Source organism: Amblyomma mixtum, chromosome 2 (assembly GCF_055824585.1).
Source record: "Amblyomma mixtum isolate Tamu chromosome 2, ASM5582458v1, whole genome shotgun sequence".
In the NCBI taxonomy this organism is placed as follows: Eukaryota; Metazoa; Arthropoda; class Arachnida; order Ixodida; family Ixodidae; genus Amblyomma; species Amblyomma mixtum.
The window spans coordinates 74,854,910-75,143,267 of NC_143013.1; the positions used below are offsets into that span (position 1 = coordinate 74,854,910).

Below are 288,358 nucleotides of genomic sequence, written 5' to 3' on the forward strand. Positions count from 1 at the left end.
GAAAACGTAGATACGCAGCTTCATAGTGACGCAAGCAATGTTTGCTTGGGTGCCCTGCTGGGTCGAATCCACAGCAGTCGAGAACGAGTCATCGATTACGCCAGCCGCTCTTTGTCTCAAGCTGAAGCTAACTACTCGGCAACTGAGAAAGAGTGTCTCGCCATAGTGTGGGCGACGTCAAAATTTCGACCCTACCTTTATGGAAAACGTTTTACTGCAGTTATGGACCATCATATCTTGTGTTGGCTCGTGACCCTCAAAGATCTGTCAGCCCGCCTTGTCAGATGGAGCCTGCGCCTCCAATAATACGACATGACAGAGGCGTACAAATCCGGCTGGAAGCATCCGACTCTGATTGCCTCTCGCGCGTCCCGGTCGATTCCCCAACAGAGGACGGTAACTACGACGACGACATCACCTTAAATGCGATCAGTGCAACGAGCCTCGCTGAAAAACAATATGCCGCACCGGAAATTCAGCACCTCATGGAGTTTCTTAACGGTACCCACCCGACTGTCCTGAAGGCTTTCAAGCGCTCGGTAGCGTCACTTTGCATTCGCCATGGTGTCCTCGTGAAGAAAAATTTCGCCGCAAACAATAAGCAATACCTCATTGTCATATCGGCGAGCCTACGTGACGAAATCCTTCAAGCTTCATAAGATGAACCGACTTCTGGACATATTGGTGCAGCCCGCACGCTGGCAATGATCAAAGAGAGGTATTACTGGCACCGCCTTTAGTCGAACGTTGCACACTACGTCAGAACGTGCTGAGGCTGTCAGCGTCGCAAAGTGCCCTCATCAAAACCAGCTGGATTCTTGTAGCCTATCGCACCAATATCGCTGCCTTTCCAGCAGATCGGGATGGACATTCTGGGCCCATTCCCTCTTTCTCATTCGGGGAACAAGTGGATCATCGTGGCAACTGACTACCTTACACGATACGCGGAAACATCAGCTCTGCCAAGCGCCACAGCCCTCGACGTGGCAAAATTTTTCATCCATCAGATCGTTTTGCGTCACGGTGCAAAGGAGATCCCAATAATCGACAGAAGTACAGAATTCATGGCTGACCCCTGTTACGTCTGGCTTTCGTCGTGGGGAAGACAACGACATGGCAGCAGCGAAACGCCGACAAACCCCGAGACGCGCGTTGGGTGAACGCCTGGATTGCCACGGAAGCCGCGTCCGTCTGCCCGGTTGAGCGAGCGTTTCCCGTACACCGAGTGTGAACGCGCGTTCGAAACGCGCGCGAACGCCGCTCATGGACATTTCGGCGTCTGCGCTACGTGGTTGGCATCGTTCCCCTCTCCCAGCGCGTGACGACGGCGTGATCTCTCGGGAGTGAGTGAGTGCGTGCGTGTCGGTGATTGGTGCCAGTGAAACCCGGCCCCCATCTAGGGACCCTAGGGAAGAGAACTCTTAAAAAGCCGGCAGCGGCACGGCCGAAGAGCTGTTGTCATCATGGTCTTGTGTTGAGCTGTCGTGATGCAGCGTTCCTGTAGAGCTCACTTGTAAATATTCATGTATAAATTCCTCTTCTTTGTCTTTTCCCAGCAGCCTCGTCTCAGACGTCCCTCATTCACTCTCCGGCACACGGCCATGCTACCTCGTCCGTAACAAACTGGTGGCAGCGGTGGGGTGCTGCTACCTCGTCCCTAACACCCCCTATAGCAGATTTTACGCCACAGTCATACAAACCACCGAAAGACGACAACCTACCACCCTCAAACGAATGGTTTAACGGAACGATTAAACAAAACGCTAGGTGACATGCCCTGAATGTATGTCGACGTTACGCACAAAACTTGGGACGAAGTGCTCCCATATGTCACCTTGTGGGCGATGCCTCTGCGCGATGACGCACAGACAGTGACTCGAGGCGGGTACAGTAACAAAGTGATTTAACCTCACATGGTGTAGCGGCAGGGGGGTCGGGCCTCGTTGGGGCAGCAGGGTCAGGTGGTCCTCGCGGCAGGGCAGGTGTGAAGAGAGGGCGCTTGTTGTTGTTGTTGTTGTGACTGAGAGAAGGATGAAAAGGAAATTGCACGAGCCTGCTACTGGCTCGAGCCAAGCCACCACCGCTGCCACGTGCAGATAGAGGAGATTTAAAAGATCAGAGGAAGGAGAGAGAGGAAAGAAAAGACGCGCGTCGCAGCAACAACTGCGTCCGCCGGAGCGGACGCTGCTCAAAAAACAGATAAGCGGCCGAAGCCGCATTCGCCGAAGCGAGAACAGATACCGTATTTTCCGGTGTATAACACGCACCCTTGTATAGGACGCACCCCCCATATATGCAGGGCGTCATTGAAAAATTTGGTATATAAGACGCACCTATGTATAAGACGCACCCGTGTATAAGGCGCACCCCAGATAGGCTATTGAAGTATAAGACGCACCCCAGATAGGCTATTGAAGCTTAATTAAACACTCTTGCGTGACCATCGCGAAATGCACCGTACCTGTGAGAGTGATCGAAAAAGGCAACACTCGCGCCATACCCGCCCACGTTTTAGCAAAAAAAGAAAGAAAAACGAAAGAACTCTCCTTATGTCCATAACAACATTTTTTTTTACTTAAAACCTTCGAAGACTTCATCTTCGGATGCACTATCAGAAAGTTCGCCCATTTCTGGAGGCAACGCAGCTGAAACATTCTCTTCGCACTACGTACGTACTACGTACACGGAGCAAACAAAGTTGCAAAGGGTGACTAAAAAAGAACGCCGGCTTGCCTTGACAATGGCGAGAAGCGTGATTGTCGCCATCGTTTGGCATTTCACATTACTTTTGCTTGGGGCCTCCGAAACGGCCATGTGTTTCTGATCCCGAAAGTCGTTATCCCCGTTTCATGATAAAGTTCACCTAAAAATGTTGCGCACGGCGGTCCCAGTATTCAAGTATTAACCGTGTTACAACCGCGTTATTAGTAGTGATATTTTTTCGGTGAAAAAAACTTGAACATGAACCTGAGTAATTTATGAACACGCAAAAAAAAACGAAAAATTTGCGTATAAGACGCACCCTTGTATAGGACGCACCAGCAAGATTTTTGAAAAAAAGGCGCGTCTTATACACCGGAAAATACGGTACTCGAGATGACAAGCCGGGCGCTTCGGCGGTCGCGCCTTCCTTAAGTAGGCTCCCCCGCGTAGCCTTGTTCCCCCCACCCCACCACTCGGGAGGAAGGGTTGTCGAGGCTAACCGCGGTGAGCGGCGCGGGATTTGAGTGGGCCCGCGAGCGGACCCTACCACCTTCGCATACAATACAGCCGCACAGGAAACGACAAACATGCCACCGTTCCCTCTCGTTTACGGCCGCGACGTGACCACGATGCTGGACGCCATGTTAACCGCTTGTGGACGACATCTACCCGAATACGGATCTTCACACCTTCCTGCACCTCGCTGAAGAGGCTCGTCAACTGGCCAGAGTGCGGATTCTCGACCAACAATGCCGAGATACCCAAAGCCATAACCTCCGACGCCGTGATGCTCGCTCGGTACACATCTGGAGACCGTGTGTGGGTCTGGTTTCCCATTCGCCGAGACGGACTCAGCGAAAAGCTCCTCTGCCAGTATTTTGGACCCTACAAAGTGATCAGGCCAATTGGAGACCTCAATTATGAGGTCGTTCCTGACGGCTTTCATAAGTCTCGGCGATTCCTGCACCCTGAGGTGGTACACGTTGTCTGTCTCAAGCCTTACTACGAGCGGTAGCGGCAGAGCTGGACTTTCGCGCGCACCTCATGCTTCACTTAGTGAACTCTTTTAAACACAGAGGCTACGCATCGGGACGATGCTCTTTCTTCCCCGGGATTTAGTGACAGTGTACTCCGCATGTTCGCCTAGCGCTGACCTGAAACACGCGCCGCTTCTCAAAAGAGGAAGTGAAAGTGAAAGCGATCTGGAGCTGCGGTCCAGCCGTTCGTCGAAGCCCGCCGCTGTTTCTTGTGATCTGTGATGTACCTCATTCACGTGTGACAATATGATACCTATATCGATTTTTGAAGCTGTTCAGACCTGCTTAAAACAAATGCCTAAAGAACAAAAAGTATAATTTTAAGACATCGAGAGAGCCCTGGATTGCCAAAAGCGTGTTAAAAGTTAAAAAGTGGAAAAATGCACTTTTCAGGCATTCCTTGCAAACGCAAAAGAGGACGACCTACGGACCTTAAAGCGTTTAGAAACGAAGTAACTAAAGCTCTTACACAAACTACCTTGTGCTTGGCGCACGATGGCCTCAGCTGCCTATGTGCCCTTAAACCCAACACAACACAACACAACACAACACAACAACACAAACTAAAAAAATACCTGCACAATATTTTAAGTGCAGAAGTGGTTAAAAGTAGTGACATTGTTTGAGAAAACCTTAACACTGTCATCTGCAGAAATAGCACAAATAGAAAAGGAGTTCCTGACATAATTAACTGTCGATGGCGTAATAACAACAGATGAATGTTTCAAAGTGTTTCAAATCCTTTTTGACAACTTCAGTGGACACTTCTCACGATTCACTTAGCCTAAATCATTTCACAGTTAAAATCCCCGATAGCGCTTTCTTGTAACCAACTTGTGCCTACGAAAACCAAAACACATTTCTAATGTTTCGAAATAGCACAGCTCGTGATTAAGACGGTATATAAATTGGCCTTGCCAAATCCGCCATACGTATTATAGCTCGCGTCCCTGAATATATTTTTAACATCTGCTTTTCGCGTCATATTTTTCAAGGCAGTACAGCTAGTCCTCATAAAAAAATAAGATTCTCAAAAGAATGAGAAAAGTTTATGATGTAATGACTTACTCTGCTGATAAACATAACATACTAATTCTCAGTTCGGATTCCGCAAAGGTCGTTCGACGCAGCAGACACTTCTAATAAAATTGGCTGTAGTTTAGCTCTGGTTAAACCTGGAGTGACGCGAGAGCTTTCACTATCGGCGGATAGAGCGCCTTCCGAACCGTGTCATTCTTACGCCGCTTATCGAGGCGCATATGCAACCATACTAAATCCAGCTTCTAACGATTGCGCATCCTAAGAGGGAATACTGAGGAGTAGTAGGGATTGAAATCATGAAGTCTCTTTTGTATTTATTTTCATAATTTAAAACAATATAATGCAATACATTTTTGGTGTGCTACAATTCTGAGACATTGAGGATTGTTCAGAAAAGTTTTAATGCAAATCGATAATGACGTTTTTTTTTTTAAATTCAAGTCAAAGTTGTCACTTTTTTGACGTTTTTGAACATCGGCCAACTTTGAGGCAATATTGAAAATTATCTGTCAAGCCTATAGCTACAGAACTTGCCTGAAGTGAGCAAAAGCAGCCGCAAAATATGGAGAAAAATATTTAGTGACGAGATCTTTAGGCATCTTGCCCTAAGGCTGCCCTGAAAAGTGCCTTTTTCGCATCGCGTAGCTTCAGAAGCCAAGTTTGAAATCTTATTTGACAGAGCAAGACAACTTTTTGTTATTGTTTCGGATAGGAAAAATTGCAGAGAGTTTTTCAAAAAACGCTGTTGTGCGGAAAAAATTTATTGTGCATGCAATGAGGCTCCAAACTTGCAACTTTCCGAAGTGGCAAAAACGACATTTTCCAGCTCTTGTGACATACGATTTTTTTCCAAAAAAAAACTACGAAGTTTCTTGCAAAACTAAGGCTCATTCCTTTGTGTGGACATATTTGCCCATCACATATAAAAAGTTCATTCAAAACAAAAAATGGTCATGGGACCTCGATTACCGTTCTTATCTTAATATAAAAATATACTCACAGCGGTGGCTAAGTGGCGCAGTTAAATAAGTAATGATGCTTGATGAGATTCACTGGTGTAGTCGAGGGTTCGACGGCATACCGTAATGATGCATTTTTTTATTCCTGAAGTGTGCCATGAGGCATAAGCTGTGAAAGGGGGAGAGGAATGTCGGAGATAGTTAAAAGAAGAGGTGGAGACCAGTTTCTGCGAAGTAGTTGCATAGGCTGCTGGTGAACTGATTGTTCATAGTCCACTTCATGTAGTCACCTTCGCGGTTCCACCGCAGGCCCACCTCCTTGAGGAGCCGTTTTCTAATAGGGGCCGTCGCTGGGCAACTCCACAATAAGTGCCGCACATCACAAATGTCCGGTGCAGCGCCGCAGTGAGGGCACCTGTCAGCCGCGGGAGGGACTATACACAGCAAGCAAACGCTGGACAGCACGACCGTTTTCGCGTCTCGCCTTCATCCAAAATTCGTCCGGAGCCATACTGCTCCTTTCCTTAAAAACCATGCTCAAAATAAATTTTAAGTTTTCTTTTTTTCCTGCATTGAGATTTGTACGCGTGAAAGAATACTAAGTGACCTAAATTAATCCGAGCTTTCACTACGGCGTGTCTCACAACCCAAGTGTAATTTCAAATTCGGCGCCAAAAAGAAAAACACGATAACGAAACCGAAATCAGACATGAAGAAATAAAGTAAAAAAGTGTGACACTTTTTAATAATTTCTCTTTTCCTTCATAACTTTTATTTCACAGATATTTTATTTAGTAAATTAATTGTCCTGTTTTGCTTTTTGAAAATTTCAAAAGACTGCAGACAGCGGTTAATACGAAGCTGGCGAAGCTGCGCAAACATCTGTGCGCAGTCGCGCAGTTTTTAGAAAACAAAATGGCGGTCCCAGCTAATGGCCGAACGTGGGCTGCGAACAGTGAGCGTAGTGGAAAACCGGACGAGGATCTTTTAGTGTTTGGTTACTCGTGCAAACTGTTCAGGGACGACGAGAAGGCAATGCTTGTTGACCGTGGCAAACATTTGATCCCGTGGATGGGCGACGACAGCCTTATGATTGACAGGTCCGTCTCCAAGCAAACAATGCCTCCTTCACTTTGAGGATTTTACGATCGCAAGAGCGCAGGTTTTTACTGATGTTTTGACCTATCTGCATGCTTTCTTGTTTCTTCCGCCGCTAACGAGTCTGCCCTAGTTGTTCTAGCGTCCCGGCGGCTGCAGGATGCGGAACCCAGCAACGGAGAGACGAGCCCTCCGGCCCTTCCGATCAGTTTGTTCTAACGGGGCCTGAGCCCGATGGGTGTGCGTTTTGCTGGGAATGTGTGGCTCGAATGTGTTTGGGGCGTCCCGGCTTTGGGGACGAGAGAAAAAGGTATATGCAACGTGCTGTTTGCGCGCTGCGAATGTCCGTGTTCGTTCCTTCCACCTCGGCTACCGTTGCGAACCGACTGAGCGATGCAAAAACGCCCAAGGATTTTCCGGTCTTCCTGTTAGTCAACACCTGCCACACCGACGAGTCTCGCCCGATGCATGAAAAGCATTAAGCGATGGCGAATGAAATACGTTGGTCGCTTTGATGCGAGCATGTTGTGTCTAGGTTATTTCCACTCTCACGGGTAGCACTCGCGACTTGTGGTGCGACTCGTAGACGCAGCGATGTGCTGCTGTTTCTTCAGTCAGATCAAAAGCGTCAGTCTGAAGTGTCGGCGTAACTTGAGTACGGAAACCACCGTATCTGCACGGTGTGAGTGTGATTGGAGCGCGACGCAAAAGGAAGACGGAAAAACCGCGTGAACCCTGTTGCATTAGAGGGCGCCAGCTGTTCGAATGGCGTGATTTCAAAGGGCATACTACGGCGTTTAATATCTGGCAGGTGCGCACAGTCGGCTGTGAGACTCTGTGATCCTCCCTGCCGCTTACCACAGTAGGCACATGACCCATAAGCGTGAACTAACGCGATTTCACTAGCTTACGTAAGGACGGCGCTGTTTTCTTGTCTTCAAACGTTACCTGGTGGACATGACATCAGTACCGTGTTAGATTGAAGTTTGAACAGCAGTGGCTTGGGGACAAGAAGAAAGAATGAGAGAACTGTTGCCTAACCCAAACCAGCAGTTAACAGTGCAGCAGACACGACATCCCAAAACGCTCAACTGAGTCGGCACGGTGTAGCATCAGAGTAAAAGAATTCATTTCGGGGGCCTATGTTTGGTGAGTCCTCACAGACGTAAGTCACCTCTTAAGCTTTAGGCTGTGCTTGTTTTGTTCGAAACCTCCAGAGAGGCTAGACAATGTGCTCATGAAGTCCACTGCCTAATGAAAGGCTTTTGTGTACTGGTTAGGTACGATGCAAGAGGCTACCTGCACAGCATTGAAGAATACGAGCCGAAGCCTGGAGCCGCACTCGAGTATGCTGCGTCACTTTCGGAAGAAGAGAAAGCCCTGGAAGAGCTGTGTGAAGAGGAACGGTTCCTAGCACTCTTCAGAGACCTCCATGAGGAATCCATGTACCAAGGTGGGCATCCATCACTTCTCATTCATCACTTTTGAGGGTAACTTGACCATCTTTTAATGTGGGGGCACAAAATTTTGGTGTGCGTGTTTTATTCTTTGCAATCATACATAAGTTATTGGTATAAATGGAATTTTTTGCCTTTGAAATCACCTTGACCAAATACTATACATTGTGGACAAAAAGCAACCGTCGAAAGTATTGGAAAGACCACTAGGACTAACTGTAACTGTAAACGAATTTGCCTTGGTATGCTTTCAACCTTCCGGTTTTCTTGGAATTTTCGATGGTGGCTTCTACCTTCTTTGGCTGAGGTAGCGTTCATTTCTTCCCATATCCATTTCAGACATGCATTATGTTCTACTCTCAAAAAAATTCTCAAAATTTATGTGTGTATATTTCGAATGTGTGTATATTCTTGTTTCTCAACCTGCCGCGGTGGCTCACTGGTTGCGGCGCTCGGCTGTTGACCTGAAAGACGTGGGTTCGATCCCGGCTGTGGCGGCCGAATTTCAATGGAGGTGAAATTCTGGAGGCCCGTGTACTGTGCAATGTCAGTGCAAGTTAAAGAACCCCAGGTGGCCGAAATTTCCAGAGCCCTTCATTACGGCATCCCTCATAGCCCGAGTCGCTTTGGGACGTTAAACCCTAATAAACGAAACCAAACCTTGTTGCTCAAAAATAATGTGAATGGCTCACAAACTTTAGAAATTCACTCGGGCCGTGTTCTTCTACGCTTACAGATTTTAAGCTGTATTCTTCAAAAAAAAGACATCAATGACAAATTATTTATGTTATTATTCGAAGCTGTGTCCGCAACGAAAAATCAGCTACAGTATTCCTTAGTAAACACTGCACTGGAATCTTTCACATTGCACTGGAAATTTAGCTGGGATCACCGACTTCATGATAACAGTTCTAGACGCTGCGAAACAGAGTTCGAAAAGTAGCGTTCACAATCGGGAATCCCATGCCACAAGGCGATAATAATTATGATTTAAAAGATTCCTTTTTTCCAGTTGCATTTCTCAGTACATATTTTGTTAGTTTGTCATTAAGCATTCATTATGCTCATTAAGCATTCAGTAGTCCTTCAGCAACCATTGATTAAGGAATGCCATTGCCTTAGTAAACTTGAGGCTAGCAATAGTCACAAAAAATTTCTGTAAGGATAAAGACAAGAGCATTTCAGACAATTGCACATAGACAAATCTGTTTATTAGCGGAAGTACTGTGAGTCCAGATTGTGAACTGCGGCGACTGCAGGTGCGCTACAGAACCATGTAGCGCTACAGAACCACATACCATACCATGCCACACTCTGCAGTGCGCTGTGTCATCTTTCGCTGTTCCATTGCATTGTCATTGGTAGCTATGTTGTAGACAGTGGGTCTCACTGTGTGGGCATTGACCTGCCCTTTGCAGAGGAGGAGCTGAAGCGGCTCAATGTTGCCTTGAACGCCGATGGCACCTACAAGGAGACTGCATTCTCCTACGACTCTGAAAACTCTACCCAGGATTCACAAGATGCACGTGAGTGGAAGTTACTGCCTTGCGGTTTCAAGCCGCCCTTTTTATTTTTTTTGCGGAGCGTTTGCTCAAACCAGGCGCAAAGTGCCTGGTTATAAAAGCAATAGCGTTAAGGGTCCTGTTCAGCGGTGAAACCGCTGTAGTTGTTGGCGTTGACGTCTCAAGAAAAATGGGATTGGTCTAGAGGGTTGCGATGTTGCAACCGCAGGCCTTGTGCGGCTAATTCAAACACCCCGCAGTGAACATAGTAGAACAGTGGTGACGCCACTACAGAATTCCTCATTGATCGGCATTGACATGACATCATTCCACTGGTGCCTCTGAAGAAAAAAAAGCAATTGCCCTGAAAAGAAAGATGGTAGAGCCGGGACTTGCACCGCTACCACTTGCGTTGTGAGCCGGGTACACTACCCCTCGACCACTGAGGAACGTTCATTCGACTTGGTTATAGGGAGGCCTTGTGTTTCATGTGGTAAATTAAAAAATACTTACATTTAAAAGATATAAAAATTAAATGAAATTTTAAAAATGATGAAGCAAAGAACAATGTTCATTTCTGCGATGTGGTATGCAGAGGACCGCAGGCCGCTGTAGGGACCCATTAACGCTATCACGTCATACCCTTAAGGTGGAGCTTAATAAATGTTGCCAAATTTTTTTCCTTCCAGCAGAAGGAGCAAGGAGAGAATAGCACAACACTCACCTGAGGGTAGCCATGTAGTGCCAGAGGATAGTCGGACACTTTTCTAGAATTCTTGCATTTCAAGAAAATTAGTCTTTGTGTGTGGATGAAACTTGTGACTGCTGCTCCACATGCTCCTTGATAGCTACTCAGGCAGATGGAGAGCTACCACATAGCATTTTGGACTTTTTGCACATCCAGCAACGATCGCGAAAGCCTCGAAGCCTTGCAAATTTCAGGAAAGCATATCGCACTTACAACAAATAGTAACAAGAAGGTGGCAGGCAACAGTGTAGAACTTAAATTTCCTGGCTGGTGCGTTTTTCTTAACGCATTCCCGTGAAAAACGTTGCGAGATTTTGCTGCAATTATATTGTGGTAAATATTAGTAACGATAGTTATTAAATGGCTACTACTTAGAGGTTTTTCATGAATACATTAGACTTGGAAGCAGTGATCTGTGTTTGGAGCTCACCTGGGACTTGAAGGAAATTTGCGTCATCCTGAAGTTCGGAATAAAGTATGGTCAGATATCCATGATTGTACGAATTGTCAACAGTCACAGTGAAAATGCTACAAATGATACCAAGGGAGGCTAAAAAGTGTTGCACTAGCCCCTTCCTCCTTTCCCAGGTGTCAGGTGTCCACCGAGATATGTGAGACAGATACTGCACCACTTCCTTTCCTCAAAAACCAATTCACCAGCCCTACATGCTTTTGACCTTCACATCAGCCACATGCCCAAATGAGTGTGGGTGCAGATGGTACTTGACTACATGACTCATGTTGTTCTCATCTCCAGAGGACGAGGCGGAGATACCCTTCAAGGCACCCAAGGGCCTTCACATTCCAGCATCAGTTCCAACTGTGAGCATTAGTTTATTTTGTCTTTCTCTCTTTCTTACTTCATCTCTTATTCTGCTGCACTCCTGTATGAGCGACTCTGTGTGCCGTATTTACTCGCATAATGATCGCACCCCCGAATTTTGTTGGCAAAATTCAGTTTTTTTTTATTCCACGCGTAATGATCGCACCCCCAACTTGCCGCGGCAATTTGTAGACAATGTCGAGGCTAGCCAACGATGATCGTACTTGCTATCTTTCTGACAGATGGCACGTGCAGATTACTATCTTGCTCTGTCAGCATTGCCATTGCAGCGGCAGCCGCCTGTTGGTTGACCTGCGGTCACACGGGCAGTCTAAATGCGGTTATGCTTAACCGCGGATACCAAACTTAACTGCGGTTATCTCGAATCACGGTTCGCCGTTGTCGCAAGTCTCGCCACTGTTCTGGGTTGCGGTGCAACGAACGAAGTGGCGCGGTGATCCGGCTAAACTTTATTGTTCTCGTAAATAATAAGCCCTGGGATACGGGAAGGTCAAAAATGAATCCTCCTTGAGGATTGCGGGCCTGTACCGAGTTGCTGGTAGGAGTAATAACTGCGATACAAGCTAGTTTCACGTTCGCAGCCGCGTAGCAGCTGGCCGTTGCAGCGCGAGTGACCCGATCTGCTTGGCCGGCTCCGCTGCAAAGGCGTTACTGAAATCGATCGTATATATTTCTTTTAATATGAAACAATGAGGTTATCAGTAAGGCAGCACCATAAGTAGAACATTCATTATAGCGTTGGTCAGTTCAAAAGCGCCGTCCGCTGTGGCTTCGATACGAAACAAGTTACGCCTAGCGATGACTAGGGAGTACAGAGCGCCGTCGTCCGCCGCGCTCACGGGCGGCACCATTGCGGTAAGCGCGCGCAATCCAGTGCTCCGTGCGTTGCGAACGCGTCACCTAAGTAAGTACATCAACGATGCGGCAGGGACTGGACATTTTTCGGCGTAACGGTGGTAAAATGCGTAGTTGAGTGCCGCGGGACGTTGCTGTTGTACGCTGTTGCCGCGCTATCGGACGAGATCGAAGGCCGCATAGAAGCGCCGTCGCGCACTATACACGCTGCCTATTTTGATGCGTTGCTCTTTGAACGTGATTTAGTGCCAAGAAAGTACGTTCTTGAAGTGGGCCAGCTCTTCCGCTTTTCACACTCTACCTTCTCGGAGCCGAGATCGGTTCGCGATAACCGCGTTTAGCGGCGTAACCGCGGGTAGCGCGCCCGTGTGACAAGGGTTGTCTGCTTGCGACTTGTTTGCGTTTTCAGTGCTCAAAAATTTTTTGTAAAAAATTTACCCCGCATAATGATTGCACCCCTAAATTTGCGTCAATTTTTGGAAAAAAAAAGTGTGATCATTATGCGAGTGAATACGGCAGTTCTCTGAAGATCAGAATGTGTCGCGCTTTGTGTGGAAAGGAGATGTTGAGGACTCAAATGCCTTTAAGGTCATGTGACGGAGCATAGATAGAAAGATAGATATTACTGGCATCGCCTTTGAATCAGGGCACATGCGAGCGTGACCCTTTAGAAAATTGTGTGCCAACTGATGTGTGCCGCAAGAACCATGTTGCTTCTGCCATTAATGATCAGGCTCTTACCTACCAGTACGTGCGATGGACTGTAGCATGATGACCGGTGATGCCACCTCGAATTATATTTGTGTTCTTGTGTCCTGCCCTGCTTCCCTGCCACTGGTATTTTGTAGCAAAGTGCAGTTGTGGTGTCCAGATGCAGATTTGCATGTTCCTGTGTCCGGTGGAGCTTGGGCGCGAAAGTGGGGTGCTTATTAGAAGCAGCAACATATGGAGCATGTAAAATCGTAGCTTGTGATTCGCTGATGACATTGCCTTTCTATAACATGGGGGACGAATTGCAAAGTTTAATCAAGGACCTAGAAAGGCAAAGCCGAATGGTGCTTCTAAAAATTGCAATGCAGTGAACTAGAGTAATGCTCAGCACTATCTGAATGGAACAGCAGTATACGATAGGAAGCAAAACGTTGAAGGTGGTAAGGTAATACTAGTACATCTACTTAGGGCAGGTATTGATCTCAAATCTGGACCACAAGACCGGACTAATGAAGAGAATAAGAATGGGGCAGAGTGCATTTTGCAGGTACTCTCAGATCATGAATGGCAGCTTACCAGTATCCCATGTGGGGAAAGTATACAACTGTATTCTACTGGCACTCGCCTATGGGGCAAAATTTTGGAGGCTAACGAAAAGGGTTGAGCTTAAATTGAGGACAGTGCAGTGAGCCTTGGAAGAGACAGGAAGAGAGTTGGGTGGGTCAGGGAACAAACGCAAGTTGAAAGAGACAAGTGCATCTTAATTGAAATCGAGATGAAGAAATGCACATGGGCAGGGTATGTAATAGTATGAATGCAAAATTCCGTTGGTTGTTGGTGTTAACAGAGTAGATTCCAAGAAAGGGAAAGCGTGGCAGGGGTTGTCAGAGTATTTAGATGAGTGGATGAGACTAGGAAGTATCTGCACCTCATTGGTGGCAGCTGGCGCAAAGCACACGCATATCCTTCACTGTACACGACTGAGATGTGCGCACCCTGAGTCACATGTTGCGCAGTTTTTACAGCAACATGCATCATTCTGCATGCATTTATTTGCTTTTAACTTAGTGGTCTATAGCGGTGAGAAGAAGCAGTGATGTTATGTAATTAGGGTACAGTATCTGCAGGATAATGCGGCAGCACTGACGGCCAATGGATTGCAGGAAGATTCACAAAGAAGCTGCATTTAGAAGTGCGTCCCGGTGGGCCTTGCACACCTTATACCCCTGTCACATGGGCACTTTCGATCCTCATTGAGTCAATGCTCATCGAACTCAATGCAGATCGACGGTTGTCACACGGCCACTTTCAAGCGCAATCGAGCTCGATCCTGCTTGACTCGATGCCGGCCCCTCAAGAGTGCTTGAGGTTCCAAGCACAATCGAAAGCACTCTCGCTCTCACGAAGCTATAAATATAAACGCTAGTTAAAAAAACAAAACTACAACTGTTGTTGTTGTAATTGATTAAAATGCAAGACAGAACAGTTTCAGGCACTATGCCTGCTTATATGCAAACATATTTATAAATAATCTCGACACCACGCTCCAAGCTTCGCCGTCAGTGTAAACAACAAAGATGGCGTCGTCCTGCTCGTCGACGCACAAACTGTAGAGCGAGCGCGAGACAGCCGCTCTCATCGACTGCTGGCTAGACCACCTAGATAATTTGCGCGGCCAGAAGAGAAACGCCGTAGTCTACGCAGAAATCGCGGAGGCGTTTCGAACCCTCAGGTTCCATCGCACAACAGCAGATACAGAGGTGCGTCGCACGTCTGGCTACGGATTTGGCTGCCGCTGCCCCCGACTGCACAGTGTTGCCAGACATCACCTTGTTACGGCTGTTGGAGGAACATTTGGCGCCACCTAACACACGAGGGAAACTTTTCAAGGAGCATTGAAAATCCCCGTGTAGCACCGGATGTTTCAAGCGTGCTCGAAAATCTCGATGCAGATCGAGTTCAATGAGCATCGAAAGTGCCCGTGTGACAGGGTTATTAGGCATAGTAGTCAGCTTCCAGCTGCCTCTGTGAAAAGCCTTTGGGGACTATAGTCAGCGCCCTCAGTCACCGTAAATGCTTGTTTGGCATTTCTTCCTTGCATGCGCAGGAGCTAGTGCAGACATTGCCAGTGCTGCTTAGACGAATGCCCAACAGTGGTGAACAGCACTCATCAGAGCTGCTGATGATGATTTCTGCAAAGTTGCCGGCCTTAATTTTTAAAGGGTCCATTGCAAGCTGTGTAAGAACACATATGTCACTCCATGTTGAACTCCATTCTTCCAGCTGTCAATAGTGAAATCAGAAATCAGTGGCAGCAAATTATGGAAAATATTATTGCTTAATATTTTGGACATTTTAATGCTACTCAGGCTGAGCACCTTGACTATTGGGCGTATGGGCTTGCTGTCGAAAAGCAGTGAAGATGTCTTCCAGGACTCTTGGCGAACGTTCTCGCATTTTTTCATTACATGCGTCAGAAGTCCCGTGTGGTGTCATCACGGGACTTTCTAGCTGTATGGCTGAGCTTGGGCAGATACCGGTCAATAATTACCCCTTTATTTTCAGCCTACTGTGCTTTGTGGAATTCGCCTAAACATTGGACTAATGTTGATTTCCAATGGCAGATCCGGATCAGGTTTTTCTGCTTTGTTTGGAGCAATCTTATTCCAATGTCGAAATGGGAGCGCTAGTTGTCTTTTCCAGTGGCAGATGGGGATCAGGTGTCGATCCCTGATTGCTGCGTGGAGCAGCGGTATTTGCTTCGTGTGAAATTGGCAGATTTGGCCGGAACCCCGCGTGGCGTCTTTCTTTTCTTCACGTCTGTTTCCTGTCGCTACTGGCTGTGGCTGCTTCCTTCCTGTCGTCGATATGCCGCTATGCAGTGATCCGTGCAACATACAAGAAACGTTTTTGACCTTTTTTCTTTATTGTTAGCCATGTGCAGCACTATTTCAGTCGAAACGCATAATGGTAACCCTCCCAAATGTAATTATTTTTTTATTTTGTTCATGTCCACATAAATAAAAATTACTGCATTAAAAAAAAACCTGTGTTAGCAGAATCTTAATTTTTTTGCGACCACTTTTTAGACCAAAATCGTTAACCCTTTTAAACCGTCTGCGCTTTCTGATGTCAGACGACTCGTATTCACCAAGCCTAGAAGCTGTGAATACGGAAGCAATCTTAAAATTTGGTGCGTTTTGTCGCAAAAATTTTGTAGTGTAGGCATCTTTAGACAAAGCAAAAGCTTCGTGCGTCTTTCGTTTGCCGTGAACATGAGAGACAGTGGTGGCAAGGACGAATTGGTGGTTCAGTGAGAGGCCCCGCTTTTACAGGTACCTCCATGTTCCTGAACATAGAGCTTTTCATGCACTATGTGTCGCCGCCATGTCAGTGCGGCGCATCCATTCACAGAACGGGAAGGAGCGATCTGCGTCGGAGCTACGCGCTCTGTTCGTGATCCGGCGGGGCGCTCGCGATCTGCCATTGGAATTCAACGTACATACTTCATAGTATTTTTGGAGCATCAGTAAAGGGCCTTCCTTCCTGCATGTCTGCGCAGCCCCCCACCATGAAGCTGCATGCCATCATCGAGAAGACTGCCCTGTTCGTGTCCCAGCACGGAGCCCAGATGGAGATCCTGGTGAAGACCAAGCAGGGGGGCAACCCGCAGTTCGCCTTCCTCACGTTTGACCACCCACTCAACGTCTACTACCGCTTCCTGGTCGAGCAGCTCAAGTGCGGCACCTACGTGCCAGCCAGCGAGACAGCCACTGGTGAGTGTGTGCTCTGGTAGTTCTAGTACTACCTTGCTACTTATACAGCTGCCGTCACACAGAGGGGAGGGGGAGCGATTCGATTAGTGCAGTAGAAAGGGTATTGCACTGCACAGATCATGGGTAGGAGAGTTAAAAGCGGTTTGATTAGTGCGCCTGTTAGAAAGTTGCAGGCACCATTGTTTTCTTTGACAAAAAAGGTAAATGCAACTTTGTTTCTGAACTGAATAAGTACCATATTTACTCGCATAATAGGCGCACTCGCATAATAGGCGCACCCCTAGTATGGTCGTGAAAAATCAGATTTTTTTATTTCCGCGCATAATAGGCGCACCCCGAACTTGGCACTGTGACCAATACTGTATTTACACGATTGCAAGCCGACGCCTCGCCGCCCCCCGCCCCCCAATCTTTATTTTAACAGTTTTTGCTGAACTGACTACTAGTCCCTACTAGTGCTGCTGCCGTCGCAGCTGCTGCGGACCCACAGCACGTACAACGACATCGCGTCGAACAGCCGCACACAGTTTTCAGGGATGCTCTCTTTAAACGTCTGTTCGGAAAGCTTCGTCTCCAGCCGGAAACGTTCCCGACTTAGGCCCGCGAAAACCTCGGCGCTTGGAGTCGCGTACGAAAATTTAGGCACGCCGCAGTCGCAACAAAACGTTGGTCGCAACTGCCGCACTTCTTGGCCACGTCGAATTTCCAACCTGCCGCTCGCTTGCCGTGTTCGAGAGCAAACACCCAGCCGTGTAGCTATTAAGGTGCTTGCCCGTCGAGCTAAAACAGCAACGCTCCGCGGCAAAGACATAAACCACGATGAACTATCGCGCTACCGCAGATCCCAGCACTTGACAGCAACAAAAAAACAAAACAAAAAAAACGAGCTGGAGATGCTGATGGCGATATGGATAGCGAAAGCTCGCGGCGGAGGAAAACGATGATGACCTTGGCCTCGGGCGCCCTCCGTGGGCGGCGTCTGTGGCCTCTGCGATCAAGCGCCCGTTGCGCACAGCCGGAGCCGATCGCGGAGGCCTCGGCGCGTGCATTTCGAAGGCGATTCCCGCGTGGGTCGTGGAAAGTTTCGGGGCGGCCCTTAAACGGATCTTTTTTTTTAAATATTTTCTTCGGGAAAACAGGGTGCGGCCCGTACACGAGTGCGTCGAAAAATTTCCGGAAATTTTACCCCGCGTAATAGGCGCACCCCGAACTTTGAGCCGGATTTTCTGGAAAAAAAGTGCGCCTATTATGCGAGTAAATACGGTATTTGTGCTGAGAAAAGGGTTGACCTTTTTTTTTCTTTATGGGAGAGAAGTACATCTTATAAGAGGCTTTGAAGAATATACTCTGATTGCAGTGATGGCATTCTGGTTTAGAAAAATATAGTATTAGCAGTCGAGCAAAGTTTGATTAAGTAAAAAAGGCACTTGAGGTCAAGTCAGGGGAACGTGATAAGGAATCAATTCGCTCTCATAATCTCCGCTTTTTTGCCATTATGACAGAGCTAACAGCATGGAACCTTTCTTCCTTCCTGACTTTCTTTCCTTCATTCACACTAGTTCTCTTTCATACTACAGTCGAACCCGGATATATCGAATTCGAAGGGGATCGGAAAATAGTTCGATATAGCGAAAATTCGATATACAGATATAGGCTAAAACTGCACTCCCGATCATAACAAATTGTGGCTTACCGTTTGGAACAGCCGCGAATCACATAGTATGGGCGCGCAATGTGAAAGCGCTTTATTTCGCGGAAAAAAAGATCACTAATTTCGGGCTGCTTTTTCCCCTGGGAAACGAAGTTCAAAACACTGGCCTCGATCTTCTCGAGACTGTCCAGGTGCGAGAGCACAGTGCCTTCCATTTCGCCGCAACAGCGCCGAATCAGGCTAATGCTGACGCCAGTTCAGTGGCTGCGCACGGACGCGTTTCTTCGACAACACAGTTGCCCTCGTCGTCGCTGGAGTCGGCGTCTTGAACGCCAGCTACCGCTTGAACTTCGCTGTCAGCGTTAAAGTCCTCAACAGTCACTTCGGACGGAACGGCGCCGAGAAAATTGGACAAGTCGCGAAACGCGTCGTCCAAGCACTCATCGTCATCTAAATGTTCCGGACATTAATCTCCGGCCACTTCAAGGCCTGCCTTGCCAAAACAGTTGGCTACTGGGGCCTGCTTCACGTCGCGCGTTGAAACACAGGCACACACACAAAAAAAAAACACGCGAGGCGCAGATGGAGCGATAAGAGCGAAGCCTATGCGAGCGGCAGTCAACGCGGCTGCGAAGGAACGACAGAGGGAAAAGAAAGAGCAGGGAGAAAGATCGGCGCTCTGGGCTTCGTTTTTTTTTTGTTTTTTTTTTTGAGCTCTCTCTTTTCCCCAGACCCACGATGTGCCCACGAGCGACCGTTTTCTCTCTCTCTCTTTCCCCAAGAAGCGTGGTCGCCGCGCGTCTCCATGCGGCGCTCTCTCTTCGCTGATCTCCAATGACCTTGACGGAGCACACGCCGGCGGTACAGGAGGAGAGGAGGAGCGGGAAAGCTCGCGCCGGTGGGGCGCAAAAACGGGGAACAAAAAAAAAAAAGGGCCCTGCGCCTGCTGACTGCGGAAATGTTCTCCGCTGAGGCGGCTGAGGACCGGACAGGAATGTCTTTGGGGAAAGCGCACCTTCCAGGGGCGCGGCGCGGCGCGGCGCGGCGCGGCGCGGCGCGGCGTTCGATATATCCAATGTCCGGCGAAAATGGAATTCGATATACAACGCAACTGTCCTATACTTTTACATAGTATTTTCAAGGGGGCAATCTGTGTGTTCGATATAGCCAATAATTCGAAATATGCGGGTTCGATATATCCGGGTTCGACTGTATGTTAGCACATTGGCTTGCTCACAGGTTCATCCATGCTCTAATTTACATATCTTATTCCCTGGGGTGTCTGTTGAAATGAATCCTTCGGTTAACTGTCATAACTTCTCTCTAACACCAAGTCAAGAATGATTTAACCTAGACTCCTGGAGGTCTTACATTTCACAATTTGAATTATGGGCCTCTTGTGGTGATTTCAACACAAATTTGAAGCGCTTCCATATCGGCTTTCTCAGCTCTCTTAGGAGCAAGGCTAATTGAATGCGACGGATCGCAGCAGCTGCCAAGCATATGCTTGCCACTTTGCAGGCTCAGTTGGTGTCTCGCAGAACCGGATTGCCCCTGCACGTCCCATGTGTGTGTTTGTTTCCAACCAAGTAGCAGGCGGATTTTCGCCACTCCCCAGAGGGCACCACATCTTGTGAAAAAGGCAGACTTCAACGTGTACATGGTGTCGTAGAGTGCAAATTTTTTTGGTGCGTGCTGGTTGTACCTGGTGTGGGTAATTGAAATTGGCCGTCGTTTTGTTGCAGTGCTGGCAAGATGTATGAGGCATGTATGAAAGCTATATTGTCTTCAAACACTCGTTCCCACTTGATCACGCACCTGTATTGAAAAGCAATGATTTGGTTCTGGAAAGTTTACCATATGGTTGAGATACAAATGCTTAACCCTTTGAGGGTTGAATTATTTTGAAGAAAACTTTCCCAGGTGGTCAAATTACTTTATTGCGGATCTTGAATCTACAAAATGTATATAATCGAGAATAAATAGTAAAAAAAAATTAGGAACAGTACTTTGGTGACAGCATCACTCACAACTGGAAAATGTTCAATAGAATAGAATAGCAACGGTGATAAGCAAGCTAAGAGCAGCACCAATAAAGATAGAAATCAACTTTCGCCACCTCTGCAAAACAGTGCCCACAAAGAGAAAACACGTTTCGCGCGACTCCGTTGCGATCCCGCGGCGGAATCGAAACCGCGTAGGCGCGTTGCCACAGAGGGCGAGAATACCTCGCGAGCAACGGTGATAAGCAAGCTAAGAGCAGCGTCAATAGAGATATAAATCAACTTCGGCAGCCCCTGCAAGATAGTGCTGACAAAAAGAAAACTCAAATTTCGTGCGACTCCGTTGCGATCACGCGGCGAAACCAAAACTACAAAAGGGGTGTTGCCGCAGTCTGTGCCGCCGCGCTAAAGCTAGACATAAGTTCTGCTTATCTCCGTAAGAAGGCAGCATAAAATTCAAACACTTCTTGTAAGTCCTAAGAGGTGGCAGCACCCCCAGTGAGCACGCATTGCTCTATTGGTGCAAAATTTCAAACGGAAGATCGAAACCGTACCCGTACGGCAAAGACCTTGCGGGACAGAAAACCGCCGCCGTACATATACGGCAAAAACCTTCAAAGGGTTAAGAACTTGCCTGAAAACACAAACACCCTAATTTGTAGTTAATGTTTATGGTCACGTTATTTGCTACTTTCCAGCATTTGCCGTGCTTCGTACTTCAGATTTATTTAGTTTTTTTTGCATATGCAAAATAGAAAATACGTATGTACTACCTTAAAAAGTCCCAAGGCAGGAAACTAGCTGGGGAATGTCCTTGTGCGAAGTGCAGCAAACAGTAGCTGTAGTCAGTAAAATGTTACAAAAAAAAATGATAAACTAATTAAGTGCAACTATACAGAAAACTCTAATGAGGCATACAATTATGCAAATATTCTTCGCAATTTAAACATGCCTTAAAAAGAAGTTTCAAACTTTAAAATAGAGCCTGCCTTGCCATGCCTTATGAGAATTAAGAAAGCTCAAAGACAAGACAGTTACAGCGAGAAGTCACACGTACTTTGGCAATATGCCTATGACTTTCAGTTCAGCAGAGCATTTGATCTTTGAAGTTGCACCCAATTTCACTGAGCAGGGTGACTTGTGTGAATCACAGACCGTGCAGGGATGTCATCCTTTCTACTTTCTTTTCATCTCATTTTTTTCTCTCCGTTTCTCTCACTTTCTGGGTATGACCATTAACATTCTTACCCTCTTCATCATGTCCCTGCATCCAGCACCTGTATGACGTTTTGAATGTGTAACTCTCGTGCATTGTTCTTCCTCCATTGTAGCTGTCTCTGCGTTTGGTCATTGTCCCAAGGGTGAGCTTTCTGCATATTTGTGCTAAAACTTTGCTTGCTAATTTCTCCGAATAAAGATGAAAGTAACGCCAGCTCTTCAAATCTCTGGATCTCAGTGATAGAGGTGGATCCGGAATTGAGTTGGATGACCTGCTAGTGAGGTCCTGCTGCAAACTTGAGATTTTGTATTACCCGTTTTCTTTTTAGTTGTTCTTTTCTTTTCTTGCTTGCGGGGATGAGTGCCATAGTTTTTCTCTAGCGGTAGGAAATAAAGTCTTGTAAAAGGTGTGAAAGGAAAAACGAGTTACTAATTTGAGTCTTCGGCAATGTTCATGTTTTAAGTATTGATCCTTGCAGGCCACAGGTCAGAGTGTCAATCGGCTGGGTGTTACCGTGCCGTCTAAAAATTGTTCTGTTGAGCTCAGCAGGTAGAGAGGTAAATTTTTGATAGCCTGCAAAAACTGCCCTAGTCTGGCTGTGGTACATCAGCCAAAGCCAATTCATTTTCAGTTATGAATGTTTGGCCGTGCATATTTGTAGATGTTGAGCGTGCCTATTCTTTTGTCAGAGAGCTACTCTTCTTTGGGAATGTCCCACAAGCCCCCTGAACCAAGGAGCATTAACTAGTTGCTGATTACATGGCGTCCTTAATCACTCCCTTCTAGTTTCTGAAACGAGGCTTGATACGTGTGTTGTGTACTGAAGCTCTCTTTAGCTCACAGTGCCTGTGCTGCTGTCTATTACTCACCTCTGCTTCTAACTAAGCTCTCTGTTGTAAACTTTATAAGGGTACATGCTCATTGTTAGGACTGCTGCTGTTTTAAAAATGTGAGGTGGCAGAAAGGCTGTGCATTGTGAACAGAAGATTCTCTTAAGTGTTGTGCTTGGCTCTACCCGCAGTGTCAATGACCTTTCCGCTTGACTGGTGCTCGTTGCAGGTAATGAGGAGTCCGATGATGAAGATGACCACTACCTCCACCCAAGCTTGTTTGCGGCATCAACGCCAGCTGTGGTGAGCACCTGTGCTGTGGGTTTTGGGCTCTGGGTCATCATACTAGCCTTGGCTTATGTCTCCCACTTTTCTGAGTTTTTTTCTGGACATAAGTGCACTTAATAAAGAGGAGAGAGACAGTCATCGGTCTTTGTTGCAGACATATACTTGCCTTCGTGGTGCAAGGCATAATCTTCAGTGGCTGAAGTTTGCCACAGAAGCCTAAATAGACTAATAACATGGTAAAGCCTAAACAAATACTAATAACAAGATTTAGAGTAAGTGCCATTATCTTTCTAGAAGCCGTTTATTTGATTCAGTGCAGGAGAAACTAGTTTTGGAAAGAGCATTAACTTTAACAGAACTCGTGTATTGTGGGTAGTTCACAGTAGTAGGATATGCATGCAGTGATTAGCTGTAGCTAAGTTTGTTAGCACGAGGCTCGACCGACTGTTATGGGTTGTGCATTGAAGAGTGTTGCACAAGCATGCCTTTTCTTCTTGACTGTGTGCAAGTGCTGTGTGTGTCTTCAAGATCTCAAACCGCATTGTGTTTACCTGCTCTAGGGGCAAATCCCTGCACGAACGAAACACCATCGAGGAGAGGCATTTGCGTGAGTCCAGGTGATATTGCGCTCAAACCAACGGACTCTCTTTTTGCGCGGGTGTTGTTTTTCATCCACTGCTTTTGGCATGTTGTTGAGCCCACTGTGAGGATCTATGTTGTTAAAAAAAAAAAGTAGGGCAGACCACTTTTCTTTTTTTCTGACAGGCCTCCTTTCTTTCTACCTGCGCTAGTTCTCTGATACTTTTTCTGATTTTATCGGTAGGCTGTCAGCAGGACATTGGCTAAATTTAAGCAAGCAGATGCAGTTCTACAATTGATTGTCATCATATGCTTGCTTTTTATTTAGGGATTAAACTAATTCGTCACTGAGCATATATATAATCACGAATAATGTAAATTTTTTGTATTATTCATAAGGCCTGTATGGATTACCGTATTTACTCGCATAATAGGCGCACTTTTTTTTTCCAGAAAATCCGGCTCAAAGTTCGGGGTGCACCTATTACGCGGGGTAAAATTTCCGGAAATTTTTCGACTCGCAAAATTGAACACACCGCGTAAACGCACTCGTGTACGGGCCGCACCCCGTTTTCGCGAAGAAAATGTTTAAAAAAAAAAAAGGTCCGTGTAAGGGCCGCACCGAAACTTTCGGAATGCACGCGCCGAGGCCTCTGCGATCGGCTCCGGCTGCGCGCAACGGGCGCTTGATCACGGAGGCCACACACGCGCACAGGAGCTTCCAGACGCCGCCCAAGGCCAAGCTCATCATCATCATCATCGTTTTCCTCCGCCGCGAGCTTGCGCTATCTATATCGCCATCAGCATCTCCAGCTCGTTTTTTTTTTTTGTTGTTGTTGCTGTCAAGTGCCGGGATTTGCGGTAGCGCGATAGTTATCGTGGTTTATGGCTTTGCCTCGGAGCGTTGCTGTTTTAGCTTGACGGGCAAGCACCTTAACAGCTATACGGCTGGGAGTTTTCTCTCGAATGCGGCAAGCGTGCGGCAGGTCGGAAAATACGACGTGGCCGAGAAGTGCGGCAGTTGCGACTGCGGCGTCCCTAAATTTTCGTACGCGACTCCAAGCGCCGAGGTTTTCGCGGGCCTAAGTCGGGAACGTTTCCGGCTGGAGATGAAGCTTTCCAAACAGACGTTTAAAGTGAGCATCCCTGAAAACTGTGTGCGGCTGTTCTACGCGATGTCGTTGTACGTGCTGTGGGTCCGCAGCAGCTGCGACGGCAGCAGCACTAGTAGGGACTAGTAGTCAGTTCAGCAAAAACTTTGTTAAAATAAAGATTGGAAAGCGGGGGGGTGGCGAGGCGTCGGCTTGCAATCGTGTAAATACAGTATTGATCACAGTGCCAAGTTCGGGGTGCGCCTATTATGCGCGGAAATAAAAAAATTGATTTTTCGCGCCCTAACTAGGGGTGCGCCTATTATGCGAGTGCGCCTATTACGCGAGTAAATACGGTAGCTTGTGGTATTCACTGCCTATTTCAGTTTTCGTGTTTTGCTTCAGTAGAATCCACTTTCGGGGGTTTAAAGTGAGGAGGGGGCTTCTCAGAGAGCTTATGGGGATGCGCAGGTCTAGCTTTAGTGATTTCATTATCACTTTTTCGCGGTGTTGAGCAGTGCTGGGTGTGCCCTCTAATGCTGCTCTCCGGCCTCTCCCCTTCCGTGTTGTCTTGCCCTTCGCAGCCAGTGGCCGTGTCCAAGGTGTTTCTGGCCAGGCAAGGAGAGGACAATGCCTACTCACAGCTCATCAAGAACCTCAAGCCCCACCTGGACAGCCCTACGGGAAGCGGCTCCCCAGCACCGGCGCAGGATGGGGAAGCCGGCAATCATGCATCGGCCTACGGCTACACGGACGGTGCTGGTGAGTGGGCAGCCTCAGACTTCGATACATAAATTGGTTTTTGAGGAAGGGAAATCACGCAGTAATTTTCTCACTGTGAGCCCAAGCAAAGGGTGCTAAAACAAGGAGAATGGAAAAGCTGCGAAAATGCGCTTTTGTTTTATTCTGAAGGTTGTTGTAAGCACCTGAAACCGCACCTTGCAGATTGTGATGGCAGAAGGGAAACACGTACAACTTGTAACATTAGGAGCTTGTGTGGATGCACTTATCAGTGCAGCCTTAGAGATCCGTTTATCTCTATTTTGCCGAGTTGAGCAGAACTGGATTCCTTCCAGTGAAGGGGTGAATTTTATGACCAAAGATATTTTTTGATCTATCATCGTCAACATCAGCCTGACTGCGCCCACTGCAGGGCAAAGGCCTCTCCCATGTCTCTCCAGTTAAGGGGGGACACTGGTCTTTGAAACCAAAAAATGACCAAAAAAACGATTTTCAAAAAATGACATTTGTGGAATTTACAGCTATCATTTTCCACCTGTACCACTTTTTTCCTTTAAGAAATCATCATTTTGACCATAATATTAAATTCAGATCATCGTGTGGGCTGAATTTATGCAGGCACTGACAATTTAATAGCATGAAAATTTTGGACATCTGGCTATCTTAGTATGCCGATATCTCAACATCTAGGACAGATAGAGATGTTGTACTAGTTGCTAAGGGAAGCTGAAGGCACAGTGTGTGCAATAATCGAAGCAGATTTGTTCAATCACACTTCAAAAATTTATAATTTCGCAAAGTTTACCGATGCACTACATTCACACCTTGAACACTGATATTCCAAGTGCTGTAAATTACTAATAAGGGTAAAACGGAAAAACTGCTTTGATCATTGCACTCTTTACTCACCATACTATGCAGCCGTGGATTAAAAATGATTTTTTATTGAGCAGTTTTTTTTTGCACCGAGGTACTAATGAACGACTAATTAAAATTAATTATCTTGGGAACCAACTAATTTATGAGAAAGATAATTGCATTGTTGAAATCAGTATAAAAAACTGAGCAAGATAGTACAGTTTCATTAGGATTGGGCTAAAAATAAGGAAAATAGGTTTAAGACCAGTGTCCCCCCCTTAATCCTGTCCTTTGCCAGCTGTGGCCACCGTATCCCCGCAGACTTCTTAATCCCATCCAACCACCTAACTTTTTCGTGACCCTTGCTACGCTTGCTTTCTGTTGGAATCCACTCCGTTACCCCTAACGACCAGCGGTTATTTTACTGTCACATTACATGCCCTGCCCAAACCCATTTCTTCCTCTTGATTTCAGCTAGAATGTCATTAACCTGCATTTGTTCCCTCATCCACTCTGCTTGCTTTCAATCTCTTAACGTTGTGCTTATCATTTTTCTTTCCATAGCTCGCTGCTTTGTTCGTAACTTAAGCTGTACCCTTCTCATTAGACTCTACGTCTCTGTCCCATAGGTGAGTACAGGTAAGATACAGCTGTTGTACACTTTTCTCTTGAGGGATATCGGTGAACTGCCTTTCATGATTTGAGAGCCTGCTATATGCACCCTACCCCACTCTTATTCTTCTAGTTATTTCCTTCTCATGATCCGAATCAGCCGTCACTGCCTGCCCTAAGTAGACATATTCCCTTACCGCTCGCAGCACCTCGCTGCCAATTGCAAACTGCTGTTCTCTTGCTAGACTGTTGAATATTTGATTTTCTGCATGTTAATTTTTGGACCCACCGTTCTGCTCAGCCTGTTTAACTCATTGATCATGCTTTGCAGTTCTTGTCCTGAGTGACTTAGTAAGGCGATGTCATCAGCGAATCGAGATTACTCGAGTACAGTAGAACCCTGCTATTACGTTCCTCACTGCTGCGTTTTCCCGGCTGTTACGTCGTTTTCCTCGGGTCCTGGCATAGCTTCCATAGGATCCAATGTATTAGGAATCCCACTGTTTCGTCGTAGCTGAGGAAACGTTACCACATGATACGTTGCAACCTGCACCCCAAACCCGCTTGGGCAAGGTGTGCCAACCGCCATTTTGATTTTTGGCGAGTCTTGGCTAGACTTGGCTACGGAGCTGGCTGCAAGAAGCCACACGTGAGTTGGAGAGGCCGCCACTAGATGGCCACTGGACGGCTATCCGCCTCAGAAACGACGAACTTGTAAACCATGATGCCACGATCTTTATCGTGCTTTGATGGCGTCATAGCGTCGGGCAAGCGGAAGGCGCTTCCCCTTCAGGAAGAGCTGGACGTACTAAACGCAGTCGACAGGCAGCCAGCGTGGCCTACGCGGAGCAGCGCGGAGAGCAGCCCACGACCATTTCAGTGCTTGACGCTGTGCACTACGTCGCTTCAGCGTGGACTGCAGTGAGTGCGTTAACTGCACAGCACTGCTGCGCGCGGTGTGGCTTTCGCATCGAAGTGGAAACTGCCACGGAAGATGAAGAGTAGTAAGCAGCCTCTCGTGATCAGGAGCTAACTGAGCTATGAATCTTTACCCGCCTATTGCATTGAGCTGCATGCATGCCACAATGCCATCCCACATGAAGCTACACAACAGAGGGGGACTGTTAGCTTATATTTGAAGTCAACATTTTTTGGCCAACGAGGGCTGCGAATTTGAGGGGTATACTTTTTAATTCATCAATGTGGTACAGTACTAAACAATCATCTGTGGGCACACATTTGATACCCACTAGCAGACAAGTATGTGCTACATTGAAAGTAGTAGCGTTCATATCGCAGTCTTGATACAGTGGAATCTTCCTGAATCAACCTCGCTTAGTTCAAGCAGGCGCCTTGGCTCCGCGATCATCAAATGTATTAAAAAGGCTCCTCTTTGTTCGAACTCAGCATAATTTGAACAAATTTTTCAGTCCCCATCACGTTGAAGTTTCATTCTTGATTGACGCTTAGTGTTGTGATAGCTGGAGTGGAATTGAGTCTATGCAGAAAAATAAAGTTGTACTGTAGTTGGTGCACAGCGTATTGTGGGAAGGCTTTCCTCTCTTCATGACGTTATGTGCAGCCGAGCACCCTGGAGTGGAATTTGCGGTAAGATTTCCGAACTCTTGAGACTCTCCGTTAAGGAAGGGCTGAAGGGAGTGATTAGGGGGAAATCAAAAGAAGTGCAGGTGCGTACTACTGCTGGTCCACGGGCATGCATCGGTGGGTCCAATCCACCCTTGTGTGCCGACCACAAATGTTCAAATTTCAATGAAACTACAGTTCAGGAGACGTTAGTGCAGTACAATCCTGATTATACGAACGTGGTTGTTATGAATTTCCCGATGACACGAATTCATAAAATTCCCTGGCCAGAGTGCATTGTGTAGAATGTGTAGAATTTCGCACGTTCTGAACACATTCCCGCGCGAGCTGTGACTGCATCCTTGAGCTCTAAGTGCTGTTTGTACATCACCAGTGCTGCAATCGCTAGTCGTGCAAAATGCACTGCAGTCAGTGAGTGGCAGCCTGCGGCCCGCGCATTGCCGACATCACGATTACCAGTTGCATTGTACATGTGTGAGTTGCGAGCTATGACCGCGCATCCGTAATAAATCCCGTGAGCCATAAACAGATCTTTGTGAATGCTGTTTCCATGGTTCTGCACGTGAATTTTGTTCATTTCGGATGATACAAATTTTTTCACGACCCTGTGAGGTTCGTATCGAGATTCTACCGTAATTGGCACTGGGGCTAACAGGGTGAATTAGCTTTGTGTGTAGTTCATGTACCCATGTCATAGTGACACTTGTAGAACCTGTACAATTGTCCTCTGAATTTAACGAGAAGAAAACTGGGTGATTGTCAAAGGAAACTTTATGTGAGGTCTCAAAAAAGTCTGTATGCAGAGTGCCGCGGTGGCTCAGTGGTTATGGTGCTCGGCTGCTGACCCGAAAGACGCGGGTTCGATCCCGGCTGTGGAGGTTGAATTTCTTTGGAGGAGAAATTCTAGAGGCCCGTGTACTGTGTGGTGTCAGTGCACGTTAAAGAACCCTAGGTGGTCGAAATTTCCGGAGCCGTCCACTACGGTGTCTCTCATAGCCTTGAGTCGCTTTGGGACGTTAAACCCCATAAACCAAACCAAACCAAGACACTGTCGCGTTCCGCTCTTAGAGGCGAAGCTTAACACGTTAACAACGCATCAGTGACACAAGCAGCAACACCACGCTTAAGGCTTTCGCCTCAATGCACTTTAGGTGAACAAAGTGCCCCCCTCAATTTTTTTTTCAATGCCGCTCATTTTTCACAGGCTACGAAGGCTACGGCACTGGCGAGGACTGCTCGGCACCTCCGCCTCCTCCCGGATTGGAACCAATCCTGCTGCCATCACAGGCGGTGCTCACGGGCTACGCGATACCGCCACCTCCGGATGTGCAGCCCATCATAGACAAGATGGCTGTCTATGTCGCCAAGAATGGTGAAGACTTCGAGACCATCGTCAAGAGCAAAGGTGCACTTTCTCTTCCAGGAATTGATGGATTTACTGTGACAAGATGTACGTAACGCCTGTTACAGTGGTTGAGAAGTTATGGCGTTCAGCTGCTGATCACAGTGCCACATAATGAAATCCCAGCATCGTCAGCTGTGTTTCTATGGAGGTTCGCGGTTGTTAAAAAACCCCAGCTGGTATGAATTCATCCCAATCCCCCCACTACGGCACCTCTTCTTTCCTTCGTACCTTCCCCAATGGTGGCTCAGTGGTTATGGCGCTCGGCTGCTGGCCCGAAAGACGCGGGTTCGATCCTGGCGGCGGCGGCTGAATTTCGATGGAGGCGAAATTCTAGAGGCTCGTGTACTGTGCGATGTCAGTGCACGTTAAAGAACCCCAGGTGGTTGAAATTTCTGCAGCCCTTCACTACGGCGCCCCTCATAGCCTGAGTCGCTTTGGGATGTTAAACCCCAATAAATCAAAAATCAAAATACATTTGCCTCGCCATTTCTTTTCCTGATGACCAATATGTGCTGCTCGTGGAAAAGGCAAAAATGCAGTTGAACCTTGGTATGTAATGAAGTTGAAGGGGCCCTGCAATTTCTTCATTATTGCAGTGCACAACCTTGGTTGCAGCAACTTTCGCATGCCAGCAGGCTTACCTGTCACTGTGTATAGCGAAAACAGCATAGCTGGCGTTTAGTGTGCAACCAGTGGGCATTGTGCGAGTCTTCAACGCGCTCACCAGACACCTACCACATGGCCGAATATATGTACACCAACAGAGTATGGCAGCCTTGCGAACTGGCACTTGTGTTTCTTACGCAGCCTGCGTGGGCCGCAGATCTTAGAAAATAAGTCTTAGAAGGGAAAATGTCACAGAGGGCAGGGAGAGACCTATTCAGGCTAGGTAGCTCCATTTTCTAAGTGCTGCGGACAATACGGGTCGCTCTAAAAAACAGATGTGTGGCAGTGTGTTTCATTGCAGTATACTTGTCATGGTTGGCTTTGCCGCACAGTTCATGAGCACACAGGGCACAACATTTCACATGGCGGGTATGTCTTGTAGAGAGTGCATACGGCATGATATCAAAGGTCTAAATACACTCTTACCTTCTGGTCAATGAAAATTGTTTTGCACTTTCGTTTGCTGCTGCTTGGTCCTGCGGAACCGCATGAAATTTTTTTTTTTTCCCCCATTCTTGCTATTGCCGCATTATGTTATACACGGGGCCATGTTATACGTGAGTTCGATGATATCCGAGGGTTGGCTGTGCTGCATTACTACCGTATTTACCCAATTCCAACGCGCCCCCGATTCCAACGCGCACCCAATTTACGGCACCAAAAAAAAAAAAAAATTTTCAAGCCCCGATTCTAACGCGCGCCCGATATTGGTAATGAAAAAAAAAAACTACAAGCCCCGCTTCTAACGTGCATGTGACTTCCACGAATGAAAATAATTTGCAACCGTTTTTATATTTTAAGGGGAGATGCGTGTGAAAAAACCGCGATTTTTTTCGATAAAGTCGATTTTGTATTTTCTTGCGTTTTGTATTCCCCCAAGCCTCTTCTTTTATGTGTAAAAAAATCAAAGCCGATAATCAATGGGAAGTTAGTAAAAAATACTATTAAAGCACTCGCGGTGGCTCGCGAAAGTGCGAATTTGACCGAATTTCGGGAACGCGGCATTTCGCTCCACGGCGTCGCCCGCTCTTGAATATTCGCGGGGAAGTAGGCCTACCCATCGTCTACGAGAAGCCGCTTCGGCAGCGGCGCATTCTTGATAAAAATACGAAAAAAAAGATCGTTTCCCGCCCGAGTCGAGCGTCGCGACTGGCCCTTCAAATCACGTGGTACGATCGGAGCCGTTCCATTGGCTACGAGCATTCCACCGCACGGTCGGGCGCAGACGCTCTTTCTTCGTTCTGCCGCCACCGAGACGTGAACCAACGCTTCTGCCCGGGTTTTTCTCCTATCTCCGCTATGGATGTGACTGAGAAACGAGATTTTCGCTCAAGCAATTTCCTGACAAAGCATCAGTATAAAGGAAGACGCCCCAAGCGCAAGCGGAGAGCTCCGGTTACGGGAGGTTCGTCTGCTGCTAGGCGTAACTGCGGCAACGGCGATGCTTCTTGCGGAGCATCCATGACTTCGTCAGTGCGTCTGAGCGAAAGATAAAGATCTTCGACTGTAAAAACGGGCGCGGGAGCGCTGTTATCTGTGAGATCGGCATGATGCACGACCTCGTCAGCGGCACGGCGTGCCCCGCCTGCGGACGATGTAATCGCTGTCAGAGAGTCGGCCGCAAAACAGAAAGGAGTCTCATCGTTTTTGGAACTTTACCGCCGAAATGACGCGTTTCCGACAACCGTTGTTTCATCAACACATTCTTCGATCCGCGCATCTTGATCGTGCAACGGCAGTGATGAGGCGTCCGCCCGCGGCAGTGCACGGGATACCGTCGTCGTGAACGCGGTCCGTGGTCGCTGAGCACGCGACCAATGACAAGCGCCACACCGGTTGAAAACGGCTCCTGCGACGCAGAAAACGACGAGCAAACGTGCTCCCATGTTTCCAGCAGTTAGTGAGCTCCCACATCGTATAATGGCGATGACGATGGGCAGCTATGGGGCAGTTTCGGTTTGCACTCGAATCCAACGCGCATGCGATTTTGAGACGTATTTTCCCCGAAAAAAGGTGCGCGTTGGAATTGGGTAAATACGGTATGTGCTACTCTCCACAGTAAGTAGCGCCCCGCTGGCTCTAGACTGCGTTAGTCATGAGTCGGGCAATGGAGCTTCCGTGAGACTGTCAGCTGCCTTTGTCATCGTTTAGTTTTGATCGAAACGTGCAAGAGTGTTACCGTAGTGGCCACGTTAGCAAATATTGAGGTTCTTTGCTGGATGTCTGGCTGGTCTGACCACTGTCGCTGACAGTATTGCACGTTTTATTTTCGGTGTGGATCCCCACTTGTGAGCATAGCCAGAAGGGACCAGGGAGTCAGTTTTTACTAAAGATGAAAATTGGGTGGACTTGTCCTTTTATATTCCTATACTCCGTTTCATACATAGCAGTCAACGCAGCGAAGGCTGCGGCGCCTGTTCGCGCTCCTCGTCCGCATCGTAATGTAGTGCGTTGAAAGTGAAAAGAGTAATGAACTCAAAATTAAAGTAAAGGCTGGTCGATATTGTAGTATAATAATAAAAGTAAAAGTGTTTTATTTTGCAAGAAGATTGCTTTTCCTTTAATGTTCTTCAAAACAGAGTGCCTTAGTTTTCTGTTTTTTTTCCGGCTCCTCCTGTATCAGGTTTTCGCAGCTAGGCCGGCCGGTGATGTCGTCTGCTTTCGTCTTTCGGTTTCTTGAGTCTGCGAAAATGGCACCGCTATCTCCTACTCGCTTGTTTTCTTTACCCACTGCGGCTTCAAAAACATCTCCTGCTCGCCTATTCTCCAAGCTGAAGTCTCTGAAAATTTCGAAAGACTGCAAGCAGGTGATTGTCAACGTTTACTCCAGCATAAGGAAGCGCTTCCTGGAGAAGACTGTGCGTGAAGTTCTCGAAACTGCGGGCGAGACGACCGGGATGAGCCCTCGGACAGTTGCGCACGTTAAAAAGTCGCTCATTGCCCGAGAAAACCACTTCGCAATCACGTCCGTCGCGAATACACTACACTGCCTTTTCCCTTCGACTCAAGTAAACAGTGCTGTGTTTTTCAATGTAGGTATTAGAGTTTGACAGCTTTGAGTTTCTACCTAATGAATCTTTTAAGAAAAATATAAATTAAAAAAAAAAACAGCCAAGCCGGTAGTCGAACCTTGGCCCCTTATAAAATGAACAGACAGGTGCACGCTTCGTACCACTCAGCCACGACGCGAGGCGGACGCATACATTTTGCTTGTTTTTTGCAGCGGACTACTTTCGTACCTTTGGCAGCGTTGACTGCTATGTATGAAACGGAGTATAACTTGCCCTCATTTGTTTTCTCAACCAGGTGACAAGCGTTTTGAGTTCCTCCTGCCCGACCACGAGTACCACCAGTACTACCTGCACAAGAAGCAGACGTACCTCGACGAGCGTGCCCAGCAGGCCAAGGGTACTGCGGCGGAGACAGCGGCGCCGGAGGCTGTGCCAGCTGGGGAGGAAAGGGAGCCTTCTCCCGCCACCACCGATGCCACGGCTAAAGCCACTCCTGAAACGGACGCCACCCAAGAGGCAGCCGAGGAGAGCTATGACATTGTGGGCCCCAAGCTGGAGAACGGCCTGAGCGTCATGGAGGACAGCATCTTGGCCTCCCGTTCCAACTCGCCCTTCTCGAACATCGACAGCAACGACACAAACTCCCAGCTTGGGCTGGCAGCGCCCAGTGACAAACCACAGAACAAAGGTCGGTAGAATTTGGGATTGATTGATTGACTGATTGATTGATTGATTGATTGATTGATTAATTGATTGATTGAAAACATCTTTATTTGTTCAGTATTCTCAGAACATGTGGGTGGGCCGCCTAGTCCGGTAGTCCATTGGCTGCTGCTGCTGCGGTGGCCCTCCCCACCAGCCCAGTGCTGCCGGTCAGAATGATCACTGAGCAGAATAGCCTCCCACTGCTCCTCCGAGGAATGGGGTCAACTAAGGGATTAAATTGGCACGCCCACACAGTGTGGTAGAGGTTAGCTACCTCTCCACACTGTGGGCACTGCGGAGAGTATAGTGTAGGGTACCACTGGTGTAATTTAGCTGGTGTTGGGTATGTGTTGGTTTGTAGTCTCCTAAGGGTGTTCTCTTCTAACTTGTTGAGGGATTTGTGTGGTGTTGGGTACTCCTTTCTGGCTGTTCTGTATGGCGCGAGATTGTCAGCATACGCCGCTCACAGGCATGTCCGAGCTCTTCTATACCGAGCGTCTCCCCCTGATAACCATGAAGGGTGCCATGACCTGATAGAACTTGGGAGTTTCTGTGCTTGAATGTTTGGTTGACAGAGCTTCTGAATTTTCAAGTGATGCTGCTGTCACTGCAGCTGTTAAACGAAGCCCAGCCCTCTCTGAGTTGCATTGTCCGCTGCCTGAATACAGTAGACTCCCGTTAAGACGAACTCGCTTAAGATGAACCCTTGGTTAAGATGAACAGTGGTGGTCATTTGTTTGGTTTCCCATAGAGTCAATGCAAAAAAAATCTGCTTAAGATGTACACTGCACACGTGCTAATTGGTTAAGATGAACTTTCACGACCAGCCGTGCCCAAGCCATACAGCTTTACTCGACCATTCGAGCAGTATTTCAGCGGAAGGAAAGAAAAAAAAGCTAAAAAATTGAAAGCTTTTTTTGCACCGCCGACGATCCATGCGATGCAGGGAGGCACAGGGACCTAACCACGTCTCTGTTGAAAGGGCGATTCTGTGAAAGCAGAACTGTCGCTGCTCCTCCCCTGTGAGGGCACTGAAAGATATCTTGGAAGGTTAAGTGATATGCCTACGCTTGTAGCAAGCAGACAATTTTCTCGACAGACACAAAAAAAAATAACAGACTGGGCAACGTTAGGAGAAGGTAAGTGACGCCAACCAAGTAAAATACAGGAAAAACACGACGTTTCGGGACCGGCTCGGCCCCTTCTTCACGGTGTGACTACGGGCGAGCGCAGCTTGGCTTTTTAAGCCCCTGTGTGGAGGACCTGCGGGTCAATGGCCGCAGCCCATGGACGTAGGATGAGGGGAGAGTCCCCAGGGAACGATTAACATTCTCTCGTGTTTGCTGTATGTGCCACGACTCGAGTAGAAGCCTCCTGCGTGGGTTAGCTTCCGTTTCCAATACAATGGTGCTGTCGAAGTCAATTGGGTGGTCACACCCTTCACAGTGTTCGGCCACGGCGCTGCGTTGACGATTCATGTGACGGACGTCCGCTTTGTGTTGGTTCATCCTTTCCGCGAAGTTCTTCGTTTCCCCTATGTACGACGCCGGGCAGACGGAACACGGAATTTTGTACACGACGCCCTGGGCCTTTTCTCTGGGCTGCCGGTTTTTTGGGCGGGGGAGAAGGCGACCGATAGTGCTGGTCGGTTTGTGCGTTGTCAGCACCCCTTCTTTTCCGAGAATGCGACCGAGCGTCTCGCTCACGCCTCTCACGTAGGGAATGCAAACACGTTTCCGCTTCTGGCATGCGTCTGAGGAAATAATAGACCGGATTTTGTTTTGCCTTTCTTGCTTCCTGATAATGCGCCGGATGAATGAGCTTGGGTAGCCGTTCTTTTGGAGGTCAGAAATGACTCGGTTCTTCTCCTTCCTTTTATCTTCACTTGAGGAACATATGGAGTCGGCTCTCTTCAGTAATGACGTCACGACAGATGCTTTGTGCGGGATGGGATGGTTCGAATTGAAATGTAGGTACCGTCCTGTGTGGGTTGGCTTCCTGTGCACCGAGGACTGCAGGCCTTTGTCGTGCCTTGTAAGTAGGACATCCAGAAAAGGCAGGCTGCCCTGCTGTTCATGTTCAACAGTAAATTGTATGGCCGGTTCAACTGAATTTAGATGACTCTGGAGGTTTTCTATCTCTGAGGTTTTCACCACACAAAAGCAGTCGTCTACATAACGGAGGAATAACTTTGGCTTGGGATTAAAGGAGGAGAGGGCCCGGCTTTCGACGTCTTCCATGGTTAGGTTAGCCACTGTGACTGAAATTGATGCCCCCATAGCAGTTCCGGTTGTTTGCTTGAAAAATTCTCCGTTGTAGGTGAAAAAGGTACTGCGCAGACAGAGGTCGAGAAGGCGACATACCTCATCGACGTTGAGTGGAGTTCTCTCGTGCAGCGTTTGGTCGTTTTCGAGTGCGCGGCGAGCGACGGACACAGCAAGGGGAACCGGTACGCAGGTAAATAGCGACACCACGTCAAATGAGACTAGGCTTTCGTCTTCCTCCACGGTAAGGTTCGAGACAAGTTGGACGAAATGCCGCGAATTCTGTACATGCGTGGGTGTTCTGCCGGCGAGCGGCGCCAGCACCTTGTGCAGGTAGTCAGAGAGACGTCGCAGAGGAGACAGGGTGAAGTCTACAATTGGCCGAAGGGGGACGCCAGGTTTGTGAATTTTAGGTAGCCCGTAAAAACCCGGAGCTGAGCCGTTTCTGGAGATGAGGCGGAGGTAAAGCCATTTGCCATTTTTTAAAGCGGAGGTAAAGCCAAACCTCCGCCTCATCTCCAGAAACGGCTCAGCTCCGGGTTTTTACGGGCTACCTAAAATTCACAAACCTGGCGTCCCCCTTCGGCCAATTGTAGACTTCACCCTGTCTCCTCTGCGACGTCTCTCTGACTACCTGCACAAGGTGCTGGCGCCGCTCGCCGGCAGAACACCCACGCATGTACAGAATTCGCGGCATTTCGTCCAACTTGTCTCGAACCTTACCGTGGAGGAAGACGAAAGCCTAGTCTCATTTGACGTGGTGTCGCTATTTACCTGCGTACCGGTTCCCCTTGCTGTGTCCGTCGCTCGCCGCGCACTCGAAAACGACCAAACGCTGCACGAGAGAACTCCACTCAACGTCGATGAGGTATGTCGCCTTCTCGACCTCTGTCTGCGCAGTACCTTTTTCACCTACAACGGAGAATTTTTCAAGCAAACAACCGGAACTGCTATGGGGGCATCAATTTCAGTCACAGTGGCTAACCTAACCATGGAAGACGTCGAAAGCCGGGCCCTCTCCTCCTTTAATCCCAAGCCAAAGTTATTCCTCCGTTATGTAGACGACTGCTTTTGTGTGGTGAAAACCTCAGAGATAGAAAACCTCCAGAGTCATCTAAATTCAGTTGAACCGGCCATACAATTTACTGTTGAACATGAACAGCAGGGCAGCCTGCCTTTTCTGGATGTCCTACTTACAAGGCACGACAAAGGCCTGCAGTCCTCGGTGCACAGGAAGCCAACCCACACAGGACGGTACCTACATTTCAATTCGAACCATCCCATCCCGCACAAAGCATCTGTCGTGACGTCATTACTGAAGAGAGCCGACTCCATATGTTCCTCAAGTGAAGATAAAAGGAAGGAGAAGAACCGAGTCATTTCTGACCTCCAAAAGAACGGCTACCCAAGCTCATTCATCCGGCGCATTATCAGGAAGCAAGAAAGGCAAAACAAAATCCGGTCTATTATTTCCTCAGACGCATGCCAGAAGCGGAAACGTGTTTGCATTCCCTACGTGAGAGGCGTGAGCGAGACGCTCGGTCGCATTCTCGGAAAAGAAGGGGTGCTGACAACGCACAAACCGACCAGCACTATCGGTCGCCTTCTCCCCCGCCCAAAAAACCGGCAGCCCAGAGAAAAGGCCCAGGGCGTCGTGTACAAAATTCCGTGTTCCGTCTGCCCGGCGTCGTACATAGGGGAAACGAAGAACTTCGCGGAAAGGATGAACCAACACAAAGCGGACGTCCGTCACATGAATCGTCAACGCAGCGCCGTGGCCGAACACTGTGAAGGGTGTGACCACCCAATTGACTTCGACAGCACCATTGTATTGGAAACGGAAGCTAACCCACGCAGGAGGCTTCTACTCGAGTCGTGGCACATACAGCAAACACGAGAGAATGTTAATCGTTCCCTGGGGACTCTCCCCTCATCCTACGTCCATGGGCTGCGGCCATTGACCCGCAGGTCCTCCACACAGGGGCTTAAAAAGCCAAGCTGCGCTCGCCCGTAGTCACACCGTGAAGAAGGGGCCGAGCCGGTCCCGAAACGTCGTGTTTTTCCTGTATTTTACTTGGTTGGCGTCACTTACCTTCTCCTAACATTAAATTTCCCAACCAGACAGACTTCTGTCGAATGTTTTCTTTTGAGACTGGGCAACACTCAACAGTGCCTGATGCACTGCACTAGTGGTGCAATAAATGCTTATGTTGCAATTATTTTTTTCCTAAAAGACTATTTCATGGCTTTGTTCACATATACGAAGTATTTAGACACACACTGCATGCTCAAACATCATTTTAAGAAGCACTCCTAATTAGATGAACTTCTGATAAGATGAACAGTCTTCATGGTCCCTTGGAGTTCATCTTAAAGGGAGTCTACTGTAGTCGTAAGCACCTAAAAACTTCCTTGCAAGAGCTTACAGTGCATGATTCCTGTTAACAAGCCATCATGACACATTCAGCGAGTAAGTTTACCTCACATCTGCCATTTTTTCTTAAAGGGCCACTGCCCAGGGTCCGGACATTTTTGAAAAACAAGCCCACTGCATAGATGAGGCATCGAAGATAACCTCTGCAAAATACTAGAGCCATGCGCGCCCCGAAAAGCTGCGAAAATTCAAATAAAAGCCCGTTCGTTCTTTCCTTTCTTCAAAAACGGGCCCGGCCCACTACTCTGCACCCCGCTGACGTCAAGGGGGGCTACTTTCGCTAAAGGCACTCCATTGGTGCATCGTTCTGACTGACGGGAGAAGGTTGGGCGTAGCCTTGGCATCGCGTCGTCTGCACGAGGCTTTCCGCAGCGCCTTCTGTTCTGGCTCATGCCTACAAACCCGCATGAAGGAACAAAAAAAGAAACTGCGGAGGGAGCGTGCGGCGACAGCCTTGAACCCTAGCCATAAAAAGTAAAAAAATAGTAAAACTGAGGGAGTTGGTTCCCCCCCCCCCCGCCGTGATCACGTCACGAGACGCTCTGCGTGCGCGCTCCCTTCTCAGTTGCTTTTCTTCTATGCGAGCACCCCAAAACAAGGTTTTAATTAGTAGTGCAGCAGAGCCTTTCCCTCGCTCGCCCACTTGACCGCTCCGCACACACACCGCTTATCTTTCGTGCATCTTGCGTACGCCTTGACTCCAATGAATGACATATGCTTTGGAGCGGAGAAAAGACACAAACACACAGAACACAAACACGCATGGAGAAAAGCAAACGGGCGGTTGCCGGGTCCGCGCTTCGCCGTGTGTTTCGAACACAACCGACTTCCGCCCCTCCGCTCGTGAAACGGTGGGGAGGCCTAAAAGAAAATGAAAAGGTGGCTTGTTAACTGGGAATGACAAACAGATGTATGAAAGGATGCGCTCGCTAACAAGTCTAGGTGGTCGAGCCGATCGCGCCTCTCGATCGTTCAGTGTGCGGAGAAAATGCAAAAACCAAGAAAAGAATTCTATTGAAGGCGGGGCCATGACGTCGCCCTGTGACGCACTCCACAGACACCACGCCTCCGGCTTACACCGGAGAAGGAAGGGGTGATTTTGCCTTGCCGAGCCTACTCGACGAGGAGCGGGAGGGAAGAATTTCGAGGAGGGAATGGAAGGAGAGGAGGCTCGCTCAAAGAGAGGTAGAGAGTGTCTGCTGCGCTGGGGTGGGCACGGGCCCTTTAAGGGGGGACACTGGTCTTAGACCTATTTTCCTTATTTTTAGCCCAATCCTAATAAAACTGTACTATCTTGCTCAGTTTTTTATACTGATTTCAACAATGCAATTATCTTTCTCATAAATTAGTTGGTTCCCAAGATAAGTAATTTTAATTAGTCATTCATTAGTACCTCGGTGCAAAAAAAAACTGCTCAATAAAAAATCTTTTTTAATCCACGGCTGCGTAGTATGGTGAGTAAAGAGTGCAATAATCAAAGCAGTTTTTCCGTTTTACCCTCATTAGTAATTTTACAGCACTTGGAATATCAGTGTTCAAGGTGTGAATGTAGTGCATCGGTAAACTTTGCGAAATTATAACTTTTTGAAGTGTGATTGAACAAATCTGCTTCGATTATTGCACTCACTGTGCCTTCAGCTTCCCTTAGCAACTAATACAACATCTCTATCTGTCCTAGATGTTGAGATATCGACATACAGTGAAATCTCGATACAACGAACTTCGCGGGGTCGCGAATAATCGTTCGTTATTTTGAAATATCGTAATAACGAAAGACTCGCGAAAAAAGGTAGTAGTATTACTGGACAATGAAAATACTGTACCTTCAGGAAGGGCACACGACAAGCTGTGTAATTTTCAAACAGGAACGCAAACGAGAGGTTCAGCGCTCGTTTATTTGAAGAAATCCGTGATTCTGGCGGGTGCGACACAGGCGCCCTAGGACGAACTCTTCAACGTTAACTTTTTGGAGCACAGAATCAGGCACATCGCTACAACGTCCGATGAATGTGCGAAGTTTGCCTATGGATGCAAGAACCTCCGCACTAGACACAGGTTCGGCCGCTTGGTCTACAGGCGGCGAGTCGGCATCGTCGTCCAGTTCATTTTCTTCGCCGCGCTCTCCATACTCGCGAACGCTGCTCACGATGTCTTCTACAGTCAGGGGCAGCATTTTCCGACTCGGCGTAGTCTGCAAAAGTTACAGAAGAGTCTACAGAGAGTTTCGCAGTGACTTCAGTCCGCACCTCTTTTGCGCTGCCGTCATCCGTGCTATCAGCGTCATCGCAGTCTTCTGTGTGAAGCGGCGATTTCACCAGGCCAGCTTTCCTCCAGCAGTTGTTGATGGTCGAGGCCTTTACGTTCCACCACACCCCAGTTACCATTTCGGCAGCCTGGCGGACATTTATGTCTGTCGGGAGTCCGAGCCGAAGGTTTAACAGCGCTGCACTAGGCGCTTCCGAAACGATGTGTTTCCTTAAGCGTGAACTGCCGTCGCTTCATCTTGACGCTGGCGCCCGCAGAATTCATCGTCAGCACAGTCAACACGCAGCGGCGAGAAACGACTAGGCCTCGCGTTCGCGGCGGCCGCACACAAAAAAGAAAAGCGCGGAGGTAGTCTAGTCACATGCACACCCACGGCCGGTCTCGACGCGCGCGCTCTCTTGCTCTGGAGAGAGGAGAGAGCGCGCGCGTCGAGACCGGCCATGGCACACCGTGGGAGAAAAAAAAAAAACGGAGGAGGAGAGACGAGCCAACTTCCGGTTGCGAGGCGGCTTCGGATTGGACTGGATTGTATCGGATGCCTGCCCTTGGCGATTAGCAGAGTTAGCGTGTGCCTCTCGGAAAGTCGGCTCACTTCTCCGGGGTAAGTTCGTAATAATGAGGTGCATTTATAATAGGTGGGCAAATAAATTATGCTCGTTATTCTGAAATGTTCGGTATTTTGAAATTCGTAGTAGTGAAATATTTTTACATTGAAAATATAGATATTTTGGCGGGGATTTTGAAAAAGTTCGTAAATATGAAAAATTCGTTAATGTGAGGTTCGTAGTAACGAGATTATACTGTACTAAGATAGCCAGATGTCCAAAATTTTCATGCTATTAAATTGTCAGTGCCTGCATAAATTCAGCCCACACGATGATCTGAATTTAATATTATGGTCAAAATGATGACTTCTTAAAGGAAAAAAGTGGTACAGTTGGAAAATGATAGCTGTAAATTCCACAAATGTCATTTTTTGAAAATCGTTTTTTTGGTCATTTTTTGGTCTCAAAGACCAGTGTCCCCCCTTAACATAACAATGACAGTATGTAACGTATCTGTTTTGATTTAATGTGCTTTTTTTTTAACCAAAAATAGAAGTAAGAATTTGCCCCTCGTGTTATAATAAAAGATTATGCAAGGACTAATGCACAGTTTCTCATATTTACTCACATATAGGCTGATGCATCATGCAGGTCAGCCCCCAACTTCAGGAAATGGGAAAAGAAACAAAGAGTGCCATACTGGTCAACCAAACAAGTGCTGAGTGGCAAATCTTTAGCTAAGGCAACTAGGCCTTTTTGTGACTTTGAACTTGCTCACTGCCGCGCAACGAACTGGCAGCTCCAAGCGTAAGACTAAGACTCATTTCAGTGCTGCTTAGAACGATCGTCGATGTTCGGGAGGCATGACTCGCCATGCGACTCGGACAAGTTTTGTTTTTACAAGGCCTCTAAAGTGCACTGTTGACACGGTTGCTGTGCAGTGGGACTGCATGGTTATCTTTGTATTGGCCTTATTTGATAACCATTTCCATAGCTGAACCTTCCCGCAGTAACGGTGATAGCAACTTCCATACTGTGTTAAGGCTCAAAGGCGGTCTTCCTATGAAGAGGAGTCGCAGGAAAGCCATTTTGAGGCAATACTTTTGTTAGTAAGCTTCTACCCAACTTTCCATACACTGCGGCCTCGAAACAAATGGACATTGCTAAGTTTTTCACCAAATAAATTTACCGCCGCTCAAACTGTTCTTAAGCTTTTTGGTGGGCAATGCTGTTATTTGACCTTCAGACAATTCAGGTATTTTTTTCTGGTCTCTTGATTCTGAAAAAAGTTTTACAGTATTGCCACTAGTCACCTTGGTTGCAATTGTCGCATGGCTTACCTACTACCATGTTGACAGAGGACAACATTGCTAGCATTTAGTCTGGTGCCGATGTGTTCTAGCACTGTTATGAGCAGCATACATGTTGTCATGTAAAGAAGAAATCCAAAATGGGCACTCGCAATGAATTGCAGCCACGCGCCCTCCTTTGTCGTGAACTGTATCAGCTTGAGGACTAAGAAAATAGCTAGAACCTTCACATCTTTTCCTGTCCTTGACAGCTGTGTTTCCCCAACATAGCCCTAAACATAAGCACCGAGCACCCCGAATGCCGAACGTCAGATATGGATATACAAACTGAATATGTCAGCCTCATCAACGCGCGCACATTTCTTCCATGGCCCACATAGACTTGAGCGCCTATAATATGGTCTTGGAAGGAATAACATCGTAGAGGACAAGGAAAGACTTCTTTCAAATATCTAGCACCATTTTTCAAGTTGCTAAACCTGATATATGTCATGGTAAAAGGAATGTAGTGGTGATTGGATTGGGAGTGCCTGTTTTGGTTGGCTTCCCTATATGATGCACAAGCACACTGATCATGGCAGAGTCGGCGTGTGGCTTCTGTGCATGACAGCAGTGTATTGTGGTGGAGAATGACCAAGCTAGACTGCATTTGGCTACCGCAGTTGCGATATGAACACGGCTGCCTTTTTGGTCAACTGAAATCATCTTGCGCTTTCGTTTTCCACCACTGCAAGTCACCTTGACCTTGTGGAAGTGCGTGAAACATAATGCCACATGGTGTAACCCCACAACCACCATGAAGATGCAGACTGAATGGAAGAACTGCGATGACATTGGGAACTCTGTCAGGCTCAGTGGGCTGCCTACCCAGGTTTTAGTGCACGTGGGCCTTTTGGTGTCACGGCGTTGTCGTGCTAAAGCCGACGATGACTGGTTGCCTGGAGAAGTGCCGCATATGGGCCGCGCTTGAGGCGGGAAATGTTTTGTGCGCATTCTTTAAGGTGCTCGACAGAATAAGCTATGAACAATAATTTTAATTTGTCTCATTGAATTGGTGCGGAACTGCTGTGCATCATTACAAATTGGTTTATACTTGGCGTGAACTGCCCAGTGGGGCTGTGTTGATGTTTATTATATATAGCCTTTAAGGAAAATTTTACTTCGCAAAAATAAGGCATCAAATACATAGGCTTCTATGGGAAAGTCCGAGGGGAATTGCTATTACTTTTGTTATACATATTTCACTATAAACCATTTAATTCTAGCGAGATTCGACTATGCATATAGTCGCATACGTAGAAATGACATTATATTGATAATGCGTATCACTGGTGTGGCGCTATTGTGTTGCGGGAGACAGCTGTTGACATTCTAGCTTGCCATGTTCACACATTCCACTCCTCCGGATTTGCTGTAGGTCCTGTGAGCTTCACCCTGAAGCTCAAGGACTCTGAGGGAAAGGAAAAGAAAAGGCTGGCCCTCGATGACGACATGTCTGACTCTGAAGGATCGGCTCCAACTACTGCACCCACTGTGCCAGCAGCGCCAACTGAAGAAGCAGTGAAGACAGATGGCAAGGAAAAGCAGTCGGGTAAGTGCGACCTTCCTTGGAAGTCACAGGTGGCATTTCCAAATCACAGGACAGGTTACCGTAAAAACCCGCGTATAATACGAGGTTTTTTTCCCATAATTAGCGTCCTAAATTTCCGCCTCATACTATTTGCGGATCCGAAGAAAAATTTTCGAAGTTGCTCAAAGTTTTGGTTTCGTTTTTGCGGCGTGGCTACGGCTTGGCTTTGCTATTGGCGCATGGCTACGGCTTGGCTTCGTTACTCTCGACACACGACGTCACGACGTCGTTTCTTTGTTGATCTGTTGGGTGCGGGGTGGGGGGCTCGCGGTGTGCCATGTGCCTGTTGACAACGCACATGCAAGCATGTAAGGCACGCTTCGTGAAGTGGATATTGTTTTGGGGAGCACGATGTCAGGGTCTCAAAAACAGTACCTGGCTGCTTTCAAGCGAAAAGTTATTTTAGCTGTGGAGAACATCGGCAACGGTGCGGCCGGGAGGCAGTTTGGTGTCGTCGAAGGAAACATTCGTGGATGGCCACGACAGAAAGAGGCCCTTTTCGCGTGCAGCGGAACGCGACGAAGCTTTCGCGGCCGCTTGATGGTTGTGTAAACAAACCGTTCAAGGACGCAGTCAAGCGGTGCTACGCAGAGTGGATGCGCTCAGGTGAGCCTGCAGTGACGCCGACTGGGCGGCTGAAGTGCGGCATCTCGAACGTTCTCGATGGCACGGAAGATGAGTACATTTGGGATGATTTGTCGGACAAAGAAATGTCCGAAGAAAGCGCTACTGAAGAAAGTGATTGAAGTGGAGTGCGGGATGCGATTTGAATAAATGTCTTCTACGAGCTTGCGTCACTCGTATTATACGCGGGTAAAACTTTTTTTTCCCATTTTGCGTCTCTAAAACTTCACCTCGTATTATATTCGGGTTCGTATTATACGCGGGTTTTTACGGTACTTTTAGTACTTGGCTGTCAACAGCAAATCTTATCTCACTCTTACTGTTACTCTTCGTGAATTTGCACGACACTGCATCCTGTAGTTTTATGATCTTTGAAGCTTGTTAAACATAGTAGAGTGGTCTCTTCGATCTTCATGCCCATCAGCTGGAAGCTGGTCTTGCATTTCATGCCTGACAACCATGCTTCCCGTTCAGAGGATGCACGCATGTGCATTCATGACCGAGATGTTGGTGGGCATAGTTCCATTTCATTGGGTGTTGACTGAAGGACACTTTTTTCACTCTCACCGACATGGAGCGGAGCTGGCATGCCCCACCATCGATGACGTTCCTTCATTTCCCTATCTCCTTCCCACAAAGACATGGCAGTGGTGATGAAATGTAGTGTGTCAGCTGTGTGCTTGGGACTGCACAAGAGGGTGACAATGTCAGCAAAACCAAAACTCCAGTCAGATGCACTGCCCTGTCACCTGCGAGCTGTGTGATGCAGTAGATGTGCTGAGGCGGTTCACGAGCTTGCAGTACTAGCAAGATGCAATGCAGTTCCAGTGGGAATATGACAACACATAATGCCGTTGTCGATGGTGAAGAAAGAGCAGAAGCAAAGGACCACTTTCACTACATACAATAAAGGTATTTCCTGTGATAGGCTCGCGTTTTGGATGATTTTTTGCGTGCTGAGAAATTAATTTCGATGTAGCAAAATTATGATGTAAACTAGATTTTGCCTACTTCAGGGTTAACTGTATCTGAAAGGAAAAATCAGCTAAAGAAACTGCATAGAACAGCGAAATTTCATCTAGATTTGTCATGAATAAAGGAAGTTATGTTCAAATCCAGTGTTTCCTATTAACGTTTCAACCTGTGTTTTTTTTGTATTTGAAAATCCGAAGTTGGGCATGAACTTGCAATCTAAAGCAACGCATGTCACCATCAATAAAGGCAGGAAAAATGAGATAGCAGGGACGCTATGGTGTGGTTGCAATTTTATACCTTACTGTACGGCTCTACTCAGTAGCATTTGGCTATTCTGTGCGCTTGTTTGGAAGTATGTTTCAATCTTTTTTTTTTGTTTACTTTTAGCTGCACACTCAACGCTCATGAGAGTTATGATAGTTGATGGAAGGCTCGCTGTTTCAATCATGGCAGCATCGCCACTTCGATTGGCAGCGCTTCCAGGTTCTGTTGATAGCTGATGGGAGAGCCGACTCCTCTCACGAATAATTTCTCTTTGGCTCTTGACGCGTTTGAGTTGAGTGCAGGCCACATTTTCCAGTTTTTACTGTTGTACTTCGTCAGTTGTCATTAGTGCTCCAGGTCTGGTAAGTGTTCGGCACTCGTTCGTGGCGACATTCAAGATGGCCGTCATTCTTTGTGCCAAAGGAACGAACAGTTTCACACCAAGCCGCAGGTTCAACGTTTGGGAGCGGTGATGCACATGTGGTGGCTGCAGCGAGGCAGAATTTTCAGCTGTTGCACGTGATGTCATGGTGCGGTTGTTTATGAAGTGCGGGATTTCGCTGGACGACGATGTTAGGACAATGGTGCAAGTGTAGATGAATGGTTCAGTGGCTAATACATTTTCGTTGCGGAATGTTCCCGACTGGCTCGCGCTTCTTTCTTTTTTTAAGGCGAAAGCCTTCAATGCCCCATACTGTCGTTAGCAGACGCTGTCGGCAGCAGTGTCGACAGATGCGTCGGCAGCGGTGTCGACAGACGCGTCGGCAGCCGTGTCGACAGACGCGTCGGCAGCCGTGTCGATAGACGCGTCGGCAGATTTGTCCGCCTTTCGGCGCCACTGCTTAAAAAAGAAACTGCGCCGAGGGTGGGAATCGAACCAGGGCCTTTGGCATTTGAAGCGTAGACACTACCACTCCGCCACAAAGGCTCAAGGTTCGAGCATGAATAAAGGCACATCTAGTGAATGCATGGGTTTCATAAATAAAATAAAAGGAATAAAGTGAAGGAAAGGGAAAATAAGAAAATAAACAAAAATAAAATCAAAATAATAATAAGAAATGAAAATAGAAATAAAAACAATAAAACTAAGATAGAGAGCAAAAAATATGAAAAATAATAAATAAATAAAAACAAACAGTGCGCCAGGAAACGCTTTCGCCTTGCAGCACTTTAGAGAGCCAAAGTGCCCCCTGAATGTTTTTTTTTTCTTTGCTGACATGCGATATGAGGGGGTCGACTTACAGTTGTTTAAATGCGGTAATACTGCTCACCATTTGCTCTTGTCGTGAAACTTGGAAGTGCTCTTTGGCAAGTGATACCATCAGATGGCACGAAGTGCTGCTGCTGCCGTCACTGCACTGATTTTGCGAGCCAAGTGGACTCCTGCATTTCTTTTTTTTTTTTTCGCAAAGAATGCACCTCATGTGAATCATTGATTGAGTTGGCTTCGACGTTCTTTATTCGCAGAGGGGCCGTTGTCGAATGACCGCCTGTCACCAGCTCGTCAGCTGCAGCTCGAGCGCAAGAAGCGCCTTGCCAAGTTCCTGAGCATGATCAAGGACACGCAGGGCGCAGGTGCTGCAGGTTCTGCTCTGTCTTCTGGACAGCGGGGGGATGGCGCCAAGACATCCAGTGGGACAAGCACGCCAAAGGAACCAGCCAACAGGTCGCCCTTTTTTTCTTCCTTTGTGTTTATCGTTGCACAAGCCCCTGTGCAGAGCTTTTCAAGGCTTTGCACTGCAGTCGACTTTTCTTGAGTTTATTCTTATGGCCTTTCTGATGTGGGTGGATGCTTACAAGCTGCAGTTGTAATAAGGTGTGAAACAGTGTGGTGCTTGTGAAGCACCTGGTAACTTGGCAGAGGGCGCTTGTGTGGCAAAACATGCCTCCAGTATGATTATGGCTTCTCACCTTACTCCGTGCATATTTGCGGTTGAATTTGCTACAACTAAATGAATGGGCCCTGTAAAAAATTTCGGTTAAGGGGAAACTTCATTGTCATGAAATCAGTACACTTGTACAAATATTCTAATGTTTAAAATATTGAAGTACAGTCGCAGACCGATATTTCGGACCCGGTGGGACCCGAAAAATCGTCCGAGTAATTGAATAGTCTGAAAAATCTGTGAACTTAAAAAAATAAACTTTTCTGCGAAAAATCGGCTTTCAAAATCGCGAAAATCACCGCTCTCCATGCTCCACCTGCAAGCGATAATATTATACTCTATCTGAGTCATAGCCGTGCTTTCCTCATGCTCGCACCCTATCACATCATGATACCAGATAGTGCGACGTGGCCACGGTCATGCCGCGAATGAATGCACTCGCTGCGCGAAGCAAGAACAGTCAGTTTGCATGGGGCAATGACGTTCGGGAAGATCGAGAGGTAACCCACGGGAAGACGTGAGCGCCTCCGAATGCAGTCCCCCTCCACCGTCTACCGCGTTTGCTGCCCCGCATCGCGGGGTGCATCGTCCAAGCTGCGGTGGACGCTGCAGCTGTCCTGCTGTACTTGCAGGCCATCTTGATGGCAATGGAAAGCATTTCATTATCTCAAATGGCAACACGGGGGAACAAATAGCCAAGCCTATCCAAGCCAGTCCGATTGCGCCCGCCGAGCCGATTCCGTTTAAATCCAAGATGGCGCCTTTCACGGTGGCGGCTAACGGTTTGGTAGTGACAGCGATGCCCGCTGGCGTCTATATTAGGCCGAAATAACAAATTTTCGGTTGAAAAACAATCATCACAATATTGTTGGCGTCTATTTTAGTCCGAAAATTCGAACTTTTAGACTCCGCAAAGTCCGAAATATTGGTCGTGGAAATGTACACGTTCCTATGAGGTGCGCGACGGTTCCTCAGCGAAGTCCGAAATATCGCGCTAGTCCGAATTATTGGAGTCTGAAGTATCGGTTGGCTACTGTAAACAGCAATAAAACGGAACCTCACTATAGTAAACTCGGATATAGTAAGATCATGGATGTGCTCGTATGCATGCCCATACCACACGTCACAAAACATTTTTATAGAGTCGGAGCAACCAAATTTCTGGCACGTCGTCCAAAACATTGCTTTCAAGGTGCATGTCAGGCCCACTTAACACACGTTGGCAGCACACGCCCCAAGCCGTTTTGTCAGTGCCAAAGTGCCTATTGGCTGCACGGTCTCACTATTAGTTCTCACTGGATGAGAACAGGGACACTTTTAAAACTTGTGGTGAAAAGGTATATAATTCACACTGACAGCCATTTGGTGCACTTTAGTGCTTTTATTATGCGAATGCATTCTTTGTGCGAGATTTTTGAATACGCAATGCCCAGATTATACAGTGAACTCTCACTTGAGTGAACTTCAAGGGACCGAAGGAAATAGTTCACTTAACTGAAAGTTCACTAAACTGAATATTCACTAGACTAACAGAAGACATGGCATCCATAGTGTCAAAAGTGTGAAATTGAATTTATACGTAACTTAAACAAGGTGCATAGCAGTTAAAACGCTGCCTTTCTCACTTTGAAAAAAAAATCATTAATCTTCTTCTGTACTTGTACATTTACAGCACAAGAAGTTACAAAACTATCGAAAGAGTCAATGTTTTTGTAAACTTCTTCTGGCACAGCTTGCTGTTGAGACACAAAGTCTCTGAACTTTCCGATGCACCCTACAACCTCAGCTAGAGTTATATAGGGCTTGAAACTGGCTCTGCAGTTGCTTCCTCTTCATTGCACTCATCTTCCTCTGGACAAACACTGGAAACAATCTCCAGTTCAGTCTATCCAGCACAGCTAATCAGTGCACTGTCACACAGTGCATAGTCTTCAAACGAAGTACTATTGCTATCGACCTCCAGCTGATGACAGATCTCTGTCATGAGGGCGGGCATCGGTTGCGCCTGCAGTGGAGGGCTCAAAACTTCGTTGAACTGATCGGAAAAATAAGCCTGGGTCCTCTGAGCGAGTTCGTTAAACTGAAATATTCACTATTCCGAAATTCGTTTAAGTGAAACATTTGCACATAGAATCTATAAGAAAACTGCCGGGGCTTTTTAAAAAGTTCGTTATTCTGAAATATTCGATAAACCGGAGTTCGTACAACTGAGAGTTTACTGTACGATGGTTTCGGACGGTCCCCTAAAAGTCATGTAATAGAACTGCGTTCACTTCATATTCGCTTCTGTGAATACACTATTCCCACATACAGTGAAAGCTCGTTATAGCGAACTAGTAAAAAATCGCCAAACAGTTTGCTATAGCCAAAATTCGTGATAATTTCGTCCGAAACGCACGAAGTAACGGCGCAATTTAGTCACTGAAAGGACAGCAATTCTGGCGATCCTTACAAGAGAAGCGGATAGATGTTTTCCCAGGTTTTGGTAGCGTTTCGAAGACGGTCGCGGCTATTCCGAAGACCGCAAAAAACCGAGCGCCAGTTAGGTTGTCTCCCCCGCACAGCACCGCAAGCGCAGGTTAAGCGCCGGCTACTGTGGCTTCTCCGCATTGCAGCCGTGTCGCGTAGAAAGCGGTACGTCAGAGCGAAAGCCGTCGCCGTTTTCACCACCTCCGCAACAGCCAACATGAGCGCCAGGATTGTTACTGCATGCTTACAATCACCGGTGCTGCGTCCAGGGCGCTGTCGACAGATGCCAGAGGCGTGAACGCGTGCTGACTGCCGGACTGCAACCCTACACACCGCTGTTGGCGAGCGCGAGATGAAAGTGCACACCTTGGTGCGAACGCGTGCCGCATCACCACCAGTCATTTGTGCAGTGCAGCGAAGCCTGCCACCTGGCATCCGAACGGGCACAGTTTGGCGCCGGGGAGTTCGATATACCCGTTTCATGACCAACAGCGTTCGATATATAAAGTAGAAATTGCATGAATTAGTCAAAAATATTTACAAAGAGTTCGATATAGCCAATAATTCGTAGTATCCGTGTTCGTTATAACGAGGTTTGACTGTACCTAGAAATCAGCCTTTGCCAAGAAATAGCAGCATTTCAAAACACAGCACTGGATCCAACAGTCTAAAAAATTGCTGACCACAGAGGCACCTGATGACTCAATGAGTTAAGGTGGTAGACTGCTAGTGGCTGCAGACCAAAGCTCACCATTCAAGAGGCAGCATCAGGACAATGAAAACTGCAAATTATGCCATGTTTCGTTCGAAATGTTAGTGAAATTTCTGACACTCTGCTGTGTACCGCTATGCGTCATGTAGGGTATACCTTCATTGTTACGTTTTTAAAAAAGTTGTGGAAAAATGCATTATCAGGAAAAACGTATGATCCAAACTGCCTAGGTTTGAAAAATGTTACTGTTAATTGAGGTGCAAAGACATTTAGTGTCACTTCAAAAAAAATATCGATTAGCATTTTTTTTTTGGCACAAGATCTAAACAGTTCCTTTTCTAATGCTCGCAGAATTTAGTCCGGATTTACACTGTCTTAAACTTAGAAGGGACTTCATAAACATTTCTCCTCTTCACGTCGCGTCCCCGCTAAAACAGGTTTCTTAAATACTAGTGCGCCTTTTTGTTGGTGCTGGCGCTTCGCCTCCTTGCATTTAGGCACTGCGGAGAAGCCACTACTGTGAGTTACTGCTGCTGAATTCCAGCTTTCCATGTCACATGCCTCAAGTTCAGCCCACTTGTACGTTTGCACGTGTGGTTGGTCAATAAACATACTATTTGACCAAAATAGACGACGTAGCTGCGTAATCACGTTATCTGAGAATGTATTAATCGTGAGAAATATTGCTAAACACTATGGGACATCTTTAATTCCCGCGATTTTGAGCGTACGAACCAGGAACGCATCAACAAGAGTTCTTGTCTTGCACTTACTGATGCAAGAATAATTTAATGTGCATTCCAGGCTTCTTCCTGATATTCAGCGAGCTCCGGCCGACTCGCTCCCTGGTTCCCCGACGAACATCACCCGGGAACGCAGTGGCGACCGTGTCACCCCACCTGACAGCACTTCACAGCGACACAGGTCACACAAGTCCTCGTCAAAATATCGGCACCGGTCACGGTCCCCAACTAGCAGTAGGCATCGTCACCGGCATCACCACCACCACCATGGAAGGGAGGACCCTGCTCGGTCACGGTCACAAGAAAGGCACCATCGAAAGCATCATCGGTCACCACGGCATGAAATTTTAAGAAGGTATGGAAAGAAATCTGACTTGAAGGCAAGGCATGGAACAGTGCAGTACAGTGCAGTGTCAGAAGCTCACAGTTGCTTTTCTTTGCATTACTATGCATGTAGTGCAAGCAAATTTGCATTGTTTTGCATTCACTGTACAATTGAGTATTGCACTTATGTTGCTTCCTATTGTTTTCTGGTTATTTATGTACCGGCAGAACGCAACTTGAAAAACACGATACATTTTACTGAACACCCTCCAAAAACTATTTCAGTGCAGAATTTTCATTTTCATTGTTTCTTGTCCCACCTTCTGCTTTCAGGCCCTACAGCAAAAGCCCATCACCTGTGAAGAGGTCCAGAACCCGAATATCACGGTCAAAAAGCCCGGGGAGAAGAAAGTAGACAATCATTAGCTATTTTGTACAGTAGTTTCACAGTTGTAAATATACCTTTGTATGCTGCCATAATGTCCAGAGGATTGTTTCATTTCTTCATGTGATGCTTTGCAGTGACAGCTCAGGGCAAGGGTTGCGAAGTGTTACAGATTGATGAGGTTGGTGGGTAGTCTGAACAAAATTTTTATACAGCCATTCTGATAATCCTTGTTTGCTGGCTTAACTTGTTAAATTTGCCATTAATCGCCATTTAATCTGTTAATAATTGCCAGTGCAAGCTCAACTGTTAACCTACAGCCTAAACCTAAGTCATATTTTATATTAGCCTGGTATATTTGAAAACTGTGAAGCATTTGCTCAAATTTAAGCATTGTCATCTACGGGCATATGTTTCGGGCACCACAAACGAACAAAGTTGCATTAAGTCTCACTAATCCGACCTTCTGATCCTTTCAAATTAACGCTGTGATCCCGTGACGCTCCCATGTTTGAAAGTAAAAGAATGACCATGGCAACAGCCCAGAGTGAGAGTTGAGCAAAAAACACAAATGCCTGCATCTTATAAAGCAGTTTAAGAGCACTATACACTCGTATATTTTGATTAATCGAGATAGGGCACTTCATGCCTGCTTCAGTTTGGTGTACTGTCGCTTGGACGCATTTTCTCGCGGAACTCTGAAGACCACCTTCAAAGTCGCCACAGGGTCCGACATGGTCGGCAAACTGCCACAACGTGATCCGCACATGCTTGACATGTGGCTGTCTGCTACTGTCTGGCTGGTGAGTGTGACTGTCATTATTTTGCAGCATCTGCTTGCAGTCTGGGTCATAACACTGGGAACCTGATGCAAGAAAGCTCAATGGTTCTGAGACTGACAACACCAGACCAGAGGGCTTATATGCTACCGCTACTCTTCTGTTGTGCCTAAGGCACTCACGTTTCATGGCAACCGATAAGTGGAAGGGGTCACATCACATGATTGCCTTTTGCGGTGCAGGTCGGAACACACCTGTCATTTTGTTCGATTTGGATTTTCAACACTTCCGCAGAATTTCTTCCTATCGGAATGCTCGGAGCGATATTCCGGAATGGCGATTAGAATTTCCCACTATAGTAAATGTGTATTTCGTAGTGATAGCGCAATACTAGTGACCTGCTAGGTCTGGGCTGGCGCTAAATTTGCCTAGTACTTTTACCGCTAATGACCGCATCCTGGCGTGACCTGGAAATTGTGAACACTGCATTACATCTACTTGACCCATCTCTACAGCAGGCCCTAAGCTTCTGCTATATTCGGTTTATTTTTTTTTTACGGTGAGAGCCGTTGTACAGAGTAAATTTCGAGAATTCGCATGGATGAAGCCCGTCCAGTGTTGCTGATCGAAGCGGCCAGGAGAGAGATGAGGTAACGAATAGAGAGGCTGCAATGGGAGAGAGAAGGGAAGTAGGGGGATAAAACGGAGGGATGCTGTTGCCGACCGAGTAATTGAAAGAAGGGATAAATGCAGTGATTCCGCCCTCTATGAAGGCCATCGGTCACATGAGGGAGTTTAACCGGTTCCCCTCGTTGCAACAGCCCGGAAGTGCTCGATGAGCGGGAGCTCAGCCAAGATTGCCTCTGCATGGCGGCCTGAGAAACAAAATAAAGGAGCCCGGACCAGCACAGCTTTGAAGCAAATACAAATTAAATGAAAAGGACGCTCGTTACACTCGTACTCATGAGGCTGGCTGTCGACAGGACCCAGTTGGGCTTGATGTTGAGCGAGGAACGCCAGACGATGAAGACCTCGCAAACCTCGCTGCATCGAGGGCGGTGCCAGGGACAACACGCAGAGGGCGAACCTTCCATTTCCTGAACAGCCGTTGGTGTTAAGGGGGACCCTGGTCTTGAAAAGAAAATTTTATTAATCTAGATATAGTTATGAAATTTTCTGGCCACATGTATTTTTGTGCGCTGATTCTAGATAAGTCATTTAATTTCGTGTAAAACAATTCCTTGAGCACTTGTGCAATTTTTATGCAAGTATTTTGCGGAAAGTTTTGAAGAAAATTTGCTGCAGGCAACTTGCTGAAATGCATGCCATTGGGTTCTCTTGACACCAAGGAATGCAATAAGGGTAAAATTATCATCCTGGCTGTCATAGAACTTGAGTTATAGGGTACTGAAGCTGCCAATTCAGAAACAGGAACACACACTTTTCTTCTCATTTCTGAAGCAACAACTTAAAAACCCGATAACTCAGGTTCTATGATAGCCAGAATGATAATTTTACCCTTATTGCATTCCTTGGTGTCAAGAAAACCCAATGGCATGCATTTCAGCGAGTTTCCTGCAGCAAATTTTCTGCAAAACTTTCCGCAAAATACTTGCATAAAATCTAGAAGAGTGCGGTGAGGGGCTAGTTGGTACGACATTATGAGAACAAAAGCAATTTGGCGAGAAAAGATAAGCAAAAGAAGGTTGAGTGTGGCATTAACCACAGGAATAAGTTCGTACAGTGTACATGCAATGTAATTTATCAGATTCCCCTGAGTTGTGGTAGGTTCTACATAGGGCAAACTGGCCGCTGCGTCAACATTAGATTATTAGAGCACGCAAATTCCTTAGAAGATTCAAGGGGGCAGCATCTGCCTAAGCATTGTCACACTTGCAAGCATGATGACAGAGATTGTAATCCGCTTTTCGATAGGACTAAGATTATCGGACGCTCGAGGGATAAAAAAGAACCAGAAATTATCGAGGCCTTGGAAATCGTGAGGTTAGGGCCTGATAAGTGTATTAGCGATGGTTCAGTACACCTGTACCGCAAGGAGTTCGAGTTCCTTGATTCCACGAGATGAGTGTCGCTTCTGTTTTTTGTTTTTGTGGTTGGTGCGCATGCGCTTTGCTGCTGAAGGAAAGAGGAGTTGGTGGAATAAATCAGTTGTTAGTCTGCGTTTGTCCTGTGTGGTTCTCTTTCTCTTGTCCCGTCCTTTTGCGCAGTTACTTTTGTTCTCATAACTTGCATAAAAATTGTACAAGTGCTCAAGGAATTGTTTTACACGAAATTAAATGACTTATCTAGAATCAGCGCAAAAAAATACATGTGGCCTGAAAATTTCATAACTGTGACTTCATTAATAAATATATTTTTTTCAAGACCAGGGTCCCCCCCTTAAAAGAGCAGCTCTGAAACAAGAGCGTAGGTGGCGCTAACACGAGCAGCCACCGCCACCCAGCCGCTGGCTCAAGCTGATTGTTTAACTGGGTCGTTGCGTAGCTTAGCACATTTTTTCATACAAGCTCTGTGCCATCGGCTTCCTTTTCTTTGTTTGTTTGCTTGCTTGCTTATTCCAGCATGTCTATTCACCACCACCGTCTCAGCTGAAAGGAATACTGAAGCGAAATAGGGACTTTCGGTGAAATCATCAAAAATTGCATTCACAGGGCGCGATTGTCTGAAATTCAAGCCGTTATGTATTTTAACAAAACTTCTAACGTATTTTTGTGCAGAATGGTGTTACCTACGACGCTAGGTTCTGCATCTTCTGCCCTGGTGGTGGTGGTGGTGCGACACTTTTTATTAACAGCCTTTATGTTAGGCGTTCAATAGGTCCTGGGCCAAGGTGACGAGGGCGCGTTGCTGGTTCAGGTCCCGGGAGGCAAGAGTAGCTTGATTCCAAATAGGATATTAACAACACTAGCTTGTGTCCTGATCCATTTTGTTGTCTTGTGTCTTAAAGTTAAAAAAAATTATTTTTTTTTTAATTAAAATTGGTTTTAGGGGAAAGGAAAAGGCACAGTAATTGTTTCACATAACGGGAGGGAGGAAGGTGGAAGTGAAAGAAGAAAGTGCCATTTTCATGTGGAGAAGAAGTAGAGTAGGACATCATCATCTTTAACATGCATGGATATGGCAAAGCACATGGACATCGCACAGCACAGGTCGTGGCCTTCTGGGTTTCGCCCCTATCGAAATGCGGCCGGTTTCGAAGTCGGGAACACTGGCTCACTAGCTGAGCGCCCTAACCATTGAGCTGCTGCAGCAGTGTGAATACAATTTATACTCCGCTATCCTTTACGAAAAGTTTTCTGATGGACTGAAGTCGAAGATTTGCTTTACTTCTATTCACGATTACTTTGTAAGTACCTTGTATACAACAGAAAAATATTATTGGAGGTGACACTTAAGCTCCTCCTGAACCTCTTCACTAACAGCGTCCACATTTGGGGACAATAATTTAGAAGTGCCTTACGCATTCAAGTATCCCAACATTGCAAGGACAGGTCATGGTTCATCTGCTGTCAGAGAGGTGCTGCCTGCTCTCCTCTGAAGCACTGCTTAAAAACATCGAAATGGCGAGTTCCTGCTCACGGGGGATGGAATGACGGAGAGGTGTTCTTTTTCATTTGTTTATTGCTGTGTATTTAGTTTATTTAACTCCGTTGTTATGGCGCTCTGCTGCTGACCCGAAAGATGCGGGTTCAATCCCGGGTGCGGCGGTCACATACCGTTAAAGAACCCCAGGTGGTCGAAATTTCTAAAGCCCTTCACTACAGCGTCCCTCATAGCCTGAGTCGCTTTGGGACGTTAAAACCCCTTAAACCAATTCTTATATTAATTGTGCCATATATAAAAAAACTGCGTCTGTGTTCATGACCTATGTCTACATTTAAGAACGCAGTTTTTCCACTAACTTTAATGGGTTAGTGCCCGTATATACGGAATGTTCATCCTCGACTTCTCATTCATAGATCCCTGGGAGTCGTCATACCACTCCTGGCGCAGGGGTACAGCGGTTAAAGGGACAGTGAGGAGAGCTCTATCAATTTCTTTTTGTCAGCAAAATCCAGTTAAATTACTGATTGTTTGCGAGCGGTTGTCGGAAGAGCAACCTGTTTCACCAGCCCCGTCGGTGGCAGCACCCACCATCGAAGTGGCGCATTGCTAAAGTTAAGGACAACGCAGCAAGCAATGGAAAGAAAAATGATAAATCCTAGTCAAAATAAAGAGGAAGACATGGTCTTGGGCAGGGCATGTAATCCGAAGGCAGATAATCGATGGTCCTTAAGGGTAACGGATTGGATTCCAAGGGAATGGAAGTGTAGCAGGGGGAGGCAGAAAGTTAGGTGGACAGATGAGTACCAGCCCCCCCTCCCAATGTGATGCTGGCGCTGTGGCTATCAAGATAAATATGTTAATATTTCAACGATTAAAATCCCATTTTATTTCCCCGTTCTCAATTTGAAAGAGCAAATGCAAGCAGCCACCCAACACAGTAAACATTTCAAGCTTTCAACACGCATTTTATGCTTGGGTGCTGCACGCTTGTGCCCTCACTGCAACGACCTGTGCCTTCATGACGCATCGCCTAGGCAGAGAATTAGCGGCCAGACATTACAGCTTCAATCAGAGTGAGGCATGCATATACTCCGTAGACCTTGAACAGTACATAACACAAATCACATAGGTATCGAAAGGAGAGCCTTCTTAGCTGGTGAATACTAAGTTCCGTCCACGCTCAATCTCACTCTTTGGCAATCGTCCTGATAAAGGCATACGCACACACGTGTCAAAAAAGCACATGGAATCTCCTCACTCCAACGTTCAGTCAAAGCGAAGCGGTCTCATATTCCACATGGGCCATAACTCGTAAAAAAGTCATGGGACAAAAGTTCCCGCGGTATGCGGTGTTTGTACACGCGAATTCTCAGTACCAAATCGTTCAAGCAGCATGCGCATTTGCTCGCTGACTTTCTAGTCGCCGTAAATGGCTATTAAAACAATAAAGCTGTGGGTGAGGGAACAAACGCGGGTTAATGACATCTTAGTCGAAATCAAGAGGAAGAAATGGGCTTGGGCAGGGCATGTAATGCGAAGGCAAGATAACCGCTGGTCCTTAGGGGTAATGGAGTGGATTCCAAGAGAAAGCAAACAGCACCTGGGACGGCAGAAAGTTAGGTGGGCGGATGAGATTAAGAAGTTTGCGGGGATACAGTGGCGGCAACTGACAAAGGACAGGGTTAATTGGAGAGACATGGGAGAGGCCTTTGCCCTGTAGTGGGTGTAGTCAGGCTGATGATGATGATGATGAAAGCTGATTGTCAAGTAGTTTAGAGAGTCTGAAAATGGTAGCGGAAGTGAAAATAGCGGAGAGACCGTAATAAAAGTTAACCGGTCCTGGGAAGCAGCGACTTGAGTCCACTCATCGCTATTCGAGCGGCACAGGTTTATCGCGCATGCGTCGCCCGTGTGACGCGGTGTTGGTGATCGTGTCAGCAAGAGCAGGCATTGTTTCCGGCGGCGAGATCTCGAACGGCTCGTCGCACAACTGGTCTGGCAGCGTCGAGCACTCCTTGGCGTCTGGCAGGTGTAGCGCGAAGACGGCTGCGGTGACACACAGCAAGGCCACCACGCTCAGCGATGCCGAGGAGACCGGAAGCAGACCTAGGTAGACGGCCAGAGGTGTGGCGATGCTGGCCGCAGTTGAGAAGCACGTGCACAGCGCCAGTCCCGAGCAGCGCACTACTGTAGGGTAAACCTCGGCAGTGTACAGCGTACCGATGGCCTGCGAAGCGTCGACGCTCACAATCGCTGTCAGGAGGAAGGCCGCGGTGAGAACCACGTCGTCTTCGCTAAGCGTCGTGGCCATCAGGCAGGCGGCCGCCCCGAAGAAAAGTGCCCCGGCCTGCGAGGTCCTGCGACCCAGGCGCGCAGCGGACACTATTGCGACCAACTCGGTTGGGAAGGACAGCAGCGCAGACAGCACCAGCAAGGTCGCCGGGTAGAAGTCCAGGTAGTGGATCTTCAGAGACGCCGCTTGCCAGGCGAACGCCGTCACTGTCCAGTAGTAGTACAGGATGACGCTGTTCCGCCAGTCGCCCCGTACGCGCAGCCCCTCGCAGCAGTCGACATCGGGAGCACTATCCGAGCAGCCCCGCTCTAGGTTGCGCCGCGCGCGTGCCCACTGCTGGCGTACTTCGATCAGGTTCTCGCCGTTTAGAGTGGCGGCGTGCAGGATGACTGCTTCAGCCTCTTCTATGTGATTTCGGGCTAGAAGCCAGCGTGGAGACTCTACCAGATGCGCAAAGAAGACCAGCATCACGAAGCAGGGCAGCATGCTGATCAGCTGGAGGACGTACCAGCTGAACTGCAACCACATCAGGGCGGCAGCGATGATAGCGCCGAAAACCTTGCCCATCATTACTGTCATCGAGTACAGCGTGCGTCGTTCAGGCGCCAGCACTTCCACCACGAGCACGAAGCTGGTGTTGAAAAGGGTGCTAGTGGCAGCTCCCAGAAGGAATCGCATGGTGAGGAAGCTGTTCAGGATGGCAGGGAACAGGATGACCACGCCGGCAGCCTGGAGCGCTACAGCAGAGAACTGCATTACTGGCTTGCGGCCCAGCCGGTCCGCCAGAGGCCCGGAGACAAGCAGTGCGCAGATGGCCCCCATCCCGAAGGAAGAGCAGCTCAGCGGCATGTACCACGCCCTTTCGCACACCAGGTCGAACTCCTGGACGAGGGACAGGCCATAGGTGGAGGGCTCGTACTCCCAGCTCGTGCAAGGCACCGTGGTGGCATCCGATGAGTTCAACTCCGCGTACATGCGGCATTGGCTGTAGCGGCCGTCCGCGGTGAGTGGTATCATCTGGCGCTTCCACTGCTCGAGCGATATGTTGCGCATGCTCTTCGGCCTGGCGCACCAGTGGTCGACTTCGTGCTGGGCGATCTGCAGGGGCAGCGTGTGGAAGGGCAGCAGAAACGCGGCCAGCAGGCCGAAGTGAAACGTGACCGTCTGGAAGGGACCATGCCTGCCCGCCAGCAGCGAAGCATCTTCGCGTCGCGAATAGCTGGCCGTTCCTCCAGTAGTAGGCGGCGGCTGACCAGGGTCGTGCTGCAAGGTCATCATAGAAGTGCGTGACACGGAGCGCCTGTTATGTGCTGATGACGGATAGCTGTCCTGGAGATCGCGCTGCTCATCTCGCCGAGGTTGCTGGGGTGACGACAGGCTCTCGGGGGGCCTTGTCTGCTCATCGGATACCATGCTTGATGGCGCTGTGATCGCGTGTGCCACACTGACCTGCCGCTGTGGCAGCCGAGTCTGGCTGGGGCTGCTTCCGGTGGCGCGTAGGCGGTTCAGCAGAGGGTACAAAAACCGCTTACCCCTCTCTCTCCACTCGCCGGAAATTGCCCGCAAGGCCGTCAGCACCCGCATGGAAGTTCTTCCCGTCACCGCCGTCGGGTAGGACCCACCCGCCTGCGGGGGTAGGTCAGCAAATTGGAGGTTCGTCCGCTGCAGATATTCACGCGGAGGCAGTGTCGGTTGAGGCGGCGGTTGAGGCGGCGACGTCGCATATGAGCTGGGAATTGGATATACGGCAGCCTGCGACGCTAAGGACGGAATGTCAACTTGTGTTTGCGGAGCGGTAGAGAAGATTGTTGTGGAGTAGCTCGATCCCGGTGGCGAATTTGGCGCTCGAGCTTCACTAGACGGCGACAGTGCGCTTGGCAGTGGCAGTGGTGGAGGAAGCGGAGACTGCATGGACAGCGGTACGGTAGCGCCAAAGGCTACTGGTGCCTGCGGCGAAACCGTAGGCAGCACGGGCGTCTGTATCGGCATCGATGCAGCTGGTTGTGTCCCTGTGAGGAGCCTCTCGGTAACGCTGCGCTGCACCGGTGGTGGCGGGGTCGGAATCTCGGATGGCGGGGTCCGGAAATCCTCAAATTTGGGCTCCCGCTTAGGGCCGGTGCGCCGCAGCTTCGAACTCCTGGGCATCGTTGGGTGAGGACACCTGACGCCGACTGCAGTGCGCGTTCTCTTCGAGGAGGTTGTCTTCGCCTGAAGTGGACAGCTGAAGACCGAGGCTGCTCGTTCGGAGAACGTTCTTCTTCTGGCGCACGAGAGCGGCGCGCGATCTCGAGGCGCTCCTCGCTCGTCGTCTTCCTTGCCTTCAGGTGTCGCCATCATACCGTGACTGCTGTATCTTCACCAAAATTTATGAGGACGAGAAAAACCGTTTTTGCGTGCTGTACGAAAGATGGTTGGCGCCCATGTGAATTATGGACTCTATGCAGCCAAACTGCGTTGCATCCGCCACTTTCTGGAATTTTATCTCCAACTTTTACATGGTTGGTCATTAAATCACACTGAACGGTTGTGGTTAGCTAGAGTTTGTTATTTCTCTAGCGTAAAAAAAGATTTCGCTTTATATTAGGTCAAAAAGTCGTTTATTACAGGCTTTGATTATATCGGCGAACTATGAGGGGATCGCGCGAAGCAGACAGATCAGACAAAACTGACGAAATACTGTCACGTATTGCGAATGTCTTCGGAACCCCTTTTAAACCGCTACTAAATGCACCACCCTTACCAGCAACGTATCCTGGTGTAACTGTCGCTGTGACAAGTAGGTCAGAAGTTAAACTTCTGAGCACTTCTAAACATCCATTGCTGGTGTTGCAGCTAAGCATTAGGCTAACTCTACCGTGAAGCAGAAGCTGCAGGAGCAAAAAAAGCGACAACGAGGAACGCAGAAAATTAAGACCAATAAAGTTCGCGTTAAACATTTTGCGCGAAAGGCCTTTGCCCTCCAGTGCACGTAGTCAGGCTGATGATGATGAATGGAAGAAGAAAAACGCGCCAGATAGCAGATCGCAGAGTTCTGGTTCGCGATTTACTTCCTCACCATCTTCCCGTGCAATTAACTCTGCCTCTGCCTAGCTTTCCCTCGCCCTAACCGATAAACCTACTGAAGAGTCCTGTTAAAGTCGCCCCACAAGCATAAACGGCGAACCAAGCTTGCTACACGCAAGGAAAACTGCTACGCTCGGGGACAGCTTTCTGTGGTTATGCAGTGGAAGCTAGGAGGGCGAGACTTAAGGCTTTCACAAGAGCGCTCGTATTACTCGCTTACGAGGTAGAGTCATAGGCGTTTAAGCTGTAGGCGCGCACTCGTAGCTTCCACTGCATAGCCACAGGAAGCTGGATGGACCTTTTCACGACTCTCGGGAAAACCATTTTCCTGGGATGTAGGCACAACGTGGGGGAGCTTAATCCTCAACTCTTTCCTCTACTACGAGCGCTTGAGGCTGAGAATGAGAACTCATGATTCCAGTCCGGTTTGAATCTCATATGCGAACAGCGGAAAATGGACTCTTGCTCCTAATTTACAGTCCGTCGGTCCTCCCTGGTGAGGGGAGATGACGGTGGCCAAGTCTGCATGGGAGTGTGTTAAAGGACTACAGACACCAAATTTTAGTTCTGTGTTTATTGCTTTGAAATGATGCGTTCAACCGAACGCATGGCTGTGACCAACCGAACGATGGCTGTGACGTATAGCCAACCTTTAAGTCACGTGATTTAAAAAAATACCTGCAATATAATCACTAATACGTAGTTTCAATTCACTGCAACACTTGAACCAGCATGCTTCAAGAGCTGGAATGACAACAAACGACGTGTAAATATTTATACTGTCGTTTTTTTCTCGTGCTTCACGGGATTTAAAGGTTAAGCTATATGCCACAGCCATCGTTCGGTTGATGAAACCTAATCTGAAAGAGTATCAAAATTTGCTGTATAGGATTCAACGTCCCACGGCGACTAAGGCTCCGTAGTGGGGGGTTCCGGATAATTTCGACCACCTGGGGTTCTTTAACGTGCACTGACATCGCACAGCACGCGGGTCTCTAGAATTTCGCCTCCATGAAAAATTCGACCGCCGTGGCCGGGATTGAACCCATGTTCTTCGGGTCAGCAGCAGAGCGCCATAACGAATGAGCCGCCGCGGCGGCTGAGACTTCAGATGGGATGGAATTCGAGGAATTGGCAGAGTGGCGGCGTTGGACATTCGTTTCTTTTCTTTTTTAAATCGTTTTTTGAGGAAAGGAAATGACGCAGTATCTGTCTCACATATCTCGTCGGACATCTGAACGGCACAGTATAGAGAAGGAATAAAGGAGGGACTGAGAGAAGACAGGAAGTAAGAGGTGCCGTAGCGGAGGTCTCCGGAATAATTTCAGCCACCTGGGGATCTTTAACGTGCACTGACATCGCGCAGCACACGGGCGCCTTTTGCGTTTCGCCTCCATCGAAACGTTGCCGCCTCGGTCGGGTGGACCCTCCCCCACAGACCGATCGCGGCAGCAGCTCGCATCACGCTGTGCGGCATCGGAGTGAGCTGTGTTTTCGAAACAGTCGTCGAAAGAAACTACGGCACAGCCTATTCGAACGTTGTGCCAGTCATTAGAAAAGGTCACAATTAGCAAGATACAAAAAGATATCCTGCGTGGCTGGAGCTACCGAAACGAACGTATTTTTGTCGGGTCCTACGTAATCTTAATAACGACAGCACGCGTTTTTTTACTGCTTTACATGGCATAGCCAAAAGGCTAAGACCAGGGCGTAGGCAAGCCCGAAGGCAATACATTCCATCGCCATGACGTTTAGGCCGTTAGGCTCCTACTGCTGGTTCGTGTCTGGCCAGCTTGCGGACAGGAAACGCAGCGCGAGCATGGAACTATTACTGTCCATGAGGCTGGCGGCCAGGTACGGCTCACCGGCTCTGAGAGCTCTCACATTCGACCGGAGGCACGGAGGTACTTCTTTCGATAGACCCACGAAAATTTCGCCGTTATAAAACTCTTGATGAGGGCTTTCGGATGGTATGCGCCGAATTAAGAGGATTTCGCATAACGTAATGGGTGTAGTGATTGTTTCATGACGTTACGGTTTGCAAACTGAGCACGGATGTGCGGGGTACTAGCCATACAGACTGCATCCTGCTGTAAAGGAGCGTATGAAGACGGACCCTGATGGCATCTGCCGCCGCGTCGTTCGCAGCTGGAAGCTTAGGTCATCCATCTATCCCACCCAAGTTCCTAGCTCCACCCACCCGTCCGTCTATTGCACTCGCGCATGACTTTCAAAGGCTTTATTATTATTTTTTTTGCAAAATAAATTGTCATGATAAGAGTAATATCGAGCCGTTCTGACACAAGTGTGCTGATCAAATGGAAGTTTTGATACGGTGGTACACATCAGTGGACCGTTCCCACAGCGTAACTTTATCGTACGGCTGATCCGTCACACTATATCCGTACATCGTAGATGCTTGCTGATTTTCTTTTTCGTAAGGACGAGGCATATCTCAGAAAGTGGAGCAGTTCATGAGCACAGAATGGTCACTTCGGCCAGCCATGGCCAATAGTCTCTGGTTTCTTGCGCACTACACCATGCGCACTAAAGCTTTGTGGGAATACTGCCCATTCCTTTCTGCGCATATCAACGTTCGCTGGTCAGCCGTGCACGAGACGACGCTGCCAGCGCTGCGCCCTTGGAGGCAGAGCTCGTAAACAATTTCCCTCACTGCATCTTCCTTGCACAACTTTATGGGTGTTGTCACAGTGTAGGTATAAAGCTATTTCGTTATTATGCTGCACATTTCCTACTGACGTCTCATTGCTTTGAGATTGCTTTTGAATGAGGTGAAAACTTTTAATTTGGTCAGCGATACTGATTGAAAGGTATTATCTCGACTGAGCATTTCACTTCTACTGCTCGTGACTGGTGGGGCCCATCGTCATTTTCTTCTCATATCGTCATGTCCGCTGCGAGAAGTCGCTCCCTCGTTTTTGCCGGAACACTAGCGACTGAACGAGCGAGTTAGTCTTCAGTGAAACAGCGGTAGAACTTCAAGAGTGACGTCAATCAAACAACGGGACATGTCTAAACCGGAGTCTCCCGATACCGCAACGGTCTTATTATTTTCAGGTTCCATTTTGCTCTGCATAAGGCTGACTCAAGACATCTCTTTGTCGCGGTTTCTGAGGGGTGGGCTAAATCACGTGCCCATATTTGAGCCTTCAACCACTGTGTGGAAGTCTAATCACGGCTGTAGAGCAATAAAACTGCTCAAGGAAAACGGCGACTAAGCGAAATGATGATGATGATAGCCTTTGAGAAGATGGCACATACCCACACTGGGGGATCGGCCAAGAATCGGGAGGCAGAGGTTGCTATTCACCTGTACATACTGAAGGCAAAAGAAAAAGAGCAACACCATGGAAGTGTACTACCAGGAAAGCAGGGAGTGAAAAGAGTTAAGAGTTTGGATGGAAGAGAAAGAAAAAAAAGGAGGAAGCGATTAATTCAAAATGTAATAAAGCATAGAAAAGAAAATACTGCAACCTTTAGCAAGGTAGTAGATGAGATTCTAGCAAGAAATTTTGAACAGCGTCACAGACAGACCTGTGGCTGAACCCAAGCGGGGTGGCGCCAAATGATAGCAAGAGTGGGCTGCTGAAACTAAGGCCAAGATGCTGTAAGGGGGCCTCCAGCCGTCTTCTTCTCAAAGAGATGAAACGGCGACAATGGAGTAAAAAATAATCGATAGATTCCGGCTCACGGCAAAATGCACAGAGCGGAGATAGCGCCAAACCAGACCTGTGCAGATAGAAATTTAGAGGTGGGATACTGCAGCGCAGCCTTGTCAGAGATACTTCTAGCTGTCGAGATCGACAAACTTTCCTGCTCCAGGAATATCGCAGATGTTGATATTCCGCCGATGTTATAAGAGCTGTGTCGTGCGCGTTTAATAACGCTCGTCGCCGAAACCTAGATGCTGTCATACACGCTGTAGAAGGGATTATGGGCAACACGGGGCCGCCTAGGGAAGCCTTTGCGAGGTTATCCTCGATCTCATTGACTGTCACGCTGCATTGACCGGGTACCCGTATTAAACGAAGAAGACTCAAATGCGAGGGAAGCAGCGATAGAAAAGTGCTTAAATTGGAACAGTCAGCATGCGATGCGAGGGACGAACACAGATTAAGAATCGGTAATGACTGCTACTGCACTAACAGAAAGACCTAGCTTGCGCAGAGCAAGTATTACTGCCAGAAACTCTGCTTGAAAAATAGGGGTGAAATCTGGAAGGCGCAGCGAAAAGGACCAGTCTAAACTCGGACAGAAATTGCCCACACAGCAGCGTACTACATGTCTCTCGCTGCGTCCTCGTTTTCGTCGCGCAGTTTTATTACTCTGCAAGTCAACCAGTCCGCCCGCTGGAATGCCCTGAAATACCTCGAGCACGCACTCCAGATGCTACGTAATATGCTCCCGTCACTTCTAAACAAACAAGTTTTCATAGCCACAATACTGTTTTTTTTTAAAATATATCATAGCCACTATACTTGCACTTTCTACCTTTTTCTGCATTGCTGCGCACATTGTATACTTAATTAAACTCTCCATATTGTAATTGTCTTTGCTTACCTCTTCATTTTGTACCAGATCCTCCCATATCTCGTGCATTGTATTTGTATCCTAGTTTTGTGGACAATGCCAAGTTTTAAGGGCCGTGAACCCCGTCAAGCCCGGTTAGAGGTTTTTTGTTCACGCTCCTCAGTATCTGTAATGTTGATGTTGTAATAAAATGATGATGATGATCATTCGTTTCCCATGCACAGCTTTCCTTCGTATTTTCTTGGCGTCAGGTGGTGAAGGGCTGTGTTGCGGTTTGACTTTTGTGAACTGCTTCTGGGAAGTTCATTGACTGTGCCGGTAAGCTAAAGGCATCGTTCTACCTACGAGGCATCTTTCACGCCGGTCAGTCCGTAAAGTCCGTTATTTTCGGAAATGCTTCTGAAGAACTCGAGAAGCAGCAGCTACAGACGCACCAATGAGTGGCGCTGTGTAAGTCGAGCCCGATTATGACGAACCTGACGGGCGCGCTGGTTGCGTTCGTTGTATACGGGGTTCGTATTAAGTGGACTTCCCATGTTACAGGAAAACATATTAAGCCAGAGACAAGTGACGTTTATTTGTTAAAGCAGCTCCTAATGTGCGTCTGGTGCTTAAGAGTAGACGCACAACAAACAAACAAACAAACAAACAAACAAACAAACAACCTCATGAGCTGAACTGCGCTTCGCTGATGCTTCCACTCGGAACGTCACCTCATACATCGTTCCCGGATCCACATTTAGGTTGATTTAATTTCATCACGATATTATCAAACTCTTAGAAGACATTGCACAAACTTGACATTGTATTTTTACGCGTAAAACACTAACATTGTTCATAAATAAAGCAAACAACTACGTCGCACACTGTAGCCGACGAAGCCCAACATCGGTTGCTCACAACACACTGAGTTCGAAGTGCTGTCTTGCGTTCTTGAGAACCGTGAGAGTAAAATGCACCGCTTAAAGTGAACAGTTTTGCTTCGCTGAAAACGTAGGGACGTTTTAAGGAACCAAACAACGCACGCCGTCGTAATCACACAGCAAGAAGTCTGAAATGTTCGCACCATTCCATTCAAGCTCGCTGTATTCGCTTCATAACACTATGAAACACTTGTACTGTGCATGTTCACAAAAGCTGTGCACCAGACTAAGCACCTGGATCTTGATGCAACTTCAGGGCTACACTCGGAGTTAATAAGGAGTGAGGGTGAATGATTTACCCGAATTTCCGTTTCAAACTGGTTTTATAATTAAACGCAACGCTAAGAACTATACCGCAATGGATAGATCGCCTGCTTTTGGGGGCGAGTAAGTCATGTATGTATCGTTAAAAAAGAAATGCCTTTTGTACAGCTACAAACTACGCAAATTTAAGTTAACTTTCGCCAATATACAGTTTTTTAAACAGACAAAGCGCTTGTGTTCAAGCGCCACATAAGTGCTCAATGCACTGTGTGATACTCGTCGTCTTCAGGTGCCGAAAAAACTGCACGCCCCATCGGCGTTCATGGGGGAGTCGGGCGAGCAGCCGAAGGCGTCCGCGAACGGCCGGAAGTGACGCAACGGGAGATTGCAGCGATCTCTGGAGGAGGAGGCTTCTTTCCCGCATACGGCGTGGCAGTGACTGATGAAGAAAATCTGGTCATCTGTGAATGTCTCCAGGTAGCGCAGCCTGTAGTCAGTCACCTTCCGGGGGTCGTGAGCCACGGCGTCTTTGTAGGCTGCGAACGCGATCTCCAGGGCCACCAACGACGGGAATACCTGCGACGACCCTGTTTCGCTCAAGCCCTGATTCGGAAGTATATTACACTTAAGGCGGGATACACCTTAAAAGAGCACTAGTGTTTTGTCCAGGGAAAGAAACTTTAGTAACGAAAGAATAAACTGAATCTAGGCAGCATATAGTCGTGAACGTAAGCTCACGTATTGTACCATCAGGCCCTCAGTATACGAGGCCGTATTGCGTATGTTCCTAGTTCATTCAATTTTTCAATTGCCCCTTGATCATTCAAAGATGACGTATATTGACGTCACAGCTGGTTGCTAGCAAGGAGGGTAAATTGTCGACGGTGGTATCGATATTCTCGAAATTAAAGGCTTTCCAGCAATTATTTTTAGAAGGGGTATGCAATTCTCTCATACTGACTCCTTTTCTAAAGATTTCAGCTACCCCTGCGAAGCAAAAGCGAACCTGGAGTGAGTAACACACTCCCTTCAGGAGTACAAGTACTCACCTGCTCAAACATATTTCTGGTGGCTGAAGAATCCATAGATATGGATTCTTCCAAATATTTGGAAGTTCTGTTCTGATCTGCAGCTCTTGAGTATACGGTCTGAACGGTCTCCATGACCGAGTGATTCCGGATGCAGTGCGACTATTGCGGTAAGTCTGAGATCGCTGTCAAATGCAGTAGGAGAATTCCAGTGATCTAATTGGGCAGTAATTGCCGAACGAGGAGGCGATCAAAAGAAGAGCCTTACGCCGCAGAGAATGTAAATTCAGAAACAGTCAAGCAAACTATTGAACAGTTTGCAGGTTCTCTGGTCGCGATTGTTTAAGCTTCGTTTCGCCTGCTGGCACGACAGCATTAGATCTCGCGATCAAAAAAATGAGCTAGTGCATAGTGCCCTTCGGACTTTCGTCTTTTCGAGTTATGCACCCGTAGTGTACCAGTGCATTGAATAGAATATGTCGCCATTCTCACTGACATATCGGTGACCGAATGACACAACAGCTCCTGAGGGCAGGAACACAAACTGGACGGGACACTCAAGCTTCGCTTTAAGGGTATGACGCGACAGAGTAATGGGTTAATGCCCACGTATGCGGAATCGGTCATTATCGACTTCACACTCATCGATCCCTGGGAGTCATCATACCACTCCTGGCGGAGTGGTGGAGCGGTTAAGCAAGCGCCACTGCCCTGGGACGGCAGGTGCTGCCACCGGTGGGGCTTGTACGACCCAGACACAGGTGGCCCACCTGGTTGCCTCTGCGGGGTTTTTTCGCTCACAACACCAACGACGCCGGCGACGCCGGATTTTCTGCAGAACGGGAGCCTTGTAACGCTATCGCGTTAAAAGATGCAAACAAACCAAACTGGAGGTTTGTGTCCGTCTTCTTCTGTTGCGTCGTGGATTTAATATCGGTTTCGTAAAAACCGGACACAAATTAACGTTACATAGAATAGAGTTGGACAACTACAAGCTACACCGGGCGTCAAATTTGCAGGGCGTGAGCAAGTTGCAACAAACGTGAATTTGGCCCCAGCCTTTGAGCATAACCCAAAATCAAACTGCGAATCCAGCGCTTTAGAGCGGCAACATGGCAGACTCCTTGTAATTCTCAATCAGCGCGCGAAGCCTACATGGGAATCTACTTTTGTAGCGAAAGCTACACTAGGCTAGTCAGCTGCCAATTTCAGGTGGTTGTCGCAGGCCAGTACTGAGCATGCGCCGTAACCATGGCAACCATGGCAGCCATGGCAACGTGTTGGCATGGTTGTTAGGCGTCGAGCATGTTATGCTCGGCGCCTAACGTATTTTTTCCTATGCGTATCTTAGCCTAGCTGAGCTAAGCCATAGCATTTTTTTCAGCGACGCGCGTGCACTTTTAATTTTCAAACGAACATAGAACACGATGTTGTTATGTCCGTGTCCACCTTGCCGTACACACGCCCTCTCTCGTGGTCGCCAGAACAGTGTAAACCACTGCAGCGAATCACCCACCTGCACCATCCCGTACGCGGAGTGGTTGCCTTCCACGTTTCCGAGCTCACACTGCGCCCGGTCATTGTAGCCGGTCTGGTACCACCAGCGCTTGTTGGCTCCCGTGCTGTCCATGCCGGTGCCGTGGGGGTCGAAGCTTCTGGCCAGCGGCTCTGCCACGACGGTGCCCAGTCCCGCATAGTTGACGGCGAACGTCCCGTTCGGGTAGTAGAGCGGCGGGGCGACCGACCCCAGCGCCACGTCGGCGCGGTTGGCGATGTAGGCGTAGCTGACGTGGCGGTCGCTGGGGAACATTCGCCTGCCGTAGACGTCGGCGAACTGGGACCGCTGGGCACGGAGGGCACGGTAGGAACGCGACGCGCTCAGCAGGTTGCTCACGAATCCCTGCGACGTAACGGTAAGCCCGCCATCACTGTTGAGCTCCTTCAAACGCGTACAAAGAGGCCATCAGTCTGCGAACCTTTAAAAAATATAAAATCGACGACAAGAGGACTTTACGAAGGCTTCTGCTAGGAAGGATCCTTCGAAAGTGCGCCAGGGGCTGGACGCCACCTAAAAACATGTTTTTTATGAGACAGCATAAGGAGGGCCTCGAAGGCGAAAACTGCACGGAGGCGTAGGCGTCTGTGTGAAGCCTCCACCTGACAGGTGCTGTTTAGGAGGGTTTGCCTCTCTCCCCCTGTCGCCTGCCAAGCACCCCTCTCCCCACCTGCCCTTCTCCCCCTCCCCTTCTTCACTTCTACAGGAGAGGAGAGAGATGCCGCACAAAGAACCTCAGGAAAAATGAGAATGACCAAGAAGGAATTGACTCGTACAACAGCAAGCCTGCAGGCACAATGTACAGCCTCCCAAATAACTATCAGCGAAAAATGACGATTTCGGGTGCTATTCTTACTCGTATTCCAAGGGAAGAGCAACGTGGGTTTCACAAGGCACGCGAGTTGCTGAGTTTGAAACAGCCACCTGCCATTGGAGCGGTGCATCACCTCACCGCTGCGCCACAGCATCGATAATGGTAAATGAGGGATGCCGCGATCTTTGAATGCGACGTATTTTGAATATTTATGTAGTTGTAGTTCGAATAGAATCACAATTGGTATAGATTGAGGACTGAAGGGCAATTAGAATTGGATTACAATAAAACTGGAATAGATTTGAGAGTGAAAGAAGCATGCTATCGCATTTCCTCAGCACCAATCCAATCGATCGCTCCTAAGTTTTTTCGTGACACAGACGGACGGATGCCGGCTTTTCTCACGAAAGGGACCTCTAATCCTATTCCTATAAAAGTGACCTGCGACTGAAGCCGGAATACGGCACGCTTGGTCTTTACGAATGGGCAATACGAGAAGCAAACAAAAATTGGAAGAGCCACTTAAGCTCTGCTTTAAGGGTATGACGCGACCGCGTTAATGAGTTAATTAACTCATTAACTTTACATTTATAGATCTCAAGCAGTCCTCGTATCATACTGACGTAGCAATGTCGCGTTTGAACGATGCACCACTGCCACGGCAGGTGGCTGTTTCAAACACAGCCACCAGAGGGCCTTATGAGAGCCCGGTGGTTATTCCCGAGCAGCCTCTCGTGACCAGTAGTTAACTCAACTGGTGCACGGTGGGAAGTTTGCTCGCAATCCGGCGGGCAGGCTGTGATAATGTCACAATACTACGTGACACAGGTGGGCCATCTGCGTTGCTTCTCTGAGAATTTTAACGCGCCAGCCTTAAAGAGCCCGTGTCCACGAAAAGGTGGCGGCGCCATCTTAGGCGTCGTTGACCATGAGTGAAAAATGCACGAAAAAATTCCCTTTGAAGCGACCTAGGTGACGAGGGCGCCCGCTAGGTGACGTGACCTTGTGGCGTCATCACAACCTGCCCACCGGATTGTAAGCAAACTGCGCATCGTGGGAGGTGGCAGTTAAATTAATTATTGATCACGAGAGATTGCCCTCGAAAGGCAACCTGGGTTTCACAAGACCATTAGGTGGCAGCATCTGCCATCGCAGGGCAGTGGCGCGTCGCTTAACCACTGCGCCACTATGGCAGGAGTGGTATGGAGGTTCCCATATATCTATGAATGTGAAGTAGAGAATGGCCAATTCTGCATATACGGGTCTTAACCCACTGACTCTATCGCGTCGCATCCGTAAGGTGGAGCCTAAGTGTGGATCCCCTCCAATTTTTTCGCTCACGCCGTCGCTGACGACGACGACGACGACGAAGCCGCGTATTCCGCTGAACAGGAGCATAGACGTTATCGAGTTAAATATCGACTCCGATAAGAACAAAATCTCGACATCACCAAGCAGATATTTCGATTCTTGTATTTTGAGTGCTGAACACCAATGAAAAGCAGTACAAAAGTGCCAATTACAGGAAAATGGCTTTGTTTTGTGGTTTCATGTTTTCTGCAGTGCATGGCTTTCGGTCTACGGGCCTTATCACTTGTCACATAGCATGAACAGCTGTTTTAAACATGCTCTTTCTGCAGCTTGTGTTACGTTGAAACCTACTCCAACAGCTGTCCGCCGACTTAATATAAATATTTAGTAGCGCTTTGTGATATGCGAGCAGTCGTACTGTGAGATACGTTATCACTCCATGAGACGCTCTCACGCGTCTCATAGACCGCTATAGGGGCTTCAAATTGCAGCCGATTATTTTACAACAGTGGTGACCAGGATAACAAAGTAGGAGCTTCCATGATTTTGTTTGATTGCCACTTCACAGCCGACCACTATGCACAGCAGTTTCTTTTTTCTGAATACCATTTTTTTTCGTCCTTATTCGTTATTACGAACAACTCGCCATATGGACACTGTTGCTTGAGAAGAAAAGTGCACGTCATAACGAGGCACGACTGGAACTGGAATTCTGGTTCTGACATTTCCTTACGCTCTGTTATACGGAGAAGTAAGGTGCTGCGAAGACGAGTAAGCCTTTGAACTGCTCTCGAAATAGATAGCGAGCCTCATGTGTTTAGCAGACGAACAGTGAGGTAGGTTTAACGTCTCTTCTGTGACAAGTACCTTTCTTCCGCATTTGTTAAGCTAATCTTTTGCGCATACTTCTGACCTTATTATCCTCTGTTTTTCGTGGTGACAAGGTTAGCCAACACCGCTCTTCTACACCCTGAACAAACGTCACCGTCAGTTACTCAATCTATATTTATCTTGGCGTTCGCCTGCACGTAAGTACACTCTGCATTGCAAGCGCGATCCGTTGAATCTGCGTTGCTTGAGTGTGTTTTGCGCACAAAACAAAATAAAAAAATTACCGACGATTACGTTACTTCCTAATGCGAAATTTGAGCGCAGCAAATAAGCTGTTTCACCTTTTCGATAGATTGAGGCAAAGAAATCGAGAAACACATGTATGCGCTATCACAGAATTTTTTTTTTATTTTTCGCAGGAAGAGGGGGGAGGGGGGCGGCGTGTACACCCAGCGGCAAACGATGGGGGCAGAAGCGCGCGCAGCAAGCGGACAACACGATAAAGGGAGGAGGGAAGAGATGGCAGCGACTGACTGATGCCGCTGACGCCGATAGTGAGTCAACCCCAGCTGCGGAGTTGGTTTCAGGGACAACGCCGCCGATGCCGACACTAACAATATGATACCCTCGCTTCCGCAGCGCTAAGAACCAGGTCTAGCCGTGGGAAGGTGGTCACGTATTCGTCGACGTGCCGGGGCCTACGTGAAATAACCGGCGCGTCGGCAACTGAAGAGCACCCTATCCGCCACACAAGAACAGGGGGGGGGGGGGGGGGGACCCTTTCCTCCTCTTTCTGCATGGCGGCGACGGTGTTCTATGCAGTCACGTTATCTTGACTCTCTAGCGGCGTCAGCGGCATCCAGCGGTATCAGTCGGTCGCTGCTAGCGCTGGGGGGATGAAAGGGGGGCGGAGCTGGTTACGAGGCCGACGACGACGCGAAACCCAGGAACGGACGCCAAAGAGCTGCGCTCTAAAAAAATACGCTAAAGGCTTTAAGCTGGAACTTCGAAAACGTTGCTTTGTGAGTGAAGCTTACGGCCTGCGTCTTGTCTGCCCCAGCGTAGCCATTGGCGAACGCTTGGCGCCGCGCATCATCGAAGAACTCGCTGGGCGGCAGCAGGGCCATCGAGAGGCTTTCCAGCTTGCGTTGCGCCGCCTTCCGGGCCCCGTCGTGGATCCAAGAAGACTCCAGAAATTTCCTGGTAGCCGCCGACCTCAGCGTGCGCTCGAAGTAGCTCAGGTGATGCCTGGCGTCTCCGGTACCGAACGCATTGGTCAAGTGCCCGGCCACGCTGAGCAAGCCGAACAGGGATTCGGCGTATTCGAAGCAGCCGTACTTGCGGGCTTTGCCGCGGTTTTCGTCGAATGCGAGATCAGGTTTGTTCGCGACGGCCCACAAGTGAGTCTGGACGAATACCCAGGCTAGGCCCACGACCAGCAGGTGCTTGCTGTAGGCTTTCAGCAGATTGTCCAAGCGGGCCAGCACGGCAGGGCCGTCGACGACGATCCAATGCTCGCCGCTCCATACGAACTGCCCCGAGAACTGCTTGTTGAACAGCGACAACCACGTACCGGGATCAGCTGAGGAAGTCGCGTTGCCGAGGTCGCGAATCTTGAACCAGACCTGCTCGAAGAAAAGAAGTCGAATGGGCCAGCGTCAAAAGACCGAACGCCCGTGCGCAAGATACCCAGACTGGAGGTAAGAATATAAAAAAATGACAACACTGATGTTCTTCCTCGGTTACACAGGAGCACCACCTCGCTTCCCGGAGCAGTGCCGAAGATACACTGCAAGTTTCCTTCGCGCTGCTACGTGATGGTAGCCTGTCCTGTGTCACTCGGGAATTACCTTTCTCATTTTAGGGGGTTCTCTTTGCATTTCGTAGCCGTACGAACATTCATGATGGACCTATAGCGCTTAAACGGCATCCACATGTTCTGCTGCATCAGGCACGTGACATTTTCTGAAATAACTTTTAGGCATTAGTAGCAATTCTGCTGAGGTCATATCGACTACATATAAGCCGATAGCCTGGGCACATAGCTATTTGCTTGAAGCTCGCACTGCAATGTGCGTGCATGTAGTGCCACGGTACCTGCACACAGGGGTGCTCAAGCGAACCTCCTAGTGTCGTACCAAGGATAGAAGTATCGTAAGGCCGCGCTACAGCAAACACTGGGCCGTTACGGCACGAAGGAAAATAATTTTCTTGAACGCTCTTGAAAGGCGCATCCTATAGCGCACGGCCCCGGTCCTCATTTCCCTGTGACCTCGACGAAGCGGCGCGCGCGGACGGACGGTTCGAGATGGTCAGCGCCGCATCGAGAAGACTGGAACTGGGAGACATAGCTTGATGGCATGCTGCGGCACCAACTCAATTTCTGAGCGCCGCCGTCCGCTTCGAGAGATTTCAGGCCTGCTTATTTAAGAGCATGTTGCGTTAAGTTTTGCGGTTCTAGATCAGGCTTCGAGCAGCGAAGTAAGCGGGCCTGGGTTTCCGGCAAGCTTATCGTGAAGAGCGAGCGTTAAGCTGAAGTAACTTATTGTGTCAGCTTCGGCAGCTGAGCATTAAGTGTTTATTTGAGCTTTGGTTATAAAGTGCATGCCACCCGTACTCCTCCCAATCAACGAGCACCTCGACGTAGCGAGGTGGAAGAAAATAACCTGATCTTTACGCAAAGGATACTCGAAAGGAAAATAAAGAAAAGGATATGGATGTTGAAGTAAAGCCCGGCTACCTTCACAAAATTTATAATCTTCACTTTACGAGGTGAACTATTCCTATCGACCGCCAAGCACAAATGGACCGTTAACTGTTGGGCACCTTGGTAATGTGTAGGGATCATGCTCGACGTTTCTCTGTCGTACTCATGCTATCCAGCTAGAGATTCGAGTAAAACTGCAAAAGGAGATCGCCATTTCTTTTCGGTATTGCTATGCAAGGACCTCATTGCTTCAAATGCTTTGCCTAAAACGCCAATCCATCAAAGAAGTCCAAAGGAGCGCACTAGGTAGTTAGATAGTTCGATGCTATAAGTAAACCTGCATTTCTATCATAGTCATCAGCATAATAATCAGCATCCATCTTGGTATCATTAGATAATTGCTTCAACTTTATTACTGGCGCAGTAGTAAGCCCCAGAACCAATATTTAACCCAGACGTAGACTCTTACCTGCTCTAATTCGTCAGCCACAATGTCTAGCTTGGCTGCCAGAACGGCCTCCTCCAGTTCCCGCAGCGCCATCGCCGAAACGTTCGACTTGGTCACCGATAGCACCTGGTAATAATCCTGCACGTAGCTCTCGTACTGTGCCTGGTCCACGGACTTACGGACTCCCTCTTGCCAGACATAGCTCAGCTTGCCGCGGCTGAGGACGAGTGCTACCGCAGCCTCTCCGGTGACGCTAGCGGCGTTCCGCGGCAGCTCCAGCACGCGGACGTCAAAGAGCAAGTTGAGGTTCCAGTTGATGGCCAGGTCTAGCATCAGGTCCAGGGGGTCCACGCCATCGACGTCCGGCTGCGGTTCCTCGGGCCAAAGCATACCACGCCGCCTGCGGAATTCTCGGAACTCGGCGAGGCTGCGATCGGTCTCACTCCGCTCCGGGTCGACGCAGCTTTCGAACAGCAGCTCAGCACTGACCCGGGACCCTGCCGTGTTTCCGTCCAAACCACTGGAGCCGCTGTCGATGGCCCTGCAGTGGTGTGTAGTTCTGAACGAACAGGGTCCTCCGACATTTTGCCAACCTTAGGGCCGAGCCAGAGACAGCCACGGCTTCCAGTAAGCTCGTGAGAGCGTCCGCATCATGGCCCAGACCGACATCAATCACCTACCCGCACAGTTAAAGGGCATCCACTCCGTGCCTGTGGAATAAATTCCCATCGCCTTACAGGTGGTACGCAGGAGCTTTCTTTCGTGACATACTACGACGCTGCTGACTAGGGAGACGCCGGTGCTTTATCCTCAGGGAAATGAAACTGAAGTTGCCGCTGTTACCAAAGCAGTGAAAATCGAAGTGCGGTTAGAAGACGCAAAAACCATCTGCTGACTGCAAGCAACAGACAAGTAACATGTTCTAATGTTTCGGTGCTATCGCGGGTGCAACGAAGCTGACGTCACTTACCCCAAAATTTCCAAACTCTACTGTCATACACTCGTACCTGCAAAAAATGCGGGCTTCTGCCGTCGCTTGCAGCTGTTCACACAATGCGCTCCCTGGTACAGGTAATATTCGTCGCCTGCCGCCTTGATTCCTGTTGCCAAAACGCCTGCTTAACGACGGCGGGCTGCGCGTTCTTCGATCAGACCCGAGTCGTGTTTCTTGGCACCAGGGGCGACGCTGCACATGAGTCCAGCGGTGGCGGCAACGACTGCATCCTTATAAGAACCAAAACAGCGCGCTCTTTCCACAACCGCCGCACTGCTGAGGCCGCACCATTAAGTTCTCTATCCGTATTTTACTACTTCCCAGCAATTACGAGACCCTGAACCTGAGAGGTGCCTTGCAGCTGTCTCCTCCAACACGGCACCCCTTTATGTGGCGAGAGCGCCCTCCGCTGGGGCGAGGGAGACTAAATACAAAATCGCTTGCGTGCTGTGCGATTTCAGTGCACGTAAAGAACCCCAGGGGGTCGAAATTAATCGGGAGGCCTAGACAGTGGCGTCTTTCATAGCGCATAGACAGCTTTGGAAGGTTAAACTGGAGATGCAGCATCGACAAGGCTACCAGCAGACAAACAACTACCCTACGCAAAAAGACGTTTTTTCCCTTGTGAGAAAGGAAGTGTAGGCAGTGTATTCTTTCACCGTGGTGTAGGGGCGGCGTACCTGAGGTACATTCTTTCGACGAGCGACTGCGGCGGCTTCTCCTGCCCAGGCTTGCCGCAGACGAACTCGTAGAAGTCGTGGCACGGATCGGCCAGCCTGTTGAGCGTGCTGAGGAGCTCGGCAGCGTGCGCCATGCAGTCCTCGGTCTGGCAGACGTTAATGCGCTGCACGTGGTCCTTGATGAACAGCAGGTAGGCGAAGAGGAGTGCCGACGCCACCACCAGGACGGCTATGGACAGGCACCTGCCCCTGCGACAGAGCTGGTCGCGGGTGAGGGCCGAGACGCGCCGGCTGGTCTCTTCCTGCTGCGAGGGGAATGACACAGCGGTGGCTAGACATCCGTACGAAGAGCTCCTTACGCGGCGCTATACACCGACAAGGTGGCGCCATTGCGCTTCTTTTTTAAACCATACTGCCCATCAGATCATTGGAGCGCAGTTAAAACCTCTCAGCGCCTATAGAAAAACGCGAAGACATTATTTTCCACCTCCGTTAAGAGTTTCTTATGAAGAACTGTTTCCCCTCGTTGCGTAGCCATTCCTGTCATCGGCTACTACGCGGCATGTCTGCATCCGCCACGATGTCTCAGTGGTCAAGGCAACCACAATAGCACGAGATCGAATCAGCACAGGGCAGCGTTAGCCCAAGATGACTACCGTAAGTTCTCCACACTAGGCTCGGGTAGTTGTGGCCTGAGCTTGGGAAACTGGAACAAAATAATTAATCTGATATTGTTATCTCGTATTGGTAGCCATATATGAAAACTCTTAACCACGAACGTACGATTACGGTACCTGTCGCAGCTTAACGCACATCGCTGATGCAGTGGCATCGTGAAGAACGCGTCTGCTCCCAGCGCCAAGACGAGCACTAGAGAACAGGAGGAGTAATTGCTCCCACCCAAACACAGTCATTTGGTTACACGGGAAAGCTGCGCAGCTTTCAGAGAAACTGCGCAGTTGAATAAAATTTCAACATGGTCCAGATATCGAACTCGGGACTTCTGCCGGTCCTAGATAGCCGCTATATCTGCTAAGCTAACCATGGCTCCTATCAGATGCCAGGGCAAGGCCCGAGTGATGAACAGCTCCATGTAGGAACCGTGCCCTCGAGGTACAGCAGAAATAAAGGAGTGCCACAACTCCCTAGAAGTCCTCGGTAGCTTAGCCAAGAAGAGCGAATTTCCTGGACAGGCGCTGGTTCTGGGTTCGGTTCCACGAATCAGGGGGGATTTTCCGTCAAGTGAGGAGCTTCTGCGAGAGCTTTACCTTTCGTATAGCCGTATGGCTGCGCTTGGGTGGATGGCAGTGAGTAATTACTTTTTAGTTCGAATCTATACTCCACAATGGGGGATATTCCTAAACGTACTGGATGAATAGGAGAGCGTGGGAAAATAAGTGAGATGTAACTGCCTTCTATTCGTTGTATTAATGTCTTTGCAGACAACCTGAACGTCCGGACCTTAACAGATTTTATATACTGACGACATTACACAGAAGAATAGCGAAGCAACGGTAGCGTGAATGTTCTTTCAACGAGGTGGCGTCAAGGAGTGGCTGGCTCAGTGCTGATCGCTGTAACCGCCTTGTTTTGGAATATTCTTCGTTTCGCAGTTCCTAAAAATATGGGATGCATGAAACCTTTATGGAGTTGCTGTGGTGGCAACTGTCATACTTTGAGAAGGCTTGAAGGCTCAAATGCGGCCTTAAAGAAAGTTATTTCGCACTGCCAATCGATCGCATCGTTTTATTCTTTTCTGTTCTTCGTTTGCAGGCGGTTTTGCGCCTTGCCCAGGCTTGGATGTTTGTCTTGAGCCAAAATAATTATTCGCGCGAAAATTCTTCTCATTTTTCTCCTAATATTTAAAATTCCCTGAAAACTTATGAACATTGAATTGAGGGCCAATCTGGGACCGAGAAATCTCTGAAAAAGGAAAATTCTTTGAAAGTAACATCACTGAATTAGAAGGGTAATAATCATCACTTTACATGGGGTTTCAGTGAATGCCTTCACTAATTTTTAAAAGTAAGCTTTTTGAGTAAAGTTCAGTTTTCCCCGGCATAGTAATAACAGTGTGGCTGACGTCAGAAAGCCGGCGAATCATGTTAACTATAGTAAAGTTAATAATTAAATTTCAATACTTATTTTTTCTTTAACTATAACATATGTACCTTTCCGTTCAACTTCTGTCACGTTACGCGGAGCACCCTGTACGACCTCCCCCCTCCCCCCCCCCCCCCCCCCCCCTACATTTTTCTCTCCCTATCCGCCCTTCACTGGTTTTGCAAGTTGGTCAAAACTTGGCAGTGACCACGCCTTGCCTTTCCAAACATACTCCTGAACATAACGCAATCGCGAGACGTAATTAAGTGGTAACTGCCGTTGTGAACGAGCACTGCGCGGAACTCGAGCCAAAGCTACACTCAAGCCAAAACACATCGCTAAAACTTCTTTGAGGCCACCCGCATTACAGTCACAACACCAGTCATCGTAGGTGTAGTGTGCACCACTCACACTTATCTTCGGCGGCGACGACAGGTATCCTGGTCGCTTGCGCTTGCGCGTCCGTGAGTCCCCGCTCTTGACCTGTGACACAAGCGCCAAAGGGAAGGTGTGGCTGTGAGGGTTTATGCAATAGCCAGTGCATGTCGGCGGCATCGATATATCTAGGAAAAAAAACTCCCGCCTTCTAATGCGGTTATCAACGACCAAAGTTGGTAGACGGGTCCTCGAGGATCTTCACACAGCGCTGCCACCCACGACAGAAAGACAGAGGGGACATTCCCAAGGACTGGAGAAATAAACTACTAGTTAAATCAATACCAGAAAACATGCATCCCAAGTACAATCGAGGTAGGAGTGAAGCCAGAGCTATAGCTATAGAGAAATATTACGGCAGCAAAAAAGGCACGTATTATGTAGACGTTGCGGGCCATACGCAGCAGGGCACCTGCACCGTCGCGGTCATCATCATCATCATCATCATCATCATCAGCCTGACTACACCCACTGCAGGGCAAAGGCCTCTCCCATGTCTCTCCAATTAACCCTGTCCTTTGTCAGTTGCCGCCACTGTATCCCTGCAAACTTCTTAATCTCATCCGCCCACCTAACTTTCTGCCGTCCCCTGCTACGTTTGCTTTCTCTTGGAATCCACTCCGTTACCCTTAAGGACCAGCGGTTATCTTGCCTTCGCATTACATGCCCTGCCCAAGCCCATTTCTTCCTCTTGATTTCAACTAAGATGTCATTAACCCGCGTTTGTTCCCTCACCCACTCCGCCCTCTTCCGATCTCTTAACGTTACACCTATCATTTTCCTTTCCATAGCTCGCTGCGTTGTTCTTAACTTAAGCTGAACCCTCTTTGTTAGCCTCCACGTTTCTGCCCCATAGGTGAGTACCGGTAGGATACAGCTGTTGTATACTTTTCTCTTCAGGGATATTGGTAAGCTACCATTCATGATCTGAGAGAACCTACCATATGCGCTCCACCCCATTCGTATTCTTCTAGTTATTTCCCTCTCATGATCCGGATCTGCGGTGACTACCTGCCCTAAGTAGACATATTCTCTTACTACTTCCAGCACCTCGCTACCAATTGCGAACTGCTGTTCCCTTGCTAGGCTGTTGAACATTACTTTGGTTTTCTGCATGTTAATTCTTAGCCCCACCGTTCTGCTCTGCCTGTCTAACTGATTGATCATGCTTTGCAGTTCTTGTCCTGAGTGGCTTAGCAAGGCAATGTCATCAGCGAATCGCAAATTACTCAGGTATTCTCCATTAACTCTTATCCCCAACTGTTCCCATTCCAGTCCCCGGAATACCTCCTGTAAGCAGGCAGTCGCGGTCACGGTCATACATGAGGGAAAGCAGGTGGATGGACTCTCGGTGAAAACTAGTAAAGTTGCGTTAGCTGAGGAAGTGGTGATAGCGCTGGCAGCCACTCACTCCGACGCCACGAACATAATTTCAGATCCTCAACACGCCTGTCCAAATTATATGAGGGGAAGAATAGCGCCGTTTGCCAGCAAAATTGTAGCAAAAGCGCAACTTAGCTCAGTGCAGAGAACAAAACGGTTGGCGTGGGTGCCCGGACACCAGGGAATAGATGGGAACGAGGCTGAGCACACAGCCGCCCGAGCGTCTCTACCCCGGAGTTCCACTGAATTTCCAGACTCTGTCGGGATTCCTGTACCGAATCCGCTTACCACATATGCGGACATTACAGCGTATCTGCGCTTCAGCAGACAGACGTTCCCAGAGCCCACCAAGGGCCTGCATGGATAGAACTGAGGAACGACTACTCAGAAGGCTGCAAACGGGGTCGTTCCTAAGCCCTGCGATCCTAAAACCCATAGACCCGACTTCTTCGGGTTACTGTAAATTTTGTGAGATGTGGGCAGACGGATACAATAAGCTATTTGCCTGCCAGGAAAATACTTGAATAAAGAGAGTAAATCAGCAAACGAGAAAAGGCTGGGAGGTGACCTTGTCCGACTTCTTGGATCTGGAGTCCCAGAGGGCTCTGGTTGAAAAAGCGCGGGCAGCAGCTACCGCCAATGGTGTCCGGGAATGAGGACTACCACCCAGGCAAGGGAGCGGTGAAACCCTCCACTTTCCTCTAAAACCCGCCCCAGCGAATCCATTAAAGTTCCAATAAAGGTTTACCGCATTTCTTTCGGCACGACTAACCGACAGCGATAACTGTTAGGGGCGATTGGGGGCGTAGACACAATTTAGGCTTCAAGGCCCAAGTTCGAGCCGCCTGCCATAAATGCTCGCTGGTTTGAGGTGCTTCGAGGGGAAATGCACATGTTTGTTTACATTGGCACACGTGAGAAGTTAAGACAAGGAGCTTTCTGTATACATGTCAAGAAGGTATTTGTTCAATTGCGAAAGCATGCTCGTGGCATGTGAACGGACTTCAAAAATTAAGATGAACCAAGATTGCTCGATGAAGCTCAGTAACTAGCGGTGGTGAAGCACCCCGTGTTTCAAGTCAGAAAGCCCGGGAGGATAGAAGCCTGTGTCTTGAAGGTTGCGAAGACGCAGGGACTGAGACTAAGGCAATACCCAGGTACGAGCAGAGTGTTAGGTTCGCTTACAGGGAAATGGTTTGGTTTGTTTTGGTTTATGAGGTTTAACTTCCCAAAGTGACTCAGGCTATGAGGGACGCCGTAGTGGAGGGCTCCGGAAATTTCGACCACCTGGGGTTCTTTAACGTGCACTGACATAATGGGCGGAACAAGTTACTGAAAACGGGTATGGGATCATGGTCACCGCCTCCTGGTGAGATGTGATTTCATGCGTCCTCAACCTCCTGTTCCTTTTTGCCGAGGGTTTCAACTCTCTCCACACTGTGCAATCATTCAATGAGTTGGCTGCATCTTCGGGCGTCCGCCATATCGAGAGGCATGTTGAAGCACGTCAGTCAGCCATTCAAGGGAAGTGTGAGAACACTCGCCTGTACTGCAGGCAGTGACGATCCTTGTCCGGGAAAGCACCACCGCAGAAATGCACTCCTCCCTTCTCTGGCTATAGCTGTCCATCTTAAAGGGAGGGAAAATGCGTGGCCGCTCCTTCGTGAAGGGGTCATTGTTCCCCTATCCACTTCTTAATTCAATCCAGGGGTACGGCGGTTGTCCGAATTATAGCTTCATGCGTTGGTCGCTTTAGCTCTGAAACGCTTGCTTGTTATCTAAAGCGGCACAAAAGACAAGTTTGAAGGTCGCACGCTAGAAGCCATGCGATAGGAACACAAAGAAAGCCGATCCACTCACGCTGCTGTCGCTGCGTCTGGCTGGCTTTCCCAGTGTGTCCTCCGAGCGAACGGCTGGCTCGGCCACCGGAGGCAACGATGGCGTCGGCTGCTGGCCAGCAGGGCTGTCTTCTCCTTCTTGCTGCTGTCCACTCTGGTTGTCCGGATCCATGGTACTAATCACGACGCGCCGTTGGGGGTAGAAAGAGTCCCGCAGAACGAACGGCCTTCTTCAATGGCTTCCGCCTGTGTCGCGTGCATGTGCACGTGGCTATTTCTTCGTCCTCTTTCTCTTCGCCTCATCGAAGGAGAACAACACGTCATCAGATGCAGTAGCGGTATTTAATCTCGTGATTTTTCGTCTTGGTTTAGGCTCAATGCTTGGTGCACATTTTTCTTTTGCTATAGTTAGCTGATCTCCAAAAATTGTGCCAAGAGTCAGGCTGACAGACTGAAGGCATGCAGACATTTATTCGTAATTTTGGTGCTCAGCTTCTCTAACTGTGGTGATCCTATATAATATTCAAGCAGTCCGGTATAGCAGTAAACATATGTGAAGAAGAGTGTACCTCAGCGCAAAATTTAAACTTTTTTTTTTAACTGAGTGGTGTCTGAGTGGCGCCTGCGGTGCTCTCGTCAAAAATCTCGAAATTGGTACGATGACAACTAAACCATCTCCGCCGGGCAGGGAAACGCAAATCACGCGCCCTGGCCTTGGTGTAGTTTATGCGCAGTAGTCTGCCACTTGCTGCTGAGCAATAGAAATCGCATCCGCTTTAATTTTTGACCCTCTTGAATGTAGCCGCACTTATCTACAGCTTCAGCGTAACACAACACTTCCCCTAACACAGTTTCTTCCCTTGCATCACGCGCTTTTACGACACAGCACGAGACCTTTAGGTTACGTCATATAACACAGCTTGTTGACAGAAACACGAAGAATGGTGCGTAGGCCATCGTGTATACCGTGTACCTGCACGGCTCTTCGTGCAATGTTTTTATATGCTGAGTATTCCCTCGGGACATAAAAGAAAAAAAGAAAACTTTGAGATCACCGCGGCTACCTGCATTGGAGCAATGCGAAAGCTAAACGTACACACACTTAATCAATTTTCCGTGGCTGTTCTGACGTCCATGTAGTATGTCGGCGTCCGTGGCTATTTTGACGTCGAAGTGTATTTTTTCACGCTTAATTAATTAAGTAATGAAACCTGATCAAACAAATTTTTCCCGCGGCCACAATTTATCACACACAATCTGTCACAATCACACTTTCACACGTTTATCTTCAGAGAACGACGTAATAGTGCGGACAGGTTTTGCGTACACGTTTTGCGGACACTTTTTGCTGACGTAACAGAGCCATATAATGATTTCGCATTGATAACAACAGCAGGATTGCCGATAGATTAAGCCAAGCAGGGAGCGCTATGCACTTTGCACATGCAGGTATAATAGGTACCGGTTTGGTTTGGTTTATGGGGTTTAACGTCCCAAAGTGATTCGGGCTATGAGAGACGCCGTAGTGAAGGGCTCCGCAAATTTCGACCACCTGGGGTTCTTTAACGTGCCCTGACATCGCACAGTACACGGGCCTCTAGAATTTCTCCTCCAAAGAAATTCAACCCCCGCGGCCGGGATCGAACCCGCGTCTTTCGTGTCAGCAGCCGAGCACCATAACCACTGAGCCACCGGGGCGGCATAACAGGTACCATAAAAAGCAGTATATTCAAATGAGAGTATCCCTGCTGTCAGGTGCCGAATCATGTTGGTGGCAAAACGTACTACAGGACACCCAGGGCGTCTAACCGGGTCTCCAAAGCGAGGTCGATTGCGAATAACTGCCCGATGTCAGGGCCACCCACTGAAATGCGACCCCTCCAAGGTGGGTATGATGGCAGGATACAATGACCACCCACAGCGGGAATAGTGCACGCCAGCAACGCCACAGGTGTTGTTTTTTGTCGATAAAGAAGGGGCGATGTCCTGGTTCGCTGTGCGAATAGTACTTTTTCAAAACAGAATGGAATACGAATAGCGCACTTTTGCTGCCGAATAGATTACGAATGAGGATGGTAAAAACCGAATCGAACAGTAATAGAATTCACCCCAATTGAATACGAATCGAATATTTTTACGTACCTTCACTACGTTTGCGAATATTGGTACGAAGGAATAACCGCGCGAAACAGCGAATTGCAAGCGGGAGCGCTGTGGTGCGCCGCTGTAACTAATGGAATTATATAATTCCATTCCATTCTCTCGGGGGTACGCAACTCGAAGTCTATACCGTCTTGTTATTCGCACACGACCTGGGAATCGCCACTAAAAGCATGGCGCTCCTAGCGGCGTCTGACGGCAAAAAAAGTTTAGGTCACTCTTCCAGGCTTCCCCATCACCGCGCATGATTTGCCGATTGTGCGGGTGCGCGCTTATTTCTGAGGTGACAGCGACCGAAAAGGAATTAACATGTTTGGCATTCGAGGTAATGGGCATGCACGTCCGACGCCGCACGATATGCTTGACGCGGGCTGATGGCGTAAAGCCCAGCTACCACGTGGAGCTGATGATGAATACTTCGCCTTTTTTTTTGTCGGAAATTAGCGCCTTCTGAAGTATCCGACAGGTGTTTTTGTTTTCCTGGAGATCGCATGGTGCCTCCCTTGTGTGTCAGTTCAAGCGGGCAGCGGCAGAAGCGTGCGTAAAAAGTGCTTCGAAGCAGGCATATACGGTGAACACGCTGATTGAAGACCGACAATCGCTTTCACCTCCTAAGCCGAATTATATAAGCTAGTGGCATGTAGTTGAACTATAGAGGAGCACCGCTCGTAGCCCTCAACATGACTGATGCTTGAACCGCAGCACACAATTAATCGACCCAATATTGGCAAATGTACTGGTAAAGGCTGGTCGTAGAAAAATGTCAGAGTGAAACCGTCCATTTCCAATATTGGGCCCAATACGTGTGCTGCAGAGGCGTCTATTTCCGCCGCGCTGTCCCCTTATATATTGGATACTCAGTCTGTGTCCTCAATATTCAGGGTGTTTCACCTAAGACTTCACACAATTTACAAATATAGACTATTTGTTAGAAGAGCGCTTTTTTTCGGCATAGCATTTCCAGTGGTTTAGTACATCAGAAAACAGCTAAGACGTATTTTACTCGCATTCTGGTTAACTAATATTGAACAGTTAACTTTTTAACTATTAATGTTAGGCTCCTTAATTATTGAGAGGCGTGTAGCCCACCGTAAGCAATATCGATATCAGCTTTTCGAACTTAGAAAACGCGGTTGCCCTCGGCGCTGTGGAAAAAGAAATTTTGGCTACACCGCACCAAAATACATGTGCCTTAAAGACGCTTGCAGGCAAAGCAACATCTCCAGTGCAAGTAACTCGTCCAAATAGCCAAAAATTGTTGGGCCACACCGTCGAGGGTAACCGGGGAACAAAATTAAAAAAACTGATATAAATATTACTTACGGTGGGCTACACGCCTCTCAATAATTAAGGGACCTAAGAATAGTAGTTAAAAAGTTAACTGCTCAATATTAGTTAACCAGCCTGCTAGTTAGCCCGTCTTTGCTGTATTCTGACGTAATACTTATCTGACAATGCTATGACAGAAAAACCCTCTTCTGACTCAAAAAGCCTATTTTTAAAAATTATGCAAAATCTTAGGTGAAACGCCCTTACACGAGGGACAGGGGCAACGCGATAGTTCACAGGTGACGTTTGTTACGAGTACCGTGTACGGACCAATATATCGGATGAAGAATTTTTCGCACTAACCGGGGGGTGTGCACTGGAACTCACAGCAACACGTTATTGCCAGGGAAGAAAGACAGCGAAGTGGGTGAAGTCATGGGTGCCTTTCCGGGAGTATTTGTAGGCGTCGGTAAACAGGCGGGCAGCGGTAGGGCAGCAAGCAATACGGGAAGTAAATTCTTCGTGGGAGAGCACTGATGAGGTTGTGAGGGCAGAGAAGAAAGGTGCTTCGAGAGTGAAGGTAGGCTGGGGGCCATGCACAAGGAAAAAAACTGGGAGAAGCTGGTTATTCTTCCCTCGGCAGTATTTTTGTAAGCAAAGATAATGAAGGGGAGCATGATGCACCATTTGGTGTGGTGCGAAGAGCTACGCTCAAATTTCTCATTACCGATTATCGTAATCGTGTGTCAATTCTTTATTTGATTAATTGCGCTAATGATCTTTCATTAACACCACATATAAAAAATAGAAACATAGTCCCCTGTGCTTTCCTTGCTGACTGCTGGCTTCCTTTATATGCATGTCCTAACGAGCCTCTCATTTCTCTTCCTTTGTCTGCTCAATATCTTAAGGAGGGCCTTGGGTCTGTCAGTCTTGATGCCACGGTAGCATAAGAGAGTTCTCGCACAGCTTCCACCCTCACCGTTTTCCACGTTCTACGTGGCGCTCGCGGTAAAACAGGACGTACTAGGCCCAAGGGGACGAGGGTGGCGTTAGTGAACACTCTCAAGATTATATTGCAGCAACATAAACACACCGAAAGTAGAAGATTAGACAGCCACCAAACTAAATCAGTTGGTAGAGCTAAGTACGCGAAATTCAGAGGTCGTGGGTTCGGATCCACATCTGCGGATCGTGGATGTTTTTTCTTTCGAATAAATTATCTTTCTGTCAAAATATCATTACACTATTAATATCCAATTGATTCAATTCATAAATTACAAGGAAAACATTCCCTCGTGATTTCGTTGGTTTCGCGGTGGCAGTTGGCTTTCTTCATGTCACCTTTTATGTCATGCTTTTGTTATCTGACCACTCGCTGCACACCTGATGTTTGTTGTCCACGGTTCCGTGTGGGAGGAACAGTGCATTACTAAAACTCATCACAAAAATTGACTGGCGCGATCATTACGTGTTTTAGCAACCATGCGTCACTAAAATGAACTAAAATATTGGCTAGCACAGCCCGGCATAGGTAAGCCAACACACAAAACTCTGCTGGAGCAATGCTGCCGGAGGGCCCCACTCTGGAAAGGAGAGTGAAGTGCACATTATTAGGACTGGCCTCCCACCCAGTCAACACTGTAGGGACTCGGGCATCTCAGCCTGCTGCTGCTGTTGCGTAGACCTTAACGATGAAACGGCCAAGGCGACGGTGAGTCAACGAAACATTTCTGTACACAATATACAAGGGCGTTACAAAATCGGCGCAGGGGCCGAGAGCACAACAGCTCGCACAATGGAGCGCGGCGATGCCCAGGGTGAACGTCTCTCCCGCTCGAGGTCTCCGTCTGCCCCCCGTCTGCCGCTCCTGTTCAGCGCGGCTCGGGTTTTATAACCTCCGGTGACGGTTGCAGTAACCAGCTGTTCGGACCCTCCAATGAGGTCACGACACTGGCCACCGTTTGAATTGGACGAATGGACGAGAAGGGCTCGGCTGTTGAAAGTTAGCAGCCCGGAAAGTGCTGCTGGCGAAGCGTCGGTTGAGACCACGGTGTAAGAATATACTATTCTTGCACCGTGGTTGAGAATCGAGCCGACGCTAGCGAGGAAAGGGATAGGGAATTGCGCCGGGTGAGCCGGGATGAATCATGTAGCAAGACTCGACATGTCCGCGAGTCCGGGCTTCCCGCGATGGCGGGCACACGGCGCTACGGAGGCCAGCGGAATGTGTGCTCGGGCATAACAACATGCACAAAAAACCGGCGACGTCCCAGCATAAGCCTCCGACGAGTATCGTGTATCACGCATCGGTGGTGCGCGTATGTTTACGTTCCCGCGGCCCACGTGCTACAGAGGGCAAAACATGTCTAGAACGACTGAGCTGTGTGTTCTGCAGCTCCCAAAGCTGCTGTGACCAGGCAGGCAAAAAATGACGGTGAAATCCTACGAGTTTAACTGCACGTGCTTACATCCAGACCATTTTTAACAAAATTTTATTGCTAGATATCGCGTGTTCAGCTGGAAACCCTCCCAGAACATGTTTTAGACAAGCGTTTTGCCTTTTGTACATTGGCTGGCGTTCAGACAGCGGGTTCAAGAATAAATGAGCTAGACAAGCTATGCGGTGAGCAGTAGACCTCACACCATAGCAAACAAAATGAAACATGAACAGTTATTACGACCTCCTTCCTGGTATTAGAAGGGAACGATCCTGCCATCAACAAAAGAAAAGCGGGCGAATTCCCGCCGTACCACATGCAGTAAGGGTATCGAGTCTCCTTTAGAAGCCGCGTTTGAACGCAAGACAAGTTAGTAAGGAGCTGCCAACGACGAAAAATACGTAAGTAGGCATAGGGACAGTCCCCATCCGTCGCCAGAATGTTCGTTTAAATCATGGCCTCGTCGTCGGTGTCCATGGCCGCGAACCCTTCCTGCACACCACACATCGCTATGCTGCTGCTACCTCTCCTGCACCACACGAATGGTACACGAATGGAATTCGAAGAATTCCAGGAGAGAACAACGCATCTGCAAATGTAGCGGCACAAATGCAGCACGGATCCACACCACTGCATCGAGTGACTATACATTTCGACTGGTATAAAAACTCCGCGCCAACCCAAACGTCGCTGAAAGCCGCATTAGCACAAGGAAAACGCGTAAGTGTCCGGTGAATTTTTCTCGCGGTCTCGCCGAGAAGAATTCTTCGCTTAACTGGGTTTCCTTCGCGAATGCAGCGTGGCGGTCTGCTACGCAGTAGTAGCGACTGATCACTACGGGGTTAGATCAGTGGCAGTACCCAAGCTTATTATTGCGCCTCGGATCCGTGCCAGTTGCGCCACAGAAGCATATCGCGACCAATTAAGACGAGGCAGTGAAGTCTTATTCGAAGGAAATGCTCACTTTCTAAGCAAACAGAGGCAGCGGCTGATCGGAGCAAGTTTTGGCGGACTCAGCGTTGATACTCTGGCCACTAGATGGCGACACGGGTAGGGGCGAACTGAGCAAACTGCATGCATAGTAGAAATAAAAAAAATTACAAGGAAGCACCACGTGCGGTACTATACGGCCCTATTTTTTTGTCTTTTATTATTTTTCTTCGTAACTTACTAAACTTTTGGTATTTTCGCTTGACTTCCGCGAACGACTTCGTGCGCAGCCAACACGACGGGCGCAGCGCTGCGGCGCGGCAGCGACGACAACGCGGGCAACACTGTGCACCCCGTCTCTGGCTGTTTTTTCACAGTTGTTTCATGGTTATATGCTCGCGCTAATTTTGCTCGTTGTAGCGCGTGGTTGCCCGTTTGTTGCCAGTGGGCTGCGTGGAGTTTGGCGCTTTTTGTGTTTGAAATGGCTTCTGCGAGTTTCGGAAAAGAAGACGAACCTGCGCTGAGCGGGGATGCTCCTGCGTCAAGTGCACCTGTTGCACCAAAATGTCGACCGCGACAGTACCCATCGGAGTGGTTCGAGGCACACCCGGGCTCGAAGCCAACCGTTTGCGTGCCGCAGTGCTTCGCATCCGAGGACGACCTCGTGAAAGCCGTGGCAGAGGGTCTGGCTACAGGGCGCTTGCCTGTTGAGTACGCTGTCCAGTTTATGTACGTCGAAGGTGCGAAGATCAAGGCCCCCTTGGATAGAGATTGGGTGTCGTTCGGACTGACCATTGGACGCGCGGGCGAGGAGATATCGCCGTGGGACCTGTTGGCCGTAAGCCAAGTGCCGGGATCGAGCGCTGTTGTGGATGCTGCGAAGCCGGCTGCGGTGGAAGATATTGGACACGCAGAAAATCGTAAGGGCCTTTTCGCTGTCGTCGTATGCATGTACCGCATTCTCGAAGCCAAGGGCATACGAACCACTGCTAGTGTGCTGCGTTTACAAGAGCGACTGAAGAAGATCTTGGAACCTGAACCTTTCTACCGTACAGCGTCCTACTTGGACCGGGGTGGTGAGAATTTCGCCGACTGGCTGAACAACGAATCTTACCTGTCGTTAATCGCCGGTTTGGACATGTTCCTGAATCACTTCCCCCTTCACGAAATGCAACGCGTACGAGCCGGTACGCTGTCATCAAGATACAAGTACTGCGCCGTCCTTCAAGATATTACCCATCTACACAAGACGTCAGGAACGGAATACAATGATTTGATCCAGTGGCTTTGCTTTCCGTGCATTACAGAGGAAATGAATGCGATCTTTAAGACAGGACAAGAACTCCTGGGTTGGAACTCTTACAGCCCTTACCTCATAGACCTTCGGCTATGTCGCCGGTCACCGTACTCGGCGGCCTTGAACCCGCTCGTTCATTACTGGTGCCACGCGTCCGCCGCCATGGCTGAGCCTACCTGCAGCAAGTCCTTGAACGCAAGGATCACGTCTGACGAAGATCTCGCCCAGGTGACAGACATGGCCATGGTATTCGCCTATGCACAAACTCGATGCGACGTTGGGGTATGTTTATTCCCAAGCAAGGAATTTGCTGAAAGCTATATCCGCAAGAGGGAAGCGGCCATAGCAGCCCGAGACATCCGGGAGCCACCGAATACGACACGCGTCGACGTCTGGAAACGGCACCTCTCGGCGATCGGTTTCACTGTTCACCCCTCAATTGCCGAGTTCGCCCGGGGCCAAGTTCAGAAATTCCGCAACGTGCGAGAAGGCACGGTGGGAGCCAAGTTGATCGAACTTATATTGAAGTGAAATATGAGGCGTCCTACTCATGAGCGAGTGCTGACTTCTGTGTGAAACAGATAATGACTGAACTAAAGAAAGAAAGAAAACAGCAAAAGAACTCGTGCTGTCGTTATTGAGATTGTGTGGGATTCGTCAAAAATGCATATTCATCTGCCAGTATACGTTCGTTTCGATATCTGCAGCCACGCTCGTTATTTTGATTTTTGTATGGCTAAATAAAGCCGCTGGTTCTGTATTTTTGTCCATTGATTAAAAAAAAACGGAATTGAGTCGGCTGTGCACATGACTTTGTTACATTTCGCAGTTACATTCGCATCTTTGATTCAGGTGTGCCATTGCTGATATTTGGATTTCGAAGCGGTTTATGGTAGGGGGTGGGCGCATGTTCAAAATTTTAGAATAACGAATGGAATATCGTTGTGTTCGGTTCACTGAAAACGTCAAAATGTGCATGTTGAAAATTATTGTAAGCGAATCGAATCCATTCCCAACTTTCCGGACAGTTTTCGAACAAGTGGCGCAATGTTCTAATAAAGTATGGCATAGTTTCTTTCGAGAACTGTACAAAAATATTTGGAGGGATTTAATGTATAGTTAAACAGCGTAGAAGTGCGAAAACACGCGTATAGGCTGGTTGGCCCATGGTTTTATTTTCGTGGGTAGTCGATAAGTTTGGCGAAGATATTAGTTCGACAGTAGTGTTAGTTGATGTGCAATGAGGATGTGCAATGCACAGCGCGAGAGCCTGTACAGTAGTTGCAGTTTTAGTTGAAGAAGATGACAATGTGCAGTGCGCCGCGTGAGTGTGTGCTGCAGTTTAACGCGAGGAGTGGTCGACTGCAACGATAGCCCAGTGCTGTCCCGCAGTGGCCAGCGAAGTTAACCGGTTCGCGCCGCCGCGGGTTGGAATCCCAGTCGCGGCAATATTTTATTTATTTATTTATGGTTTGGTCAAGGTCGCCTTCAAGGTCAAGTTTCACACGAACTCTTGAGCCGGTTACACCTCGTGAAGTAGTGCTTTCGCAGTGAGAATGAGACCCTTTCTGACGTCACACGCCATGCTGCCTCGATAGTTCTGGGTCGGTAGGGTTCAGCGCCGTGACTCCGCCGATTCCTGTGGCAACTTGTAAGTTTCATAGCTAAGGCTTTCAAGACTGGGAAACGCTACAGGTTTCAGTCTGGTTTCACTATGCCCGCCTTTACTCACGATATCCGGGGCCATGGCTTGAATTCTCTTCCCTCTCATCAGCCGAGGTTTGGCGCTGTTTTTTAGTCGCTGTATAGTCATCACGAACATAAGGTAATCTTCCTTGGCGTTTGACTTGACGGTCAAAGAACTAATGCACCGACTTCGTGTTGCGAGCTCTTAAGTTGAGATCAGCGTTGCGCATTTCGATGATTACTGCTTTAATCGCATGAGGTCACTACGTCTCCCTTCGTGCCAGTCACACTAAAGCTGTTGATCCCCCCTCGCGCACGTATACTGCTGCCCACCGGCGTTCCTTGTTCAGACAGGAGTTGGAATGGGAATGGTTGGAATGGTCTGCCTGGCGCAGCCTCACTCCACGCCAGCGCCGTTCATTTAAATAACGCCATCGAAATTATTGTGCTCGAAACCCAGTGTAATTCATTCCGTGTTAATATTTTGTATTGCATTGGGTTTCCCTTCATGTATTACCCCTGTCAAGGGCATTTGATGTGTGCAATAAATAAATAAATAAATAAATGAACAAATTCATCAAGCCATGGTTCCAGCTTAAATATTTCGCACGAATATTCTTCTAGGAATATTCGCATGAGTTGCATATAATCACACAAAGAGTCGATTCGTGTTCAATTAGGTTCTCTCAGTAATCTAATCGTAATCCATCATGTTTTTTTTCTGCAGTATAAGCATTAGATTAGTTTCTAAAGTCTCACATTCGCTCACCACTAGTTTATGGCAAAACTAATTGGTTACGTCGGTGTCAAGTCCTCACCCAACTGTTTCCAATTCAGTATTTCGCCTTAAAAAAATTGGACCTGTGGTTGGTCCTAGTTAGGCATTTTTCGAGGGCATCTCCGTCTCTCGCATCCGTAGTGTAGGGTTAGCATGTAAAATACGTACGGAAGTCAAGTGGAGGAACCAGCCACTCAAGGAAGCAGTCCGATTAATGTTTACTGAAGCACCTTCAGCTTGCATTTCGCTTCCAAAGGCATTCACAAGCGCGTGAACTCGCTCCAATGCAAACAAAGGTACCGTCATCTTCCCTCAGCCTCACGCTATGAGGGGAGGGTGAGAGAGAGAGGAGAAACGGACTGTAAAAGCAGCCCTAAATCTGCCTCATGCGGCAAAAGCCTCCTTGTGGCCCATGAATCTCACTTCAGCTATAGAGAAATACGAAATTGAATACACGAAGCCAGTTGAATGTGCTCATGGAGGAATCCGACTGCGAATTGAATGCCGCATCCTCTTAAACAATGGAAGGGAGTGATTTAACGAGCTGGCTATGCTAGTTAGTGCTTTGTGCGTACAAAAAAAAAGAGGCCGGGTGCGCAAAGCTGTATACTGATATATGGAAGGGATTCTGCAGGGAATAATTATAACATTATGATTAAGGGAAATGCATAGTTATAGAATCTATATGTATGAGCTCAAAGGCTTTAAGGGGCTGTATGATGAGGTTTTACGTTGTTTCTTTAGTGCTGTGTTGACATGGAATACAAATATTGAGTCCTGGGAAGAATACGGTCGCAGCACAAGAAACAGTAGTGGCCGTTCAACCAACTCGCAATGCTAACATATATTTTTTCTGCTCGTAAGTAGATGCTTTATGATAATATATAATATTATATTTATTCTTGCTTATCTTTATGCCCTTCGATGAATTTTGTGGGAAAGGAGCTGAATATTAGGTTAGAAAACGCCCATGTCCTGCTTGCCATTCATCAAGTCGTTCCCGTTAAAGATAAATTAGGTTTGATACCAAGTTTCCCATTTGTTCTGTGGGAAACTTGGTATCAAACCTAATTTATCTTTAACGGGAACCAAGTTTCCCATTTGTTCTGTGCCGCCGCGGTGGCTCAGTGGCTATGGTGCTCGGCTGCTGACCCGAAAGACGCGGGTTCGATCCCGGCCGCGGCGGCTGAATTTCTTTGGAGGAGAAATTCGAGGCCCGTGTACTGTGCGATGTCAGTGCACGTTAAAGAACCCCAGGTGGTCGAAATTTCCGGAGCCCTCTACTACGGCGTCTCTCATAGCCTTAGTCGCTTTGGGACGTTAAACCCCATAAACCAACCAACCAACCATTTGTTCTGTTTGAATAACGTTTTTTTTTTTTTAACATGCCGGCACGAAGAAAGGAAGTTCAGTTCCACTGAATTTGGTTTCGATGCAGCTCGATGAATTTGACTCAATGATTTTGTCGTCATCGCTTGAAACATTGACGGTCACGTGAAAAGGCTTCGGCCAGTACTGGAGGCAATCAAGTCGTCAAGGCTGCGCTTTAAGCCACAAAAAACGTCCTTTCGCTTATGAGAAGCTGCTATTTCGAAATGCGTGAACTGGAATCCTGATCTCCAGTCGCTGATGCCACCAGCGAAAACTGGCATTCTCAGTGGTTTACGTCCTCATGGCAAGGTACCGGCAGAGCTGATATAGCAATGTTAAACAAAATCCGAAACAACACGATTTCTTGCGGCACTCCTCGCGACAGGATTTTCGTGCTGCTAAATGTCTTTCCGAGGCGTCTTAACATCCTAGGATCCCAGAGAAGTCTTTGAAAGCAGAGATTAAGGGGTTCTGTTCTAGTACATGTCTTTAGAATACATGTGAATGCTGAATGAGCGAGGCCGCTAACAAAAGACAACACCCCTGCCGCGGTGGCTCAGTGGTTATGGCACTCGGCTGCTGACCCGAAAGACGCCAATTCGATCCAGGCCGCCGCGGCTGAATTTCGATGAAGACGAAATTATAGAGGGTCGTGTGCTGTGCGATGTCAGTGCACGTTAAAGAACCCCTGGTGGTCGAAATTTCCGGAGGCCTCCTTCACTACGGCGTCCCTCATAGCCTGTGTCGCTTTGGGACGTCAAACAACAAGAAACCAAACCAAACCAAATCGAACAAAAGACCGCACAATGTACGTGCTGAGGCCGTGAGGATATTGCCGAAAGCAGAAAGATAAAAACTGCCTCGCGTTGGCGGTTTTATGCGTCATTCAACACCATACATTTTAAATCTTTCCTTTCATGGGCTGCAGCTAAGAAAATAATGGTTTCTGGCACGACATAGTCGTAGGCCTTCTACGCGTTCAAGAATAAATCAACGGTTGAGGAGACTTCCCTTTTGTCCTCTATCTAACGAGGTTAATTTGAAACGCTGCCTTGCGCTCTCAGAAGCCAGTCATACATGGTTGCAAGCAACGCTCGAATTCAGCCGCCACGACAGTCAACTGTAAATCGCTGACTTCATTAACTGTGAATCGCTCGAGGTGAGCGACATCAGCCTCTACGAGGAGAGATCCGCTGAATCTCTTTGGGGGTTCAGAACAGGCACTACCAACGCTGTTAACCAAGTCGATAGAATGTCTGCCGTTCTCCAGTCTGAGGTCTGTGTGCTATGCACTTTAGACACAACCCCGTCGCTCTGGAAGAATCTTGATTCCATGCGACTGTTTGTGATGCGTTCTGGGCTGATAGTGGCGCTCTAAGCCGTTTATCTGAATATTTCTGAATTATATTTGAGATTTATTTTGATCATTTTTAATTTGAATTTAGCAAGGCGACAAAGGAGGCCAGTTGGTATTGCATCGCTCTGCTGCTTGAATGAGTTGAGTGGTGACAGGGACGAAGGACGAAACGAGACAAGTGGAGACGAGTAGCGCAACTATCAACTGAAATTCTATTTGAAAAAAATGGGCTATTAAAGGGAATGAGAGCCATAACTGAGCATGCGTGTCGCTTATTTTAATTAACAACTGCCTGTACCATTTGCCGACAAACGCCATATAACTGGATGATAGCGGTATTAAAGATGTGATGATACAACCTTCGCGTATATATATATATATATATATATATATATATATATATATATATATATATATATATATATATATTGGCGATAAAGAAAGCCTCTATGATCTCCCTACCTATGCCCTATCTTTTCACGTGGCCACTAAACGAGTCACCACTGGGCGCATTCAAACAACAGTGCAATTTAAATTCAAGGTGACTGCCGAGAACAGTGCTTGCTGTCTCCTCTGCTCCTTTTTTCAAAGGTACAAGATAACCTTAATAAAAAAACACATTACTTATGAGTTCGGAGCAAGTCTGCTTCTCTCTCTTCTGTCCAGGTTCTTTGGTAGCTGTTTTCTGCGCCCCTGGACATAGACCCTGCTGCACTAACATCTTTCTTCATTTTTGGAACAGTTCCTGGATCTGTCCTTGTTCTTTTGACCAGCGCAGGAGGACGTTGATTGGATTGGAAAATATTTATTTCGTCAAAATACAGATGCATACGGTCCATAGATGGCCTCCGGCCCACGGCTGGCGGCGACGATAGCGGCTCACTCGGTGGCCAAGGCTTGAATGCCGGGGACCTCTGAGCTGACCAGAACGGCCTCTCATTGCTCAATAGAAGGAATTTGTGCCGGATCCTCCGATGGAAGTTCTTTACATTGCCATATTATGTGATCATACGAGGCTGTTTCGCCACATTACCCGCACTCGGGTTTAAAGTTATCCGGGTAAGTTTTTACTAATATATAGTGGCTAAGAAAGGACCTCGTTTGGAGTCTCCTCCAGATGGTCTCTTTAGCCTTATCCAAAGTTTTGTCAGGTGGTGGAAATTTGGGCCTCTTTCCAATTTGTAATGGCCTGTGATATCGTAGAAAGATGCTGAAAAACGGCTGGACCATTTTTGCCGTGGGGCAGCTTCCGACAGACGGATGACGAGACAGAACAGCGGTGTCGTAGTCTTCTTTTGGCATGAATGGGTTGGCACATTGTGCAAGGATCACATTGCTTCGCTTTCAACCAGAGATTAATTGAAAAATGAACTGCTGAAGGCATTTACTGATATTGCTCCCAAGAAAGGAGTTTGACTGCGGCATTAGCAACTCATCCAACATCTGACGTTCCTCACACAACTCTCATACTAAACCGTAGCTTTTCCACTCAGAGTACGTACATTTGAGTCAAAGGGGCCTGCATTTATTAGCCACGCTGCAGTTCTGGAAAAGGCTCGAAAATGTGGTTGTGGGCACTCGATTCTTTATTCGCATCTTTTTTCAAACCCGTAAAAGGCCTCCAGGAGGCTTTATTTCTGGAAAAATTGTTTAAACAGCCATTGATTCTTCTTTGATACGAGAGCACATTACAACTTTAGCAACAGATAGCTTCCTGGCCATTGAATTAAAGTGGTTTTGAACACACCACAGCTGTCATATGACACGGTTTGGGGAAGTGCAGTAGCGTCCACTTTGCATGCTTTTTTCCCTTACAAGTAACTTCACACTGCGCCATTGGGTTTTGTCACTACCTTCTGCGCGTTGACATTTACTGCTGCTGTCGTTCCTCAACAGCCGAGCGCTTTGATAATGCCACGCGGTGTCTATTTCTTCATCGTTGTCACTCGGGCAGCTGCTGACTGGGTTTTCTGGCGAGAAAGCCGCTCTCTTGTAGTGACGGATCTGAGAGCCTCTGGTATGCATTATCTTCAAGCGCAAGCGAAATATTCGTCAGCGCGCCTATTTTAATGTACCTTGTGGTTGTTTTTGTTTTCAAGAAATAGTCTGGTCATGCTTGACAAGTGTCGTTGTGGCCAAAAACGGCACACGCCTCATACTACCCAGTGATCGCAACACCATGCCAGTTACCACACCTTGTCGCCAGTCGAGAACGCCCTAGCCCCTGTCTCTGGTAGAAGTAGAAATTTATTCGTGATTTCGTGAACTCTGCCAGAGACAATCACATTTCCTCTGTCGTTCTCAGAAACTGCTAGGAAGTCAGTTATTGTGAAACGCCTGTCGAGGAGTTAGTCGATGAACTTTTTCGCGCATTCTATATGAGATATACAAGACGCAACTATCTAAATATAAATACAGGCATATGACGGCACTACGACGCGGTCAGTCTCCTTCATCAAATCTGAATTTTTTTTTCTTAAACGCACCAGCATCACTTGTCTGGTAGCGGGGAAACTTTCAGTCGTCACTTATGGTATGGGTACCTCACGAGGGCGCATTTTTCACTCGCTTTCTTGCATTCAGTGACCACACACTCAAGAAGTGACCTACTGCCTTCTTTCGGCATGAAGCCTCAATGAATGGGAAATTGCTTCTTTCGCTTGCTCTGAGGTGTTCTCTGAAACCTGACAAGCCAAGAGCCACACTCTCAGGGAACGGCACTTCACCAATACTTAGTAATAATAATAATAATAATAATAATAATAATAATAATAATAATAATAATAATAATAATAATAATAATAATAATAATAATAATAATAATAATAATAATAATAATAATAATAATAATAATAATAATAATAATAATAATAATAATAATATTATTAATAATAATAATAATAATAATAATAATAATAATAATAATAATAATTAGTGGTCTCTGAGGGCTAGGAAATGGCGCAGTAACTGTCTCGCTCCTCGGTGGGCATCTCAATCACCCATTAAGTGAAGGGAGGAAGGAAGAAAGAGAGAAACAGGTGCCGTAGTGGAGGGCTCCGGAATAATTTCGACCGCCTAGGGATCTCTAACGGGCACTGGCATCCCACATCACACGGTAATTGGTAAATTGGTTTTTCAGGAATGGAAATGGCGCAGTATCTGTCTCACATATATCGGCGGACACCTGAACCGCGCTGTAAGGGAAGGGAGGAAGGTAGGAGTGAAAGAAGAAAGAGAGAAGCACACGGGCGCCTCCTTCCGTTTCGCCTCTATCGAAACACGGCCGCCTCGTCTGGGTTCCGGCTCGATAGCCGAGCGTTCTAACCACTGATTCACCGTGGCGGATGCTTGACTACGAAAAAAAAAAAATCAAAGACGCGAGCGTACACATACAACACGGCACAACACGTCACCGGCCATCTTCCTTGTGTGCTTCGGCGGGGCTTGCGATCATTGGACTACTGTCTGTGACGTCAGCAATCACGTCTTGTCCTTATGGGGAGAGAGTGCTGGGCGAGAGCGGTGCTAAGCGCTGGACGTAAGGTAATCCGCACGCTGCCAGTGATCGTCTCCTTTCGAGTGTTACGTTCGAGAGCGAAGCAGCACCAACCCTCGGCGCTGGCGAAACTGTCTATGTCGGAACACGCGGTCGCCAGCTGTTGGACTCCCATTAATAGGTTCCGCTAAAAAAAAAGATACATAAAAGAAATAAAGATGGTTGAGCATGTGAGGACAGCCGGCCACGAGATAAGGTGAGATGAAGTGGCGTTAACAAAAAGGAACACTTTACCAAGAGTAGATTTAGAGTCCGTAATGATCCCGACGAAGCTCGTCACATTGGACACGGCGGCTCAAGTAACACTGCACCATATCTATGGAGAAAGATTGCGAGGGGCGCCGAGGTGCACATAACTCGCTTTATCTTCATCGTTCTTTATAAAACAAGGGTTCCGTATTGAATACGGAACGTCACTTTCATTTCCTTTTGACTTCGGCAGTGAGCCAGTATTCGGCGCGTTAAAATACTTCACCCTGGTAATACGGTGTTACATCGAGCGTATTGTTTTTCAGTGGCCATGTGTAAGAAAAGCCTGCCCTTGTGTGGTATGGTAGTACTCCCACTGACACTTCGGTATGTCTTCGTGGCTGGGTTATTTTTTTCAGTGGCTGATCTTACTCCATACCCTCCGCATCTCTGCAGGCTGTCACATTACCCTCTCTTTGGAATTGTTTTGGAGATATCGCCTGGGAAATACTCAGAGATATTTCATATTCTGCAAATGTGGTGCCAACCCTTCCCCCCCCCCCCAAAAAAAAAAACAAACGAACAAAAAAACGCATATTTTCATTAGAAGCGCCAGATCGCACACGTCTCAAACTGTACAGAAAAGATAGAAATAGCCACAGGGTCATAGTTACCCAGTAAGGATAATTGTGCAATAATATAAGCACGAGAAAAAGTGTCCATGTAGAATGTTTAGCAAGATCTAAAGCAGCAGGAAGTCAGAAAGCAAGAAACAGATTTTAGGCGTCGATAAAAGTGATGTGTACATAATAAGGAATGAAGATGGAAATGATGCCAGAAATTTGGATTAGATTAGCTTGAAGCCGAAGAAGCCTGTACAGTAGACGGGAAAATGAGGACATTAACGACAGAAAACGAAATAAAAGTTTAAATGCAAGGAAGCAATCAAATATTGAAATGCTCAAAGCCAATGTTCAAGGAGAAGTCTGCAGTTGAAGGTTGGGGCAGCGCATATGATCGAGATATTGCGGCAGCAACGCTTACCACCGTACTTGCACAATGTCTCGCGACATCGAGCGTATCAGAAGCAAGCAGTTTAGGATGGAAACATTGCGTTACTGGAAAAGGAAAGCGACATCATGAACTTAAAAAAATTCCATACTGATTATGCGACATTGCCCATCGCTTACAAGGTACAGCTATAACATTGATGAACATGGAGAGGAGAACGCGTGCCACATTAAACCAGTTCCACCTAGATAGACAACGACTGGTGGACAGTGAGTGTTACTGTGACGAAAAGAAGATGGTTGGTTGGTTGGTTTATGGGGTTTAACGTCCCAAAGCGACTAAGGCTATGAGAGACGCCGTAGTGGAGGGCTCCGGAAATTTCGACCACCTGGGGTTCTTTAACGGGCACTGACATCGCACAGTACACGGGCCTCAAATTTCTCCTCCAAAGAAATTCATCCGACGCGACCGGGATCGAACCCGCGTCTTTCGGGCCAGCAGCCGAGCACCATAGCCACTGAGCCACCGCGGCGGCCACGAAAAGAAGAGTGGTCGGGGAAAATGAAACCGCCGCCTGGAAATGACGCAGCTTGCCGTTATTAGTCTGCGGTGTCGTTTCGTGCATGTAAATTCCCTTACTTCATGGTTTTTACGCCGGAAACGTTTCTCTGTCGGAACTGTGCTCGTTGTCATCTACCAAAGAGTGTTCAGTGCATCCTTAAGAGCCAGCTGTCGAAACATTTCGTCGCGCACTTCCTCACACTAATTGACGCAGCAGATTGTACTTTAGGTTTATTTATCAAGTAAATGCAGCGGTGTGTTGTGTGCGAGTGAGTAGTTATGCATGTGAAGAAATGAAGTGAATTAAATGCCCTGGTGAGAACGAAAACGTTTCACCTTCTAGGCAAGCAATATCTGTGTTGTATGAAAATTTTATAGCGAAGAAAACAGCCTGCTTTCACTGACGTCTGCCTGCAGGCCTCGGCTGGAGTAAGCCGCGTAATTCACCAGGAAAGTTATAAACACAGTTTATCGACGAATTACTGAAGTGTATATACTGTGTTACGTACTTGCTGCGTTTGTGCGTTTCCTGCGTTGTGTGTTGTGGTATTAGAAACCACCCTGGAGTAGCGGACGCCGTGTTCACCCGATCGCTCTGCAAGATATTCGTTCTGTGAGTTGTGTTTTGAATATGTCAACCTCATGAGCACATTTTCGCTCCCTCGTGTCGGAAACATGTGGATAAAGTTCGTCGCTGCGATAATTGAGGCTGACGAGTGTTTGCTTGGTTTTATTGGTTTCTCATCCGAATTATGATAATATTGAGCAATGAGAAGTTTGTTTACACTCCGACTTACGAGTACTAATCTTTGACCTTTTGTTCTTGCATTCTGCGCGTCCCTCGCGATATGCATGTCTGCAGAAATGGCATACAGCATGCACGGGGCAATAATGAAAATGGTCTGCTTTACTAGTAAATTAATCAGTACTTCCTGTAAAACAGGGGTAATAGTTATTATGTTTGTCCTGATTAAACGCTTCAACATACCTTGTAATGACACTTCTTGTCATGCATATACTCAGTTGCGCAGCCTTTGATGTAAGCTTCATCCTTGAGCGGGGGTTTACCTTCTGAATAAATAAGAAATGTGGCAGGGCGTTGTTAATTCTAACCTATATATGTGCCATGTCTCCGTGTTGTGCTTTAAAGACGGGAAGAATAGCTTTTTTTTTTGTCTCGCACGTCCTTGTCGTGAGACTTTTCTTACGTATACTTGGAATTGGCTAAACAGAGCGCTGCCTAGCGTGTTCTGCGAGCGATGTCGCGTGCGAAATTTGTGCGGCGACGGCTGTTGGACGAGCGGATACACCCAAGAAGCGCCCGCGAACCGCCTGCTACTTTTGCTGTTGCCAACGCTTGGTGACAACTGATAACAACAGCACGCACAGTGAAGCTTGGTCACATTGGTATGTGTGTCAAGACAGAAAGAAAAGGCTTGTGAACCTCCCCTGTGACGTCACGCACCTTGTCCGGTTCACCGGGCTTTTTGTTCGGCGACGATTACAGCCTGAAAATTTTGCATACCCCGACTGGTTGTTTCGCACCCTGGTAGACGATAGGAAAGAAGAGACAGGTGAGACCTGTGGAACGAGCGAAGGGGACGCTCGATCGCCTAATTTGGGAATGCTCCGGATCCCCGGCCGGTGTGAACAATATTGAAATAAGAGAAGCCTGGGAGGCCCTGCAGCACAGCGAGGTTGTCGCCGACCTGCTACGAGCTGTCCGCCTGGCGGTTGAAGCCGCGAAGAAACAATGTATCTTAGCAAGTCTTTAGTCGCGGAGGTCCGGGCCCTCCCCTGCCCTAAGACTGTGTGTCAGAGGCGGCGAGTAGGGGGCCTCTTACATCGGTAGAAATAGTTTTAATCATCATCGTCATCATCATCATCATCATCATCATCACACCACCACCACTATCATCATCATCATCATCATCATCATCATCATCATCATCATCATAATCATCCGGTTCAGAAGCGACGGCCGCTAATGTAAGAAGCGTAGGCCGCCAGGATCTTGGCGGCAGTCGTTTCTCTTCTCTTCTCTCTTCCCGATCGACCGATCACTAATTTAACTGCCACGGTGGGCAGGTTGTGATGACGTTGCAAGGTCACGTGACCTAGGTGGCCCACCTGCCTCCTAGGTTGCTTCTCTGGACACCACCTCGCAGAGTCATGCTCGTGATTTTTCGCTCACAACGTCGAGAACGCCGACGCCGGTTTAATAAAGAGTCCGTGACAAAGCTTTATCAACGAGGTTAGCTTTTCCGGGGAATTGAGAGGATGATCAGATGCCTAACTATATCACTCAGGGGGTACGGCAGCCCCTAGCAAGATACCACGTCCGAGAATTACCCATTCACATCTGGCACGCTAAACAAAAGTTTCTAGCTTTATTGATATAGTGAGGCCCCGTGCGATTAACACGACTTCGGCCATGTCAGCAAAGTAAAAAGCTAGCCTTTTTATTTCACGCAAAACGAATCAAGGACAGCGATAATATTCCCACTATGTATTTATACCCTATTCAGAATATGACTCACGTACGAACTCCACTTAAAATACAGCAACTGAAAGATCATAGAAGAACTAAACATTCAGTAACTCTAAAAGTTCAAAAATTGCCGGGAGGCGGTATTTACAAATGTTATTGCCTGAATCTGTTACACATGCCACCGTCAGGTGGAGCTTCAGCTCTGCCTGCACATTGCGAATAGATAATCAGCAGCATCCTCTTTGTATCAAGGTGGTGACAACTGTCACCAAACCAATAATCACCAGATAAGTTTCTTCGGATTAAATGCCAATTTTATTCTTCCAATATCTAAACTACTTCCGTGCCCTTCTCCACCCATCTCCATCACCTGTGCTCTTGTTCTGTCTAAAATGATGGGCTTTATTTATTTATTCGCAAATACTTCACAGGCTTCCGGTGAGGCATTGAGTAATATGGTAAATACAAAAAAGTATATCACGGTTCTTAGAAAAACATATCAAAATCCATGCATACAAACACTTTGCAGTTCAAATCTCTCTTTGCAGTTATTATGACCTACAAAGAAGGAATGCAAAAAAAAACAATGTATCATGAAACAAAATAAGTAAAAAAGTACACAAAAGAAACCAGGAAAAAAACACGATCATATCTACGGAAAAAGCAAAGAGGCTAATAATCTCATCAACGTGTATAAGGTAAATTTTCTAGCAATAAAATTTTGCATTATTATAAACACCCATGCCTTTCTTAGGTGTTATGTGAAAACAACATCGCTCAACTTTGTATGCTTTTCGAATCAGTGAAATTGGTCTTTTTATGATTTTCAACAGCCCAGCATAATTAAAAGTTCAATACCGTCGGTTAACAAGCCGATATTATTAGTCACCGTAGAGAAATGTCGCGTCGAAGGGTCGAAGGGTACAAATTTAAAGATAGGTTTATAAATAAATATCATGACATCGTCTTGCATTAATGCTGAATCGCTAATACGAATATCGAGAGAGAGAGAGAGAGAGAGAGAGAGAGAGAAAGCAATTTATTCCAAATGCTTCACTCTATGCTTTGGCAGAAAAGTAAATTTTCATGCATGAGCTCTTTATATGCGTTCTTATATTTGCCAATTTGAGGGTATCGAGGCAAACTTCAGTTTTCACATCATTTTGTCGAACTAAATTTACCAGAACCGAAAGTATAGAGTGTCATAAAAAGCACGCATAAATTTTATATATATAGCAAGCCACTGTGAAGAATCGCTGGGCATTCGGGTGCGTCGTTATCACGGTTTACTGTGCAATAGATGAAGTCTGCAGTGTACTGCTTCTTTGTACTCATGGCTGTAGCCACAATGTCAGAGTAAGTGCTGTTTGTTACTGCGTCATGCTAGTATTGCACTTTTGTCGGAATCCCTAACATGGAGAAACACAAAGACAAATGTAGAATTGTTAATTTTTTGTTTGAATTGCGTTTGAAGAGTGTCATGCTTCTTGAAATGCTCTAGGAAAGAACTAAGTTTCAGTCATAGTATGGCAGGATACGTGTCAGGGAAGAGCAATAAATTCTTGGTAATTCCCTCTACCGTCGGCAAAATTATGTTGAGGACTCATCCCCGCGGAATGCACTACGTTGCATTACGTTCATCGGCTTCCAGTTCTCATGACCATGTGCCAAGGTGTTCGCATATTTAGAGGGTAGCTTGCTTCTTGCGTTATGTCTTTCTCAGTAGTTCGAAGCCTACGTCATTCGTTGCTACGCACAGTAGCCCAGTGACCGATTTTATGGCTTTTGTTGCGAAATAATGTTCACGTTGCTTGACGCAGCCTTGTCAGAGAGGCCTCTAATAGTGAACAGTACAACGTAATAACTTCACAAAAGGCGTTCTACTACAGCGGTTTGAAGGTGAGGGGGCTGTTTGCAAAAATCTCTCTATACCTGATGTTACCTTTCGAGAATAATGTTCCTCAAGGTTCCTCAGCATTCTTTCCTGGGGACCTTGAGGTCATTGCAGGGAGTAGGTGCTATAGAGCTGTTCCACCCAATGAATGATGAGCGGTCAGTCGTCCCTCGGACCTGCCATCAAAGCATTAGGCTATCTCCTTTTCTTTTTCCGAAACAAGGCATTTATTACAGCGAAATAATGTTGCATGTACCATCAGGGACAAAAGCAAATGCCGCTGCCTCAAAATTCTGAGCCGTGCCGCTTTGTACGCGGGCGCCACCTGACGACGCAACCCTCGTGTCGAAATGGCGCAGCGCTCCGGCCTCGCACAAGGTCTTCTCTCTTTGTTGTTTTAATGTGTGATAGTTTTTTTTTGTGTTTGCATTTCTTGTCGCATGCATTGAACGTCCTTGCTCGTGCCAACGCTTGCGCTCGAGTTCATTACACCCGCCTGTACATCATCTGGAATGTGTGACGCCATAACGAAGAAGTGCATAAACAAACGCGTAAAGGTTTGTTTAGGAGCAACACTCGTTGTTCATGCATGACAGCAAAGCACGGCACGGAATAGACCGCAGTTGTTTTCGTTCAAAACTAGTGCTAGGTTCAGCTGTTCACACCCAACAATTGCCGCCGCGGTGGCTCAGTAGTTACGGTGCTCGGCTGCTGACCCGAAAGACGCGGGTTCGATCCCGGCCGCGGCGGTTGAATTTCTTTGGAGGAGAAATTCTAGAGGCCCGTGTACTGTGCGATGTCAGTGCACGTGAAAGAACCCCAGGTGGTCGAAATTTCCGGAGCCCTCCACTACGGCGTCCCTCATAGCCCTAGTGGCTTTGGGGCGTTAAACCCCATAAACTAAACATACCCAACAATTCTGGACAAAAGTATTTTTGAGCGGGAAACAGATTATGAAGGCATTTTTTCATATAATGTAAAATTTCACTATAACAAACAATATATCCGCACTGCTTTTATTTTCTATTAACATTTTTGCTATCGTCGAAAGCGTTCACCATTGGTTTTTATGGCAGCCTTAACTGTTCGATGCGATTGATGGAAACACTTGAAAAAAAAAAAGATTTTGCTACATATAAGAATAGACCATTACCTTCAATATTTCCATAACAGTATGTTGCAATTTTACATTTTCCAAACTTTTTTTTTCCGAGAATACTGGACGTGCCTACAATTTATAACAGCTGCCTTCTCGCACCTACAGTCAACCATTACTTTTATGCGGTCGTTCAGCTTGGCAGCCATTTCAAATTCGACTCACAAGCACATCCGCTACAGAAGAAAATGTTATGTGTAGGCGATGTAGTTCTCGGTTTCAATCAAAAGAAAAAACTAATGATCATAAGCCGAATTTTTTTTTTATAACTGAGGTGTATCCCACAGGTTGCTGGATATTGATAACAAGTTCCAAATGGTCACAAGAAATACCAGAGTGTGGAAACCAGGAGCTCGACAAAAAAACAAAACAAAACAAAACAAAACAGAATTCTTGGAGAAAGTAGTGCAGTTGTAGGTTTCGAGGCATTGCCCCGCTACTTTACAAGCGTCGGGGATAGACCGAGAGGCTCCACCACTTCGCTAATTTTCGCCTACCAGCGTAGCACCTTCTGCTCACGATCTGTCATGCCCTTATCATAGACGTTACATGGTTATAGAGGTTTTTTTTTTCAGGCATACAAGGACACTAAGAACATTTGTATCCGCAACACACCACAATTAACGCTATACCATGTAGTCCAAGCTAGTCCAGAAAGTATCATGCTCTGGCTTCCGCGGTAGTTCAGCAGCCCTTTAACCGCTGCCATAATCGTGCAAACCACTTGATGCCAGGCCTTTTGGATATTTCTGGATTTCTGCTTCGGTTGCTTTTTTTCTCTTTCTACTCCGAAAATTTTATTTGTGAAGTGTTTGCTGCTTTTATACTTCGTTCCCTTAGTGGAGGAATGAGCACTGTGTCTCAGGAAATATACTTGCATCTATCCCAACGAGATCCCAACGAAGCGGCTGGACAGAAAGGCCTGATTTCACGTGTATGCATGTGTTGCTCCGCCCGTGGCTTTCGCTTGCATTTATATTGCTTATTTTAGTTTTTAGTTTTTAGAAATAAACTTCCATTTATGTTTTTGTCCTATGACCCTTTACTGTCTTATGAATTATAAATTTAGGTGGTACGTTGTGTTTTTTTACGGCAATATTAGTTCACATTGGCATCATTTTTCTACTCACGACCATTAGTGCGCTATTTGCTGGAACACCAACTATTTTTCCTACTAAAAAAACTGAGACAAGTTCGACGTGGCATCCTAGCCGCTCAGGGGTGCGAGGCATATCGTCGAAAAAATTTGGCCATTCTTCTATGGGAATATTATTAACCGAAAAAATCGCAAAAACATTCTTAATTAAACGCAGAAAAAAAAGCCGGCGAACCTTCAAAAAGCAAAAGCGAAAACTCCAAACTCCTCTTCTATGGAGCAAGCATTTCGCAAAAAAAAAAAAAAATATTATTTCGAGTTGCGCTCAGTAACCACTGTCTATTTCACCTTCACTAGTAGTCATTTAAAATATTTCAACGGCTCATTTTAACGAGATAGCTATCCCTCATCCTTTGCTGGCTCGCAGTTGCAAAATTCATTTAACTGTACCGTGTTTGCCGTTCGTCTTCCGCTAATTGTGCCATGCTTTAAACCTCTTTTAATGGTTTGGTTTATGGGGTTTAACGTCCCAAAGCGACTGAGGCTATGAGGGACGCCGTAGTGGAGGGCTCCGGAAATTTCGACCACCTGGGGTTCTTTAACGTGCACTGACATCGCACAGTACACGGGCCTCTAGAATTTCTCCTCCAAAGAAATTCTAGCCGCCGCGGCCGGGATCGAACCCGCGTCTTTTGGGTCAGCAGCCGAGCACCATAACCGCTGAGCCACCGCGCCGGCAAACCTCTTTTAATATTCTGCCATTATCAGATCTAACCCGATGTACCATCATTTCCATATTTACTGAACATCCGGCTCACAACGGCAATTTTCTGGAACCTGGACTGGACATCGTTACCACCTCAATATTTCCAATAGAATTGGCATTCGGATCTCGTTATATCATACTACTCTCTAAAACTGTGACTAATGAGTACTACAAATGATAATTTAGTTCCGCGATAATTAAAATCCGTATTGCACCATGTAAAGTTCACGTAATTTTCACGTTGTAAAAATCGTATGGGATCTGTTAGCGATATTGCTTTTCTTTCTAGCATATTTCTATGCGCTTTGTCGATGCGCAAGACGACGGAGACGTGAGGGAAACGCAGGATAGAGCGCCATATTTCGTGTCTTTCTCACTTCCCCGAATTCTTGTGAGCTTCTGTTGTCGTCCATATGAGCAACCAAACAGCCCAAGACAGAGCTTTGTAATTTTTATGCGAAGCATACTACTTTAGCTACTACTTCAGCCCTTCACCGTGGTTATGGGCCTCCAAATCACGTGATACATGACGTCACACCACGTGACTTGATGACGTCACGACAGTGGAGAAACGGGGGCCCACCTCGCGCCGTCGCTGTGGTTGTGCGCCTCCAAATTACGTGACACGATGATGCTTCGCATTCTCCAGGCTTAACCAAGTCTCAGCCAATTTTTTTGCATTTTGCTTTTTCGATGCGTGACTCATATGTTTATCTAACATATCTTCATATGTTTGCGGCACCGAAACATTAAAGCTTTTTTGTTACTTTCTTTTATCCATAAGTGTGCGTTTATTATTTTCAGCATGCACAGTTCCACGTAAAACTGATCCGCCTCGGCAAAGATCGGAATGGCTTCCAGTCGAATAGGGAAGGGTTTCCTCCTGTGTGCTGCGTTTGCAGTTTTCTCAGGACACGTTTTGGATACTGCTGACTCGTGAAGCCTCTGGACTAGTGTGATTTCCTGAATATACCGCAGACAGTGAGCGGCAAACACTGAGATCAAACCGTTTTGTGAAATAACCTCATATTCATCAAATACGCTCTGTGCTTGAAATTATTCTGCGAAAACTTTGGTGTGACCGCTTTGTTGAAAACATGAAAAAGTAAAACGCATTTGATATTCATTAAAAACAATCTGAAGGTCTGAATATCATCATCATCATCATCATCATCAGCCTGACTACACCCACTGCAGGGCAAAGGCCTCTCCCATGTCTCTCCAATTAACCCTGTCCTGTGTCAGTTGCCGCCACTGTATCCCCGCAAACTTCTTAATCTCATCCGCCGACCTAACTTTCTGCCGTCCCCTGCTACGTTTGCTTTCTCTTGGAACCCACTCCGTTACCCTTAAGGACCAGCGGTTATCTTGCCTTCGCATTACATGCGCATTACATGCGTCTGAATATCAGGGGGCCACAAATATAGATCTCAAAGTTTTCGGGAAGGTTTTGTCATGCCAAAAGATTGAGCTGATTCTTTTGTTTTCAGATGCAAACCAAGTGACTCTGGCTGGCCGAGGACACCAAACATCTACAATATTAAGTGCCCTTCCTTGGTAAATGAAATTCATAGTTAGCGCTCAGGAAAAACGCGCACAAGTAGTGCAGCAATTGCGGACCACCACTTAGGGATTACTACGAATCCGGCGTGACATATCGCGGGTGGTTCGAATTTGAAAATAATTTTAAAAAATGTGTGCGAGAAAGAATAAACGGTTGGACTAAAATTTTAGCGTTGACGAATATGAGGATGGGCTTTGGTGACATCAAAAAACGAACAATACGCGGAGGAAATGTCGGGAAACTACTCACATCACACCATGTATATTAAATTTTGACTAATCTATAATTCGAGATCTGTTCATATGTACGTATACGCTTAAAGAATAGACTGCACGGTGAAAAAACCAATAGAGGTTCACTAACCGGCCTTCATTAGCGACGACGTAGGATGCAGATGTTTGATGACGATTAATCCCCAGTTGAAACGTTAGCAAGCCGGTTATGTTCTATAGGGTGTCCCAGCTAGAAGTAGTCTAGATTTCGGAAAAGTCGGAGTATCCTGGCCGATTGAAACCACTTCAGTGTTGTTGAGAGTTGCATGTAGTAGCCAACAGCATCTCTTTTCCTTAACTAAAGTGGCAAGGACTAAGAAGGTAACTTTACAAATATTGCTTTAAGGAGTAAAGTGTCAGTTCAGAAGAATCGAAACCCTGTCCCTAGGATCCCGAATCAGACCTGCTACCTTGAGGCCACCGACGCACATTCGTTCGAATTGTTTGAATGGAGTATACTTGTGTGCCTAGTCTGAGAGTGTCCGTGTCTGCGAAATGATAATAAAAGACGACCATAAGCCGCTGAAGGAAGCCATTAGCTCTATCGCGTCATGCCGTAAAAGCGGAACGTAAGAACCTAAGTGTTCCCCGAATTTTTTTCTGCGTACGTATAAAATCACGCTATTTTCGAAAGTATTACTGTGTCGGAGGCGCGTTAGTTACGCGAATGAGTCAAAGTCACATTCGGCTTCAAGTGCCGGTGTTCTTTCATTACAATCTAAACACACACGTGTTGCTCTTGAACACATAGCACGGAGAGCTCTTGAAGGACCACGATAAATATTTTATTTACAAGACTTAATTAGCGCCTTCATTGAAAGTGATCATGCCCCTGCTTTTTTTATTTTTAATTTCTATAGCGCTGTATGACAATTCTCGTCGGTTATTTTTCTGCTATGTAGTGTCTTCCGGGACAGGCCTGGGGAGATCAGTGCACAAGAGGCTGCCGGTGCGGCATCTTCGGCGGCAAAGGCCGTAATGGGCGGTGGATGTGCTACAGGTCCGTTCCAATCATGTGGCCACTACACCGTCAGGCACCAATAAAGTCATAGCGATTTCAAAACACCTAATAATATGCGGCAAATAAAATAGAATGTCCACGAACGCATACATGCTTGTCATACGTTGGTGTCAACCGGAATGAAGTTATTCTAGGAACACGATACCTTCCTTCGGGGACCTTCCATAGATTCAGCCTATGCTACCTGACAGGATGCATGCAGAAATCACGTTTTTGAATTTTTCAATATCATAGTGGATTCAAAACGAGTTCAAATGTCGGATTGCCACTTTTGAAACACTTTGCGTGAATATTCAGGTGTAATAACGCTGCCTCAGCACCTGCTTAAGTCTTGGCTCTACTGCACATCTTCACCACATTGTGGCGCTACTGTAGGATTGGCGTATAAGTGGCTGCTCATCTAGTCCCGTAAAGGAGGCTGCCATGGTGTGTGCCATCAGCGGTTCCAGCGACGCCGTGTTTACTTGGTACCTGCGAAAAAAAAAATCATTTCATTGTCGACGCCACCTTGAAGTGAAATTAGTCATCCAGAGCTCCAGGTTATCATCATCAGCCTGACTTCGCCCACTGCAGGACAAAGGCTTCTAATATATCAGCAATTAACCCTGGTCTTTGCCATTTGATGACACCGTATCGCCGCAAACTACTTAATCTAATCCGACCACCTAATTTTCTGCCCCCCCCCCCCCCCCCCCCCCCGAAAAGAAAACCGCTCTTTTCTTGGAATCCAGCCCGTTGCCCTTCACGAACATCGATTATATTGCCTTCTCATTAAATGCTTTGACCAAGCCCGTTTTCTCTTAATTCCGTCCAGGATGTCATTAAGCCGTGTGTGTTCCCTGAACCACTCTACCCTCTTCCTGTCTCTTAACGTTATATCTATGGTACGGCATTATTTTACAGACTGCACTGGCATTCAAAACCCGATTAATTTTTGGAGCCACGTGCGCTTTCCATCAAGCAACCAACGCCAACCTAGGCGCTGCTTTTGCGTAGGATATCAAGCCTATCACATCACAAAGTTGCTTCACCACCTCTGGTTTACAAGTCTACGATGACCACATATTTTTCATCGCCACGTTTTTCTCCTCGAGTGTATCAAACCGGCCCCAAAGTAAAATGGTTTTTTGACAGACCATCATTCTTATACAGTGTGGAAGTAGTGAGGCACTGGATGTAAAACTGGCGCTCACAAATTTCCTGACAAGGATTCGCACGTGTATAAGTATTTTTTTCCTCGTGGCACACGAACGGCTATTCACTACAGGTGGGCGTTTGATCGGCTTGTTGAACAGAGAGGTCACGTCTATTTATGGGTTGATAAACAGAATAACAGAATGCGTTCATTCATTACACAACTCGCATAATAAACAGGCTACGCTGGGAACATTTTAGTCTGCGGCAGTTTAACAAATACAGTCTGCAAAATTCCAACACCCGAGAAGATTGGTTCGGTTTGGTTTATGGGTGTTTAACGTCCCAAAGCTACTCAGGCTTTGAGGACGCCGTAGTGAAGGGCTCCGGAAATTTCAACCTCCAGGGGTTCTTTAACCTCCACTGACATCGCACAGTACATGGAGCTCAAGCATTTCGCCTCCATGGAAATGCAACCCCCCCGGCAGGGATCGAACCCGCGTCCTCCGGGTCAGCAGCCGAGCACCATAACCACGGAGCCACCCCGGCGGCAACAACGCCAAAGAAGAAAGTTTTAAACTGGTTAGAAGAGCGAGTGCAGCTTATGCGTTGTTTTTTTTTCTTGTGCAGCTGCTTGCAATACTTATGCATTCGCAATGCCACATAACAATCTACGACTGTACGACTGTACGACTGTGGCTATTATGCCCACGTAATGTGTGCTGCACGGAAAGGACATTGAAGTAAGACCGGTAACACACGGACGCTAACTTGAAACACACTATAATGAACCGCAGAGTGTAATATATAAGCAAGTCATGGCTTGACATCACACATACGCAGCCAGCAGAGTAATCAGTGACAACGTAAGTACCGTAATTCCTTCGAAGACAGCGCGATAGGCGCGACTTGGACGCGGAGAGATCCCCTAAACCGTCGATCAACTCTGACTCTATGATTTCGAGCGTCAGTTGCCAGCAGCTTTTTGTGGCACTGGTGCTGTCCTGATACATTGGTGAACAGTTCGATTTCGCACTGGGGTCTTCCCTTGGGCTAGAAGTGGGTACTGCTCTAGGAGCAGCACTTGGTTCACATTTCCTGCAATGCACATTGAGGAACCCATCGCTCCTGTCCCTAATATTTCTGCAGTGTTCACGGAGGAGATCATTCACACACCTCGCACTAAGACCACATACGTCTTTCAGTAAGAAGCGTACACTATGGACTACTGATTCCGCATATCTGTCGAACTTAGTCATGCGATTCTTATTGCACCCAAGCTTGTGAGAGGCGCCGGGATTGGTGATCTGCACAGTTTTTGGAGCTTGTATGGAGTGGAAAAATTGTGGTGTAGGTGGGAATCAAATCCGGGCCTCCAGCTTGCGAGACGGGGCGCTTCCACTCCACCACAAGCATTTTTTTCAAGAAGCATGGTATTTATTACAGACTGTTGAGCTCTTCGAAGTGAATGAGGACGCGTCTAGTGGATGTACAGATGTCTAAGAAACGTATCTTTGAGATGTGTACTGAGGCTTGCATGAGAAATTTGATTATAAGCACATAAATTACAGATATACCAATTAAGTGAGTAGCGAAGTACGTTTCTGGTGAATTTCCTTCGTGCATGGCGTGCAGTCGTAGCGCAATCATGCGGCACCCACTGAAACCACAGCACGCAAAGTACGAGGATGATCCAGCAGATGACGCGCGTATAGTGAATGCAGAGGCGTTCATGAATAATTTAATTCTTAGCGTGCAAATTACAGCCGTGATAACTACAGATTAACAGAAACCATGTTTAACCGTGCATAACTGTGTCTAGCCGAACATAACCGACCTTTTGCTCTAACTAACCAGGTTGAGCCGAGTTGAACCACAGCCGAATTTTTGACCGTCACTTTATAACGTTAAAAATGGCGATTCATGTTTGAAAGATGTTTTAGATAACGAAGCATTAGCAATATACTATGTTTCAAGAGGAAACCTATAACTGCAGCAAGCGAGTATATGCGCTGCGTCGGAAGAAGGGACGCGATCTGCTCTGTAGCGTTGGCTCCATTATCGAGAAAAGTTGTCGCGAAGTGAAGTGCCACCCTTGCAGTTGGTCTCTACTGCATAAAGTCCGTTTAACACGAGTACATTCACCCTGGACTGGCGCCCACTTTTTTGTGCGGCCTCGAAGAGCTGAGAAGAAATTTCGCGCCGCTGGCAAAGGATACGCATGAAAGGCGGTAGGGGGCGACGGCTGCCCTTCGCGCTGTCTACAAGAAGTGCAGAGCGCCAAATCTGAACGCTCGATTATCGTTCTAAAGAGCTCCTTTCGGATATAATTTGCTTTAAAAAACATATTATTTATACTTTCACACATTTTCATCATGTTCCGAAGGAGCTCAACATAGCTTCCAACACCTGTTATTCGTAAGCCAAACCCTTGCATACATTCCCAGTTAATTGCTCTCTGAAGGCTCTCCAAAAACATGCACTAGATGTCGCAGCTTTCCCGCGAGGGAGAGGAATGCCGCCGAAACGTTATATACTTTATTTTGCGTATTGATGCGCGCTAAGCGGAACGATTGTCTCTAGAAGACGCTGGAACCTTCTTTGTATGCAAAATGGCAGTAGTCCCAGAACATACACGATGTCTAATGACCGTAAGGATCGTTTCTCGAACGCAGATAGGTTGCTAAATATTGTAAGTGTACACAGCGGTGAGGGGCAGTTGATGCTACTCTTTATGCTATCATTTGCTTACCTTGATCACCACCATTTCTTGCCTACCTGGCCAGTGTGCTCAGAGCTCTGCGTCAACGAGATAAACGTTTCTCTCATAGCTTCATGGTTTCAGTGAGAATAATGTGACATCCTAATGGAGGGAAACTTTACTACGCAAAATCTCTAAGAAACAAATTTTTCGTAAAAAAACAAAGGGATGAACGCTTTTGATTAACAAGTCGGTCGACGTGTTACTAGACATATGCAGCGAAAAAAAGTTCCAATGACTGAAAATAATTCGAGAATCGAAATTAAATCTTGTTTATGAGGAATCTTGCAGCCGCACTTAACGTTTCTGTGTTCGGTTGATATCTGCTGCCAGTGGCGACGAAGCCAGTGTGCGACGAGACGCAGTGACCACGATTGAACGGAATCTCACTAGTGATGCCAATGGGAAAAGCAAATTAACGACGTCTCGGTCTTAGGGCTTTAGGGTTGCTATCACATGCTAATATTATAAACAAACATTGTGATGTTTTGCACCGTTGATAAGTATAGCTTGAAAGAAAGAAGGATAGAGCTGTAGTTTTTGTTCCAGGGATGCAGCAGTGTAAAACAACGAAAGCAAAGGAGTAAAATATCAAATTCAAATACTTCGAGAGGATGCCATTAGGAATCTTGGAGTTGAGCATTGCGACGGCAATGCCGGCTTCAATTTTTACTTTAGCTCTCAGCTTCATTTTCTAAAGCACTTCCTCCGCTATTGAACGAAACGGCGCACCTACCTTTTTTTTTTCTTGGACCAGCACAAAGAACTTAAAGCTTCGGGTTGAGTGGAACGATTTCTAAGTTAATCGAAAAGAATCGCTGTACGCCTCCGGGCATGATGTCGGCAGCGAGGAAGATGCAAAAAAAAAAAAAAGTCAGGTTAGACCATGAATACAATAGGGACGCATAGGTGCATCATTTTTGCGGCTCTCTGTAAGAGAATGTTGGCATAGACATACAAATATCTTTTGAAGAATTCAAGACTAAGGCACTAAGCTTCGGAGGGGACAAAAATCTCTGCTGAGCACAAAAATATATGCGGTTTTTTTAATGAAAACAACCTTCACCTGATACACACGTTCTTTTATCAACTGTAGAAAGCTCAAGTATTCACAAATGAACAAAGGGTCTCAAAGAGTCGTGGCACTTGAGCGAAACGTTTTTGATTTTTTTTCTAGCATTATGTCCTTATGTTCGTGGATATATTTGAGCGCTTAAGTTTGGGAGCAATTTTTATAAGCGGACTCTCAAGAAACGAATGTAACGAGACTTTTCGACAACCACTCACAATATCATTCTTTTTTTCCCGTATGCTCAAAAAACCTTATAGGCAAAACTTGTAGCCCAGGGGCCTGCTCTGGTACAGGCCCAGAATTATCTATGTGTGGGCTCTAGAAACCGGTTTGCTCTTACGGTCCACTGAGATTGAAATACCCCTTTTCCAAGTAATTCATTCCCGACCGCAGTGGTGGCCTAGTATTTTAAGCATCCGCATCGCATGCGGGAGGTACGAGGTTCGATCCCCAGTGCCGCCGGGTACCAACCGGTGATACAATGGGCACAAGCTTTCTCCTGGTCTGGCGTTCGGCTTCTTTAGGGTGAAATGCTTGGAAAATCGGTCTTTGTACCCACCTTGAGTAAAAGAAAAAACATCGTCCCATGTTACTCTTTGGCCGCAGATGTCCTTGAGCCATGAAAATGAATCATCAAGTAATTAATTTCCGAAAAGCTGATCACCAGGTTGGGAGAAAGCTTGCACCCATTGGAAATCATTGGGTACTGCGTGGAACTGGAGGTCGAACCCAGCACCTCCTGCATGCAAGAAGGATAAGGTGGATGCTGTGCCCACTGGGCCACCTCTGCTGGGACCTAACATCAAAGTATAAAACAGACGAAAAAAAAGTAGAAAACAAATGGTAAGTCATCATTATTTGTTGATGTTTGCTAGTTAAAGGCGCCTTTGTCGGTATGTTAGAAGGGTGAGCTTCAGTCTCAGACTGAGCAATGCTTTTCTTTTATAAACTCATCTCAACGACAAATTATGCGAACAGACGCAGCAGTGATGAAATCTAGAGGCTACTGTCGGTGCAGTGCGACAAAAGCAAAGTCCAAGACAAGCTTTGGCGAGTAGCGCCTTGGTCAAGACTTTTATTCGTTTTTTTTTCCTCTGCAGTGAAATCAGCGAAGTGAATCAGCGGCATCGTTTAAAACGCATACTTGGAGGTTTGACACTAACTGTTTAGGGTCATTGCTCAACGCTGCCCCGTGGGATCGCTAAGCACTTGCTTTTCAGGTGTTATCACCACAGAATAAAAAAAAAATTATACCCTCTTTCACAATGGTTTGTATGCTTAGTATCAAGAACTTCAAATACTTCAACCTTGTGTTTACTCGGTTTAGAAGTTCCCGCTTTTCGCGGTTTCGGCAGAACACCATCACTTCGCTCGCATTACCAGACGATAATGCAACTGGCACAGCGGCTTATAGTAGCAACGTTGTTTACTGGCAGTTTCTGCGACCAAAAAGAGATGATGACCCATTGTTCACTAATGGTCTCTATCACCCTCTTTCCAAACATGATGACACGTTTCGAAGGTCTTAATATATCAAATGCCAATCTTGGAAATTCTGCCATTCTCACGCTTTTGAATCATGTGGTAATCAATTCAATTCAATTCAATTCTTTTATTTTGGTGAATACAAGGGTGGTACTGCGCACAAAAAGACAAGGACAAGAAGATAACACAACAAGCGCAGTTGTGTTATCTTCTTGTCCTTGTCTTTTTGTGCGCAGTACCCCCCTTGTGTTCACCATGATTGACTGACAACGTACGTTTTTTTATTTTATTTCCGTGGAAAGGGGAAGCTGATGAAAAAGGCTGACTTGCCTGACGAAGGCCTCAGCACCCATATGAAGTTTCCAAGACAGTGGAAAAAAACACTGAAAAGATCTTATTTGTACACCTTATCTTATTTGTAATACCAGCTAGGAAAAAAGACGTATATCCAGAGTGTAACACAATGATGCACCAAAACAATTTGCAACCAAGATTTACTTATCAGAATACATAATTATCAAAGTAGCATGATTCATAGAACACACAGTAACTGTAGGGAAATCTCGAGTGAAATATTATGGAAATTGAATGTTACTACTTAAGTGTTGGTTAAGGTTCTCATTGGGCCACGATGTGGAAGAACTGAAGTGAAGGGGTGGCGGTAAAAAATTAATGGCTGTAGGAACTTGGTAGCGTAGTGTCTGTTTATCGTAATTAGACTGGATTTTAGCAACCAGTTTTCTTTGTGTTTTGAGGTGGCACGTTGTGAAAGAATTGTCAAGAATTGAAGTGTATAGTCGGTTTTTGTGAATATGTTTGAGTAGTCGGAACAAATATATCAGGTCTGCCTTCAGAATACTGTGTTTGATAAACAGTGGCACTTTTCGGAGGTTCTGTGGTTGGCCGTGATATCCCTCAATTGCTCTCAGTGCTTTCTTTTGCAATGTAATTAATTTTTCGTAATTAACGGAAGTTAGTTGTAGTTCCCCAGACGAGAATGCAGTAATAGAGTTTGGAGTAAAAAAGTGCATAATAAATATATTTAGCCACGTAGCTGTTATGGCAGGCAATCGGCAAATCAGCCGCCATCATCGGGGCCCGTCCACACCGTGTCACACAGTCCCTTAAGAACAGAGATAAAACACGACTTTTATTCTTGTGGCGATCCCTCTCTGACAGGTTTCTGATACGAGTCTTATGCACCGACTTTCAAACCTCAAAATATTAGGAAGAGCCACAATTTGGCTTCATCCGCACTGCTATTCCCTTCAGAGATGAATGAAGGAGGGTGGGGGATAAGCTGATAAGCTGGGATAAGCTTCGTTCTTTTCACCTATCTGTGCGCTACTTCATCCTTCTCAACTGTGTATACTCATCGTCATCGCTACGGCTGTTCGCTCGCCGGGGCGTGTCTCTGGATTCTGGTCGGAATCAACCCGGTCCGTAAAGTCCTGCCTTACAATACGCAACATGTTTCATTATTACGAAATGTCACAATTTCTTAGCTGGATTCATGCTACTCTACCAAGCGAGGACGAAGTGACTAATCCAACATTCACGTTTACAGCAGAAAGTTGCAAGCTGTGATTATTAAGCACACTGTTAGAATCCATTGAGTGGCGATAGTGTACCTATATTGGACCTCATTTAGGCCCGAGTAACTGTACACAGCTACGAGAAGCCGTTCTATATGCTATGCAAGACTAAATTGAAATGGTCTAGGAAGAGCGGTCCTGCAAATTTGTACCGCTGGCCGAATGGGAAAATCACCGCTGCGACGAATCCAACAACAGATGATATATTTTGCCAATTGATCTGCAATCATCTTATGGGCTTCCTACACGTATGGTCGGCTATGTGTTCTTTGGCTCCCTGTTGAACCTCTGCGGCTGCCTTCGGTTTTCGTGTTGCAGGGGCGGCTGGAATTTCTTTGGAGGAGAAATTCTAGAGGCCCGTGTACTGTGCGATGTCAGTGCACGTTAAAGAACCCCAGGTAGTCGAAATTTCCGGAGCCCTCCACTACGGCGTCCCTCATAGCCTTAGTCGCTTTGGGACGTTAAACCCATAAAACCAAACCAAACCATTGTCTTCTCTAGTCGGCACGACTACCTGATATCCCTGAGACTTTAACACGCGCACACATGCGTTTCCACACGCGTTCGGGTTTTTTGAAATTGTGTTGTTGCACGAACTGGGTTTATCCCAACCCAGGGGCGTCATAGAATCGACGTCAGGGCGTTGACGGTACCTAAAATAAGGACAGGCTGCGGTAAAAACTGGGCCTTAAAATTGGCAGCATGCCAGAACTCCTCCCTCAGTCAGCCACTCGAGACGTTACTCCAACTCGCAGTGGAACCATTCTTCAGGAGGGGATGCAGCAACGTACCTTTCTCGAATGTGCGCTACCTGTGTTCATATCGTGCGCGTATACCCACGGGCAGAGAACAAATGCGCTCACGTGGTGGTCTACTAAAATACAGTTCAAACTACCGTCGCCGCTTCTTCGCCGTCGGAAGAATGACAAGACAGGGAGTTTTCATGCAAAAAATGCACTCTGTGTCTAAAATGGCAGGTTTTCACCTAATTTCATGTCTGCAGTAGAGGCTCTTATCGATAACAATCCAGGTCGAAATTAACCTGATGACTCTACCCAACAATATCAAATATAAACGATATATTTATAAGCGTGCACTGTATACAACTGGACCAGACAGCAGGGCAGGTTATTTGTGTTATTCAAGTGAACTTGGAAGAACGGGGAAAAGGAAAAGAGGTAAAAGTAGTAGACCAAGCAGAAAATGCCGGCTATAGAATAAGTGGGCACCATCGGGCAGTCGGCGTGAATAGTTTTCTTGTGGAGCTGTACCAAGCGCTTTTGCCTGCGTCTTTGCAATTCTTTGTTCGTTATGACGCATCTCTACGTGAACTTGTATAAGTGACGCTGGGGTCTTTTATGCCTGAGATTGTCAGTAATATAATCATCGTTGTGTGAAGTTGTTACTCACGGTGTGTGTTACTCAGTATGCTACCTTAGCCATACTTTTGGCGCCTTACTCGAATCAGCATTCCGAAGGACGCTCTGAAAGGCACGAGCATATGCTAATACTACACCAAATAATTCTGGACAAAGACATTTTTCTGACGGGAAAGAGTTTATGAGCACAATTATTTATATATTGTAAGATTTCACTTCAAAAATCAATATAGCCGCTGATCTCCCATCCACAGGCTTGATTTTTTTTTTGCTATTAACATTTTTGCTTCTGCTAAAAGCGTTCCCCAATTGTTTTCCATGCCAGTCTTAACTGCTCGACGCGAGTGATAGAAACTCTGCAAACAAAAGATTTAGCTACATATCAGAAGACTGGACCATTACCTTCAATATTTCTATACCAGTTCCTTACAGTTTCCCAATATTCAAAAATTTTGCCAAGAATGTTCGACATGTCAGGACACTCGTTCAGCAAAGCATGGTTTTATTTTTTACCAGAATATGCAGCTGATTGTAGGTTTCTGTCAGCATTGTGCTCAGCATTATTTAAGCGTCTTGTCACCGCTATTTTACCGTAGAGGAGCCTTATTTTACGGTTGGGCGCAGGATGGGGTACTGAAGTGTTCCTTCCAGACCCAGCTGCGGTCTACTGACCAATGTTCCTAACCTGCAAAGGAACTGTGGGGTCAGAAACAGGGAACAATGCTCAGTCGCTGCACACGCGAGCAGTAATTTCTAACACAATGTTACATGTTACAAGAGCGAAGAGCGAATGTTACAAGAGTGAACAAAACCGAAAAAGAACCGGGCACTTTCTTCAGACATTAATGAGAAACCGATCCGCCGCTTTCCTGCGACTCTTGATTCTCCTGCATCCGGCGGCGGCGGCTCTGAATAGAATCGCCGTGGCTTTTATTTCTTGCGTCTGCAAAACAGCGTGCGTGAGCTTATAAATTAACCCTAATTAGCGCAAGAGGACGCCGTCTCAGCAAATTACTCAGGTGTTTCAAAAATCTAAAGACAGTAGAGAGAAGCTAATCTTGTCGAAGCCCTGTCCAAGTATAGAACGGACAACGCACTCTCCTTAAAATCAGCGAAGCATCTCCTTGAAAAGCGCCTTATAATTAGACGGGCCCAAGAGTGCCTTTTTTTTAATGAGAATAATCTTTGCACACCGGTTTTGTTCATAGATTATTGGAGTACAGTTACTCAAGGTGTGACAATTTTCACCCCGCTAGCGTGGGCATGCGTAAAATATGCGCACATTAGTTTGCTTGTGATGGAAGTTTGTTAAAAAAAATTGCATCATGCCGATCTGCATCGCCTTTGCTCGGTGAAAGAGCTACGGCTACCCATCCAGGTTCGTGCTGCCAGGCCAGCCTCCCAGGAAGCGGGAGACTGCAAATTCACATCAAACAGCGAAAGCAGCAACAGACACTGAGGGGGTCCTACAATGCGCTGCGACTTTACTACTGATCTCAGAGACGAGACAGACAATTATTTTATAAGAGAGCGTTGCTGATGGGGCACCTGTGGCCAGGATGCGCTGCACACACAAGGCGGAGGAACGAGAATGCCTGTGTGAGTGCAGTTAACGCCATGCTGCGCTACGGCATAGGCGAGGTCTCTGTAAAGACGGTCTGCAGGTAGTGTTGATATGTTTAAGGCTGAAGATCTTGCATTTACTCATGATAGTGTAAATGACAAAATTGGCAGCTCAGGCCCATTGTACTGGGACTGAGGGCCTTTCAAGCTGCTTTATGCAGCTTTTTGCCTCAGTTTCCACCATTTTCTTGAAATGGAAAATCAAATCAAATCAATCAGTCAATCAGAATATAAGAACCCTTATTTGTCCTTTCGTTTGAAGTTTCTTTTTGCAGCATGACGCAAATTACAAAATCGGCAGTACCTGCGAGCAGCTCTTGAAGAGCAGTTTGAACGAAGTTGTTTCAACTTATTTTGATCTCAGATCTAACATAATTTTCTTCATCTAACAAAAATCTGCACACATCTGTACAAGTGATTTTGGCTACCTTGCAAAAAATTAAAAGGCGATTATGCCCGAGGTAATGCGGATGCTCAGCGCTGGCTATGTGTCGCGCTTGTGCTTTTTCATTTACCCTTCGCGTTTTTGCTGGCCCTTCATTGTTGCACGGTTCGTCCTCCACCCGTGAACAGCGTATCTTCTCGAGCCTGACCTCACTGTCCTGGCGCGCTGCGTGTTTCTACTAAGCATTCTGTTCCTGTCGCATATGCTTTGGACGTTCTGTTTACGGTCCCTTCTCCACAGCAGCTTGCAAACGTTCCTCCTCCTACGCCTGTCGCCTACGCGCTGCGTCAAGAACACGAGCTGCCACACGCTGCTGTTCCGCTTTGTTGATGGTGCTGCAGTTAGTACAACCCACTCGAGGACTGTCGCCAACGCCGGAGCGTAGGATTTAGCTTTGCGCCACAGCGTCGGAAGAAGGGATGAATATTAGGAGCCTCTCCTTTGAAACGGCGTGGTGGCAGCGCCAATATGCTCGGTATTTCTTTTTATGTATACTTCCACTAATGAATCTGTCACATTTCCTGGTGCTATCTAGAAATTCTCCCTCTCACCACTCTCCTTCTTCACGTTTTTTCGTTTAAAATAGAAATTCTATTGTCTTTCTTGCGAGGCCAATTTGGAATCCTTAACTTTACATCTGGGCCCTACATTAAAGCCACAAATCTTCCAATCACTTGTTACTGACGCCTGTCGTCGATTCGTTCAGATTACTTTCTAAGCTGTAAACCTTAGGGCCTCAGTGATAGTTACTGCGCCTCCGTCGAGATCAGGGATAGGTACTGATACTTTGTAGCAAAATATTCGCTATTACTTCTGCAATTATATGACACAGTGGACATATGCCACCATTTTGTAATACAGTCTAGCCCGGTTATAACGAAGTCGGCGGGAATCGGAAATCACTTCGCTATATCCGCTATTTCGTTATATGTGGACTACGAAAAAAAAATGCAAACATCGGCATACCGATTTATTGCCGCTGAAAGAAGTCGTCCAGCGTCCCCTGAACACGTTTCGCGAGTGCGGACTTCAGGATTGCGGCTTCCATACCATCCAACTGCTAACCAAACATCTGGTCGAACTCCGCGATAACGCGATAACGATAAAAATGAGCCACGCTTCCAACATGCACAATGCTGCCGCGCTTTCGCCCTGCCTTGCGCACCGCGGCACCGACATAAAACAAAGCGCGCGCTGCCACACCTCCTGCAGACTGCAGTCCAGCCGTGGCGCCGACTGCCTGGGAGAAATAGAGAACCGAGATTGGCCAAGACGGCCGCTCTCTGCGACGTCATCGAAAAAAAAAATCGTCTCTGTTCTTTTTTACATTTTTCCCCTGTGCGGCGTGCTCTACCGCTCTACGCCGTGACGCCGTTCAAGGACGGCGCAACACGAGACCTGCGTGCCATGCGATGCAGTGAAGCAACCTTTCGCTCCGCAGGAAAGCAGACGACGCCACGAAAGGACGCCGTCAGCCGAATTTTGCTCTTATTTTCGCGGAAAAAATCGCCTCAAGGACCCAAAAATGTGTTGATTGGCAGATTATTTTTCGGCTGGTATTAAATCTCTTCGTTATATCCGCTGACGCGCTCTTATTTACTTCGTTAAAACCGGACCCAAAATGTATTGAAAATGCAAAAATGGGAATGGGAAATTGAAATCCCTTCGTTATAACCGCTATTTCGCTATAAGTGGCTTCGTTATAAACGGGCTAGACTGTAATTTCTTTCTGGGCTTTCACCTTCTAAGTATACATGACCTGGCTTCAAACAGCGTTTCCCTTGATTTATCATAGAACAACTGCTTTCTGATTTGGATTTTCCTTCATGCAACTCTAGAGCCCAGTTTTTTTTTTTCGATCGAATTAATGATGTTATGATTCTTTGCTTTTTTTGACCTGGGAATAAGGGTACATATTTTCTCGTTATCATATTTTGCGTACTGCTGGCTAACACCGCAGTTATTTTCCATCCTCGGCACTCAACGCTGTTTCGGAGCATGACGGCGCCCTCTGTATGCTGCTCGCTCTCTATTTCGGCACCACTCGTCTGCGCCGCTGCTTCGCTGTCTGCTCCTGCAGGCCTCGCATGCGCCTCAGAGTCGCTGAAATTTTCACCAGGCCGCGCTCACAAGCGGAGCAAGCATTGGTGCGGCTAGCACGCCATGTTCGTGGTTATTGCAATCAATCAGCAGCATATAGCGCATGTTGTTAAATGAGTGCAGGTGCAGGTTTCTTTGCGGAACGCTCTGTGCGCATGAAGTTTAGAGCAGTACTGCTCCGCCTCGTGATACAGAGTGCTGTCAGTTCAGTTCTGCAGTTTGAAGGCCACCCTTGCGCCGCAGCTCCAGAGCAACACTGCCGTCTTTTAAAATCAGTTGAGGAGTGTATACTACTAATGCGGCATATATCGTGAAGAAGCAGCGCATGAATTATCGCCCCATTTCAAAACACGCGCTCCAGAAAGGTATTTTGAGTAGCTACAGAGTAGCTACAGTCGGCGAACTTCTTAACCTTTACTGGCACTGTTCAGCAGAAAAGCGAAGCGGCTTAGCTGGTGTATATGGGCCACAAAACAGTTGTGCGAAAACTATGTTGCGTTTTCAGCTCGAATGGCAGACCCAGCGAGAGTATTTCGTAGTTCTAAGTGCCGCAACGTGCGCTGCTTCGAGTGAACACGAAGTGAAATGTTGTTGCTGCGGAAAAGCAATGTGAAGCGGTTACGCTAGATTAAGTTGAAACACGCCACCTATTAGCAGACAGGGATCATTATTTAAACCAGTCGAGCGAACAAGCATAGCATAAATTATTGACAGCACCAGAAACGGCGCTCTGGTCATCGGGACCCTCACGCACGGCTCTTACCTGGGCTAGGTAGCTTGCGGAAAAATTGCGAGCGTCAAGAATTCGGACGCTTTCATTTCTTCTCCTGTCGCAAAATATAAGCCGTGCACAATATAGGCTTTCATATCTGCGAATTCAACGCGCGGTAGTTGTCTCGCACGTCCAACACCGCGCCGGTGGCTCCGCAGCCGTATAGTGGTCGATGTTTTCACAGAGTTGGAAGTTTTTAATGTGTCTACTCTTTTCTGTTTCATAAAATGAAGGAAACTAAATTTACTCGGCATGACACTCCACCCAGAGAGCTTCGCTACTGACCAAGATGGCACATCCTTTGATGGGGCGAGTTTCAGTTGGGCGGCGATCACGGCTAAGTAGGAAGGCGACTCACGTGCCAGAGTATTCGCCGATGCGCACCGCTGACTTTACGGATTATGCGGCATAGTGCGGAATTTTGGTAAAAGCATTACCCCGCACCCTCTTGAAATTTAAGTTTGTACTGACTTCTTTGAGCTTTTCTTATTTTGTATGTTATTCCGTTCTCTTTCAAGACACCAGAAGCGAAGAGGGAGAAGCGGAAGCGAAAGCGCATTATATTCCATTAAAGGTAAGAAGAGAAAAAAAAAAGCTCTCAGGATGTGAATCTAATTTGTTGTACCCTTTTAGCAGTTGAGATTAAAGGCACATTCTTGCCTTATACACGTGGTACCTCTGCTTATCGTCCCTCCATTCAATTTTGCGTGATGAATACCTACGATAAAACGCCGACTTCCGCCAGCGTGACAACGGTAAAGTTTGCGACCACACTTAGCTCGGATCACGCTGTCAATGGCACTTTGCATTCCAGGTATGGTTCCTACGCGCTAGTTTGTCAAAGCCTCTCGTGTTGCCGAAGACACTCGCTGTCATCGCATCGGCGTCGCATTTCAAGAACCGATTAGGAGCCCCTTCATTTACGGCCCTCAACGACTACCGCAATCAGCGACTAAGTTCCATGAGGCTCAGGTTGATTGCCCCACACTGCATTTCCTGGCTCTTTCACAGCCTTCCTACTTTGTACAGATTTGCGAGACGAGGGTCGTTAGAGCTGCGATGACGTGTAGTCACAAATGCAACCATCAATGGTAAAGACTGATGGCGCATATGCGCGTATAATTACTTAGAGGCTCACGAGGCATTATTTTGTAGCTGGAAATGCGCGGTGTCATCAAGGCGTCAGTCGTTTCGCTAACCTGTTAGCGCTGATCACTAGTCATGCCCTTCAATACGGGACTGTAATTTTTCTTGCTCCGTTACTTTCAACACAGTGTTTAGTGAACGAATGACGGCAACTGGATGAGAAATCATGAAAAAATTATGAGAGAATAGCGATACGGGCGAGTCGGTAATACACGGTCAATCGTGCGAGAGGGAAAGACAAAGAAGGAAGATGGGGATATGCAGGAGGAACGCTGTCATGTGCATCTCCTTTCGTTTTTGTATTTCGCGTTGGTATTTGACCAAGAATGCTGACTGCCTTACAGAGCAGTTTTATGTGCGGTGTAATTCTTTTCGTAGTCGCTTTTATAAAAATATACAAATGAATTATAAAATAAAGTCCTTAAGGCTGCTCCAATTCACTGTTTTGAAGAGTAGGAAAGGAAACGTTTTCTGGCTCAAGAAGCCACCGGCTGTGTGGACAGCCATTTACGGAGCGACCGTTGAGAAATCTATAATTTGCTGCTAGCCCGCCATTTTAAAATACAATAGCGAAAGGTTTTTTCTGACTCATATTGGAACCACGTTTTACCATTCGCAACTTGCGCTTACAACTCTCACACGCAAACAAATGCTGGATTCTCCTGGTATTTTCTTCTGTACAGACGTGAGGCTACTCGGAACCATATTCCCTTACCGATTCGATGCATCCTAATTTAGAACCGCTTTCCAGGCCGCTACATATGCCGAAGAAAGGGGTTAAATTGCTGGTTTCTTTACAGCTCACGACGAGCAGTGTCAGAAAAGCATCGGCACTGCTTCCACCTGTCAGCCGCCTACTAATACTACACAAAAAGGCAACTACCACCAAACTCGGAGCTTAAGTTCGGTGTTCTGCTCGCCGGATGCGTTAACCGCGGAGCGGGAACAGCTGAAAAAGGGGTTAAAATACTGATGAGAGAAAGTGCCGCTATAATAGGGGACGGCTGGCATATTTCGGCAACCTGGACCTCTTCTACGTGCACCGACCCCTCACACTAAACGGACGTCTTTTGCACTTCAATGGAGACGGCATGTCGAGATGGCTAGATACGTAATCTAAGAAGACTAAGGGACCAATTTTTGAACGCTCCTCGCTTCACTGAGAATGTTTTAAGAGTGGATCACCTTGCTTCGGTCAGTTTTTAAAAAGCGCCTTGCTATAGTACCCTTGCTGAGCAGGATACCCAGAGTTACAGGCGGCAGCTCAATTAATCGTGAGAGGCTGTTCGCGAAGAGAAATCTGGATTGAAACCCAACCCAAGCAACCCACATACCCCCGATGGCAGCATTTGCCATAGAAGGACAATGGCGCATCGCTTGACCTGCTGCACCACTGCGCCAGAATCTCGCTTAGCAGTGTTTTTGTCTTTTTTGTAAAAAAATAACTTTGACGACAAGGTGGATGGAAACAAGAAATATTAGCACGGATAGAAAGCGCGAGAATACAGCGAACACTCGCCGGTGCCCATGCGCATGAATATCTTGTCGTTGCCAGATCAACTGTGTTCTTCTTCTTGGACTTCTAGCATGCTGTACCACACGTAGATACGTGTGCCTTAGTATGAATCCAACATTTGTTTGTTTAAACTTTATTATTCTCACAAATGTGTTTTCATCATCAGGAACATATTATGGCCACCATATGCGTGTACGCGGTTCCTCCTAGCTCTGAGGGCCTCCTCATAAAAAGAGCCTCTAAGGACACTACTGGCTATGTCCTTTCGCTTCGCCCTCTGGTGATAACCAGTAGAGATTACTGGGGAGGATGTGCGACCGAGCAGTGCGAGTCAGACAGCAGTCATGAGTCTGTAGGGCCACCGCACTACCAAAGAATGCTTTGGATGAAGTTTCTACAAGCGTTAGAGCACTATTTTTGGTTGGTTGGTTTATGGGGTTTAACGTCCCAAAGCGACTAAGGCTATGAAAGACGCCGTAGTGGAGGGCTCCGGAAATTTCGACCACCTGGGGTTCTTTAACGTGCACTGACATCGCACAACACACAGGCCTCTAGAGTTTCTCCTCCAAAGAAATTCAACCGCCGCGGCCGGGATCGAACCCGCGTCTTTCGGGTCAGCAGCCGAGGATGATAACCACTGAGCCACCGCGGCGGCAGAGCACTATTTCTGCTCAAAATGTGACGCACTACCTTCTGAGCAAAGAAGCAGTAAAGGTGCCACATAAGCGCTCAGAGTTTCTCGTTAAAGGCAAATAAGGATCTTTGCTTTTAACAGGCTAGCAGTTGTGGCGCCGTTGCGAAGTGCTTTCCATCTGGGGACGTCAAGATGAATTATAGATAAATTAGACTCGAAAGGCACGTTCCAGAACAGGGGCCCAGCCTGCCTCCACACGCATAATGTGTGGCACTTGCAGATGTAATTAGATTTCGGGCTCTTCCACGCTAACGCCCACGGTTTCAATCATTCGCAATTATTTGGCCAATCGCGGTGCAACACGCGAGGGGACAGATTGCACGCCTGCTCTCCAACGTCATTACGAAGGCGCTGTGTTGCAAATTTCGAGACCTGGATGCTGCGTGCCGGGCGGTAATTTGCTCCAGATTGAGATTTAGGCCTTCTGCGAGTTGCATGAAGCATGCATGCAAACATCAGCGACAGAGCTCACTTAGCCGCGGTGCTCGCATTCGAACATTATGAATGTGGCGAGCCTGATGTGACTGGAAGGATAATTAGAGACATTTCGGGATTTTTTTTCCAGTTCTTTTATTCCACCCTTCGGCTCATCAAAAATTACACGAAGAGTACTGTCACCGAATACAGAATGGTTTCGCTTAATTGAAATTCATGGGATAAGGAATTGCTGCTGTGAACAAAACGTCAGTAGAAACTCTCGCAAAAAAAAAGAGAACGGTTGCGAAAAGCAGTTTGCAGCCGTAACATGCTTCCTTCCAGTCTTCGCACTACAATCTGATTCATTATCTTGTTTCTTTGGTGAGGACATCTTGGTTTAGACCTGCCGAGCTCCCAATCTTGAAACCTAGAATCGGGACGCCTTTTTGACAGGAGCACAAAGCGCGAAGCTCTGAAAGTCTGCAGAAAATCCTGTGCACTGGACCAAATTTCCCAGTATATTCTCCGTTCTTTAAATTTCTTTCAGTTTGGGCTGTTCTTTTTAAACCTTGTGATCTTTTTTAATCGTTTGGAGATTTCATCTTATAAACTGCTCGCCCTTCGTGGGTGCGGTCCATGCATTTGGATTCTACAGTACAGCCGGCATTATGCCCTCTGTAGAGTTGGATAATTAAACGATTTATTAATCTCGATTTATCAACTTCTCTGTAATTGAAGTCAGTGCCACAAGCTAGAGAGAGGAGAGACAAAAATCTCTCTATGATAATGCTTTCTCATTAAAGGGGCACCGAAGATAATTAGAAGTTTATCAGTGTCCATTCGATACCGCGTTCCAATCACAAAGAGACCACTGTCGTTTAAAACGGAGCTTTTATAAGCTACAGAAAAACAAAGAACAAAATACCGGTGCCGTTGCCAATTTCGCAGGTAAATTTCGCAAGTAAATTGCTTGCGTGAACAACGATTTTTGAGAGCGGATCCCAGAGGCCGCACTACTTCAAAACGATGGCAACCCGTTCTTTTCGTTCAGGAAGTCACGTATTTGAATGGACTGCGGGAAAATTTCCAGGTTCAATTTTTTTTTCGCGATAAATGCGTCCTTTGCGTTGTGGCTTGGCGCTGAGAAGCTTATCGCCAGTGCGCACGCGTGACTTGCCTATAAAAGCAGTGCGCCCCGATGAATAAGGCAATTCATCCCTCCTTGCGTTTGGCGTGCGTGTCGTCCCATATCAACTGGCAACGAAGATGGGACGAGGCTGATAGTGTGACCGGCATGGAAGGACGGCGCACTCGGTGAAGCGGCGGAACCATGTCGAGGTTCTGGGATTTCGGCATCTACACGGAAGGTGGGGAAGAGGATATCGACTCGTACGTCGAACGTTTTAACCACTATTGGAAGGTGGGACAAGTTGAAGACGTCAGTCCGAAGAAGTCCGCTTTCATAACCGTCCTCGGGAGGAACGCGTACAAGACTCTCGAAGACCTGCTTTTGCCTGCAAGCCCGGATGGCAAGTCGTTCGAGGACCTGGTGAAGGTACTTAAAGAACACTATGCTCCGGGGACTCAAGTAATTGCACAGAGGTTCAAGTTCAACCACCGGTACCAGCTGGAAGCGGAGTCAGTTTCAACGTTCGCCGTGCAACTACGACAGCTTGCTGCCAAGTGCGCATATGGGAATTTTCTGGACGACGCACTGCGTGACAGGTTCGTCGCGGGGCTCCGGAATCCTGCAATTCAAGCAGCACTAATGAAGAAAGCTGAATTTCGAGACGACTTGCGAACTGGCAAGAAGCACGGAGCTTGCGGAGAAAGAATTAAAAACTTCAGACCGTTGTAGAGCAGCGAGTCGACAGAAAGGGGTGTAAACGTCGTCAGCAGGAAAAGCCGAAGGCAACACACACCCAAGGTGAGCGTACAGTTAAATTTTTTTATGAACGGCACTTGCTACCGATACGGCGACAAACACGACGCTAGCGAATGCATGTATCGTAGTGCAAGATGCGACTGGTGTAAGAAAGTTGGACACTTAGCAAAAGCATGCTTGAAGAAAAAGGGAAATCAGTCAACGGGCTAAAAGCGGAGCAGGGTCATGACCAATTTAGTCTTTTTCACTTGCAAGGAAGCAAGCACTCGCTGCCACCTTAAAGGTAGACGTGAAAATCTGCGGACAGCCAGTGACTATGCGTATAGATACCGGGGCCGCCATTTCTATCGTAAAAGAGCAAGTGTACTACGCTGAGCTGCCGCGACAAGTTCAAGCGGAGCTTCAGAGCTGCACGCTAGAACTAAAGACTTACGGCGGCACGCCACTCCAAACGAAAGGCTAAGCAAACGTCATGGTGGAATACGAGGGGCGAAAGGAAACGTTGCCTGCGGTCGTGGTACCGGAATCGCCACCATGTCTCTTGGGCAGAGATTAGCTTGGGCAGCTGAAGCTAAACTGGAAAAGCGTCTTCAGCATGCAATTAGACCAAACTGTTACGGACTTGCTTCAAAAGTACCACGAGGTGTTCTCGTCAGAAGTAGGGTTGATAAAATCCTATAAAGCTCCGATCGCGTTAAAAGAAGTTCGATCAGTATTTTGTAATGGTAGGGCAGTTCTTTATGCGCTGAGACATCCTGTTGAGAAGGAACTTCGAACATTGCAAGAACGAGGAGTTTTGGAACCAGTCCTGCAGAGTGACTGGGCAACACCAGTGGTGACCGTACCGAAGGCAGATAAAACGGTGAGACTTAGTGGAGACTACAAGGTTATTCTTAATCCAGCTATAAAACTGACCACTATCCGCTACCGCTGCCTGAATACATATCACTTTGCTGTAGGACAAATGTCAGCATAGCCAAAAAGAGCCAGATATTCAATTTTTGCAGGTAACAATATTTTGCAGGAGTAGGCCTCAGTAAACCTTTAATGCTTTTGACCAGGAGCCGTATTCAAGATTTATGATCCATTTTCCATTTCACCTGGCGGGACATCAGCGTGACAGCTACATCAGACGAAAACAGCAAAGAGCCAATCATGGAAATTACAAAATAGCATGTGCCCAAGTCGACGATCACCTTCACCACTTGCCGCACGCACGGGCTCATCGTTGGATGATATATGTGGTCAGTGGTGACGTCTGGTCGTCAACTAGCCAATGGTCCGGTCGTTTCACACAAATGGTTAAAGCCGCGGCCACATCTGCGAGCAACAGTGACTAATGCTAGAGGATCAAATAGATACAAAATGGAAAATGGGAAACGCATCCTTGAGGACTACGGTCCCGGCGCCCAATTTCGTGCTTTTTCGATTTGCTTTTTTGCTATTTGCGATGCCGTGAAGAGACTCCACCAGCACCTGCGTGCAGCGCGCACTGATGGGTCCTCTGGGCCAGTGACGTCACCGGCCATGGGACTTCGTTGCCGATAACGCGACGCTGACTTCACGGTAGGCTCACGTGATGATGGCGTCTTCACCTGATGTGACGTGACCACGAGAAGCGCACGTGATATACTACGCCAACGACAACTCTGCTCACGTCAGAGCTGAGTCACTCATAGCTTCGCTGTAAACGATGAGAGGCAGAAGAGCCGGTGAAGAGCAAGCAGGCGCACCCCGATGAAAAGCTCGCCCACTTCGCACCGCTGGCGATGGCTCCGAGAACCACCGAATGAAGATAAATGGACAGGGGGAGACAGCAGAGAAGAAAGATTGGCTTCATATAATTTCGCTGTTACAACCTTACCTTTACAGTCCGGAAAAATAATTTGAGTGCATTTAGTGACTTGCCTCGGGAAACTGTGATAACACTAAACTTCAGAATTTTTCTATGGTTTCTTGGGTTCATTCCTGCTATTCTTTATACGGTTTCGAAGTGAAAACGTTTCCTGAAATCGATTACTTCGAAAACTACGTACAGAAAGCCTTAAGAATTTGTCCTTATATTGCATTCTGCATAAGTCCAAAGATCGAAACTTTACATCGGTAATTCTGTCGGCGTGCCGCAGAGCTCCGTCTTTGAATGCATCAAGCTCTCGTAGGGATCCTTCTGTCCCTAACACCCAGACATAAACACCAAAGGGAGGCAAAAAAAATAAAAAAATCAGCTGAATTCATTCTTCAAATCGTGCGCAGTGAGGAGCTATCAGGTGAACGTCGATTTCAAAAGATGCCAGCCATTAAAGATACAGTCGTCACGCGCGCAAAAGGGAAACGTTGCGAAACTTTGCTTAGCTGAAGAGCAGCACATGTCGGAAATGAGCGTTGCTCGAAAGAGCCCCATTTCGTCAGCTCTTGATTCCCCACTTAGCTCCAGTGAGACGATTAGCATTCCATCCGCGTCGACGGGACCCTTCGATGCTTTTCTTACGGATCTCAACTCTGGGAGGCGCGCCTTACGAGACACCAGTTGGGGCATCGATCTCCGCAGGAGCCGCGTACAATTCGCTTGACGACCTTTCATTACTCGACGGCACCGCGAGGAGCGGAATGTTTCGGCAGCAGCTGTCATCACAGCGTAATGCACGGTGAGAAAGCACAAACAATACATGAAAGAGACACAAAAGAAAACATTCGACAGAAGTCTGTCTGGTTGGGAAATTTAATGTTAGGAGAAGGTAAGTGACGCCAACCAAGTAAAATACAGGAAAAACACGACGTTTCGGGACCGGCTCGGCCCCTTCTTCACGGTGTGACTACGGGCGAGCGCAGCTTGGCTTTTGAAGCCCCTGTGTGGAGGACCTGCGGGTCAATGGCCGCAGCCCATGGACGTAGGATGAGGGGAGAGTCCCCAGGGAACGATTAACATTCTCTCGTGTTTGCTGTATGTGCCACGACTCGAGTAGAAGCCTCCTGCGTGGGTTAGCTTCCGTTTCCAATACAATGGTGCTGTCGAAGTCAATGGTGCTGCAGGAGTAGGCTGTATGTGCCACGACTCGAAGGCAAAACAAAATCCGGTCTATTATTTCCTCAGACGCATGCCAGAAGCGGAAACGTGTTTGCATACCCTACGTGAGAGGCGTGAGCGAGACGCTCGGTCGCATTCTCGGAAAAGAGGGGGTGCTGACAACGCACAAACCGACCAGCACTATCGGTCGCCTTCTCCCCCGCCCAAAAAACCGGCAGCCCAGAGAAAAGGCCCAGGGCGTCGTGTACAAAATTCCGTGTTCCGTCTGCCCGGCGTCGTACATAGGGGAAACGAAGAACTTCGCGGAAAGGATGAACCAACACAAAGCGGACGTCCGTCACATGAATCGTCAACGCAGCGCCGTGGCCGAACACTGTGAAGGGTGTGACCACCCAATTGACTTCGACAGCACCATTGTATTGGAAACGGAAGCTAACCCACGCAGGAGGCTTCTACTCGAGTCGTGGCACATACAGCAAACACGAGAGAATGTTAATCGTTCCCTGGGGACTCTCCCCTCATCCTACGTCCATGGGCTGCGGCCATTGACCCGCAGGTCCTCCACACAGGGGCTTCAAAAGCCAAGCTGCGCTCGCCCGTAGTCACACCGTGAAGAAGGGGCCGAGCCGGTCCCGAAACGTCGTGTTTTTCCTGTATTTTACTTGGTTGGCGTCACTTACCTTCTCCTAACATGAAAGAGACACCGCTGGGAAGTTATGCTTTTATGTTCGTCGTCTCGTTCGTCGTCTCCCAAGTGATGTTTACTTCATGCTGCCAAAATACCAACTCTGCGAAGAATAAAACCTGAGAGGCTCTTCGGAACGACACTTTCTAGATGAATTGCGACCGTATTTGGTACACGTATAAAGAGGACGTGGTGTAGGCACTCTTAACTTTTTTTTTTGTCTGGGCCCCGTCTACTCTTCGCTATTACTGCTACTGCTACTTTACTACAACTATATACCACTGCCATTACAACGACTACTACTACTACCATCACTGCCACTACAACCACCACTGTTCCTAATACTGCTACTACTACTATTGCTAAACTGCTACTGCAACAACTACCACATTAAACAAAAAATATCGATATTTGTGCCATGAATACACAATGCCGATGGTTACAATATTTCTACCTTATGTTTCTACTACTAAAGCTCCTACTAAAGAAGCAAGTGCTAATGCCGAATGCAGGCACTGAATCGGGAGACAGTGGCAAAACTGCGTCTTGGAGGGGTACATTTTCTGTTAAGGCTAGCCCCGTGATATTACTCCGACTCGGCGGATTTCCGGGATCCAACCGCGCTATCTGTGACAGCCAGCACAAAACACCCCGCAAGGGCTTGCTATAACACGAGCTTTTTTCATCGCCGTGGCTACTGATAATTCTTTGAGACCAGACCGAAACAAAGTGTTCGGAAAAATAATGCCGACTTATTCCATGCGCAGTGGCATCTGGCTGTAAGCTGAGATTTTGCGAAGAATTGTTCACGTTTGGACAAATTTTTTTCTGCAGGTAAGATGGACAGATTTCGCAAGAGTTTCCTCCATCAAAAACCTGAGAGGATCAGATGGTTGTTTTCCTAACCTTGTGATCGTATAGATTTTTCGATTTATTTATTACGTTACTCTCGTGGGCAGAATATTTGTTAGTGGCTGGCAACGAAAATTTCGTTAGGCAGCCCTTCATGGGGAGCGAATCCCTTACCCTCGCACGTAATGTACAGTCGGGGACAAAAGTCTTTGAACCGCGGGCTTCGTAAGCGAAGCCGATAGCTCTGTATTTAGCCGCCGGCTGGAGGCCACATTTGTGTAAGTGAAAGAACAGCCGCCAGCTGGCTGCTAAATACAGATCTATCGGCTTCGTTTACGGAGCACGCAAACCAGTGACTTTTGTCTTCGGCTCTATTTACGCGGCAGCCGCCGCGGTGGCTCAGTGGTTATGGTTCTCGGCTGCTGACCCGAAAGACGCGGGTTCGATCCCGGCTGCGCAAAAACAGCTCGGTGTTGGCTACTACACTTGAATCCGCGTCTGGAGTGGTCCTCAAGTAGTCTAATGCACAGCACTCTCCTCCCCCTCCACCCTTCTCGAATTTTGCCAGCCTTCTTAACTGCCATGAGAACTCCGTGCTCCCACCGCTAACTCATGACGCTCCTCACATGCTTTTCGCAGCTGTTCACTCAAGAGGAGCGCTAACGCAGGTGCCATGAAAACATACGTGCCTGAAGGCGCCTGTATCAGATCAAATAGCGTAAAGATACCCTTTAGGATTACCTTTAAGATTTCCTTGAAGATTATCTTCAAATCCTGAAAAAAAAAACGCGATTTTCTTAAACACTGTAGCAGCCTATACATGGCATATCTGTGCCAAACTTGCGTACACATTCCCCACTACGAGGGATGATGATTTTTTGATGAAGTCTTCTGGTCAAATGTAATATATTGTTTATGAAAAATAACAGCACTCATGAGTCGTAATAGGGTATGATTTAAGGGTAGGTTCGATTTATCTTGTTTTAGGTGCCGATTTAACTCGGCGGAGAATGTATAAACGGCAAGAAAGACATAGGCGAACTGGTGAGATTGCGGTTGACAGGCCCATTCATGCCCCCTCCCCCCTTTTTGTAACGTCACGATTAAACGAGTTAGAGCTCTAGAGTTAATGCAGGGAAACATTAGCAACTTCGCTTAATTTCGAGTCTCTAGGTTAAGAGCTTTCTTCAACCGACAAGGAGCCCTGCTGAGGCATCAGCGTAGGTGTAACTGCGGAAACAAAGTTGCAAGCCTCGCGAAAAGCTCACCAATGCAGGCTCTGGAAATCAATTGAAGGCACGCTACACTCTTTTGAGTGTAGCGTGCCAGTGGCTCGCACAGCCAACCATGAGTGGCAAACTGGTATGAAAATATGCGCTTGCTTCGGATGCCTAGAAATAAGTACGAAATGACACATAGAACCATAGCGGAGTAAGCGAATTGTTTGCAATGCATGTTGGTGACGAGGCAAAATCCTTCATTTTATGCAATTGTCCACAGCATGGCCACACATACATCGAAAGGCGGCGAGAGAGAGTCGCTCATAAAATTTTCAGAAACTAAATCCTCCCATTCGTCTACGTGATTCTGATACAAGTGTTATGAAGTCAGGCACACATATTTTGTTTGCCTATTTAGGGAAAAAATTCCGGATACATGAGGTATAAAAGTAAAGTACAATGGTCTCATGAGCAGCAACGCGATGTTCTGACATTTGACAGGCTTTGGAAAAGATTTAAATATTTAGTTCGTTGGCAGAGATCAATAGCAACACTTATTCAATGACTTCTAAGGAAAAGCTGGAAGATCTTGTTTGGTATCATGTGTTCAGTTTACTGGTATACGAGCAATCACGATCTCTTGACTCGGATTTCTTTTAGCCGCAGCGGTGGCTCAGTGGTTATGGTACTCGTCTTCTGACCCGAAAGACGCGGGTTCGATCCCGGCCGCGTCGGTCGAATTTCGATGGAGGCGAAATTCTAGAGGTCCGTGTACTGCGGGATGTCAGTGCACGTTAAAGAACTCCAGGTAGTTGAAATTTCCGGAGCCCTTCACTACGGCGTTCCTCATAGCCTGACTCGCTTTGGGGCGTTAAGCAGCCATAAAACCATAAAGCTTCTTTCGCCCTCCTTCTTCCCCGACTTATCGCTGTTGCTGTCGTTCCTTAACTGTGTTGCTGTCGTTGCTTTGACACGTGAACAACCGCCACGGTGACCCAGTGGTTAGCCCGCCGGGGCTACTGAGCCGCCGAACTCGGGTGCTAAGTACGTGCACGTTAAAGACACCAAGCTTCGAAATTTCCTGAAATTTCGAAATTTCCTGAGCCCTTCACTACGGCGTCCTTCATAGCCCGAGTCGCTTTGAGACGTTAAACCACCATAAACTCGAGTTCTTTTATTCGCAAAGTTGAATACAGCATACTGGCACAGTTGTGATAAAAAGAAACGCGAACAGATTTGCGCCTTCATACTCAGCTTTTGGTACTTATTTTTGTCACGCTTCCCTGAATGGCAAAAATAAAAAAAAACTGCGTCGGAGTCGTCTACAATTTTATCATAGACCAATATATTGTGTTTTTGTTCCCATTCAGGTGCAAGCACGATGAAAAGAAATTCGAAAATTGGAGCATGTAGACGCCGCTCTGTTCGCGTTTCTTTTTATCGCCCCAGTACATTACGATGCTTGTAGGCCTTCGTGGTATTGGTGTAACACTTTTATTAAACCAGCCTTTACATTAGGCGTTTAATAGGTCCTGTGCCAAGGTGACGAGGGCGGGTTGAAGTTTCAGATCCCGGGAGGCGAGCCAGATGGGTCATGAGGGGGGGGGGGGGGATGTAGGCGGGGAACTGGAAGGCTGAGTGGCACTGTGCACAGCAGTGTTCTATGCCTGCATATGTGTGCGGACAGTTTTCGGTAGGTCTTGAGCTGTCTGTATCTATAAAAAAATCTGCAGTCGCACTTAAATACAGCTAACATCATCACGTTCTGCCAAATAGTTGTATTCCTCCCATACTAAAGGTGAACCTTATAGATTAAGATTATAAGATAGGTTCGATGCGGTGAATTGCCAACTGAACTGTGATAAATACGGGGATGCTAGCGTGACAGAAAAAGAAAGTGCTATCGCAATTTTAATAATCAGCGAACATGCATAGTATTTGTTACTGCTCTTTGTTCCAGATGAACCGTGTGATTTAAAACAAATAATTACACCAGTATGTGAAATATGCCCTATATTAATTAGGCTAATTATTCACGACAAAACCTAACTTTTTCGTCTTTCTTTCAGTTCAAAGCGAAAGTAATAAATGGTACCAGCCTTGTCATTTCCGTCCGGGCTGTAGTTTGCATTGCCTGGCAATATGAGCTCGTCACTCCAAGCCCCAAAAACATAGAAGCTCCACGACGGGCGCATATTGATTCCACCTCATTTTGTGAAGAACGATTATTTTGTTTATTGGTCCTTACGCGTTATTAAAACTAGCGACTTGCCTATGACATCAGAGATGAAGACTTGCACTGGTTTCCCTGACGCCACATTCCAGCAAATGCCAGCGATAAATAGGCAGAAGGATAATCCCGGTGTAGGGGTGCGTTTATTATGCGTCCTCAGAGAGACCGAGCTGCTGTGACAGATCATGCAGCGTATGCAGCCGTAGCCAGCACCAAGACGGCGTAGCGACTTCTTCGTCTTCAGGCGTAGTGTAGTATCGGCGTATGCCGGTAGCGGAGCGTGTGACAGTTGATAGAGTACACTAGAAAGGAGTGGTTGCACAATACGACGCCTGCAGTCTTCCTACTGCCCTGGAGTTGCTTGCGACCGTATAGAGAACAAAGCAAAGAAATAATCTAAAAAATAACTAATTTCACTTCCTCAAGAACAGGCTGGCCAGTGTCGAAGTCCCAGCTTGTGTCCTGATGACTCGGTCCCTCAGGAGGCTTGGGGATTAAAGCCGCTGTCGTTTCTTTCTTTATGCCGTGTGGTGCGCCGGACTTTTCTCTTATTTCCTTTAATGATGGTTGCGGATAGCGCCAAGGCGTCATGCCACCGCAGTATTTTCTCTTCTGTTCCTCCCGCAGGTCCTGTTACGGCCTAGACAGCCGTCGGAATAAGTCCTAGCTTTAGCGACTGCGGTGTCGCCGTTGCGATAAGCCAGTGAGCCGCACCACTGCACTAGGTCTAAGCTTGCACGGCGACCATCTTGCCGCTTGTATCTAACTAAGGTTGCAAGTTTTCGAATGAGTCGAGGAGGAAACGACCGTGCACAATACCTATCGTTTGTGTCATATATTTTGAGAGTGGTTTGAGGCGCTCACAAAAGAATAGTTAAGAGAAGAGAGTTTGCTTCAGAGTATCCCTGCAGTCCTGGCCAAGTACGGATACCCCACTGGCTGTCTCACTTTGCGAGAAAAAAAAACAAACAAAACATGGCTGCGAAAAATTCTTTTGTCACTCCACAGCTAGCGCTCAAACCGTGATGTGTCTTTTTTTTAGTTATTGCAAGGATTTGTTTCTGAGTCAAGCTGGCATTCGACCAAACTCGGCGCTGTTCCTAGACCCGCCTCTCCTAAGTCCACGATGCTCCCTTGCGTGGCAACACCTGTAGGGCTGGGCTCATGTGTGCGTCTAATGTGTGCTTCTAACGCACATTGAAGATGAGGGCTAAATGGCTGTCGCATGGGATAATAAAGCAAAAAACAAACTATGGTGGATTGAGCTTTAAGGGACGCGTGAAAACTTTGGCCATGTGATCACGGCTTTTACGGATCAGACTCTCTTGATAACATTTGGCCTGATCGGAAGACGAATGCGGGAGATTCCGGTTAATACATACTCACGCACGTCGATGACATTTTTCTGGGAGAGTGTTTGCAAGACAGCTAAAGCCCACACATCTACCGCTGTGAAACTGAACTTAAAACTTGAGTCTTTGGGAGAGAAAGTGCCTCCTGACTTAGCCTCATGCGCCAATTCCTCCTCCTTCTGATTTGCACAACAGGGCGCGCCACTACGCTATGCGGCGAAAAAGTCAGTCAACAGCGGTTTGAAGTTTGGTGGCTGCGGCGCCTCTTCAAAGGCGCTCTTGCCTGCGAGCCCTTCTGCGACCAAAAAAAAAAAAAGAAGGTTCAAAAGTGACAAAATGGACGCGGCACACAGCAGAATGCCAACGGCTCAGACGGCTAAAAGGAAGAACAGATTACTTCCATTTATAGCCGGCCGGGGGCGTGAAATTGAATCTCAGCATAGACGCCCTCTAAGGCCTACAGAGAACGTATTCGCCGACCGCGGGTCTCTGCTCGCTATTTGGGAAGCGACACAGTTGGTGTTCTTATTTCCCATTTTTTTCTTGACCTTCGAAGAAAATAAACAGATTTGAATCTTGATTTTCCCAACTGCTATTGAAGTTGGCACGCAGTTGGTTCATAAGTTCGCAATGCCATTGTGGAAAGTTTCCGCTTTTTATTTCCTCTTTAAAACGGAAATGTGTTATGGAGGCAGAGCAGTCTGGCGCCGTCGTCGTCATTTCAATATGTTTATCGCAACCGTACAGGCGCCCAAATCTTTAACTGGCGTGCGCGAGCGGCGACTTTTCTGTGCGTCAGCGCCATATGACGGAGCGAAGTTGGAAACAGGATGAGGCTAAGCGCATGCTCACAAAGCACGCTCAGCTCGGCGCGTCGTCTGCCAGGCTGTTCCTTCTTAAGGACGTCACCCCTCCTTATCGCGTTTCGACGAGCAGGCAGCGTGAGTAGGCGAATGGTTTTGCTCGTATTTTACGTTCCGAAGAACAGCGTCACAGCAGCCAAGAGAGGAAAGAAAATTTAAAGATAGGGCGAACACGCCCAATCATGCGATAAGCCCGAGAACATGGATCAGTCATTTGTTACTTGCTGACGCGAACGCTTTTTTTTTTTTCATCTGTATGAAGGGCGCTTGTCAACTCTGCAGGCTTCATGCTTCAGCGTGGCTACGAAACTAAAAGACCGCTGTGAAACTGAAGTGAAGCTGCTCTACAGCCGTGGTCGCGGTATTTCGCGATAGTTATCAGAATGCCACCCCGTGTATCTCAAGCGACATGACAAACATAATGGATGTCATCGCAAAGGGATGCTCCTAAATACTCGGCTTGTGTCACGCGTTATTTTTCAGGATCTTAAGAAATATTTTTTGTTACTGTCAAACGTATTAAAGCCCTTTGCCAGCATCTAAGCGAAACAACACAAAATGGTGCCGTAAACCATTTTATTACGCGCTGCATGCTTGCTGGAACGCTATAAAACAAAAAAAAATGGTGTGGACCAATGATGGGCGCCCACAGGCCGATCAGTAGTGGGTGAAGTCACCGCCAAGCCCGAAGACAGTAGACATGCGGCGTGGCAAGGAGTCGTAGAGCGCCGGTACAAGGTCGCTGTCGGCCTTCAGTTCTTCCCACTGACTTTTAATAGCCTCCCACAATTCATCAGAGGATGCGGTATGGAGGCCCATTCTTGACATATTGGCTTTTAAAATGCCCCAAACATTTTCAATCACATTCATGTCCGCAACCTTGGGCGGCCAGTCTAGCGTCATCACTCCAAGGTTCTCAAGGTGCGCGGTCACTGCTTGAGCCGTGTGAATCGGAGAGAGATCATGCTGCAGCAGGAAATATCCATCTTTGTATGGTCCATCAAGCACGTGAGGCAGGAGCTGGTGGTCAATGATTCCAATGTAGGCTTCGGAGCACAGCCGACCATCAATGCGGTGAAGGGGCCCGAGGCCATCCTTCGTTACCACCCCCCACACATTCACAGATGTTCGGCCACTTGCTTTGACGTTCTGGACGTAGCGGGGGTCATACCTAAAAAAAAGGAGTATTTAATCCGAATTAATGACAGTCGGTAGCAAAATAATGATATGGTATATTATAAAGCAAGCCACGCGACAAAAGACAAGTCTAATTATTTACCTTTTAGAGACTGGACGGTATACCTTTTGTTTCTGGTCCCACTGAGTGCAGATAGTGCTTTCATCCGTAAACGCGACGTTTTGCCAATCGTCGACGGTCCACTGCAGATGATCTTGAGCGAAGGCAAGCCTTTTTGCTCTGGCACCGTCGGAAAGTAGGGGCTTCTGTGCAGCCGTCCTGTTTCTGATCCCTGCTTCCTTTAGCCGTTGCCTAATTAATTCGTCTGACACATTAAGGCCGAGGGTAGCCCTTATTTCATCCGCTGTTATGAAAGGGTTATCACTAGCGCAGGCAACAATCTGCAAGTCTTCTTCTTCTGTTGTCTTCCTGATGAGGTAGCGAGGAGCATCTCCGATCCTTTTTTCGTCCCGGTAGGCACGTGTGATTCTGCCCACAGAAGCCGCCGCCACTCCAGTTGCTTTAGCAATCTCCTTCTGCGATGAGCCGCCCAATGACATTCCTATAATTCGGATCCGTTGCCTCAGGTATACGTGGTGGCATTTTGATAACTTGCGAAATACCGCGAGCACGGCTGTATATAGAGAAGCTTCACTTCAGTTTCACAGCGGTCTTTTAGTTTCGTCGCCACGCTGAAGCATGAAGCCTGCAGAGTTGACAAGCGCCCTTCATACAGATGAAAAAAAAAAGCGTTCGCGTCAGCAAGTAACAAATGACTGATCCATGTTCTCGGGCTTATCGCATGATTGGGCGTGTTCGCCCTATCTTTAAATTTTCTTTCCTCTCTTGGCTGCTGTGACGCTGTTCTTCGGAACGTAAAATACGAGCAAAACCATTCGCCTACTCACGCTGCCTGCTCGTCGAAACGCGATAAGGAGGGGTGACGTCCTTAAGAAGGAACAGCCTGGCAGACGACGCGCCGAGCTGAGCGTGCTTTGTGAGCATGCGCTTAGCCTCATCCTGTTTCCAACTTCGCTCCGTCATATGGCGCTGACGCACAGAAAAGTCGCCGCTCGCGCACGCCAGTTAAAGATTTGGGCGCCTGTACATGTGCCGTTACACCACTGGGATCGCGCATTCACATTCTGAGAATGAAAAATGGAGTGTTGCTATGTGCATGTTCTAGCCAATAATAATGAACCATCTGTAGACACGTGACATAGATCAGTGCCTTCAGTTGTCACGTCCCGGTTGGTAGCCCGGACCCTCTCGGGGCAGAGGAAGGGAGAGCTGGGAATCTATTTTGGGGAAGAGATTAAATTAGAAATTTTTCTAAACTATTGGAGGTACTCTGAGATAAACGATGTCTCTTTAACCGTAGCATGTCTTAAGCGAAAACTGCGAAGCTCACCTGTTCTTTATGCTAGTAAATTGGCAAATTTGTTCCTACAAAGGACACTGGCAACTCTTACTTGAAGCCTTATTTGAGTCGAATGACTGCCCCCTCTTTCATACGCACAGCACTTTAGGTCGACTACGAAAAAGATATTAATGCACAGCACAGGCAAACGAAGAGCGGAGAGGCCATTAAATGGTGATATAAATACTCTACCCCTAACCGCAACTCCTGCCGTGCAAGCTAACATAGCCCCCCGCCCGCATTTAGCTGTTCTGTTTATCTAAAGCCTGCTTCTGGCACTTTTTAAAAGAGGTTTGTGTGTGTGTGTGTGTGTATATATATATATATATATATATATATATATATATATATATATATTTTCTGATTCACAATTGGTGTTCTTGACCTGCTTTTTTTGTGGAACAAGTTTAAAGGTTGTAAATTCTTTGGAGTATTTCAATTGTTAGAATGCTGAGAAAATGTTCGTGCTTCCCCTTGGTGAGGTCAAAGTACAAAGAGGTACCGTGGTTATTAATTCGGTACGAAGGAGGCTTTTTTCTACCTCGGTGCTCAATCATGCAGAGATAAAGATGTCTTACTACAAGTTCCCTTCTGAATTCCTTCATAATTCCTGCTTTTATATAGCAGTCGCTCATGTTCTTTCCCATGTGCGGTGCCGAAGAGCGCACGCAGCCTCGGCTCTTCCTCAAGCGTACAACTGTGGGAGACATTAAAGAGTGTTAGAAATTCTGAGGCTCCTCGAGCTGCAACAGCAGTGAAGTGCGCAATGTTTCTTCATGCCGCAAAAACAAATTCATACCTTTGACTCAACGCCTCATCTCTCCCCACCCCTGTCCAAAATGATGAAAGCTTTTAATGCCAACCCTGCTTGAATTACGCCATTACTGGTAACAGACTCTCCAGAGTAGCCGCCTCCCTGCCACATAGATAACATTCTTCCCGGGCAGGAGATGAAGTATTGGGATATCGGTTCCAATTGTCGTCGCCGACAGTACCGCAATTTACAGCAAGGAAAGACCATCAGTCAGTTATTTTTGTAAAGCGACGCGATTTTTGCTTCTGGGACCATTATGTTCTATGGTGCTACTGATAATTCCCTCAATTAGACTCGAAGGTTCACATTTCAGGTCTATTTTAACTCCTGTAGCCTGAAATTTCCGGCAATTTGAAAAAAAAAAACTGTAATAATGTAGGCTTTTTAAAGTTCGCCGAAACTCCATAACAGTTACCTTTTCACCAAACTTTACCTCTAAAAGAGGGAAAGCTCCCTGAAACGAACATCACCGTATTATGATGGAGATTTCACTCGTTCCTGGCGACTGATTACTGGCTACTTCGATATGTATCCGATAAAGCGTAGTGGTCCAGCGAAACACACTGCGAGGCATCTAGAAGTAATTCCACACTATAGGACTTGTTTGTGACAATAGCCTTATTTCATGTACTATTTCATTGTTTACGTCATAGCTATGCTGTATTCGCGTTTTACTATTGGCTGTTGCTTAATATCCTGGCCATTTGAATGTTCTGATTAAAACTAGACCGCTATCGTGTTGACTTAAATATTCCCTCCGGCCAAAATCCCAAATGAGATTAGCAGTATGTAACTAATAATAATCAAATAAAAAATAGAAGCTGTACTTGTCGCCTTACGGGCGGAAATGCGAAAGCTGCGAGCGGTCCGCCACCTGCGCCATCTGCTAGGCCGGGGCCGTACAGTGCAAGGGGAGGTTTTCAGTGGGTGCCGCATGATGGCGCTACTACTGCACGCCAAGCACGGAGGAAATTACCGGAAACGGAGGAAATTTGGTACTCGCTTGATTTCAACTTTTAATTAATATGCTTATAATTACACATGCAGGCCTCAGTAAATATTTCGGCCATACGTTTTTTAGAACTGAACTGTGCATTCTTTAGGCGCGCCTTATTCATCTTCAAACGTCGAGGTGTCGTGGCGGAACGCCTGCGTCCCCATCTCGCACGCCGGCGGCCCAGGTTTGGTTCCCATCTATACTCCAATGTTCTTTTCTTGACGTCAAAGAGGACCAACTTGCGGCGACACATTTTGCGGACACTTCCGGCGTAAACATAGCCACCTAATGCTTCCGCATTGATAACATGGTTCCCAGTCACTCAGTACTCATTCAATGTCTTGTCTTGTTGCTGGCAAGGAAATGTGAACTGTCACTCGCAGTACGTCCCAGCGAGAAAATTTTTCAAGCAACCAGTGCACAGCAGGCGTTAAGAATGAAGTCACAAACCGACCTCATCCCCAAGTGGTTGGCTCGACTTGGGACTATAGGCGTGTTGGAGTCTGTAAGCAACGTGTGGCAGGAATATAGCGAAAATGCGCGCAGCAAACTTCCCGCTTAAGACTTATAGCGAAGTTTATGTGAGTGCTTTGAAGAGGTTTCCAGAAAAGAGCACTTAGTGCACACTCGTAAAGAGGAGCGAATGAACGACGAGGTAAGGTGCAAAAAAAAAAAAGAAAGCAAATAAGTGAGGCAGACGCCGGGCGTTCAGGCTTCGCTTCTGATGTCCTAAAAAAAGAAAAAAAAATACTGGAAAAACTGAAGCATGCTTCACAGTAAACAGACGTAGACATACTCGCGATGTGAAAGGTTTACATCCTGACAGCTGCCTTGACAGCAAAAGAGAAGGAACTTTGATTCCGACAAGGGCGCACTCCCGGACAATTCCCGAATGGAGAGCGAAAAGCATATTACTTGCGAGGAACCGATATTTAAGTTTGTGTGCTGCTGTCGCCTAAAAGCCAAACGAGGAGATTTTTCGTGGCCATAAACACAGCGCTTCTAGCTGCGCAAATAGCTTGGACAACGAAGAGAAACTTCGTAAACGCGAGAAAAAGGGAAAACTTCTGACCATGTTGTTTCCTGCCGAAGAAGGTTGGTATACTCATTTTGCTTCACCGAGTGGAGAGCAAACATTGCAGTTACAACCATTCCTGCTTCTGGGTTCTCGGTTGTTGTTCTTCTGCAGTAGGCTTTTATATATTTCATTGCTTTTCATTCACAGGTATCTCGATTGGAAAGAAATCATACATTTTGCACACAAGAACACACTTTGCTGTTATTTTTCATTCAAGGTGATAACGTCCTAAGGGTGTTATTCGCCGAGAAGAAAACAACTTATAAAACGAAAAACGTGAGTTGGTGACTAAAGTTATGCAGTAACTTTTCATTGAATGCGCACGCCACGTTCTCTTTCACATTGCTGTTAACTGTACAGCGCAGACCTTGTACCAAGCCATTTGAATATAGTTTCGGGAATGCTATTCCCTTCGTCAGGGCAGGCTTACAAGCCTGCCCTGACGAAGGGAATACCATTCCCGGAACTCTTGGCAAAATAAACCTTAAGAGAGCAGTCGCGTTTGTCGCAATGCTGTACGTAAACTAGCAACCTGGCTCATTGGTACCTCTACTGAATACAATATATATGTTCTTTTGATTTCTACAACCTGAATTAACTGAGCTAAAAGGAAATGTTTTCTTCACGAAACGTAGTTCTGAATAGGCTGCAGATTTATACTTCATATAAAAAATAAATCTGTGTAACAGTTCAAAAAACTATAGTATTGGCTTCAACACCATGTATAAATTTACTTTAGAGCATCTGGCTGCGACAGTGTATCTGAATGGATAAAGTGGTATAATGCCAAAGGCGCTCAATGAGGTTACTGCGCTATTTCAACCGCACAACCTCAACGTACCACGTACTACATATTAAATATAACGTGCCTTTGCCTAGAGAGTAACTTACCAGCGTCACAAAATTCCAGGACTCCGAAATCAATCTACAGCAGCCATTCAGCAAAAGTGCTTGTATAGGGCGTTCGCCAGCCACACAACATCAGTCTGCGCTGCAAAGCCGTTGTAATTTACGTACGTGGGTGCCTTTCGTACCTCAAACTGGTGATTAGACTCAGCATTCCAGCTGCTAGAATGCCGAAGTGATGAAAGAAACGCAGCCTTTATCATTAAATCCCATCTTTGTGCCGAGCTGTTGATTTTGGTTGCATCGCGGTCACTAATGGAAATGCCATTCCGTTGGCAGGAAGCCGAAAAACCATTCCAAAGAAGTATTATCCTCACGCCTGAGAAGAAAGGGGGCGCAATGATCGCTATGCGTTCAATCAGACAGGGTGTTGAATCAAGATCTCATCCTGCCATGTTCGGAAATCACAATGCAAGGGGTAGCGGATATTTTTCGGTCGGTTCCTTTTGTCGCACTTCAACAAAGGACTCCATGATAGTATTGCCGAGCGACCCCAAAGTTTTTTTTTTTTGCTGTGCGTGGACTGAAGACGAATAACGACCGTCACTGAGCGCAGCAGTAGTGGATAGAGAAATGTAAACAAAGAAAAAAAAATTGGGGTGCGCCTAAGCTTCGCCTTTAAGAGTGAAACGCGATAGCGTCATCGGGTTCCGTTGGCATTGCGTACTGAACACTCGTAAAATGACCTAATTCCTAATTAACGTACTCATAACAGTCATGTACGCATCAATACTTGTCTCTAAGCTAGTCAACTTAGTCAAGTCAAAGACCACGCCGCATTGCCTGGGTCGTCTTTTATAATAAACTTGAATTAACGATCCATTGTGGCCTATGTAGCATGCCCGTATCTGAAACCGCAGCCATTAGTTTCGAATCCTACCTAATTCACTCAAGTTTAGACTTGACTGAAATTACATTACTTTGCATACCGGAACGAGTCTGAGACGTTTGATACTAACACCAATGCTCTAGCGATGATTTATCTCACTTTTAAATTGCTTTCCTTACTTGGGGATTTTTGTCCTACAGTGACGATGGCAACACCGACGCCGGATTTTCAGCGGCACGGAGCCCTTCACGCTTTTGCGTTAATATAGGGGCAAGGAAACCAGGTTCTGTGAATTAGTTCGCCCAACGCTCATTCATCGTCGTCTCACCAAACATGCTTGCGAAAGAATAAAAGCGTAATGAATATTATGCCTCCGTACTTAATTCGCGAGTTTAATGAAAAGGTTTCGCATAGGGTCATCGCAATTTAAGATTAAAATTCGAATAAAGAGAAGAAAACAATGCATATAATTTGTGTGGGAAAAAACATTCACCGGGCTACTTTCTTTTCTAAAGCAGCTTCACGCCTTCGCAATTCCATATTTCGCGTGTTTACCGAGGAGCTCTCGCTCTCGTCATAAGGTCGGCGGGCGGTTGATAAGGGAGTGCCTCTCGGCCAACAAATGACTTGTCCACAGAATTCCACTTCCTTCCAGGTGTGAAAGCCAAATCGGGTGACCAACTTATATTTTGTTTAACCTGAGTCGCTTTGGGACGTTAAACCCCGATAAACCAAACCAAACCTTGATTACATACGTTTTTGTTGTGCGCTCCACTTTAAAACAGTCCCAGATGCGAACAGGCCGTCAGGCAAATTTCTTTTTTTTCCGTCACTAAGCGGAACATTTGTCCTTGGTCATTACCATCAGCCACCTTCGAGGCTAAGATAAAAGAAAAAAAAAACAGTCCTGTCTTTCCGCGACGTTCATAGCCACGAGACTGCGGTTCCAGAACTTGAACTCCGCTGGTCTCGGGAATCGTTTCTAGACTTTGTAAGGTATTATTTGCGTCTTATGTCGGCCCTGGTTTCCTCTGCATTTTCGCCATATTTCCTTTTTATCCTCCGTTTCCGAGCACAAGTTAACAAGCCGGTCATGAGTCGACATAATGACGCGCTTCTTCTTTCTTTGCTTTCCAGACTTCTCCCTCTATACTCTTGCAGCCATTCAAAAGATAATTTTTGGAATTTTTTTCACCACACACATAAAATGACGTCGTCAAGTGTGATCGCTCTTAAAGACCTACGCCTGTACCCGTCTTTCTTCGTGGCACACAATGAAGAAGTATGTGTACCATCTGCCACTAAAAAGTGCGTCGCCTGTTCTTGCCAAACCACTGACAGAGAATATTTTGAGTAAAATGCTTATAGCTTTTCTGTATACGTTTTTAAGATGGGTAATGTTGTGTTTAGTAAACGGATCCTGAACAACGGATGCATATTCATGTTTGCATCTGATGAGGGAATTGTGATGAGCCAGTAATTTTACTGTAGGTGGCGAATTTTCGAGCTTATGTCCTAAATAAAAAGTATAATTTACGGAACGCGGAACAACAGATCTTTCCTAAATGCAAATTCCATGATAAAGTATTAGTAAGAGTGACACCCAAGTACAAATATTTAGTCTTTTCCAGCAATGAAGACGGAACATAGCTGTACTTAAAAGAGAGCGGAGCTTCTGAGCGAGAAAAGCGAAGAAAGATAAGTTTCGCAGTGCTTATCGCCATTCCACAAGTTTCATGCCACTCAAAAATGTTGAGAGACTAGAAACAAAGGTGGCGTCCGTCATTACTTAACGAGATTTTATGAAAAAGGACACAATGATTTCCACTCTAATTCGCGCGTTAGGGTCAATCTGAATGACAATGTCGTTTATACAGAATAAAACAATAAAGATCCAGCCTACTCCCTTGAGGCACCCCGGAGACAACTGGGAGACATCCTGATTCTCGCTCATTAACTGCTGCAAATTGGTTGCGATTGGTTAAATAGTTTGCTATTCATGTGATAAAAATTTCCGGAAGGTCAATGCCTCTGAGTGATAGTAGCTGTTTGCCCTGTCGAATTATATGAAAAACATCGCTGATATCTGAAAATATTTTACCAATGTGACCGTTGTTATAAAGCCATGAAGCGAATGAATCTATTACTGTCACTAATTATGTAACTGTCGAGTAGGCTTTTCAAACCCATAGTTGCAAACTAGACGACAGAATGCTGATCTAGGAATTCATTAACTTTTTCGCTCTAATATGTTCCTTTCGTTGGAATCCTAACGGCGAATTAAGGCTTCGTAGCCATAGTTCCAAACTTCGATGCATACTTTCAGCCAAATGCGGCAAGTGGTGTAGCGTTTTAACGAGATAGCGTTAAGTGCCCCGTGTCGCTGAAACGTTGGGGTCGTCGTAGTCGACGACACCGATAGAATAAAGAATTAATAAAATTAAGCACGAAAACAATGTGGGCAGAAGTGGAACCCAGGACCTTCGGATTGCGGGATGAGCACACTATTCATAAGCCGCGAAGTTTTTTTTTTTTGCAAACATGATAATTATTACAATAAAGCAATTTTCTAGCTCGTCGGATGAAGCAGAATAAAGGTAGACCTAGTGAATGTGTTCAGGTCTTTTACTTTGTGAAGTTTCTTAGCGATGTGTAATAATGTCTAAGAGAGTAGTTATTAGTTTGGTTTGGTTTGGTTTATTGGGGTTTAACGTCCCGAAGCAACTCAGGCTATGAGGGACGCCATAGTGAAGGGCTCCGGAAATTTCGACCGCCTGGGGTTCTTTAACGTGCACTGACATTGTACAGTACACGGGCCCCTAGAATTTCGCCTTCATCGAAATTCAGCCGGCGCGGCCGGGATCGAACCCGCGTCTTTCGGGTCAGCAGCCGAGCGCCGTAACCACTGAGCCACCGCGGCGGTGTAGAGTAGTTATTAGTATGCTAGTTAGGAATCATGTAACTGAGCAGACGAAGATGAACCCTCCTTCATTTTTATCTCAGTACCTTAAAATGACCGGTTTATTATTTATTTATTTACTGCACACTTCGCAGAAATGCGCACCATGACTGAAGGCCAAGAAATGCTATTGCATGATGGCTGACCATCGTCGTTCACGATGCAATTAAGGTAACACGGGGACGTAGGCAGGAAACTTGAGAGTTGCTTGACGACAAGACATAGGAGGCACAAAGCCGTTATTTGCTGTGATTTTCCGCGCATTCATACGCTCACTCGTGTAAGTGGACTGAGCGACAATACGCTTGTTTTTGAAAGCGACAAGTTCACACAAAAAGCTCGTAACCCCTAAATTTTGTTCTGACTTCCTATACTGAAGGAAAGGAAAGGTCTGCAAGGGTGTGGCATATATGTTTTTAATGTCCGAAACTATCCGCTTTTGATGTGGGCCGCGAATGCGCTGTGCGCAGTGATATCTTACGCGGTAAAATGCTTAAAACAGTTGAGTAACCATGCTTTCCAAAGCTCTCCAAAAAATGCGATATGTTTTTTTATTTTTGTTCCTAGAAATAGCAGTACACTGTTAGTTTTTCTTTCTATAGGAAGCTCGTACTGCTCAATCGCAAAACTTGCACCAGACAATTGGAAATACTATATCCGAACGGGAAATCGATTGTAAGAGCAGACCACTTTGTCAGAGTCATGAGCGTACAGTGGACAGCCAAGGGTAGCTCTTCATGAAAGCGTTTGCGACATCGCCCGACCCACGCATGGACTTTGTGTTGCTCGTCCCTTTATTGTCTAACGTTGCTTCGTGAAAGCTGAGGCGAATCGTTTTGATGAATGAGGGGATTACTGCGAAGTAAAATGACACTGAGTTCCAGATATACCTGCTACGACGAAGCCTCTTCGCCTGCATTTTGTTTGTGGCTTTCTAGTCATGTAAGGCCGTATTCGATCTCAGTGACGTTACTCCACTAACCCTGATTTCTTTTCATCTCGGTCTTCGCTCTGCAGTTCTCCTTGCTAGCTCAGTGTGGTTCCACTCTCTGCATTGTTCATCTGTAAGATAAGCTCTGCGTTTTGGAGCGGAGTTGTTTCAACCTTTAAACATTCAACATAATGCTAGAAATTTGAGTGGCGGGAGCCATGCTCCACGTGGATGAGGAAATAAGAACTTGGGGCGCTTCTATTCAGCAATACCCAGGGGTGTAGGAGACGAGGAACATAGCTGCATGTCAACGGAGAAGGCATTTTTGCCTAAAGCTCTCGTCCACAAAACCTCCCCATCAAATGTCTGGTGTCTGGTTGCATAAAATAAATGACGCTCAATTTGCGTAGTCAGGCCAAATCCCAATTGCTTGAGCTGGCTCTTGTGGCCATTGTTTTGTATTGTTTGTCGTACGCCTGTCACCATGGTCACGTGAGATTTTGACGTCATCACAACCTTTTTACAGTATGTACAGTATGTTCTCATTTTTTTAGCCGCCGCGATGGCTCAGTGTTTATGGCATTTTAGCTGCCCCCCTCTTATCATTTATTTTTCTTAGTCTTTGCTCACATGATATTTCTTTCTTCCTGACCTTCAGATGACGACCAACCGACATCCCTGTATTTAGTTACGTTTGTTGTAGCCGCCGCGGTCGCTCACTGGTTATGGCACTCGGCTGCTGACCCGAAAGACACAGTTTCGAGGAACCCGAACGCGTAGGTAGAATTTCGATAGAGGCGAAATTCTAAACGCCTGCCTACTGTGCAATGTCAGTGCACTTAAAGAACCCCAGGTGGTCGAAATTTCCGGAGCCCTCCACTACGGCGTCCCTCATAGCCTAAGTCGTTTTGGGGCGTTTACTCCATATAAACTAAACCAGTATGTCCCCATTTGGTTAGTCTGACGGGGCGAAAAAATGCAACGGCGATTACAGCCGTATTAATGCGAGTGATGATAATTCTCTTGGATAACGACGTCTTCATCATTATCATCTGCCTGACTTCGCCCACTGCAGGACAAAGATCTCTTGCATATCTCTACAGTTAACCCTGTCCTGTGCCAGCTGCGGCACTCTACGAAAACTTCTTTATCTCATCCGCCCACCTAACGTTCTGTCGCCCCCTGCTGCCCTTGCTTTCTCTTAGTATCGAGTCGGTTATTCTGGACGCCCATTGATTATCTTGCCTTCGCATTACATGCCCTGCCGAAGCACAGCTTAGAGGAACATTAAAGGGCTCGCAAGTGAGACACACAGGACTATGCGATATTGACAAGTGATTCTTTTATTGAGACTTGTTTGATTGAATAAGTGTTGCAATGCAGAAAACTGAAATAAGTTGCTAAAACAGGTGGAATGCTATGAACAGAAAAGTATATAAAACACCTTAAAACCTTTTCTAACAGAGCGAAGCATCAAGTAGCCCAGCAATAGCTTCTACTTGAGTGCCTAATTGGTCCGCTTGGTTCTTTTGCAATTATTGCATTTACTTTGAATGCTGCTACCACGCACGAGCGCGTGGCAATTTTGTTTGTCTTTTACGATGGGCACAAACGAGTGCTTTATGATTTCAGAAATGTGTTGTTACAGATTTCGTGGCAGTCGCAGAGCCCGCGCTGTGTGTGTGTTTGTCTATTTCATTCTCCGTTTCTTGCCTTCTGAAGCCCAAATTTAAATGTCAGTGAAGAGCACGGCGCCCCGCCTCAGTTGAATGGATGACTATCTCTCAACGCAGCTGATGTTTCACGTTGCCATTGGCTCCTGTATCATAACTGCGGCGGTTGCAGAGCACAATATGGACTAGCTAACGCTAATGATGGGCATTACCATGGGTGTAAACACAATTAACTTTGTCATTTCAGCCATTTCATGATGTTTGGCGGTGTCTTTTTACGACCCCGCTCCCAACCTGATGATGGCGGTGCATGGCCTATTTGCAAAGACGGGTCAAGTGATCGCGGGCACTGATGGTCAAAAATACTCTTATCCTGGCAGTGCTTACTAGAGGCTCACACTTCCAAAAATTTGTGCATCGACAATAGTTATCAGCACAGCCAATCAAATATATATTTGCAGGTGACGCTGGAACCTTCGGTCTGCAGTCCGTTGTGAGCAATTCAAAAACTCCTTTGTAACCTTAATTTGTACAGTCATTCTGATCTGCCAGTTATGCCGGGACCTTCATTTGTGCTGCGAGTTTTGTGTATGAAAAGATTTAGCATGACACGACCCCAGAACGCAATTTTTGGCGGTGGAGTGGGCTGACAAAGTCGTAGAGGGCTATGTACTCTCGGCCACTTATCGCGACTTCTTAGCACCAAGCTCTTTCCGACGAATAAAATGTTTTACAATCAGTCAACGCGACCCGCGGCTGCTACCGCAATCCGCTCTTTTTTAACTTCTTTGATCACTTTCTTTTTTTTTTTTCGGTCAAGCACCCGGCCTCGACCTCGAAATATAAGGTTTAGGTGAGGCCGAGGTCTTTGAGATCAATTGATCACGTGACTCTGGTGCCGAAATTTTTTTTAAACATTACGCACCCGGAACATGTTTGGGAAAAATTTGAAAAGAGTCTATGTTAAAATTTATACATGTACTTTCTTTACAGCTTTTCAACGCACACCTGAATTGTTAACCAATGATTCCAAATTGGTGCTTGCTAGATAGACAAAAGACGCCTCAAAATAGACCACTCGCGTGGTGTTCACTCGGTTTTTTGGGGCCAGCAACACATAAGAAAATAAAATTACAAGAATATGCTAGTTTCTCCGTGCCGTAGCTAGGGGTGAGTCTTTTTGAGGAGAGGGGGATAAGGGGCAGAGAGGAGGGAAAGGGAGCAGGAGGCATTCATTAAAGTGCCATCCCTTCTGTTTTGTTTCCAGAAATTATTCCTGTCTTGAAGTTTCATCTTAACGTGGAAGAAGCCCTGCAAATGCGTAGCCTGTAGGAACAGCAATTATATAGCTCGCTTCTATACCTCGTATTCAAAATGAAACAGAAACCAGAAACTTTTCTTCGAAGATTGAGGGCGACCGACCAAGAAAACAAAGTTTTGGCCTTTCAGTGGTGGAGCCATAAATATAGTGGATGTGCACTGTTCGTGCGGAGAGGAAAATTCATCTCTACCTGCAGCAAGGCCACGTCTCTTGGAGAGCTCTGGAATTGGGTTGTGCCCTTCATACCGTGGCCACTACTCTAAGTTATGTCCTTCAATTTGTCAAAAGGAAAAAGCTGGGGAGAAATGAGTTCCGTTTAAGTTCTGTTTTTACAGTTCTCACAGCTTCCTTTGTGAAGTTTTTTTTAGGCTCCTTTCTTTTCCTCGTAAGAACGTTCTAACTAAATTTTTCTTGTTTCTTTTTCAAGCTTACGTGTGTAGTTTTTCTAGTGAAAGATTGGTGTGTTGCTTGTTATATTTCCTGTCTCCCTTTTCGAGCGAAAATAGCTTTCACGAAATTAACATTCAATGAAAAGTTATTGGACTGGAATGAAGAAGATGATTGTCATGGTCTCCCATGATTCGAATCCAGCACGTAAGGTTCAAGTTTTTTCAGCATTCTTGAAGAAGAGAACTGAAACACGATGAGAGCTTCACAGCGAGTCTCAAGCAGTACTTTAGGGGGGGTCCAGGCAATATGTACAGTCGCGGCCAGAATAATACGGAACACGCTTTAGTGTTTTAATTCATCTGTGCTGCGTAGAGGACAGAGCAAGGTTTTGATGACTTTGTGCTCCGGCGAGTCAATGACACTCACATAAGTGTTAAAAACGTCTGAGTGCAGAAGTAGTAAACGTGTGCACAAGCCTACATAAAAAGAAATGAAAAACAAACACGACGTTTCACAACCCGCGCACCGGTCTCTTGACCACACAGAGCGCTGGACGCACCAACGACGGCTTATGTGCGTTTGAAATTGCGTAGTGAGTGACTCGTGCCCAATATTTCTGGACAAAAGCATTTTTGAGCCGGAAGCTGTTTATGAACGCAATTTTTTTCAAATAATGTAAGATTTCACAATAGCAATCAACATGTCCGCGGATCACTCGACGGTAGTCATGTATTTTTTTTCTGTTAATGTTTTCATTATTCTCAAAAGCCCATTAATTGTCTGTGGCAGTCTTATCTTTTAGATGCGTTCGATGGAAGCACTTTAAAAAAAATAAATCTGCTAGATATCATAAGAACGGACCATTACTTTCAGAATTACCATACCAGTTTCTTACAATTTTCCAGGCTTCAAATTTTTTTTCCCGAGACTTTTACACATCGTTGATTTCTGGAAGTTTTCCAAGTGTCTTCTCAAGAACATGCTTCATGTTATATATATGTAATAATTCTTAGTGAAGGCGCAATGACAAATTTTCTCTGCGACGATTAGAACTGCTTCATCCCAACGAGTGGTCTTTCCTTCTCATTCGCTGGCCTCAGCCAAAATATTATGCGTATAAAGACAGTTCCTGACGCCATTTTGATGCTTACGCTTCATGAGCCCTCGTCTAATGTTTGCGGTTTCACCTGTATATGCAGCGTCACATCCTTGTCAGGGTAGCTTGTACAGTCAAGCGCTATTGAAGGTTATCACTGTCGTTTCGACTAAAACGAACTAACGAATTTCCCCTGACGCGACGGTGACAGTCTAGAACAAACCTGACTGTGTACTATAGAGAAATCATTCGGCTAGCTAAGCTCATGTGTTCGATACTGCCTCCTTGCAAAAATAAACCGTGTTAGAATAGTTTATTCCTAGTAGATGAGCCTGAAGCGATCAGCATCAAATCGCGTTAGAGTACGCTCCACCTTCGCTACTTGCTAGGCGGTATTCCGTGAAACCCTTTAATAAAAACTCCTGAATATTTTCTTTGAGAGAGGCGGGGAAGGTGACGCAAGAGAGAGGTTTGATCTAAAGAGCACGCTCCATATTTTTCTTGCCGCGACTGCTCATTTATTGCAAGCATACCGCCTTCACTCGTAGTTTCGGCGCCCTCCTTAAATACCAAGCTGCATAACTATGCTTGTACATTAAATGTTGGTCAATAAAAATGGCAGCGGGTAGTAGAAACTTGCTGTCAGGTTTTTTTTTCTTCAGGAAAAGTTTGTTAATGTGGGTGAGAATACAATCCCTGTAGAGATTGCTTTTTAGTAGTATAGTATGTTTAGCATATTGAAGCGCGAGTGTTTAGTATTTCATTGTTTTATATATAGTTTCCATGAACTCTTATTAGTTTCATGCACAGCTACACTGAAGATTTCTGGTAGCGGCTGTAAGAATACGCTAAGTTCTCCTCAACGTCGTTTGTTTTAATAACTTCAATACATGAAACATAGTTGAACGACTCATGGGACGAATATCACCGATATATTTTTCCTTTAGCCACGTTTCCCTAAACGTGGACGGTCAAAAAATGCCGCGCGTGAAAAGTAAGCCTTAGTTTCGCGAGTAATACGCTTCCGTGCCGACATTTTGAGGAATAATCTCTATATAAGCGGCCATCGTTATAGGGCTGAATAAGCTCTCTTGTGGAGATTCCATTCTATATTTTACCAGGAAAATAAACAGTAATCAGCCGCCACACATCTCTCCTCATCTGTTGTTAATAGCATCGAGTTGTTATTTTCGTTCGGCTGGCACAAAACAGCCTCTGATATTCTCAGTCTTTCTTCTGGTATTGCTTTCGGCCCCATGCACATCAGATATTAAGCTTGTAATTGCAGCCTCACGGGCCTGTGCGAAAAGGCGGCGAAAAAGTGCTAATGACCATGGTCATCTACTGCGAGCCTTACCTGCTGGCGCACCAAGAGGGCGCTTAATTCCGACTTATCGCTCCTCGGATATGTTAATGCACAAAGTTCTTTCCCACTCCACTACGCCCGCTTCTTACGACCGGGGAGGTTAATGAAGTATCGTCCGCCAGGATTACGCTGACTCCGGGCGGATTAGTTGATGCGTGCCCAGGATAGGCTAATCCCTGATCTGTTTGCTGTACCCTCTGGAAGCTGGAGGGGCTCTTTCTTTGAGAGGCGGTGCGAAGGAGGCAGACGAGATTGTTGGCACCATAGGCGAAAACGCGACATTAGCAGCGCTGTGCTCTTACTATGTCGTAAAGATTCATGACGATGGGGGGGGGGGGGGGGGGGGGGGGAAACCCGGCAATAACCGTGATATCTTTACGTAGCTAAGAATTCTGCTAATTAATTGCGCAAAATTACATTTTCTCTCATGATCCGTGTTAAGCAGATAACTACTAGGTGCCTACGAATAATGAAGCCGGGCAGAGGTAAGCGGCTACGTCAGGGGAGCACGGGACATCACTACACTATTACAGGGTGCTGAGTCATTTTTGAAATCCTCTTATTTTCTGGTTTGATTACACAAATCTAAATTTTCTTTGTTTAGGTACTGCTTCGTCCGACGTCTTTTTCTATACTTCATTTAGGATTGACGGTGGCCGACTTTGGAAGCACTCTAGGATCTCTAATACTTTTCACAACTCCTTTTCCTCAAACTTATTGGATTTAGAGCGGGTATGTATCATATACTTATATCGGTTTAACGAGATATATATTCTTATTTATTTATATTGAGTTTGTTTCATGCATTGTTCTATGATGATGACTAGCACGCGCTTTACTGCTTCGGGTGGTAGGAGGCACTGGAGCATATGCTTAAGCTATAAGTTATAAATATTTGGTTGGTGAAGCTTCTTTCGTGAAGCTTGCTTTGTAACAGTAATTATGAAGTGCAGAAAGGCTGCATGTGAACTTAAATTAACACAACCGAAAAAAAAACAAAGGAATCACGCAAAGGCGTTAAATAAAACACATCTTCAGGAGTTAAGAGTGAACTTATCAAGTAATGCTGACTTTGTTTATAGTCTGTATTCGGAAGTAATTAGGATAGACATCTTTTAATGACAGTGCTTATTCTGTGTTTAAAATGCACATTTGTGTACTTCCCTGGCTTCGTCCGGCAACGCCCTTGCCAACACAAAAGGAAAAAAAAACATAAAGGAATCACGCAAAGGCGCTGAATAAGAGTCATCTTCAGGAGTTAAAAGTATACTTATCAAATAATGTTGAATTTGTTTATAGGCTGTATTCGGAAGTAATTAGGATAGACGTCTTTTAAAGACAGTGCTTATTCCATGTTTCAAACGCACATTTGTGTACTTCCCTGGCTTCGTCCGGCAACGCCCTTGCTAACACAAAAGGAAAAAAAAAACATAAAGGAATCACGCAAAGGCGTTAAATAAAAGTCATCTTCAGGAGTTAAGAGTATACTTATCAAATAATGTTGAATTTGTTTATAGCCTGTATTCGGAAGTAATTAGGATAGACATCTTTTAAAGACAGTGCTTATTCCATGTTTCAAATGCACATTTGTGTACTTCCCTGGCTTCGTCCGGCAACGCCCTTGCTAACACAAAAGGGAAAAAAAAACAAAGGAATCACGCAAAGGCGTTAAATAAAAGACATCTTCAGGAGTTAAGAGTATACTTATCAAATAATGTTAAATTTGTTTATAGGCTGTATTCGGAAGTAATTAGGATAGACGTCTTTTAACGACAGTGCTTATTCCATGTTTCAAACGCACATTTGTGTACTTCCCTGGCTTCGTCCGGCAACGCCCTTGCTAACACAAAAGGAAAAAAAAACATAAAGGAATCACGCAAAGGCGTTAAATAAAAGACATCTTCAGGAGTAAAGAGTATACTTATCAAATAATGTTGAATTTGTTTATAGGCTGCATTCGGAAGTAATTAGGATAGACGTCTTTTAAAGACAGTGCTTATTCCATGTTTCAAACGCACATTTGTGTACTTCCCTGGCTTCGTCCGGCAACGCCCTTGCTAACACAAAAGGGGAAAAAAAAAAAAACAAAGGAATCACGCAAAGGCGTTAAATTAAAGACATCTTCAGGAGTTAAGAGTATACTTATCAAATAATGATGAATTTGTTTATAGCCTGTATTCGGAAGTAATTAGGATAGACATCTTTTAAAGACAGTGCTTATTCCATGTTTCAAATGCACATTTGTGTACTTCCCTGGCTTCGTCCGGCAACGCCCTCGCTAACACAAAAGGAAAAAAAAAAACATAAAGGAATCACGCTGTCACGGGTTCGGTGACTAGTCGACATCATCACCGAGTCCGGACAATGAGGGGGTGGCCGTTTGATGCCCGGCGTAGCCGGTAAGCAAACGCAGTGACTGAGACCGAGGCGTGTTTAAGAGGTAACAACAACAAAATAACGTTTATAGTTCGATTGAACAATGCGGCAGCTTTCACAGATACATAATTCACATTCTACAAAACAATTGCGGAAAGCACATAGGAGTAAACACACTGAATTAAGTTATACATTGAATATTTCTACACAGGTCAGAACACAAGTGAGACGCCAACTAGATAAAGTCGATCAAAAGTCGGAAGGTGAACTAACATACAGTCAACCGGGAAGCGCGGCTGCAGTCCATCCACAAAACACGCAGTCAGTGCGGCCCCCGAAGGCGACGTCCGTCCAGGGCAGCTTGCGGTTTCGAGGATGCGGTGCGGCGGCTCGGAGACCCGGGAGTTCGCGGCGGCAGCGTTTCCACCGACGAGCGGACTGAAGTTCGTTTCCATACTGCCCCCTTTTAAAACCCTCGGGCGCTAGCGAGCGAGCACTCGCGGCGCCACAGCGTCGGCGTCGAAAAAACAAAACACCAAAAAGCGCAACGAGAGCACGTAGCATGGCTCTGCATGGCCGCCATCTTGGAGGAGGGAAAAATTAACGCACAACTAAAAAGAAGCCCCAGGCTTCGACTCTCGATTCGGTGACCTTGGAAACGCAAAAAAGTAAAACACAACCAAAAAGCCAGTCACGTAGGCCGCAGCTTCTTTCCTGCTAATGGTTAGCTCCAGACTTCGGCAGTATCGGGGACGACTTTGAGCCGCCTCCGCTTTCGCAATGCGAGGGGTTGTCTACATAACTGAAAAAAAGCGGGCATGCATTCTTGCTCTTCTCGAGACACATACAAAGAAACGCGGACGCATCAGTTTTATACAAACAAAAGTAATTGACAGGCTGCCGCCACTTCTGTGACACGGCCCCCCACTTTCGGAATATTATCCGATAATATTCTAGACCCACAGAAGTCGGCGAGCAGGCCTGTGCAGATATACAGCGCGTGACATAACCTCTTATATAAATCTAGCACACACACACACTTCAAGTCAGCGTGTATACATGCACCATAATACTTGAATAAATTAATAGCGAAAATTAATAGCGCGCGACAAATCTACAGCCTGCTAAGAAAATCAGCACCGACATTGTCCTTGCCCTTTATATGCTCGACGGTAAACTGATATTCTTGGAGCAGCAAGCTCCAGCGCTGGACTCTGCTGTTTAGCTGTTTGGCTCTCTGGATGTAGCTCAGTGGTTGGTGGTCTGTCTGAACTAAAAACGGTACTCCATACAGGTAGGTGGAAAACTTCTGTATTCCCCAAACTAACGCTAAGCACTCCCTCTCGATTGTGCTGTATGCTGCTTCCCTGGGGAGCAATTTTCTGCTCGCGTATGCCACCGGGTCAAGCGTTCCGTCATGCCGCTGCATTAGTACCGCGCCAAGGCTGGTATCAGAGGCGTCCGTGCGCAGCACAAACTGTTTGGAGAAGTCTGGCAGCCGTAGTATCGGAGGGCTTGAGACCCGACGCTTGAGCTCTTCGAAGGCTTCCTGATGGGCCGGCGTCCACCCAACGACGTTCCTCTCTCCCTTTCTCGTCAGCTGGGTGAGGGGCTCGCTTATTCTTGCGTAGTCGGGTAGGAAGTCGCGGTAATACCCCGACAAGCCAAGGAAAGCGCGTACCTGACGCTTTGTTCGAGGAGTTGGCGACGCCTGTATCTTGTCGAGCGTTTTCCCGAGTGGTGCCAGCTCACCTCTGCCAATGCGATGCCCGAGGAACTCGATGCTTTCCATCCCGAATTCGCATTTGCTTGGTCGTACTGTCAGGCCGGCCATCTCGATTCTCGCGAACAGCTGCCTCAGCGAAGAAAGATGCTCCTCCCACGTAGCACTGGCAATGAGGACATCATCATAGTAGTGCTGCACTCCGGGAATTCCCTCCACCACTCGTTGCATCAATCTTGAAAATACTGCCGGGGCAGTTTTTATGCCGAACGGCATAAAACGGAATTGAAAGAGACCCGATGTCGTTGAAAACGCCGTTTTGGGCTTGGACTCCCCAGTCAATGGGATTTGCAAATATCCTTTGGCAAAGTCTACCTTTGAGAAGCATTTCTTCTCTCCGGCTGCAGCGAAGACCGCGTCCGCTGTGGGCATTGGCTCCGAATCGGCAACCAGGACGTCGTTCAGGCGTCGGAAATCAATGCAACGCCGGTTCGTGCCTTCAGGTTTCTTCACCAAGAGGACCGGTGAATTGTAGGGTGACTGGGTCTTCTCGATTGTTCCCAGTCGCTCCATATGCTGCATCTCTCTACGGCTTCTCTCGTCGAAAACGGAAGTGGGTATTGTCTTACCTGGACCGGAGTGCGGGTAGTGAGGTCTAACCGGCAGTCGGCCCAGTCCGTCTTGCCCGGGACGTCGGAGAAGATGCGAGAGTGTTCTGAAATCACTTCTCGGAGCTGTCTCCGTGGATCCGCCGTCAAATCATCAGAAAGCTTCACATCTCGCTCGGCTTCTGACTGTTCAAGCGTCGGAACAGGAATGGCTCCCTCGCTGTCCGAATTAAGAGTACACTTATCAAATAATGTTGAATTTGTTTATAGTCTGTATTCGGAAGTAATTAGGATAGACATCTTTTAAAGACAGTGCTTATTCCATGTTTCAAATGCACATTTGTGTACTTCCCTAGCTTCGTCCGGCAACGCGCTTGCTAGACTCGCGCCGTTTCTGCAAAGTCCCGACTACACCATCTTTTCATCTTGAATTATTGAGAAGAAGAAAAAAGCGCGGAAAAAAAGAAGGCAACCCATCGGAAACGCGCTTCAGCTGTTGCGTTCAGTGTGTTGACAGTGCAGAGCTTCCAACATTGTGGTAAAGGCTAATGTTATTATAATTTAGTGTTCCGTGGGGTGTCACAAAAAACCTTCCGGCCGTCCCGTGACATTTCAGCAGGCGTAGTCCGAAATTGTTGTCGTGTAGGTACTCATACAAGAAGAAGTAAAAATTCTTCAAATGCGCGACTGAAAGAGGGTATGGGGTTAAAGATTTAGAGGAAACCCGAAAGCGGGGAACAGCATAAGTTGCTTAGAACTTCCTCTTGACAGCTGGTAAAGTTAATTAAATGCTCCATGTATACTTTCAATTTCTTCGCACGCGAACGGAGGAAAGCCTGAAAAAATTTAAAACGTTCCGAAATAAGCTAAATGCAATGCTTAGGCAAGCAAAGAAAGCTTATTACGAGTATCTTTTCTCCGACATCAGCGAAAAACGGTCGTATGTTATTTGGAAAGTAATAAATAATGTTCTTGGCAGAGAAAAATGTGATTCATTGCCAGAAACCCTAACAGTTAATGGCATTGACCTAAGTGGTAAACTTGCTGATCATTTTAATCGTCACTTTACTAATGTCTCAAATTACGGTAATTACAGCTCAGCAACATTAAACACGATACGAACCAGTACCTCTGAAAGCATCTTCCTTCACCCGACAGACGAAAACGAAGTGCAGAGATCGTTTTTATGCTTAAAAAACAGTAAGGCCCTAGATTTTGACAACGTACAAATCAAGCCAATAAAATATGTAATTGAATATCTTAGTCCAGTACTGTCTTATATATTTAACCTAGTAATAGAGTCGGCTGTTTTTCCTGAGGGTATGAAGCGAGCAAGAGTCGCTGTAATCTTTAAAGGTGGAAGCAAAAATGAAGTAACTAATTATCGACCGATTTCTATATTACCTGTCTTCTCCAAAGGACTAGAAAAGATCATTTACCTACGCCTAATAAAATTTCTAGACAAGATTAAAGCTTTGGTTGATTGTCAATTTGGCTTCAGAAAGGGAAAATCGACTGAAACGGCGCTGCTCATGATAAAAGAAAGTATATTGCAGAGCATTGACAATAGAGCATACACGCTGGGCCTTTTTGTTGATTTCAGCAAAGCTTTCGACTGTCTTGATCATAACACACTTCTTGAAAAACTCACTTCATATGGCGTCCGCGGAAAACCTCATGCTTTACTTAAGTTGTATCTCAGCAATAGAAGCCAGTCTGTCTGCATTAAGAACGAACAGTCATCCTTACTTCCAATATTTTGTGGAGTACCACAAGGAAGTGTATTAGGTCCGCTTCTATTCAACTTGTTTATTAATGACATAATTCATATTGACAAAAGTGTTCAGTTCATCATATACGCTGATGATAGTAGTGTCCTTATTTCTGGAAACGATCCCAATGATCTTGTGCTACATTGTAATGATGTACTTGAAAAATTGTCTGTTTGGTCCCAGTAAAATCGCATGAAAATAAACGCTCAGAAAACGGAAGCTATTTTATTTCGAGCCCGTAATAAAAAATTGATTCTTGAAAGGTGCCTAATGATTCGTGGCAAAAGTATTGACCTTGTGGAAGCTCATAAAATTCTTGGTGTGTATTTTTCTTGCCATTTGAGTTGGGACACTCATATACACTATGTTGCAAACAAGATTTCTTCAGTGACTGGAGCCGTATATCGATGTCGTGCTTTCTTGCCCCAAAAGCTTAAACTTCAACTATATAGTGCATTATTTGCCCCGCACATGAGGTACTGTAGTTTAGTGTGGGCAAGTACGACAAGAGCAAATACTGACAAAATAATAGTTCTTCAAAAAAGGTACATTCGTAACATAGCTAACATTGACCGTCAGTCTACAACAAGACATTTATTTGCAGAATATAATATTGTTAGCTTTGACCATCACTATGAACATCGATTGTTGCATGTTTTCTATTTTTCTCAGCATGACACTCAAAGTTTCCTTCTTTCTCTAGCGCTGCTGCAGCCTAGAGCTACTTCTTTAACTCGAATTTACCAACCCTGGTTCGTTCCATTTTTTCGCACTCAGTACAAACTGCAATCATTAAAACAACCTACCGGTCTTGCTAAATAAACTCAAACAAGTAACCTTCAAATCGCCAAAGCAACTACGAATACACTTTTCGCAGTTGTAAACGAGAATATGATTGCAATGACAAATATTCTACCATGTCTCTATTTCCTCGTACATTTTTGTTCATAGCGTTTTGAATATTTTGTTGTGCTGCTCGGAACCGACGTCTGCTGTTGCCTTTGTAAACGGCTCCAGGGCCCAGTCAAGTTGCTGGCTGCAACTTTTAGCCCTGGAGACCGTCCAGTATTCTAGTAAATAAATATGAATTGAATTGTATAACCACGCCTTCCTATAAAAGCAGCACAAAACAAAATTCCAGCACTTTTTTCCACGAATTAGTAGTGCAACTAACAGCTGTCGGTGGGCCTTGAATCTCATACTCTCTACGCTAAGCGCGCCTTAGGAGCAAAAATATAAAATTGTCGCAGGATTAGCTGCATTACAGTCCGAATCGTCGTTTTTTTTTTAAGCAGTCTGCGGGCAGATATCTTTTTCTACTGCGCCAATATTTTCTGCGGCGCTGAAAAAAGAAACCGACGCAGCAACCACTCCTTTCTAGCTTTCTCTTGTCTCTTATGAGCTTAATTATATAATAATTAAAACATCCATGCCGTTAACCGAAAAGAAAGTTAGGCCAAAAAATATACATTCTGGTTTTTATTAAATCAAGAAAAGCTGGTAACGCCATACTTCACGGTAAGGAGGCTGAGGAACATTGAGCAACTGCTTTGCCACGTTGATTGAGGGAAACAAGAACAGCAACAACAACTGCTGATTCACTCAAAGACGGCAAAGACACAGCGCATGGAGAGCTTTTCTCTGTATGCATGCAATACCACGCGTACCACAGACATGAACTACTAAGAGACACGCAAGACAGAAGCATTTGGATCAACGAATAAACCTCAGCAAGAGCAATGACCAAGGCGATAGGTCCATTACTTTGCTTCTTGCGCAGAAGACATTAACTTATGTAATGAAAAGTACTATCAGAGAAATATTAAAACTCCATTTAACCAACTAACTGCTTGAATAAATCACAGTCAGGTTTTAGGGTAAGCTTCAGGGATATGCACAAAACTTAGCAAATCTTGATGTATAGCATTCATAGATGACATCAAAAGGGTGATTTTTTCATGTTCACAGATTTTTATTTTAAAAACCGTTAGTGAAACGTCGGTGCAGTCTTTAGAGGTTGACTGTACAGCAAGGGGGAGTATATATAATTTAACCTTGCCCCTTAAATAAAAAAACAGGCAAGGTTATTAGTTATTTCAGTTAATTAATCATCTAATCATTGATGGATATGAGGCCCATAATGTCTGTCTTGCTGTATGAGCCAGCTCAACGGACCACAATGACTTGTCTCTCAAAGTTTTAAAAATAAAAATTTTTTATGTTAAAATAATTCCCCCGAATACATTTAGCTCTTTGCGAAAATTAGGAGTTATGCAGGCATTGCCTTAACAGGGATTGGAAAAGGTAGATAGAAATGTGCTAGAAAATGTTAACACAGAATGCCCTTCTCAATTCAGTTCGTTGTTACGAGAAAAAAAAAAGTTACAGGGGTTGAACGCTGCCGAACCGAATGTCGAGCGATAGCTCCGGTGATATAGGGCACAACGCCGGTTTCCATGCTTTATTATTAGCATGCCCGGTAGGGAGCTTTGGCTGTGTGCGACAGGACGTTGCATCGAACACAATCAGTGTTTAGTTCAACGCATCAAAGTGCACCGGCATTCTATGCAGAATCCACTTTCATGCCCTGCGTGCGATGTGAATCCCCGGGTGGTCGAAATTATTCCGGAGACCTCCCCTACGGCTCCTCTTTCTCTCTTTCTTCACTTCACTTTATTACATTAAAGACCCCACTTTGGGGGTATTGCACAAGGGTTGGGAGTACAAATATTGTCTCTCATTCCCTCCTTCATCTCTCCCCCCCCCCTCCCGCACACACACATAAAAAAAAACGAAAATCAAGAAAGTAAACCACAAGCGCAAGAACGACGCCAAACACGCATTCTTCAGGGTAGCGAAGCAAAAGTGACACGCAAACAGGAAAAATGCAAACGCAAGGAAGCAGACTAAGAAATTATCACACAACTGAAAGCTAAGATACCTCCGCAAGAACTTACTTTATGCGAAATTCATACTACATACAAAAGTCATCAATGACAATCCCTTCATTCTCGTGCTACAGCATCTTTCATAACTGGATAAAATGAACCGACTTACATTAAGTTGACTTTTTAGGGATCACTTTAAGCGTAATTAGGTTTCAGGTATTGAGGTGAGGTTAGACAAAACATTTGGATTATCGCCGTAGCATTTTTCGACAGCAGGGGCTTAACCCACGTAATCTGCACTTAGACCAAACTGCCACATTCAGGTGATGCCACTCAGCTTAGGTGCGTATTCGTATCCCATTATGCGAAATTTCATATCGGAAATGCTTCTGACAGGAAATAGTAACTAGGGAAGAAGAAGGTGAGAGAGAGAGAGAGAGAGAGAGAGAGAGTGAGAGAGAACAGCTCATTATCAGCTTGGAGGAGCGAACGTTCCCTCGCCCGGATGCGTTTTTCCAAGCATCGTCCCCCGCGTGCCCAAGTTCGGTCAGAGAGGAAATTGCCAGCCGCCTCCGGTTAGGGGCCCACCAGTGAGAGATGAGAACTGCGGGCAGATATGCGGGACACAGATGGAGCCGGCACACGGTCGCTGGCTAGGAGGGAACAGGAAGGCCCGCATTCGAGCGCAGCAGTTTGCTTTGGGTGGTTAATTTTAATAACGTTCGATAAGGGCGACCATGCTAAACAATAACGCCTCAAAATTTCGCTTATAGGCGCTTTAAATAACGCGAGTGTATGAATAAATACGCCGCAGTTTTCGGGGCTTTTGGATAACTTCGCCTAGATGGAGGCAACTCCTCTTACCAAAAATTACAGGATTGCAGCTAAGCCTCCGAAAAGCGAAAAATGCGAAAACGTTTCCTGTCCTCTCTTTCTCACTTCATTTTTCCTTGTTTGGTCATTATTTTTGGTCATTTTTATAATTTTTATACTTTGTTTTGTAGTTCTTTGTTGATTTTAATTTTAAACCGAGCTTTCTTTGTTTTTAATTTTCGTTTTCTATTTGAGCTGTTTTTGTCAAGAAAGGACTGTTTAGCCAATGTATGGATTGTTATGTGGCTAGTCTTGGATTGGCTATGGATCTGTCTCGTTGGACGAACGCTACTGATGAGCCAAGAAATGCTTTCGCATTAACATTTTGGCTAGCGTACTGCGGCGGCACCTCAACCGATGATCACTTTGTATTGTGCTGGATCAAAGTTGTCAGTTTGAAAAGAGTTTCAGGAAATAATCAACTCAGTGTCCTCAGGGAAGGTTTCCGAACTGTTCCTATTGCGAAAAAATAATTAACATTGACATGGAACACGGCGCACCCATAAGGTATTAAGGAAAGTTGTACACTTGTGCTCACTAGCTAGAGTTAACGCTCTGTTCGGCGAGTAGGTGCTTGACTGTTAAGAAAGAAAATGCTTAAAAAAGTGATGGCCAGACAACGAATGGAGTGGCCGCAATTCACGAACCACAAAAGAAAAAGCCTCATGCAGATGATTTCTAGTTGGAGATAACGCGTTGTTGGTTAAGTTGGTTTAAAAAAGAAATTGTACAAGAAGTCATGGCTGAGACAGTGAACGAGACAGGCGATCTCGGTTGTCACGCTCTCTGTCTCGTTCGTGTTTTTTTTTAATCTTTACTTTTTACGATTTACTGTCTAGCATTTCATTCCCTTTGTAACTTCCCTTTCGAGTGCTGCCATGCGGTTACATAAAAAAAACAAACGCGCACACACTTCCATTTTGTAGCTGTATGGATATGCTCTCTGCTGGATAGTAATAAGACCTGCGCCGTTATGCGGGTCTAGTGAGGCTTAATTTGCCAGGAAGCTGCCCGACTTACCGCTTGGAGAGCCGGCTCATTGAAAACAATATTCTCGCGATTTCAATAATTACAAACAACTAAACACGGAACTTTAATTCCATGTTTGACTTGACGCTCTCAGCACTCAATAGGGTGTATGAGAACTCATAGTCTCTCTTACACAATTTGCTCCGAGAGGAATGTAACCGCTGTTTACATAGGCGAAATGCAAGTAATCGTAGACAAATACGCCTTTTGCGGAAAATTTAGCCTGAAACTTTAGCTTACATGTACGAAGAAAAAATGCCTCTTGAGCACTTCTTCGGTGTCACGAAAACTTCACTGTCCTTGGTCCGGCTGTTAAACTTTTGTGTTAATTTGTAGTTCTTTTTCCCTTGACTTTGCATGCGGCGACTGACCGAATTTCAAGAGTTGCTGTGGCCAGGAATTTTTATTTGCACTCGTCTTTCTTCATTTCCGGTCCGTTCGCGCTTCTGCGGTCATTACGGTCACTACGGAAACTAGCAATTTAAGATTCCGGGAGGACCTCCGCCCCTACAGATTTTTCAGAAACTTTTCGGGACTTCGCCAGATAGGAGTCCCTAGTAGAACCACTCTTACGACATTGCATACAATGCGAACGTTCATGTTAGAGATGTTATGAAACTTTAATGTAAACAGAGGTCAATTCAAATGGAAACATAGAGTGGGTTGTCTAATAAAATTCAAACGCAAAAAAGCAAAGTAACCTTTTCTTTCCAAAAAAAGCAGAAATATGTGCTTGCTTTTCATGAACATATCTGAACTGATCCCTTTTTTGTTTTCACGCCTTTATTAAGTAGAAGCAAACACTTGCATCGCCGAGTAACCTGCAGAAATATGCAGATAACCTTAATATGCTTTGGTTTCGCTGCGTGCTCTTAGAGTTCTCTATGAAAGTAGGTTGTCAGTGTAGCGGAGTGGGAATACGACTTCTGACGAAAGCGTCTGCATCGGTCTCACTGCCCACCACCATGTAATTCTCTGAAAAGCGTGCAAGCAGGCGTTTTCATGTATATTCAGGTGGAAACATGTGCTTTCGTCTGCGATATACACCGCATTAGAGCGCAGGCAGTGGTCGGTATCATGGAGAAGACATAACAAAACATTATCTAGAATTTCGCTTACTGCACACTTTCTTTTACGCAAATAATGCCCTTCAAACGTTTTTAAAGAACACCGCAAGTTTACGTAAACAAAAAAGCGATGGTCGTACTCGCAGTTGTGACAGATGGTTTGTACCACGCCGCCGTACCGATTATCTTTGTCAGTCCCTACAGTACCTGCTTCCATTTCTTCTGAACGATTATGAAAAGAAGGATGTATATTTCGAGACCTACAGTAAAAAACAACTGCGACAGTATTTTGTAACCCACTAAACAGCCTGTCTACAATAATCATGCTAACTTTGTATTGTATATCAATTCCGCTATGTTTTCTGATGTTCAGGAAGACTTGAGGCCGAACGCCGATCACCTGAAATTCTCATTAACAACGATTGTTTTGTTAATAGTTGTACTGTATAGTTGTTCGAATGATTGTTTGAAGATATGTACTTACACTGTAATTTAGTTTCTAACCACTGCTGCCTTGTATGGGCCCCCAGGCACCTTTCAAGCTGTCGTAGAAGAGCTTTTCCGCCTGGGGGCCTTCAACCTCGAGTTGAAAATAAACGAATTGAATTGATTGAATTGAATTGAATGTTTATGGCGCAAGGGCATGTATGCCCAAAGAGCGCCATGGCACAAGGTTTTTTTTTCTACTAAAGATGGGGTCAAAGACGCATTTTTCAAGCATTTCACCCTGATTAAGCCGAACACCAGACCAGGGTAAGCTTGTACCCATTGTATCAACCGTAGGCACCTTGCGGCACTGGGGATCGAACCCTGAACCTCCCACATGCGAGGCGGATGCTCAGACGGCTATGCCACCGCTCGGGTTGCAAGGAGGAGGAATAAATGAATGGAGAGATCTATAGACTCGGAAGAAAGCGGTCACAGCGAAGAGCTTGCAACGCAAAAGATGCAGTGCCATGCAGGGCGATGTGTCAATGTGCGCCGTATTGGCTTCGCTGTCGCGAGAACCATGCTAGCCATGGAGGAGCCAACGGAACAGTTTTTAAAACATGCGAGCCGTTGTTCGTTGCAAACGTGCATTTTGCATCTGCAGGAGCACTGGTCTCTAGCTTTAGGAGAAGAAGCGTGATTGTGTACACAATGTAATTAAGGTTGAAGAGACCTTCACGCAGAGAGTCACCGACTGTGATCACTTTTTGCCGATTTTCAGCAATATTGAGAAAGGCGACACATGCTGGGATTGCTTGGATGCCCGGCATTTAAGTATTGATGAACTGCAATGGCCACTCAACTGAGGAACACCTTTAGCTACACAACTGTTGCAGCCTTTTGAACATAAATACCTATAGTGCCCAGATGTCAGTACAGTGAAGAGCAGCTTAGACGGGCCTTTGAATTTATCAAGGAGATGTAGGTCTCAAAGTGACAGTATTGTTTCCATTTTACTGCACAAGTTACCAAACATTTTTGAAAAACTTAGACCTAAACTAAGTACGAAAAAGCAAGTGTAGAACCGATGTCATGAATATGATATGTACAGTGTTTGCCAGAATTTGGCAGGCAACGAAGTTTGTGTTTTTCAGTCATGTAGCAAAAAAATTATGGCACTTTTTAAGCTCCATATATTGTAGAGGGTAAGGAGAACCATTGTTCTCGCCTTTCGAGAGCTTTTTGTCTTTAAGGGTGCCTAGGGAATCCAGTAAACGGCTCAGAAGCAAAACTCATGCAGTGGTTTCTTTTGGCAAAGCTGGTACCTCATCCAGAAATGCTTGACAGAATTTGTTTGGAATTGTCTTTTTTTGGAAATTTGGAACTGTTTGAATGTCAACGTTGTACTGCATTTTACCCGCGCCGTTGACAATTTTTTAAAAGCTGGTTCATCATAGCAGCATTGTGCCGTCAGGTGGCACTCTCTATCATAATGATGTGCACGTGACATTGCCGCTTTCTACGTCACCGCGAGCCTTCCTGCTCGCTTGCGTTTGAGAGCGACTTCTTTCTCGGCACTAAACACTTCGATACACAGCAGTAGCATGACGCCCGCTGGTGCATCTTCTCTCCTTTCAATACACCCTGCTTGAAACGCAGCGCGTTTGCAGTGCAAAATGCAGCCGACCGCGCACACCGTTCCCTCTATCTTTCCGGTCGCTTGCCTGCATTTGCTGGATACATTACCCCCCCATCAAGCGGCAAGCTGCTCTCACTGGATTATCACCATCCTCCGGAAGCTTATGATTCTTTCTGGGCCGCCGCGGTCGCTCAGTGGTTATGGTGCTCGACTGCTGACCCGAAAGACGCGGGTTCGATCCCGGCCGCGGTGGCGGAATTTCTTTGGAGGAGAAATGCTAGAGGCCCGTGTACTGTGCGATGTCAGCGCACGTTAAAGAACTCCAGATGGTCGAAATTTCCGGAGCCCTTCAGTACGGCGATCCTCATAGCCTGACTCGCTTTGGGGCGTTAAGCAGCCATAAAACCATAAAGCTTCTTTCGCCCTCCTTCTTCCCCGACATATCGCTGTTGCTGTCGTTCCTTAACTGTGTTGCTGTCGTTGCTTTGACACGTGAACAACCGCCACGGTGACTCAGTGGTTAGCACGCTGGGGCTACTGAGCCGGAGAACTCGGGTGCTAAGTCAGTGCACGTTGAAGGCACCAAGCTTGTCGAAATAACTCCGTAGCACTCCACTACGGCACCTCTGTGTCTCCAACTGTCTTTCGCTGCCACTTTCCTCCCTTCCTTCAGAGCCCGTTTAAGGTGTACACCGAAAAGTGAAACAGTTACGGCACCTTTCATTTCCGAAAACAAATCTTAGCTGGATGGATGGATGGAGGCAGCTTTATTACACACACACACACACACACACACAAAAATGACTGAGGCTTAACTTGGTTAACCCTGGTCAGATGCGAAGCATATTGATGGCTAGGCTTGGTAATACATGGCTTTCTTTGGTTGAATACTTGGTCATTTTAATACAACCAGTAGAAGCCTTCGTCGTGGGGGAAGACAACGGCATGGCTACAGCGGAACGCCGACTAACCCCGAGACGCGCGTTGGGTGGGCGCCTGGATTGCCACGGAAGCCGCGTCCGCCTGCCCGGTGGAGCGAGCGTTTCACCTACACCGAGTGTGAACGCGCGTTCGAAATGCGCGGGAATGCCGCTCGAGGACATTCCGGTGTCTGTGCGATGGCATCGTTCTCCCTCTCCCAGCGCGTGACGGCGATCTGTCGTGACGTCATGTGTCACGTGGTATGTCACGTGGTGTGACGTCACTGTACCACGTGGTCTGCACGGCGTGCAACCACAGCGACGGCGCGAGGTGGACCCCCATCTTCCTCTGTCGTGACGTCATGTGTCACGTGGCGTGACGTCACTGTACCACGTGGTGTGCACGGCGTGTAACCACGGCGAAGGGCTGTAGTGTACCTCCGTCTTCCTCTGTCGTGACGTCATGTGTCACGTGGTATGTCTCGTGGTGTGACGTCACTGTACCACGTGGTGTGCACGGCGCGTAACCACGACGAAGGGCTGTAGTGTACCTCCGTCTACCTCTGTCGTGACGTCATGTGTCACGTGGTATGTCACGTGGTGTGACGTCACTGTACCACGTGGTGTGCACGGCGCGTAACCACGGCGAAGGGCTGTAGTGTACCTCTAGTAATATGCTTCGCATAAAAATCTCCCAGGGTGGTCCCCTACTGGTCCAGGAGTCTATGGGCTTGTGCTTCACGTAAAATCCGATTCACCAGCCATTTCTGGCCGGCGGGCTGAGCGGTCCGTAAAGAAGCCTTAGCCGGAGTTCCCGGGTTCGAACTCGGCCTCAGCGGCCGTGTTTCGATGGAAGTGAAACTCAAAGGCGCCCGTGTGCTGTGCGAAGTCAGTGCACGTTGATGATGATGATGATGAAAACTTTATTTATAACAAGGGAGTTTTGGACACGTCGGTCCTTGGGCCCCCGCACGGCCCCACTGCACTCAAACGTTCATGTCCCGGAGGCTCATGACGCTGGCAGCCCGGCCGGTGGCGATGGCTTGCTTGGCCGGGTCCTCGGAGCGCAGTAGGGTCTCCCAAGCCTCCCATGAGGTAAGGTGCTCCAGGCCCCGCGGGGGAGGATCCGCCGGGCAGAGGAAAAGAATATGGTCGAGGGTGGCTTTGGGGTGGTGGCAGAGGGTACAGGAAGGGTTCGTGTGGACTGGGTGATATCGCGAGCGTATATAAGGGGAGGGCAAAGTGCGTGTTTGGAGCCGCCTCCAAAGTGTCTGATGGTAATTGTCGAGGGAAGGATGAGGTGGGGGGTAGAGCCGACGCTCGGCTTTGTAGGCCTGCGTCATTTCACTGAATGAGTGCATGCGCTCCCGCGAGAACCCCAGGTCGGAGGCCGCCGGTGCCCGGTTGAGAGAAGCTCGGGCTAAAGCGTTGGCGGCCTCGTTTCCGGGATTCCCGGAGTGGGCAGGCACCCATATCAGCTCCACATGGCGGGGCGGGTGCGCGGCGAGGGAGTCCAGTATGCGAAATGCAGGGACGTGAACTCTCCCGCGAGCAAAATTTAGTATGACAGTTGTGGAATCTGACAGTATATATCGCGCCTCCGTGCGGGTGATGGCCAGGGCAATGGCGGCCTCTTCGGCCTCCTCCGAAGTGGCGGTAGGGGTTATGTGAAGTGTGGCAATGGGTTGGAGGGAGGGGTTCGTGATGGCGACAACCGCGTCCTCGCCCGTGCATGCGGCATCCACCCAAACGGCATACGGTTCCGTGCCATAGTATTTGTGGAGTGCCCGTGCGCGAGCTCTGCGGCGGGGTTCGTGGTAGGTGGGATGCATGTTTTTGGGGGGAGGTTTAATAAATAAATCGCGGTGAATGAGGCGGGGTACCTGGAGCTGTGTGGGATCGGTAACTGGTAGGCGTATACCGAGGGTGTGTAGGATGTGTCTCCCGGTGGTGGTTCTCGCGAGACGTATGTATTGTGTCTGTCGGTGGGCCTCAATAAGCTCCCATATCGTATTGTGCAGGCCTAGTTGAAAGAGTTTTTCGGTTGAGGTATTTTGGGGTAGGTGTAATGCTGTCTTAAATGCTGTTCGAATCATGGCATCCAGGGTGGAGATTTCCCTAGCCTGGAGTTTCAGGTAGGGGAGCGTGAAGATAAAGCGGCTGAGGACGAAGGCATGAATGAGACGACATAGGTCATGCTCCTTCATGCCCCGGTGGTGTGCAGAAACGCGGCGGATTAGGTGTGATATCGACACAGTTGTCTGCTTGAGTTTCTGTATGGTGAGTGTGTTTTTCCCGTTGTTCTGGATGTGGAGGCCAAGTACCCGGAGAGTGTTTACCTCCGGGATGGGCCGGTTTTCCAGTGTCACGGTGATGGGGGCTGTGGGACAGTTTCGTGTTGTGGGGCGGATTATGAGGAGCTCCGACTTCTCCGGTGAGCAGGAGAGTCCGATACTCCGCGCATGCGTTTGGGTGAGGATAGCCGCGGACTGTAGGGTGTTCTCTATGTCTCCATCACTGCCATGGGTGGTCCATAGCGTGATATCATCGGCATAGAGTGTATGCCGAAGGTGAGGGATGGTTTGTAGCTTGTGGGCAAGGGGAATGAGAGTGACATTGAAGAGGAAAGGGGAGAGGACGGACCCCTGGGGGGTTCCGACCCCACTAAGGGTGTATGAGGGGAAGATGTGGGGACCGAAGTGAATTTCGGCCGTGCGGTTAGTAAGGAATGTTTGAATATAGGTGTACATACGTTCACCTATGGTCAAGGGGGAGAGAGCCGCCATGATCGCTTGATGGTCCAGGCGATCAAAGGCCTTGGAGAGATCCAAGGCTAAGACAGCTTTTGTGTGACCCGGAATGAGGGGGTCGAAAATGTCCTGCGTGAGTTGGAGCATGGCGTCCTGTGCTGACAGATGGGGACGGAAGCCCACCATGCTGTGCGGGTAGAGGTCTTGCTCCGCCATGTGTTGGGTGAGTCGAGCGAGTGCGACGTGTTCGAAAAGCTTGCCTAGGCATGAGGTTAGTGAAATGGGACGGAGATTTGAGGGTGTAAGTGGTTTGTGGGGCTTTGGTATGAATATGATTTTGGCATGACGCCATGATTGGGGAAGAGTGCCCTCCTGCCAGCATTTGTTGAAGTACTCCGTGAGCTGGGCGATCGATTGATCGTCCAAATTGCGGAGCATGGCATTAGAGATCCGGTCAACTCCTGGGGTGGAGTTAGAACGGAGAGTCAGGAGGGCCGCTCTGACTTCTGTCTCCGTGATCTCTGCGTCGAGGTTGGCATTCGGGGCGCCTGTATAGGGGGGCAGGGGGTTTGAGGTACCGGGAGTTGTATGTGTGTTTCTAAGTATATTAATGAGTGCGTCAGGAGAAAGGCCGGTCTTGTGTATAAGGCGTGTGACGTGGTGTTGTGTGGCTGTTTTGGATTGCGTGGGGTCAATTAGGTGACGGAGGAGTTGCCAGCTACGTTTGGAGGACAGATTGCCAGCCAAACTGTCGCAAATCTGACCCCAGTTTGATCGGCAGAGCTCCTCAGCGTGCTCAGTAATTTGTGTTTGCAGCGCGGCCAGCCGCTTTTTAAGGGTCCGATTGAGCTTTTGCCCCTTCCAGCGCTCTAGGATGCTATGGTGGGCCTCCCAAAGGTGGGCCAGGCGAGTGTCGAGGGTGGGCGTATCTGTTGTTGTGACAAGGGTTCGCGTGTGTGTGGAGACATCGTTCATGAGTGATGCCACCCACTGGTCGATGTCTATAATGGAAGCGTCAGGGAGGGCCGCCCGTGCGGAGCGTACAGCATCCCAGTTGGTGATTTTGTGTGTTAGGTGACGGGCCTGTCTTTGCTTGTACGGTACTGTAACGGAGAGGATGTAATGATCGCTTCCTAATGTATGACGCGTTGTGGCCCACGTAATACCAACAAGGTTGCGGCTCAGTGTCAAATCCGGGCTGGTGTCCGCGCTGACACTGTTACCAATCCTCGTGGGGGTGTTAAAGTTGTTGTGTATTGTGAGGCGGAGCTCTTGTACCAAGGACCAGAGACGCCGGCCTCGTCCAGTGGTGGTGCGGTAGCCCCAGTCAGTATGCTGACTGTTGAAGTCTCCTCCGATAATCAATGGATGCTTGCCTGCAAGACGGTGGAGATCTCGCAGTAGCGTTTCCAATGAAGTCATCGGGTGAGATGGTGGGTGGTATATATTGGCGACAAACATCGATGGTAGTGAGTGTGTATCTTGTATGATTTCTGTAATTACGCAGGGCGTCTCGGAGGTGATGTAATGGGTTTGGTGTGTAATGGAGCGATGTATGAGTGTGGACGCCCTGGGTGTATTCGTGGCGTCCGAGTGAACAGATGTGTAGCTAGGAAGTGTGGCAGGGCTATGTGTGTCCTGAAGGAGAAGGATGTGGGGCGTGGGAAGTGTGGGGAGGAGGAGTTGGAGGGGTGCGCGCTTGCCCCGGAAGCGGCGGCAGTTCCACTGAAGAGGCGGAGGCGCTGCGATCGTCGAAGAGTGCGGACGTGCCTCACATGCGCTCCGTGATTTTTGGGTCCTTTGACCCGGTTAATCTCATCGGATCTCCAAAATTTCTGTTGGAATCGACGCCGAAAGTGAAGCGGACCACGAGGATACCACTTCTGAGCCGGTGGGTCCATTTTTTCGGATTTTATCGGACTTTGAAGTTCCCACGTGGTCGGCCAGGCGTTAGGCCTAACGAGGCTTAGCACGAGCTCGGGGCTCCGCGGCCTTCCCGGCCCCGGCCCGCGGTGAAGACGCATCGGAGCGATGTCCCGAAATAAAACTTCGAGTCAAGAACAACCAGCAACCCTAAGACAACCAGGATTTTCGACAGAATTGCACGAAAACATGGAGGAGGATCTCCATGACACCATTGACGTGGCCCATGTGCCGCTAGGCCACGGAGGCCTCGCCGCCGCAGGAACCCAAGCCCTGAGATGCAGCACCCCAACGACCCTACAACGTCCACAGGTCGACGGAATCGACGCAGACAAAGCAGAAGGCTGGGCAGTCGTCCAGTCAAAGAAGTCGAAGAAACGCCAAGAGGGCGGCGACAGATCGCAAGTCTTGGCGGGAAACTGTGCAGGGAGACTGCCATTTTTTGGCGATACAGGAGGAAGCACAGCTGGCATGACGTCAGCTGCGACGGAGAAGAGACAACGGGAAGGAAGGCCAAGACTACGCATGCCTCCTCTCCCAAAGGACGACATAAAGATAGTCCTCCGACCGAGAGGATTAGTAGTCAAGGACTTACCGCAACACAAAGTGGTGGGAGCGGTGGTCGAGGCCACCGGAAGAGGATGTAAGGAGGAAGACCTCCTCGTCAGACTTCGCCACGGATCAAACATCATAATCGTGAGCACAGCCAACGAGGACGCAGCCAAGAAAGTTCTGCACATCAGGCAGATCAATTTTGGAGGCAAGAACTTCGTAGTAAACACACACGTGGCGGCTCCGGAGGGAACGCTACGGGGGGTGATTCACGGTCCAGCACCGGACACTACGCCTGAAGAACTCAAGACACACATACGACTTCGCACGCAAGGCGTCAAGGTCATAACGGCGAGAATGCTTGGGAAGTCAAGCACAGCCCTCATCACGTTTGACGGACCCACACTCCCGAAATTCGTTATCTACCACAGCAGCGAATATCGGTGCCACCCGTACCGGCCCACGAGGCAGGTATGCTATACCTGTGGCCAACAGGGGCATCGTATGGATGTATGTCCAAATCCAGACATTAGAGCCTGCAGGCAATGCGGGCTCCAGAACCCAGCAGAGGAACATCAGTGCACGCCAAAATGTCTGGTGTGTGACGGGGACCACGTCACGGGCACGAGAGAGTGCAAACAACGACTCAAGTCGGCAAGCGAACTGCGGTGGGGACCCCTGCAGCAGCAACGCAAGAGCCGGGACCGCAGCCGCAAGGGAAAGCCGCGGTGGTTCCGGGACGAGAGCCAGGAGTCCGGGCGTGGCGGCAGCCGCGGAGGCAGCCGCAACCGGAGCCAGAGCCGGGGATCCGAACGGGACGAGTCCTTCCCGCCCCTGGGAGGCAGGCAGCAGCAACAGAAGCAGAAGCAAGGACAGGAACAGAAGAAACAGAAAACCGGCGGTGTCAAGGTGAGCTGGGGAGACGGCCCTCCCAAATCGCTATTTGCTCCGCACTCAAACACAAACACACAAACCGCTCGCGAGAAGCAGTTAGCGGAAGAGAATAAGGCCCTCAGGCAGGAACTCGGCCAGCTCAGGAAGCAGCTGAGCGAGGTCCTTAAAGAACTACGCGAAATCAGGACGGGGCAGACGCAGCCCAGAACTCAGGTCCCACCGCCCCCAACGGTGGAAACACAACAGCAACAGGATGGTGAGCTTAAGGCCCTCATAATGAACATGCAGAAACAGACACAAGAACAGATGCAATTTATGCAACAAAAATTCGCACTTCTGGAGCAAAATGTTAGAACACACATTAAGAACCAGAACACGCAGAGAATGACTAACGACGCTAGAGACCGCCTGTTTAACGAACGCAGGTTCAGCACAGAAACCCTAAATACAAATAACAGTACACCAACATGGCAGAGCGCCTCCAACAACTAGAGATGTGGCAGTGGAACTGCAGGGGGTACAGGCAAAAGCACGGCCTCCTGCAGCAGTACATTTACGCCAGGAGAACTCCACCAGATATAATCATGATACAGGAAACTAATTGCACACCTTCGCTGAGGGGCTACACGTGCCAGGAGGCTGGCCGCACCGCGACCCTTGTCAGTAAAAAACTGGTAGCCATAGCTCATGACGAAATAACGGATACCCGGATCGAGCACGCGATTACAGAGATCATACCCAAAAAGAAAGCGCAATCCAAGAGCACCTTCATTATCAACCTATATAGCCCGCCTAAGCAGAAGGACGGGGACTTCATTAGGCTCTTCACAGAAGCCAGAAAACTAGCGGGCTGTAACACCCTGGTTATAGCAGGGGACTTTAACGCCAAACACCCAAGATGGGGATACAGCAAAGACGATAGGAAAGGCAGGGTAGTCTGCATCGCAGCAGAGCAAACGGACTGCGAACTCTTGACTGACGAAGACCAGCCAACAAGACAGGGCAATAGCGTCAGCCCAGACACGTGTCCTGACCTAACCTTTGTAAGGGGCGCTAGGCAGGTGGAGTGGGAAAACCTACTCGAAAACCTAGGGAGCGACCACTACATACTGAGAATCAGTATCACCGCTGAGAATACCAAGCGGAAAATAGGCAAGACTCGGCTCGTCGACTGGGACGCCTTCAGGGCCCACTGTAGGCAGATGCAAGGAGGCAACATTGAATCTGTGGGGGAGTGGAGTCAACAACTCAAGGAGATCCAGGAACTCTACACCAAGGAGGTGGATCGAACCGAACAAGCCCCGGAGGTGGACAAGCGGCTCCTCAAGCTATGGGAGGCGAGGCGCGGACTCACTGCGCGGTGGAAAAGACAAAAACTGAACAGGAAGCTCAAGATCAAGATAGCCGAAATCACCAAGCAGGCGGAGGAGTATGCGAAACAGCTGGCCAGGCAAGGTTGGCAGCAATTTAGCAGTGCGCTGAACGGCACCCTGAGCACGGCCAGGACGTGGCAGATCCTCAAGTCCCTCATGGACCCAAGCAAAAACAAGTCAGAGAGCGGCAAGGCAATCCGAAGGCTGGTGCACCAATACACCGGTACAGACGAACAGCTAATGGAGGAAGTCCGGATCAAATGCTATGGCAACGATCAGGCCCAGAGCTATAAAGAAGAATACCGGGGCGAAGCGAACCCTAATATGGACAGACCCATAACCAGAGAAGAGGTGGTCGAAGTGATCAGGTCTGCTACGAAAAATACGGCAGCAGGAGCAGACAAAATCCGTAACTCGCTGATCAGAAAGCTAGGAGATGGAGCCATTGATCAGCTTACTGCCTACTTCAACAAACTCTGGCAGGAAGGAACGGTGCCCGCCGAGTGGAAACATGCGGTCGTGGTTATGATCCCGAAGCCTGGCAAGAAACTACAAGTGGAAAACCTCAGACCGATCTCCCTTACGTCTTGTCTAGGCAAGATGTACGAAAAAGTAATAACGAAGAGAATCCAGTCGCACCTGGAGAGGAACCAACTCTACCCCGATAGCATGTACGGGTTTCGAGCTCACCTGTCCACGCAAGACGTACTCCTCCAGCTAAAGGAGGAAGTACTGGAGAAGATGCCAAGAAGCGGGGAGAACGTTGTCATGGCCCTCGACATCAAAGGGGCCTTTGACAACGTGAGCCACGCCGCCATCATGGAAGGCATAAACGACACGAATTGCGGGAAGAGGGTCCACGACTACATCAGGGCCTTCCTAAGTGACCGGACAGCAACCGTAGGGCTAGGCGAGTTACGAAGCGACGTCTTCGCCACGCCCTGCAAGGGAACACCCCAAGGCTCTGTCATATCGCCTGTACTCTTCAACATGGCGATGCTAGGACTAGCGAGAAGGCTCAAAGAGATCCCGGGTATTCAACACGCGATGTACGCCGACGACATTACCGTATGGACCACCCAAGGGTCGCTAGGAGAGAAACAAGATCGGTTACAAGAAGCTGCCACCTGCATAGAAGACTACGTAAGGGAGAGAGGCCTGAGGTGCTCGACCGAAAAGTCGGAGATCATCAGAATAGGGAGACACCCCACCCAAGCTTCACTGGATGTCGTCCTCGAAGGACAGCTGATCCAGGAAAAGAACCTGGTCCGCATCCTGGGTATGTGGCTGCAAAGTAGCCGCAAATGCAGTCACACCATCACCCTGCTCAAGAGGGCCGCGGAACAAGTGGGAAGAATGATCAGCCGAGTATCTCAGAGAAGATACGGAATGAAGGAAGAAGACACTCTAAAACTCGTAAACAGCTTGATCGTCAGCAGGGTCATGTACTCGCTGCCTTACCACGCTACAACGAAAGCGGAGAGGGAGCAGGCCGACTGTGTCCTCAGGAAGGCCTACAAGATCGCTTTGCACCTACCCAGGAACGCATCAAACGAAACACTGCTCCAGCTCGGAGTCAGCAACACCTTCGACGAGCTCGCAGAGGCTCAAACGGGTGCACAACTGGTTAGACTCAGAGGCTCCCCCACAGGAAGGGCGCTCCTGAAGAGGTTGGGTCGGAACACCGGTGGTCTGGCTGACAGATACACAGAAGTACCAGACGACCTCAGAAGGACTTTCAATGTAGGGCCATTGCCTAAAAACATGGATCCCAACTTACACGAGGAGAGGCGGAGGGCTAGGGCCGAGCAGATGGACAAAAGGCTAGGCCGATCCGAAAACACACTATATACGGACGCTTCTATGTACCTACGCAAGCGTAGAGAAGCGCACAGCCGCTGTAGTGGTAGTCAATGGTACAGGGGAAATGACCTCCTGCGCTTCAGTGGGAGTGTCGGGGATAGCGGAGGCCGAAGAGATTGCCGTCGCGCTGGCGGTAGCCGAAGGCTATAGAAGAGGCCGCTCCCTGAACATTCTAACGGACTCGAAAGAAACATGCAAGAGTTATACGAAGGGCAACATTAGCGGCATCGCCCTTAGGATCATCGGCGAGGCGGCAGCTTCCGCTGGAAAAACGCCTATACAGCATATCATCTGGGTGCCAGCTCACGCAGGCGTAGCAGGAAACGAAAGGGCGGACAGCCTGGCTCGAGGGCTCACTTACCGAGCAGGCTTATCGGACGCCCCGGAGTTACGGCTACTCACGTGCGAGGGAGGCTACGCAGAGACCCTACAACTTTATAGGGGAACTAGATTGAGGTATCCACCACCACACAGAGCACTGACTAGGGAAGAGGCTGTAGGATGGCGTAGGCTACAGACGAACACTTTTCCTAACCTGTACATATACAGCAAAATGTCACCAACGCAATTCAGATCAGACTGTCCCTGGTGCGGCGGTACACCTACACTCTATCACATTACCTGGGAGTGCGAAAGAAACATAGCATTCCCCAATTATCAAACACCGAGTGAGGAGCAATGGGAGAGCTGTCTCTCCAGCAGCGAGCTCGAGGTCCAGAGGGCCTTGGTACAGCACGCTGTTGAAGCGGCACGACTCAGTGGAGCCCTGGACTGAGGGCCCACCCTTGCTCGAAGACTCAAGTCGCCAGCGCCCAAGCAGGACGACCAAGAAGTCTTCATCTCCGCGAATCTCTTGAAAGAGCAATAAAAGTTTTCTCTCTCTCTCTCTCTCTCTCTCCACTGAAGAATTGATAAGGAATTAGGAGGGAGCCCCGCCATACTGGAGCTTTGGTGGGGTGAGGGCAAGTGGGTTGGTTGGGGAGTTCTGTGGGGTAGGTGGGCTGGATTGATGCGGCGGATTGAGGTGTAGCGAGGGAAGGGCCTGCTCTATTGTTTGGAGGCGGGCGTCGTACTGTGCAAGGCTCATCTCTAGGGTGTGCACCATGCGCGTAAATGCCGCTTCAATTTGTTGCTCGAACCGCTGGGAGAGGTGGTCGATGAGGTGATTGAATTTTGCCTCTAGACGCGCGTCCATCTCAGCGAGTTTAGCATCCAGGCGGGCCTCGAGGGATGTCAGGTCGGTCTGGGTAACGGGTGTGGGCTCTGTTGTTCGTTTTTTCTTGGGTGGGGGTGAGGGTGGGGATTGGGAGACGGACTCTTCCACGTTTTCTGTTGTTGTTTGAGGTAGTGGAGTGTGCTGGGCGGGAGGGACGGTTGGTGTAAGCTGTGGAAGGACGGAGGTGGGGGTCTGGATAAGAGAGGTAAGACGACTCACCTCGTCTCGCAGGGCCTGGAGCTCTCGGTCACGGGGATCCACCTGTGTGGGCGGAGGGGCCGGGGGCTTGCTGGCATTGTTGACTCTGCCGGCCACTCTGTCCGCCCAGGAAAGTTGACGAGCCTGTTGGTCTTGGCGGCGGCGAGATGATGAACGCGACTTGCTGGACCGACGCACGTCGGTGCGGTCCGCGTCTCGGTCCGGTGTGCGGGAGATGTGCTGTTGCAGTGAGGCGGGTGGAGAGCGGCGTCCCCTGCCTTTGCATCCTCTAGTGCCGGTCATGTGGGCGCCTCCACATAGTATGCAGGCTGGGGTGCATGTCGGAGTGTCCTCTCGTGGGTGGGGGACGCCACACCTTGGACAGTTGTGTGTGCGCTGAAGGGTGCACACGTCCGAACGGTGTCCAGGTTGACGGCAGTTTGTACATGCGTCGAGGTGTCCTTTGTAGGGGGTGCAGTTGTGGAGGCCGCCTCCGTAGGAGATGGTTCTGGGCACCGGGCCCCCACGGAAAGTAATGAGGATTGAACGGGTCTGTCCCATGCGGCGTGCATCAATGATGGGGGCCGTAGGGTTGCCCACGATGAGGTCTTCTAGAACCTGTGTCGGGGTTTCCTCCCAGTAGGCGTTGGTAATAACTCCCCTTACTGCACCATCCGGGGGGGCGATGTAGGCACTGACAGCGTAGGGTTGGTTTCGAATTTTGAGCTGTTGAATGGCGACCAGGCGAAGCGCGTCAGCTTGGTGAGGGGTGCTCATGGTGCATGTGTTGTTTATGGGGTGAATGCGCAACTGGGTGGCGTCTGGATCTTGTATGTCCTTGGCCGCAGCTATCAGGGCGAGGCGAAGCTGGCGCGGTTGAAGGTCGGTTAAAGAAAGGCCTCCGTTCGAGCGGAAGACAATCTTGTAATCGCCCGCAGGTAACGGTGGCTGGCGTTGCGACCTTTGCGCCGCGAGACGCGCCGCTCGCAGCTGGGACGCTTGGTGTATGGAATGTGTCGGTCGTGAGCCGGCGCTGGCGTTCGCCTTGTCCTGGATCTTCGGCGCATCTTTTTGGCGGGTGGGTAGGTTCAGGATATGAGTCCAGTCCCTGGGATTGTAGTCCTTGGGGTTGATGGTCTCCCCGAGCACCTGGACCTCCATGTTCTCGCTGTGGGTGAGGTGGTAGGTGAACGCACGGTGGCGCGAGGCCTAGTGCGGCAGCTGGTCGGTTAGGGGTGGTTTGCGGCCCGTGGGCCCACGTAGGAGAGACCGTCGGCCACCAAAGTAGAGCTGATCGTAGTGCTCACCTTTATGAACGGTGTAGTGAAGAGGTGGGCACTGCGGGGCTCGTACTTCGAAGAAATCGCCGTGTGTGTACGGAGCCGATGCGTAGCGCGTTCGCACTCACCGGCCCCCTAGCGGTCAGTCTGCACGTTGAAGATACCTAGGCGGTCGAAATTATTCCGAAGCCCTCCATTGCGGCACCTCTCTCTCTCCCTTTTTTCTTTCACTCCAATCTTCCTTCTTTCCTTTACGGCGTGTCTCGGGTGTCCACCGAGAGGTGAGAAAACTACTACGCCATTTACTTTCCTTAAAAACCAGTTTGTTGCCTTTTTTCAATATGCGTAGCACCTCGCCCTTCGCGCTACTCTGTCCACGCCTACAGTCCTCTAATAAATGGAGGTAGGTTGAGTCCGGTAGGTTCGCTAACAGGTTCACTGTTATGTGGTCCCGTCCCGGAGCCGTACACCGGCGCATTTTTGCTAAGGTCGCCTTAAGGTCGTGCAACTCAAAAGGGGCATCAAGTGTTTCATTAGGCCTGCCAGAGTAGATGTACTCAGGCCCAGTCGGGTCCTCCGTACGACAGAGATATCTGTCGCACAGAGTGTCCGCAAGTTGCGCCGTCGTACCTTGATACCCTTGCAGAGCCCGCCGGAGCTGCTTTTGCGATTAGACTGCGAAAGAGACGCCACGTCTCCTTCGAGCTCATCTGATGAGCTGCGGCGTCGCAGCGTGCTATCCAATTTGAATCTGAGAGTTCCGCCGCATACGCTGCATCCTGCTCTGTGAGTGTGGCTATGCGGTCGCGTAATTTGCGATTGGTTTTCTGCTTTTTCCACCGTTTAGTTAAGCTCCGGCGCGCCTCCCACAAATGCAGGAGGTGGGTGTCCACTGCGGGGATCTCTTCGGTGGTTTGTAGTGTTGTGACGTGTTGTTTCTGAATGTTGTATATGTGGTTAGCCCACTCCGTGTAGCCGCCGGAAAATAGTACGGGAGGGATAGTGTGATTTCGGAATTTGTGCCAATCGGTGAGGTTGGCCTGACACCATTTTTTGCGCGCTGCCTTTGCCACGAGTGTAATCCGGAGAAGGAGGTGATCGCTGCCTAGAGAATGTCTCAAGTTCTCCCAGGCAGCCGCTCTAGCATTTTTAACGAGAGAAAGGTCTGGACACGTGTAGCGGGCTACCGAAATCACCACTCGGGTGGGATACGCCGGGTCCGTGAGCAACGGGAGGCTGAGGGTGGAGATGAGCTCCGCCAGCTTACGTCCTCTTGCCTGTTCGAAGTGGTAGCCGCAATGAAGGCTGGGAGCATTGAACTCTCCAACGATCACTAGAGGCTCTTTGGCTGCTATTTTTATCGCGCGAAGGAAGATTTCATTGAAAGTTACGCACGGCTTATGCGGAGGGCAGTATATGTTGAGGATATGTATTGACGGGTCGCGGCGTCTGAGAGGCAGTACCCGGACCCTTGTATATTCTTGCTCGGTACTCAAGTCTAAGTCGACCTGTACCACGGTGTAAGCCTTATTCACCAGGATGCATGTACAGGGGCCCCCCTGAAAGGTGCTGTAGCCTGATAATTTAGCGTCTATGCCGGGCTCCTGCAGGGCAATGAGCGCCGGCATGTCACCTAGGGTCTGCAGGTAGAGCTGGAGGTGTGACCGCTTTTTCCAAGCTCTGAAACGCCTGCAGTTTCATTGGATGATCTGGAATTTTTCAAAGTTTTTATTATTCCTATTAGATCTGCTAGCCATCTTATTGTATTTATTTACGGGCGAGCGGACTAGCTATGGCCGGGAGCCTGCGAAACCCCAGTGAGGGGCCCCAATGACCCACCAGCTGCCGAGCCTGAACCATGTTCCTCCGCTGCCTGGCGGGAGGCTGTCTTACGTTTGAGGTGAGGGGATTCACAGCTAGTGGCGTTCTTAATTTGGGTGCTGACCCAAGGCTGAACTGCTTTAAGGACGGAGTCAGTGACCTGGGCCATAATGTCGGGAAGTGCTTGCTTTAAAGCTGCCTTGAACATGTCCTGGAAGGACTCGCGGACTGCTGACATGATTTGATTCGGAAGGGCTGCCACTTGCTCCTCTAGTTGCTCGGTTTGGCGCTGCAGTGCCTCTAGGCCGGCGACGCGACCAGCAGTGGAAACTGATCCAACTACCCTGTCCCCGCTCTGCCGGGAGACGCTAGTGAGGCAAGATGTTACGGATGATCCGTCATCCTCGTCATCTGGCTCAGGTTCTTGCATTGGTTCGGATGACCCGGCCTGTTTGGCCTCTAATTCTTGAATTTTGCGCGCTAGAATTTGGTTCTGGCGCCTGAGCTCCTGTACCTGCTGCTGTAGGGCGGTTTCGGTAGGGGAGGGACGGGTAGGGGGCCCGGAGACTGCCCTACTCCAACTGCTCACCTGTGGTTGGACGGCTGCCAAGAGCGGGAAGTCCCTGGCGTTGAGGACCGGGGGCACCGCCTGGGTCCCGGACTTGACAGATTTCGATGGCCCGGTTTGGGCCTTGAGTTCGTGAGCGGCTGGCGCTTTCTTGGCCTTGGGCGGAGGAGCCTGCTTGGGCCCCGTCTTTGTCTTCGGCTTGGATCCGGATGGGGAGCTCGGTTTGATGGCTTTCCGGAACCGCCCGGCACAACTAGGAGCTCCGGTAGGGTGGCCGCCTCCACAGATGAGGCAGCTCGGAACACAGTCATGTTCCGCCGGGCCGTCAGGAGTGGCATCAGGAACCTGGACTCCGCAGCGTTTGCAGCGCCCCGGCTGCGGTCGCGGGCACGCATCGGCCCGATGGCCCACTGTGCCAGAGTGGTGGCATGCAGGCACTGTTTTCTTGTAGAGGCGAACAGGGAGCCGTTCGTAGCTGTACAACACCGTCCGTGGCACCTTCGTCCCCGCGAAGGTGATCACCGCAACCGGGGTTCCCCCTAGCTTGCGCACAGGCACCACATTTTGTTCCGCACTGGGTTTTCGTTTAACGCTTTCAGACGTTTCGTCGGGCGAAACAGTCACGACGCCTGGACAGAACGCACCGGAGAGTTTAGGGTGTCCCCGGAACGGAAGCTCGCGTTCCCTTACCGGCAGCACAATATCCCAGAGTAGCTTCTCCGTGGCGTCGACTGATTTCAGTGCATATTACAAGGACGTTTTGGTCCCAAACGGGCCACACCGCAATATTTGCGTCGTACCCGAGGATGCTGCGCACTGCAGCGCCGACTTGTCCAGGACCAAAAGTTGCCTTGAGATCGACCGTGTTTCTTGGTTTCAGCACCACGACGATGTCGTCTTTCTCAATGCGCGGCGTGTTCTGCGGCCGCCCCCGGAGTTGCTTGGGGCGCTTCGAGGCTGCGTTCAGCGCACTCCCGCCCTGCGTATGCGCAGAGCTAGCAGACGCCTGTTGCTGGGTGGCACCAGCATCAGCGTCCCTCGATGCCGCCGCCGCGTTCTTCTTTCCGCGCCAGACGCGGACCATGGCATGAGAGGCATGGGAGACTGCCCTCCTCAACTGCTCCTCGCTTGAGTCCCAAAGGGCTCTGGTGAAACGGGCGAGAGACGGGCCCTTGTCATGCGGTGTCCCGGACTAGGGACGCCGACCATGTAGCGGGGCCACTGTGTGGCTCCCAAACTCTATTTCATCAATTAAAATTTTTCACCACCACCACCTACAGTCTTCCCAATCCTTGAAAAGTGAATAATGTGAACACACTCCAGATCTGTTTTTTTGTGGGCAATAAAAACCCTATCTAAACGGGGCTAACGATTACATCAACCACTCTTTGCTATCATTTCTTGCAGTCGAAAGGTGTTTATGGAAGTGGATACACTATAATGCACTCTCAAATGAAAGTCGGTGTTTTTTCAGTCAGGTTGTTCTCGTTTTTGTCTGTTTAATTTTCGTTTGTCCCGCATGCGTGCCACTGTTTTTTCAGTTTTGCGACGAAAACATAAATTTTCTTTCAGTACAGCGCCTTTTCTAACCGTTTTGTGGGCTCAGGAAGTCGCCCCTACCTCTAGGCCACACCAAGCCCATGTGCCCTAAATCCCGGCATTCTACGGCAATGAAGTTGTTTATCTCTCTGCATTGCCATGTGTTCTGTACATTGATTTGATACGGCTTACACTGCACGCACGCCAGCTGTACTTCAGCACGGCTTTATTTAAATGCGGCAAGACGTTTCGGTGGGCTAGTTGATTATGAAGTATCACGTAGCGAACAGCTCTATCTAGTGTGATTGTCTCAGATTGCGCTGTTCGCTTTATGATGCTGTATATCACTGAACAGAGCCCGCCAGCAACGCGAATCAATAGAACTGTCGCTATCTTACTGGGCTTCTTTTTCGCGCCGGCGCCGAATGCGCGCACAAATCCGCAAGGCACGATCGGCGCTCCTCGCGCAGCGCTCCCAGTGATGCACGTGAAGTGCTGCTGATGCTTGACCAATCACATGAAGCCGCGTCTGTCTGCCTAGCAGCCCCCTAATCCTTCATCTCGTTCCGATCGCACATCAAGTGGAAACGCCCGTCAACCGCTGCTGTTCGATAAAACGACCTGGACTGCGTACCAGTGTGACCTTGGGTTGCTTCGGCTCATCCTGCAAGGCATGGAGGCGGCGTGTACCCAGGGCGGAATGCATACAACCGGTCGGCAGCTGTACCTGCGAGTGCAAGCGGAGACGCTTCACGGCGAGGCGGTGTTTGTGTGCGGCAGTACCCCCGAGCTGGGCGAGTGGCAGGTGTCTCGCGCACTCGAGATGCTGCTGGAGGACCCCATCGGGAAAGTGTGGGGTGTCCGGGTTCCTGTGCCGACGCAGAAGTTGGAGTTCCGTTACCTGGTGGGCATCTCTCTGGATAACGGAACCGTCATCGTGCGCAGGTGGGAGACAGTCAAGCACCCACGCTCTATTGGTGCCAAGGAAGTTACCGTTGACCGTAGTGATAGTATCGACATGTTTGGCAACTACGACGGCGAGGATAAGGTAGAGCCCGGATGGCTGACAGCGGAATGCGTCGTGCACCTCAAGCTGTTCAACAACCCTATTGAGCTCTGGAAGCGAAAACACAAGTCTGTGCCGATTTCCTACCTAGTCACCCCCATCGACCTGTCTGTTCACAACCGTAACGCAGGACCTGTGGGTGAAGATAGTGACCGGCGTAGCACCATTTCCGATTTCGAATGCGTCAAGTGGCCAGTCATTGAAATAGCTGTCATGAAGGAAGGCGACTACAAATTTAAGAAGCAGGGCCCTTTCGGAAATGTGTATGTGCCTGACGACTTCGTCATCTTTCAGGCGCAAGTTTTGGACCCATCTACTATTGCGTACATGATCGACTTCTATATGCACCGGAACACATCGGAGTCAAGCGAACCCGAGCATATAGGCTTCAGCTACATCCTGCCTGGAAACCTGAAAGACACCTTCGGTACCTGTAACACGCCCATCGCAGGCAACCGGCGTCAGCCTGTCGGCCAGCTTAGCCTGTCATACCTGATAATCAAGCCTTTAGCAGGGTACTCTTGTGGCTGCCGTGAAACTTACTCCAAGTTTTGGAAGAAGACCACCCGGGGACTGGACGTTGGGCACAGAGGCTCGGGCAACGCTCGCCGGACAGACAAGGTCGAAAACATCCTCGAGAACACGGTGGCCTCTTTCAACTACGCGGCAAAGCACGGCGCGGACATGGTGGAGCTCGACGTGCAGCTCTCCAAGGACAAGGTGCCCGTCATCTACCACGACTACTATATCTGCATCTGCATGAAAAAGCGCAAGGCCGCAATAAAGGAGGAGGAAAAGCTGCAACTGGCTGTCAAGGACCTGACAGCGGCACAGCTGCAACAGCTCAAGCTATCACCCACTCCTCACGGCAGCCCACCCTACGACTTCCACGAGGACGACTGCGAGGATAATCAGCCCTTCCCGACACTGCAGCACGTGCTCGAGACGGTCAACCCTGAGGTCGGCTTCAACGTAGAGATCAAGTGCCCTTTGCAGTTCCGGGATGGCACATGGGAGTTAGACCTCAACTTCGACCTGAACCAGTACTTGGACATAATCCTTCGCACTCTACTCGATTTCAGCGGCAACCGATATATTATCCTCTCCTGCTTCCACCCAGACATATGCGCCATGATCCGGCTGAAGCAGAACAAGTATCCGCTGCTGTTCCTTACCCAGGGACAGACTGAGAAGTACCCTCCCTACCTGGACACGCGCACCTCAACCATTCACATGGCCACGTACTTTGCGCTGTGCACCCATATTTTGGGCATCAGCGTTCACACGGAGGACCTACTTCGCGAGCCGAGCCTCATCGCCTTCGTGAAGGAGCGCAAGCTGATCCTCTTCTGCTGGGGCGAAGACAACAACCGCTCCGAGACCATCACCAGCCTCAAGCGTAAGGGCGTCGACGGCGTTATTTACGATAAACTGGACGTGTTTATAATGCGTCCCGACGAAACCGATAGCGTGTTCCATGTTACGCCGTGTGCGTTGGGAGGCCAGCATGCGGCGGCCAGCGCTAGCGTCACCAAGGAGGCCCAACCCGAGAACAGCGTGGTTGCATCTGCCCCCAGTAGTTTGGGGCAGCTCATAGCTGCTGCCCCCAGTGAGCAAGGACGGAGTGCGAAAAGTGTGTTAAGCGAACAATCGAGGCTCCTGCCTACCACATGAGACATTTAATGTTTTAATTACTAGGACCTACTCCTCCGTCGTACCAAAGCAGTCTTCAAAAGCTGTGCTTATTAGATTTGTTTTTCGATTCCAATAAAATGTTTAGTGTATTAATGAGCACCGTCATGAGCACTTCCTGAATTCTACCGAACAGTTCGAATTATTCGTCGCACTATCGCCGCTGAGGTCACATATGGATGTTAAGGTCGCATGTCCCTGCAAAATAAAGACCACTGCAAGGCATTACACAAAAGCTACCTTACCAAATACTTCCTTATGAAGATTTTAACACAACGATGGAAAGTATTGGCAAGTCAGCTGCGAAAGGATACCGTTTAGCGCATGATAGCTTCTGCGCATGACAGCATCACATGCTTATGCGGGCCGCCGCGGTGGCTCAGTGGTTATAGCTCTCGGCTGCTGATCAGAAATACGTGGGTTCTATCCTGGCCACGGCGGTCTAATTTCGATGGACGCAAAATTCTAGAGACCCGTGTACTGTGCGATGTCAGTGCACATTAAAGAGCCACGGGTGGTTGAAATTTCCGGAGCCCTTCACTATGGCGTCCCTCACATCCTGAGCCGTTTCAGGACTTTAAACCCCCTTAACCCCAAGATGCTTATGCGCCATCAACCCCAACACACCCCAGTACCGACTGCTATTCAGGCATCAGAGACTAGGTGTGGGTGAAGAGCACATTTGGAACTTCATTATTTTTGCCACGTTCACTTGCGTAGAAGGTCTACGGCAAAATTAGCTCCTGGATTAGACTGCTTTCGTCAGTCTCTTGGAGACCGCGTGTTCCCAACTGAACCATAGGAAACTTTTATAAAACCAACGCAAGCCCTGAGACTGCCCTTAATAAAGGCATACATGACGTGAAAGGGGGGAAGGGGGAAGGTGACTGCGCAGTTCGCTTCACGTTAGGTCTCTCTGCTAAGGCAGTGCGGGAAAACGTCCTTGTTCGTAATTTTAAGCTTTTTCTGTCTTCAGCGGCCAATATATGTCTACGAAGCCCTAAATGCAGATAAGAGAGATGACTGACCTCTTGTGTACGAAGCAGCATTATCTTCGGAAACATGTTCCGGATGGGAGGAAGCATAAACGAATTTGCCGTACAAACGTCCCGCATGATATTCAACTAGCGCTGACACGGAACGAGCAGATTCTTTTTAGAGTGATAGTTTTACTCTTATCATGACCCCCCGGGCGAGTTCCATCCAGTGTATCTCTGGCTTCGCAATTTGATTTCTAAAGAGTCACACGTGTCTATAATCACGTACCCCGTGCGTTCCAGATGCTGCGAAGGAAACGACGAGACGCAGACCTCACAAGAATCTATATGCAGCGCGTTCGAAACTGTCTAAAGTGCGTAGAGGCGAAAGCGTTTTCCGCACCACTTTGCCTGGATGGATGGATGGAAAAAACTTTATTGTTAATAAATTTCAAATGTTCTTGACCGTTACGGGTCACTGGGCTTCGTGGTCGATTCTTGGTCCAGGATGCCGCACTTGACTGCTGGCATCATGGCTCGGCGCACAAGAAATCGTTGCGCTTCCTCGTCCTCGCTGGCCAGCAAGTCTATGTGACACTGGTGACGTCACCACTGGATTATGTGACACATAACTGATGACTAAGTAATGACAAATGACTAATTAGTGAATAATTACCGATTAATGACTAAATACTCATTAACTGCTAATTAATGACGCTTAAGCTTCGCCTTTATGAGTGGAACGCGACGTCTTGTAGCGCTGCCAGGCAGTCCACGGAACGCCACCACCCGTTCGGCGCGATGCCTTGCCCTTTGAACGCGAAGCTTTTTGAGGGAAGGAAATTACTCAGTAATTCTCTGTCATCTCGGTGGACGCCCGAACCGCACCGTACAGGAAGGGAGGAACGCCACCACCCGTTCGGCGCGATGCCTTACCCTTTGAACGCAAGGCTTTTTGAGGTTAGGAAATGGCGCAGTAATTCTTTGTCATCTCGGTGGACACCCGAACTGCACCGTACAGGAAGGGAGGAACGCCACCACCCGTTCGGCGCGAAAATGCCGGCGCTTGTATGCCGGTCCTGTAGGAGGGCTTAGAGAGTCTCGTTAAATCTTGTAAGGTGCCCGGATGCTCTCGTTTCAGTGCCCGGATGAGTGGAATTCAGTGCCCGGATGTTGGCTCTCGGTCTCGGCGTGACGTCACTACACTGCCGACAACGGGAGCTAAAAGCATTTCATGCTTAAAAATCATGCTTTCTAGAGTACAGTTGACACGAAGGGGCCAGGGGACATTGGGGTATCTGTTGCCGCCGGCGTCTTCGCTTCGGTGGACGCGGTTGTTGCGACCTGCGACTGTTATTTCACTCTTCTCTCTCATATTTTTGAATTCTCATCTATCTGCACGTGGCAGCGGTTGTGGTGGTGGTGGAAAATTTTATTGCCAATGATGTAAATCGTGGGGGCGAAGCCCCCTACATGGCACTTGGATGCCTCCTCAATGTGAGGAGGAGGCACCCTTACAACGCGAAGGCTAGCCCCTGGAGCGCAATCCTTCTGTGAGCGCTGGAGATGATCCAGCGCGGTGGTGGCTCAGCTCGAGCCAGTGGCAGGCCCGTGCAATTTCCTTTACATCCTTCTCCCAGTCACAACAACAACAACAATAGCAAAAATACTAATAGCAAAAGAAAATGCAAATCTGCCGACAGGAGATATGCGCATATATTGTTTGTTACAGTGAAATCCTAATATGAAAAAAAATTGGTTCGTACGTAAACTGGTTCCCGTACAAAATACTTTTGCCCGTAATTGTTTTGTACGGGAACGCCTGTATCAAACACACGCGACAAAGTGTCGTTGCCTCTTCCGATTAGGAAAATTCAACACGCTCCATGCGATTTGGAAGCCTTGCAATGAACTGCTAAGTTCGATCCCGTCCCATTTTCTAATAGATTTTCATACTCCCGAAGACGCTGATGAAGACAACTTCCGGAGTGTGTAATGTATACTTTCGCACACGTTGGCGGTATTTCATAGACAATTCCTACATAGCACTCAACAGATATGCTCTCGCGCTGTTCTCCAGAGCCTTGCTGACTCTTCTGTTCATTTGCATTTGAGCAAAAGATTTTCAGCATAGTAGTAATTGTCCATGAAACCCTGGTGTTACGCGCAAGTGTGCACGTGAGCACAAAAGTTTTCTGAGGAAAACAATCACTTGTCAATGTAAGCATGCAGCCACGATCTTAAGGGCATGATTGGCACTTCCTTACGTTACCTGAATTAGCGGCCCGTTAATGGCTGGCTGCGAACCTAGAACGCAAGGGAATTCAGCTTTTTGTATGTCTGTACTTAAATAATGCGCAACATTTCCAAAAAAAATGTCGACCTATATGCGAGCAAATGCGGTACTTACATCTCTTGCTAGAATTCTTTGCCTCAATCTATCGAAAAGCTGAAACAGCTGATGAGCTGCGTTCCAATTTCGCATTAGGAAGTAATGAAAGACCTCTTTCTTCTTTCACTTCCACCTTCTTTCCTTCCCTTACGGCGCGGTTCAGGTGTCCACCGAGATATGAGAGACAGATACTGCGCTATTTCCTTTCCCCAAACAACAACAACAAGTAACGTAATTGTCAGCAGTTTTAAGTATGAAATGCTTTTAGCCCCCGTTGTCGGCAGTGTGGTGACGTCACGCCGAGACCGAGAGCCATCATCCGGGCACTGAAATCCACTCATCCGGGCACTGAATTCCAGTCATCCGGGCTCTGAAACGAGAAGATCCGGGCACCGTACGAGGCTTGACGAGATTTGTTGTTGTTGTGACTGAGAGAAGGATGAAAAGGAAATTGCACGGGCCTGCTACTGGCTCTAGCCAAGCCACCACCGCTGCCAACGTGCAGATAGAGGAGAGGTAAGAGATCAGAGGAAAGAAAAAAAGGCAAGAAAAGACGCGCGTCGCAGCAACAACTGCGTCCGCCGGAGCAGACGCTGCTGAAAAAATCGGATAAGCGAAGCCGCGCTCGCCGAAGCGAGGTCAGATACCCTTTTTCTCTTTTGACGAGATTTCACGAGACTCTGTAAGCCCTCCTACGCGACCGGCATGCAAGCGCCGGTTGGTCTCGAAAGGAGTCACAAAAAATAACAGCTGCCAGTACCTTCTCAATGTTTATCAAGATATCAGTGGAGCTGTGGGTTTGATAATGCACGGAATTATAATTTCCGATTTCTAATAACGCGTGCAAAAAGCACATAAATGCCACGTTACACTTCGTTGTCATACGTGATCCGGGGGAGAAGCGCTGCGTTCAAAGGGCAAGGCATCGCGCCGAACGGGTGGTGGCGTTCCTCCCTTCCATTACGGTGCGGTTCGGGTGTCCGCCGAGATGGCAGAGAATTACTGCGCCATTTCCTTTCCTCAAAAAACCTTGCGTTCAAATGGCGAGGCATCGCGCTGAACGGGTGGTGGCGTTCCTCCCTTCCTGTACGGTGCGGTTCGGGTGTCCACCGAGATGACATTAGGCCCGTAAACATTTCATGCTTACTTTACTCTCGGTTACGGGAGAGGCAGAGATTTTTTTTGACTGGAGCGCGCTCTGCTGCGTTCCCTCGTGAGGTAGCAGTGCGGGCTTCTCTGTGGCCCGCTGCGAGTCTTACGCGTCCTGCTACCGCAGCGTCGCCACAATGGGTCAGGTGGCTTTCGCGGTGTCTGTACACGCCTAGTCAGCTTGGCCTTTGTACGGCGCTCATCGCATCTGGCGTGCCGCGGCGACCGTCTTGGACCATTACATTGTTGACCGGCCTTCACCCTTACGATGTTTTGTGCCAGTCCTTTGTCCTTTCTGTCCAGACTGCCCCTTCGCATGGCTCTCCTTGCGCGCGGTCGCCTTCCGGAAACTGTCCCAGCTGTTCCGTCCTGTGCGCCTCCCTTTCTCGCGGGGCACTCAGCCTTCACATATGCTCTCTGACGCACCACGGAGTCGTTTCTCCCACCTGAATTTGAGCTGTCGGCTCGCGCTTTCGGCGAGTCAATGCACGTCGAAGCCCCTAATTGTCCCAGCTGCCCATTACTTTCTGCTGAGAACAACTTGCTCTCCTGAGGCTTGCTATTCGATCCTACTACCCTAACGCTCTTGCCCGGAACTTGAACTATGCGACGCTGTTCGGCTAACGTAGCGTTATTGCCCTGGGTATTACCTTCTCGATCGCAGCAATCAGCCTCCTTCCCGGAAAGTGCATGCTTCTCTGGGCTCAAAACAAACGCATTGCCCCTTTCCTTATTCCTAGCAGTGCCTACATTACCGCACGAGCTCTCACGGCTGGCGGATCTGCACTCTTCCTCATTGCTAGCCTTAGTGCCTACATTATCCCCCGAGCCCTCACGGCTTGCGGATCTGCACTCTTGGCTAGCTTTTCGACCGAACTCATCGGTCCTCGCTGCCGAAGAGGCCTTTCTTTCCTGGAGAGAGAGAGAGAAAACTTTATTTACAGAGGAATTCGGGGCACGCCCCAGGGTCCCCGCACGACCCCACTGCACTCAAGTGTTTATGTTCCGAAGGTCCATAACACTGGCAGCACGGCCGGTGGCGATGGTCTGCACGGCCGGGTCCTCCGAGCGCAGCAGGGTCTCCCAGTCCTCCCAGGTCTTGAGGTTCTCTAGGTCCCGCGGGGGAGGGTCCGCCGGGCAGAGGGAAAGGATGTGGAGGGAAGAAGCGAAGGGTTCTGGGCATAGATTGCATGCCGGAGTGGGGAAGGAGGGATGATAATGGGCTAGGGTAAGGGGTGAGGGGAGTGTGTGTGTCTGTAGTCTGCGCCAGAGTGTTGCGTGTTTGTTATCTAGGGAGGGGTGGGGCGGGGGGTAGAGCTGGCGTAAGGCTCTGTGCGCCTGGGTCAGCTCACTGAATGAGTGCATGCGCTCCTTAGTGAATCCCCGATCAGAGGCCACCTGAGCCCGGTTTAAAGAACCTAGGGCTAAAAGGTTGGCGGCCTCGTTTCCGGGATTCCCGGAGTGCGCGGGCACCCATATCAGCTCCACTTGGCGGGGCGGGGGGGGCATCGGGCGAGTCCAGTATGCCAAAAGCAGGGACATGGACTCGGCCTCGAGCAAAATTTAGAATCGCAGTTCTAGAATCGCTTAAAATGTACCGGGCTTCCGTGCGGGTTATAGCAAGGGCAATGGCGGCTTCCTCTGCAGCCTCTGGGGACGTGTCTGGAGGGAGAGGTAGTGTGAGGAGGGCGGATAAAGAGGAGTCCACCACAGCTGCTGTCGCTTCATCACCCGTGCAGGCAGCGTCCACCCACACGGCGTCCGGCTGGGGGCCGTACGCTCGATGAAGTGCCTTCGCACGGGCTCTGCGGCGCTGCTCATTGTGGGACGGGTGCATATTCCTCGGGAGCGGCCTGATGAGGAGCTCTCGGTGAAGGGATCGTTGGATGGCGAGGAGGGTTGGGTCGTTGGCCGGTATTTCGATTCCGAGGGTGTCCAGGATATACCGACCTGTGGAGGTTTGTGTGAGCCTGATGTATTGGGCCTGTCGGTGGGCCTCCACCAGTTCCCCGATCGTATTGTGGAATGGAGGCCCAGGCCTAGTAATCTGTCTGTGGGTGTGTTGAGGGGAAGGTGAAGTGCTACCTTGAATGCCTTGCGAATCAAAGCATCCAAAGCGTTTATGTCATGTTTGGATAGGTGTAAGTATGGGGTAGTGTACAGCACACGGCTGAGGACAAAGGCATGAATGAGGCGACATAGGTCGCGCTCCTTCATGCCTCTATGACGTCCCGAAACCCTGCGGATGAGGTGCGATATCGCGCCTACAACCTGCTTGAGTTTCTTGAGGGTGGTGGTGTTTTTGCCATCGTTCTGGATGTGCAGGCCCAATACACGGAGGGTTCCAACCCCAGGTACCAGGTCACCATTCAGTTCAATGGCAATGGGGGAGCGGGGGCAGCGGTGGCTCTTAGGCCGGATGAGGAAGAGTTCGGACTTCTCTGGGGAGCAAGACAGTCCGATGGTCCGTGCGTAATTTTGGGTGAGGGTGGCTGCTTCCTGTAAGGTGTTCTCTATGTCTCCGTCACTGCCGTGAGTGGTCCACAGGGTGATATCGTCGGCATAAAGAGTGTGCTTCAGGTGGGGAATAGTGGCCAATTTTCGGGCGAGGGGGATGAGGGTAATGTTAAAGAGAAAGGATCCCTCCCTCAAGGGTCCATCCTTTCTTTCCTGGACCAAACCTGTCCTATGCCGCCACTTCTGAGCAGCAGCCGTGCCATCCGGCGACTGAGCTGAGCTCATAACTCGGTCCCTGACACTCTCTCGGTGTAGCTTACCACCGTCCGTTTGGCTTTCGAAATCTGCCTCCGTGGGAATTCGAAAGTATCGGAAAAGCGCACTTTTAGCTATCGCATAGTTGTGGGCATCCTCGTCAGACAACCGCGCTAATACATTGGCGGCTTCACACGGTAAAGTTCCCATCAAAACAATTGGCCAATCACCCTGGTCTAGCTGCTCCTCCATGCAAATTCTCTCAAAATTTTCTAGAAAATTTTTGATATTTTCGCCTTTTTTTCTTCGGCTTTTAAAAACCTCGAATTGATGAAAACCACAAATTAAAAAAAAAAAGACATCCCCTATTCTCCTTGGTTTCGGTGACGCTTCCGTGATGTGCGTCAAGTGTTGAGCCAGTTACTGCAGCTTTCCTGAGAAACCTATTTTCGCTAATACAGAAAAACAGTTGAATAAGAAAATTGCGTGATTGTAAAGACAAAATGTGATGTTGAATGCTCGCCGTCATCAAAAGCATGTGGAGACGCTGAACAGGGAAATATAGCGAAGTTAGCTTGTCTATGTACGTCGCTTGACTGATATGGGATAGTGCCTCCGATGAATGGGCCAGTCGATTCCACAAAAGCATTAGTAAGACGCTTGGTGTTCGCACAGGGATCCCGATTGCTTAGGTCGATTTCAAGCAGCTGGGTGTCCCCGCACATGGGAGGCCATCGCTGCACAGACCATATGCGCATTAACTGAGACGAGAGAGAGAGAGAGAGAAAACTTTATTTACAGAGGAATTCGGGGCACGCCCCAGGGTCCCCGCACGACCCCACTGCACTCAAGTGTTTATGTTCCGAAGGTCCATAACACTGGCAGCACGGCCGGTGGCGATGGTCTGCACGGCCGGGTCCTCCGAGCGCAGCAGGGTCTCCCAGTCCTCCCAGGTCTTGAGGTTCTCTAGGTCCCGCGGGGGAGGGTCCGCCGGGCAGAGGGAAATGATGTGGAGGGAAGAGGCGAAGGGTTCTGGGCATAGAGTGCATGCCGGAGTGGGGAAGGAGGGATGATAATGGGCTAGGGTAAGGGGTGAAGGAAGTGTGTGTGTCTGTAGTCTGCGCCAGAGTGTTGCGTGTTTGTTATCTATTAAGCATGAAATGCTTTTAGCCCCCGTTGTCGGCAGTATGGTGACGTCACGCCGAGACCGAGAGCCATCATCCGGGCACTGAAATCCACTCATCCGGGCATTGAAATCCACTCGTCCGGGCATTGAAATCCACTCATCCGGGCATTGAAATCCACTCATCCGGGCATTAAAATCCACTCATCCGGGCATTGAAATCCACTCATCCGGGCATTGAAATCCACTCATACGGGCATTGAAATCCACTCATACGGGCACTGAATTCCAGTCATCCGGGCTCTGAAACGAGAACATCCGGGCACCGTATGAGACTTAACGAGATTTAACGAGACTCTCTAAGCCCTCCTAAGCGACCGGCATGCAAGCGCCGGTTGGTCTCCAAACGAGACAAAAAATAACTGCTGCCAGTGCCTTCTCAATGTTTATCAAGATATCAGTGGAGCTGTATGTTTGATAATGCACGGAATTATAATTTCCGATTTCTAATAACGCGCACAAAAAGCAGATAAATGCCATGTTACACTTCGTTGTCATACGTGATCCGGGGGAGAAGCGCTGCGTTCAAAGGGCAAGGCTCCTGTACGGTGCGGTTCGGGTGTCCACCGAGATGACATTAGGCCCGTAAACATTTCATGCTTACTCTACTCTCGTTTACGGGAGAGGCAGAGAATTTTTTGAGGAAAGGAAATGGAGCAGTAATTCTCTGCCATCTCGGTGGACACCCGAACCGCACCGTAATGGAAGGGAGGAACGCCACCACCCGTTCGGCGCGATGCCTTGCCCTTTGAACGCAGCGCTTCTCCCCCGGATCACGTATGACAACGAAGTGTAACGTGGCATTTATGTGCTTTTTGCACGCGTTATTAGAAATCGGAAATTATAATTCCGTGCATTATCAAACCCACAGCTCCACTGATATCTTGATAAACATTGAGAAGGCACTGGCAGCAGTTATTTTATCTAGGGAGGGGTGGGGCGGGGGGTAGAGCTGGCGTAAGGCTCTGTGCGCCTGGGTCAGCTCACTGAATGAGTGCATGCGCTCCTTCGTGAATCCCCAATCAGAGGCCACCTGAGCCCGCGTAGGTTAAGCTTTCAATGAGAGCAAAGGTGGCCGTAGTAAAAAAAATGGCTGAGGCTTAACTTGGTTAAGCCTGGAGAATGCGAAGCATCATCGTGTCGCGTAATTTGGAGGCGCACAACCACAGCGACGGCGCGAGGTGGGCCCCCGTTTCTCCACTGTCGTGACGTCATCGTGTCACGTGATGTGACGTCATGTATCACGTGATTTGGAGGCGCACAACCACAGCGACGGCGCGAGGTGGGCCCCCGTTTCTCTACTGTCGTGACGTCATCGTGTCACGTGGTGTGACGTCATGTATCACGTGATTTGGAGGCGCATAACCACGGTGAAGGGCTGAAGTGGTAGCTAAAGTAGTATGCTTCGCATAAAAACTGCCTCTCCCGTAACCGAGAGTAGAGTAAGCATGAAATGTTTACGGGCATAATGCGAAGCGCACGCGGACACGACGAGACGCAGGCCTGACAAGAATGTATATGCAGCGCGTTCGAAACTGTCCGAAGTGCGTAGAAGCGAAAGCGTTTTCAGCACCACTGTGCGTATGTGACACTGGTGATGTTACCACTGGATTACGTCACACATAATTCATGACGAAGTAATGACAAATTACTGATTAGTGTGTAATGACTGATTAATGACTAAATACTAATAAACTGCTAATTAATGACGCTTCAGCTTCGCCTTTAGGAGTGGAACGCGACAGCGTGTTGTAGCGCTGCCAGGCAGTCCGCGGAACGCCACCACCCGTTCGGCGTGATGCCTCGTCCTTTGAACGCGACGCTTTTTGAGGAAAGAAAATTACGCAGTAATTCTCTGTCATCTCGGTGGACACCCGAGCCGCACCTTACAGGAAGGTAGCAACGCCACCACCCGTTCGGCGCGATGCCTTGCCCTTTGAACGCAACGTTTTTTGAGGACAGGAAATGGTGCAGTCCTGTCATCTCGGTGGACACCCGAACCGCACCATACAGGAAGGGAGGAACGCCACCACCCGTTCGGCGCGAAGCTACCGGCGCTTATATGCCGGTCCTGTAGGAGGGCTTAGAGAGTCTCGTGAAATCTCGTACGGTGCCCGGATGTTCTCGTTTCAGTGCCCGGATGAGTGGAATTCAGTGCCCGGATGTTGGCTCTCGGTCTTGGCGTGACTATCACCACACTGCCGACAACGGGAGCTAAAAGCATTTCGTGCTTAATTATTGTGGCATGTATGTGCTTTTTGCACGCGTTATTAGAAATCGGAAATTATAAGTTCGTGCATTATGAAACGCACAGCTCGACTGATATCTTGATAAACATTGAGAAGGCACTGGCAGCAGTTATTTTTTGTGACTCGTTTGGAGACCAACCGGCGCTTGCATGCCGGTCGCGTAGGAGGGCTTGGAGAGTCTCGTTAAATCTCGTTAAGTCTCGTACGGTGCCCGGATGTTCTCGTTTCAGAGCCCGGATGACTGGAATTCAGTGCCCGGATGATGGCTCTCGGTCTCGGCGTGACGTCACCACACTGCCGACAAAGGGAGCTAAAAGCATTTCATGCTTAAAAACCTCCGCGGGCACCTCTACATTGGCTAGTCCGGTGGTGGTGGTGAAAACCTTTATAATGCAATAAATATTTACAGAGAGGTGATTGGGGTAGGCCCTATTGGCCCTTTCCCCTAACAATACTAGGTGGAGGCCCTATTCCGGGGCCCCATTGGCAAGCAACGCCGCCCGCGTCCGGTGAACCAAGGCCTTTTGGGTCTTTAGGTCCTGACAGCCGAGCAGGGCCGCCTCCCAGTCCTCTCTGGTGGGGTTGGGGTTGGGGGGGATAGATGGGTTTGACTGACACGCCCAAACCATGTGGAAGGTGTCAGCCACCTCCCCACAGAACTGGCACGCGCCATCAAAGGATGTATTGAAATGTTTAAGCACCGCTGGGCACAGTACAGTGTTAGTAAGAATTTTGATGAGGAGGCGCTCGTCAGCGCGATCCAGACCCTTACAAGGGGCCGGGTAGCGCCGGTGCTCCTCCTTGTAGTAATCGGTGATTTGTTTGAATGTAATGGCCAGATTGTCTGATTGGGAACGTCGTCTTAATGAACGCTTTTGTGCGCTTTCGTGGACTATGTGTTAGGATTAATGTTCCCCTCGCAGCCAGCAAGTTCTGCGCTGATGGGCTCAGACCGTGCGAGACGGTGGCGGGATCCCCTCCGTCGATGACTGTGATGCGCGCTATACCCCAGCTCCACTCTTTCGATTCCATCCAGCAATCACAGTTGCACACGCCTAATCACTGTCCACTCTCCCCACCCGACGCCCGCCGCCTTACAGCCTGTCTTCATCTGCCCTCTTTCACTCTCACTCTTCCTAATGGAGGCCAGGGGATTTCCCTTTTTCCGCCTCGCCGCCCACCCCCTCGCACATTCGCTTCATCTTTTATCTCCCTCCTCTCGCCTGAAAGTGGAAAGGCGGATTTCACTCTTTCCACTTTGCCTTTTGCCAGCCGAGGCTTCAAATGGACGGATGGACGGACAGATATTTCCAGCACGGAGTTCTAATTTGAGCGCATTGAAATGCTTAAATAATGTGGTGGGATCGAACTTAGTAGTCCACTGCAAGTCTTTCAAATGACCTGGAACACGCTCACCTGTGCTAAAAAAACACACGTGTAATCGCAAGAGAAAAAGACATTTTATCGCGCGAGTTGATAAAGGCTTTCCACATCTGTGGAAAGCCTTTATCAACTCGCGCGATAAAATGTCGTTTTCTCTTGCGATTACACGTGGAAATTGGTTGAAATGTGTCAGGGCCCCTTCGGTGAAACTGCAGTTTAGTGAGTATGATTTGTTAGATAGATACATCTGATGCCCTTTCTATTCATGTTTTCATTGTAATTTGCACAGGTGCTTGCAGTTTTTGCATATGTGAAGAAATACTGCGTAAACGTGTGTGTGAGTCATCAGTAGAATACTTCGAGAGCAGCGCTTATCGCGTTACATCTTCTGTCGTTTTGCGTTGTTGTAGGGATACATGCGTTCGCAAATACATATACGTACCAGAAGCGTACACTGAGCCTTTATTCGGCTTAAATAGCACGTAGCAGGGAAATTTTTTAATCAATTAAAAATTTCATAACTCTCCTGCAAAAGAAAGTACGAACACTTCCATCGTCCAGTAGTTGCTCCTAGCGCACAAATATTATTGAACGATAAGTTACATTTTTGCTTGTCTACAGCGTCTTTCCGGCACTGCCGAATATCATTAATTGGTTACTCATTATATCATCGCATTATTTTGTGTTCTCCTTCTCTCCTGCGTATCTTTCATTACTTTTCGATGATCACCGCCGATTAGAAGCACGGTACTCACATATGTTTGCGAGTCTCCGGAGAGCTTCCGTCACGGTGCTTATAACTCATCCCGAGCCGTCCAGAGCAGACCCTTTGACTTGCTGGATCGATTAAACGGTGGCCTTTTGCGCTCCGCCGCTTCGCACTTAAGCTCCAAGGAGCAATAAACAGAGGACGGCTGACAAGTGAGCGCGAGCCCGTTCCACTCCACCAGTGGCTGTCAGGCTTCGCTAAGCTGCACGACGACATCGTTTGTTACACCTTGTCTACTGAGAGCCTGTAAGGACCGTGAAGCAATCTGGTCGTGGCTCTGGCTCAAAACCGCGCATCATTTGTCTTGTCTGCCTTCAATTCTTGTTTTGTTTCATTAATCGGCTAAGAAAAAGCCAGGAAGTGACTATTAGGAAATGGTGCATGATCGGAAAGTTTCATGAATTGCTACAACGGAACAATTTGTGGTATTACACCTACGCATCCGCAACAGCATCGGTAGCAACATTTGAAGATTGTTTCTCCGATGATTGCACGGTGTACTCACCGTTGTCGCTCTAAGTAGTTTTACGCAATAGCATGGGTTACATCTGATAATCATTATTTTTAACCAAGGGGCAGGCACTGTGCATTTATTCTGGAATGTAATAGGATACAGCGCTGGCACCGAAAAAAAGTGGATGTGCAGTTATTTGACACCTGTGCGAGAAAGGTGCAGTCGAAACTGTGACCCATGCTCTTAGATGTTATACTGACAGCATCACTAATCACGATCAGTTCACAACGTAAATTCACAGGTCAAGTTTCATTAGCACCCCCCCCCCCCCCTCAAAGAAACTCTGCTGCATACAATGTTTTCTTTTTCTTTGCACCCAAGGTGATCGCAACCTTTTGGTTTTCTTTAAGTCTTTAAGTTGACACAAGCAAGTTAGCGGTCAACATCGTATGCGCAGTGGTTAAGCGCCAATTTGAATGACAAATTTTTTTTTCTCGCTAGAATAGATGCAAGCAATGTTGCACGGTGGGAAGGTTTAGTTCGCTTATACAGCATATGAAGTTCACTCGAAGTAAAGAGCGGCACATGCAGGTCTTCGCGCACCTCAACCGAAGTCCACCCGAGGATCACGCGACGTGCCTCGCATAGACGGACGAAGGCAGGGGGATCAACCTCGAGAACGTGGACGAACTGTCCGGATCTTTGAGGAAATGAAAGTCTGACCTTACAGGAGGATGGGTCCAGATGAAGATTAGGGTTCCGGCGGTTGAGTGCCATAACTAGGTCCTGTGCCCGCACGTCGGGGTCGACCCCTGCCAGGCGAATGTGCGGGTTACTCTGTCGCGGGACGCGGACCTTGATCGCGGTTCTAGTGGCTTCGATACGGGTAATGGCTGCCTTGAGGCAGTCCAGGTCTGCAGGGTCACTGGAGGCAACCGTGAGGGCACGAGGGGAAGGCCGAACAGCAACAACTCCGATTCCCTCGGCCACGGGATCGATGTTTTCCTTAGACAAGGCAGCCACCTCACGGCCGACGTCTGCTGAGGCCGCGACGGAAGTTAAAAACATCTGATGCGGCAGGGGGTTCGGTCGGGTGTTCCCAGCAGGTGGAGGCTGTGGCGGGCCAGGGGTCACGTCCAGGGCTGAAATTCGGATGTCCCTCTGAACCGGAACCGGAGCACCACGCACGGCATCTGCGAAAGTCCGGGGGACCAATGCCTCCTGCCTCAGGTCGCGAAGTTCCGCCTCAGCCGCGTTGACCCTAGCAGACATCTCCGCAAGCTGCACTTTAACGGCGTCCAGCTCGCGCTCTATGGCTTCCAATGAGGTCTGCAGCGTCCTTGAAAAATTGGTCTCGGCGACCGCGCACGCAAAACAATGTGCCGTTTGGCGGTATAGGTCGCAAACCAGAGACAGTAGGACTGCGCGAGCTGCAGGACCTATCTTATTGTCTTTGTCCAAGATCGCTGTCATTATCTGTTCGTGAGCCCGCATGGCATCAGCGTCCGTGCCCAACTCCAACCGGGCGGGTTGAGGCGACTCCGGAAGCCTTGCTGGCTGCGAGAGACCAGGCGACCACAAGACCTGGAAGACTCCAGGTTCTACGGGGGCACAGGAGGCGCCTCCGGAATGGTGGGCAAGGGCAGGATCCTGAAGCACGCCAGCGTGCAAAGGGATGTTCGTGTGGTGGTCCGAGGACTTGTCCGAGGTAGATCCAGGATCTGCCGCACACGAAGAAGAGCCGCTCGGGGGTGGCGGGCCATCTGAAGTAACCCGATCGGCCATGGCCAAGCTGGCAGCTGGTGGGCCTAACCAGCCAGCCGCCAGAGACCACAAGCCGCCAAAACTGCGAAAAGAAAACACGGACCTCAAAGGAGGAGGCCACTTGGAGGGTCCCGAAGTCTTACAGGGCCCTTCCGAGTAACAGGATGTGCCAAGAGGCCGTGAAACTGCAAAAAAGGCAGACGTGCAAGAGCAGCGAAATAAAGCACAGCCTCTTCTGCTTCTTTCGCCGTTTCACCCAATCACCTCTGTGTAAAAAATTTAATATACGATAAATGTGTATCACCACCACCCCCCCATTCTGTTGATGTATTAATTAACTGCCGCCGCAGGGCGCTAGTGACTTTACAGGGAGCGCGCACTGGAGCATGCGATTTATACTGAAACCGGGCAAAGCCCTCACTCTTCAAAATTTGCGCCCTATCTCCTTAACGAGCTGTGTCGGCAAGCTCTTCGAGCATGTCATTCTCAATCGCCTGCAACCATTCCCAGAAACAACAGGCTTTCTCTCAAACGTTCAATTCGGCTTCCGCCCAAACATCTCGGCGCAAGACGTACTTCTCGCGCTTAAAGAGTCCCTCTTTTGCACTAAGCGTCGTACAGCCTCTACGCGAGCCATACTGGCCCTGGATATCCATAAGGCTTTCGAGACAATAAGCCATGACCATATCCTCACGACATTAGCCACCACGGGGTGTGGCACCCGCATATGGCAATATATTCGGGCCTACCTTCAGGGGCGCACGGCAGACCTCCACCTTGGGGATATTGCCTCCCAGCCTTTCCCCCTGCCTAACCGGGGAACCCCACAAGGGGCGGTTCTATCACCTTTACTCTTTAACATTGCCCTAGCGCCACTGGCAAAGGCCCTTGCTGCTGTCCCAGGGCTCCACACAGCCATATACGCAGATGATATAACCCTCTGGACAACGGGAGGATCCGTTGGAACAGCCCAGGATATCCTGCAATCTGCCATAGACATCGCCACCACTCATTTAGCAAACACAAGCCTCCGTTGCTCTCCAAATAAATCGGAACTCCTGCAGCTGAAACCCCTCCCCAGTGACCCCCCGATTGAACTGCAAATGTACGGGAATCCAGTGCCCATTGTGCCTCAGGTGAAGATTCTCGGCCTTCTAATTAACAACACACTCGATGCAACCGCCACCCTTCAGCTCTTGCAGAGACAGACCAAACAGGTCGCTGCACTTATCAGGCGGGTGGCAGCACGCAATCATGGGCTGTCTGAACGCGAGACCCTCAATATGACAAATGCACTAATCATTAGCCGCATTACATACCACCTTCCATACCACATACTCACTCAGCGGCAAAGACAACAGGCAGACATCCTAATACGCACGGCTGTCACCTCTGCCTTACGTCTTCCACGGACGGTTAGCACGAAACGTCTCCTGGCCACTGGTACCCACAATAGAGTGATCGAATTAATAGAGGCTCAACGCACCAACCAATTAGTCCGCCTGAGTCGCACGGAAACAGGACAATGCCTACTGCGACAGCTACGTCTCAATCCACCAATTCCCACCCCAACAAGTCCTACACCTTACATGATTTCTCTGGGCACGCAGGATCACATATATCAGAAGCCCCTACCGCGCAATATGAGTGCTAGTCTCCATCACGGTAGGCGGCAGGCACGAGCGAGCTATTACACGAAAACATACAGCAACCGCTCCGATATCCTTTATGTCGACGCGGCACAAAATTCTAAACCAGGATATTTCACGGCAGTCGCAGCCTATGAAGACGGCACAGTGGGGGCCGCCGCCACTATTCGAACTAATTCGCCTGCAGAGGCGGAAGGAGCCGCCATCGCACTCCCACTCCATCATTGACAAAAACATAACAGAAATTTGCACAGATTCACAGGCCGCGTACCGCCACTACCCAAAGGGCGTGGCGACTCCGGCAACACACCGTATTCTTACCACGGCCACCTCTCTCGACCGAACGGTTACTCTTTCGTGGGTCCCTGGGCATGCCTCGATCCCCGGTAATGAGCGCGTTCATGCGCTGGCCCGAGAACTCTCCTCCCGGACCCCGGAGAATCAGGCACCCAACCTTGCGCAAGAAGCCCCTTCGGTCCTCTCTACATATCACCAAATTACCACATTTTACAAATTCAGCTGCATGACACTGCCACCACCCCACAGTACCTTGTCGCCCTTATCCAGCGCCACATGGCGGCAATTACAGACAGGCTGCTTTATTTCACCCCACCGCCTCTCATGCTTTCATCCCACCTTTCCTCCTGATTGTAACACCTGTGGCGTGCCCAAATCCACACTTTTCCATTACCTTTGGGAATGTCCTTCCCCAAAGGCAGTATCCCTCATCCCCAATCCCACTCATTCCTCCTGGGAGGCTGCTTTACGGACCGCTCAGCCCGCCGGCCAGAAATGGCTGGTGGATCGGGCTTTACGTGAAGCACTAGCCCGTGGACTCCTGGACCAGTAGGGGACCACCCTGGAAGATTTTTTTTTTGTGTGTAATAAAGTTGTTTCCATCCATCCATCCATCCATCCACTGGGGCACCCTAGGAGTAATACGGTTGCAGTGCCGTCTGCGCACCAAGAGCACGGTGGGCCAAGAGACTCTGGCGAACGTCAGCTGAGTCCTGCACGTTCCGGAAGCGGTGACCTGCCATGCGTATCCACACGTTGTAGTCGGTGGTCGCGGACGTGTTGAAGTGCCATATCAGATGTGGACGCCACTGGTGCCGGCGCTCGAAAACGGGCAATTTGGTTTCGATGTACACAACGTCTCATTGCCTCAGAGGTGTCACAGACATGGAAGAACGCTAAAGTTATACAGATAACTGAAAAAAAGGTGATATTCAATCCCTAAAAATTGAGGGCGCACTTTGACTGTCTAATTGCGTAGAGGCGAAAGCGTTTTCCGCACCTCTTTGACTGCCTCTGTGGCACTGGTGACGTCACCACTGGATGACATCACACATAATGGCTAAATTACTAAGTAATGACAATTACTAATCAATGACTTATTGCGGATTAATGGCTAATACTAATTAACTGCTAATTAATGACGCTTAAGCTTCGCCTTTAGGAGTGGAACGCGACAGCGTGTTGTAGCGCTGCCAGGGAGTACACGGAACGCCACCACCCGTTCGGCGCGATGCCTTGCCCTTTGAACGCAACGCTTTTTTGAGGAAAGTAAATGGCGCTGCAATTCTCTGTCATCTCGGTGGACACCTGAACCACACCGTACAGGAAGGGAGGAAGTGGGAGTGAAAGAAGAAAGAGAAAGAGAGGCCGTAATGAAAAAATGAAAATTGTATTTGAGGAAAGGAAATTACGCCGTAACTGTCTCACATATCTTGGTGGACACCCGTAGAAAATTGTATTTGAGGCAGGGAAACTACGCAGTAATTGTCTCACATATCTCCGCGGACACCCGTCAAAAGCGGGGCACATTTTGTTCACGACGACGATGAGCCATTCTTTCACCTTAAAAATTGGGCCTCACCTAAGGTCGTCAAAACCACTACGATTCCCCCATTTCTTCCTTTGTTTAAAAAAACCCCGGGAATATTCAGTGTATTTCTTTGGGATGCCCCAATTTTCACCCATCAGTAAAGTCATTTGGGGTCTTTTCATTTTTAATCCCTATGGCAAGGAGTACATTGAATAGAAAAAAATTATCTTGTTTACAACATTGGGCCAGTAAATAAGAAACAACTTCAAAATGATCTTTTTTACGCACTGTCCCGCCCTCGCCCTCACAACCTGTACGCCTGGAAGGTCGAGCAGCGGCACATTCGGCAACTCCCAAAAATTAAGAAATCTCGCGTCGCAGGAAAAAAGATGATTGAGAGTAGGTCTAGAAGGCTTCATTAAGCATTTATGTATAATCAAATTAAACTTTCTGTGCAGCGGAGGGGAATTTGTAAATGCACTCGTAAAGCTGCAGTAATATCCTTATTTGTATATCCAAAGAGGATATTAGCAGAAATGGCTAGGAATCCGATTACCTGCTAGGATTAATTAATTTTTAAATACTAATCTGCGTAATTTTCATTGTAATTTGAAATACCGAAGAGCCAAACTCTTATATTCTCGCTTACTGACCAACGATTTCAGCAGGCCCTAAGGACGCAGAACACTTTTCACTCGAGCTGCTTTGGCTGGAGTGTCACGCCTCCGAAACATAAAACGGTGGCACTTCGGCTTTTAACTATTTTACAGCTATAGAAGGTGCAGTCACACAAGTTTCAGGAATGTGCCGTAGCACGCGGGAGCCGTTAAGCATCCTTAGCTGTAGAGATAAGGAGATCGGCCGCTGCAGCCCTCACAGGAATTCAATTACACGGTAAGTTTTTTCACCTACTCTCTTCTAGGGCACCAAAAGTGGCTCGCTGTGTCTCTCACGAGAAGTATACTCTGCGAGAGAGAGAGCAATTACGTGGGCCCCTGAAGAAGCGGCTGGTCCATTAGCGGCCACTTACTTCCCAGTTACGTGACCCATCTCGCCGGTCGCAGCGCCATTAATTACCCAGAAAACGTAGCCGGGGAAGAGCCTACAAGGAAGAAAGCGGGAGCCAGAAGTGGCTATGGAAACAGAGCGCTGCCGAAGTTTCAAGAGTTTGGAATTCCTTCTCCTTCCTTTGTTATTTAGATAAACACCGCTCTGTACTGGATTCCACCTCACTGCGAGAAACGCGAGAATGTACGGCGGGTGTTATCATTCTGTGTGCTCTTGGATACTAGTGCACACAAGCGGACTAGGCAGTTTTTTGGGGGAGAAAGAAACGAAGGAACGAAGGGAGAAAGAAACGAAGGAAGGAAGGAAGAAAGGAAAGAAAGGAAAGGAAAGGAAAGAAAGGAAGGAAAGGAAAGAAAGGAAAGAAAGGAAGGAAAGGAAAGAAAGGAAGGAAAGGAAAGAAAGGAAAGGAAAGGAAAGAAAGGAAAGAAAGGAAAGAAAGGAAGGAAAGGAAAGAAAGGAAAGTAAGGAAGGAAGGGAAGGAAAGGAAAGAAAGGAAAGAAAGGAGGAAGGAAAGGAAAGGAGGAAGGAAAGGAAAGGAGGAAGGAAAGGAAAGGAAAGGAGGAAGGAAAGGAAAGGAAAGCAAGAAGGAAAGGGAAGGAGGAAGGAAAGGAAAGGAGGAAGGAAAGGAAAGGAAGAAGGAAAGGAAAGGAAGAAGGAAAGGAAAGGAAGAAGGAAAGGAAAGGAAGAAGGAAAGGAAAGGAAGAAGGGAAAGGAAAGGAAGAAGGGAGAGGAAGAGGGAAAGGAAAGGAAGAGGGAAAGGAAAGGAAGAGGGAAAGGACAGGAAGAGGGAAAGGAAAGGAAGAGGGAAGGGAAAGGAAGAGGGAAAGGAAAGGAAGAGGGAAAGGAAGAGGGAAAGGAAGAGGGAAAGGAAGAAGGAAAGGAAGAGGGAAAGGAAGAGGGAAAGGAAGAAGGAAAGGAAGGAAGGAAGCGGGTTACAATTCACTGCCAATATGCTTTGCTCATTGCTTATTGCTTACTTTCCGTTTTCTATTTCTTTCACCATGTCTGGCATGTGCATTGTGTTCTCGCTCCTGTGCATTCTGGGTAGTAGCTGTGTTTTGTTGAGCGTTCTGTCGTCAGTTCTAGTGTTTTCTTTCCAAAGTGAAAAGGTTGAACCGGAGCCGCTTTCGTGTCTGTGTAAATAAGAAAAGAAAGCACTTTCGCTTGATGAGCTTCCGCGGGCACTGTTCATAACGCGTTCTTCGTTTATTTAAATGTTGCAGTAGTCGGGTAACCAGCAGTAAGAGAGCCCGAGAAGAAAAAAATTAATTGCGGTAATGAAGCGAGGAAAGAGGCTCATCATCATCAACAGCAGCCTGTCTGCGCCCACTGCAGGGCAAAGACCTCTTTCTTTTCTCTCCAACTGACCCTGTCCTGTGTCAGCTGCGACAGTCTTAGTCCCGAAGTCTTCTTAATCTCATCCGCCCACTTAACTTTCTGCCACCCACTGCTACGCTTCCCTTGTCTTGTAATCCACTCCGCTACCCTTAAGGACCAGCGGTAATCTTGCCTTCGCATTACGTGCCCTACCCAAGCCGATTTCTTCCTCTTTATTTCGACTAGGAAGTCATTCACCCTGCGTTTATTCCCTGACCCACTTTGCCCTCATCCTATCTCTCAACGTTACACCTATCATGTTCCCTTCCATAGTTCGCTGCGTTGTCCTTAACTTAAGCTGAACCCTTTTCGTTGCAGTAAATGCAAGGGGACGCGTAGAAAAATATTTCCCGGATGTATTCCTCCTGACCTGGGGAGAATAAACTCGAGTGAAATCCTTATGTACGATGCTTTACTTACAAGGGTGCGGAGGCGTCGCGGCGGCGGCGTCGTACAGCCATGCAGAGGTAGAATTGCCAACCACGTGGAATCGGGTTACATCACCCGCGCGGCGGCCGCATTCAGACGTAAGCAGTCTTAAGGGTGAACTAAAGAGTATTCTGAGCTCGTCTTTTTACAGCGAGAACTCGATCTACACGCTTCGAGCATTCCTAGAAACTTCGAAAGATTGTCCTGTGTGGCCGACTTCCCTATTAAATAGAATTTAACGCCCCGGCTCCCGCCTTTTTTTGAATGAGGTAGCACACTGGGTGGCTGCTTCTGTTTGGACAACAAAAAAATAAAATATATTTACTATTCATTCTTTAAATGGTTCAGTGAGCGCTCTGAAGCTTTTCTGGCGCAATAACACTAGGTACGCATTCCAGCAGTCGAGGAATGTCTTTTGCAAGATAGCTTTAGGAACGCCCGATGGAATCTATTTCTTAAAAAAGAAATAAATTTGGATAGGAATAATGCCACACCGCGAGTCTAAAAACGAATGTGAGAATTTGAGCCAAAATCTTCGCTCCTCACTCTGCAGAAGACGTTCTGAATTGGCGGGGTTTAATAAATTATCACGCCCAGCTGAAAGCGGTAGTTTACAAGAGAACTTGTGGCTTTAAGACATTAGGCTTGCTACCGTTGAAAATGCCCTAAAAAGAGCAGAAAATTTCAAATGCTAGGCGCTTACCGTTTTCGCTACCTTTTCTAATTAATATTTTTGTCTTTCATTCGTGCTGATCGGCCTCTGCTCCTTCAAATTTTTTCCTTAGGCAAAAGTAAACCGGTGGCAAGAAAGAGTGCGAGTCTTGTCCCTGTCGCTTGACAGAGAACAGAAGTGGAAGCGTGACTAATTACTCCGTGCACAACACTCATGGCGCGAGGCGCCACCCGCGTAGAAAGTGGCACCATACGAGCATTGCCCTCGCTATTGACAAGGCATGGTTTTGGTTAAGGCTGGGTGCGAGTGGCAACGACTCACCATGAACCCTCGACATCATCAGCCGTAGAGTAACGAAAGCTGCGAACACGAACACGTCGTTTCACCAAGGCTGAACTGCAGGCTGCAATGACACAAACCCCCTTGATCACAAAACAGCAGTATTGCGACCACTCTTATAGAAGGTTGTCTCACAAAACTTCAAAGAGTGTCAGTAAAACGTTGTATAGGTAACACTCAATAACGCCGAACAAAGGAAGAAAGAAAATGGAGAGACCTGTATGCTTTACTTGTTTCACTAGAAGAAGAGAACCACCTGCGCAGCATCATTGCATGAAACCTTACATGGCAGCTCCAGCAACAGCTATCAACAGCGCGAGTTCAAAGTGGTCGTGATGCGTCTAATTGATATCGCAAGAGTCGCAAAGTAAGATTATTTAACCGTTACATTCAATGCATCCCTTATAGCCCTCTTTTTGCGATGACTTCGAACGACCTTTACTTACATAATTTACTCCCTATCCAAACTCTGCTTAAACAAGTGTAACCTAAGTGCTTTCAGATTTTTGCCTTCGTACATTCCTTATTCAGCAGAAACGTATTATGTCGCATATTGCACCCCTCTGACCATTTGTTACAAACCCACTGCAGGTGCAGTAACGGTACCGAGCTTGGCCTGGGCAACGATCATCTTACCAGACAGGTACCCACATCTATATGTTTTAGGCGACAATTTGATCAGGTGAATTTGTTTAGAATAAACTAATTGTGCGTGCAAATTCCACGAAAGTTATCGATGACGCAGACGGAAGCAAACTGTTTCACTTTAATTTGTGAACAGGAGGTTGCCTCATCAAACTGGCGTCTTTTAATATCCTATAAGAACTGCAGCGGGGTCGCACCGCACCTGCGAGAGAGTCTTACACTACTTTCGTCTGCCGTGTTCACCCCTTCTGACTCTAACCACATGAAAAAGAATGGTAACTAACTTGCTTTCGAGCGTTCTTTAACGGTACTAGAATGTGCGCTCACCTACTAGTTTCCCAACTGCGTCGCCTGAACGCACAGAACGAAGAGAGTATGAGAGCAGGAACGAGACAGTTACCTAATACAAAGCAGCCTTCTAAGAAAGGCGAACTCAAAAGGGTGAACTCCTAGATTGACTTTCTCGCTTGTTCAACTGAAATACGACTCTGATTGTAACCTACCTGACACGCCTATTTCGGCACGGGAGCAACGGGGGAACCTCCGCGCCAGGATTCCAAGCACGGACTCGCATCACGCTTCTTAATTACCCGATTGGATCGATCCTTTCCTCTAAAGCATTCTGGAGTCAAAAGTTAGGGTCTCTGGGTTAAGCAAAACATGACGAGACGGCGGGACTGCATTAAGTCACGCTACTGTCGTCATCGTTCAAGTACGCCCAAAGTGCCAAGAGAGATACGGAGCAGGACGACGTATTTTCAAATTTAAAGTTTATTTAGAGATACTGCATGTTTAGTTTGCTGCACTGTGCGAGATTGCCACGACGTGTGTACATGTGCCGGTTACTTCCATTGGAGTTTTTTTTCTTTCTGCCTGACAGCCGAGGGATGGAATGAGTCGCAGGCCCTACTGAACACACTGTGTACAGTCAGGTGGTTCTGCTGTACTGGGGAATGCAGCGAGCAGAGAGCTCCGCGACAACCATTTACTACGTCCCATCTGTCGCAAATCTGCGGTGCCGCAGCTTTAAGCAGGAGGAGTCACTTTCCGCGCGTCTTAGTCATCGTAAGCAATATCAGGAAGTGTGTAGCTATAGTGGCCGTCAGCATGACGATTGACCGTTCATCAGCACGAGTTAAAGTGATCACAGATACATAGCCAGTATAGAAGCGATATTTGTGCTTTGTTCAAGAGTTCGCTTACATCCAGTTTAGGTGCATGCGAGACAGTGTCAGGGACGACACGTTTCAGTAATAAATTCGCCTCAGAGACGGCCTTTCTGCGAATCTCTTTAGATAATAGTTACGCTTCGAGCCTGGACACATGTCACATCAGTGGGTAACTCTGCGTGTTTGACGAACCTGCGGAAGGAAAGGGAAGTTAATTAGTGAGATTTCAGACCTGGCGAGTGAAAATGCTTTTGTACTATTGACTTGCGCACTTGTGCACTATTGTCCTGGAAGCATGGGAGGGTTCGTCTTTCTTTCCATAATCTTTGATTGGAAGAGTTAGGAGGGAACTTAACTCGTTTTTGTCCCCACTCAGAGCAGAGGCAGCATTAAAGAAGCAGTTTTGGAGGGACCGAGAGCTAGTTCCTTCAGGTTAATGTATGAGTCAGTGATAACGAAATATTTAATCGTTGCTTGAATCTTGCTGTGTTAATTGTAAATAAACTATCAACCTGACGCTAATTGGTTCTCGAGCAATGTGATCAAGCGACATCGAATCTGCCAGACGCCTGTAGTCAGACATAACGCAATAACGACGCGCCCAGTGCCACTTCACCTAATGTCGTCAACCGGTCGTCATGACGTGACTGTTCATCCTCGTAAACCCGCGGTTAATCTCTTTGCACCTTAGAGCCCATCGGTGTCACGCTAGCAGGTGCATGGGGATTAACCATGACGTCATGGCAGCCGGCGACACTATTGGCTGGAGGGCCTCCTTTGAGGGGAATCCCCCATTTCCTTCTTGTGTTGTATCTGACTCTAGTATCCTATTATACCATTATCATCAATATTGTGAAGTGACCCAGTTGCGATAAGATTGTTCAACTGTACAAGTTATACAAAAAAAAAAGAATTTAGCGAGAGGAAAATACAACTTACAAATGTACATGAACCCAAGGAAAAAGAACAAAGCACAGCTTACCAATTATGCATTGATAAACTGCAACAAGGAATACAACAAGCCCCTAAAACTACAGTAGGCGCTTCAGTGAAATTCCATAAAGCAAAATAAGCCCGTTGAATACAAAGCGATTACAGCTGCATGAACCGTAAAACCAAGAAGCAAAAAATGAAAAATTGCTTTAATGCTCAATATTATGAAAACTGGTGCCAGTGAAGCACGAAACTGTTGAAAAGGGAATCGCTAAAGCTATTGCTATGCAATTACAAGTAAGGTGGTGTTTTTAGATTGCGACTTACCATGTAGATCACGCAAGGCGTAAAGTCGGGTGTTACTGTATCAAAATTGCTCCGACGTGCGTGACACAGAAAATATGCTTAGCCGCCTTCAGAGCGTACGTGTACAATAACGTTTATGATTAGCGTCGAATAGAAGCCAAATTTTAAAAGCAACTGACGCCAGAAGATGAGGACCAAGTTCTTTTCTGATAGCTTGATCATATAGAGCCACAAGAAAATGGTTGGAGGTGTCTGAAAAAAAATAAAGGATCCGCTGTTAGCAAGAAGGATTAAGGTAAATTATATACCGGTTTAGTCGATATAGATGTCTTTGCTAGTTTTTTTTTTGAGAAATTGAGAACTCATACTTCGTCTGCTGTCTTATAGGTGTCCGCAACCAGTTTCCCTCGAAAAGGTTAATGTAATTTTGGCATGCACTTTGCGTGGGATGGAAGAAGTAGGTCAACGACAGAGGGCTAAAACTAATCATTCAATAGCAGACGTTAGCTCCTCTGAAGCTGTAGACTAGGCGTGCTCGCAACGGATGAAATACTAATAAAACTTGAAAGCCCGTGTGTGCTCATCTACTGCAACGCAGCGTGTTCTCGGGCGTTCAGGCGTCAGACTGCATGCTGGTTTTCCTGTGTAAATTTTCAGGCTTCCAACTCCATCTTCCACGTGTTTGTAACCTGGTAACGACACGTCAGAGTTTATCACAATGAAATCTCCGTTTTACACCTTGCGGAACCGCAGCCCTTTTATGCAATGCCATTCATCGTTTGTAGTTCAAGAGGCCTTCAGTCCTCGCTTAAAGCGCGAGTTACACTTACCTGAGCTGCGAATTACGTTTTTTAAAACCTTTTATTCAACTGCACGGAGGTTGCGCATAAGCGAGTTCTTTTCCTGAGCATTTTTTCTTGCTTTTATTTTTTCTTCTGAACAATGCAGCTCAGCGTCCGGGCGACGACCGAAGAGTGAGCAACGAAAAAGCACCACAGATTATGCAGGCTGTCACTTAGGATAGGAATTAAGCCCATGACAGGCAGTGTCGAGAGGTATGACGTGAAAAAGCGCTGAGAAAATACAAGCTGTCATATGAGCGATTATAAAAAGCATGAAGGAGGGGAGGTACGCAACTTCAAATTTAGTGGGCGCAGCGTATCTTTGCAAAAATGTTTCTGACTGAAATTAGAAACCCTCTGCCATGGCGCCGTTCCGTTGTATTCAGCTAGAGGAGTACAAGCCTTGGAAAATTTCACAAAGGGCAGACTTAATGCAAATAGTAGTCATTGCCTGAAGCGAAATGCACGTATTCTGCTTGTTGTAATCTACCTAGAGTGGTGTGAATCAATCTGTTTGGGCTTCAACAACTTCGCAATATTTTTGAGAAGGGCGAACAGAGTACCAATGAACACTTTAGATGGAGCGCAGTTCAAGCCAGCCCTTCGCAGTGACCCTATGCTGTCATGTTTAGAACAGAAATTTTTCCAAATGAGTGCTCGTTGGGGCTGTTCTTTGGCATTACTTATTTTACGCCGACCTTCGGCTCATGGGTAAGCAGAAAAAAAAAGCCTCGTTAAAAGAGCTTATGGGGCTTCGTGGAAAGGGTCGCTTGATTCGCAAGCGTCTGTCGGTGGTACGCTTAGTCTGAAAAAAATTGTGCACTCCAGGAGGAAGGAAGAGAGCAACAAAATAGTGAAAAGTGGCTCCGAGGTACTTGAATTTGAAGGCAACATGACTGTAAAGGGGAAATATCTTGTACGAACACTGAGAGGAAAGAGAAAACAAGAAACACGGGGGATATTCTTTTGAAATTTAATGAAGGAATAGGTTGCAAGCGACTATAGAATGGCTTCGACGCCTTCAAGTTACAAAGTAAAGGACGTTTCTCGTGCCAAATCAATTTATTTTTATTTTTTTTTTGCCGCCGTGCCTTGCGTGATCTTAACATGGCGCTCATTGTCCTGAAATGAATTGCTTTCCGGGGAAGTGGGCCTCAGCAGGAAAGGTGTTCCGCTCCTGAAAGTGTCATAATCCTGTGCCGTCGCCCCTGCTTTTGGTCTCTACTGATTGTAACTTTTTGTACCCCTGATAGATTTGTCACCGGAATTATTGTCCAATTCAAGAGAATTGCTGGTTGATATGGATGGGCACTGTTCAAAGCAATAACGATAGCGTGAAATAAACAAAGAAAACAGAGGCCATAGGTGAAAAATACCAGGACGACCAGAGAACTTAAGATATTCTTAATAACACGAATAAACTAGCTTGTCTGCCTGACACTATGCCACTTTTTTCTTTATCGTTTTCGATTTAATGCGGAACATTTCTTACCTTTGTAAGCTTGTGACAAAGCTTGAGGGCACTGGCCATTGAGTGCACTGTAAACGAATGAGAAAATTTAGGTTTGGTATACTATCGGGTGTAAAATTATAGTGGTACCCGAAACACGATCGCGAATGACATGAACCAGATGTGAAGCCATTCACATTTTGCTATCACAATTAAGTCAACATGAATCTGGATTTCACCTCCATAGGTGTGTTCTCCAGACACTGGCTATTAACGGTGCTATTGGCTTTGGTGTCCGCTGACGCGTCGTGGAGGTTTCATTCCCAACTGCACTTCGCTCGGGAAGTGTAAAGCATACGTCATCCGTAAGGAATTTCACCTCCAAAGACCAGGCTTCCTTTTTGAATACCGCATCACTGATACTGAAACAAATGAAATACTGGTGCAACATATGAGGTTTTGGCCTTTAGAGCACATTGAAGAAAAGCCGTGAAGATTATTCCTCCTACTTTTTCCGGACACTTAATGAGCCCAAATTAAGTACTATCAATAGTTTTGTGTTCTCCACTAAAGTATTAAGCAACCAGTGGACATCGGCAGAAGAATGGGGCTTTACGAAAGTATGAAAATTCATTTCATGAAAAGGTCGCCTTCATTAGTAGCCCGCTTCAGTTGGCTGTTTCTCAAGATAATTCCATTCTCTAGTCGTTAATTAGAAAGAATACGTACACATATCGTAAATTACATTGCTTGCAAGGTTCAAGGGTGAATAATGATGGTGATTTTTCAATAAACGGGCGGAGTGCGGCATCCTGATTGACAAAAAGAAAAATGGCAGCGTCCCATTTCAAGCATTCGATCTTTCTTGCGAGTTGGGCACTTTTTATTTGCCAATGCTTGGTCTTCTCCGCACGAAAAAAGGCAAGCTCTACACGTATATTTATTTCCCACCACGTAACGAATGCCTTTTACATTAAGCCCGTTGTGCATACGGCGGTGCCAGAAGGGTAATTTTTCTTTTTTTTTATTTGTGAGCTCAATCTAACATATCGTCTCAAACTTATAATGGTACTTTAAAGGTTCTGTTCTTTAAAGTTCGAAAATTGAAGATGGCTTCTGATTTAGCACTGTTTTAACCCCTGATGGAATTAACAATAGGCAGATATTGCTGGGCTGCTACCTGGATATTTGCAGAAACAAAATATTCAAACATTTCAGAATGCTATGTCTAAAAAATAATAAGCACAGTTTAGTTTATTTGAATTATAGCCAGAACGTCATTAAACCGAACAGATAGCTAACATTTTCTTTCAAACTTCATCTTGTTACTGAATTGTTTCTTTTTTTTTCAAACAAAGGTGCCTACGATATTACGGTGAGGGTATTGACGCATTAGTGCTTAAATTTATTAGCATGCTTCCAGAAGTCAAAGCCGGGCTGATCTTTAGAAAGTTCTCGGCGCAGATGAAGCGGATTCGACCAGTTCGGGCGAAGGTAGTTCACTCGCGCATAACAGCCCCTTTTTAAAACGACCAGGCATACACCAGGGATTCGATTCGATACACCAGTCATTCATTCGCCAGGCATTCTATAGGCCAGGCATTCGAAAAGGATTGAAAATCAACAAGCCACTCAGGTTACCAGACAATAAAAGTGACACTTTCAGAAATAATTACACGGCCGCAAACAAAATCGCAAAACGAATACACCACGACGTGCTGGTAGTAGGCGCACCCGGCCCACCGTGGCCTTCAAGCAGTTAAGACAAAGTATAGAGTCGGCTTAAAGAAAAATAAATAAGAAAAACGTAGCCCTGCCCGCATCGTAAACAGTTAGGACAGCGGGAAGGAACCAAGTAGGTGGTGTTTCCTAATCGTACCGTGGTCTGAGGATTTAAAGAAAGAAGAACTGATGAAGGGGTTGCGCCGCTTGAATGCAGTGGTCTTTCTCAAGACAGTGCACGTTTTTATCTTACCTTGAAAGCCATCCTGCTTCTAGACCAGCCGCCAACGTGTGACTTAATATCAGCGAACGAGTTACTGGTTGGTGTCCTGTCGTTCCAGATCTCACGGGTGTAGAGGGGGTAAAGGGGAACTGTAATTATTCTTTGTTTTTTCTTCCCATCATAGTGTTTGTTCAAGCGGTCTCAATGGCTGCGCGTCTAGATGCAGCAAGCGCATCAATTTTGACAGCTTTGGGGCGTCAACGAAACACTGATCTCCATTTAGGTGGCCGCAACACAACGTCAGTGTATTCAGATTACCAATGTCATTTTATGTGCATAGAAAAGGTACCCTTTGCTGTTGAAAACGGAAGGTAATAGACTACCGCCATTCCTGAGTACATGAGACGGCCAGAGCTACGTATGAGGAATGGCCTCCGGGATCAGGCATAAAGGCCAGGTTTGCTGAAATTGCATGGGCTCTACCGCGTTGTCCAATCCCTGAGGCCATGTACGAGAATTACGAACACTGCCACGCGAATGGAACACATCGCAGCGCGCAACTCTGCACCCAACGCATACCGACCTCGGCTCCCCGATAAGCGGCGTGTATGGTCTTTGTTTCCGGTATAGTCGATGAAGAGTAATACGCAAGGCCTTATTCTAGCTTCGCGCCAATTATCCGAAAAGTATTCGAGAACTTGAGAACATTTTCAATTCCTTCCAAGTGTTTTGGAATATGGAGTACTTGATTCATTCGAATAATCTTTGATTCGGTATTAGTAATTTCTATATATTCGCACAGCACTACTAAGAACTTTTCATGCTGCTTTGCTTAAGTAACCGTTGTTATCCTTTATACGCAGTAATACTGCAGCAGTTCACAGCTAAGCATTTCCGACCTTTTAGCTAACGTCATGTCATGCGAAGAACTGACAAATAAAACTGAGATCGCCTGCCAAATTTCGCTTTGCCATCCTTTTTGCTGCCATCCTATATCTTGATATGATATAGCTGGATATAATCGACGAAAACTGCTTCAACTCGAAGCGGACAGAATACGGTGGCAGAGAGAACAAAATATATTTGAAAAGCAGCGCAGCTGACTTGCAGCGAATGATAGGCACAAAATCGGAACTGGCCGTCTAGAGAAGGCTACCACAACCCAACAAAAGTGGACTGAAGTGCGCAAACAATGCCTGTTATTTGAGCAACTTTATTAGAGCGAAACCGGCGACTTGAACAGATCAGCTTCGTTGGCCACTGCACGAGAGCACTGGGCTATCGCTGAAGCCGATCCGTTCTCGTGATGGTGATGACCTCAGTCTTAATGGCCCATACTCATGGCGTGTTAAAGTCCAACACTCTCGTGCTATGCATTGCACATCGGCGCGAACAGATCAAATCAGCTTAACCTCGATCCAATTCTAACCTGAGTCTAATATCGTCGCCAGACGTGCCGACAACCCAGCAAAGCAAAAGCATGAGTCAACTAGGCTACGTCTACTCTGATCAACTGCGTTAAAACCCTTCCAGCCGCAGCGGTGGCTCAGTGGTAATGGCACTCGGCTGCTGAGCTGAAAGACGCGGGTTCGATCCCGGCCGCGGCGGTCGCATTTCGATGGAGGCTAAATGCCAGAGGCCCGTGTACTGTGCGATGTCAGTGCACGTTAAAGAACCCCAGGTGGTCGAAATTTCCGGAGCCCTTCACTACGGCGTACCTCATAGCCTGAGTCACTTTGGGACGGTAAATCACCATGATCCACGAAAACTCTTCCGTTTTCGCTCGAGAATATGTATTTTTTTTAAACTCGCGAACCAAGTATCGCTGAACGTCTCCGTCCCTCAGCAGTACGCTGGAAATTTGCCAAGAATGTTAAAAGTGGAGACAAATCTACAGGCATGAAAGAACAAGGTGGTTCTGAGGCAGCGTCAGATATGGTCTTAGTAAATGTTTCACGTTTATTGGGCATTTAATATCACAGGTTGCATCAATCTCGTGTGTAGAGCGGCGATGGTACAAGAAACACTGTTCGTCTTGCATTCAAAAACCCAGCATTGAGCACGCTATCAAATCTCGAGCATGCAGTCAAGCGAAGGCTACAATAGCAGATTCAGCACCTGTTAACGTTAGGCCGGCTATGGATGTTCAAAATAGACGCCGCTGAAGCGTTCCTAACTATTGTTAGCGACAACCAGATCGTACGCTGATAAAACATAGACCAGTGGAATGAAAAAAAAAACACTCCTCTTTAATGATGTACGCTTCTACGATGTAAGATAAATGCACTTGCCACAAACACCAGTCCTAGAGAAAGTGTAAGTATCTGCAGCGTATAAAACTGCATTTACGGCAACCATGCGTCAATTGAGAGCTGTTCACGATGCCCTTCGTAAAATATTGAATATTATAGCAACAACTGCTGCCATTTTTCATCGCTCCGCGTTTATTTTCTCCAGCCGTCCTCTTTTCGAGTCATTTAGGACGACGTCGAGCGAGCGTTACACAAATTGCTTTTGGGTCAGCGCCCCATAAATTTCTCTCGGAGAAACTGGGGCGCTTCCGCGTGCTCCATGAACGGTATCAAGGGAAGAGTTATTGCCCAAACGCTGGAGGAAAGCTTTAAAGACATAGCATAGAAGGAAGGCTTAAGTGCTGTTTTTGGCGCAAGAAAACGTATTTTGAAGTGGGGCTTCTTCACGCCTATATTTTAATGCGCACAGGCACTGAAGAATCAATTTACAACTTTGCGCAATGCGATGAAAAGGAAGGAGAGGCATTAGGGGCATATTTGGACACCGAGAGTGTTAAAAAGGCTTAAGAGGCCAGAGAAGCTACACGCTCTTAATGTAAAGCGTAGATGACATGACTACAAATTTACTAAGAGCTTCCACCAGGAGGATGATATTTTTTAAAAGTATAAACCGTACTCAGGGTAACAACGCCTTGACATATGCGCTCCAATAAGCGCTTGACTTTACTCCTACGTTTATTTTGAAACCACAATCTCCTGAGTGGACGGCCGTGCTTCTGTTGCTGGCGAGGCTTAAAGCTCAAATAGTGGTACGAAAACACCTTGACGGTACGTTTCGCCCAAGCTAGCACATCTACGTCGAAAAAGGAAGTTTTTAATCCTGTAATTTTTGTATTACGTACAGAGATGAGCACACTTCTCAAGGGTGGTCGAAACGCACTCTGCGAAGCAAACGAGTTGAAAGTTTTAAACATATCTTTGTTTTTACACGCAGTGATGGCACTTAAGGGAAGCGACGTAGAAGTATACGAGCGATAAAAGCCAGAGAGATAAAAGCTCTGAAACAACAACTGCGCTACTGTTACACTTAATTTAGATCCATCCTACAGCGCTCCAGCGCTCTAGACAAGCCTCTCCATGTCTGCACGTGGAAGGTGATACGCGAGCCTATGTGCACTCCTGCGGCGATCTGCTTCCAAGTTGCGTGTTCGGCAAACTGCGGGATCTACCCAAGGGGTAGCGTTCGCCGGACGAAACGTCGTGCCTTAGGGATACGAAGGGGTTGCCGAAGCATAGATGTGAGGAGGATGAGAAAACTTAACAGCGAATTATTCTCAAGGCAACAATAAAAATGGAAAGTCTTTAAAGAGGACAAAACAAGCGATTGTGTACAGCTTCACGACGCCTAGTGAAATTCATCATTCCCAGGGGAAAAAGCTGTTCATACCAAAAAATCTCGTGACATTTATCCTTGGTACACGAAGCCCTGCGCATTCACCCGCTGTCGCATATTGGTATAGTTTGGATGAGGGTGGATACCCGGGTCATCACGGGCCGGCCACGTGAGTTCCGACCCATCCCTGTCATCCTCGTTTTTGTAACGTCGACAGGTGAAGCTTCTGGCTCAAAACAATAGCAGGCTTTTGCGTAAAAGCTCGAATTCGCCCGATAAGTTCTGGGCCCCAAACTACAGCTTTTAGTCCGCGCCAATTTCCGGTTAGGTGGGCCACGAGCTTGCAGGCGCTTATGCGATGAAAACAGATATTCGACGGGCTGCCTCCACGTGTTTCATGCAGTCGCCTCGTAGGACGCTCGTGACCCGAGAGCAGCATTTCTAGTTGCTGCAAGCGAATAGTTCGCCAAATTTTTAATTGCAGGTAACGATCGGGGGACGCCCTTTATGTAAAACATAGCAGCACTTCTTTCTTTTTGCGTACGTAGCGGCACATCTGAAGCCCAATAGAAGAGCTCTACTTAAGGTGAAAGCGTAGAAGTTTATCTTTCTGCCTTAAAAAAGTTAATCATTAGCTCTTAAGCTAATGAAGGTGATTACGCTAATTAGCTCTTAGCCTCCCTATTTCTATTATTTCATAGTGGACATCTTATTTTGTACTGATGTTTGTCGCTTAGAACTATTTAGTAGAGTTGAGTTCTAGATGTCTAATTATGATTTCATTCATTGTTCTTCTTGCCTGTCATATTGTGTCATGTTCAATTTGATTTAATTAGGAAAAAAAAACCTTACATGTTTCGTCTCTTTGCGTCCGAAATTGCAGTGCTTATCCAAATTGACCCTGTGCGTTATTATGTCGGAATTCTGTATGCTCCCTGCTGCCTTGTAATGGGCCCCGAGCCTAGTCAAGCTACTCTGAAGTAGCTTTTTGCAGAAGAGTTTTTTTCTCTTTTAGAGACATAAAGAATATATGTATGTGTATGTATATGTGTATGTAAAAGAAAGTTTTTCAGCGTCCCTAAGTCCGCCGATTACGTGGTACCACAATGTACCACGTGTTGGGGACCCCAAGGAGCTTGGATATAAGCTGTGTAGTGGGGCTTCGTATATATCCCAGGAAATCCTATGTTTTGGGGCATTGAGTCCTTTTCACCTTCAGAAGATTTGAAGCACCTGCAGTGGATAACAAACCTCACAGCATGACCCACAAGTTAGCTCCTTGTGTTCTAAACGTTTGGCAAAGCTGCAGATTTTTCGGAAGGACACTCTTCACACTCGTCTGATACGTTTCCTTTTCCCTTGTTGCCATCCTGAGCTACAAGTGTTATTGGCTTTATTCTTCGCTACCCTCCTCGTTCTCCGTCCTGCCGGCACAACTGGGAACCTACGCTGTAGCCCAAAGCATTGCCGTGCGCTGAAAAGCTCTAGTGGTTACATTTCGGGTTGTTAATTATGAGGACGCCCAGGCAGTTTCCTCCACAGGCTCTTCTGCGAAACCTAAACAAAGACTCGTCTTCGTCTTTTTAGACGTGTATTACCCTTCTAGCATCATAAAGTTTCAGAGCAAATGTCTGTAAAACTTCGGCACAACAAATAATTTCAATGAATTGCTTTTCCTGAGCCGCCACTGAAGAGGGAAAGAGCTTCCGGCTGCAAATTTGAAGAAAATAAGCGATTGAAAAAACGCTTACCCTGAATATACAGAGAATTCCGTTTTTATGTGCGGGAATTTAAAAAATTCCTGTGAGCAAACTACTGGGCTAATCGAGAGCAAACTTCGCTCACGGGGTAGCATATTATGGTCTACGTTATTTGAGATGTAATTAAACGTCGGTACTTGCCTGCATTTCCTGAAATTAAGAAGAAACTGCTGTCAACTGCGAGAAAAGCTGTCGCAGACGAGAGCTATACGCGAGCCGAACAGCTGGTTTGACAGGGCACGCCATCTGCCGGAAGGCGAGGCAAACGCGTCAAACCAGCTGCTCGGCTCGCGTATAGCTCTCGTCTGCGACAGCTTTTCTCGCAGTTGACAGCAGTTTCTTCTTAATTTCAAGAAATGCAGGCAAGTACCGACGTTTAATTACATCTGAAATAACGTAGACCATAATATGCTACCCCGTGAGCGAAGTTTGCTCTCGATTAGGCCAGTAGTTTGCTCACAGGAATTTTTTAAATTCCCGCACATAAAAACGGAATTCTCTGTATGTGTCTTGAGTGTGAGGAAATCGTTAAGAGGTGCCATTCAGTGTTCCATTGACCTGATGGTGAACTTACGTCATAAAAACTGCTTTATTACTCGATCAATGCTCGTTAAAAGCCCTAGCGCTCGTGAAAAGCTGCTAGGAGCGGCTTACACTGAGTCATTACAGCCTTTTTTGTCTTGTTGCTTTACATCTAAGAATTAAAGTCGCGGAAAGTTTTAGTACTCGACCGCGCCGTCTGCTGGAAAGATGCTAAGCACCATACACAAGCGGCGACTTCGAGGCGCGTAATGCGATGACTCTCACTGCAAGTTCCCTTTGTGTCCGAGCAGCGGCTTACTTTTTGGGAAAGAGAAGAAAAACCTTTTTTAGGGGCTGGAAAGAGGTGCTTGCTCCCCTAAGGCTCGTCCGTGGTCCGCCCAATCCTGTAGAAGCCAATAAATCTAGGTGGAAGGCGAGGAATGTGAAAAAATGGACGGGGCCATGGCAGCTTTAAGTGTGTAGGGTAAGTGTCGTATCGGCGCTGTTTTTCGGACAGTTGGGACAATAAGCGATCTTTGCATCATTTTCAATGCCTTTTAAGGTGCACTAAAAAGGGATCTGAACAAGTCTTTTTATAGCGGGAACTCGATCTACGCGTTCCGAGCATCCTTACAAACTTCCAATTAGTGTCCTGTGTGGGCGATTTCCTTAATTTAAATCAGACTCAATGTCCCGGCTCCCTCCTTTTTTTGAACTCATCGCTAACGGTAGGAGGAGTAAACTAACGCGTGGAGTGTCTTTTAGGCAGTCGCGTGGCGGCTTCGCTTTTATTTTGCTTTTTAGGTTTCCGTGAATAAATACATCCTGGCAGAAACTACATGGCTGCAAATTAGTCCCGCGGAAATAAAAATACGCGTGGAATCTTTGCTTTCGCCGATCGCTACGTATCACTCCCCCGATGGCAGAGCGGGCAAGCCGCCACGTGACTGGCTGAAAGGTTGGCTGACTGCTCCTACCGTCAGCGGTGAGTTAAACAAAAAGGCGGGAGCCGGGACGTTTAATCCGATTTAAATTAGGGAAGTCGGCCGCACAGCGCAATAATTAGAAGTTTATAAGAATGCTCGGAACGTGCAGATCGAGTCCCCGCGGTGAAATGACTAGTTCAGATTCTCTTTAGTGCATCCTTAAGTGGTAATGATGGTTACCGAATACTAACATTTTATACTGAAGAGCTTTCGAAGTTGTACACAAATGAATTGCCACAAAAATTCTAAATACTAGGCAAGAGAAGAAAAATCTGGCGTTTAGTAAGTAGAGGTAACTAACTGTTGCAAGAAAGTGCAAAGCAGTAGATGCGCTTAGTTATTGTTTGTAGTTTATGAGGTTTTAACAACCAAGAGAGGCTCAGGATATGAGGGAGGTTGTAGTGAAAACATAATTCTTCCGAAAAGCGCAAATGAATGGAATAGGTTACCCCAGGATATAGTATCCTAAACTTCTACCGGACCTTTTGCTTCACCTTTCTGATGTTCACGATTTTGTTTGCTTTCTTTATTTGTCGTTTGTAAACTCATCTCATTCCAATTTCTATTTGCTACTTTGTGTATTTAAAAATTTCAATTCCGCTGCTATATTTAGTGTTTAATGTTAGGTACCAGGGAATAGGCGCGCATTTTATGAAGGAGCTTTTTTTATTCCCCTCACCTGCAGTGTAATGCCAAGCAAATGCGTAGCGCAAAAAACGCAAGAATGAAATAAAATCTTATTACGTGTTGGCAAGCGGACGAAAACACAACATGACGGATGGTGGCGACCCGATTTAATGCTGCGGGCCTTGCGTGAGTGCTCTGTGATGATGATGATGATGTTCTCAGGCTTAAGTGCAGCGCCACTGCCCACTTTGCCGTCTTCTGGTCCTTGACACCACCCGGGGCCACCCAGCGATGGTCCCGATCTCGCAAAGTAGAAGAATGACTCCGACTACGCAACACAGGACGTGATGATGGGCGTCACAGAACTGTTAAACAGATAAGAGAAGAGGGAGGGCTTGCCGTCACGATGAAAGCTGTGGGGAGATGAGGAGCAGACGAATCCGGGTGCACGAAGACTGAAGAGCCGCCATTCGCCAGAAGCCAACGCCGAGGCCCATGGACGCTCCCAGTGGTGGTGGTGGGGGGGGGGGGGGGGGTGCTGTGTTCTCATGTGTGCGCAGGCGATCTCAGGTCAGTGGCGGTGGTCTCGGATCTGTGGTGTCGTAATCATGTCCTCGTACAACAGATTTTCTACAAGGCAGTGCGAAGAACGAAAACCAGCACAGGACACTAAAAAAACGACAAACAGGTGGCGGTTTTCATCACTGTGGTTTTCTTCACGATTTTCTTCAGTGTTTCGCATTTTGCGCTGTTTTTCTTAATATTCGTTCATTATAAGAGTGCGCTGCTGAGCGGACTTGGTTGGCCCATACTTCAAAGGGAACAACTTGTTAATTATGTTGTCTAATGAAAATTCATAATGTGCACAATCACCAACTGCCCGAGATTGACATCACGCCGAACTTGCTGCTTACTCTTTTCAGTATATATATATATATATATATATATATATATATATATATATATATATATATATATATATATATATATATATATATATATATATATATATATGTATATATATATATCTTCACTGAAATTAATAAATCTGGGACACTTCCTCTTAAATTCGATGCAGGCGGAATTCTAGAGGCCCGTGTACTGTGCGATGTCAGTGCACGTTAAAGAACCCCAGGTGGTCGAAATATCCCGCGCCCTTCACTACGGCGTCCCTCATAGCCTGAGTCGCTTTGGGACGCTAAACTAAGATAAACAAAACAAAACTTCCCCTTAAAGACCCTCTCAAATTATGTTGCCTTGAGCGCCCTTTACGAAGCGCAGTAGCTTCGAAGAGGCCGGGTCACCCATCATGAGGTGCTGCAAACATAAAGCTATTTATTTGAGAACCTTTCTTTTGAAGCATGAATGTGCGTACCTTGTATATGTGTTCGCAGTTTTGAGGTAGCGTACTAAAAATGTGCTGAAAATTGTGATAAACATACTACTTCTGTACTATTCCCTTTCTATTCTCTTTCTATTCTATTTCTATTGTACTACTATTCCGGTGTACTAGCCACCACTGCCATGTACAGGAAACGCAGTCTCCGTCAAGCCCCTAACTGGCATTTAAACTGTGCCCTCCAGCATCTATGCTGTTGAAAAAAACAGTTGATTTGATTTGATATGAGTATATCTAATTCCGCATCAGCATAAATGTAGCTGCGAGCAGAAAAAAAATTTCATCGAATTTGTTTTAACATCATCGTGGCAACCTATAACACTTGTCAGCAAACAACTTTTAAAGCATAATTTTTAAGCTTAAAAACGCACAAATTAAAGCAGCAGATAATGGCCACATCTTGGGCGCCATATTTATGAGTAGTTCTTTGGAAGGGCGCAGCGTTTGAGCAGTTGCAAGCGTAGATGCCTTCATATTAGTGATTACACGTGTACTTTTGTGCTGCTGTTCTTTGCCTAGAATATTATTTCAGATCTCTGAGACAGGTGAAATAATAATGCATGCATGTTATCTTAGGAAAGAGATAGAGAGCCAAAATTATTGTCGCGTGCTGTAAAGAGCCGGGATGGAATCGATCTCAGAATTCGGAAGACGCGAACGCGGATCTTTCTCGTGGGCGATAAACATAGAAATTGGCCAAAGAGCTAAACAAAGCGCGGGCGTTGCGTTCGTGGAGACTGCCGTGTTTGAGTTAGACCGACTTCAACATCCACCAACTCAAACTCAAACACGGAAGCTGTTGTCTTTTTCCTCGAAAAGCGCAGAGCGGATATGACGACAACGCGTGGTCCTGCTTGACGTTCTAACAGAGTGATTTTGGTGCTCTAAACAGAAGTTTTCTTTCTTTGATGTTTTGGACTTAAACGGCAACTGCACCACTTTTTCCCGTCCCGTCCCGTCCTGTCCGGTCCTCATTTGTATCCAGACCTTTGGCGGTTCCTATCCTATCCTATCCTATCCTATCCTATCCTATCCTATCCTATCCTATCCTATCCTATCCTATCCTATCCTATCCTATCCTATCCTATCCTATCCTATCCTATCCTGTCCTGTCCTGTCCTGTCCTGTCCTATCCTATCCTATCCTATCCTATCCTATCCTATCCTATCCTGTCCTGTCCTGTCCTGTCCTGTCCTTTGGCGGTTCTTCAACAACAGCGTCTAGAATGTGCTGCACCACCATTACTACAAACGGGTGGGCCTCGGAGACCATCCCAGCTTAGGATTGGAGTAATAGACGCACCAACGTTGAGACGCACTGCAGCAAACACGTGATTCGTCCAAGCGATTGCTGCAGCAACCGATACCCCCTATTCCCCTCTCCCCAAATTATTAAATTTCGGATAAAAACCTTTAATGATGTACGAATTGCAATGCTCTGCGCTCCTTCGTGCTTTACCAATAGGAATATTTTTGAAATCCGCGCAAAGGATTGCGCACTTATTCGGGTCGACAATGCACGTCTTCTTCAGTGGCAATGCGGACTAGGGGCTGGAAAGTTTGGCTCTAACAGACGTTGAAATGCGGAACAAAATGAGCCCAGGGGGAAGTGCGTGGTGGTGGAGGGAACGCGGCTTCGTACAGTTGCGCAAGTTAGTCGGTAGCTGGTGGACGCTTCGGTGTGTGTTCCGGCCGCCGGCTTGCGTCGGTGGCCGGTGTGTGACCTTTCGACGTGTTTTGTTCAGGTGTCCTTCGGCTGGCGGGCGCCTCATTATGGTGAGCCAGCCACCTACAAAGGCTCTGGCATTTGATGTTGTCGTCCCTGAGGGGGCTAGTCCGGAGGATGTCGTCGATGCGACAGCCTCCGTAGTTGGATTGGAGGAAGTGTACTGCGTCCAGCACTTCGGTGGACGCAACTACCAAGTCACTGTGAAAAGTGAAGCCGCCATGGCTAAAATCGTTGAAGCTTCCTGCCTCACCATTGGCAAGGAACGCGTCGCCATCGTTCCCCTGAGCCCGCAGGTGACCCAGGTGACTGTTCTTTTTCTGCCCGCACGTGTACCCAGTGACGCCCTTGCCAAGGCTCTCTCCCCTTTTGGCAAGGTGCTGCACATTAGTCGCGGCGTCATGGGATCGCGTCCCACTGTCACCACCGGGACCCGCTACGTGCGGATTGAAATGAAACCAGAGTCACCCGTACCCAACTACATCAAGGTCGCGGGCCACCGCGTGACGTGCGACTACAAGGGCATGCAGCGCGTTTGCCGGCGTTGCGGGTCCACTGCGCACTTCAGGGCACAGTGCACGGCTCCTTTCTTCCTTTCTGCGTCCGCTGTGGGGTCTTTGGGCACCAAGGCCAGGGTTGCGTGCTGCCATGTCGTCGTTGTGGTGATCCGCACGCTACTGTGGCGTGCGCTATCAAGCCTTCGTACTCGGAGGCTGCGGCCCGCCCTGCGCCCCCGCAGGCCGCTCAGGGAGCGGTTGAAGCCATCAAGGAGACCGGCGGATCCAACACCGCCGCCGTTACGGGTGCTTCCACTGCGTCTCAGCGTCGCTGCGTGGAAGAGCCGGAGTCTGCTGTTGATGCGTCCAGTGCTGCACCAAGCGAGCAGACAGTAAAGGTTCCTGCTGCGTCAGCCTCAGTCTCTCCGAGCGTCCCTGATGAGACAGGGGCCGAGCCTACTGTGTCCCTGGAAAAATCTGAGGCTGAGAACGTGCCACCCTCGGAGCCCGCGCTAGAGCCCGCGGCCAGCGTTGCGGTTTTGAGCAGGGACGCCGACATAGCTGAGGTCGACGGTGACGACAGCAGCTTGACGTCCTCGGCCTCTTCAGTCAACCTCGTCATTGACGAGACTGCCATCACGCCTGAGGAGGACCCGACGCCGCCATCGTCGTCTTCGTCATCGCTTGTACGAGAGCCAAGATCATCTCCAGACGCTGACCCTGTCCAGTCGCCGTCCTCTTCAACATCGAGGATCAGCGCTAGCACTTCTAGCGAAGAGTCGTCGGATATTGAGATGGTCGCTTTAAGTTCGAGCTTAAAGCGTCCACATGCGTCGACTACGGACTCGGACAATTCTGCCGGTCGGCCAAGGAGGCCTCGTGCCTCCTCTGGTCCGACCCTCCGCAAAAAGTGAGGTGGTTTAGCGCCGTTCGCGGCGCGCTTTGTATTGCCTAAACATCACGACTGTTCAGGTTTCATTTTTCATTTCCAAAATGACTAACCTTCAAATTATTACTCTTAACGTGCAGGGGTTCCGCAGTGTTTTGAAGCAGGCAACGGTGGTCGCATTCGCTCGTTCCTCGGGTTGCGATATCGTCTGCCTGCAAGAAACCAATTTTTTTCGTCTCAGTGACGTGTTGAAATTCAAGCGTAGGTTTGGCGTCGATGCCTTCTTTTCGTACGCCAGCACGCGTTCTAGCGGCGTTGGCGTTCTTGTTTTGAACCGCTCACTGTTGCGCGATCATCATGTTACCTACGATGCGCTTGGACGCGTGTTGGCGTTCGACTGCACGTTTAACGCACTTCACCTGAGAATTCTTTGTATTTATGCGCCTGCGCATTCCAATTTGGTAAACGCATTCTTTAAAGATTTAGATGTGTATTTTCTTGGAGGGCGTAATGTTGTGATGTTGGGCGATTTCAACTGCGTGCTCGATACGGTCACCGATGTGCAAGGCCCTGGTAGGGGTAGGCCAGGCTGGAATGCGCGTGAGTTGCGCCGCTTAGTGAATCATTTCATGCTCACGGACGCGTATGAGCTCCTCTATGGCAACGTCTTTGTGTGGACTTGGCGTCGCGGGTTATCGTCGAGTAGGCTAGACAGGGCGTACGTTCCGGCGAGCCTTTCGCGGTCAGTTTGTGTAGCTAATGTACTGACGCTGCCATCCTCGCCGGTGCACATATCAGACCACCGCCCTTTTCTTCTATCACTCACGGTTCCGGCGCCTGCAGTATCACCCCATAGACCATGGCGGTTGGATGTACGCATACTTCACGACGCCAGCACTAAAGAGGGGCTCACACGGGTCTTGCGTTTTTCGGTTGTTGGGGCGGTGCCTGGTGACTGGGACCGTCTGAAGGAGCAGTGGCGTCACCATTGAGCCGCATCTGGTCGAGCCCTTAGGGCTCGCGTGTCAGATGAGGTGCGTGTGGTGACGGCGAAGCTACGTATTGCTCAACGCACCCCGTCGCCTTCGTCGCTTATGTGCGCATGGAAAGAGGAGCTTTCGGAGCGCCTACAGCGTCTTTTACGTGCCTCCTCTTTGACAGCGGCTGCATGGCGTTGTCGACGCAGTCCAACTGCTCATCCTGAGGTGCTTCGGTTGGCCCGCCAAGAGCTGTTGTACACTCAAGGTGCTCCTGCGTTTACATCTTCCGCCGGGGCTACGTCCCAACCAGGTGGCAGGAATTTCAGTGCGTTTTTTAGCCATTTCAGGGGTATTGCTCAGTCGGTAATTCAAGTTTATCGCAATGTCGTTTCCGCAGCCCCATTTTTAGCAGGCTTGCCGCAGGTTTCAACTGAACTCCATGACGGCCTTATGGCTGTGCCAACAACAGATGAAATCAAGGAGGCGTTGGACTCCATGAAACGAGGCTCAGCGCCTGGTCCAGACGGCCTTCCTGTGGAGTTCTATTTAGAATTTTGGGATATTGTGGGCCCTATTTTCTCGGAAGTATTAAAAATATGCTTTACTGACCACGTATTTCCTGAATCATTCAAAAGAGGCCGCATTGTCCTTATTCCTAAACAGTCTCCTATGTCGACATGTCCGGCAGATTGGCGCCCTATCACCCTGCTAAATTCAGATTACAAAGTATTAGCAACATTACTCGTTCGTCGTCTACGAGCTCTCCTCCCGTCACTTATTTCCTGCCACCAGGTTTGCTCCATCCCAGGCCGTGAAATACACAGTTTATCATCTGTAACGCGAGACATCCTAGCGTATACTTTACGACGGCGCGCACAGGGTCTTCTTGTTTCCCTTGATCAGGAAAAGGCGTTCGACTTCTTAGAGCACGAGTACATTTACGGGATGCTGGATGCTTTCGACTTCCCGCCTTCTTTCGTGCTTCTCATTAAAGAGATGTACAGAGATATTTCAAGCACTCTGTTCCTCGATGGCCGGGAAAGTACCGCATTTGATGTTCGCCGCGGCGTCCGTCAAGGTTGTCCGCTCTCCCCCCTTTTGTTTGTCTTAGCATTAGAGCCTTTCCTCTTGGCAGTCAATCGCCACTCCTTTATTAGAGGTCTGGCTTTGCCAGGCAGCGAAGCGGTACGCGTCACTGCTTATGCAGACGACATCACTCTGTACTTAGCTGATGAACGCAGCCTGCTTGAAACTTTAAATGTTTTCCGTGAGTACGCCTCCTTGTCTGGGGCTGCTCTTAATTACTCGAAGAGTTGTTACTTTTTTGTGGGGTCTTCCCAGACTCGTATTACATCTTCAATACCTTTGCAGTGGTGCGCGCAGATGCGCATTTTAGGTGTGACCTACGACTGTGCTGGAATATGGAATGGTGTGTGGTCTTCGGTCGTCGAAGACATTACAGCTCGTGTGCGAAGGGCGCAGACATTCGAGTTGCCTCTGCTTGAGAGGCGCTACCTGGTTCAGTCCGTCATACTTGGTGCCTTCTGGTACCTCTGCTACACTGTTAAACCACCCCTCCGTGTCATAAGGCGAGTGCAGACTACAGTTTTTTCGTTCTTTTGGTCGGGCGGAACCGAGCTTGTAGCCCGTGCTGTTCTTGGACAACCACGGGAGAGAGGAGGGTTTGCCTTTCCAAATTTGTCCGTCACGTCCTCGCTGTTAGCGTTGAAGAGTATTTTGCGTATCCTGCTAGGAAACGCGTCTCCGGCGCGAATCCTGGCTCGGTACTTTTTGGGCCCTTCTTTACGCTTTTTGGATCCGGCGGCCCCTGTTAATCATGGACCCCAGTCAGAGCAACCTACCGCTTTCTACGCTTCATCAGTGGCCTTTTACAGGCATGTAAGAGCAGTAGCACCTGCTGTCAACATCGTTGCAGACCGTGTGGTGGACATTATGGGCACACTATTGTTACCTGTTGTGCCGGCGTCTCGCCGCTCACCTATGCGCCGCGTTCAGTGGGCGCGTTTAGCGTCGACACCTCTCCCAGATCATCTACGTGACTTTGTCTGGAAACTTGGCTGGGCAGTGCTCCCTACTTGTGATCGGTTAGAGCGGTGGGGTGTGTTACGCTCCAGTACCTGTCCGAATTGCCCGCTCCCGGAATCTAATCGCCACGCTACAGTCACCTGTGTTGTAGCGCGTGTCTTTTGGCGCGCGGTTCATGCGGGATTTCGTGGGCAGGGCATTTCGTGCTTCGTCTCCCGCGGCCGCTTCCCCAGCGGCCGTTTTGCTCGCCTGTTAATAGTTGCAGGTCTTTTTAGTTTATGGCGCAGTCGATGCGCCGCGGTCGCTAGTGGCTTTCGACGCCGCGCTGTGTGGCCAATTCTCGGCCGTCTCCGACGGGAGCTGATTAGTTTTTTGTCCGAGGAACTCTTTTTCTTGGGTGAGGAAGAGTTTCTCCGACAATGGTCATGCCCATTTATTTCTGTTAATAACGGTCGTCTTGTCTTGGTTTTTATTCCAAACTGGCGCTAAGGTCTCCTTTTCAATGTTTCAATGACTAATTATCGACTTTTCGCTCTTCTGTCAATCGGTATATGTGCATTCTTCATTTACATTGCCCATTCCTGTTAGTTACTTAGAAATGTTTACGGTACCTGCTTAATTGGCTCACCTTACATTCTTAATGTCAAGTGTTTTTGTTAATGTGAATGTATCGTGTAACCTTGGCATGTGTACATATGTAAATAAATTTTTTCTAAACACCAGTAATGCGTGTAAAATGTATTATAAAAAAAGGCTGCTCGCGTGCTGCGAAAGAGGAAGAACTGGCGCGCCGTCGCGAATGCTGCGCACTGAGTAATGCAACGCAGACGCCCGCTGAACGCTGAATCCAGTTCGGATGCCTCCTTCCAGCTAGCCTGCAACCTACGAAACGTATGCTGCACGGAACGAGAAACGGTATAACGCTACCCGCAACGATGTACGGCGAACGGTTGCGTTACGATTACACGAGCAACGGTGTACGACGAACGGTTGCGTCACAATTACACGAGAAGCGTATGACACTACCCACAACGGTGTACGACTGTCGCGAATTGGGTGATGCGTCCCCGACGGCTGGAGGGGAACGCTTTCGCGTGCAGGTTCGAAGAAGAAAACAAGCGAATCAAAGAAAACAAAACGAAGCCGTGTTTATAGTTTAAAGGAAAGGAGCCAATAAAGAAAACGAAAGCACCAAGGAAAAATTCAGGGGGGCACTTCGTTGACCTAAAGTGAGGTGAGCCGAAAGCCTTAAGCGTGGTGTTGCTGCTTGTGTGACTAATGTGTGGTTAAGACGTTAAGCTTCGCCTCTGAGTGTGGAACGCGACAGCGTCTTGCAACGCTGCCAGGGAGTCCACAAAACGCCATCGCCCGTTCGGCTCTAGGCCTTGCTCGTCACTAAATTGGTTTTGATGAAAGGAAATGTATCGGCCTCGCATATCTCGGTGGACACCTGAATTTCGCCGTAAGAGAAGGGAGGTGGTGGTGGTGAAAACATTTATTCAGAAGGGACAGGAGGTATGTTTGGATCAGCCCGTAAGGGACAGATCCTTACAAACACTAGGTGGAGGTCCCTAGTTTGGGACCCCAGTGGCGGTGGCCGCCGCCCAGGCGCTGCCGACTAAGGCTTGTTGGGCCTGTAAGTTGTGGCAGCCGAGCAGGGTCGCCTCCCAGTCCTCCCGGGTTGGGTTGGGTATGGGGGGAATGGCCGGATTGGAGGGGCAGGCCCACACCATGTGATAGGTGTCCGAAGACACCGCACTACAGTGCGGGCAGTTGCCGCTAAAGGAGGGGTCGAAGGAAGATGGGAGTGAAGGCACCGTATTCACTAGACGCGCCTTTCTTCACTCCAAACTCATCAAGCTGGCATGGCGGAAAGGTGAGCGTGCTCGTTTCGCACTCCGGAGACCCAGGTTGATTCCCCAACTCGACCAATTTCCTGCTCGGTTTTATTTATTTATGTAGTCTGACTAGAAAGGTTAATTAGGTTAGGTGGTTAATTAACTAATGAACTCATCTGAGTCCCACTTACTTGGAGCATCACTATAACATCCCTTTAATAGGTTGCATGGTTTCTAGCCGAAGTACAATTGGCCCCGTTTAAAATTCATGCACTGTAACGTCACGACCATTCCGACCAATTGGAAAGCGTGACATTTCTGTCAAGAACTGCTTACAACGATGAGGCATTAAAGGTTTCCGCCTTAATAACTGTTCCCTGGGGCAGAGAACGCCTGAATCGCGCTTATAGGTACGTGTGGTGATGGGAGAGAGAAGTGGGCTGTAGGCATTGACTACGTCGTGCCAGAACTTAAGCACTTCAATTCTTCTTTCTCGGGCGCGTGCCCACACTGTGAGGAGGAGTTTTCGGACACCTACCACATGGTGTGGGCATGCCCTTCCAATCGTGCCTACCCACTCCACCTCCACCCCACTCGAGAGGACTGGGAAGCTGCCCTGCGCGGCTGCTCTGAACTCCATGCCCAACAGGCATTGGTAGCTAGAGCCCGGGCCGCTGCGGAAGCTACAGGGATCCCTCCTAGTGTTTGTAAGGGGCGGGCCCTTCCGGCTCGCCCCATCGACCTTTCACTGTAAATAGGAATAAAAGTTTTCCTCCTCCTCCTAAAGCGGAGGCCGTCGGCGTTCATTGTGTTCGTTGGCGTTGATAACGTTTTACACTGCGATCATTTTAACAGAGAGAGAGAGAGAGAGAGAGAGAGAGAAAACTTTATGTACAAAGGAATTCGGGGCACTCCCCAGGGTCCCCGCACGACCCCACTGCACTCAAGTGTTTATGTTCCTGAGGTCCATAACACTGGCAGCACGGCCGGTGGCGATGGTCTGCACGGCCGGGTCCTCCGAAGGAAGTGCGCATAACTGGCTCCCTGAGCCAGTGGACGCCTGAATCGCGCTTATAGGTACGTGGGGTGATGAGAGAGAGAAGTGGGCTGTAGGCATTGACTACGTCGTGCCAGAAACACGGCGCTAAAGCGGAGGCCGTCGGCGTTCATTGTGTTCGTTGGCGTTGATAACGTTTTACACTGCGATCATTTTAACAGAGAGAGAGAGAGAGAGAGAGAGAAAACTTTATGTACAAAGGAATTCGGGGCACGCCCCAGGGTCCCCGCACGACCCCACTGCACTCAAGTGTTTATGTTCCTGAGGTCCATAACACTGGCAGCACGGCCGGTGGCGATGGTCTGCACGGCCGGGTCCTCCGAAGGAAGTGCGCATAACTGGCTCCCTGAGCCAGTGGACGCCTGAATCGCGCTTATAGGTACGTGGGGTGATGAGAGAGAGAAGTGGGCTGTAGGCATTGACTACGTCATGCCAGAAACACGGCGCTAAAGCGGAGGCCGTCGGCGTTCATTGTGTTCGTTGGCGTTGATAACGTTTTACACTCCGATCATTTTAAGAGAAGGAAGTGCGCATAACTGGCTCCCTGAGTCAGTGGACGCCTGAATCGCGCTTGTAGGTACGTGGGGTGATGAGAGAGAGAAGTGGGCTGTAGGCATTGACTACGTCGTGCCAGAAACACGGCGCTAAAGCGGAGGCCGTCGGCGTTCATTGTGTTCGTTGGCGTTGATAACGTTTTACACTCCGATCATTTTAAGAGAAGGAAGTGCGCATAACTGGCTCCCTGAGTCAGTGGACGCCTGAATCGCGCTTGTAGGTACGTGGGGTGATGAGAGAGAGAAGTGGGCTGTAGGCATTGACTACGTCGTGCCAGAAACACGGCGCTAAAGCGGAGGCCGTCGGCGTTCATTGTGTTCGTTGGCGTTGATAACGTTTTACACTCCGATCATTTTAAGAGAAGGAAGTGCGCATAACTGGCTCCCTGAGTCAGTGGACGCCTGAATCGCGCTTGTAGGTACGTGGGGTGATGAGAGAGAGAAGTGGGCTGTAGGCATTGACTACGTCGTGCCAGAAACACGGCGCTAAAGCGGAGGCCGTCGGCGTTCATTGTGTTCGTTGGCGTTGATAACGTTTTACACTCCGATCATTTTAAGAGAAGGAAGTGCGCATAACTGGCTCCCTGAGTCAGTGGACGCCTGAATCGCGCTTGTAGGTACGTGGGGTGATGAGAGAGAGAAGTGGGCTGTAGGCATTGACTACGTCGTGCCAGAAACACGGCGCTAAAGCGGAGGCCGTCGGCGTTCATTGTGTTCGTTGGCGTTGATAACGTTTTACACTCCGATCATTTTAAGAGAAGGAAGTGCGCATAACTGGCTCCCTGAGTCAGTGGACGCCTGAATCGCGCTTGTAGGTACGTGGGGTGATGAGAGAGAGAAGTGGGCAGTAGGCATTGACTACGTCGTGCCAGAAACACGGCGCTAAAGCGGAGGCCGTCGGCGTTCATTGTGTTCGTTGGCGTTGATAACGTTTTACACTCCGATCATTTTAAGAGAAGGAAGTGCGCATAACTGGCTCCCTGAGTCAGTGGACGCCTGAATCGCGCTTATAGGTACGTGGGGTGATGAGAGAGAGAAGTGGGCTGTAGGCATTGACTACGTCGTGCCAGAAACACGGCGCTAAAGCGGAGGCCGTCGGCGTTCATTGTGTTCGTTGGCGTTGATAACGTTTTACACTCCGATCATTTTAAGAGAAGGAAGTGCGCATAACTGGCTCCCTGATTCAGTGGACGCCTGAATCGCGCTTGTAGGTACGTGGGGTGATGAGAGAGAGAAGTGGGCTGTAGGCATTGACTACGTCGTGCCAGAAACACGGCGCTAAAGCGGAGGCCGTCGGCGTTCATTGTGTTCGTTGGCGTTGATAACGTTTTACACTCCGATCATTTTAAGAGAAGGAAGTGCGCATAACTGGCTCCCTGAGTCAGTGGACGCCTGAATCGCGCTTATAGGTACGTGGGGTGATCAGAGAGAGAAGTGGGCAGTAGGCATTGACTACGTCGTGCCAGAAACACGGCGCTAAAGCGGAGGCCGTCGGCGTTCATTGTGTTCGTTGGCGTTGATACCGTTTTACACTCCGATCATTTTAAGAGAAGGAAGTGCGCATAACTGGCTCCCTGAGTCAGTGGACGCCTGAATCGCGCTTATAGGTACGTGGGGTGATGAGAGAGAGAAGTGGGCTGTAGGCATTGACTACGTCGTGCCAGAAACACGGCGCTAAAGCGGAGGCCGTCGGCGTTCATTGTGTTCGTTGGCGTTGATAACGTTTTACACTCCGATCATTTTAAGAGAAGGAAGTGCGCATAACTGGCTCCCTGAGTCAGTGGACGCCTGAATCGCGCTTATAGGTACGTGGGGTGATCAGAGAGAGAAGTGGGCAGTAGGCATTGACTACGTCGTGCCAGAAACACGGCGCTAAAGCGGAGGCCGTCGGCGTTCATTGTGTTCGTTGGCGTTGATAACGTTATACACTCCGATCATTTTAAGAGAAGGAAGTGCGCATAACTGGCTCCCTGAGTCAGTGGACGCCTGAATCGCGCTTATAGGTACGTGGGGTGATCAGAGAGAGAAGTGGGCTGTAGGCATTGACTACGTCGTGCCAGAAACACGGCGCTAAAGCGGAGGCCGTCGGCGTTCATTGTGGTCGTTGGCGTTGATAACGTTTTACACTCCGATCATTTTAAGAGAAGGAAGTGCGCATAACTGGCTCCCTGAGTCAGTGGACGCCTGAATCGCGCTTATAGGTACGTGGGGTGATCAGAGAGAGAAGTGGGCAGTAGGCATTGACTACGTCGTGCCAGAAACACGGCGCTAAAGCGGAGGCCGTCGGCGTTCATTGTGTTCGTTGGCGTTGATAACGTTATACACTCCGATCATTTTAAGAGAAGGAAGTGCGCATAACTGGCTCCCTGAGTCAGTGGACGCCTGAATCGCGCTTATAGGTACGTGGGGTGATGAGAGAGAGAAGTGGGCTGTAGGCATTGACTACGTCGTGCCAGAAACACGGCGCTAAAGCGGAGGCCGTCGGCGTTCATTGTGGTCGTTGGCGTTGATAACGTTTTACACTCCGATCATTTTAAGAGAAGGAAGTGCGCATAACTGGCTCCCTGAGTCAGTGGACGCCTGAATCGCGCTTATAGGTACGTGGGGTGATGAGAGAGAGAAGTGGGCTGTAGGCATTGACTACGTCGTGCCAGAAACACGGCGCTAAAGCGGAGGCCGTCGGCGTTCATTGTGTTCGTTGGCGTTGATAACGTTTTACACTCCGATCATTTTAAGAGAAGGAAGTGCGCATAACTGGCTCCCTGAGTCAGTGGACGCCTGAATCGCGCTTATAGGTACGTGGGGTGATCAGAGAGAGAAGTGGGCAGTAGGCATTGACTACGTCGTGCCAGAAACACGGCGCTAAAGCGGAGGCCGTCGGCGTTCATTGTGTTCGTTGGCGTTGATAACGTTATACACTCCGATCATTTTAAGAGAAGGAAGTGCGCATAACTGGCTCCCTGAGTCAGTGGACGCCTGAATCGCGCTTATAGGTACGTGGGGTGATGAGAGAGAGAAGTGGGCTGTAGGCATTGACTACGTCGTGCCAGAAACACGGCGCTAAAGCGGAGGCCGTCGGCGTTCATTGTGTTCGTTGGCGTTGATAACGTTTTACACTCCGATCATTTTAAGAGAAGGAAGTGCGCATAACTGGCTCCCTGAGTCAGTGGACGCCTGAATCGCGCTTATAGGTACGTGGGGTGATCAGAGAGAGAAGTGGGCAGTAGGCATTGACTACGTCGTGCCAGAAACACGGCGCTAAAGCGGAGGCCGTCGGCGTTCATTGTGTTCGTTGGCGTTGATAACGTTATACACTCCGATCATTTTAAGAGAAGGAAGTGCGCATAACTGGCTCCCTGAGTCAGTGGACGCCTGAATCGCGCTTATAGGTACGTGGGGTGATGAGAGAGAGAAGTGGGCTGTAGGCATTGACTACGTCGTGCCAGAAACACGGCGCTAAAGCGGAGGCCGTCGGCGTTCATTGTGGTCGTTGGCGTTGATAACGTTTTACACTCCGATCATTTTAAGAGAAGGAAGTGCGCATAACTGGCTCCCTGAGTCAGTGGACGCCTGAATCGCGCTTATAGGTACGTGGGGTGATCAGAGAGAGAAGTGGGCAGTAGGCATTGACTACGTCGTGCCAGAAACACGGCGCTAAAGCGGAGGCCGTCGGCGTTCATTGTGTTCGTTGGCGTTGATAACGTTATACACTCCGATCATTTTAAGAGAAGGAAGTGCGCATAACTGGCTCCCTGAGTCAGTGGACGCCTGAATCGCGCTTATAGGTACGTGGGGTGATCAGAGAGAGAAGTGGGCTGTAGGCATTGACTACGTCGTGCCAGAAACAGGGCGCTAAAGCGGAGGCCGTCGGCGTTCATTGTGTTCGTTGGCGTTGATAACGTTTTACACTCCGATCATTTTAAGAGAAGGAAGTGCGCATAACTGGCTCCCTGAGTCAGTGGACGCCTGAATCGCGCTTGTAGGTACGTGGGGTGATGAGAGAGAGAAGTGGGCTGTAGGCATTGACTACGTCGTGCCAGAAACACGGCGCTAAAGCGGAGGCCGTCGGCGTTCATTGTGTTCGTTGGCGTTGATAACGTTTTACACTCCGATCATTTTAAGAGAAGGAAGTGCGCATAACTGGCTCCCTGAGTCAGTGGACGCCTGAATCGCGCTTATAGGTACGTGGGGTGATCAGAGAGAGAAGTGGGCAGTAGGCATTGACTACGTCGTGCCAGAAACACGGCGCTAAAGCGGAGGCCGTCGGCGTTCATTGTGTTCGTTGGCGTTGATAACGTTTTACACTCCGATCATTTTAAGAGAAGGAAGTGCGCATAACTGGCTCCCTGAGTCAGTGGACGCCTGAATCGCGCTTATAGGTACGTGGGGTGATCAGAGAGAGAAGTGGGCTGAAGGCATTGACTACGTCGTGCCAGAAACACGGCGCTAAAGCGGAGGCCGTCGGCGTTCATTGTGTTCGTTGGCGTTGATAACGTTTTACACTCCGATCATTTTAAGAGAAGGAAGTGCGCATAACTGGCTCCCTGAGTCAGTGGACGCCTGAATCGCGCTTATAGGTACGTGGGGTGATCAGAGAGAGAAGTGGGCTGAAGGCATTGACTACGTCGTGCCAGAAACACGGCGCTAAAGCGGAGGCCGTCGGCGTTCATTGTGTTCGTTGGCGTTGATAACGATTTACACTCCGATCATTTTAAGAGAAGGAAGTGCGCATAACTGGCTCCCTGAGTCAGTGGACGCCTGAATCGCGCTTATAGGTACGTGGGGTGATCAGAGAGAGAAGTGGGCAGTAGGCATTGACTACGTCGTGCCAGAAACACGGCGCTAAAGCGGAGGCCGTCGGCGTTCATTGTGTTCGTTGGCGTTGATAACGTTTTACACTCCGATCATTTTAAGAGAAGGAAGTGCGCATAACTGGCTACCTGAGTCAGTGGACGCCTGAATCGCGCTTATAGGTACGTGGGGTGATGAGAGAGAGAAGTGGGCTGTAGGCATTGACTACGTCGTGCCAGAAACACGGCGCTAAAGCGGAGGCCGTCGGCGTTCATTGTGTTCGTTGGCGTTGATAACGTTTTACACTCCGATCATTTTAGGAGAAGGAAGTGCGCATAACTGGCTCCCTGAGTCAGTGGACGCCTGAATCGCGCTTATAGGTACGTGGGGTGATCAGAGAGAGAAGTGGGCTGTAGGCATTGACTACGTCGTGCCAGAAACACGGCGCTAAAGCGGAGGCCGTCGGCGTTCATTGTGTTCGTTGGCGTTGATAACGTTTTACACTCCGATCATTTTAAGAGAAGGAAGTGCGCATAACTGGCTCCCTGAGTCAGTGGACGCCTGAATCGCGCTTATAGGTACGTGGGGTGATGAGAGAGAGAAGTGGGCTGTAGGCATTGACTACGTCGTGCCAGAAACACGGCGCGAAAGCGGAGGCCGTCGGCGTGCATTGTGTTCGTTGGCGTTGATAACGTTTTACACTCCGATCATTTTAAGAGAAGGAAGTGCGCATAACTGACTCCCTGAGTCAGTGGACGCCTGAATCGCGCTTATAGGTACGTGGGGTGATGAGAGAGAGAAGTGGGCTGTAGGCATTGACTACGTCGTGCCAGAAACACGGCGCTAAAGCGGAGGCCGTCGGCGTTCATTGTGTTCGTTGGCGTTGATAACGTTTTACACTCCGATCATTTTAGGAGAAGGAATTGCGCATAACTGGCTCCCTGAGTCAGTGGACGCCTGAATCGCGCTTATAGGTACGTGGGGTGATGAGAGAGAGAAGTGGGCTGTAGGCATTGACTACGTCGTGCCAGAAACACGGCGCTAAAGCGGAGGCCGTCGGCGTTCATTGTGTTCGTTGGCGTTGATAACGTTTTACACTCCGATCATTTTAAGAGAAGGAAGTGCGCATAACTGGCTCCCTGATTCAGTGGACGCCTGAATCGCGCTTGTAGGTACGTGGGGTGATGAGAGAGAGAAGTGGGCTGTAGGCATTGACTACGTCGTGCCAGAAACACGGCGCTAAAGCGGAGGCCGTCGGCGTTCATTGTGTTCGTTGGCGTTGATAACGTTTTACACTCCGATCATTTTAAGAGAAGGAAGTGCGCATAACTGGCTCCCTGAGTCAGTGGACGCCTGAATCGCGCTTATAGGTACGTGGGGTGATCAGAGAGAGAAGTGGGCAGTAGGCATTGACTACGTCGTGCCAGAAACACGGCGCTAAAGCGGAGGCCGTCGGCGTTCATTGTGTTCGTTGGCGTTGATAACGTTTTACACTCCGATCATTTTAAGAGAAGGAAGTGCGCATAACTGGCTCCCTGAGTCAGTGGACGCCTGAATCGCGCTTATAGGTACGTGGGGTGATGAGAGAGAGAAGTGGGCTGTAGGCATTGACTACGTCGTGCCAGAAACACGGCGCTAAAGCGGAGGCCGTCGGCGTTCATTGTGTTCGTTGGCGTTGATAACGTTTTACACTCCGATCATTTTAAGAGAAGGAAGTGCGCATAACTGGCTCCCTGAGTCAGTGGACGCCTGAATCGCGCTTATAGGTACGTGGGGTGATCAGAGAGAGAAGTGGGCAGTAGGCATTGACTACGTCGTGCCAGAAACACGGCGCTAAAGCGGAGGCCGTCGGCGTTCATTGTGTTCGTTGGCGTTGATAACGTTATACACTCCGATCATTTTAAGAGAAGGAAGTGCGCATAACTGGCTCCCTGAGTCAGTGGACGCCTGAATCGCGCTTATAGGTACGTGGGGTGATCAGAGAGAGAAGTGGGCTGTAGGCATTGACTACGTCGTGCCAGAAACACGGCGCTAAAGCGGAGGCCGTCGGCGTTCATTGTGGTCGTTGGCGTTGATAACGTTTTACACTCCGATCATTTTAAGAGAAGGAAGTGCGCATAACTGGCTCCCTGAGTCAGTGGACGCCTGAATCGCGCTTATAGGTACGTGGGGTGATCAGAGAGAGAAGTGGGCAGTAGGCATTGACTACGTCGTGCCAGAAACACGGCGCTAAAGCGGAGGCCGTCGGCGTTCATTGTGTTCGTTGGCGTTGATAACGTTATACACTCCGATCATTTTAAGAGAAGGAAGTGCGCATAACTGGCTCCCTGAGTCAGTGGACGCCTGAATCGCGCTTATAGGTACGTGGGGTGATGAGAGAGAGAAGTGGGCTGTAGGCATTGACTACGTCGTGCCAGAAACACGGCGCTAAAGCGGAGGCCGTCGGCGTTCATTGTGGTCGTTGGCGTTGATAACGTTTTACACTCCGATCATTTTAAGAGAAGGAAGTGCGCATAACTGGCTCCCTGAGTCAGTGGACGCCTGAATCGCGCTTATAGGTACGTGGGGTGATGAGAGAGAGAAGTGGGCTGTAGGCATTGACTACGTCGTGCCAGAAACACGGCGCTAAAGCGGAGGCCGTCGGCGTTCATTGTGTTCGTTGGCGTTGATAACGTTTTACACTCCGATCATTTTAAGAGAAGGAAGTGCGCATAACTGGCTCCCTGAGTCAGTGGACGCCTGAATCGCGCTTATAGGTACGTGGGGTGATCAGAGAGAGAAGTGGGCAGTAGGCATTGACTACGTCGTGCCAGAAACACGGCGCTAAAGCGGAGGCCGTCGGCGTTCATTGTGTTCGTTGGCGTTGATAACGTTATACACTCCGATCATTTTAAGAGAAGGAAGTGCGCATAACTGGCTCCCTGAGTCAGTGGACGCCTGAATCGCGCTTATAGGTACGTGGGGTGATGAGAGAGAGAAGTGGGCTGTAGGCATTGACTACGTCGTGCCAGAAACACGGCGCTAAAGCGGAGGCCGTCGGCGTTCATTGTGTTCGTTGGCGTTGATAACGTTTTACACTCCGATCATTTTAAGAGAAGGAAGTGCGCATAACTGGCTCCCTGAGTCAGTGGACGCCTGAATCGCGCTTATAGGTACGTGGGGTGATGAGAGAGAGAAGTGGGCTGTAGGCATTGACTACGTCGTGCCAGAAACACGGCGCTAAAGCGGAGGCCGTCGGCGTTCATTGTGTTCGTTGGCGTTGATAACGTTTTACACTCCGATCATTTTAAGAGAAGGAAGTGCGCATAACTGGCTCCCTGAGTCAGTGGACGCCTGAATCGCGCTTATAGGTACGTGGGGTGATGAGAGAGAGAAGTGGGCTGTAGGCATTGACTACGTCGTGCCAGAAACACGGCGCTAAAGCGGAGGCCGTCGGCGTTCATTGTGTTCGTTGGCGTTGATAACGTTTTACACTCCGATCATTTTAAGAGAAGGAAGTGCGCATAACTGGCTCCCTGAGTCAGTGGACGCCTGAATCGCGCTTATAGGTACGTGGGGTGATGAGAGAGAGAAGTGGGCTGTAGGCATTGACTACGTCGTGCCAGAAACACGGCGCTAAAGCGGAGGCCGTCGGCGTTCATTGTGTTCGTTGGCGTTGATAACGTTTTACACTCCGATCATTTTAAGAGAAGGAAGTGCGCATAACTGGCTCCCTGAGTCAGTGGACGCCTGAATCGCGCTTATAGGTACGTGGGGTGATCAGAGAGAGAAGTGGGCAGTAGGCATTGACTACGTCGTGCCAGAAACACGGCGCTAAAGCGGAGGCCGTCGGCGTTCATTGTGTTCGTTGGCGTTGATAACGTTATACACTCCGATCATTTTAAGAGAAGGAAGTGCGCATAACTGGCTCCCTGAGTCAGTGGACGCCTGAATCGCGCTTATAGGTACGTGGGGTGATGAGAGAGAGAAGTGGGCTGTAGGCATTGACTACGTCGTGCCAGAAACACGGCGCTAAAGCGGAGGCCGTCGGCGTTCATTGTGTTCGTTGGCGTTGATAACGTTTTACACTCCGATCATTTTAAGAGAAGGAAGTGCGCATAACTGGCTCCCTGAGTCAGTGGACGCCTGAATCGCGCTTATAGGTACGTGGGGTGATGAGAGAGAGAAGTGGGCTGTAGGCATTGACTACGTCGTGCCAGAAACACGGCGCTAAAGCGGAGGCCGTCGGCGTTCATTGTGTTCGTTGGCGTTGATAACGTTTTACACTCCGATCATTTTAAGAGAAGGAAGTGCGCATAACTGGCTCCCTGAGTCAGTGGACGCCTGAATCGCGCTTATAGGTACGTGGGGTGATGAGAGAGAGAAGTGGGCTGTAGGCATTGACTACGTCGTGCCAGAAACACGGCGCTAAAGCGGAGGCCGTCGGCGTTCATTGTGTTCGTTGGCGTTGATAACGTTTTACACTCCGATCATTTTAAGAGAAGGAAGTGCGCATAACTGGCTCCCTGAGTCAGTGGACGCCTGAATCGCGCTTATAGGTACGTGGGGTGATGAGAGAGAGAAGTGGGCTGTAGGCATTGACTACGTCGTGCCAGAAACACGGCGCTAAAGCGGAGGCCGTCGGCGTTCATTGTGTTCGTTGGCGTTGATAACGTTTTACACTCCGATCATTTTAAGAGAAGGAAGTGCGCATAACTGGCTCCCTGAGTCAGTGGACGCCTGAATCGCGCTTATAGGTACGTGGGGTGATCAGAGAGAGAAGTGGGCAGTAGGCATTGACTACGTCGTGCCAGAAACACGGCGCTAAAGCGGAGGCCGTCGGCGTTCATTGTGTTCGTTGGCGTTGATAACGTTATACACTCCGATCATTTTAAGAGAAGGAAGTGCGCATAACTGGCTCCCTGAGTCAGTGGACGCCTGAATCGCGCTTATAGGTACGTGGGGTGATGAGAGAGAGAAGTGGGCTGTAGGCATTGACTACGTCGTGCCAGAAACACGGCGCTAAAGCGGAGGCCGTCGGCGTTCATTGTGGTCGTTGGCGTTGATAACGTTTTACACTCCGATCATTTTAAGAGAAGGAAGTGCGCATAACTTGCTCCCTGAGTCAGTGGACGCCTGAATCGCGCTTATAGGTACGTGGGGTGATCAGAGAGAGAAGTGGGCAGTAGGCATTGACTACGTCGTGCCAGAAACACGGCGCTAAAGCGGAGGCCGTCGGCGTTCATTGTGTTCGTTGGCGTTGATAACGTTATACACTCCGATCATTTTAAGAGAAGGAAGTGCGCATAACTGGCTCCCTGAGTCAGTGGACGCCTGAATCGCGCTTATAGGTACGTGGGGTGATCAGAGAGAGAAGTGGGCTGTAGGCATTGACTACGTCGTGCCAGAAACAGGGCGCTAAAGCGGAGGCCGTCGGCGTTCATTGTGTTCGTTGGCGTTGATAACGTTTTACACTCCGATCATTTTAAGAGAAGGAAGTGCGCATAACTGGCTCCCTGAGTCAGTGGACGCCTGAATCGCGCTTGTAGGTACGTGGGGTGATGAGAGAGAGAAGTGGGCTGTAGGCATTGACTACGTCGTGCCAGAAACACGGCGCTAAAGCGGAGGCCGTCGGCGTTCATTGTGTTCGTTGGCGTTGATAACGTTTTACACTCCGATCATTTTAAGAGAAGGAAGTGCGCATAACTGGCTCCCTGAGTCAGTGGACGCCTGAATCGCGCTTATAGGTACGTGGGGTGATCAGAGAGAGAAGTGGGCAGTAGGCATTGACTACGTCGTGCCAGAAACACGGCGCTAAAGCGGAGGCCGTCGGCGTTCATTGTGTTCGTTGGCGTTGATAACGTTTTACACTCCGATCATTTTAAGAGAAGGAAGTGCGCATAACTGGCTCCCTGAGTCAGTGGACGCCTGAATCGCGCTTATAGGTACGTGGGGTGATGAGAGAGAGAAGTGGGCTGTAGGCATTGACTACGTCGTGCCAGAAACACGGCGCTAAAGCGGAGGCCGTCGGCGTTCATTGTGGTCGTTGGCGTTGATAACGTTTTACACTCCGATCATTTTAAGAGAAGGAAGTGCGCATAACTGGCTCCCTGAGTCAGTGGACGCCTGAATCGCGCTTATAGGTACGTGGGGTGATCAGAGAGAGAAGTGGGCAGTAGGCATTGACTACGTCGTGCCAGAAACACGGCGCTAAAGCGGAGGCCGTCGGCGTTCATTGTGTTCGTTGGCGTTGATAACGTTATACACTCCGATCATTTTAAGAGAAGGAAGTGCGCATAACTGGCTCCCTGAGTCAGTGGACGCCTGAATCGCGCTTATAGGTACGTGGGGTGATCAGAGAGAGAAGTGGGCTGTAGGCATTGACTACGTCGTGCCAGAAACAGGGCGCTAAAGCGGAGGCCGTCGGCGTTCATTGTGTTCGTTGGCGTTGATAACGTTTTACACTCCGATCATTTTAAGAGAAGGAAGTGCGCATAACTGGCTCCCTGAGTCAGTGGACGCCTGAATCGCGCTTGTAGGTACGTGGGGTGATGAGAGAGAGAAGTGGGCTGTAGGCATTGACTACGTCGTGCCAGAAACACGGCGCTAAAGCGGAGGCCGTCGGCGTTCATTGTGTTCGTTGGCGTTGATAACGTTTTACACTCCGATCATTTTAGGAGAAGGAAGTGCGCATAACTGGCTCCCTGAGTCAGTGGACGCCTGAATCGCTCTTATAGGTACGTGGGGTGATCAGAGAGAGAAGTGGGCTGTAGGCATTGACTACGTCGTGCCAGAAACACGGCGCTAAAGCGGAGGCCGTCGGCGTTCATTGTGTTCGTTGGCGTTGATAACGTTTTACACTCCGATCATTTTAAGAGAAGGAAGTGCGCATAACTGGCTCCCTGAGTCAGTGGACGCCTGAATCGCGCTTATAGGTACGTGGGGTGATGAGAGAGAGAAGTGGGCTGTAGGCATTGACTACGTCGTGCCAGAAACACGGCGCGAAAGCGGAGGCCGTCGGCGTGCATTGTGTTCGTTGGCGTTGATAACGTTTTACACTCCGATCATTTTAAGAGAAGGAAGTGCGCATAACTGGCTCCCTGAGTCAGTGGACGCCTGAATCGCGCTTATAGGTACGTGGGGTGATGAGAGAGAGAAGTGGGCTGTAGGCATTGACTACGTCGTGCCAGAAACACGGCGCTAAAGCGGAGGCCGTCGGCGTTCATTGTGTTCGTTGGCGTTGATAACGTTTTACACTCCGATCATTTTAGGAGAAGGAAGTGCGCATAACTGGCTCCCTGAGTCAGTGGACGCCTGAATCGCGCTTATAGGTACGTGGGGTGATGAGAGAGAGAAGTGGGCTGTAGGCATTGACTACGTCGTGCCAGAAACACGGCGCTAAAGCGGAGGCCGTCGGCGTTCATTGTGTTCGTTGGCGTTGATAACGTTTTACACTCCGATCATTTTAAGAGAAGGAAGTGCGCATAACTGGCTCCCTGAGTCAGTGGACGCCTGAATCGCGCTTATAGGTACGTGGGGTGATGAGAGAGAGAAGTGGGCTGTAGGCATTGACTACGTCGTGCCAGAAACACGGCGCGAAAGCGGAGGCCGTCGGCGTGCATTGTGTTCGTTGGCGTTGATAACGTTTTACACTCCGATCATTTTAAGAGAAGGAAGTGCGCATAACTGGCTCCCTGAGTCAGTGGACGCCTGAATCGCGCTTATAGGTACGTGGGGTGATGAGAGAGAGAAGTGGGCTGTAGGCATTGACTACGTCGTGCCAGAAACACGGCGCTAAAGCGGAGGCCGTCGGCGTTCATTGTGTTCGTTGGCGTTGATAACGTTTTACACTCCGATCATTTTAGGAGAAGGAATTGCGCATAACTGGCTCCCCGAGTCAGTGGACGCCTGAATCGCGCTTATAGGTACGTGGGGTGATGAGAGAGAGAAGTGGGCTGTAGGCATTGACTACGTCGTGCCAGAAACACGGCGCTGAAGCTATAGGCCGCCGGCGTTCATTGTGTTCATTGGCGTTGGCGTTGACAACGTTTCACATATGTCTTGCTCGAATTATTTGCCTCAATCTATCGAGAAGCTGAAACGGCTGAGCTGCGCTCAAATTTCGCATTGGAAAGTAACGTAATCGTCGGCAATTTTTTTGTGTGTTCTCGTTTCATCTGAAATCTCAGCTTTTAACTGACAGCGTTTAGCTTTGAAAGAAAGTGACGAATTCTTGACTCCAGTTTATTTGGGGCACTCCTCTGAAGATATTTTCACTTTTCACTTCCCGTGTGCAACAGCACAGCTGCCATCGGCGCACCTTGAATTTATTAAGCGTTTTACTCATAATATGCTTAAATAATATTCTTTAGCAGTGACTGCTGTTTAGCTGATATGATTACAGGCTTTTTCTTGCGGTGGTTAACCCTAGTCCAAACTACTTTTTTCATTTTTTTCTCTTTTCTTAGAGCTAAGAGTGACTGCTGGAGCCTGCTGCAGGGATATAAAAGACTGTAGGCTTCGCTAGTATGCCCAGTGTACAAATCGAGCGTTGGAAACTCTGAGTGACTCTTTGTGTAGTTTTTGAGCCAGGGCCGAGCGAGTTTTCCAGGAAATTTGAATTTTTGCATATTTAATGTTCTTTCCAAGGCTTCAACTCTGCATTCATTTTTTTTTACTGTGTTTTCTTATGCCTAAACTTTTCCCGCATTATTTGCTTTTTGAATAACAAGCACTCATGTCTCTATATTGCGCACAAGGAGTGATATTCGCAATTTCAAGGTTACAGTGCTCAAGAAAACAATTCAAATTTTGTGATATAGCGATTGACAGACGTCTTGCAAAAAAGATTTCCTACAGTAATGACATCTGACAGCAAAGAGTCTGAAAACGTTAACAAAAGCAAACTGGTGCGGACATATTTGTGTTGGCGACCCGTATTTCCTCCATTTTCTGGTCAGGCGTGGTATGCCCACCTCGAAGAATACGGAAAGCGCAAAAGTTCGTTTCATTTATTGTAAAAACTGGCGCCATATTTTGCAAAGTTCGCGGTTTGCAGTGGCTGGAAATGCAAAATGGATTTCGGTCAGGCACGTGCGAGCTGTTTTGCTTCAAACAAAAATAAAGCAAAAGAATATAAATCTGGCGTCAGTTTCTTTTTCATGGCTGGCACTGCAGTTGCAAGTCTGTCAACTTCAATAGAAAACATGTCGCCACGATGTGCGCAAGTTAAAACAAAAGAAAAAAACACACCACCGTAACACCCCGAAAAAAAACAACACAACAGCTTCCTGAGATGGCATTGTGGAGAACCAAACTATTGCCACGACAGAGAACACAAAGCAAGGTAGAGAACAAGAACTGGAATTATTCATTTGAGAGCGGGAACAAGTGGACGGCGCTCCCGTGGTACCAGTTTATCTTAGAAAAAAGTCCGTATGAACTGGCGGCAGATGTCGTGAAATGCCTGGACAAATATGAGTTCTTGCTTTCTTTTTTCACTCATGCTTGTCTGGGAGAGTAAATTTCACGGCATATGTTTCGTGTTTTTGGAGCACTGTTCGCTTTCTATACATTTATTCTCTAAGGACGTCGGGTGGAGTGGGCGCGACCTCTTTGAGGATGCGAGCCGTCGCACATGTTCTTTTGGAGAAGGCACATTCTTGCCCCAGTGGGGAAGGCCTCTGGGTTGAAAATCGCCGAGCACTTAGAAATAAAAGAGAATTTTTCCGACTGCCTACCAACGCCATCGCGACAAAAATATTGCCGAATTTCGCATCGTTTCGGTACACCGGTTTCGTCAATAAACATGCCCTGTGACATCTTGTTTTCTTCGTATTGCAGTACTTTTCGGCACGAGGTTGAAAACCAAGTTTCGGCATCTTCTTTTTCCTGAGTTTTGGAATTACCTTCTCTTAGGCCTAACTGTAGTGTTTTGGAAGAAACAAATGATCATTGTGGCTGTTTTCTTGATGCAACGTGCTGCTTCTGGCTACAGATTTCCGAATTCAAACTTTGTGTTCAGATAAAATACAATACAACTCAATGCAATACAAGACAACACAACACAACAGACACAACACAACGCAACCCAGTAAAATACAATACAATACAGTTTCTATTGTATTGTAATGTGGAAATTACAGACTGTGCTAAAGCACAGTAACTAATCTTCGGCTTTCTATTTCGCCTTTATAGCACGTAGCGTCGGAAGTGCTCTTTTTTAACGGGTGAAAGCAGAATTTTAGTTTCGAATACCTCGCATATGTTTCGCACATCACTTGCGGAGACGGCCGCATGAAAGCATATCCCGCGTGAAGCTGAAAATTGCATCAGGTTTTTATTTTTTAACCCTATCCGTCCACTACTTGAATACGCCTCCCCTGTATGGAACCCGCACAAACAACGCGAAATTAACCAAATCGAGGCAGTGCAGAAGAAAGCCGTTTGCTTCATATGTCACAGGTTTGGTAGAGATTTTTCGCCTTCCACAGCACTTTCATCACTGGGCCTGCAACCACTCTCATCTCGACGAAGGACTGAGTCTTTAAAATTTTTGTATTGCATTATTAACTCTTTCTGCCGGACCTCTGCAAATGATTACCTAATCCCTGCTATACCATATAAAACTAGAAGTCACCACAGCCTAAACATCACGCCTTATTTTGCCCGCACGGACACTTTTAAATACAGTTTTTTTCCGCGTGCAATCGAATATTGGAATTGTTTACCCGGTTCTACTCGCTCTCTTCCTTTAGAGTTGTTTTTAGCGGCTATTGAATAGTTTTTTCGTTTTTATTGTTTTCACTCGTACTGTTTCGGATGTTTGCCATTATTGTGCTCCATGTTTTCCAACACTGTTGTTCACACCCACCCCTGCAATAGCCCAATAGGGCTGCAGTATGTATAAATAAATAAATAAATAAATAAATAAATAAATAAATAAATAAATAAATAAATAAATAAATAAATAAATAAATAAATAAATAAATAAATAAATAAATAAATAAATAAATAAATAAATAAATAAATAAATAAATAAATAAATAAATAAATAAATAAATAAATAAATAAATAAATAAATAAATAAATAAATAAATAAATAAATAAATAAATAAATAAATAAATAAAGGCCCCGTGCCGCAGAAACACTGGCGTCGTCGCCGGAGTCGGCGCAGTTGGGCTTGTGCAAAATGTGCGCAGAAGATCCTCAGAGGAGCAACCTTGTGGGCAGGAGGGCCACCTAGGTCACGTGACCTTGTGACGTCATCACAACCTGCCCACCGGAGTTTATTGAGGAGCTGTACAGCCCGGGTCTCACAAGCCCCACTAGTGACAGCACCTGCCATCGAGTGCAGTGACGAATCGCTTTTAAGCACTGCGCCGCTGCGCTAGGAGTGCTGTGAGGACTCTCAGCGATCTGTGAATGTGAAGAAGGAAGTGAGCAATTCCGCATATACGGGCATTAACCCATTTTCTCTGTTGCCGCATACCCTTATGGCGGAGCTCAAGTGTCTGCTGTTTTTTTTTTCTTAGCGAAACAAAGAAGAAGTTGAGCTCAAGCCTTTAAGGTTCATGATAAATATACAATGCCTTTTTATTGATAGTCATGGGCACTGTTTTTAAAGATGATCTTAGGCACGTATTAGAGCAGCACTGATACCCATCTGTTTTAATGACTTTCCACTAACAGGCTTTCAGTCAACCTATGCTTTTACGGCGGTTCAATACACTGTATTGGAAAATAGAAACAACCAGTGTGCTGGTCCTAATACGTGGTCATTTCGAAATTTGCATTTTTGATCGCGTGATCTTCGGAAATTTGGCCTTCAGTCAGCCTCCAGAAGCCACAGTGCCAGTGAACAGAGCAGTGTCGTCAGCGAAAGATGCCCTCTTTGAAACTGCTGCCGCTGTTTCGGCTGCCCGGTTTTCTAACATCGTTTTTAGTTTCTAGATCGGTAAACAAACCTCTAAAGTGTTCTTACGTAATAACTTCGGGTGCAATAGTTTGGAAATCCAGCTTGCTTTGATAAACAGCTTTCCTTTCCTCATCATCACTACCTATAATGTACATAAGAGTTGTAGACAGATTAGTTGATGAGATTCTTCATTCGCCACAAGTTTTTTGCTCAAAAAGACTACACATAGTCAAGACGACGTTCGCACGGACGTAGGTCCGAGCGCAGTTAACGACGCGGTCCCGCTAATCGTGTAATAAAAAGCTGCGGCTGCAATAAAGTCGCTGGCAGCGCCGGTAATCCGTACGCCATTAGGGGCTGTCGAAATTGTGGGCGGCGGCAGTTAGGTACGATATGGAGCGTGCAGAAGGTTTTAACTAGGCTCTGTGTCGCCCCTTTGATAGAAATGAGCATTCCCTGTTCCTGCTCAGCTGACTGCATTCGTTATTTTATGTTTGGAGGTTAGGTACGTCGAGGAGCCTGACCGAATGGCATTGGACGCACATGCAGGAGCACACATAATAAAAAATTTCTGCATCTTGTTCATGACGAAAACAAATTGGGCAGAAGTTCAAAAAAGAGCTTATGTTCTTTTTCGCTGGTATTTGTTTTGTTGTCGTCGGCGCATTTTCTTAAGTACAGTTTTCTTGAAGAAAACTTTTATTCGTAACAAAATTATGGACTATTGGAAGATATCGTTAGGAACATACCAATGAAAATGGTCGCATCAGCGTACAAATTCTAGCTTTTAAAGTTCGTCCGGTACTCGCACGGACTGCGCAAGGCTGTCATAAAAGAACAACGTGGTGCGTTTTTGAATATAACCAGCAGTAAATCACAAGCGTCTCCAGGTGCCATCAGCACGCTTATTGATTCTTTTGCTGCAATATAACGACTTACGAAAACATTGAATTGATAAACAAATTTGTGTAGAAAAAATGCGCTTTTCCCGAATATCTGGGTATGGTTGCGCTGCCTTTTGTCGAAAATAAACTGCGCAGGACTGACAACAATAAGCCATCTATAAAGCTGTAAAGAGAATTCTCCTTTTTGCTCCACTTCGAAAACTGCTGAATTGGTAAATATTGATTCAGTCTGGAAAGAAGAGAGGAAGTAAATGTATTCGCGCGATTTCTAAAAAAAGAGACTGTCGCAGCACTAAGTTGGCGCTGCAGCAGAAACAGCGCACAAGAAAAGCGAATATGAGAATCCTATGTTTTGTTTGGCATACTGAATTATTTTTCGCGCCGTTGGCAACCCGTGAGAAAGAAAGAAACTGAACCGCAGCCATCTATTCACACATAGCAGTCACGAGGAATGAAACGCCCGCAGGACGGAGGAACGAAATCGTCTCTCGCACAGAGTGGATAAGAAAGAAAAAAACGCTGGGGTAGATAAAAAAAAAACAACAAACGAAGTCAGAAGGCATTTCTATTTGCACTGCCTTCGGAGCGTGAAATCAAATTTTCTGCGGCACTTTGTGCAAGTCACCGAGAGTTCGGGCTAGGTAGCTGAATAGTGTAGCCGGTCTTGTCCGTGCCATCTGTTCCCACGGTTCCGACTAAGTGCGCAGCAGCTTTTTGCCGCTTACGGCAACAACCGATATTTCAAGACTGGGTCAGAAGCAGTGCAGAATGACCCGTCTCTAACTATAGTGGGTTTAGTTGGCACAAAATCTTTTTCTATGTTTAATCATTTTTATTGCCCACCACATGGTGGGCAGGTGGGCAGCCTGCCCACCGTGTCAGGTGTCAGGGTGTCAGGTGGCAATTCAATTAACCGTGAGAGGCAGCACCGTCGCAAATCAAGTCCACCATACGGCAGCACCTGCCATAGAAAGGCAGTGGCGCATCGCTTGACCGCCTCACCACTGCGCCAGGAGTGGCACGAAGGCCCCCAGGGATCTATTAATGGAGAGAATGACCGATTTCGCATATACGAACATTAATCTATTATCGCTATTCGAAGTGAAAACCGAACTTCTAGCCCACCGCAGCTTGCCACAAAACAGGCTTCATAAAAGCAGACAAACACACAGTGACTAAGTGCGGGGAAAGGCCAGTATAAGTGCTGGCCCACTAAAAAACACAAGGCATTTTCCTACCCAAAAAGCGAAGTAGGAACGACAGCGGTATCGCATCCTACTAGAGCGCTCACTCTGAAGCGTAGTTTGATTACATGACAGCAGATCGTATACTCTCGAAAAGGCCTATTCCTTCACCGACCGATGCTCAGCTGAGAGAACATTTTTCGCTCACCACAGGTATTTCAGTATTTACAGACAACGACACGGCACTGTTCACACTAAAGTTTTCTTTTCAGCTCCCGTAAACAATATCACAGAAATCGGTGGCCACCACAGCTTCCAAACTAACTTAAGTTCACGGTACACAGTGCTACTGCACACTTCAAAGCTGTTCAGAAAGGTTTCATTGTGTTTGTGGCCTTTAACGTCCCAAAGCAACTCAGGCCAGAAGGGACGCCGTAATAGAGGGCTCCGGATGATTTCGAGCACCCGGGATTCTTTAACGTGCACTCGTATCGCACAGTACATGGGCCTCTAGCACTTAGCTTCTGTCAAAACAAAATGTGGCACCGAGGCCGGGTTCGAACGCGTGTCTTCAGCAGCCGAGCAGCATAGCCAGTGAGCCACCGCGGCGGTTATTCACAAAGCACCGACTCGTGCTTTCAATTTAAGCTCAGCGACAGTATGTTTCTGAGACGTGTGGTTGGGGTAGGGAAAGAAACCTGTATCGGAGACACCCAATTCTTCTTCCCCTGACCCATTTTTGTTCTGCTTTAGTTCGGCTATTGAAGAACATCGATTCAATGTGTAGAAAATTAAGGCTAAATAATGGTCGTTCAAACCATCTCGGAAAGTCTTTCCAGTTCGTACTGCTCTATTTTAGCGCAGAGCCTCAGTACAACGGCTTCACACCGCGTATGCTTTACCGAGGCAACCTTGTTTTATGTGCAAAATTTTCTGAACCCTCTGTTGAGTTCGCTGGGCGACTTAAAAAACTATCCACCAGACGTTGCGATAAATACGGAAGAGTCGACTGTTGGGCTAGTTGGTTCATGACTCGACGATACAAGGCACAAGAGTGAACAGGACGAACGAAGAATGGACACACACGGACAAGGCGGTAACTGCAGCTGTGGTTTATTAATGAAATAGCATTTCTAGGCTATATCGGCGGGGTCCTGTCACCAAAAAATGTGTCCGCAAAACGTGTCCGCAGCAGTTGTGACGTTCTCAGAAGAGGTAGCATCAAACGAGTGTATGCGATCGAAAGAGGATCAAGTGAGGATGCTGAGGGAAACAATTATGTCTACGGGATGATTAGTCAATTAATTAGAGCCAAAAGTGTCGCAAGAACGTCGAAATAGCGCGGACGTCGATCAAGTGAGTGGACGGCAAAATAGCGGAAAAGTGGGCAAAAGATCGAAAATAATGTTTGAAATGAATCGAAATGTATTTGATGAGTCATAATTAACCGAACAAAAAAGTTTCATTAACATAGAATAATTAGCTAAATAATTATCAGCAAGAACCAATGGACGGTTGAGTAGGCTGGACAGGGATATAGAAAGTGGACGAGGAAGCAACCACGGCGCCAAATTTGAAAAACCAAAAATGTTCATTGAGATAAAGGAAGGTATAATCGCAGTAAATAAATTGATCTTTAATTAAAGCATAAGATAATTACGCCAATTCAGTAGTTAAATAACAAACAAAAAGAAAACGATTGATACGACAAGTGCCGTCGAGGCGTCAGTGCTTTCGCATTCTCCCAATGCGGGATGCCGCATTGATCTCTAATTTTTGGACGAGATCGCCTTTTATAGCAAGGTGCAAGAAAAAAGAAAAGAAAATACGCACGCAAACAAAACACACACGTGACTCTGTGACGATAGCTGCGTCGATAACAATTCCCATGCTCGGCCAAGTATACAAGTTCTTTTTATGTCAAAGATACAGACGGCGGGCTCACCCACACTTCACCTTGAAGTATGCTCACATATTGCTCACGTTGAGAGTTTGCTAACCAAAAAAGCAGGCGAGGTATGTGTGAGCACTCCCTCTGTGTCCTTGACAGAAAAAGAAGTATATTTGGCTGAGCGTTTGAATTGATATCGGCGCCGCTATCGTCAGAGACATGCGTCTGTTTTGTTTTTGTGCCTATTCACTTTTTTTCCCTTGCGCCTTGCTATAAAAGGCGAGCTCGTGAGGAATAAGCCACAGTTGCAGTAAGCGCCTTGTCTGTGTTGGTTCTTCGTTCGTCCTGTCCACTCTTGCGCCTTGCATCATCGAGGCAAAATGCGGCCACCGATCAGACCATTCATTGCGGAGCAGAGTCATGCGCGACGGCAGACAAAGAGTGGCTTGACGTGGGGAATGAGAATCGATTATACTAATCGCTTTGTGGGCCTGTCGTGGAACTAAAACGTCGTAACCATCCCAAGTGAGTCAGCGCACGAAATCACCGCGGGTAATAGAGCTGTTTTGCCCGTGAAGATGCTCGCGCTTGAAGGTGCGCCCGTGAGAGATAAAATGAGAAGTGGATGCATTGAAGTCTAGATACGGGAGGAAAGAAGGCAAGAAAATAAAATGCAAAAGGCTCCTCACAAGGAGGGGAAAGTTGGCCTGGCAGTCCCCACCCTATAGCATAGAAAGACAGGAAGGACGGTCCGGTGAAGAAATACCTTGCGTCACTCGTCCTGCCCTAATCTTCCAGGCGCTCTTGTGCTGGCTCCGTCGGTCTTAACGGCGGAAGTGAGAACTTTTCTTCAACAGAGGTTTTTGTTTTTTGCCTCTTGCGAAAGCTCTCCCGTTCTCAGATACCAGTGTCTTCTCTCTTGTGCCAGTCGATTGCACTAGCGCTCATTGGCTCTTTATCATGTAACTTTTTGTTCACGCTTGACATAGTGAATGCCATGGAGGCTGCGCTGATGGTGTCGACTATTGCCGAGCTCGCCATCAAAGAAACAGCGTTCACTGCATTCTCTCTATTCTGATGCACCTTGAGCGGACAAGATCCTGTTATCACTCCATCACGAAAGAGAAAGGTTTCTTTTCACAGGTCTCATATTGGCCGTGTCGCGGTTCAAAGCGTTGAGCAGCGTTTGTGATTCTCCTGGTAATTTCTTATTTTTTTCTTCTGTTCCATTAGGGCAGCTGCCTATTGAACATAATTTAACTTTAAAGAGGCAGTGAATTGACTTCTATTGACCATATTTTCATTGCCGCAGTCGAACGCTCCTTGTCAAAACAAACATATACACGCCCATGCGCTGAGCAACACGAATGAAAAATTTAAAACGCAATCTTCCGATACAGGGCTGTTACTTTCCGGTTGTAGCCTGTGTGTGCCAAGTTTGTCATTAAAGATGCAATGAGGACAGCCCATCGACTTGACAATAAGGACGGTGACATTACCTAAGGTGCCTAAGTTTCCTAAAAACTATTGTTTCACCCCCCAGGCTGGTTTTGAAGACTCTCAGTCCAGTCCCACGGGCGATATCTTTCACATAAATCCGCAATTGTTTTTCGTCCCGCGTCAGCCCTGCCGGCGGTAGCAACAATGCCAGCACAGCGGCAGTCTGCCTTTTAAAAAATCTCGGGAAGTGATGATAAAGCAAGGCTAAACCATGCGGAACACTGTGTGTAGTTCTAAGAGAGAAAAAAAAATTCAGGCACCTAGGTTTCTTCCAGCAAAAACAACTTTCCCCATGCTGTGTACTTCGTTCAGTCGAATTGATAAAATATGGTATATCCATTACTGGCCGACTGCCAGCAAAGCAGCCGGAGTGACTATATTCGAACACAGCGTGGTGCAACCGTCGGATCTGCTATGACTTTCATTCCCATTTAAAACATAAATTCTTGCCAAAACCCAAAATTTAACGCTTGTTATTCACGTCAAGGAAGGATCTGAAAGGATATTCAATACTTTTTTCTTTTTTCTGTCTTTATTTTGCCCGTTTAAAGTATCCCTGCAAAGGTTTTCATGGTGGGTAACTAAAACGCAAAATTTTCATAGGTATTGAATAGCTCATCATTGTCGCATAAAAATTTTCTGTCTAGCTTATATAGCAGCACAGATATTGGCAATTAAAAGGGCCCTCCTCTTCTCCTCTCAACTCATGCACCGGAGTGAACAACAGAAAATAAAATCTGTGGCTTAGCTTGGTTAAGCCCGTTAATTGCGAAAACAATATCCGTATGTACGCCACGGTACAGCTCGCAGTGTAGCTGGTGGTGGTGCTTGTGGTTAGACTTTGGTGATGCATCGGTTATACAATCCAATCCAATTCAATGCAATGCAATCCAATCCAATCCCATCCCATCCAATCCCATCCAATCCAATGCAATCCATTCCAATCCAATTCAATCCAATCCACTCCAATCCAATCCACTCGTATACAATCCAATCCAAACCAGTCCAATTCATTCCACTCCACTCCAATCAAATCAAATCCACTCCAATCCAATCCAATCTAATTTAATCTAATCCAATCCAGTCATATCCAATACAATCCAATCCAATCCAGTCTAATCTAATCCAATCTAATCCAATGTAATGCAATCAAGGTCAAAGGCATCCCAAGGCATGCCTCTAGGCATCCCAGGGCATCTCAAGGCATCCCAAAAATACACGTCAAAACAAGAACTGACTCCCCCTGGTTCACAAAAGATGTTAAGAAGTGTCTAAACAAAAAGAAAACAGTGTACCGCAGAGCTAAGGAAGCTAACTCTGACAGCGCCTGGCAACAGTACAAAGACGTATCTGCTACGACCGAAATCGCCATAAAGAAGGCTAAAAACAAATTTTTTAACCACACTTTACCCGACTTGTTAAGAACCAACCCTGCAAAATTCTGGCAAGTGATAAACCCTAAGGGCAGCCATGAGATACCAGTATTGAAAGATGCGGACGGACGTGTGGCACCTCCAGAGGCAATGCCTGACCTATTCAACAAGCATTTTACAGATACCTTTACAACCGAATCAGTGCCTTTTAATTACCGTGAACCTCAACAACCGTTACTGCTTCATCCATCAGAACCAATCATCATTAGCGCAGCTGGTGTTGCCCGAGCTATTGAGCGACTTCCACTTAATTGTAGCCCTGGTCCAGACGGTATCAATACCAAACTTCTTAAACTTACCGCGCACGTTTCGGCTGCCTTACTAACTTTAATATTTCAGCAGTCTTTAGATACAGGATGCATTCCCGATGACTGGAAAACCGCAAACGTCAGCCCAGTTTTTAAATCCGGTGATAGCACGTCACCGGAAAATTATCGCCCCATATCACTAACATCTATTTGTTGCAAGTTGCTTGAACATATCCTCTTTTCAAACATAATGACCCACCTAAACGCTAATAACTTGCTTATTGCTAACCAGCATGGCTTTAGGCAAAAAAAGTCCTGTCAAACACAGCTATTTGAGCTCTTAACAGATCTTCATGAATCGGTACACGAATTAATATATACTGATGCCATATTTATAGATTTTTCAAAAGCTTTCGATCGCGTTCCCCACATAAGACTAATGAAGAAAATTAACAACCTACAACTGCATCGTGATATCATCCGTTGGATCGGAGAATTCCTAAGTAATCGCTCCCAAAGCGTCAAAATTAAAGAGTATTCATCGAGCAGTTCACGAGTCATATCGGGAGTCCCACAGGGATCCGTTTTAGGGCCATTACTATTTTTAATTTACATTAATGACATAGCATCTAACATATCATCTAACGTGCGACTGTTCGCTGACGACTGCGTGATCTATAGAAGGATAGTCACCCCCCTTGATGCAGTTATTCTACAGACCGACTTAGTGCGCCTAAATGAATGGTGCCAGCTATGGCAGATGGAAATTAATATCAAAAAAACAAAGTTGATGACCTTTTCCACGCGCACTAACATACCTTCTAATGTCTACACAATTAATGAGAATACAGTTGAAAGAACGGATTGTTTTAAGTACCTAGGTGTTTATCTCAGTGCTGATTTAAGCTGGAACACCCACATAAATCAGATCACAAACAAAGCATTTAAGAAACTGGGACTCTTCAAACGTCGTCTATATCTTGCCAACCCCGAGACAAAGCTTCGCGCGTATACTACACTCATAAGGTCAGCTTTAGAATACGCATCTTTAATATGGAGTCCAAGTAGCGTTTCATTAATTAACCGTCTTGAGTCTGTGCAAAATAAAGCTGTCAGGTTCATCCTTTCTTCATACTCACCGTATGAAAGTGTGTCATTATTGAAGCAAACTATCAGTATTCCCGACCTTATCACTCGACGCAAGTTCTCTCGTTTATCGTTTTTTCATTCCTTGTACTACGATCGCTCCCCGTTCACAGCTGATCGCATCGCCCCTGCCCATCATGTTTCATCCCGGTCTGATCATTCCCACAAAGTGCAACCCATCTTCGCACGAACACTGAAATATCAAACATCACCCTTACTATTATCTATGGCAGAGTGGAACTCGTTACCGGCTGACATAGTTTCTGAAACTGAGTTATCACATTTCCAAACAAAACTTTCATCGCACCTTGGCCTACAAAATTCACAGTGATATTTTCAGTATTGTCGAAGCATTGTCTTATACGCTCAACATATGTATCTTTCAGCGACTGCAGTGATGTGTACTTGCAATTTGTATATAGTTATTCTTTGTATTTGTTAACTACTGTGTGCCATTAATCTGTATTGTGTTGTTTTCATGCCCTCCCCCCCTATGTAATGCCCACTTGGGCCTTTAGGGTATTTAAATAAAAAAAAAATGAAGGTCAATGGTGGCCACCGGCCGCGGCACGATGGTGGTCACCGGCCGCGGCACGCAACGGCGTGAAAGTGCAAGTAGTATTGCTTTCGCAATAAAAGGTGACAGGCCGGGAGTCCCGCGCCTCCCTCGAAAACGTCACCCGGGCAATCCGGCTCTGTTCTGTGCTGCAGTGAGCACGTGCGACAACAGGAACAAGAGTGCGGACGCAAAGAAGCAATGTCTGCATCCGGTCGCATGCCACCTCCTTGACCTACTTCATTCTCGAACAACGTTGCCGTTCTTGGCGAGAGAATGCCAGCCCCTCAATGCTGACGTCACGGCTGCCTTACGAAGTTACAAGGGAGAATTCGCACAAAATACTGGCATCGGATGTTTGCTGCGTGGCACGGGAATGAGGATTATAAAAAAGATAATATTTATTAATTATCAGATCACTTTTAACGACCAGCACGCGGCATACTACTGCACGCGTTAATTAATAACAATGCACGCATTTTATACACACCTTTCAAACCGTTAAACGCTCTCACTGGGCCATATTAAGCCTTTTCTTTCATCACTCATATAGTTTATCTCGAGCGAATCGGTTGGTTTTATTTCGGTGGAGGTGTTTTAAATATCGTTGTCACCGGGCGGGCTCACCTGATTAGTACAGGTAATTTAACAATGGTAGTGAATGCGTGAGCTGTAGACAATTAAACAAGATTGAGCTAGGGGCACGGCATTCCGGTCATCGAATTTCGAGCAATGCTTGCTCATAAATCATTTCTATAAATCTTGGACATGGATTTCCAGTAAATAAGAAGCACTCACATGATCCCACATAAAGAAGTGAGAAACTTCGAGGCGATAATTGATTATCTCCGCATACCATTTGGAAACCACGTCCTATTGTGGTCTTCATATCATTGCTAAGTGGTCTGTAAAGTTTCCAGCAGTAGGGAGGCGGGCAAAAGGTACAAAAATAGCCTGCATCATGTAGCATTGCTTGAAACTTGACTCGCTTTTCGTTTCTTCTCCTTCTGAAAGTTGCTTCGCCGCCTTGAACATTTGTTCGCTTGGAAAATGCAATGTTCAGCGCATCGTCCGAACACGCGCCAACTCAGCGTTAAAACACCGGTGTGGGCTGGGGGAACCCTGCTTTCCACTTCCACGGCAGCTCGACGCTGCTGACTGCTAGTTTTACATGTCGAGAACACCTGAACAAACGCTTTCAGCTTACGCAGCCGCCACCATGTTGTGTATGGCACTAAAGATGAAAAAATTACCGCAGAAATTTTGAATGTTTGGTACGCACACTGGATTGCTATTGACGATAAAATCAGTCAGTGACATCGGAGGAAGCATTTAAAAAGAAATATTCTGCACTGCGTAGGAAGAGTAGGCCATCAGTGTTAACCTCTTCGCGTGCGACCTTAGTGCACTCTTTTGTTCTCTCAATTGGAAATTAAAATATTCCCATTGAGTTAAGTAGTGTTCGGCACTGGCAGCTGACAGAGGGAGTTAATTGGGGATGTCCAGAAAAGTTAGGCTAGAAGGCTGGCCTAAAGCCTTCGATATACATAGCTTGCTTTTGAGCACTATAGCGTAGGCTTATAGAACCCATAAAGAACAAACGTTCTTTAATGGTGTGGGTAAATGATGACCTTACCACGCGAAGATTTAGAGCTTCAAGAGTGTCTCCAGCTTTTCGCTACACGTCTGAACAGCAAATAATGTGGGCTGAATGAGTTTCTCGAAGAATTTATTTAGCGGAATTCAGCTCTTTGCTTTTTGTTATCTCATGAAAACTATAAGCGGGCATTGTTATCAAATCCAGTGATTGGTACTAAATGTCGTTCCTGCGCATAGGCGCAAGAAGCTGGGGTGCATTACTCAGTTTTCATTGTCCATGCAGTAAAGAAGAGGATTTCTCCTGTAATTTTTGTGCGCAGAAACTACTTCAAGAACATTGTAATGCAGAAAGCAAGGAAGAGGTGCAAGACTTTATGTCTGATAACTATACCTCGGATGTCATGCTGCGATCTAACATGTCACCACGCGACCTATTTCTTAGCCATGTTTCACAGTGCTCATTTTATTCAATGAAGATATTTCAGGCTATTACTTTTCGCGCTATATACTATATCATGACACTTGAATATAATATCCGCGCTAGGAAGCGCTTATACCTTTCCACTACGCTTACAGAAAAAGTGCACCGACGAACAACTTTCACAATAGCGCTTTTTTGCCAAAGTTGCCCTTGGGGCATTAAAATTCACCATCATCAAAAAAAAAACTCAATTCTGCCATTGCATATGTTTTATAAACACTCGAAATTCCTCAAGGAATCGTACATAGAGTTTTTTACTAGCTTGCGTAAAGCGTAGACAGCACCAAGCTATACACCCTTTTATAAGCCACCGCCCTGAATTTCAGGCTCGAAGATAGCTGAAAATACCATTACAACGAATCGCAGCGAGAGTAGTTCTTGTGGCCTTTTTACGTTTATCCGAAAAATAAAATGATCATTTAAACTAGTTAATTAGTAGAACGCACTGCCCATTTCTAAACAACCGGGTTGTCCGGGTATCTAAAATACAATAATGTTCGCAATCAAACACATGTGCTCCGACAACGCGGAACGGCCCAGGTGAAATAACTTCTCAGCACCTCGTTACTCTCGGAACGATCCTAAAGAGCTTAACGCCTTGGTGCCGAAACGACAAACACGGAACCGCTCGCCGAACAAATGCGCAATCGTTTGCACTTAGGAGGCAAAGAAAGAACTCGGGATCCAATTTGTAAAGCCCTCAGAGCGAGAACCTGCGTGTCTGGGTTGTTTGGCCATACGAGTTACGCTTAGCGAGCCAAACTAACAAACAAGAAATAATACATGTGAAGGAACGCTTTGCCCGAGGGAGTGATAGTATTCACAAAATTTTCCTGACGTTGGTAACGCAACCAGAATATACTCTTTAACGTTTCATCACAAAACTGTAAAATTGATTAAATCATTTTTTTAAGGTGGTTTAGACCTTGTCTGTGACTTCGAACGTCTGCAAGAAGGTGGAAGTAAAAGACAGACTCAGGCACATCTTGCCAAACATACTGCCAAAGGAACTCTTCATGAGATATCTACTCCGTAAATGGGAGTTTTTCGTCGAGCACATCTTTTAACGTTTTTTAGCAAAAAAAGAAGAATATCTCGCAGGACGGTTACCTTTGCATATATCAAGATTCAACGACAGCTGTTTAGGGTGTTGAATATCATATTATTTATTCGTTATTCTTTGTATCCTTTTCTTGTTGAGTGCGCATGATGTCCCTATGGTGTCACACGTGAAGTCACTGCGTTCGGTTCACTCAGCTTGGCACCGCTCTGCCATCGCACGTGGTAGTAATTTCATGCGTGGTGTCACTGGGTGCTGCGAAAACACCACAATCAAGAAAAGGGACCCTAACAGCTGCTGGGGTAAAATATTGAGAGGATTAGGGCTTGAAAGAACGCTTTCGGTTCTGTACTTTAATTTTTCGGAGATGGAAAGTTATTTTAGCCTTATCTTGAACTACAAGATATTGAGATTTTTTTATTTTCTGAGCTTTTGTTATCACGATCCATGCTACTAAGACCGGCATTCCGCATTTCATCATTTTTCTATTGTTATCGCTTTTGTGTAATTCGCCCGCCAGTACTAACATTTGCCCTTCGTGACCAACGGCAGAACAAAACAAGGCGCCATTCCCATGATGGTGCTCAATTTTTGTAGTTTGTGCTTAGTGGTTTGTTAGGATTTACATAACCTACCAAAACGACTCACGCTATGAGGGACGCCGTAGTGATGAGGTCCGGAAATTTCGACCTTCTGAGGTTCTTTAACGTGCACTGACATCGCCTAGTACACGGGCCTCTAGAATTTCGCCTCCATCGAAATGGGACCACCGCAGCCGAGATCGAACCCGCGTCTTCGGGTCAGCAGCCGAGCACCATAATCCCTGAGCTACCGCGGCGGGTAATGCTATTCAGTTAAGCACTCATCTCCCTACAGAGGCGTAGCCAACAATTCTAGACAAAAACATTTGTTAACGGGAAAGAGTTTATGAACGCAATATTTTCATATAATGTAAGATGTCGCTATAACAATTATACTCGCCGGTCACCTGACGGCAGGCTTAATTTTTTTTTTCTATTAACGTTTTTGCTCTTGTCAAAAGCGTCCTCACAGGTTTTCTATGGCAATGTTTGCCCTTCGATGCGATCAATTAAAACACTTTAAAAGAAAGATTTTATTACATATCAGTAAAATGTACAATTACCATCAACATTTTCATAACAGTATCTTACAAATTTCTAATTTTCAAAATTTCTGTCAGAGGACGTTGGACATGGATATGCGAATTGCCGGAACCCATTTCACGGGACACCAGAAAATGTTAATCAGTCGTCTTGTCTTCTCCAGCGCGTAAGTAGAAAGAACTGCGTTTCGCCCTTCATGTTTGCCTTGTTGGGCGGCACGTCTTGGAATTCGCCAGTGGGCGGATCAGGGAATTCGGAAAGGCGCGCCCACGGTGCACAGGGATGAATAGAAAATTTGTTCTCGCCAGTGTTTGAATTCCACCAAGAACTGCCTCTTCCTCCTGCTCCTTAATACCTAATGTTTGCTTTGTTCGACAGCGAGCAAGCTTTGTGTGCGGGAGATGCTCCTTCCGAATAGTGCCGTTGATCGATGCGCAGATCCTTCCAGCACACAAAAACACCGCTTGACTTGTCCGCTTGCTTGCTTGCACGCTTTCATTTTTTCCCCTGCATTATTCTGGAAACAGAGGGCCGAGGAAGAAGAGATGTCAGCAGAGGGCCTCGCATGAAGTAGGAAGGAGCATTAGTTGCCATTGAGGAAAGCTGGGAGGTAGGAACGGAAAACTTTATTTTACTCAAGTGTTTTTTTCTTGCGGTTTAGGGACATCTTTAGGGACGTTCTCTCCTTGGTTCTACCCCCAGGAGCCTTCTCTGTCGACGTCGTTCACCTCTAATCAATGGTCGGTTGCCCTCAGTCCAGGGCTCCGCTGGCCACTCCCCGCCCGTTCAGCTGGAAATTTTCACTGCACTGACGGAAATGCCACCTCAAACAAATGATATAAACACGCCGTATGGGGCTTAATAATTCCAGAAGGGAGCGTCCCAAAGAGCACATCTAAACAGCGGCCAGCAGTTGCCAGCCCTTTGAGTGTTTTAAATATAAAACAATTAAATGACTTTATGCTGAAGACTGTTATTTGCGAACCTACGCGAGATGCTGCGTGCTCATCTTAAACAAAACTAAGCAGCTCTTGGGTTGAGGACGTGTGTAATTAGACCTGAGATGAAATAGAGCTTGGAAATCGCAACTTGTTCGGGTTGCACTGCATTTCAGCTCACTGAAATGCACTGTTTGAATGACATTGGAAGTCATTGGGTGAAGGCCAGTTCGTTATAGCACGATAAATTATTAAAAAAAAAATGTATTAAAAAAATGTGTGCATTAAAAATATGCTCGTTATTGTCTCCTGATGCTTACAAAATCTCAAACATGGGGTGCTTGCAGCTGTTAACACTTTTCCATCTTGCCTCAGGAGAAGTTACAGAAGTCTTCAGGCTGATAGTCACCATGGCGGATGGACCGCGAACTGGTAAGTGGTAGAGTCGGGCAGAAAAAAAATGAGAATTTACATTAACAGTTAAACAAAAGGAATTATTTTTTAAGGACACGCAACTAAATAAGCTCAGCGGGCAAGGAGAAGAATGCTGTAAAAGAATGGAATGAAATGACAACTGTAGTGTATGGACGATCGTTAAGATCAGAGCGGAGTAGGACTTTAGTGCGTTAAGTTGAGTGTTGGTTGTCGCCCTATGGTGCGATCGGTGTTGCAGAAAGCTGGAAATGGCCGCAGGAACGAGATGATCTTTACTCCTTCTGCCGATTTAATTGGCTGATATTTATTTATATATATTTAAAAACAAAAGCAAAGAATAATTGTAGCGGCTTCAGCTCGGGGGGGGGGGGGGGACATTAATTTTTTCATAGCTGACACTGTAGTTGCGTGCAAAGCAATCATAATAAAAGACAGCACATCATAGCACTCAAACTTCGATATGACTGCAGGGTTAAGAGCACAGATAGTTCCGTCGGTGAAGCACGGCCTCATTTAAAACAGCGTCAAGATTTCATTTCAGGCGAGAGTACCGTATATATTTCTTTAGTTATTTTCTATTCCTATACTTTCGGCCTTGAGTTATGGCTCAAGCTGCGCGGAGCCGCGCTTTCGTTTTGGATTTACCAGTATTCGTGCCAGGCAGGCAGATAAAGAGTTGAATTTCAGAAAAAGAAAAATTACCATGCTTTCAGTTCTGCATGTGAGTTCCTTATGTATTATAGGAAGGCAGCGCAAAAAACGACAACCACAGGGGAGGACAAGACACAAAAGAGCGTTCTTTTGTGTCTTGTCCTCCCCTGTAGTTGTCGTTTTTTGCGCTGTCTTCCTACCAAGTATGAATTGCCAACTAGCCCAGCACCATGTTTTAATGAAGTTGCTTATATGGTGGCTAGCCACTGCCTTTCTCTTTTGTTTGATTTATATCTGTCAAAGCCGTTTGTGTAGCATATAGAGGGGAGTGAGTAACCAAATTCGTTTTATTAAGCTGTGGCGACCTTATGCAGTCCCCTTGAGGGCCTGTACGATGCAAATGAATGAATTAGAAACTCATGCACTCTATTTGACGGTCCTGTTTCTTTATTTGATGTTCTTAGTATTTTCTACTGTACGCCAATAACTAGTGTGCGGTATCCGTGCCTGTTGAGGGAAGCTCTTTGTTTCCCATATGTTTTGAGCTCACCTAAGTAGTTCTTACTTTCACAGTGAGCGGCGTTATTGGAGCCTCCGTGCGCTGGCTAGCCGCTAAACGTTTTCGAAAACACCGCATTTGTGTTGTCTGCTGTTTACAGCAGATGGCGTGACCAATCCACACGGTGAGAGTTTTCGTACCAACTCGTTGAGATAGGTCTTCGTCTGACGAGCTGACTACTAAGCAGTCTCGTTTACTACAGCAGTATTTTTCTAAGAACAACGCGAATTTGGCAGCTAAAAACCTAAGCTAAGCTAAAGTAAGCTTAAGCGAAGTGAGGTGAAAATCATTTTACTAAACCTTTCTGTGCCTTAGCTTTGAGTCGCAAAAGGCCATCCTTACTCACCCAGACGGACAAAGTGCAAAAATCAGTGAGTAAGCCAGATCAGTGTGGCGTAAAGAGGCTCTTGCCGTACTTGTTTAACTTACCTTAGCTCTCATGTTTCAAAGCCCGCTCTTTCTACAAAGCGCGCCTTCTGAAACAACTGTTATTTCAGTCCGGCGTGCTGATTCCGCACTGCTGCGGTCACAGGAACTGCCTCTAACGAGTCTCTCAATTAATAAATACATACAACTAGGATCGATCGGTGGCCTAGATTGCTATAAGTGGCGAGCAGAGCAGAAAGAACAGGGGCGAGGAACGCAAAGCAGAAAACGCAGCCTTGTGTGCTCTAACTTCGCTTTGGTTTGGTTTGGTTTATGCATGGAGGTAAAAAAACTAGGAGGGAGTGCGCTCAGCCTCTGCAAGCCATCCTCCTCTGACGCCGCTGCCGAGGGCCCTTTTGCGCACTGACTCATGGGAAATAGGCCCTCCTCCACAGTTACCAGACTGCCAGCCAGCGGTGCTTTTTAGTGAACGTCCGTGCTCCGAAGTAGCGCAGCGCAGCGCTTTGGCGGAATGCGTACCGAGCTCGAGGTTGTCTGCAGGCTCCGCGTCTCTGTTGATTACACTCTTGAGTTTTTGGGTGCACTGTAGAAAACTGCGGGCAAACTTTTCATCAAAGGGTGCGGCCGCGACCTCGTCACTGTTCAACTGTGGTTCATAAAGAGAATGGAGAGGAATTCCTTTCGTCGTTATACACACATACGGAGCGTTTATTTCAGCGCATGCTATGAGCGGAGAACTCGAGAGTAGGCGAAGAAACGAGCCTCTAAAAAAGGGCGCAGCGGCTTCCAGAGCGCTCACGGCGGACGGACGTGTTGAACGAGCGCTCCGGCGCGCTGCGCAAGATTCTATTTCTCGGGCAGGCGGACTTCGGCCCGCCCATGGGCCCTCCGTTCTCCGCTATTCTCAAGGCACAAGTCGTGCCGAATACGCGCGCGCACATAGGCGGTTCCGACGTGAAATTCAGCAGTGAAGTATTTCTCTCTCTCTCGCTGTCGAGAGAGAGTGCCGGCGGCTTTACGTCTGCCCCTGCGCGGGGTCTCCCGGCCACTGCGCACAATCACTTACAAAAAGAAGTAAACTGTATGTATACATAGCCGCGCGCTCGTAGCGTCCTGTCTCGGACTAATCGCGCGCGCGGCATACTGCACTAGCGGCCGGGGTGGGGCGCCCGGCCGCGTATACCGTCGGAGGTAGCACCCACGGAGCGTTCGTGTCACGCGTGCACTACCTGGCGAAGAGCGAGCGGGAAGTCAAGCCCGCCTGTTCGATGAACGCAGAGAGGCTCACCACTGTTCTGTCACGGGTATAGAGGCTAGAATATCACGGGTGCGCGCAGTGCCGCGCGGCCACAGGAGCTCTTCGAGACTGTCCGGGATGATTCCCAGCGCCCAGCAGGCCGCGAGAATCTCGCGACGCGGCACTGCAGAAGCGGCACAGCGAAGGAGCATGTGCTCCAAGTGTCTCCACTGCGCCGCAGTCAGCGCACGCGTCGCTCGGGGATGGTGGCCGCTGCGGCGAGCGAGCAGTTTGCGCTCACCACGGAGCCGTCAGTGAACGCAAGCAGATGGTCAACTAGTTGCTCGTACAGCGAGAGAGCGAAACCGGAACCGAAATCCAGCTAAGAACTACCACTGCCTTGTCACGTGAGGGCCTATTTCCCATGATGCTTTCCATTATATTTTTTATGACTAGGCTTCAAGATTGTGACGTCATGGTCCCTCCTAGTTTTTCTTCCTCCATGGGTTTATGCGGTTTAACGTCCCAAAGCGACTGAGGCTATGAGAGACGCCGTAGTGAAGGGCTCCGGAAATTTCGACCACCTGGGGTTCTTTAACGTGCACTGACATCGCACAGTACACGGGCCTCTAGAATTTCTCCTCCAAAGAAATTCCAGCCGCCGCGGCCGGGATCGAACCCGCGTCTTTTGGGACAGCAGCCGAGCACCATAGCCGCTGAGCCACCGCGGCGGCTAACTTGGCTTTGATTTAAGTTCTTTGAATTTTTTTCGCAAGACGTGCACAGCATCTGCAAAAGTTTTGAAGGAAAGACAAAGGATCTAATATAAGCGTTTTCTGATCGACTCCTTAGGAGACTTCGCATGTGCTATCCCAAATAAGCGCAGTACCGTGTGTGGAAGAAGCGTCGTGGCGGCATGCCCTTATTTTGGGCGGCTGCGGTCGTCTTGCACGCTTGCTTAGTGGGTGCGCGACAATGGAGTCGCCTCGACTCTGATTCATTCCGACGCCTGGCTTGTGCACAATAGGGTCTGAGGAAGGGACAAAACAGGAAAGATGGGGCCGTCACGCTCTGGCTGCATCCGGAGCCTTCATTACAGGGAACGCAGGGAGGCGCCACCTCGCCGTGAGCGGGGCGAAGAAAGAAGACCAAGCGACTTCCAGCGCCAAGCCCCTTAAGGGACCGGGGCCTTCATCCGGCGAAAGCTTAGGCTTCGTCACTCTGCATTAGGCAGAGTTTCTCTCGAGAAAGAGCGGGCTTTGTCTCTGTATTTTTCATCTTGTTCTTAGCGTTGGGGCACCAAGCATGCTCTAGAAGAGCCGCATTGTGCGCCGCTTTTTTCCCCCATTCTTTTTTCTTTCACCCCTTCTTTATTGCTAGCTAACTGGCCGTGGTGTCATGGACGATAGCTGGTAAGCAAAGCCAGATGCCGGCCAGTTAGTTTATATGGGGTAATCGATGGCAGAGGCAAAACAGTCCAGAAAAGAGCTTTTGCAGAACCCACCCAAGTGTACTGCGAACGCCGCAATGCTTTCTAGTTTTCTTGGTGCGAGAAGTTAATTTTTTGTGAGAACAAAGATGAAAGCATGCCCATAGTGATTAATAGTTTTCTTGCAACTAGGAAATAAAATTCATGAACATCACGCCAAAAGCCGAACACAGTTTATTCCAGCAGAGAGCTGTTTGTGGTGGGATGCCACGATGTTGTCCATGTCAGCGCGTTCAATGTTCACTGTTTTGTTTTTTACATATTTTATTGACCTAACGCCGCGGTTATCTTGACATAATGGAAAGTTTTCTGACGGCTGTGTAACCCGGTAATTAACGCCCCTGAGCAAGAAGCTTGCAAACAGGACCTTAGCCGCATCGCAAAGGGATGTGAAAATCGGCTCATGGGTCTTAATACAAGTAAATGCACGCTTCTTTTCTTTGCCCGTCCCCACAAAATTCATGCTTTTTGGTACCAAATCGCTAACCAGATCCTTAATCCGCATCATCTTTCAAATATATACGCTTGATAACGTGATGAAATCAGCTAACAAAGCAATAGGATTTATTAATGATCACCCTCTCCTCGCCCCTCTTAATGCGAGACTTATCTCATTCATGTCAGTGTGCTATTTAAACTGGAATACATGTAAGCTATATGAAACCGCACCATGTTACCTTTAAAAACCACCTCCAAGCAGTCCAAATCGCGATGCAGATTCATTAATTCATCTTATTCATACGACGTCAGTGTTTAACCTCCGAAAAATAAATTACAGAAAGCGTCAATATAGCGAATTTCGACTTTGGAGATTAAGCACGACGTCAGTGCTTAATCTCTAGACTAAATTTGCAATATTGACTCTTTTTGGTCATCTCCGTATGGCCACCTCTTCAAAAGTTCTGGTACTCATCAGCTAAACGTTAAGCTTAAATCATGTCAGCATAGCTCAGATCTCGCCGCAGCAGCCATTCGCTTGTTGTGTTCCGTCCACGTAACCTAGCTGTTACTTTTTCCCCCTCCTTTTTGCCTCCACCCTACTCCGTGCCGCTAAAAATTGGAGTGGCCTTCTCGAGCATAATGTCCACACTGCCAGCCAATCTCCATTAGCTGAATATTTAAATGACTTTCTGTGTATTAAAGACACATGTGGCATAGTTTTTTGTTGTTCTTATTGTTGGTTCAAACTCCTATTTAACACAAAAAAAAAGAGATTTTAAGGAAATGAAAGGAGGAATGAAATTCAATGGGGTTCCCGGCTGCCGTTGAAAAATAAGCGGCAGGAATGCGGTGAAGTACTTTATTGGGCGGCAGTTAAGGCACTTCTATCGTTGCGCTTTGCCGCTGTCATTGTTACCGTCATTCAGAAGAGAGTTGAAAGAAACATATGTGAAATGAAACGACATAAACACTACACCCATGCCACAGCAACATCGTCCGCTAAAGCAGCAATGCTTAAGCGTTAACCCTAATTCCCAAACATCACTCTCGATTTGGCTGCTGTAATGCTGGCGCTCAATTTAATAGATAGCCCTCGCTGGCGTCAATTTTCTCGCCAGTAGAAACAGAAAGCGCGTTTGCTTAAAGTACTTTCAATAACGTTAGTGTGCTCGCTTGACCTCCGCTGCGTTCGCACTTTCATTCTGTCGATTCCTGTCGATGTGTGGCATGCACCGCCTGTCCACTGAGTCCAAAGTGAACGCTACTGTGAAGCAGTCTGTAGAACTACACGACCAGCAGTGCAGTGCAAACAAGGGATCACTCATGCTCTTCAGCGGCGGCAAGCGGGGCAATTTGGGCGGATGCAAGTATTTCAAGAAGTGGTTTCTTTTGTGCTTAACGGGAGACGGTGCGTGCAACGCTCCATCTTCGACTACTTAGGCGGTCGGGGTACCAATCATGCACATGATCGCTTGTGGACGCACGCCACGCCCGGAGACAGCGAAGGCAGTGCGAGGCGTGTGCAGGGATTCCGGCCCAACCGTGTATACGGCTTACTGAAGCCCTTCACGCTTTGCTTTTCTGTAAGAGTTTTTTGCAGTAAAAAAAAAGAACACCCCACTACCTCTTGTGAAAATCAGTTCAATCGAGTCAATTGTATACCTCATATGTGCACGGAGTTTCGTACGTCATATCAGGTGGCTGCTCTTCACGAATGTTCGACCAAATACAGTGGAGCCCATGAATTTTTTAATCTCTCGCCTACTTTTTTTCTCTATTGTGTTAGCGTACCGCTTTTTTCTCGTCATTCATCTCCTGAAAAAAGTTGTGTGATTAAATAAACTAAGACTCATAAAGTTTGTCATAAAAATATTGTACAGTCATCATACAAATTGTAAAAATGAGCATACAATTGTAATTATCTTTTGCAAAATCGTACATTTCTCTTACGTATGTCCTACACTATCAAATTGTGTGACATTTATATAACGAAGCCTGTATGAGGTTTTTGTGTCAAACAACTTCTTTCAGCAGGAGCTCAGGGGCCTGAGGGGTAAACGATGACTTCGACGAACACGCTGAGACCGCTAGCGCCACCTTTACTGCCTAAGTGGGACTGCAACGGCGGAAACCATGGGGATAGGCTTCCTTCCTTGCAGGACAACAAGTGGAAGTCCAGGGAAAGCAAAACGGGAGCGGATGTTTCATTTACCAGACGCCTTTTTCTTTTCCTTTAAATTATCTGGCAGAGAAGCGGCTCCTTGTGGCACTCATGTAGGTGCCCCAGTTTCGACCGCCAAATCGTAGATCGAATTATCAAGGCACGCTGCACAAAAGAACAGCGAGTGCCTGAGAGGCACCTACTGCTGCGGCTGAAGTGCTGACAGAACTGCTGACCAGCCACGCACAGAAAAATGCAAGTACAGAAGTGCTGACGAGTCAAGCACCGCTTTAATTTTTGTGTCGCTTCGAGAACTTCGATCCTGATCGACTACCCCGCACGATCAGAATGAAGCAAAGGATAGCAGCTACTGATTTTGTGAGTATCCTGTATAAACGTTTTGAGAAACGTAAGGATTGCTACTTATGCATTTTTCTCGCTGCCTTTTATCTAAGTAATGGCTGGACAATATTTTCACTGCAAGAAAAAAAAGCTTCAACACAAAGTGAAGTTAATATGAATTCACTTTCCCGACCTGTGTCGATCAGTTCTAACTAGACAAAGATCCTTTTCACCATTTACGAACTTTTCTCGGTTGGACGACGACCTCTTTTCCTCAGACAGCGAACTTGTCTAGTTCATCGTTAATTTCGGAGTTTTCTTGCTTTCTACTATTTTGCTTGTTTTGTTTTCATCATTGTTTTTCCCCTTCCCTGCAAGCAGAGAACACATTGAAGCAAGCCCGTCTATAATGCCAAATAGTTAATACGTTTGCCTTAAAAAATGGGAAGCATGCTGAACATATATTAGGCAGATTAATAAATAAGCACATAAACAGTAGGTCAAAATAAACATATCTCTGTGCCCAAAGAGGACGCTACAGCGAAGTCTTGTCAAGCAGTGGAATACACTCGGGGATTAAAAAGTATAGAGCAAAAGGATGACCTGAAAGCACAACAGGTTCGTCAAAAGAGTCATAATTTAATATCATGGGAACCACTCATGCATACAAACAAACGACAGCAAAGGCGACAACGAACCACCGGAATCAGCGGCTTGCTTACGGGGCGTACGTAACGCAGTTATGTAATTTTTATGTGTATTTGACCTTGTCTTGTCGTTTAACGATTCCTCAGCTCTGACTTTATTTCGGCTGAACACTGGCTCTGAGTTCTGCCGAGTCTTAGTGGGACGCAGAAAGGGGTAAGCAAGCGACGTCTTTCAATATCACCATTTTTTCTGCGACGTGCTGTGGAATTTAGGTTTCGGTACCCACGAGCCGTGACATGGGAGCAAGACGGTGACCGAAATGAATCGTGGTCTTCTGTTCTCTTCAAGACACGCCGTACATTGCTTGTTTGTTGTTTCATAGCCGGTAAGACGTGTATGGCGTATAGAGTTCGAGATCATCTATGTAGTGTTTCGTGCAATCGAAGATCTTTTCCAGATTTAAAATGAATGCCTTAAAGACCGGTAAGCAGGCCGTTTCAAAGGCTGAAAAGATAACCCCCCGTCTCCTCGGGCATTGCGATGAAAAAAACCAAGAAGCGATGAGTTGAGGTTCATATAAAAGAAGCACAATTTCTCGCGTGACCAGTTGCTCAAAGAGTAGCTTAGAGCCGACTACCATTGTGTGCGCAATAAATCAGTATTATTTTGCAGAACGTTGTACTTCGATGCGGATGAAAGTAATTATTTATCAAAACTGGCGATGCCATTCTATCTAAAGAACATTGTGGACTAGGAAGTGGAATCTAGAAGAGCGCAGTGAGGGGCTAATCGGTAAGACATTATAAAAAAAAAGAACTGCGCAAAAAAAGAAGGACGGGACAAGTGAGGAGCGCTCGTCCCGTGCGCTTCTTCTTTCTTGTCCCGTCCTTTTTTGCGCACTTCTTGCTTTTTTTAATAGGAAGTAAAAGCGGTAAAAGCCAATCGAGCAAGCACTAAAACAGCCCAGTAACCCAGTATGTTGCGAATCAGGACAGGCTCGAAGTTTTAGCCTTATTCTTCCGTGTCAGCGTACCATATGTTGCAACCGATAGATGAGTCCCTTAGTATTCATTCCGAACTGCTAGGTGCCCTCCTATTGAGGGCCTTTTTTGTTCTATATGAAGCTTCCGGCTTGCTTATTGTGGAAAATGATTCAGTGTAAATAAAATAATTCATAACTAGTCAGTTGAGCGTTTACTAGAATGTCTTATGATCCTCTTTGTCTCAGAGTGAAGATGCTCACCAGAGTATTGGAAGATTTTTATCGGCTCTTTCGAACAACGATACTCTGGTGCACACTAATGATTCCGACAAATAAAGAAAGGAGGACAGGCGAAAAATTTATGCCAGAAATATAAATGCTAAGATTTCTCGGCAGATACAAATTTCCTATTCTGACTGAGCTAACTGGCTGTTTCGACAGAAGACTGTTAAAGCTTGTGGAGCTGCGTTTAATTTTCCAGAGTAATTTTTCGGTAATTTCATAGGTTAAGAGTGTACTGCGAACAAGTTCGAACGAACGGTCGAAAATGTGTTGCAGAGTACAAGGTTTCACTTTGTACGGGAGTATGTGCATGGAGTGTAGTGGCGGAAATGCGCAGAAGTTAATTAGCTCACAACAAGACCACACATTGCAGGAAAGTATTTTCATTTTAGCGTGTGGCTTTCAATGTAGTCTATGCCTTCAGAAAATGTCAGCGAAAACTTCGCCATTGTAGAGTGCTGAGCCGAGTTAATGCAACTGAAAAGCAAGAATACACTGCCACGCTGCTTTCTTTGCGTTCCTCCTAATTGCGATATTTACGCCGTTGCGCGGACGCAGCCGCATAATTAGGGAATCCCCAGCTGCTCTCGAAAGTGTCGGTTTATGTTTTCAAGACTCTAAAGAAAGACAGCAGATAAATAAGAAACAGGGACGTTTACTGGGCTTAGGTCTGTCTCGCTGTCCACGCACTGGGAACAGAATACGGTGAAAAAGAAAGAAAACGTTTATTTTACGCCATTATCTACAAGAAAAGAAGTTCACGCATGGCGGAGAAAATAATTGGTTTCTGCTGCAATATTCTTCCCCACAAAGAGCCCTATGTGCATGAGCTATTGAGCACGGAAACGAGACGCTGATTTTACCAATAGCTAGAGAGTTACGAACAAATAAAACTAAAAGCTTTAAATGCATACTATGTAGGCGTTACATCAATATTGAGGCCTGCTAAAAGGCAAGGGTCCGTTGCAAAATAGATGATAATACAGGCACAAAAACACAATAGTGCCTTTGCTATGTGGCTTTTATATCCGTAGGGGAGACTCTAGATATGTCTGCCTAAAGAAGTTACAGTGTCCTGGGAGTCCTTACACGTGTGCTGTCAGTATACTTGATACTTGCAGAACATAAGAGTAGACTGCGCTGAGCTGCCGACGAAAGTAAGCGAACGAACACGCGTCAGTCCTGGTCATGCGCACTTCTGTGCTCTGTTTATGCTGCGTGTTATGCGTCTCGTCCCCTGAGCGCACTTTACTTAATGACGATAGCAGGTGCCGGTACACTACGTTTCGCGCACAGCCTTTGGGGTAAACGGGGCTCGTCAAGCGAATTACTCGATTCCTGCGAGGCCATCGAGGTAAGATGGCTTCGAGGCGAGGCTCCCTCTGGTACGATGGGTCTCTTCTACTTGTCAGAAACATAAGGAAAGTAAGGAACTATCTCTCGGCTCCAACAGAACGCTGATGGTTCCTCTGGAATCAAATGAAACATATAGAGAGCACAAAACGGGGCTACTTCGAGTGGCGTCCATTTGCAACATCTGCTGCCCTCCAGCGATCGCAGCCTTTCGGGTATGCCTGTCCTCTCTTGTTTGATGACTGTGGCTTGGATGGCCGGCATCGACTTTCTCCAGCAAGCTCTGTATTGCGCACGTTTTACACATCGGATCACGTTTTTATCGTTAAAATGGAATTTGTTTTCTCCACTGAAGTTAGTTTTTAAGGGTCGGTAATAGGTGCTGATTAACCTATTGAAATTGCATTTTTTCTCCGAGGCGACAGTAGTCTGCTACTGCTTGAACTGTGGGAGTAATACTGTCATCATGCGCCAGTTTTTTTTTTTTCAATAGGTTAAACAAACGCTACAGATGCTTAGAAATTTAGACTACTGAAGCTTGTAGTTAAAACCACAAGTCTGCTAATGGAATACATTGTGTAACGCGTTACCATTAGAATGACTCACCCGCTTCGCATGTTCATGACCAATGCTATGAGCAAATGCGAAACGATGCGAAGTCTATACAGCAGCAGTTACGCAGCTCCCAGATTTGCAAATCAACAACCAGAACACACACATCCAACAGTTCAACCATCCTTCTCCCTCATGCTGGAGCTCTTGTCCAGCGTCTCCTCAGTGGAGCGATGAGCTGGAAGCTTGATATGCGACCCTAATCAAGTGCTTTCTATTTACTTCTCTAGCGCTCCAAAAGCTTAACTACGAGGCAGCACTGACAGCGAAGCTAAGCTTATGAGGCAGACTAGACAAGTTAGGCACAAAGTGGTCAAGAAGAAAGCAGAAGGTATGGTAGTTAAATAACTTGAAGTCCACGTCGTGCATGTTCTGATTTTTTTTAGCTGCATGTAGAACTATTTATCTAGGTAGTACAAAATTCTTGCACTCAAGGCAGGACAAAAGGAGGAACAATGTCCTCTTGACTAGGTCCCGTCTTCAGGGACATGGAGGATGTAGGAATGGTGACTCAGCAACCGCTTCCCTCCCCGAAAAGCATTAATAGAACAAACGAACAGTAACAATCATGCACAACACGGCGTTGTCATGAGGTGCACATAAGTTGAGAGTTCAATGCAAATCCGTCAGGTCCGGCGTGGGGATCCGATTAAATTTTGGGATCAGATGTGTATGAAAGAACTTAATGATAACCTTCACTTTTCGTAACTTTAATTTCATAAAATCATTGTAAGAATGCTGTAAAAAAAAACGGCTAGGATAATTTAGTGGCCAGCAATGAGGAGCAGTCCTCTGTAGAATAAGGGAGTATAAATTAAAAGGTCGCAGGGCTAAGGTAGTGCCTAATCTTCCATACACTTATATACAGGTAGAACTTATATAACCACTTTGCCAAAAGTAATCGAGCAGCAGGTTTTTGCTGCTTAGCCGTATAACTGAGACCTTTACGGCACCCCTAAAGACCGAAAGGTGTTAAAACGTGAGGAAAAGGGTTCACCTTACTTTACACAGATTCAGAGCTTAAGGGCTGCTGTAAGTGCTTCGCTAGGTGGCTAAGAAAGGAACCATCGCTGCCCGGTTACCTTTGGAAAAGACGGTACTTTTGTGTCTAAGATAATTTCAGTCTCGGGATGGAAGAGGGACAAGGGCTGGGTATTGTTTGAAGCGTGGAAGCATCGATTAGACACTGTATGCGGAACCACTGAAAAAATTGGACAAACAGATTGGCCGCTGAGGTGTTTGTGTACTTGCGCAGATAGAGCTCTAAAATTTAGAGTCCGAAAATGACTGGGAGCAGCGTGGAACTACCCCCTTCTGATCTGCCTCGGTCTCCCAAAGAGATTTTCCGACTCGGCAGCTATAACGGAAGCCCAGTGTGTATATAATGGTAGACTTCTCAGAATAAACCTTGACTTCCGCGTTAACTTCTTCGCCACCTGGAAACTAGTTCTGTAGCCTGGCCTTTTGGGCTTCTTGATGTATAGTTCTTGGCATGCATCCACAAGACTTTGCATGGTCTGAAATGAATTGGGCAACCGGAAAAGCAAACATCATGTTACTTCCCGCGAAGAAACTTTCCACATTTTGCAAAGTAGGAAAAACTGATAGCAGCAAAATTCTTTGTTCTACAATACTATATTAAAAAGAACTGATAGCAGTAAAATTATTTGTTGCACAATATAATATTAATATCCGCCCTTCACATGCGATGAATGCGTCGCGCATAAAATTGGCTTGTCATACGGAAACAGTAAGTCGGCAAAAGTGGGAGATGTACGTCAGCCACTAAGGGAGCATGCGCAAAATGTTGAGAACGGATGAGGAAGACCGGTTTAGGATCACTGGAGTTCATGTGAGGCAAACAATTATAAGCTTTTCTTTGAGATCTGCAGTGTGTTTGAATAGGCAGAAGCAAAAGTAGCCTACCGGGAGAAATAAATGAAGGCAAAAAAATACATACATTAGAAAAAGATGCACATGTGCTAGCAAACCATCTATATATATACACACATGACAAAGAGTTCGAGTTTCTGCGATATTGATCCTGCTCGCGCATGTTAGGTTATAACATGCAGTGATGTTGTGGCTCAGAAATATGCATGCTTCTGAAAAATAAAATCGGTTTGAAGTTAGGGTTCGTGCTGTTCGTGTCTTTTAATTTCTCTTTGTGTCCTCTTCTGTCATGCTATTGTGTTCCAAGACCTAGAATCCGTAACCAATGTAGACGGATTCCAGGTCATCTTCGACTGACCGATGAGTTTACGAACGGCTTCCGCTATCACTTAGGTGAAGTTGTAAGAATGCAGCCCATTATGTCCGCATGCTATGGATACTCATACGAGCGGGCATATTACGAAATTCTAACGGAGTCTATCACAAAAATTACAGTAACAGTGACGTGTGTTTTAGGTCGCAAAGCTTGTCCGGCGCAGCAGCTTTGCGCACTCAACATTGTATTTGCCTTTTTTTGTGGACATTGGACTAGATGGAAAACCTTGAAACCATCTCACATTCCCCTTGATATGTCTTCATCGTCTGCTGATATTTTTGTCTGCCCACTTGCAGTCTGTTCGACGTTTTTAAGTTTAGGAATTTACAGCATCCTCATTAGATGCATATCAACCACAAAAGACCGTGTTTTTTATTCGTTCAAATTCTACTATTTTGCACATTCCGGCCCCTTTTTCTTTCTGCCTTTCTTTCCAAGAAACACAGCACTCAAGGCCTACAAAGCACTGTTTCCTTGCATGAGGGCGTCATGCTTGCGTGAAATTCCTCACCCTGTCTTGCATCCCATCAACCGTCTCAGTGCGGGGTCGCCAACCAGAGACCCTTCTGGTTAACCTCCCTGCCTTCCTTCTTTCTGTTTCTCTTTCTTTCTTCCTCCCAATGAACACTAGCATATGTTTCAACGCCGGCTGAATTCCCTCTCTCTCTAATTATACAGAGCTCCTTGCTTCCTCTCTGCGCGTCAACTAGAAAAATATGTTCACGGCAATTGGTAAAAAAAATAATGGAATCTTGCTTTGAAGACTTGGCACCAGGGAAAAATTCGTTTTGGGTAACTGTAAAAGAACAGCCAGCCGAAAAAGTGGACAACATGGTTATCGATACTTCAACTGCACCCAATTAGACGCTGCTCAGATGCGGTTCAAGTCTATGTCCAATACTGAAAGTACGGCCACTGGTTATGTCCTTAGGATTTTTTAAAGAATGAACAGAATAATTAAATTACGAGTGTTCATGAGCGGCGCAGGTGCCTACACAGTACTGAGTGAAAGGCTTACG

The 288,358-nt window shown here is 47.6% G+C and overlaps 6 protein-coding genes across 9 annotated transcripts; 3 read left to right on the forward strand and 3 right to left on the reverse strand.

Moving 5' to 3' along the window:
* The first annotated feature begins 6,655 nt into the window (after positions 1 to 6,655).
* On the forward strand, positions 6,656 to 52,920 carry su(w[a]) (suppressor of white-apricot). Of its 4 annotated transcripts, none has more exons than XM_089571902.1 (14): positions 6,697 to 7,987; positions 8,119 to 8,291; positions 9,714 to 9,821; positions 11,303 to 11,367; positions 16,518 to 16,731; positions 21,717 to 21,746; positions 22,664 to 22,737; positions 24,977 to 25,154; positions 29,413 to 29,613; positions 33,586 to 33,978; positions 44,231 to 44,404; positions 47,774 to 47,972; positions 52,178 to 52,471; positions 52,774 to 52,920. In XM_089571902.1, exons 2-14 carry the CDS (start codon positions 8,282 to 8,284, stop codon positions 52,853 to 52,855), a joined length of 2,022 nt encoding a protein of 673 aa, XP_089428028.1. In that variant the 5' UTR covers positions 6,697 to 7,987; positions 8,119 to 8,281; the 3' UTR covers positions 52,856 to 52,920. The 4 variants fall into 4 exon arrangements, with proteins under 4 accessions (XP_089428026.1, XP_089428028.1, XP_089428029.1 ...); XM_089571903.1 differs by having other exon boundaries at positions 6,697 to 6,902; XM_089571900.1 differs by lacking the exon at positions 21,717 to 21,746 and having other exon boundaries at positions 6,656 to 6,840.
* A 6,121-nt stretch (positions 52,921 to 59,041) lies between these two features.
* Positions 59,042 to 61,706, reverse strand: LOC149359780 (solute carrier family 22 member 7-like). Its single transcript, XM_089567746.1, has one exon. The coding sequence runs from the start codon at positions 61,607 to 61,609 to the stop codon at positions 59,042 to 59,044; it is 2,568 nt and encodes an 855-aa protein (XP_089423872.1). The 5' UTR covers positions 61,610 to 61,706.
* Positions 61,707 to 67,634: 5,928 nt separating this feature from the next.
* LOC149359781 (neprilysin-2-like) lies at positions 67,635 to 190,969 on the reverse strand (the record flags this gene model as incomplete). The annotated part of the gene is made up of 7 exons (XM_089571904.1): positions 67,635 to 68,841; positions 70,810 to 71,193; positions 74,842 to 75,429; positions 76,981 to 77,500; positions 78,634 to 78,938; positions 81,148 to 81,219; positions 190,253 to 190,969. Coding segments are annotated over 7 exons (2,877 nt in total), but the record flags the coding sequence as incomplete, so codon positions are not given.
* On the forward strand, positions 91,498 to 93,283 carry LOC149359782 (uncharacterized). The gene has a single exon (XM_089569142.1). It carries the CDS (start codon positions 91,674 to 91,676, stop codon positions 93,018 to 93,020), a length of 1,347 nt encoding a protein of 448 aa, XP_089425268.1. The 5' UTR covers positions 91,498 to 91,673; the 3' UTR covers positions 93,021 to 93,283.
* On the reverse strand, positions 112,703 to 190,231 carry LOC149359783 (uncharacterized). Its single transcript, XM_089571906.1, has 2 exons — positions 186,584 to 190,231; positions 112,703 to 113,729 (listed from the first exon to the last, which is right to left on the reverse strand). The coding sequence occupies exons 1-2, from the start codon at positions 187,721 to 187,723 to the stop codon at positions 113,655 to 113,657; spliced, it is 1,215 nt and encodes a 404-aa protein (XP_089428032.1). The 5' UTR covers positions 187,724 to 190,231; the 3' UTR covers positions 112,703 to 113,654.
* Positions 190,970 to 192,256: 1,287 nt separating the features above from the next.
* Positions 192,257 to 194,795, forward strand: LOC149359784 (glycerophosphocholine phosphodiesterase GPCPD1-like). The gene has a single exon (XM_089571905.1). It carries the CDS (start codon positions 192,444 to 192,446, stop codon positions 194,508 to 194,510), a length of 2,067 nt encoding a protein of 688 aa, XP_089428031.1. The 5' UTR covers positions 192,257 to 192,443; the 3' UTR covers positions 194,511 to 194,795.
* The last annotated feature ends 93,563 nt before the right edge of the window (positions 194,796 to 288,358 follow it).

Bases quoted from the DNA above. Each gene is read 5' to 3' on its own strand.
- LOC149359784 (XM_089571905.1), top strand. From the start codon at position 192,444: ATGGAGGCGGCGTGTACCCAGGGCGGAATGCATACAACCGGTCGGCAG.
- LOC149359780 (XM_089567746.1), bottom strand. From the start codon at position 61,609: ATGCCCAGGAGTTCGAAGCTGCGGCGCACCGGCCCTAAGCGGGAGCCC.
- LOC149359783 (XM_089571906.1), bottom strand. From the start codon at position 187,723: ATGGAGGTCCAGGTGCTCGGGGAGACCATCAACCCCAAGGACTACAAT. The intron at 113,730-186,583 runs GTGAGTCGTCTT...TTTTTTTCGCAG, and splicing joins TCCAGGCCCTGCGAGACGAG to GTACCAAGTAAACACGGCGT.
- LOC149359782 (XM_089569142.1), top strand. From the start codon at position 91,674: ATGGCTTCTGCGAGTTTCGGAAAAGAAGACGAACCTGCGCTGAGCGGG.